The sequence below is a fragment of the Salvelinus fontinalis genome, chromosome 32, assembly GCF_029448725.1.
Source record: "Salvelinus fontinalis isolate EN_2023a chromosome 32, ASM2944872v1, whole genome shotgun sequence".
Taxonomy (NCBI): domain Eukaryota; kingdom Metazoa; phylum Chordata; class Actinopteri; order Salmoniformes; family Salmonidae; genus Salvelinus; species Salvelinus fontinalis.
Window position 1 is genome coordinate 45,575,402 of NC_074696.1, and position 247,516 is coordinate 45,822,917.

At 42.5% G+C, this 247,516-nt stretch overlaps 4 protein-coding genes across 6 annotated transcripts; 2 read left to right on the forward strand and 2 right to left on the reverse strand.

Annotated features, from left to right (window-relative positions):
- Nucleotides 1-22,934: 22,934 nt before the first annotated feature.
- On the reverse strand, nucleotides 22,935-54,938 carry nudcd1 (NudC domain containing 1). The gene is made up of 10 exons (XM_055894874.1): nucleotides 54,711-54,938; nucleotides 51,810-51,964; nucleotides 49,092-49,277; nucleotides 47,450-47,642; nucleotides 45,647-45,838; nucleotides 43,040-43,247; nucleotides 36,457-36,604; nucleotides 35,683-35,808; nucleotides 26,507-26,666; nucleotides 22,935-23,672 (listed from the first exon to the last, which is right to left on the reverse strand). Exons 1-10 carry the CDS (start codon nucleotides 54,823-54,825, stop codon nucleotides 23,386-23,388), a joined length of 1,770 nt encoding a protein of 589 aa, XP_055750849.1. The 5' UTR covers nucleotides 54,826-54,938; the 3' UTR covers nucleotides 22,935-23,385.
- Nucleotides 54,939-60,256: 5,318 nt separating this feature from the next.
- LOC129831470 (transcription and mRNA export factor ENY2) lies at nucleotides 60,257-61,334 on the forward strand. The gene is made up of 4 exons (XM_055894877.1): nucleotides 60,257-60,474; nucleotides 60,634-60,704; nucleotides 60,906-60,980; nucleotides 61,117-61,334. The coding sequence occupies exons 1-4, from the start codon at nucleotides 60,407-60,409 to the stop codon at nucleotides 61,191-61,193; spliced, it is 291 nt and encodes a 96-aa protein (XP_055750852.1). The 5' UTR covers nucleotides 60,257-60,406; the 3' UTR covers nucleotides 61,194-61,334.
- Nucleotides 61,335-71,953: 10,619 nt separating this feature from the next.
- Nucleotides 71,954-80,441, reverse strand: LOC129831469 (T-cell differentiation antigen CD6-like). Of its 2 annotated transcripts, XM_055894875.1 has the most exons (14): nucleotides 80,243-80,441; nucleotides 78,982-79,047; nucleotides 78,071-78,352; nucleotides 77,500-77,817; nucleotides 77,058-77,369; nucleotides 76,868-76,933; nucleotides 76,593-76,739; nucleotides 74,138-74,257; nucleotides 73,854-73,973; nucleotides 73,435-73,509; nucleotides 73,222-73,302; nucleotides 72,704-72,787; nucleotides 72,431-72,526; nucleotides 71,954-72,268 (listed from the first exon to the last, which is right to left on the reverse strand). In XM_055894875.1, the coding sequence occupies exons 1-14, from the start codon at nucleotides 80,292-80,294 to the stop codon at nucleotides 72,132-72,134; spliced, it is 1,956 nt and encodes a 651-aa protein (XP_055750850.1). In that variant the 5' UTR covers nucleotides 80,295-80,441; the 3' UTR covers nucleotides 71,954-72,131. The 2 variants fall into 2 exon arrangements, with proteins under 2 accessions (XP_055750850.1, XP_055750851.1); XM_055894876.1 differs by lacking the exon at nucleotides 73,222-73,302 and having other exon boundaries at nucleotides 80,243-80,440.
- A 34,557-nt stretch (nucleotides 80,442-114,998) lies between these two features.
- On the forward strand, nucleotides 114,999-236,454 carry LOC129831471 (zinc finger protein ZFPM2-like). 2 transcript variants are annotated; one of them, XM_055894878.1, is made up of 6 exons: nucleotides 114,999-115,283; nucleotides 144,507-144,605; nucleotides 160,397-160,521; nucleotides 175,247-175,367; nucleotides 195,775-195,981; nucleotides 230,857-236,454. In XM_055894878.1, the coding sequence occupies exons 1-6, from the start codon at nucleotides 115,244-115,246 to the stop codon at nucleotides 232,527-232,529; spliced, it is 2,265 nt and encodes a 754-aa protein (XP_055750853.1). In that variant the 5' UTR covers nucleotides 114,999-115,243; the 3' UTR covers nucleotides 232,530-236,454. The 2 variants fall into 2 exon arrangements, with proteins under 2 accessions (XP_055750853.1, XP_055750854.1); XM_055894879.1 differs by lacking the exon at nucleotides 144,507-144,605.
- Nucleotides 236,455-247,516: the final 11,062 nt, after the last annotated feature.

The following is a 247,516-nucleotide window of genomic DNA, read 5'->3' on the forward strand; positions in this document are numbered from 1 at the left end:
ACTGACACCTCTGCTATAGATATGACATGCTTCTCTTTTCAAATCAAAGTTTATTTGTCACGTGCGGCAAATACAACAGGTGTAGACCTTACAGTGAAATGCTTCCTTACAGACCCTAACCAAAAGTACCATTTTTAAGTAAAAACAGGTATTAGGTGAACAATAGATAAGTAAAGAAATAAAAACAAAAGTAAAAAGACTAAAAAATAACAGTGGCGAGGCTATATACAGGCACTGGTTAGTCAGGCTAATTGAGGTAGTATGTACATGTTAAAGTGACTATGCATGTATGACAAACAGAGAGTAGCAGCAGCATAAAAGAGGGGTTGCGGGGGGGGGGGGACACAATGCATATAGTCCGTGTAGCCATTTGATTCAGGAGTCTTATGGCTAGGGGGTAAAAGCTATTGAGAAGCCTTTTGGTCCTAGACTTGGTGCTCCGGTACCGCTTGCCATGCGGTAGTAGAGAGAACAGTCTATGACTGGGGTGGCTGGAGTCTTTGACAATTTTTATGGCCTTCCTCTGACACCGCCAAGTGTAGAGGTCCTGGTTGGCAGGCAGCTTAAAGATGCACTGGGCAGTACGCACTTCCCTCTGTAGTGCCTTGCGGTCGGAGGCCGAGCAGTTGCCGTACCAGGCAATGATGCAACCAGTCAGGATGCTCTCGATGTTGCAGCTGTAGAACCTTTTGAGGATCTTTTTAATTACCTGAGGGGGAATAGGCTTTCTCATGCCCTCTTCAGGAGGGGACTGAGCACGCACCCCTGAGGGGCTCCACTGTTGAGGATCAGCGTGGCAGATGTGTTGCTACCTACCCTCACCACCTGGGGGCAGCCCGTCAGGAAGTCCGGGATCCACTTGCAGAGGGAGGTGTTTAGTCCCAGGGTCCTTAGCTTAGTGATGAGCTTTGAGTATACTATGGTGTTGAACGCTGAGCTGTAGTCAATGAATAGCATTCTCACGTAGGTGATCGTTTTGTCCAGGTGGGAAAGGGAAGTGTGGAGTGCAATAGAGATTGCATTATCTGTGGATCTGTTTGGGGGCTATGGAAATTGGAGTGAGTCTAGGGTTTCTGGGATAATGGTGTTGATGTGAGCCATTATCATCCTTCCGAAGCACTTCAAGGCTACAGACGTGAGTGCTACGGGTCTGTAGTCATTTAGGCAGGTTGCCTTTAGTGTTCTTGGGCACAGGGACTATGGTGGTCTGCTTGAAACATGTTGTTATTACAGACTCAATCAGGGACCTGTTAAAAATGTCAGTGAAGACACCTGCCAGTTGGTCAGCACATGCCCAGAGCACACTTCCTGGTAATCTGTCTGGCCCCTTGTGAATGTTGATCTGTTTAAAGGTCTTACTCACGTCGGCTACGGGGAGCGTGATCACACAGTCGTCCTGAACAGCTGATGCTCTCATGCACGCCTCAGTATTGCTTGCATCGAAGTGAGCATAGAAGTGATTTAGCTTGTCTGGTAGGCTTGTGTCACTGGGCAGCTCGAGGCTGTGCTTCCCTTTGTAGTCTGTAATAGTTTGCAAGCCCTGCCACATAAGACAAGCATCGGAGCCGGTGTAGTACGATTCAATCTTAGCCCTGTATTGGCGCTTTGCCTGTTAGGTGGTTCGTCAGAGGGCATGGCAGGATTTCTTATAAGCTTCCGGGTTAGAGTCCTTACCTTGAAAGCGGCAGCTCTAGCCTTTAGCTCAGTGCGAATGTTGCCTATAATCCATGGCTTCTGGTTGGGGTATGTACGTACAGTTACTGTGGGGATGACGTCCTCGATGCACTTATTGATAAAGCCAGTGACTGATGTGGTGTACTCAATGCCATCGGAAGAATCCCGGAACATGTGACCACTTTTTATAGACCGAGTCACGGGTGCTTCCTGCTTTAGTTTTTGCTTGTATGCAGGACTCAGGAGGATAGATTTGGGGTCAGAATTACTAAATGGAGGGCGAGGGAGAGCTTGGTTCACATCTCTGTGTGTGGAGTACAGGTGTGGAGTACAATTTTTTTCCCTCTGGTTGTGCATTTAACATGTTGATAGAGATTAGGTAAAACTGATTTAAGTTTCCCTGCATTAAAGTAAATGCTTCCCAACTGTACTCTCTACTGTAGTGAAGAGAATACATGTTTTTATGTAGGAATCTTCACAAACATTCATAACAAAACATAACACTTGACACTATAAATCAACAGGTGAAGTTCGTTAGTAGGGGATTTATTCATGAAGAGATGTGGTGATTACAACATTTCTGCTTAAAAATGAGCTATGCACATTGACAAGAACAAATAGAATGAGAAAAAAGTTGTAGAAGAGGGGTCATAAACTATAAATCCAGAGTCACTGAATACAGCACACTGCACAAAGTAAAATCTAAGCAAGCATAATTCACACAAAAAAATAATATATATATATATATATATATGCATATATATATATATATATATATATATATATATATATATATATATATATATATAAAAATAAAAGAATGGCAGCGCTTATAGCAGGGCCATTCTTTTTCCTTTTCCTTTTCACCACAGGCTACCCAGGTTTATGGCTTTCATCATCCCCACCCATGCCATCAGAACTATCATCCATGTCAACCACAGTCCAGCACAGCTGTTGCTAAAAGCGCTAACCACAATATAGAACGATATAGAACGATGGATTCTATTTCGCTTCCTTGTTTGAAGTCGATTCTCGGGTTCCCACACACTAACCCCACACTTAAAGTCTTGTGCTTGTTTGCCAACTTTTTTTGTTGTTGTACAGATTTGACAGTGCTACTGATAGTAGTGGTGGCGCTTGGCTTGCATGTGTAAATTCAGCACATACAACATTCTATAATAGAATTGTGTTATTTGACATGTCAAATTAAAAGCTTATTTAACACGTCAAATAGTGTTAAAGGACATGTTTCTTTTTCGACACGCAAAGACCCAAATGGCGTTTAATGTGACTCACCATACTAATTTGGTCTATTTTCACCTATTCATTTCGCCTACTGTTCTAACTTGGTGGTGCACATGTAGCCTATAACCTGTTTAAGAGAAATTGAATCATTGAATATTGTAAGAGCTTTCATTGTCTGTTTATACGCCTCCTTTATTTATCCTACGGTTCTGACTTGTTGTACAGGGAGTACACTGTAAGAACGGCCCATGTTCTGTCGCTGTACATTTCAAAAGTGCTGAACAAATAGTTATATTGACTATGTCTGTCGTCGCTCGCTCATTAATGTCTTAATCGAAATTGCGGATTGCCTCTTCTGGTCCCCTTATGCCATAGTTTGTACATCTCAATTGTCAGTAGAAACCACATTTGTTAAGCAAGTCAGCCATATCAGCTATGTTTTTTTAAAAGGCAGTAAATGAGGCTGTTTCGCTGCCAGACAAGGCTCTGCTGAAAGCCAGGTGTAGCAGCGGTAAGGTGTTGGGACTGCTGTTGGGACAGCTTTATGTAGGCCCTGACAGTTTGTGGGCACCGTTTGTCACCGTTATAGTGCAATTAATGTATTGTTTAGTGTTGTGTAGTGGCTTTGCTGGCATGCATGCCACATTTTTGTGGGGTTTGCCCCACCATGCTAAAACCGCCACTGGACATGATCCCTGCTGACCCCTAAGTTTCAATCAAAATGAATGTATTTGCATGCTATTGGGCACAATTTAATTCTAAACGAAATCCTGCAAACCAGGTTACTAACATTATGTAAATATGTACAAATTACAATCAGATGCTAAGCACTACAGTGCATAGCCCCTGAAACCAAATATGAACGCTGTGACATTGCACGTTTTAGGATTACCTAAATGTCAAGCTGATGCTTTTTATGTCCAGAAGATTAATTTAGTATACTGCGTTAAAAAAAATCATGCATATTGCACAAATTCTATTCTACTTACTGCAAGCCTGGACAGTGAATCATAGCAGTTATTATTACCTAATCGTAATACATTTTTTATGATTATTATATCCAAAGTTATGAGAAACAATGCCATAAACATATACAACGTAAAAGTATGATGACACACTGGATCAGTGTCAATTAGGTCAATACTCATTCGCTGTTTGATTAAGTGAATAACTTCAATGAATATGAAATCAGTATGACTTCTATTTGAATAAATGCATAACAGTAACTGCTAGTGTAACCTTTTGTCCCAATGGGTGTGTGTATCAACCTTTTCAGTCCTGAAGTACTAGGTTTGTCCATGGGGTGACAGTAGAACACCTAGAATAATAAGCAGTGATGTGAAGACCATCGGTCCACATACAATACATTACCAAAAGTATGTGGACACCAGCTCATCAAACATCTCATTCCAAAAACATTTGCATTAATATGGAGTTGGTCCCCCCTTTTACTGCCATAACAGCCTCCTAAATGTTGGAACATTGCTGCCACATTCAGCCACAAGAGCATTAGTGAGGTCGGGCACTGATGTTTGGCTACTAGGCCTGGCACGCAGTCGGCGTTCCAATTTATCCCAAAGGTGTCCGATGGGGTTGAAGTAAGGGCTCTATGCAGGCCAGTCAAGTTCTTCCACACCGATCTCAACAAACCATTTCTGTATGGACCTCGCTTTGTGCACGGGGGAATTGTCATGCTGAAACAGGAAAGGGCCTTCCCTAAACTATTGCCACAAAGTTGGAAGCACAGACTCGTCTAGAATGTCATTGTCTGCTGTAGCGTTAAGATTTCCCTTCACTGGAACTAAGGAGCCTAGCCCAAACCATAAAAAACAGCTGCAGACCATTATTCCTCTTCCACCAAACTTTACAGTTGGCACTATGCATTGGGGAAGGTAGTGTTCTCCTGGCATCTGCCAAACCCAGATTCGTCCGTCGGACTGCCAGATGGTGAAGCGTGATTCATCACTCCAGAGAACGCATTTCCACTGCTCCAGAGTCCAATGGAGGAGAGCTTTACAACACTCCAGCCAACACTTGGCATTGTGCATGGGGATCTTAGGCTTGTGTATGGCTGCTCAGCCATGGAAACCCATTTCATGAAGCTCCCGACAAACAGTTATTGTTCTGAAGTTGCTTCCAGAGGCAGTTTGGAACTCGGTAATGAGTGTTGAAACCGAGGATAGACAATTTTTACGCGCTACACGCTTCAGCACAATCTAACCCTGATTCAGATGACCATCCTACCCATGCTAGATTATGCTCTTTATACTGCACTCTATACTCCTCTGTAAACTGGTTGATGCTTATTTATAAAACCCTCTTAGGCCTCACTCCCCCCTATCTGAGATATCTACTGCAGCCCACATCCTCCACATACAACACCCGTTCTGCCAGTCACATTCTGTTAAAGGCAACAAACATTCAAACTGGACAGTTTTATCTCAATCTCTTCATTCAAAGACTCAATCATGGACACTCTTACTGACAGTTGTGGCTGCTTTGTGTGATGTATTGTTCAAATCAAATCAAATTTTATTTGTCACATACACATGGTTAGCAGATGTTAATGCGAGTGTAGCGAAATGCTTGTGCTTCTAGTTCCGACAATGCAGTAATAACCAACAAGTAATCTAACCTAACAATTCCACAACTACTACCTTATACACACAAGTGTAAAGGGATAAAGAATATGTACATAAAGCTATATAAATGATTGATGGTACAGAATGGCATATGCAAGATGCAGTAGATGGTATAGTGTACATTCTATACATATGAGATGAGTAATGTAGGGTATGTAAACATAAAGTGGCATAGTTTAAAGTGGCTAGTGATACATGTATTACATAAAGATGGCAAGATGCAGTGGATGATATTCAGTACAGTATATACATATACATATGAGATAATATAATGTTTACATACCCTACATTACTCAAGTGGCATTGTTTAAAGTGGCTAGTGATACATTTTTACATAATTTCCATCAATTCCCATTATTAAACTGGCTGGAGTTGAGTCAGTATGTTGGCAGCGGCCACTAAATGTTAGTGGTGGCTGTTTAACAGTCTGATGGCCTTCAGATAGAAGCTGTTTTTCAGTCTCTCGGTCCCTGCTTTGATGCACCTGTACTGACCTCGCCTTCTGGATGATAGCGGGGTGAACAGGCAGTGGCTCGGGTGGTTGTTGTCCTTCCTGTGACATCGGGTGGGGTAGGTGTCCTGGAGGGCAGGTAGTTTGCCCCTGGTGATGCGTTGTGCAGACCTCACTACCCTCTGGAGAGTCTTACGGTTGTGGGCGGAGCAGTTGCCGTACCAGGCGGTGATACAGCCCGACAGGATGCTCTCGATTGTGCATCTGTAGAAGTTTGTGAGTGCTTTTGGTGACAAGCCGAATTTCTTCAGCCTCCTGAGGTTGAAGAGGCGCTGCTGCGCCTTCTTCACAACGCTGTCTGTGTGGGTGGACCAATTCAGTTTGTCCGTGATGTGTACACCGAGGAACTTAAAACTTTCCACCTTCTCCACTACTGTCCAGTCGATGTGGTGCTCCCTCTGCTGTTTCCTGAAGTCCACAATCATCTCCTTTGTTTTGTTGACGTTGAGTGTGAGGTTATTTTCCTGACACCACACTCCGAGGGCCCTCACCTCCTCCCTGTAGGCCGTCTCGTCGTTGTTGGTAATCAAGCCTACCACTGTAGTGTCGTCCGCAAACTTGATGATTGAGTTGGAGGCGTGCATGGCCACGCAGTCGTGGGTGAACAGGGAGTACAGGAGGACCTGGTCAATGACCTGGAGAGAGCTGGGACCACAGTCTCAAAGATAACCATTAGTAACACACTACGCCGTCATGGATTAAAATCCTGCAGCGCACGCAAGGTCCCCCTGCTCAAGTCAGCGCATGTCCAGGCCCGTCTGAAGTTTGCCAATGACCATCTGGATGATCCAGAGGAGGAATGGGAGAAGGTCATGTGGTCTGATGAGACAAAAATAGAGCTTTTCGGTCTAAACTCCAATCGCCGTGTTTGGATAAAGAAGAAGGATGAGTACAACCCCAGGAACAACATCCCAACCGTGAAGCATGGAGGTGGAAACATCATTCTTTGGGGATGCTTTTCTGCAAAGGGGACAGGACAACTGCACCGTATTGAAGGGAGGATGGATGGGTACATGTATAGCGAGATCTTGGCCAACAACCTCCTTCCCTCAGTAAGAGCATTGAAGATGGGTCGTGGCTGGGTCTTCCAGCATGACAACGACCCGAAACACACAGCCAGGGCACCTAAGGAGTGGCTCCGTAAGAAGCTGAGTCGGCTGCACCGACTCCGTTAGCGTCTCTCGAGTAAGCCATGTTTCCGTGAAGCAAAGAACGTTACAATCCCTGATGTCTCTCTGGAATGTTACCCTTGCTCGGATTTCATCAACCTTATTGTCAAGAGACTGGACATTGGCGAGTAGTATGCTAGGGAGTGGAGCGCGATGTGCCCGTCTCCGAAGCCTGACCAGGAGACCGCTTCGTTTGCCCGTTTTACGGCGTCGTTGTTTAGGGTCACCGGCTGGGATCAGATCCATTGTATTGGGTGGAAGGCAAAACACAGGATCCGCTTCGGGAGAGTCATATTCCTGGTTGTAACGATGGTGAGTTGACGTTGCTCTTATATTCAGTAGTTCCTCCCGGCTGTATGTAATGAAACCTAAGATTACCTGGGGTACCAATGTAAGGAATAACACATAAAAAAACAAAATACTGCATAGTTTCCTAGGAACGCGAAGCGAGGCGGCCATCTCGGTCGGCGCCGGAAGTAGTTGTTGTCTCTACCTTCTTGCCCTTTGTGCTGTTGTCTGTGCCCAACAATGTTTGTACCCTATTTTGTGCTGCTACCATGTTGTGCTGCTGCCATGTTGTGCTGCTACCATGTTGTGTTGCTACCATGTTGTTGTCATGTTGTATTGCTTCCATGCGGTGTTGTCATGTGTTGCTGCCATGCTATGTTGTCGTCTTAGGTCTCTCTTTATGTACTGTTGTCTCTCTCGTCGTGATGTGTATTTTGTCCTATATTTTTATTTAATTTATTTGTACTGTATGTTTAATCCCAGCCCCATCCCCGCAAGACACCTTTTGCCTTTTGGTAGGCCGCCATTGTAAATAAGAATTTGTTCTTAACTGACTTGCCTAGTTAAATAAAGGTTAAATTAAAAAAATAAAAGCGCTTGTGTGGTCTACCACTTCAGAGCTGTTGTTGCTCGAAGATGTTCACACTTCACAGTAACAGTACTGTGGGCAGGGCAGAAAATTGACAAACTGACTTTTTGGAAAAAGTCGTTAAAAGTCACTTAGCTCTTCAGTAAGGTCATTCTACTGCCTACGTTTGTCTATGGAGATGTCATGGCTGTGTGCTCAATTCTATACACCTGGTTGGAGGGTTGTAATGTGTGGGCATGGGTGTTGATTGCCACTGCGAAATAGAACATATTAAGGAAATGGGACAGACAAGTGGGCAACAGTTTCCAATTGGCAGAGGTGAGCATGTATATTTAAGCAATAAGACCAGAGGAGGTGTGGTATATGGCAATATACCACGGCTAAGGGCTGTTCTTCTGCATGACGCAATGCAGAGTGCCTGGATACAGCCCTTAACCATGGTATATTGGCCATATACCACAAACCCCCGAGGTGCCTTATTGCTATTATAAACTGGTTACCAATGTAATTAGAGCAGTAAAAATAAATGTTCTGTCATACGGTCTGATATACCAAGGCTTTCAGACAATCAGCATTCAGGGCTGGAACCACCCAGTTTATAAATAAACTTCTACACAGGATATGTGAAAAGAATGTGTTGAAATGTTGCTTGCCTGAACTAACTCCTCTACTTTAATAATAACAATAATTATACATGAAACATACATAACTTTATAATTGTAGAAACTAACAAACAATCAATAATATAACTAAACAACAGCAGACTAAACAAAAGGAAGAAAAACATTAAACAAAATACTTTGGCGCAAACATGCGTCCTTTGTCCTGATCTTGTCCACATTCTGATTGTGCCCACATTTTTAGAAATGCGTCTGCACATGAGCCTTCATCCACTGTGTCCGCATTGTGAACAGATTTACTGGTCCCACCTTGTATGCTAATTCTTTGAAAGATTTTCTTTCAAAATTAATTTTTTGAAATTTAATTTACTTATTTATTTATTTTAAGACATATATATTCCATAAGTCAATGGTGCCACCTGTCAATGATTTTAGAAGGCAGGATGATTTAAATGGTTTCACTGTCAACTCCAGACGTGATCAGGAACATCTGATCACAATGCTTCTTTTAATCGTCTACACCTGTCTGAAAATGTGGGAACAATCAGACTGTGGACAAGATCAGGACATATAATGCATGTTAGAACCAGGTATAAACGGGGCTAAATAGAGGTAAGAAGGGCTCAAGGAAAGGGTGTGATGTGTGAGTATGTGAGTGATACAGCAGGTGAGTGAGTGAGCAGGTGTTGCGCGTATGTGTGAGTTGTGTGCGAGTGTGTGAAACAGAAGAGGTGTGTGTGGGAATGGTGGCGGGGGAGGTAAGGGTAGGCCATGGTGAAGAGGTGGGTTTTTAGGCGGGACTGAAAGATGATGATGGACTCAGAGTCACGAATGGCTGGAGGGAGTGAGTTCCAGAACCTAGGAGCAACCCTGGAGAAGGCCCTGTCACTGAAACTCTGGAGCTCGGACCTGGGGATGACAAGGTGGCCAACTGTGGTTGAGCAGAGAGAGCATGAGGGCTGGTAGGAGAGAGTTTTTAGGTCAGGAGGATCTTGTAATTAATGCGGTGGGAGACAGCGGAGTTCACAGAGGATGGGGGTGATAGGCTATAATATGAGGGTCAGTGTTGAGAACACAAAATAATCCCGCACAAACCTAAGCGGGCCTAACAGGTTTAAATAGACCAAAATCAAGAAACACAAAAAGGAACAGGTGCAACTAATAAGACTAAACTAACAGAATAGGAAAAAGGGATTGGTGGCGGCTAGTAGACCGGCGACGACGCCCGCCGAGCACCGCCCGAACAGGCAGGGGAGCCACCTTCGGTGGAAGTCGTGACACAACTAGTCTAATTATTGTTTGTGACGTAGGTATGGGAATTATTATTAAGGTTCTGGTCGTCTGAGATACAGGCTATTGAACAAACAATATAACTAAATAATTAAGAAACTAAAGTAAAAAAAGTAATAAGGAAATAAATGCAAAAAATAAAATATAACATCAACATTAATATTAACAAAAGTCATGTCTACACAATAATATTGGAGAGGTTCCAATATTTTGCCTACATCCAATGTTTAGCCTACATCTGTCTTCAGATTTATTTTATGTGTGATTTTTCTATTGAAAGAAATGTATTTAATCTTCCACTCCACTCTTCCGATACATTTTTTTGCTGCAGACAAGAGGATATTATTCAACAGGTAGGCATTTTGAAAGCGTTCAGAGATTAATCCAAGTAATGGCACTCTTTGGGTTCTTTGCCAGGGAACATTGAAATACATTATCAATGGCAAATACTGTTTTCTATGCTTGATTTCACTTAATATTTTGGGGTGTTGCGCTCATTGCAGTCAGAAAAGATATGTTGGCCGATCAAAACCCTTGCGGGTGATCTAAGAAACACTTTTCCAGGCAGTTTGAATGTACATTCTTATTCTGTGCAGAATCTGTGTATGTTGACCTACAACACAAATGCGCATCATGACTTCAACAAAGAAGGCAACTTGGAACGTACCCAATCCTCCCATGCGATCATTCTCTTTCCCAGTAAGTGAAGTATGCAGTAAAACAATGTGATTGTAATCGCTAACATGTAATGTTATGGAGATTGATTTATTGCTTTTTACGTCATTTCTCAACCACCATGCATTTTCACTGATCTGTCAAGGTTTTCAATGAAAATCTTAGCTATAGGCCTACTCAACAGTTTCAGCTAGTTAGCGAGCTAGGCTACAGTCTGGAGTTTCATGGTGGGCGCAGGGTTTTGTTCTGGGCAACATCTACACACCTGATTAAACTAGTTTGAGTGGTTAATTACTTTAATCCACATGTGTCAAACTCCTACCATGGGAGGTTCGAGTGTCTGCATGTTTTTGCTCAACCCTTGAACGATACAGGAAGGTCACATATGACTAAGGAACTCCCCTCACCTGGTTAGGTTGTCCAGGTGTTAATTGATATGAAAACCAAAAACCCACAGACACTCCGTCCTCTGTGGAATGAGTTTGACACCTTGTCTAATAGAGCTAGTTGAACTTGTCTTTGCAAAGCCTTTCTAAAGACAGTTTTAGATCTTGTGGAGAAAACAATTCCAAACAATGGATGAATTGGGACCACCAGACAGCAATGCTCCCATCCACATGTGTATGTGTATCTATCCAATGGTCATCTTGTTATCCTTTGTACACCACCTGTAGTTTTTGTGGTTAATGCAGCAAACAAGCTGGTAAGCTTTATTATGTTTTCCTCTAAAAAGATTTCTGCATTTCTAGCTTAGGGATATGATAGGCCCTATGCACTTATTTGTTGTTGTCTCATTGTGTCATTTAAGCTCTATTAGACAAAGTGTCAAACTCATTCACACCCGGCCTCCCGGGTGGTGCAGTGGTCTAGGGCACTGCATCGCAGTGCTAGCTGCGCCACCAGAGTCTCTGGGTTCGCGCCCTGGGTTCGTGCACAATTGGCATAGAGTCGTCCGGGTTAGGGAGAGTTTGGCCGGTAGGGATATCCTTGTCTCAGTATGTAAAATGTAATGAAATGTAATAAAAATGTATGCACTCTACTGTAAGTCGCTCTGGATAAGAGCGTCTGCTAAATGACTAAAATGTAATGTAAATGTAATTTAAGACTGTAAATCGAAATGTCATTATTTGACTGATATTTGTTGTGTTTCTGGAAGTTATTTTGTCATTAATGATTCCAGGTACATAGGTTCCTCAATATAGGAGTGTACCCCCAGCAAGAGGAAGAAGGATAACATGTTGTCTCAACTGCATTGTGTCCTCACAGTGGCGGTCCAATAATAGATTCTGAAATCCGGTAGAGCTACGCCGTCTGGTTTGGGCCACTGCAAAAGCTGTTTTCGCATCCTGGGGGGCTTTTTGTCCCATATAAAGGGTAGTATTAGGCCGTCGATCTTTTAAAAAAATGTATTGGGAAGAAAAATCGGAAGGCACTGATAGAGATAAGAATTTTGGGAGAGTATTAATTTTAATAGAATGAATTATTGCGACTAAGGAGAGTTGTAGCAAAGACCAGCGTTCCAAATCGTCCTTAGTACGGGTTAGAAGAGGAGCAAAGTTGGCTTGAAAAAGGTTTTCAAATCTGATTGTGACATGTACCCCGAGATAAATAAAACTACTGTGAGCAATTTTAAATGGCAAGTTATGTAAAGGGGAAATTTTTGTGGCCATATTCAGCGGCATCAATTCGCTTTTACTGAGATTCAGTTTATACCCTGATAAGTGACCGAAGGATGCGAAAGTGGCAAGGGCAGCAGGAACAGAGACAGAAAGGTTGGATGTGTATAATAATAAATCATCTGCTTATAAGCACAGTTTGTGTTCGTGTCCGTATCTGACTATACCTTTGATGAGGGGGTTGGAGCGAAGTGTTATTGTAAGTGGTTCTATGGCGAGGGCAAACAGTAATGGACTTAAAGAGCAACCCTGGCGTGTCGATCGTTGCAAAGGGAAGCAGTCTGATTGAGTGTTATTAGTCCTGACAGAGGCTTGAGGGGATGAGTACAGAAGTCTTATCCAAGCCATGAATTATTTAGAGTGTAAAAAAGGTATTTCTATTCCACCCGATCAAACGCTTTCTCCGCATCCAGGGATATAATGGCTTCAGAGGTATTGGAGGAAGGAAAGAAGGAGGAAAGAAGGATTATATATAATATTAAATAATCGCCCGAAGAATGAGTGTCTATTTTTAATAAATCCTGTTTGATCCGGTAATTGATGGGAGCACTGTTTCCAGACACGTTGCCAGAAGTTTGGCTGGAATTTTATAGTCAACATTTAGCATGGTAATTGGACGGTATGATGCACAGTCAAGAGGGTCTGTGTTTTTTTTAAGAATAAGACAAATGGTTGCCTGAGTGAGAGTCTGTGGGAGAGCACCATTTACAAACGCTTCATTGTACATTTTAATTAGAATAGGGGCTATTTTGGAGATAAACTTTTTATAAAAATCTGCCGAGTAGCCGTCAGGCCCTGAGCTTCTCCCAGATTGAAGGGATTTGACAGCATTAGACAATTCTTCAACAGTGATCGGCTGCTCAATTTTTTTAACCAAATGCCAGCTGACAGAAGGCACAGCAAGTGAGTGGAAGAAATCATCCAATTCCATTGTATCCACTTTACTTTCAGAAGTATATAGAGACTGGTAAAATCTCTTGAACTCATCATTGATCCCCCTAGGATCTAATGATAACCCAGATGATGTACGAATTTTAGTTATCTGAAATGATGATGATAGTTGACATAACTTGTGAGCTAATAATTTACTGGCTTTATCACCTTGTTCATAGTAAGTGCTCCTAGACTTGACAAGCAGTTCAGTAACCTGCTCTGTTAATAATGTGTCAAATTCTGCTTGCAGAGTTAAACGTTCCTTATAAATATCCGGGGATGGTGAAACGGCATAAATGTCATCTAATTGGGGAATTCAGCGTGTTAACATAGATAGCCTATCCCTTTTCAGTTTGTTCTCATGTGCGGTGTAAGAAATCATTTCACCTCTGATATAAGCTTTCAAAGTTCCCCAGAGAGTAGACGCAGAGATGTTTGGGGTTCTATTTGTAATCATGAAAAAGTTGATTTGACTCAAAACAAATTTGACAAAGTGTTCATTGCTGAGCAGTTAGGTATTTAGCCGCCAAAGCGGTCGCAGATTGTCAACATTTCGAAAGGCTACTTCCATAGTAACAGGGGCGTGGTCAGATACAACAATTGGATTATATGAAGATATGGAATGGAGGAGCCTGTCATCTACAAGGAAGTAGTCTATACGTGTAAAAGTGTGGTGAACTGATGAGAAAAAAAGAGTATGCTTTTCCAGCTGGATTAAACATTCTCCAAGGATCTGAAACTGCGAATTCAGACATAAAGGTTCGGACAACTCTAGCTGAGGTTGATAAGATGGTAGGTTTAGTGGAGGATCGATCCAAATGTGGGTCTAACCAACAGTTAAAGTCACCACCTAAGATCAACACATGGGAAGACATATCTGGGAGTGTAGAGAAAACAAATTTGTAAAAAATCACCATTGTCCCAATTAGGAGCATAAATATTAACAAGAAGTACATTTGTATTGAGCAGCCTACCACTGACAATTATGTATCTACCATGGGGATCTGAGATCACATTGGAACATGTAAAAGGTACCGATCTGTGAAGTAAAATAGCCACCCCTCTTGCCTTACTCTGAAATGAGGAATGGAACACCTGACCCACCCATCTGCACCTAAGACTTGAGTGTTGTGATACCTTCAGATGAGTTTCTTGGAGAAAGATGTGAGCTTTCAATTGATGAAGGTGGCGTAGCAGGTCCAAGTGAGAAAATGAAATCCATTCCCTCCAGCTGGATGGGCTACACTAGGCTGAGTCATGTCTTAAGAGAGAAAGGACGTGTAAAGAACCTAAAAGCGCAAATTAAAAAAAGCAAAGACAAGCGACGAGGCACAAAAGACACATAAAAACTATATACATATAAAGAGGGAAAAACCCCTTCCCTCACGCCCTCCCTTGCCGAAGCATCATCATCCCAACTGAGATGCAAGCAAAACCCAAAATACAAAAAAAGTTTAGAGCAAAGCATGATAACTCTTACTCTGTGCTACCTGAGATGTGTGACCATTTAACTAGAGTAAGCCAAACATACATAGTTTTCCTTAGACTCTGTTGGGGACCAATCTAACATCGGAGGGGCCCCCGTGTTGAGGATGAGCGTGGCGGATGTGTTGTTACCTACCCTTACCACCTGGGGGCGGCCCGTCAGGAAGTCCAGGATCCAGTTGCAGAGGGAGGTGTTTAGTCCCAGGTCCTTAGCTTAGTGATGAGCTTAGAGGGCACTATGGTGTTGAATGCAGAGCTGTAGTCAATGAATAGCATTCTCACATAGGTGTTCCTTTTGTCCAGGTGGGAAAAGGGAGTATTGAGTGCAATAGAGATTGCATCATCTGTGGATCTGTTTGGGAGGTATGCAAATTGGAGTGGGTCTAGGGTTTCTGAGATAATGGTGTTGATGTGAGCCAAGACCAGCCTTTCAAAGCACTTCATGGCTGCAGACGCGAGTGCTACGGGTCGGTAGTTATTTAGGCAAGTTATCTTAGTGTTTTTGTGCACAGGGTCTATGGTGGTCTGTTTTAAACATGTTGGTAATATATAGTCAGGGACAGGTTGAAAATGTCAGTGAAGACACTTGCCAGTTGGTCAACACATGCTCAGAGTACATGTCCTGGTAGTCCGTCTGGCCCTGCTACCTTGTGAATGTTAACCTGTTTAAAGGTCTTACTCACATCGGCTATGGAGAGCGTGATCACACAGTCGTCCGGGAACACTGTTCAGTGTTACTTGCCTCGAAGCGAGCATAGAAGTAATTTAGCTCGTCTGGTAGGCTTGTGTCACTGGACAGGAAGCTGTGCTTCCCTTTGTAGTCTGTAATAGTTTGCAATCCCTGCCACATCCGACGAGCATCGGAGACGGTGTAGTACGATTCAATCTTAGTCCTGTATTGACGCTTTGCCTGTTTGATGGTTCGTCAGAGGGCATAGCAGGATTTCTTATAAGCTTCCGGATTAGAGTCCCGCTCCTTGAAAACGGCAGCTCTACCCTTTAGCTCAGTGCGAATGTTGCCTGTAATCCATGGCTTCTGGTTTGGGTATATACGTAGTACGGTCATTGTGGAGACAACGTCATCGATGTACACTGCTCAAAAAAATAAAGGGAACACTTAAACAACACAATGTAACTCCAAGTCAATCACACTTCTGTGAAATCAAACTGTACACTTAGGAAGCAACACTGATTGACAATAAATTTCACATGCTGTTGTGCAAATGGAATAGACAAAAGGTGGAAATTATAGGCAATTAGCAAGACACCCCCAAAAAAGGAGTGATTCTGCAGGTGGTGACCACAGACCACTTCTCAGTTCCTATGCTTCCTGGCTGATGTTTTGGTCACTTTTGAATGCTGCCGGTGCTCTCACTCTAGTGGTAGCATGAGACGGAGTCTACAACCCACACAAGTGGCTCAGGTAGTGCAGTTCATCCAGGATGGCACATCAATGCGAGTTGTGGCAAAAAGGTTTGCTGTGTCTGTCAGCGTAGTGTCCAGAGCATGGAGGCGCTACCAGGAGACAGGCCAGTACATCAGGAGACGTGGAGGAGGCCGTAGGAGGGCAACAGCCCAGCAGCAGGACCGCTACCTCCGTCTTTGTGCAAGGAGGTGCACTGCCAGCGCCCTGCAAAATGACCTCCAGCAGGCCACAAATGTGCATGTGTCTGCTCAAACGGTCAGAAACAGACTCCATGAGGGTGGTATGAGGGCCCGACGTCCACAGGTGGGGGTTGTGCTTACAGCCCAACACCGTGCAGGACGTTTGGCATTTGCCAGAGAACACCAAGATTGGCAAATTCGCCACTGGCGCCCTGTGCTCTTCACAGATGAAAGCAGGTTCACACTGAGCACATGAGCACATGTGACAGACGTGACAGAGTCTGGAGACGCCGTGGAGAACGTTCTGCTGCCTGCAACATCCTCCAGCATGACCGGTTTGGCGATGGGTCAGTCATGGTGTGGGGTGGCATTTCTTTGTGGGGCCGCACAGCCCTCCATGTGCTCGCCAGAGGTAGCCTGACTGCCATTAGGTACCGAGATGAGATCCTCAGACCCCTTGTGAGACCATATGCTGACACATGCACATTTGTGGCCTGCTGGAGGTCATTTTGCAGGGCTCTGGCAGTGCACCTCCTTGCACAAAGGCGGAGGTAGCGGTCCTGCTGCTGGGTTTTTGCCCTCCTACGGCCTCCTCCACGTCTCCTGATGTACTGGCCTGTCTCCTGGTAGCGCCTCCATGCTCTGGACACTACGCTGACAGACACAGCAAACCTTTTTGCCACAGCTCGCATTGATGTGCCATCCTGGATGAACTGCACTACCTGAGCCACTTGTGTGGGTTGTAGACTCCGTCTCATGCTACCACTAGAGTGAGAGCACCGCCAGCATTCAAAAGTGACCAAAACATCAGCCAGGAAGCATAGGAACTGAGAAGTGGTCTGTGGTCACCACCTGCAGAATCACTCCTTTTTTGGGGGTGTCTTGCTAATTGCCTATAATTTCCACCTTTTGTCTATTCCATTTGCACAACAGCATGTGAAATTTATTGTCAATCAGTGTTGCTTCCTAAGTGTACAGTTTGATTTCACAGAAGTGTGATTGACTTGGAGTTACATTGTGTTGTTTAAGTGTTCCCTTTATTTTTTTGAGCAGTGTACATATTGATGAAGCCTATGACTGATGTGGTGTACGCCTCGATGGAATCGGAAGAATCCCGGAACATATTCCAGTCTGTGCTAGCAAAACAGTCCTGTAGCTTAGCATCTGCTTCATCTGACCACTTTCCTCTTGACCGAGTCATGGGTGCTTCCTGCTTTAGTTTTTGTTTGCAAGCACGAATCAGGAGGATAGAACTATTTTTGAAATATTTTCTAAATGGAGGGCGAGGGACAGCTTTGTACACGTCTCTGTGTGTGGAGTAAAGGTGGTCTAGACTTTTCCCCTCTGGTTGCAGATTTAACATGCTGGTAGAAATTAGGTTTGAGTTTTCCGGCCCCTAGGAGCGCCGTCTCTCATTGAGTGTGGTCTTAGTGCCAGCATTGGTTTGTGGTGGAATGTAGACAGCTCCGAAAAATACAGAACTCTCTTGGTAAATAGTGTGGTCTATAGCTTATCATGATACTCTACCTCAGGTAAGCAAAACCTTGAGACTTCCTTAGATTTCTTGCACCAGCTTTTGTTTACAAATATACATAGACCGCCACCCCGTCTTACCAGAGGCCGCCTGTTCTATCCTGCTGAAAAAGATTAAAACCCGCCCAGCTGTATGTTAATTATGTCGCCGATCAGCCACGACTCGGTGAAACATAAGATATTACCATTTTTAATGTCCCGTTGTTAGGATATAGGTGATCGTAGTTTGTCTATTTTATTATCGATTGATTGTAATGTTGTCTAATAGTACCGATGGTAAAGGTAGATTACCCTCTCGGCGTCAGATCTTAACAAGGCACCCGGATCTTTGTCCATGATACCTCCGTCACTTTCTCCTGCGAATTACGGGAATGAGGGTCTTGTTGTGTGTCTGAAGTAAATCCTTCCTGTCTGACTCATTGAAGAAAAAGTATTCCTCCAGTATGGGGTGAGTAATCGCTGACCTGATATCTAGAAGCTATTTTCGGTGGTAGAAACATTATGTACTAAATAACTTACAGATAACGCGAAAAAACATACACAATATGTTTCTACCACCGGGCTGTCCCCAGCCCACCTGGTCGTGCTGCTGCTCCAGTTTCAACTGTTCTGCCTGCGGCTATGGAACCCTGACCTGTTCACCGGACATGCTACCGTGTGCCCGGACCTGCTGTTTTCGACTCTCTCTCTGCTGTCTCGACCTCTGAATGCTAGGATATGAAAAGCCAACTGACAGTTACTCCTGGAGGTACTGACCTATTCCACACATCCTCATTCCAGAGTTTTTCTTTATTTAAAAAAAATGTTATACATTGTATAATAATAGTGAAGACATAAAACATAATGAAATAACACATATGGAACCATGTAGGGCCCAAAAAAGTGTTAAACAAATCAAAATATATTTCACATTCCTCAAAGTAGCCACCCTTTGCCTTGATGACAGCTTTGCACACACTTGGCACTCTCTCAACCAGCTCCTTGAGGAATGCTTTTCATACAGTCTTGAAGGAGTTCCCACATATGCTGAGTACTTGTTGGCTGCTTTTCCTTCACTCTGCGGTCCAACTCATCCCAAACCATCTCAACCTTGTTGAGGTCAGGTAATCTGATGCAGCCCTCCATCACACTCCTTGGAGTCCTTACACAGCCTGGATGTGTGTTTTGTGTCATTGTCCTGTTGAAAAACATATGATAGTCCGACTAAGCGCAAACCAGATGGGATGGCGCATCACTGCAGAATGCTGTGGTAGCCATGCTGGTTAAGTGTGCCTTGCATTCTAAATAAATCACAATGTCACCAGCAAAGCACCATCACACCTCCTCCATGCTTCATGGTGGGAACCACAGATGACTTGATCATCCGTTAACCTACTCTGCGTCTAACAAAGACACGGCGGTTGGAACCAAAAATAAAAAATTTGCACTCATCAGACCAAAGGACAGATTTCCACCTGTCTAACGTCCATTGATCGTGTTTCTTGGCCCAAGCAAGTCTCTTCTTCTTATTGGTGTCCTTTAGTAGTGGTTTCTTTGCAGCAATTTGACCATGATTCACGCAGTCTCCTCTGAACAGTTGATGTTGAGATGTCTGTTACCTGAACTCTGTGAAGCATTTATTTTGGCCGCAATCTGAGGTGCAGTTAACTCTAATGAACTTATCCTCTGCAGCATAGGTAACTCTGGGTCTTCCTTTCCTGTGGCGGTCCTCATGAGAGCCAGTTTCACCACAGCACTTGATAGTTTTTGCGACTGTACTTGAATTTCTTGAAAAAGTTATTGAAATTCTTCTGGATTTACTGACCTTCATGTAATGATGGCCTGTTGTTTCTCTTTGCTTATTTGAGCTGTTCTTGCCATAATATAGACTTGGTCTTTAACCAAATATGGCTATATTCTGTATACCACCTCTACAACTGATTGGCATAAACGCATTTAGAAATAAAGAAATTCCACAAATGTACTTTTAACAGGTCACATTACATGCATTACAGGTGACTACCTCATGAAGCTGGTTGAGAGAAGGCCAAGAATGTGCAAAGCTTCATCAAGGCAAAGGTTTGCCACTATGAAGAATCTAAAATGTATTTTGATTTGTTTAACACTTTTTTGCTTACTAAATGATTCCATAGTTTTGATGGCTTCACTATTATTCTACAATGTAGAAAATAGTTAAAACAAAGAAAAACCCTGGAATGAGTAGGTGTGTCCAAAGTTTTGACTGGTACTGTAGATCATGAAGGAATACATTGGGGTTAGAACTTTAAAAAATGTATCTTCACAATTATACAAGGGTCAGAGTTGTTCAATTTCGTATCTGTAATGCAAGCAATGTTTCAGTGTATCAGTGTTCACTGATATCATTTGCAAAAGCACCACTAGCCAAATATTTATGGGGACGGAGGAGTTTACTAGGTATTTTACAGTATTCCAAGTGGGTTTCATTATCAGCTGAGTCAAGTTGAACTCAAGACAGATATTCTTAAACTGATCTGTGGCATGTGTATGCCAGTCAAGATTGAGATCTAACACAATCAGTTCAGTTACCAGAAGGGGTTTTAAATAATCATAAATAATACCAACAGCTTCCGCCAAAGTGGCTGGGGGGCGGTAGACTGCAGCAATTAATAAATGCATATTTTGTCTTATGGAAACTTTTTTATAACCAACAGCTCAAATATTTTGGGGGCAGAGATGCTAAGAAAGCAGTTCTTACATAAATAAACTTTAAAAACAGGGAGGGGTGGCTATCACATAGACTAAATGGCAACGTCCTTATCCATAATCAAATTATTCAGCCAGGTCTCTGAGATCACCAGAACGTCTGGCCTAGTGTCATGCACCCAAACATCCAGAATGTCCAGTTTAGACATTAGGCTTCGCACATTTAATGGAACAGTCCAAGCCCTCAGCGAGATTTGAAAACATCAGGATTATCCATGGTGACACAAGAGTCAATAGAACTGGATGAGCTAACCAGAGCACAGGGCCAGCGAGGGCACAGGGCCAGAAATGATAGGACGTTTTTAGTTATCCAGCAGAGACCCAATCAATTCTTCAAAGTCCTGTTTCAGCCATTCAGAGCTACCATTCCTAATGTCATTAAATCCCACATGGACTACAACAGGATCAATTTACGTGTGCTGACGTAGAACGGTGGGGAGCAGTCTAGTAATATCCTGTACTCAAGCCCCGAGGTAGCACAGGGCTTTTGCTCCAGAAACCGAGACGTTTCTCACCATAGAGCTGCTTAAGACAACGGCCGGCGAGAGGAAAGAGGAAATCTGCCCATTCCCACGCCTGGCATGATGATTCGGGAGACCCGTCGAGGACCTGCGAGAGACGGAATCTCGCACACCTGCAACTCTTGGCACACAACAAAGCCTCATTCACCATAGAAACAACAGGGAAGCACCCGAACCCAACGCGGAAGCCCCCAGGGGAGAAGGTACCGGAACCTCTGTATCCAGGGCGGCGAAGCTGTTTTAAGTCTGTATCCTGTCTGGGCTTCCCACTGCCAAGGAGGCCCCAATTGCCAAAGGCTGCTGCTTTTGACTTCTATGGTGAGTGATGTGCCGCCATGGCTGGTTGGCAGGGTCAAGAATAGGAACATCCACTAACTCATCAAAAAGGATTCCATTTTCCAGGGAAGGGGGAGACCCCTTCGGGGAGGGATCCCTGCAGAGCACCGGCAAGTCGGTTATGGGAGAGACGGCGCGGCAGCGGCACTCCCATTATCAGGTGAGATCGGCGTTCAGCTACCTGAGTAGAAGAGAGAGTAGATGGAAGTGGATTCCCCAGTAGCTTGTGTAAGTTTGCTACTTGTTTGCTAAGAGTAGCCACTTCTCCTCTATAGTCCTCTGCGAGCAAACATTTGCCACATTGAAAGTCAGTACGGTCCATATTGTCCAGGAATAAATATGTGAATATCACACCCACATGATATTTCCATCCTAGTGTGAAGTCACTCCAGGGTGTGATATTCAAATCCTTGGCGGAAGTCCCGCCCCCCCTCATAAATAACAAGATATGATTGATAGTTTGACAGAAGCCATCCTATATAAACTTACTGATGCTGTTCTGCACCACTGTTGTATTGCGCCGTTATTTGCCTGTTTGTAGCCCGCCTGTTAGCTTGCACGAATCTTGCCATTCTCCTTCGAACTCTCATCACAAGCCTTTTTCGCCCACAGGACACTGACTGGATGTTTTATTTGCCGCATCATTCTCAGTGAACCTTACACTGTCGTGCGTGAAAACCCCAGGAGGACGGTCGTTTCTGAGATACTGGAACCAGCGCACTTGGTACCGGCAATCATACCATCCTCAAAGTTGCTTAGGTCACTTGTTTGCCCATTTTAATGTTCAATCGAAAAGTAACTGAATGCCTTGAAGCCTGTTTTGTATAGCAAGCCACGTGACTCACTGTCTGTAGGGGCGAATCATTTGTGAACAGGATGGTGTACCTAATAAACTGCCCACTGAGTGTATATGGGCACATCATATATTGATATCACCATTACGCAAGCAATACTTTTTCAATTTATCCTTCTCTTGTCATGTCAAAATATTAAAGGAGTAAACAGAAAAGCACAGGTGGATATGATGACACATTTTGGGCTTGAGTTCACATGCTTCTTTGTCATTTACTAACAGCACTTCATTAATTTTAGCAAAATGTAGATGGAGCTTTCGTGAGTTCCTGTGCTCAGAGTTCTGGATACGTGCCTACGGGGCATGGTCAAAAGTAGTGCACTATAAAGGGAATAAATAGGGTGCCATTTGGGACTCGTTTTCTGACATCACAAGGCTTCCCACCTGTCCACTTCTTCCTTGTTCTTGATTGATCAATTAAGGTAATTGATTAGTTATAAACTCCCCTCAGCTGGTTGACTAGGTCTTAAATTGGACACGAATTGAAAGGAAATAACAAATATCTGCAGACAAATGGCCCTCCAGGAATTGAGATTGACAGCCCAGGTATAAAGGCACAAAACAATTATATCGTTGTTTGGTTTTATTGGAATATTTTCATTACATTCTGCTTCTATTGGTCAAAGCTTCTGAGGGCATAATTTACTGTGAGAACATGAATCATACTACATTTGGGCTCCTATACAGTGTCAACACCAGTAGGATATTCACAGAATAACATACAAATATGAAGACAGACATTTGAAAGTGTAGACATATTGCTGACAGATCAAACCCCTACCACAAATGACATTACACTACCACACTTATTGTAGGTTCTAGACACACTCCTTTTACTTTGTGGAATGGTATAGCTCTGTCTCAGGGGTAGACAGTGTGTATGGTGGATGGAAACATTCTAAGGGGCAGATTCCCTGACACAGATTAAGCTTAGTCCTGGACTAAAATGCTATCTCAATGGGGATTCTCCCTCCCAGAATGTGTCTGTAAAACTGGCCATAAAAGTAGTCCCAGATCTAATTGTTGATCTTCAGAACAAATAGGTTGTTTGAGGTCAGGACGAACAGTCTCTCATTGGTGGCTCTGAAGCCTAGGACAATGTTGTTTGACTCCAGGCTGGCCACCTGTTGCTTAGCGACCAGGCCCACCTGACGACCCTGCATCCTGTTGAACAGGACTGTGTCCACCGGCGACGGCTGCCGGTAGATGAACACCCGGCGAAGACACTCCCCCAAGGCTGCGTAGGAGAAGTTTGGGGGGCAGGTGGCAAATTTCTTGTCACGTTTCGACGCCTGGACGTAGCCTAGGAGATCCAAAAAATGAGAAAGACAATGAGTAAGTTGGAAAAAAAATTAAATAAATTTGGTTGCACCTCGTGTCACGTTGGTAGAATACCTTCTACTCATCTCCAAAGACACTGAGAAACACAGGGCTTGTTGTGACAATCAGCCACTCGGAAATCAGCCACTCGGGAATTAGCATTGAACTAGCTCAAGATGGCGATGAAAGACATGGCAGCTCTGCTTCTAGCTTTGCAATATTTTCTTTTTTTGTGTTTTATTTCTTACATTATTAGCCCAGAAAGTTTTTTTGTTTGTTATTACATACAGCTGCAAAGAACTTTTGGATATCAGAGCGGTGGTAACTCACCAGCATTACGACCAGCAATACAAATTTCCCGAATTGGATCCTTTGTTCGTACCCCCCAGTGCAATTGAACATATCCCAGAGGCTGCACCAAGACGCCACCGGCGGAAAAGAGGTATTCGGAGTGGACTTCTAGTCCGACTCAGGAGACGTGCACACCATCCACCGCTTCAGAGTATATTACTCGCTAATGTTCAGTCTCTGGACAATAAAGTAGACGAACTCAGGGCAAGGATCTCCTTCCAGAGAGACGTCGGGGACTGTAACAGGGGACTGTAACATACTCTGTTTCACGTATTCATGGCTCTCTCCGGATATGCTGTCCCCGTCTGTACAGCCATCAGTGTTCAGTACATCGCGCAGACAGGAATAAAGAACTCTCCAGGAAGAAGAAAGGCGGTGCTGTATGTTTCATGATTAACTATTCATGGTACGATTGTGATAACGTACAGAAACTCAAGTCCTTTTTTTAACCTCATAATCAAATGTCGATCGTATTACCTCCGATGAGAATTCCCTTCGGTTATAGTCACTGCCTTGTATATTCCCACTCACCACGACAGCCCTCAAGGAACTACACTGGACTTTGTGCAAACTGGAAACCACATATGCGCATTTAGGCCGCATTTATTATAGCTGGGGATTTTTACAAAGCAAATTTGATAGAACACGATACCAAAGTTCTATCAACACATTGACTATAGTGCTCGCCCTGAAAAAAAGCTTGGCCACTGTTACTCCCCCTTCTGGGATGCCTACAAGGCCTTCCCCCACCCTCCCTTCGGCAAATCAGATCACTACTCCATTTTGCTCCTCCATTCCTATAGGCAGAAACTCAAACAGGAAGTGCCCATCGTAAGGTCTATTCAATGCAGGTCTGACCAATTGGAATCTATTTTTCAAGATTGTTTTGATCATGCGGACTGGAATATGTTCCAGGTATAACATTGACGTATACACGGACACGGTGACTGAGTTCATCAGGAAGTGTATAGGGGATGTTGTTCCCACTGGGAGTATTAAAACCTACCCAAACCAGAAACCGTGGATAGTTGGCAGTATTCACGCAAAACTAAAAGCATGAACCACTGCATTTAACCATGGAAAGGTGACTGGGAATATGGTTGAATACAAACAGTGGAGTTAGTCACTGTGTAAGGCAATCAAACAGGCATAAAGTCAGTATAGAGAAAGTGAAGTCGCAATTCAACGGCTCAGACACGAGACGTATGTGGTAGAGTCTACAGACAAAGGGAAGACCAACCACGTAAGTTCAGGGCCCAGGGTCTGAACCCCGCCCTGTGCAACTGGCTCCTGGACATCCTAACGGGCCGCCCCCAGGTGGTGAATGTACGACACAACACCTCCACTTCGCTGATCCTCAACACTGGGGCCACACAACGGTGCATGCTCAGCAGACGATACAACAGTAGTAGGCCTGATTACCAACAATGACGAGACAGCATACAGGGAGGAGATGAGGGCCCTGGCGGAGTGGTGCCAGGAAAATAACATCTCCCCCAAAGTCGACAAAACAAAGGAGCTGATCGTGAACTTCAAGAAACAGCAGAGGGAGCACGCCCCCATCCACATCGAAGGGACCACAGTGGAGAAGGTGAAAAGCTTCAAGTTCCTCGGCGTACACATCACTTACAATCTGAAATGGTCCACCACATAGACACTGTGGTGAAGAAGGCGCAACAGTGCCTCTTCAACCTCAGGTGGCTGAAGAAATTTGGCTTGGCCCCGATGACCCTCACAAACTTTTACAGATGCACAATTGAGAGCATCCTGTCAGGCTGTATCACCGCCTGGTACGGCAACTGCACCCCTCGCATTTGCAAGACTCTACACGGGGACACCTACAGCACCCGATGTCACAGGAAGGCCAAATATATAATCAAGGATATCAACCACCCGAGCCACGGCCTGTTCACCCTGCTACCATCCAGAAGGCGAGGTCAGTACAGGTGCATCAAAGCTGGGACCGAGAGACTGAAAGAGAGCTTCTATCTCAAGGCCATCAGACTGTTAAATAGTCATCACTAGCCGGCTACCACCCAGTTACTCAACCCTGCACCTTAGAGGCTGTGTATGTGACCAATAAAATTTGATTCGATTTTAATTACTATTGTGCCATTACTATAGTATTTTACAGGTATCCATCTACACTCACTCTTCACACAAAGAGAACATTGCAATAATGGCATCCTGCAATCACAATCATGTCCTTGAAATACCTAAACGTACTCTCGTGACTGGCTCTAATATAAAAAAATATGCCACCAGCACACTTTTTGGGGTCGATTTTCATGAGTGTTTTGAGCATGTTAAATAAACTCAGTCTGAGGCAATGTCCTGAGACTAGCACAAAGATGCCATCTGAAAACACATTTGTTTCCCTGATTTAGCATTGTAAGAGGTGTGTCTGAGGTGTTGACAGAACTGCCCGAACTAATAATTACTAATCTAAATAGTTTCTACACGTACCGAGGGCGTTGAAGGTTGCGATGTGTTCCCACATATTGCTGGGCTGGTCCGGGCGGGGCTGCCACAGCAGGGCGTCAACATCGTGACGCAGGCAGAAACTAGGCATATCAGATGGGTTCAAGTCCACCGTGAACAGGTACTGATGGCTCCCCAAGTTCACCTGGAGAAAGAGATATATTTAAAAGTAAGACTTTATTAGTCCCAAACATATGGTTTGTAGATGTAGACATTTCAACTAACCGTAACCCTTATTCGTAACCTAAAGATATGCAGTTGATCTGGCATCGCTCTTCATCTCTCCAGTCATAGCTTTTAGAGCCCAGTGAATCTCAACTCGATTAAAAAAAATTAAAATTGAAAATAGTTCCCTCAAACAAAACCAGAGAATATTATGGCTCTTTTTAATCAAATTATGCATAAACAACATCCATGAAACATACACAACATTCCAAATGAATTGTCTATTAACTGAGGACAGAAAAACGATCAATAGGGACAGAGAATCAAAGTATTCTAATCAGGAGAGGACATGGAACCAGTGCATTCAACCAGTTTTTCGGAACGCATCAGTCTGCCTTCATTATTCCTCCCACAGTGGAGGCAGGAAGAGAGAAGGTGAAAGTGAGAGAAAAAGAAAGAGCGAGTGACAGAGTTAGGAAGAGAGAAAAATAATAATTGAGAAAGACAAAGCCAGAGAACGATTGAGTCCCATTTTGATGCACATGTTCACACAATTTATACCATGACGTTGTACTCTTTATACACAACCTTGTGCTATTATTGTATTGAGGTCTGAATATCCAGTGTTTCACATGTGAATCTCTTTGCCAACACGTTTTATTGGTAGACAATTTTCCCCTCCAGCTTCCATGCTCACTTGACATCTGTTTAACATTTGTATCATAAACAGGCCTGTATGTGATTGATAGTTGGCGGTTGGTGACAGTTCCACGGACGTGGAACAATTCTCAAAGCTATAGTTCACTTTATGTCAAATCAGCCAATTGGGATTTCAGAAGTCTTGTTTGTGTAAATAGAATGACAATGAAAGTTGTCAACAACAGCGTTGGCCGTAATTTAAAGTCTGCAACGACGTTCAAACATAATAAATGATGTAAGAGTAGAGTAAAGCACTACCCTCTGAATCGCTTTACGGTCGGATGCCGAGCAGTTGCCGTACCAGGCGGTGATGCAAACGATCAGGATGCTCGCGATTGTGCGCAGTATAACTTTGAGGATCTGGGGAACCATGCCAAATATTTTCAGTCTCCTGAGGGGGAAAAGGCGTTGTTGTTCCCTCTTCACCACTTCCATAGGACAAGGTAACTCTGATCAATATTGGCTAAATATAAGCGAAGATAAAAAAAAATTGTAGAGTGGATTTATGAAAATATGTTGACAAACGTCACCTTATCCTAGTGAGATTTACACGGGTATCAAAACATCGAGGCGGTTTAAGCCTGCACGAAACACAGCCCTTTATTTGAAGTAGATCAAGACATTCTCTATGGAAGACATGAACGGTAAAATAACGAAGGAACCCCTTTCAAGTACAGCCGCAAGTTATTACAGGAATTATAACGCGTCGACTATTTCTCTCTAAACCACATACCTTTGACTAATCCGGAAACTATCACCTCGAAAACAAAACGTTTATTCCGTTCCGTATTTTATCTAACGGGTGGCATCCATGAGTCTAAATATTCCTGTTACATTGCACAACCTTCAATGTTGTCATAATTACGTAAAATTCTGGCAAATTAGTTCGCAAAGAGCCAGGCGGCCCAGACTGTTGCATATACCCTGACTCTGCGTGCAATAAACGCAAGAGAAATGACACAATTTCACCTGGTTAATATTGCCTGCTAACCTGGATTTCTTTTAGCTAAATATGCAGGTTTAAAAATATATACTTGTGTATTGATTTTAAGAAAGGCATTGATGTTTATGGTTAAGTACACATTGGAGCAATGACAGTCATTGATTGATTGTTTTTTATAAGATAAGTTTAATGCTAGCTAGCAACTTACCTTAGCTTACTGCATTCGCTAACAGGCAGGCTCTTCGTGGAGTGCAATGAAATCAGGTGTTAGAGCATTGGACTAGTTAACTGTAAGGTTGCAAGATTGAATCCCCCGAGCTGACAAGGTTAAAAATCTGTCGTTCTGCCTAGGCCGTCATTGAAAATAAGAATGTGTTCTTAACTGACTTGCCTAGTTAAATAAAGGTAAAAAAACAAACTAACAAAAAAAAAACAACGGCAAATCGGCGCCCAAAAATACAGATTTCCGATTGTTATGTAAACTTGGTATCGCCCCAATTAATCGGCCATTACGATTAATCGGTCAACCTCTAGTTTGGACCATGATAGTTTGTTGGTGATGTGGACACCAAGGAACTTGAAACTCTCAACCCGCTCAACTACAGCCTCTTCGATGTGAATGGGGGCATGCTCGCCCCCCCTTTTACTGTAGTCCACGATCATCTCCTTTGCCTTGCTCACGTAAAGGGAGATGTTATTGTCCTGGCACCACACTGCCAGGTCTCTGACCTCCTGTCTCATCGTTGTCGATGATCAGGCCTACCACTGTTGACGTCAGCAAACTTAATGATGGTGTTGGAGTCATGCTTGGCCACACAGTCATGGGTAAACAGGGAGTACAGGAAGGGACAAAGCATGCATCCGCGGGGCCCCTGTGTATAGAATCAGCATGGCAGATGTGCTGTTTTCTACCCTTACCACTTCCAGGAAGTCCAGGATCCAGTTACAGAGGGAGGTGTTTAGTCCCATGGTCTTTAGCTTAGTGATGAGCTTTGTGGGAACTATGGTGTTGAATGCTGAGCTGTAGTCAATGAACAGCATTCTCACATAGGTGTTCCTTTTGTCCAGGTGGGAAAGGGCAGGGTAGAGGCCAATTGAGATTGCGTCATCTATGAATTTTTTGGGGCGGTATGTGAATTGGAGTAGGTCTAGGGTTTCCGGGATGAGGGTGTTGACGTGAGCCATGACCAGCCTTTCAAAGCACTTCATGGCTACTGACATAAGTGCTATAGGGTGGTAGTCATTTAGGCAGGTTACCTTCACTTTCTTGAGTGCTGGGACTATGGTGGTCTGCTTGAAACATGTAGGTATTACAAACTCGGTCAGGGAGAGGTTGAAAATGTCACTGAATAAACTTGCCAGTTGGTCCGCACCTTCTCTGAGTACACTTCCTGGTAATCCGTTTGGCTCTGCGGCCTTGTGAATGTTGACCTGTTTAAAGCTATGGAGAGCGTGACCACACAGTTGTCCGGAACAAATGGTGCTCTCATGCATGCTTCAGTGTTGTTAGGCCCTAATCTATAGAATGCACATGACTGGGAATACAGATATGCATATGTTGGTCACAGATACCTTAAAAAAAGGCAGAGGGCATGGATCAGAAAACAAGTAAGTATATCGTGTGACCACCATTTGCCTCATGCATCGCAACACATCTTCTTTACAGAGTTGATCAGGCTGTTGATTGTGGTCTGTGGAATGTTGTCCTACTCCTCTTCAATGGCTATGCGAAGCTGCTGGATATTGGCGGGAACTGGAACACGCTGTCGTACACGCCGGTCCAGAGCATTCCAAATATTGTCAATGGGTGACGTGTGGTGCGTATGCAGGCCATTAAAGAACAGATATTTTCAGCTTCTGGGAATTGTGTACAGATCCTTGCGAAACAGGAGCGTTCATTATCCTGCTGAAACATGAGGTGATGGTGGCGGATGAATGGCACGTCAATGAGCCTCTGGGATCTCATCACGGTATCGCTGTGCATTCAAATTTCCATCGATAAAATGCAATTGTGTTCGTTGTCTGTAGCTTATGCCTGCCCATATACCACAACCCCAAAGCCATCATGTGGCACTATGCTCACAATGTTGACATCAGCACACCACTTGCCCACATGACGCCATGCCAGTGGTGGTCGGTCCCGTTCAACATCGATAGGTTTAGGCTACTACATGATACTCACATTTTCCCTATACCCATCATCATAAGGTTGCTACAACCTATCCTATGTTTACAATGCACACAGGTCGAGAGAAAAATATGAGGTGACAGACAGTGACACACTCATGACAACATCTAGCTGATCTAGGGTGTAATCATCAGTCCAACAGGTGCAAACGAGAGTTTCTATTGGACAAATTCAGGGATGTTTATCCCCATTTGAGAAACGTTTTTCAACAGAATCGGCAGAATGAATACACCCGTGATCACACGTAAACACAGTTCCCTTTCATAGCAGCCATGTTGTATTCCTTCTCACATCTATGCACTCTCCTCCTCTCACCTTTCCCCTTCGCTTGTGGACTTCAATGCACAACACATCAGCTGTATGTCATTAGGCGAAAAAAACTTTGCAAGCCAAACCATATCATAACAGCTACACACATCAGTGTTTTCCAACCAGGGGTACTTGGCCTATCCACAGGGAGTACTAGAAAAGACCCATGAGACCATAGGCTAACTGGTAAAATTAACATGAGGGTGTACTTCAGGGGTACTCTGGGTTTGTGGTACAGTAGCCAAAAAAGGTTGGGAACCATTGGCCTAAATCATTGTCACCATATTAGCTAAAGGAACGTCATAATCAACATACAGTGCATTCGGAAAGTATCCAGACCCCTCAACTTTTTCCACATTTTGTTCCGTTACAGCCTTATTCTGAAATAGATTAAATAAAACATTTTCCACATCAACACACAATACCCCATAAAGCGAAAACAGGTTTAGAATGTCTTTATTTACAAAAGGATTCAAGTGCAGCCTGTTTCCATTGACAATCCTTGAGATGTTTTTACAACTTGATTGGAGTCCACCTGTGGTAAATTCCATTGATTGGACATGATTTGGAAAGGCACACACCTGTCTATATAAGGTCCCACTGTTGACAGTGCACGTCAGAGCAAAAACCAAGCCATGAGGTTGAAGGAATTGTCCATAGAGCTTCGATTAAGTCGAGAGACAGATCTGGGAAAGGGTACCAAAACATTTCTGCAGCATTGAAGGTCCCCAAGAACACAGTGGCGTTCCATCATTCCTAATTGGAAGAAGTTTGGAATCACCAAGACTCTTCCTAGAGCTGTCCGCCAAGCCAAATTGAGCAATCGGGGGAGAAGGGCCTCACGAAGTCAAAGACGTTCAGAATGAGACTGATATGAGGAAATTATTAATTGGTGACTGATATGATATCTATATATTCTTGATTTAATTCGGGAGACGGTAACTCATTAAACAAACTTTTCCATGGTGCCCCAAATTCCTAATGATAAAATTGTTACATGATTCATTTAAATTGAGTACAATTTTTACGTAGTAGGTAATTAGTCGATAAATAGCAGTCGTCATGTGACAGTAGCTAAGATGGGGAGAAATCTGTCCAACTGCAACTGGCTTAGAACAGGGTAGCACGGCTGGCCCTTAAATGTACACGTAGAGCTAACAATAATATGCATGTAAATCTGTCATGGCTAAAAGTGGAGAAGAGATTGACTTCATCACTACTTGTTTTTGTAAGTGAATGCACCGAGGTGTCTGTCTAAACTACTAGCACACAGCTCGTACACCCATGCATACCCTACAAGACATGCCACCAAAGGTATCTTCACAATCCCCAAGTCAAGAAAAGACTATGGGAGGCACACAGTATTAAATAGAGCCATGGCTACATGGAACTCTATTCAACATCAGGTAACTGACGCAAGCAGTAGAATCAGATTTTAAAAACAGATAAATATATACCTTATGGAACAGCGGGTACTGTGAAAAGACACACACAAAGGCACAGACACACATGATAAAGACATGCACTCTACACACACATGTATTTTGTAGATATGTGATAGTTGAGTAGTGGCCTGAGAAGCCACACTGAATGTGTTATGAAATGTAATGTAATATTTTAAATTGGCTATTGCCAAGGCAGCAGCTGCTCTTCCTGGGTTCCAGCAACATTAAGGCAGATGTTGCTGGAACCCAGGAAGAGCAGCTGCTGCCTTGGCAACAGCCAATTGGGATCCGTAATAAATACAAAGACAAATAAATGCAAAGACAAAAACATTCAAGGGCCATTTTCTCAAAAGTGGGGTTGCAAGTTGATCAACTTTCAAAGTAGACTTACTCTCCCATTGTTCCTCAACTGCAGTGTATGATATACCACTAAGTGGCGCTGAGTCACTACTTTTATCCAATGTAAAAAAAAAAACTGCATTTCAAATTTTGCTACATAAGACTGAATCGAGGCGGTGGGTCACATATATATATATATATATATACACACAGCTCTTTTATAAGGAACAACTTCCTGTATCCAGACACTCCTTCTGAGGGACAGACAGAAGCTCCATGTCACCACCCAGGAGTGGATACCACGAGAGCAGACATTGAAAAATAATTATTCTATTTCTATGAGAGAGCAGATCGTCGAGGAGACTTGGTGACAGAAAAAACTGTCAGTTTGAGGCAGAGTGTGGGGGGGGGGGGGGGTGGAAGAGAGGGCTCCAGACAAGGTGAACATAAAAAAACGGAACATTTTAATATCTCATAATCACTTTACATCAAATCAAAGTTTATTGGTCGCGTACCCAGATTTCCAGATGTTATCGCAGATGCTCAGAAAAGCTTGTTTCTACCTTCTTAATATGAGATAAAAGCTTTAATGTAATACTACAAAACATCAATATAAACCCGTTTTTGTTACATTCACTGTCTATAATTTGGCCTGTCAAATCCTAAATCCCAGGCTTTAAAATGAGAGAAGGGAAAATATGACTGTCTGGAGCAGACAGCAAATCCCTATGAAGAAATGCGCCGGAGGTGATGGCTGCCGTTTTACGGGCTCCTAACCAATTGTGCTATTTTATGTGTTATTTCCACGTTGTTGGAACTAATTTTGTACGAAATGTTAACGCTCCGTCTCTTATGACCGAAAAGAGCTCCTGGATATCAGAACAGCGATTACTCACCTCGAACTGGACAAATCTAAAAAAATATATTTATTTGTCTGACGAGAAGGATGTAATGTTGCTCCCAGACAATGCCCAAATCCCTGTCATTCGCATGAAGGAAATACAGGGGGCGGAGATCTGGGTGCCTTGTGAGAATTCGTTGGCGAGTGGGTAACCCGCCTCTGCGATCCGTTCTATTGGTCAACATGCAAACACTGGATGAGCTCCGTACGAGACTATCCTACCAGCGGGACATAAAAAACTGTAATTTCTTATGTTTCACTGAGTTGTGGCTGAACGACGACACGGATAATATACAGTTGGCTGGGTTTTCCGTTGATCGGTGGGACAGAATAACTACGTCTGGTAAGACGAGGGGTTGGGGTGTGTGTCTATTTGTCAGTAACAGCTGGTGCGCAATGTCTAATTTTAAGGTAGTCTCGAGGTAATGCTCGCCTGAGTTAGTGCTGTCGACAGCTTATCATGAGATACTCTATCTACCAAGAGTTTTCATCTATATTTTCGTAGCCTTCCATGTACCACCAAAAAAACGACGCTGGCACTAAGACCGCACTCAACGAGCTGTATAAGGCCATAAGCAAACCAGAAAACACCTATCCAGAAGCGGCACTCCTAGTGGATGGGGACATTAATGGAGGCAAACTTAAATCTGTTTTACCTCATTTCTACCAGCATGTCACATGTGCAACCAGAGGAAGAAAAAAAAAAGAAAAAAAACTCTAGGCCACCTTTACTCCACACAGAGAAACGTACGAAGCTCTCCATCGCCCTCCATTTGGCATATCTGACCATAATTCTGTCCTCCTGATTCCTGCTTAGAAGCAAAAACTAAAGCAGGAAGTACCAGTGCCTCGCTCAATACGGAAGTGGTCAGATGACGCGACGACTCCTGTAAGACCCACACACGTCTCAGCTGTGACATAAATCCAGAAAAACAAGCACAACATTTTTTTGAACAGCAGGATTCTACCACCAGCTTGTTAAGCCAATGCAGCACAGGTTAAAAATTCTTACGTGTCTTTTCTGTGGCCTGGAGTTTTTCCTTATCTTATGACCGGGTCAGGTAAAACTCTGGGTCCTATTTATAGGCTATGACAGGGTCCAACGTTTTTACTCAATGGCCCGACCGGGCAAGTTGGCCAAATATCTACTGGCTGAACAGAATTTGTGTTTAATATAATTTAGCAATGTTAGTCATTACTCCATTCTTAAGAATTGCATTGTATTAATTGCATTCATTTTTGTTTCTAAAGTATGTCATTTTGAGAATATTTCTTCCCCCCTCTCAAAATAGAATGCTGCCCCTTTAAGACAATTCCGTTTCTGAAAGAGATATCGACCTGGCTGCAGTAGGCTAGCCAATGCTGAAGTGTAAAGAGTAAGTGACTATCAACAGTGGCCAGCATATTGCTGCTATGTTAACTATTGAAGGTTTAACTTTTGTAAATCACTTTCCCTAAAATAAATAAGATCATTGACTAGATTGATGGGTGCTTCTTTTTTGCTCAGGACAGCTCGCAGGAGCTGTGTGAATGTAGCTATCAACTTCTGTACTGATTGAGAAGTTGTGACTTGCAGTAGAATGCTGTACTCGAATGAACGGCCAATCATATTGCTCAAATACAAAGAGCACGACTATTCTGCATGTAGTCTTCAATAGTTTTCCGTGGTAGACCGCGACAGAGCAGGTAAATGTTGAACTGGAATGCAAAAATGCGCTGAGAAGTAAATAGCCCGGTCGCTGGCGCTGCTTTGAAAGTGGTGTGGCTGCGCTACGCCAAATATAAAATTACTGTGGCAAATGCTGTCTCACCACATGTTTTCTGGTGGCTCTGAGCCAATGCCAAGTGTACTCAATTGGTTCTACTCACACAGCAGCCTGAGAGACATTCTAGGCATCCGAATTGAGATATTCTAGCCATCCTAATTGAGCCTAGTGGATAGCTCTCTTAATTTCAAATAAAGAACCCCAAGATATTTGTGTGGTCATTTCCATGTTCATTAAATCAAGACGAGCGTCGCTGACGACGCAAATGGAGAAGGTGTGCATGTCTACTGCGCCACTGTGGGGCCTCTTAGGGAAGAGGGGCTGATGTGGATATGACCAATAGGGGCTCACTGATAACAATGAAGGAGGGAGTGGAGTAAAGGAGGGTGGGCAAAAAGGGTCTCACCACGTGAGTGGGCTTGAGCGACTCTCCGTCGAAGCGTGTCAGGTTGGAGCTGTCTTCTGGGAAGCCATCGCAGTCCTCCAGCTCCTGGGCATTGCACGGGGGCTTGTCCTTGTCTGGGTTGGCATTCTGAACTCAGAGAGATGGAAGCAGAGAGATTGGATAGCGTTAACAGTGAGAGGATGCATTGAATTCATTCATTAGAAGCCAATGGCGATGGGAACGCTATATCCCTAAATGAGCAGTGAGTGGTTAAACAAGTTGGGACTGAAAATATAAAAAATAGGAAGCTGAGACTGAGGCAGCTCAAGAGAACTGGACATGACGGTGTGAGGGAGAAGTAGAGCTGCTTTGAGAAACTAAAGAGGGAGGGGTGAGAGTGAGGAGAAGACCTGAAGGTAGACAAAAGGGGCAATAAGAGGCTAAAAGTGAGGGCTCAGTGAGGGGGTTGGAGGGGGGGTCAATTTAGGGGAGATTAGATGAATAGAGGCACAGAAAGTAACATCAAGATTGGAGGTATAAAGGAGAATAGAGAGATGGACAGCAAATGAGGGGTTCATAAAGGATAAATAAAGACCTAGGGTGTTGAGGAGAGCACAGGATTGGATTCATCATCAGTAACCCAGGGTCATGTTCATTAGTGCAATGGAAAATGGAAAGATGCATTTCAGGTAAAGTAATCACTCCCTGTTTCACTCCTTTTTCTACCGTTTCATGACTAATGAACACTACCCAAAATGAAAAAGAGAAGGCACAGCGTATGTCAGTGAGTCTCACCATGTCCTCGGTAGTGAGGTATGTCAGTCTCTCGTGGAGCAAGGCAGTCTGCTCTTCACTCATCAGGAACTCTCCTCTCCCGTCTCCTCCAGTCAGCAGCTCTGGCCACATGGGCCCCTCGCTCCTCTTCTGGAGAGTCACCTCCAGGCTAGGAACACACACAGAGACAGACAGGGGGTAGGACTATACTGGCTGAGGGGTATGGTGGAAAACTGCAAGATTATGTTATAATACTTTTATTCCATCAAATGGTCGTTTTATGCAACAGATTAGAGGATTCTTATAACTATTGTGTGTGTGTTCTACTGAGTATGGGCCTCTGGGAGATAACACTGACAGGAGATTTTGGGTGATAAAAACTAAAGAGCATTCCAGAGCATGAGTTAATGTTTCTGTTCTATATGGTACCAGGGAGAGATGACCCCAGGGCCAGACTCTGGTCTATACACAAAGATGACTGTTTTTACAGCAGATACTGTCTGCTATGAATTATAGGTATCTTTCATACAAATCTTAACCTTGTGACCCTTTCTGTACAGTTGAAGACGGAAGTTTACATACACCTTACATACATTTAAACTCAGTTTTTCACAATTCCTGGCATTCAATCCTAGTAAAAATTCACTGTCATAGGTCAGTAAGGATCACCACTTTATTTTAAGAATGTGAAATATCAGAATAGTGGAGAGAATTATTTATTTCAGCTTTAATTTCTTCCATCACATTCCCAATGGGTCAGAAGATTACATACACTCAATTAGTATTTGGTAGCATTCCCTTTAAATTGTTTAACTTGGGTAAAACGTTTCGGGTAGCCTTCCACAATAAGTTGGGTGAATTTTGGCCCATCCCTCCTGACAGAGCTGGTGCAACTGAATCAGGTTTGTAGGCCTCCTTGCTCACACACGCTTTTTCAGTTTGCCCACAAATGTTCTATGGGATTGAGGTCAGGGCTTTATGATGGCCACTCCAATACCTTGACTTTGTTGTCCTTAAGCCATTTTGCCACAACTTTGGAAGTATGCTTGGGGTCATTGTCCATTTGCGACAAAGCTTTTACTTCCTGACTGATGTCTTGATATGTTGCTTCAATATATCCACTTAATTTTCCTTTCTCATGACGCCATCTATTTAGTGAAGTGCAGCAAAGCACCCCCACATGATGCTGCCACCCCCGTGCTTCACGGTTGGGATGGTGTTCTTCGGCTTGCAAGCGTTCCCCTTTTTCCACCAAACATAACAATGGTTATTATGGCCAAACAGTTCTATTTTTGTTTCATCAGACCAGAGGACATTTCTCCAAAAAGTACGGTCTTGTCCCCATGTGAGATTGCAAACCGCAGTCTGGCTTTTTTATTGCGGTTTTGGAGCATGGCTTCTTCTGTGCTGAGCGGCCTTTCAGGTTATGTCGATATAGGACTCGTTTTACTGTGGATATAGATACTTTTGTACCCGTTTCCTCCAGCATCTTCACAAGGTCCTTTGCTATTGTTCTGGGATTGATTTGCACTTTTCTCATCAAAGCACGTTCATCTCTAGGAGACAGAACGCATCGCCTTCCTGAGCGGTATGACGGATGCGTGGTCCAATGGTGTTTATACTTGCGTACTATTGTTTGTACAGATGAACATGGAACCTTCAGGCGTTTTGGAAATTGATCCCAAGGATGAACCAGACTTGTGGAGGTCTACAACTTTTTTTCTGAGGTCTTGGCTGATTTCTTTAGATTTTCCCATGATGTCAAGCAAAGAGGCACTGAGTTGGAAGGTAGGCCTTGAAATACATCCACAGATAGACCTCCAACTCAAATTATGTCAATTAGCCTATCAGAAGCTTCTAAAGCCGTGACATAATTTTCTGGAATTTTCCAAGCTGTTTAAAGGCACAGTCAACTTCGTGTATGTAAACTTCTGACCCACTGGAATTGTGATACAGTGAATTATAAGTGAAATAATCTGTCTGTAAACAATTGTTGGACAAATTACTTGTGTCATCCACAAAGTAGATGTCCTAACTGACTTGCCAAAACTATAGTTTGAAAGGGGTGTATGTTGGCTATAACATACCTTTGTACTTTTGTCTCGGGGCTCTTAACGAATCAACTGAGCGTGAATGGTCGACCAGCCATTATTATTGTAGAGCACTCAATCAATTAACTTTATATGTGTGCATTGTATTGACCTGCCCCCTTATTAATAAGTGATTAAATATTTGGTGTAAGTATAACTCTGACTTGTGTGATAAGTTTGTCTCTCCACATTTGATAATAAAGAAATTAGCCATCACAGGGGGAGGACTGTGAGCTCTTGTTCTCTGTGGCAGACATGAGTAAGACATTTAAGCGTGTTAACCAATAGGGGTTCACTGGCCCAGCGTTGTCCGGGTTTGGCCGGTGTAGGCCGTCAATGTAAATAAGAATTTGCTCTTAACTGACTTGCCTAGTTAAATAAAGGTTAAATAACAAATAAATAAAAAGCCTTGCAAGGCAGCCAGCCCAGACAGCATCCCAAGCCACGTCCTCAAATCATGTGCCAAATAGCTGGCTGGTGTGTTTACAGACATTCAATCTCTCCCTAACCCAGTCTGTTGTCCCCACTTGCTTCAAATGTCCACCATTGTTCCTGTACCCAAGAAAGCTAAGGTAAGTGAACTAAATGACTATCACCCCGTAGCACTCACTTCTGTCATCAGGACACCCCAGACCCACTACAATTTGCATAGCGCCCCAACAGATCCACGGATGACGCAATCGCCATCGCACTGCACACTGCTCTATCCCATCTGGACAAGAGGGATACCTATGCAAGAATGTTGTTCATCGAATACAGCTCAGTATTCAACATCACAGTGCCCTCCAAGCTCATCGGTAAGCTCAGGGCCCTGGGTCTGAACCCCACCCTGTGCAACTGGGTCCTGGACTTCCTGACAGGCCGACCCCACCACCTTAGAGACTGCTGCACTATGTACATAGTAATTGAACACCTTAATAATGTTTACATACTGTTTTACCCACTTCATATGTACAGTGTATTCGGAAAGTATTCAGACCCCTCAACTTTTCCCACATTTTGTTACGTTAGCCTTATTCTAAAATGGATCAAATAAAGTCAACATCTACATACAATACCACATAATGACAAAGCAAAAACTGCAAATGTATAAAACATTTAAACCAGAAATAACTTATTTACATAAGTATTCAGACCCTTTCCTATGAGACTCAAAATTGAGTTCAGGTGAGTCCTGTTTCCATTGATCATCCTTAAGATGATTCTACAACTTGTTTGGAGTCCACCTGTTGTAGATTCAATTGATTGAACATGATTTGGAAAGGCACACATCCGTCTATATAAGGTCCTACAGTTGTCAGTACGAAAACCAAGCCACGAGGTTGAAGGAATTGTCCGTAGAGCTCCAAGACAGGATTGTGTCAAGAGATCTGGGGAAGGGTACCAAAACATTTCTACAACATTGAAGGTCCTCAAGAACGCAGTGGCCTTCATAATTCTTAAATGGAAGAAGTTTGGAACCACCAAGACTCTTCTTAGAGCTGGCCAAACTGGGCAAACAGGGGGAGAAGGGCCTTGGTCAGGGAGGTGACCAAGGACCCAATGGTCACTCTGACAGAGCTCCAGAGTTCCTCTGTGGAGATGGGAGAACCTTCCAGGACAACCATCTCTGCAGCACTCCACAAATAAGGCCTTTATGGTAGAGTGGCTAGACAGAAGCCACTCCTCAGTAAAAGGCACGACAGCCCGCTCGGAGTTTGCCAAAAGGCAACTAAAGGACCCTCAGACCATGAGAAACAATATTCTCTAGTCTGATGAAACCAAGATTGAAGTCTTTGGCCTGAATGCCAAGCGTCACGTGTGGAGGTAACCAGACACCGCTCATCACCTGGCCAATACCATCCTTTCAATGAAGCACGGTGGTGGCAGAATCTTGCTGTGGGGACGTTTTTTAGCGGCAGGGACTGGGAGACTAGTCAGGATCGAGGCAAAGAACAGAGAGATCCTTGATGAAAACTTGCTCCAGACCCCCGTTCTGGTGCGAAGGTTCAAGACAACGCATGAGTGGCTTCGGGACAAGTCTCCGAATTTCCTTGAGTGGCCCAGCCAGAGCCCGGACTTGAAAATAGCTGTGTAGCAACGCTCCCTATCCAACCTGACAGAGCTTGAGAGGATTTGCAGAGAAGAATGGGAGAAACTCCCCAAATACAGGTGTGCTAAGTTATAGCGTCATACCCAAGAACACTCAAGGCTGTAATCGCTGCCAAATGTGCTTCAACAAAGTACTGAGTTCTGTATACTTATGTAAATGTGATTTCAGTTGTCATTTTTGTTGTTCTTTGTCGTTGTGGTATTATGTTTTTTTTATGTTAACCTTTATTTAACCAGGCAAGTCATTTAAGAACAAATTCTTACTTACAATGACGGCCTACCTCGCCCAAACCCGAACGACGCCAATTCTGCAGCACCCTATGGGACTCCCAATCAAGGCCAGGTATGATACAGCCTGGATTCAAACCTGGGACTGTAGTGACGCCTCTGGGACTGTAGTGACGCCAGTGAGATGCAATGCCTTAGACCGCTGCGCAACTCGGGAGTGTGTAGATTGATGAGAGAAAAAAAACGAATTAAAACCATTTAGGCTATAACCTAACCTCAAGGGGTCTGAATACTTTCCAAAGGCACTGTGTGCCTTAAAATGCACATTCTTACTATTTCCACTTAGTGCTACAACAAGCACTGCAGCAGTAATGAATGAGTAAGAAAGTGTATCTATAGGCTTGCGTTGTTGTTATTATTAGCGGCTTAGGTCTTTTTTAATATCAAGGAATATTTCACTTTCTCTGTTCATAGGAGTAACATGAATTTGTGCACGAGGCAGAAATAATGAAGTGCGACTCGAGTTTCACCATAAGTTGGAAGACGCTGTCCCTTTTTGGTCAGTGTCAGTGGAAGAAAAGGGAGAAGGGATGGATGTTGAGAGGTGGACCCGCAGTGTGCTGCTCTCCCCGTCTGCTAATACTGACCGTTAGATGCAGGCACCATCACACCAGTAAAATAAAAATGTAATTATTGAAATGTATGCTGACTCTGCTATGCTATACAAGTAATACAACAATGGATCTATTACCGGTTTGATCATATAGCCTACCTCAAAAAAGAAAAAAAAAAGAAGATATATATATAAAAACACCCGAACTAAAATGCACTGGCAGGGCAATTCAAGCAATGCCAATATGTGGTGATAATGTATTGGGCCTATAGCTTACTGCACAAACCTCATTGCTACAGTACTGTTTTTAATTAGTTAATGTTGCATAGGCTTATGTTTTTAAGTCATTCTCAAAAAAATCGGCGCACTAGATCTCATTTTGCATTTTGACTCTGTGATCTTGACTCAGAAAAGGTTGGTGACCACTGTTCTAGAGTTTTCTCTGTTTACACTATCAACGTTTCCCTTTACTGTGGCAATAGTGATCAAATCAAAGCAATATTAGCCACTTTCAATGCAACATACCGAAACGAAACGAACAATGCAAGAGATTTTGTTGTAGGCAGAACACATCGGAGCAGGATTCTATTGCATTGACACACACTACTCAGCTTGTACTCTACACAGACCGGTGCGGCATAAACAATCAGAGCTGCAGTAGGGTTCTATGCAAATAGACCATTGCCATATATGGATTTGTGCCATTTACTTTGAACTGGACTATGTTTACAGCATGAGCTGTGGAAGCGCTTGTTTTGAGATCAAAGCGAGAGCAGCATTTTGTTCATATCCTTTGATAGTTATTGCGATATTAGCCCCGTTTTAGATCATTTGTAGTCAGCAATAGGGGAGTGATTGCTTCCAACAAGAGCGTTTATAGACATCTTTGAAAAAGTGACAGTGTTGTATTTTAGTAAAGAGCATTGTTTGTCTTAAAGGGACAGTGTTGTATTTTGAGACAGGCTTGAATAAACTAAGTAGACAACAGGCAGAGGGTAGCATAAATTGTCGGATTCTCTGTAATAATGGTATGAGAATAATAATGCATTTGTTAGTCACAGTAGCCTACACTGTTAAAACTGTAACTTAAAGCGGGTACAGCCTGTGTTCACAGTAAACACACACTACATACCTACCTCAATTACCTTGTACCCCCTGCACATTGACATTGTACTGATACCTCCTGTATATAGACAAATTATCGTTATTCTCATTGTGTATTTATTATTACATGTTATAACTTTTCCATTATTGCTCTATTTTCTCCTCTGCATTGTTGGGAAGGACCCGTAGAAGGCATTTCACTGTTAGTCTACCCTGGTTGTTTACGAACCATGTGACAAATAAAATCTAATTGTATTTGAACGGTATCAAAAACTAACTTTCATATGAGTCAAACTATAGTTTCCTGTTTGTTTGTAGATAGTGGTATTTTCTGATATTTTCACAAAAGCGAATTCACCATGAAAGGAAATCTGACTCATGACTCTGGGCTGAGTAAAAGCAGATGTGTAGTGCACTACTTTTGACCAGGGCATCAATCTATCTTAATCCTCCAGGGCGGGCCGGCAAGGCCGCTAACCTTTTCTCGTCTTTGATGATCCAGGCACTGGCTTCGGGGTCCACAGGGGCGTGCAGCTGCCCCTCCAGCAAGGGGGCAAAACCCCGCACTCCCACACTCACATTTTCCATGGAGAGCTTGAAGAGCACGTCGTCTTTGGTGATGCCCTCGGGCATACGCACAGATACTGTTATATCCTCTATTGTCTGCTGCCAGAAGTAGATTGGATCTGAATGGCATAGGGGAGAAATAAAAATGAAATGTAAATAATGTTGAGTACATTAAGATTTCTATAGACACGTGTCTGATTAATATATAAATGAAACATGTAATACAAAGCATGAACTGTATCAAATTACCCTGAAAACCAAGTCCGAAGTTGGAAATGAGGATCCTAAAACTATGGGGGGGGGGGTTATTATCCCATGAACTCTGAGGCTCTTATTATCACTAGCCTAATGGGCGACCGTCCGCACCACACCAGCATGAGACAACCCATTACTCTTATTAAAAAGGGCAATCTGCAGTTCAAAGAAACAGCAAAGCACACTATTTTGGTAAACCGCTGAGGGATAGGGCTGGAGAAATGTATGTAGCAATCACAGACTACCCTATTAGAGGGGTAATAGCTGGAACAGGCCCAGAATCAGACGGACGTTGTAATTGTAGCCCATCCCTTTAAGGAACACTCAGGCATTGCCCTTTGGGTAAATCCTCCTCCATTTGAAAATGATTCAACAGCTAGGCATATATGCGCAGTGACAGACCTCACAGTTCCATAATAGTCTTAGATCAGTCTCTCTGAGTCATAGCTGATTAAAAAGCAGTGTATGTTACAAATGGAACCATATATCCAAATATACATCACATTATTCTAAAACTGATTACATTGATCCCCCCCCCCCCCAAAATGGAATGAAATATCTTATTTACATAAGTATTCAAACCCTTTGCTATGAAACTCGAAATTGAGCTCAGGTGCATCCTGCTTCCATTGATCATCCTTGAGATGTTTATACAACTTGATTGGAGTCCACCTGTGGTAAATTCAATTGATTGTACATGATTTGGAAAGGCACACACCTTCCTCTATAAAAGGCCGCCCAGCTAAACTGAGCAATCGGGCGAGAAGGGCCATGGTCAGGGAGATGACAAAGAACCCGATAGTCACTCAGAGCTCCTCTGTGGAGAAACTTCCAGAAGGACCACCATCTCTGCAGCACTCCACCTACCAGGACTTTATGATAGAGTGGCCAGATGGAACCCACTCCTCAGTAAAAAGGCACATGACAGCCCGCTTGGAGTTTGCCAAATGCACCTAAAGACTCTCAGACCATGAGAAACAAGATTCTCGGGTCTGCTGAAACCAAGATTGAACTCTTTGGCCTGAATGCCAAGCGTCACGTTTGAGTAAACACTGGTACCATCCCTACGGTGAAGCATGGTGGTGGCAGCATCATGCTGTGGGGATGTTTTTCAGCGGCAGGGACTGGGAGAGATCCTTGATGAAAACCTGCTCCAGAGTGCTCAGGACCTCAGACTGGGGCGAAGGTTCACCTTCCAACAGGACAACGACCCTAAGCACACATCAAAGACAATGTAGGCTTGGCTTCGGGACAAGTCTCTGAATGTCCTTAAGTGACCCCGCCAGAGCCCGGACTTGAACCCGTTTGAACATCTCTGGAGAGACCTGAAAATAGCTGTGCAGCAACGCTCCCAATCCAACCTGACAGAGCTTGAGAGGATCTGCAGAGAAGAATGGGAGAAACTCCCCAAATACATGTGTGCCAAGCTTGTAGCATCATACCCAAGAAGACTCGAGGCTGACAAAACGTGATTCAACAAAGTACTGAATAAAGGGTCTGAATACTTATGTAAATGTGATATTTCGGTTAATTTTTTTTAAATTAGGAAACATTTTTTAAAAAAAACGGTTTTTGTGTGGATTGATGGAGAAAAAAAACAACTTAATCAATTTTTGAATAAGGCTGTAACCAAACAAAATGTGGAAAAAGTCAAGGGGTTTGAATACTTTCCGAAGGCACTGTATACCGTCTAGGCTACCGGTCTATTACTTTTGAGCATGCTTGGTTATTGAATGAGAGATGGATAAATGGTAGCCTAATATTTGTTGTGTAGAGGGAATAAACCAGTCAGAAAATATTATAATGATTTAGGCCCATATAATAAAACTCAAAGAAACACATTAGGCTACACGCAATCTCATAAACAACGGCAAATGCATCTCGTTTATCATTAGCAAAAGTTATTAGCCTACCATTAGGCCTATTATAATGGTGCCAGGTTTCCCCCATGCTTGAATCATGATTTCAAACACCAAAGGGCCACTTCATCACAAAACTCAGACACTGGGATGACAATGCATTCAGAATACTAAAATCTATGAATTTAGTCTAATGTTGCCTGTCACCCATTTCATGATGTTATTTCCCTGGCAACCGATGCTTATCACATACGCACGCCCGTCCAATCTCAAATCCTTTTACAGCACCTTTCAATGTTCTATCCAATCCTGAGCAGTGGAAAAAAATGGCATACTTAAAACAGTTTCTTCATATGTTATACTTTCTATGCAGCTTTTACCTATGACCTGTAGCATTGACTCACCAGCGCTCGACTCCATCTCCATGGCCTGTGTCGCAGGCTGCTCCAGCAGTGCGCCGTCAACATGTGTGAAAACAAAGGGTTTCTCCGAAGCCACCATTAGCCCTTTCCCTTGGGGCTCCAACGCTGCATAGTGGGGCACTGACTTCCCCCTCAGCACCTTCCTCTTCCTTACCTTGTACTTCTTCTCCTGACCTGAAAATTGCCGATACGGCACACACAGAATACATGTTTAAGCATTATTAGACTGATTTGATTGCAATTTACAGGTTTAATTCTCATACCTGGCGACAAACGTGTATTTTCTCTGCAACTTCACTATTACATGTCTTTATTATTATCAGTAGCATTTCATTATTATTATTCAAGTTATTACCTCTAAATATTTGTCTAGTATACAAATTAAGAAAATGCTTGTTACAGAGAGGATTGTTACATTTTCGTACTGACAAAAATGAACGCATAGGCTATCGGACTCAGAAGAAACATGCAATATCAGAGGTGTGGACTCGAGTCACATGACTTAGGCTTGAGTCTCACATTTGATGACTTGAGACTCGACTTCACTTGGAGCCTCAAGACTCGGGACTCGTCTTTGACTTGAGACTGATGACTTGAAATTATTTGGCCAGGTTTTGCAATGTTTTGTCACTCATTTTGTGGCACAGAGTCTCCGTGGATTACTCTCCACGCAGCCAGATACAGTAGCCACAAAACACCAGTCTCAACATCAACAGTGAAGAGGCGACTCCGGGATGCTGGCCTTCTAGGCAGAGTTCCTCTGTCCAGTGTCTGTGTTCTTTTGCCCATCTTAATATTTTATTGGCCAGTCTGAGATATGGCTTTTTCTTTGCAACTCTGCCTAGAAGGCCAGCATCCTGGAGTCGCCTCTTCACTGTTGACGTTGAGACTGGTGTTTTGTGGGTACTATTTAATGAAGATGCCACTTGAGGACTTGCGAGGCGTGTTTCACAAACTAGACACTCTAATGTACTTGTCCTCTTGCTCAGTTGTGCACCAGGCCACCAACCTCCTGTGGGGTATCATGACAATACTCGATTTTCCATGGCAAAAGGAAGTTTCCAAGTAATTCAAGTTCCCTATGGACCCTGATCAAAATAAATGCACTATATAGGGAATAGAGTGCCATTTGGGATGCATCCCATGTCTAATTTTCTCATTCTGTTCTACCCTCCTTTTAGTAATTACTACCAGGTAGCTTGGTTTCAGGTCGAATGCCCAGATTTTTTATGAAGATTCTCCTTAGCAACATTTATTTTGGAAGATACAGATCTACAGTTGAGATATCAGAGCAAATGAAAGTCAATTAACGCACATTTCATTTTCCCAAACCCTAAGTAAATGTTGTTTCTGTAGGTCAGCCTTTGACAATAGAAATGATGGCCATTGATAATAGAAATGATGGGCATGAAGGTGGTAAACATGCCACAAATGCTCACATTCTCATTCAGAGCTACCTGCTATTAGCTCGCCGTCATCAACGTATTATGCTCTTTCACTGAGAAACTAAAAAAGCAATGAAGTGATCTATCTCCATATGAATAAGATGTTTCATTTAACTGAGGCACAAAATTATCCTGAAAGACTTAGTTACTATTCCCAACTCCCTCATCACTGACAACACAACGAGGTAGATCACATACAATGAATGGTATAGTGAACTACATGCACTATACCAGCACCCATATAGAAGAGTTAGGTTTCGTCATCCCCTAGTGTTACAAGCAGTATATGGAATATAGGGTGCCATTTGGGACGCACACAAAAGTGCCCCACCCCACTCACCCTGTTCTGCAGTGTTCGAGACTGTGATCCACTCCAAAGAAACAGAGTAGCCACTTCCCTTTGCATCAGAGTCCGATAATGGGTCTTTCTGGATGCGGAGGAGCAGGACCTCCATGGAGTGGACCCCAGCCTGGACGTGAGATATGCTGTGGAGGATGGTGAAGGGCTCCCCCATCTCCTCACTGAACAAGGGCTGACAAACACACACAATCAACAAGTCTAGTTAGTTCAGACAGAAATGTGTTCTAACTTAAGATCAATCCATGCACAGTGGGTACGAAATGTAGTATTTATAACACATCTATAAGAACAAGATATTAGGTACACCCATCTAGTACCGGGTCGGACCTCACATCGCCACCAGAACAGCCTGAATTCATCGGGGCATGGAAACGTTGCTCAATTGGTATCAAGGGATCTAATGTGTGCCAGGAAGACACCAGGCAGGATGGCACCATGGACTCATGCTGCTTACGCCAAATCTTGACTCTGCCATCAGCATGACGCAACAGGTACCGGGATTCGTCAGGCCAGGCAATGTTTTTCCACTCCTCAATTGTTGGTGGTCGTGTGCCCACTGGAACCGCTACTTCTTGGTTTTAGCTGATACGAGTGGAACCCGGTGTGTTCGTCTGCTGCGTTAGCCGACCCGTGACAAGGACCGACGAGTTGTGCGTTCCCGAGATCCCTTTCTGCGCCGTTATTTGCCGGTTTGTGGCCTGCCTGTTTGCTTGCACAATTCTTGTCTTTCTCCTTAGACCTCTCATCAACGTAACGTTTTCGCCCATAGGACTGCCGCTAACTGGATGTTTTTGGTTTGTCGGGTAAACCCTAAGACACTGTCGTACGTGAAAAGTCTAGGAAGCCGGGCCGTTTCTGTGATACTGGGACCGACGATCATACTACGCTCAATGTCACTTAGGTCACTCGTTTTGCCCATTCTAACGTTACATCGAACAGTAACATAATGCCTTCATGCCTATCTGCCTGCTAAATATAGCAAGCCACGGCCACGTGACTCACTGTCTGTAGGAGCGAATCATTTTTCGTGAATGGGGTGGTGTACCTAACAAACTGTTGACTGAGTATGTGACATAGCGTTAGTAAAGCTTCATATAACAAGCTACATCTTATTGTGCATTTATACCATAAATAACCATGTCAAAGACATTATAAAGCTTTTATAAATAATGATGTACAATGTTCATTTAATGTGAATTCCCTGTCACTGGGTAACCTATGTTATTAATGCGGATAGAGTTAATGTAAAGCTTTACCCAAATGTCTAACTGGCTGGAATTGCTGGGCTTGTGATTAAGTAGAGACTATTAATTTCTTTCAAGCTTATCAACATGCTAAACCGGATCTACAGAATGGTATATAAAAGAGGACTCAAGATAAAACAGGCCTGGATTAATATATTCCACCGTGGGTTTATGGTAGGTTAATTTGACAAACACTATAAGTAACATTGAGACTGATATCTCTTTTTCAAGTGAGATATAACTGCTGACCTTTATTAAAATGGGATGTAAAAACAAATCTGGGAAAAAAAACTAAAAAGCAAAGTGGATGCAATGTTGTTGGTCAATATCTGAACATTGATCATGACAGAGTATATTGCAGGTCCAAGTCTTCTCACCTCCCACTTCAGACTGCAATTCTCCCTTCTCATGCTGGTTCTGAGGAGGTAGAGTCTGCCCGCGCCGTCAGAGAGAGATGCCCAGGTGGCAGAGGTGAAGCTAAGAGAGGCACAGAGACGTTCCTCACACACAGTGGGGTCAGAGGGCATGTGGAAGACCTCTATGGGCTTCCCCAGTGTCGTGTCCTGTCAACACAATACAAAGACCTGTCAGTCTCCTGTCATCAACGGAGGATTTCTACAGAACCTCATCTCTGTTATGAATTCTGTTTATGAATGAAATAGTATACGTCAGGGTTTATTTTACTGCACATCGTAAGTATTCAGACCCTTAGCTATGAGACCCGAAATTAAGCTCAGGTGCATCCTGTTTCCATTGATCATCCTTGAGATGTTTCTACAACTTGATTGGAGTCCACCTGTGGTAAATTCAATTGATTGGACAAGATTTGTAAAGGCACACACCTGTCTATATAAGGTCCCACAGTTGACAGTGTCTGTCAGAGCAAAAACCAAGCCACGAGGTCAAAGGAATTGTCCGTAGAGCTCCGATGGGGAAGGGTACCAAACAATTGCTGCAGCATTGAAGGTCCCCAAGAACACAGTGGCCTCAATCATTCTTAAATGGAAGAAGTTTGGAACCACCAAGATTCTTCTGAGAGCTGGCCACACGGCCAAACTAAGCAATCGGGGAAGCAGGCCCTTGATCAGGGAGGTGACCAAGAACACGATGGTCACTCTGACAGAGCTCCACAGTTCCTCTGTGGAGATGGGAGAACCTTCCAGAAGGACCAACATCTCTGCAGAACTCCACCAATTCAAATCAAATGTATTTATAAAGCCCTTCTTACATCAGCTGATATATCAAAGTGCTGTACAGAAACCCAGCCTAAAACCCCAAACAGCAAGCAATGCAGGTGTAGAAGCACGGTGGCTAGGAGAAACTCCCTAGAAAGGCCAAAACCTAGGAAGAAACCTAGAGACGAACCAGGCTATGAGGGGTGGCCAGTCCTCTTCTGGCTGTGCCGGGTGGAGATTATAACAGAACATGGCCAAGATGTTCAAATGTTCATAAATGACCAGCATGGTCAAATAATAAAAATCACAGTAGTTATCGAGGGTGCAACAAGTCAGCACCTCAGGAGTAAATGTCAGTTGGCTTTCAGGCCGTTATGATCGTTCAGGCCGTTATGGCAGAGTGGCCAGACAGAAGCCATTCCTCAGTAAAAAGGCACATGACAGCCCGCTTGGAGTTTCCCAAAAGGCACCTAAAGTACTCTGACCATGAGAAACAAGATACTCTGATTGAACTCTTTGACCTGAACGCCAAGAGGCATGTCTGGAGGACACCTGGTACCATCCCTACGGTGAAGCAGGGCGGTGGAAGCATCATGCTGTGGGGATGTTTTTCAGCGGCAGGGACCTGGAAACTAGTCAGGTTGGAGGAAAAGATGAACGGAGCAAAGTACAGAGAGATCCTTGATGAAAACCTGCTCCAGAGCACTCAGGACCTCATATTAGGGCGACGGTTCACCTTCCAACAGGACAACAACCCTTAGCACACAGCCAAGACAATGCAGGAGTGGCTTTGGGACAACATACCTCCACTTCTTTCATTTAAGAATGATGGAGGCCACTGTGTTCTTGGGGATCTTCAAAGCTGCAGAATTTGTTTTGTACCCTTCCCCACATCTGTGACTCGACACAATCCTGTATCAGAGCTCTACTGACAATTCCTTTGATCTCATGGCTCTAAGATAAAGGCCTGATTGGTGGAGAGCTGCAGAAATTGTTCTCCTTCTGGAAGGTTCTTCTGTCAGAGGGACCATCGTGTTCTTGGTCACCTCCCTGACCAAGGCCCTTCTCCCCCGATTGCTCAGGTTGGCCAAGCAGGCCAGCTCTAGGAAGAGTCTGATGGTTCCACTGTGTTCTTGGGGACCTTCAATGGTGCAGACATTTTTTGGTACCCTTCCACAAATCTGTGCCTCGACACAATCCTGTTTCGGAGCTCTATGGACAATTCCTTCAACCTCATGGCTTGGTTTCTGCTCGGACATGCACTGCAATGTCAACTGTGGGACCTTATAGACAGGCGTGTGCCTTTCCAAATACTGTCCAATCAATTGAATTTACCACAGGTGGACTACAACCAAGTTGTAGAAACATCACACGGATGATCAATGGAAACAGGATGCACCAACTCTAAAAAACAGTTTTTGCTTTGTGTGTAGATTGATGACGAAAAACATTGAATCAATTTTAGAACAAGGATGTAATGTAACAAAATGTGTAAAAAGTCAAGGGGTCTGAATACTTTCCGAATGCCCTGTATGTATATGATGGTGTGTATAGATAGACATGGGCAGTATAGGAATATAAAAAGGTGTGTACAACACTAGTTAAATAGGATAGGCCTTGACTAGAATACAGTATATACATATGAAGTGGGTTACCCATGTGCTGTTTTACCAGTGCATTGAGTGGACAAGTAAGAATATTAGTATCAGATAGACTTTGCTCCACTAATAATACTTCTCAAAAGCTATGCATTATGGGGGCATCAATTTAAAGTTGGATGGAGGTATAACTGAAGCAATGTCCTGAGAGGTGTTGGGCTCTTAGTATACATTTTAAAAAACATTTCCACTGTGGAGCAGCATTCATTTTTCAGAAAAACTGTACAAGATACCCATCAAGCATTTTGAGAGACTTACTTACCAGGGTAACCGTAAGATTCAGCACTCGCCCTTTGCAGTCAACAAAGAAAACACTGTCCTCATACCAGGGGTCTATATGCAGGTAGTTGTACATGCCAAAAGCACGCACATGGTCCAGGGTGTATTGACTGTCCTTCAGTTTCACCTCCGCCACAGCTATAGAGAGGAGGTAATGTAAATTTGTGAAATGTCATTTAAAAAACTGGGTGCTATACCATTGACGAATATTCTCTAGGCTAGTGTTTTTATGGCATAACCTATAAAAAAGGTACAATCATTCTGCATAGATTATGTTGCAACTCTAATTTTCCTGCATGCACTTCTTATTTTTTTGAGTATAAGGAATAAGTTATGCCAAATAGTGTGAGCAATCTGAAGTGAATAAACCCCAGAAATAAATCTACAGCCCATATTTGTTTCAGCAATACTTCGCCATTGACTTAAAGGGATAGTTCGGGATTTTGGCAATGAGGCCTTTTATCCACTTCCCCAGAGTCAGATGAACTCATGGATACCATTGTATGTCTCTGCGTTCAGTTTGAAGGAAGTTGCTAAGTACCTTTAGCTCCTATTGACGATCTTCTGACTGGTGGAGTTTTTGTTTAGAGACCCGATGCTTGCTTTAAACATTAAAACGCATCGCTTGCAGCACGGTTTTGGATACATAAGGAACGCATCTTTCATATCAGCGAGAAATAATGTAAAAAATTACTACACACCTTCATAGGGATAGGGTTCCCACACAGCCATATTTCCACGTTACAGTGTTTCTTTCCCCAAAACAGATGGAAGACAGAGACCACTACCTGTGCTATTAAAAGGTATCTGCGTCTCTGAACACCTATGTGTGAATAGAAGACAGACACCACAAACGTGTCGTCACGGGAAAAAAAATACTGTCGCAAATATTAAAACTGTGTACAGTAAGTATACATTTGGGAAATTATTATCAGTTAACATGGCCTTTATGAATTATTAAGCCTGTGTGCCTCATGTGCTTGCTTTTATTATATAAATCCTTCAACATTCGCTAAAAGTGACTAGCTGGTGAAAATTCTCAGAAAAAAACGTAAAAAATCTCTTAAGCCTGTTTACCACAGATCTTATTTTTGCCATTAATCCAACAACAACAACAAATGATTTCCACAGGCTTTGGCCAATGAGCCATGGCGGAGTAGGAGCCTATCGTCGCCATTGACCTCTATTGGCTCGCGGAACTACCTCCAACTTCCTTTAAACCGGAATCAGATACATACAAGTGGCTCTGGGGAAGTACATTTAGATAAAGGGCTTCATTGTCGAAATCACGGACTATCCCTTTAACATTGACAAATGATTTTCAAAGACCATGTCATTAGTATTGCGTGTGCATTTATTGTAATACTGTATATAGTCAAACAATGGGGGGAAAAAATAGCTAGCTATAGAGCTGCCAATTCTTACCCATTGGCCGTGAGACACGCATTTGACCCTCTTCTCACGACATACCTCATATTGCAAGCATTGAAAAGTACTGCTTTTATTTGTCAATTGTTCTGTATAGTCAGGGCGTTAACTTTTCAACTGTGCTTCAAATCATTTTGAAATTGCAGCATCTGCGCCTGCAATTTAACATCACGAGCGGAACTTCTATCATTGTCCTGTCTTGCCACAGCACTGCGAATCGCGGCACCATTATGATTGGTCTAGTTATGGTATTTATTTGGTTAGGGTGTAGGGGCAGATTTGTCATCAATGGATGTTATTATCCATTTACTATATTTAGTCTGATCAGTGGAAAAATGTGCATTCTTAACAATGAGCTAAAATATAGGGTAATTACTGTGCTTGTTAGCAAGAACACTGTTATTCCCCACATGTATTTTATTATTCCACTTCTTCCCAATTTTGCCAGTTTAATCCCATATTAGAAATCTCATATGCCTACTTGTGTCTTTGAAAATTAATTGAGGTCACGTATTTTTGCAGCGATTCATGAACAAGTCATACAAATAAGCATTGGATAGTAAATGCTCCAAGAATCAAATATAATTTGACATTTCACTATTGTGCACATTCTAGGCAACTCATAAAGCATAATATTGTGTCTAGGTAGAGTAAGATGATGGCAAGGATCTTCACCTAGTAGGTATAAACCACCCAAATTCATCAGATTTTTCTTCAAGGTTTGGTGATTTTGAGAAATTAATTGTAATAAGAAAAACATTTCAATCACCCGGCACTTGGGAAACATAGAACAGGGGTCTTGGCCAACCCTCCTGGAGAGCAAGCAGGATTTTCTTAGAGACCTTTTTTCAAGAGAGTACACCCACATTACAAAATGTTTGTGTCCTTATCTTGAAAGCAGTATATAGACAAGTCAACTGCAATCTATGATTTGGTTACCCACTGCCATTAAACATGAATATTTCCTGTGCAGAGCCTTGGTGTATTGGTAACACTCCCTGGCACGTGTTGCATAAGAACAGGGATCAATCTCTGCTTCCAATCTTCCCACTGTTTTTAGTGTTTAATGCTAATATTTACTGTCTGAATAGTGTCAAACCACATAAAACAATTGAAATAATATTAGCATAAAATGTATTTATTATAAGCTAATTTCACCACCCCCCCCCCAAAAAAAATCGCAAAATCATCACATTTTGAGTGTTCATTTAATGTTGAAAGCACCCTTAAAACTCCTGACCTGTGATTTATTTTTTTAACTCCACCCTGTCAGAATAAATGAATTGCAGGAAATTACATTTAAAACATGGGTTGTGTTAGGGGAAATGAAATTCACATAGCAAATCTCACTCACTCCAAGCTTTCTTCAAAAGTTAGCAGCCCTGTAGCTAAATCAAAAACAATGGCAATATCAGCATGCTCTAAGGAAAATGCGACGTGGCGCGCAGTTTCTCACCAGCATCTAGCTCTACGTTGTAAATTGGTATGGGCTCCAGAGACAGTCTGTAACTCTCAAAGCTGGCATCCAAAAGCTGTCTGTTGACCTTCAATGAATAATTTGATACAGCCATGTTTCAGAATTATTGATAAATTGACAATATGTTTAAGATGAAATATATAGGAGCTGAACTGCACACAACTTAATGTGCTCCCTGTATGAATCAGTCGGAATATTTTACGGACGGACATATAGGGAGGTATGGGAATTGAAATCTTGCAGGACGTGAAAAATTATGAAAATAATTAACTTATAAATAAAACTTCTTGAAGAAAATGTGTCTGTTGGGTTTTAGACACTATTAATGGATCATGACTGATAAAAAACGAATGCAAACAACCTGCGTGGTTCAACACTCTCATAGGCAGAACCTTCGCGCTTTCGTGTTCTTAACCGGAAGGTTTATGTGTAGGACTGCTTGCTTCCTTGGTCTTTCTTAGCGTCATGACAGCAGCATTAGCCTCCCGGAAGCAACATGAAGACTTCCGGTTTTCTGATTGCCTTCAAAATAAACATCTGTTCTTAAACGCTGTGTATGATACGAAATCAATATTTTTTGGCAGTTTGGATTAGTCATAGTGCACTAAAGAGAATGACAACTTTACATAAGATAAATAATATTGTAAGGTGGAGCACATTGAAAAATGGCTATGTTATGCATATGAGTGGTTCTGTGCTTAACCCACTATTACCCGGTTGGCTGTCATTGAGAATAAGAATTTGTTCTTAATTGATCTGCCTAGTTAAATAAAGGTTCAATACCCAACTCAATAAATTGGATGCAGTCTATCACAGTGCCATCCGTTTAGTCACCAAAGCCCCATATACTACCCACCACTGCGACCTGTACGCTCTCGTTGGCTGGCCCTCGCTTCATACTCGTCGCCAAACCCAGTGGCTCCAGATCATCTACAAGACTCTGCTAGGTAAAGTCCCCCTTATCTCAGCTCGCTGGTCACCATAGACGCACCCACCTATAGCACGCGCTCCAGCAGGTATATCTCTCTGGTCACCCCCAAAGCCAATTCCTCTTTGGCCACCTCTCCTTCCAATTCTCTGCTGCCAATGACTGGAACGAACTACAAAAATCTCTGAAACTGGAAACACTTATCTCCCTCACTAGCTTTAAGCACCAGCTGTCAGAGCAGCTCACAGATTACTACACCTGTAAATAGCCCATCTATAATTTAGCCCAAACTACTACCTCTTCCCCTACTGTATTTATTTATTTTGCTCCTTTGCACCCCATTATTTCTATTTCTACTTTGCACATTCTTCCAATGCAAATCTACAATTTCAGTGTTTTACTTGCTATATTGTATTTAATTCGCCACCATGGCCTTTGTTTGCCTTTATCTCCCTTATCTCACCTCATTTTCTCACATTGTTTATAGACTTATTTTTCTACTGTATTATTGACTTTGTTTGTTTTACTCCATGTGTAACTCTGTGTTGTTGTATGTGTCGAACTGCTTTGCTTTATCTTGGCCAGGTCACAATTGTAAATGAGAACTTGTTCTCAACTTGCCAGCTGGTTAAATAAAGGTGAAATAAAAAAATAAAATAAAAATATCCTAGTGGCTTCAGGCCTCATGTGTCTTATCCTAGTTCTTTGAAACCATAACACTATGTACTGTGTCCAGCAGTTGTCTTACTATCTTTTGCTAATAAATACCAATTATTTGGTCTTTCAGAGTGTATGACTATTTACCCATGTGTAACAGTATAACTTTAGTCCGTCCCCTCGCCCCGACCTGGGCACGAACCAGGGACCCTCTGCACACATCAACAACAGCCACCCACGAAGCATCATTACCCATCACTCCACAAAAGCAGCGGCTCTTGCAGAGCAAGGGGAACAACTACTTCAAGGTCTCAGAGCGAGTGACGTGACCAATTGAAACACTATTAGCACGCACCACTGCTAACTAGCTAGCCATTTCACATCGGCCACACTCACTCCCCTTTTGACCTCCTCCTTTTCCGCAGCAACCAGTGATCCGGGTCAACAGCATCAATGTAACAGTTTAACTTTAGTCCGTCCCCTCGCCCCGGGCGCGAACCAGGGACCTTCTGCACACATCAACAACAGTCACCCACGAAGCATCGTTACCCATCGCTCCACAAAAGCCGCGGCTCTTGCAGAGCAAGGGGAACCTTCAAGGTCTCAAAGCGAGTGACGTAAGGATAGTAACCTGTTAACTATATTAACAGGTTCTCTGCCGGACTTGAGATACTAATCTCTAGCTAGCCATTTCACATCGGTTACACATGCAACATAACATAACAATGGAACACATATTGAACAGTAGAGCGCTAAAGTGAGGTGGAAAGGACTCAGTACGGTCTCTACTAACCTAATCTCAGTTACCGAGAAGTAAAATTCTTGCAGAAGTCTCAGTAACCATTACTCTGTCCACTAGAGATTACTAATAACCAAATATGTTTAGTTTTGCAGGGGGACTGTGTCATACTGTTGCTGGTTTTTATTTCGCACCCCTCCATACTCGCCAATGCAATATACAGTGTATTGGACTGTCTATTACCTGTCTCAGCTAAAGTGTGGTAAAAAAGACTCAGTAGGGTCATAGGAAGGGTTGCTGGACTTTTACTGTGGTCAAACAGCTTAAAATAGGGTGCCTGAACACTATACGGCTCAAATATAGCACTGTGTCATGGGACGCATATATTGTCTTACCAAAATAAATGATATTAATGTAAAAGACAAATACATATTCAAAAGTATGTGGACACCCCTTGAAATAAGTGGATTTGGTTATTTAAGCCACACCCGTTGCTGAAAGGTGTTGGAAGTTGGCCACCTTAATTGGGGAGAACGGACTTGTGGTAATGAGTGGAGCGGAATCAGTGGAATGGTTTCAAATACATCAAACACATGGTTTCCAGGTATATCAGACCAAATTATGAGAGACAAGAATTGTACTTTTGAATTCCGTAAAGTCAGCGTGGAAGAGGTGAAAAACATATTGTTGTCTATCAACAATGACAAGCCACCAGGGTCTGACAATCTTTATGGAAAACTTCTGAGGATAATAGCAGACGATATTGCCACTCCTATTTGCCACATCTTCAATTTAATCCTACTAGAGAGCGTGTGCCCTCAGGCCTGGAGGGAAGCTAAAGTCATTCCGCTACCCAAGAATAGTAAAGCCCCCATTACTGGCTCAAATAGTGACCAATCATCCTGTTACCAACCCTTCGTAAACTTCTGAAAAAAATTGTGTTTGACCAGATACAATGCTATTTTACAGTAAACAAACTAACAACAGAATTTCAGCATGCTTATAGGGAAGGACAAATGGCAACAAGGAGATTACTGTACACCAATTATTGATCTCATCTACACTGATTCTACACTTGATAATGTCTGAGATTAATTGAGGTCATAATAAGACTCATCAACATCTGAGGGTAGAGGATAAGTGATTGAGTTCCCCCAACTCCAATATTGGAGAACCCACCAAGTGTGTGTGTGTGTGTGTGTGTGTGTGTGTGTGTGCTTGCATGCATGTGTTCTATGCCAGACAGAATCTCGCATCATTAGCTCATTGTTATGGATGTATCTCAATAAATGTCACTAGAAAACAGCTTAAACAAACGCAAATTAAGCTACTGTGCTGTTATTCTGGCTGTACTGTTTGACGTGACTTTAAATTAGCCGTAGTTCGCTAGCAAGCAAGCAAGGGATAAGAACGTTGCCAGCCAGTATGGCAATGAAACATTTAGAACGAATGATTGGATTGCGTCCATAGATACAGAACAAAAAGACTGAACGACTGCGTCACGTCTCTGGCAGCCGAAGCGATAGAACGAAAGACAAGACGGCTTGAGTAGCAACCCTAGATTTGTGTTGGGACTATATATTTTGGAATAGTATGGATAAATTCACCAAAATAATGTTTTTAATTAAAACATGTCAATCAATTATTTGAATATGTTGGTAACCCATTGTATAAAAGTGATAATGCCCTTGAAGCCGATGTTGTAATGCTCAGTTGTAATGCTCGGAGGGAGACGGCACAGTATTCCCTTTTAGTCAGGAACCAAAACTCTTCCATAGTGACCCGTGAATGCGTTGTCTGCAGCATTCGGTCACATGGTAGCTCGACCAGCTGTTCGATTTCAATTACCGGCATCTCAACTGAGCCAGGATCACAGTCAAATGGGTTTCGCTGATTCGGTAACTCATCTGTATAAAAGTTTTGTATTCAGTTTCCCTAATATGTCTGTTACATAGGCAAGGAGACAACTTTTATTTTCATTACACAGTAAGTCAAAAAAGTGTGTTTTTTACATTAATTGCAAATGCCAACAGTTCTTCTCTCAATTCCAAAAGTCTTTCCAAAACTCCCCCTCGATAACCACAAACCCTAGTGTGAAATAGAACATTGTCATGCTCTGATCCCATATCTCGCATAGTTTTGTGAACAAGCATGTGCAATGTAGTTTAGAATCGAAGTTACCTGCTGCATACTGTATCTCCGAGTTCTGTGTTCAGATCTTTTGCCGCCAGTTGCTGTTGGTGTATTCGTTACAGCTCATTGGGTATATCATATAATGCATCCATATGCATTATGCATAAGCTTATCAGACGTAGACTTGATAGTGCAGTGTGAACTGCACAAAGTGGTCTTCTTATAGGACACACACCACCTCAGTGCTAACAGTGTAACTCTGGTTCATAGTCTCATGATTACTGCATCCAATAGCTGTAGGATTAACAAAGGTATTCAGGGCAATTAGGGGGACATACATTAAGTTACTTACATTGTGTCTGCCAACGCCCCTAGGATAATGTGCATTTGATGCAGCATATCACCACTCATTGTCACAATGGTAGTGATTAACTGAGCTGGTCTTGGGTCATTCATAAGTCATTGTTTCAACGCAGCCTTGAAATGCGTGGACAGAGTCCAGGAGCCAAGATGATTTGGATGGACTCTGTCATTCCTGTAGAGTATCTTCTGTTTCCAGAAGGTGTCAAAGTTATCTATAAAAGTGACTCCAGCAGAGCTACAATAATCTTTTAGCCAATACACTGGGAAGCGTTGGAGTCAACATGAGCCAGTATCCCTGTGGAACGCTTTCGGCTCCTTGTTGAGTCCATGCCCCTACAAATTGAGGCTGTTCTGAGGGCAAAAGGGGGTGCAACATAATATTAGGAAGGTGTTTTGTACACTCAGAGTACATTCTATAGACCCTACTGAGTGTTCCCTACAATGCTTTTACTGCGGCACCTAGAATAGTTTAAGCTCTACAAGCCAATATGTATTTCATATACAGTTATTTGCATTGGGGGCATTTATTTGACATTGAAGGACGTTTTAAAACCCAAATTTAATGCAAGTGTTACGTAACTATGAACAAATATGAATCGTTGTTAATGTTTCATATATCATGAATAAATACAAGTTATTGACACCTTTGTACTATTACGTGGGGGACTTTTATTGTGAAATTCTTTCTAACGTCCGTGACCCGGAAATATATTTATTTTACTGTTGCTCATCCAAAAAAGGGAGCTTGCTAGCTTAACCGCATTGTTTACAATTAATTAATCGCTGTAAAGAGTTTGCGGTGTGTCTTTGGAAACGTACAGAGTTCTCCTTCATCCCATTTCAGGGAAAAAAAACATGAGCAAAGATTCACAAATGAGGGCAGCAATAAATCAGAAATTAATTGAAATGGGGGAACGGGATCGGTAAGCAAAACACATTCACATGCTTGTGTAGTGTAACGTTACTGATGGAATGTGAAACAAAACCAGCTGGTTGAAGGCTAACAGGCAGATAAAAACAGCACGTACGGACATGTTATTTTTGTACATTTGATTTGAACGTGATTGATTGCTTGACCACAGGTTGAAAGAATTGCTCAGGGCGAAGCTGGTAGAATGTGGGTGGAAGGATCAGTTGAAAGCACACTGCAAAGGTATTTCTGTCTGCCTGCCTGTCAATCTGTGTATGTGGCTTGAGGAGGGGGGGTTAGTTGTTGTCACCTATATATCACTCAGTCACCTGTAGTATTTTTGTATTTTATTCCGGATCCCCATAACATACACATCACTCAGTCAGTGCAAGCATCTGAACCATAAGGCCCTGGGAGACATTTCCCTGTTCTTCTTCTATGCAGATGTTATCAGAGAAAAGGGCTTGGAACACATAACAGTGGAGGACCTGGTAGCAGAAATCACACCAAAAGGAAGAGGTATGCAGAACATAAATACTCACCACACCATTTCAGCTAATATGTTATTGTAAATACCTTTTTGTTCCTCCTGAGTCTCCAACTACTATGGAACTGTGACTTTGCTAACAACTATGTTATGTTATTTTTCTTGCAGCACTTGTACCAGATAGTGTGAAGAAGGAACTATTACAGAGAATCAAAACTTTTTTAGCTCAACACTCTACCTTGTGAATGAGGCTGCAGATTTTTTTTTTATCTCAATACATTTTATTTTTGCCGCTGACGTTATGTTATTTTTACTTTGTTTTTGTTATATTGATTTAGTTTGTTATGCTAAAATTTTAACAATAAAGCCATCGTTATGTTTTGTCATTAAGAGTCCAGTAACCTGAATTTTATTGACAGAAGTAGATTTTCTTGCTTACGTCCCCTCATTCAATGATAATTGACGCCACTTTACATAGCTTCTGTTTCTGACATTTCAACCAAAAATACACCATAGCAATAAGTTTTACTTAACTACCATCATCCCATGACATAGTCAAAACTACCTGTGGAGATGTTTCCATAGAGGCCTCATATTACACAATACGTTTTGTTTCTTAGTGAATGAATGCATCCTCAGATGTTATCTCAAAGTACTTTGTGGTTAGGTTATTGTATCACTTGGCGGTTAGGTCATTGTAACACTGCACAATAGAAAAAAGCAACCTGGCTTCTTTCACATGAGAATGTGGGTAGATTTATTGTTTTGTCTTGACAACATCTCATGAAATACAGTAGAGTAACATAATTGCTTCCAGTCCGGTTCTGCTCTTTATGCAATACAATTCTGTTAACTTTACAATACAATCAAACTTCTGCTGCTTAGCTCAATCATTTACATTTAAATAACAAATGTTTTTTATTTCAAAGACGCTCTTATCCAGAGTGATTTATAGTAGTGAGTGCATACAATTTCATCAGTTATCCGTTGCTGCCTCCATCCGCCTTTCCAGACGTTTTTGAGATGGGACTCCTGTATCTGCCTGGCCAGCCATTGAGGACTTGTTGCTTTGTAATGGGAGTTGTCCATATTCTAGACTGGCTGCACGTCCAGGGTTTGAGAGCCCAGTCTACCCAAAATCTTCCAGTGTTTACTGGATGGGGGCCCTAACCGGGGGCTGTCAGCCGGAGCCAACTGAGCCCGAGACTCCCTGAGGTAGCATGCAAGGCAGAGCAGAGTGAAGCAAAGCCAGCTTTATCATAATCTACACTGAACAAAAATATAAACGCAGCATGTAAAGTGTAAAGTGTTGGTTTGCTTTGCTTTCATGAGCTGAAATAAATGATCCCAGAATTTTTCTACATGAACAAAAATATTATTTCTCTAAAATGTTGTGCACAAATTAGTTTATATCCCTTTTAGTGAGCATTTCTACTTTGCCAAGTTAATTCATCCACCTAACAGGTGTGGCATATCAAGAAGCTGATTACACAGCATGATCATTTCATGGGTACTCCTTGTGCTGGGGACAATAAAAAGCCATTATAAAATGTGCAGTTTTGTCACACAACACAATGCCACAAGTTTTGAGGGAGCATGCAATTGACATGCTGACTGCAGGAATGTCCACCAGAGCTGTTGCCAGAAAATTGAATGTTAATTTCTCTACCTACCATAAGCCACCTCCAACTACATTTTGAAGAATTTGGCAGTACATCCAACCGGTCTCACAACCGAAGATAGCGTCATGTGGACGAGCGGTTTGCTGATGTCAGAGTGCACCATGGTTGCATTGGGGTTATGGTATGGGCAGGACAGGCATAAGCTACGGACAACAAACAAAATTGAATTTTATCGATGGCAATTTGAATGCACAGAGATACCATGAAGAGATTCTGAGGCGCATTGTCGTGCCATTCATCTGCTTCCATCATGTTTCAGCATGATAATGCACAGCCCCATGTCGTAAAGATCTGTACACAATTCCTGGAAGCTGAAAATGTCCCAGTTCTTCCATACTCAGCAGACATGTCACCTATTGAGCATGTTTAGGATGCTCTGGATCTACATGTAAGTTAGCGTGTTCCAGTTCCCGCCAATATCCAGTAGCTGCAAGAGGCAAATGGTGGTCACACCAGATACTGACTGGTTTTCCTGTCTACGCCCCAACTTTTTTAAAGGTATCTGACCAACAGATGCATATCTGTATTCCCAGTCATGTGAAATCTATATATTAGGGCCTAATGAATTTATTGCAATTGACTGATTTCCTTATATGAACTGTAACTCAGTAAAATCTATGAAATTGTTGCATGTTGCGTTTATATTTTTGTTCAGTATAGATCAAGCAATATCGGAATTAGATAATGACATAAATGTCCAGTCTCGAGTTTTTTTAAATGTACCTTACAATATTTTACCACAAACTCATCCATTTTACTGTGGGTTTATTCCTTTTCCTCATTTTCTCATTTAACTGTAAGATGTAAATATTGTTTTTTATTGTTCCTGGAGGCTGTTGCTGTCGTGATAACCAAAATATACCTTTGTTGTTAGTAACTAAGTAATCTCAGCACCCAAGAACGAAAATCTTACTCCAGTTTATGTTACATAATGGAAGAAGGCCCGCCTGTCTCCCAAGGTCTTGGTGAACTTTTACCGCTGCACGGTCGAGAGCATTCTGACTAACTGTGCCACAGTTTGGTTTGGCGGATGCTCCGTGGTCGACCGGAAGGCCCTGCAACGGGTGGTGAAAACCACCCAGCACATCACTGGTGCTCTGTTCCCTGCCATCGTAGACCTCTAGCGCAAGCGTTGTCTGTGTAGGGGGTGCGGCATCATCAGGGACCCTTCACATCCTTGCCATAAACTGTTTGCCCTCCTACCATCAAGCAGGTGGTACAGGTCTCTACGTTCCCACACTAGCAGGCTCAAGAACAGTTTCTTTCCAGCTAACCCTGCTGAACTCTGTGACATGGCACTAGCCATATCCACCCGCCCACCACTTAGTAATGCATCTCAGGGACCTTGTTGCATTACTCTCTTTGCACTCTTTGCGGTACTAATGGACTCTGATATTGCTTTGCAAAATACATTATTCAGTTGTACATGTCTACCTCTGTAACCTCATTGCTGCTATCCCTGTATTTCAGTTGCATGTCTCCTTGAACTTTCAATTTGCCTTCATTTAGACTTGCCATTTGTACTTTCCATTTGCCTTCATTGCACATTTATGCACCCCACTTAATAATATACATTGTACTTAATTGTTTCACTTGTACATTTTTTGTACTCTTTTATTTGCACTTCTGGTTAGATGCTAACTGCATTTCTTTGTACTGTACATGTACTTGTTCAATGAAAATAAAGTTGAATCTAATCTAATAATGTCTGTCCATGACAGATTACTGTGTGAGTGACCATGTATTGAAGGTCACACAGCTATGGCTGAATCTGTCCCACATATTCTCCTTTTGTCCCTTTACTGTTTTAAATTATTATTTATTTTTTGATTGAACCTTTATTTTAACAGGGAAGACATATTGAGAACTAGGTCTCTTTTACAAATGCGTCCGAGTACCTGCTGTCCTTTCTTTCAAGTTTGACTCTTGTCCAGATATATGGAGGTGATTGACCTCTTGGTGACCTGTCAACATGATGTGAAAGAATCCCACATACTCTTCTTCTACACATGACTGCTCACATATGAGCAGTTAAAGTTACAATCTGCAATTCCAACAGCCTGACCCTGGCACCTGGAATGGGCCTGGGGAAATGTAACCACTCAAAATTGTGGATGGAGCTATGGATGCAAGGACTGACAGTCCATGAGTTTGGCATGTTTTATTTAAGTTGACATGTAGGCTCTCATATTTTCGTTTGAATTGATTTGTAACTATAATTCATAAAAGTTTTACTTTATGTTTAATGGTGTATTAGAATATCAATATCTCCCTTTAATTAAATCCTGTATCTCAGTTATGTGAAGAGATCGTTGGAATATCTTGATAAAATATCCTATGGCCCTCAAGCCTCAAGAATATCCTAGGGCGATACATTCATTTTTAGGGTAAAGAATGTTGTTTAAATGCTGTTTTACATTTAAACATAGCATGTTGCTGTTTTTGGCAAGGCAAGTGTTTCATATTTTACAGGAAAATGTGTGACTTAAAATGGAATAAAAAGCATAATTTATAAACCACTTACAAACTATTGTCATAATCTAATATAACGTTAATATGTTTTTCTGCAAACCTATATGTTTGACATGCAGAAACAAGTTTAACTTTTCTAGATTAATCAATGAAATCATTAATTAATTAAAGGTCATATAGCAATACGTTTGATTAGTAAATCATCAGAATGCTCCCTTGAGTGTAGTTATTTCCTTGATATGACACTATTGAACTGTGCATGCGGGCAAGTAGGCATCGTGTAATCTATAAGATATGCCTCCATATGATTTTCATATTGTAAATTATATGAAGTTAAGAGGAAGATAAGACCTCTTTCTCTTCTGATCATTTTGTTGTCTGACAGTTTAATGTGTTTTTGTGTCACATGAAGGTAATGAACATGTTATTGACAGAGCACACGCTTCCTGTTGGGGCAGGCGCTGTGAGCTCAAGAAGCTCTCTCTCTGTACAGAGACATGTAGTGTAGCCTATCTGAACATTTTCCCCGACAGGTAATTTCTTATCTCAACCAATTTCATTTTGACTTGTATTAGTAGGCTATTTGTGTATATGCATGTGTCTGTGCCTATGTTCTGTGTACTGGAAACACTTATCTCCCTCACTAGCTTTAAGCACCAGCTGTCAGAGCAGCTCACAGATTACTGTACATAGCCCATCTATAATTTAGCCCAAACAACTACCTCTTGCCCTAATGTATTTATTTATTTATTTTGCTCCTTTGCACCCCATTATTTCTACTTTGCACATTCTTCCACTGCAAATCTACCATTCCAGTGTTTTACTTGCTATATTTTATTTACCTCGCCACCATGGCCTTTTTTTACCTTTACCTCCCTTTTCTCACCTGATTTGCTCACATTGTATATAGACTTATTTTTCTACTGTATTATTGACTGTATGTTTGTTTTACTCCATGTGTAACTCTGTGTTGTTGTATGTGTCGAACTGCTTTGCTTTATCTTGGCCAGGTTGCAATTATAAATGAGAACTTGTTCTCAACTTGCCTACCTGGTTAAATAAAGGTGAAATATTTTTTTTTTTGTGAAGCAACACAAACATAGGCACAGACACATGCATACACACACACAATAACATAGGCACTATATGCACACGTACATGGATTTTGTATTGTATATATGTGGTAGTGGTGGAGTAGGGGCCTGAGGGCACATGTAACAGTATCACTTTACGTCGTCCCCTCGCCCCGACACGGGCGCGAACCAGGGACCTTCTGCACACATCAACAACGGTCGCCCACGAAGCATCGTTACCCATCGCTCCACAAAGGCCGCGGCCCTTGCAGAGCAAGGGGCAACCCTACTTAAAGTCTCAGAGCAAGTGACGTAACTGATTGAAATGCTACTAGCGCGTACCCGCTAACTAGCTAGCCATTTCACATCCGTTACACACACAGTCTGTGAATGTATTGTAATGTTTTTAAAATTGTATAAACTGCCTTAATTTTGCTGGATCCCAGGAAGAGTAGCTGCTGCCTTGGCAGCAGCTAATGGGGATCCATATTAAATACAAATACTAATATTTAGGCACATTTTTTATTTTAAGACTAATTGCAGATTAAGCAAATTTCAATAATAGGCTATTAACTGTCTGAAATAAATTGGCTTTGAGGAGTATAACTGAATTGTCATCATACAATATAAATGCTTATGGTATGTATGTATGCTAATTTATTACGTACAATGTTGCAGTGGCGTCGAACAGACCAGTTGTGGCGGCGTCGAACGGGCCAGTTGTAGCTGCTAAAGTTGCGTCGTCGGACGGACCCGTTGTGGCGACGTCGGACGACCCAGTGGCAGCTGCCGAAGTTGCGGCGTCGCCGGACAGACCAGTCACAGGGTCGTCGGACGGGCCATTCCCGCCGTCTCCCTTAATGGGAAATTATTCTGTCACGCTGGCATGAAGGATCGGGAGACAGGTGCTGTTATGCGTAATAGGGTTTTTTAGTAAACCCAAATTACAGCGTGCCGTGTGAAAACGAAGCCCAAACAAACACATATCAAAACACAGGGTAGAAACACAAAATAAAAGAGGGAGGAGTACCTCGAACAAATAACACATGCGCACAATGATTAACACACGGGACGAGACCCGTAATCATCTGCACGAAAGAGAAGGATGGAGAAGGAATGGAGAAGGAAGGACGACCACTGGGGCCACGTCTCCAGCAGCTCTTTGTCTTTTCAATGGAGGTAACCTTAGTATGAAGACGCACTTAGTTGTGAGGTGACATTCATAATTAGGCTAAACGTGACAATTTCTTATTTCTACAGGGTTCACCCTGGGGAACCAGTTCAGTCTCAACGCAGAGAGCCAGGACTGTCGGACACCCTGACAATTTCCTGTGATGTGGAGAGAGACTCAACTCATGGCAACCAGATCATATGCTACACCGGGCAGGCTTCTGACAGGTGTTATCAGGATTTAGATGTTAAAATGACATACTGTAGGTCTATTGTTTTCCTTACCATGGAAGCAGTCTATGAACAAGGTAAGACTGCTTTAGGCTAAGGCAAGCAATATTGTGTGAAAAAAAAAGAAGTTTCTGACGAATGAAAACAAACCAGGCACTTTCGGATTCAGATAATTTATATATTTTTAAACCCATTCTTATGTCCTTTTACAGCAATGCCTCAAGACCAGTATGTGATTTATGTCAGTGAGGATGGGATGCCTATTCCCAATGGTGACAATATCCATCGTGGCTCTTTACAAGCCTTTAGCCTGCAGCCTCTATGTAAGTAATGTGGGATAACACGTAGTACAGAAGGTCATAAGCTTATGTTCTTGAAAGAGGGTTAATGGCATGTGAACCTTATATTACTATATACTATAACTATAAGCTCTTAATTAATAAGGATCCTTTAAAAAAAAAAAACGCCTAAAATGACATACCCAAATCTAACTGCCTGTAACAAGGATATGCATGTTCTTGGTACCATTTGAAAGAAAACACTGACGTTTGTGGAAATGTGAAAGGAATGTAGGAGAATATAACACAATAGATCTGGTAAAAGATAATACAAAGAAAAAAACAATTTTTTAGTATTTTTTTGTACCATCATCTTTGAAATGCAAGAGAAAGGCTATAATGTATTATTCCAGCCCAGGTGCAATTTAGATTTTGACCACTAGATGGCATCAGTGTATGTGCAAAGTGTAAGACTGGTCCAATGAACCATTGCATTTCTGTACAAAATGTGGTATCAAGACTGCTGAAATGGGCCTAATTTGTTTATTAAAACTTCTTAGGGATAGGGGGCAATATTCGGAAGTTTGGATGAATGAGGTGCCTAAAGTAAACTGCCTGTTACTCAGGCCCAGAAGATAGGATATACATCTAATTGGTCGTATTGGACAGAACACACTCTAAAGTTTCCGAAACTGTAAAAATAATTTATGTGAGTATAACAGAACTAATATAGCAGGCAAAAACCCAAGGAAAATCCATCCGGAAATTTTTTTTTTGGAGGTGACACCATTTCAAATGCCTGTCTATGGGGAAATCAATGGAATACATTCCATATTGCAGTTAGATGTCAACAGTATTTAGAAAGAGTTTCAGGCTTGTTTTTTTTAAGAATTAGCTAGAATTTGTAGTTTTTCTAAGTGGCTCCCATTTTGGCTTTAACTGTTGTGGCTTCGTCATTTACCTTCGTTATTTATCTCCGGTAATGAACATACTATTCTCCGTCTTAAACTTTATTGTTTATATATATATTAGGGTACCTGGTAACTTTCGGGATTCATTTGTATGCATTTTGAACGAGGGAAACCGGTGGACTACTGAGTCAAGCGCACCAACTAAACTGACTTTTTTGGGATATAAAGAAGGACTTTATCGAACAAAATTACCATTTGTTATGTAGCTGGGACCCTTGTGATTGCAAACAGAGGAAGATCTTCAAAGGTAAGTGATTTATTTTATCGCTATTTCTGACTTTTGTGACCCCTCTGCTTGTTTGGAAAATGTTTGTAATGCTTTTGTATGCGGGGCGCTGTCCTCAGATAATCGCATGGTATGCTTTTGCCGTAAAGCCTTCTTGAAATCTGACAAAGCGGCTGGATTAACAAGAAGTTAAGCTTTTTAACAATGTAAGACACTTGTATTTTCATGAATGTTTAATATTACACATTTTTTATTTTGAATTTTGCTCTCTGCAATTTCACAGGATGTTGGCCAGGTGGGCCTAGCCCAAATTAATATGCTGTAGTCTGTAAACACTTTGCCTAGCAGCCAACCGGCTTGCAGCAATATCTCTTAATTACAGTAAAGATACAAACCCCTCCCTCAATTAATTTCATTCATCCATTCATTCATTCCGATTATGGAAGCTTTTGAATTTTTTACAATATAATAGTCAATTTTACAGTATTGTCATTACACAGTACTTGCTTTGATACCGTATTTATATTACAGTAAGTGTACTCTAATATGAAATACAGATTTTTACACACCACCACACTGCCTGTATACTGTCAAATGCATGGCAATGCCTTTACAATGCAGGTTAAGTTACAGAGTAGGCTGCAAAGCGCATCTCCGAATGGCGCAATGCCATTATTTAAACAGGGTTGATTTTTCCTCATGGATGTTCACATACGTTTTCTATATGATAATGTTCATGATTGAAAAGGCAAACATTTGAGTCTCTCTAAAGAAACTGGCATGTATGGGCCTACAAAGAAGCATGCATGTAAAGCAAATACATGAATAAAGTATAAATCTAAAAGTAACATTGTCCTTCGTGTTGTACATTATATTGGACAGTGTCAAGCTTACAGAAAGCTACGCATCAGTTTGGACATCTTCTGCACTTTATTGCTATAGAGATCTTTCAGGAAAATGCTCAGAGATTCACAGAATAGCCTATAATATACATGATTGCATTATATACCAGGGGTGGGAGGGCCAAGAGACCAGAGGTGGCAGTACGGGGTACTCAGGTTGGGGTGTAGGGTTTAAGCATAGCCTAAAGGTAGGGAGGAGCAGTTCCTCTTGCTGCTCCGTAGGCAAGTACCATGGTCTTGTAGTGGATGAGAGCTTCGACTGAAAGCCAGTGGAGTGTGCAGAGGAGCGCAGTGACATGGGAGAACTTGGGACGGTTGGAACACCATGCAGGCTGCAGCATTCTGGATAAGTCGCACGGGTTTGATTGCACAATCGGTGAGCCCAGCCAACAGCGAGTTGCAGCATTCCAGATGGGAGATGACAAGTGCCTGGATTAGGACCTGCACCACTTCCTGCGTGAGGTAGGGTCGTACTCTACAGCTGTTGTACAGCATGTACTTGCAGGAGCGAGTCACTGCTTTTATGTTTGCAAAGAATGACGGTGTTGTCCAGGGTTACGCCAAGGTTCTTTGGGGGACACCGTGGAGTTGTCAACTGTGATGGAGAGGTCTTTGAGTGGGCAGACCTTCCTCTTGTGGAGGTTGAGCTTGAGGTGGTGGGCCGACATCCAAGCTGAGATTTCTGCCAAGCACACAGAGATGTGCCGCCACTTGGGTGTCAGAAGGGGCTAAGGAGAAAAGTAGTTGAGTGTCATCATTATAGCAATGATACGAGAGTCCATGTGAGGATTTGATGGAGCTGAGTAACTTAGTGTATAAAGAGAAGAGGAGAGGGCCTACAACCGATCCTTGGGGCACACCAGTCGTGAGAGTATGTGGTGAAGACACAGATCCTCTCCACGTCACCTGGTAGGAGCAGCCTGCCGGGTAGGATTCAATCAAAGAGTGTGCAGAGCCTGAGACGCCCAGCCCGTAGAGAGAGGAGGATTGGATGGTTCACGGTGTCAAAAGCAGCATATCAATCTAGGAGGATGAGAACAGAGGATAAGAATTTAGCTTTGGAAGTGCAGAGAGCCTTTGTGACACAGGGAAGAGCAGTCTCAGTTGAGTGACCCGTCTTGAAGCCAGACGGGTTAGGGTCAATCATTCTGAGAGAGATAGCGAGAGAGTTGTTCAGACATAGCACGCTCAAGTGTTTTGGAAAGAAAAGAAAGAAGGGGTACCGGTCTGTAGTTTTTGACGTCAGAGGAGTTGAGTTGAGTGTTGGTTTCTTGAGGAGGGCAGAGACTGGGGCCATTTTTAAGTCAGAGGTGGTCAGGGATGAGTTGACGAGGGAAGTGATGAATAGGAGGTCTCCAGAGATCTGGAGAAGGGGATGGGGTCGAGTGGGTAGGTTGTCGGTAGGCTGGACCTCACTAGTCACAGGATTCATCTGGAGAGAGAGGGGAGACAGAGGTCAAGGCGTAGGGTAGTCCTGTGTGAGTGGGACCAGTGGACTCAATAGGCTGAGTGAATGAGGAGCGGATGTCGTCATCGTTCTTTTTAAAATGGTTGACAAAGTCATCCTTAGAGAGGGAGGGAGAGGGGGTGCACTAACAGTGTGCAATAACAGTGTTTAACATGACTTTTGAATGAATACCTCATCTCTGTACACCACACAAATAATTTGTAAGGGAATGAACCCGTGTCTGTAGTAACGCCTCTGGCACTGTGATGCAGTGCCTTAGATCGCTATGCCACTCGGGAGGCCCCCCCTAACTTTTCTGATTAAAGAAAACAATAATACATTTTATTTGTTTTTAGACAAGACTGTAAATACTGTGATCATAATTTAGGACATTTGTTCCAAAGTACTCCCACACATAATAGAGAGTTATATGTGATTGTGTAGAAATGTAAGCAAGGTTTCTAGTTGATGATCCCTGCTGTAAGGGTTTCCTCTGTAGGCTCCATCGGCAATCATTGTATGTTACCAACTGCACAAATATCATAACTGCATATTAAACAAATTTTACATTTTTATTATCACACCCAAAAACACAAAATACAAAACATACCTACTAATGTATGCTATACATTAATACATAATTTCAAACATTGCAAACAATTAGCTAGCCCCTCTTTTATATTAACAGAAACATTGACATATACAGTAAAACGTAGGTCCTTCCAGCTCATTCAGTAGCCTTGCTTTGGGTTTGAGTCCAGGTAGTTAGCGATGTCGTCATAGTCACCCTCTGAGGGGGACTGGTTGGGGTCAGGAGAGTTCAGGTGGACGTCCTCCTCATAATCACCACTGTTCCCATCAGCCACTCCTGGGTGACAAACCATGATAAACAGAATACAGTGTGTCAGAAAATAGAGTAACATCCCAGATCCCTTATTGTCAAAATAGAGTAGATAGAGAAGAGGAGAGGAAAGTAGAAAAGATAGAAGAAGAGAAGAAAAGAAATGAGAAGAAAGAACAGCTTGTTTACCCTGGTCATATGAATGGGTTTGATCAGGGTTCCTTGAAAGCATCAGGTCGTTATTTGCATTGTGGGTAACTGGAGGTTGCCATGGATCCATTCCCTCTGGGAGAGAAAAATAAATGCACAGCATGAATAGAAATTGAACTAAGCTATTGAAACATCAGCACAGTGACTTGTTTGCAGTGCTGTCTGCTCCTACTGCATCCATAGAGACTGGAATTTTTCCAGGTCAGGTCTCATAAAGTCAGGAAAAACTCAGGGCTGTACCCTTGGACATACCTGATGTCACTATATTCTCTACATCTTTGCCTGTGTTTTCATAGCATTCCTCGGAAGAGGTGCTGGAAGAATCAAAGGAGTCCACTGCAGCAGAAGTCAACACAAATCATCATTAGATTGTCTCTTGCGTTTCACTGAATTGTTCATTCTTGAGTTCAAAAGGTGACCGTCTGGGGAGGTGACTGACGAGCAACCCTAGTTGCTAGGGGGTTTAGGAAGGGGTGGGAAACATGGTTTCCGGGAGTGGGGAGGGGGAATTGGATGGATACATGTTGAGTGGGTGGGTTTGGGGGAATGGGATGGGAGGTTGGAGGTATAAGCCCACTTTTTATTTATTTTTTATACTGAATTTATTATTCCTTAAACTCCATGTATTTCTTACTGTTATTTTGATTTTTGATTAGCAGCCTACTTGTACATGTTTTATAAACGTATACATTGAATGGTATAATGTACCTTTAACCCCCCCTATCAAAAAATTGGCATAACAAATAAAACAAATAAAAAGTGACCCTCACCACTTGGGGGTCCTAAATGGCATCCTGGATCTTGGTCAACAATGCCTCCTATGAAAACGTTATGGTTGTCTCCTGCATGTGCTACAGACGTCACATTGCTGGTGAGTAGCTAACTTTTAAAACGTATTTCTATCAAATGCTGTGCATTTGTGTCTGTCATGTAGGACAGGCATTGAGACTGTTATTGGAGTGCACCACTAAATATGGACTCACCTTCCTCAGATAGACTGTCCAGAGCTGTAGCCCTCATAAAAGGGTTCCTGGTATCTTGTTTATATCGTATAGAATCTGAATTACAAGTGAGAGTTAAGATATATTAGCTACACAACAGTGGAGGCTGCTGAAAGGATGACGGCTGATTATAATGGCTGGACCGGCGCAAATGGAATGGCATCAAACACATAGCAAACATGTATTTGATACCATTCCACTCATTCCGCTCCAGCCATTACCACAAGCCTGTCCTCCCCAATGAAGGTGCCACCAACCTCCTGGGCTACACAAATATGAGTAGTGTAGTCCAAAATGATTGTGTATTTTGGAGTCTTGATTAGCCCTTCTGAAATGCAATGCTTAGTTAAAGTATGTAAGAATTAAATGTGATTTGTGAGAAAAAAAACCACACTGTTTACTCTGAAAGGTGGTCATATGCACAGCTGCCTCGGTGCTTAGATCACACTGCTCATAGTCTGTATCCACTGAGGTGCTGTCCACACTACTCTGGGTCCACTGATATCTGGGATTTGATGGGACTGCAAAGCAAAAGAAAAGAGAGATTAAACAATGTTCACTATCTTTACAGAGTTACCAAAAATGTTAAACAGATTTGATAATATGTGGCAATGTGGGTCTTGATGAAGTCGTAACTCTGTACAGAGGAAAACAGGGTCAAAGAGGCATGTTCTAATTCACTGACCATCATTTTCTGTTGGGCTGCTGGTTGTGACCTTGATGAGATTCACAGAGTCCCGGTAGTCGTTGTCATGAAGCTTAGTTGGCGTCTGCAGGTTAGCATGTCGCTGCTGGACTAAGAGAGCTATGAACAGTAAAAACACATGCTGTAATATTGATAGAGTATCAGCTTCTATCCAATCCAAAATGATCTATATTGGATTATATAGGTGATTCTACAGAAATTGTGCAAATTGCAGTCCCACCCCAAAATAAGTATTTAAAAAAGGACATTTATTTACCTGTTGATATGGTCTAATTCAATACAAGGCTAATATAGTACAAAGTCATTGTTTATACACGTATTTCTACTGAGAGGTCGCTGTCCTAAACCCTGACTCCTAAATGTAATGTTTAAAAATTAAAGCAATTAATGATTTCTGTCATTTTTTAACACTATTTCAGAGCATCTTGAGTTATTCAATTATTACATCGAAAGATGCTGATCTAATTAGCAGTTCTACATATATTAAAAGAATGTGCCTCTGTAAATACGAATAAAATGGTTAAATTATGAGCCTAGTTGGTTTAGCCCAGAAAAAGTCAGCAGCCTTCCCGCTAGCCATGATTGGCTGAGATAATTAGTGGGTTGGACATGCCAAGAGAGGAATTTGGACTGGTCTGCCATGTAGCCTGCTTCTGTCTATAATTTGAGCTGGTCAGTATGTGTAGGTAATCCTTTCTACCATGGCTTTTTTTGAAAGATATCACATAGTAGAACTGCATAAGTGTTGCTTTCCACTTTCTGGAGGACCGAGTTTTGAAATCAGTGGAAGTAGAGTATGGATAGCTAAGTATGGATAGCTACAATTCTGGCGTTTGATTGCAAATATGCAGACGGAGTCGAAAACAGAACACACAGAAGGCTGTTGTATAAAATATCTGTCAAACTAAGGGCAACCATGGAATCCGTGACAGAGAGGGAGAAGCATCCATCCATGCATATGGGTAAGACAGTCTAGCTCGCTACATTTTCAGATATTACACATTTCTAATTTTGTCAGAAAGTTGTTTTCATTTCAAGTTAAAGTGTACTGTTAGCTAGCTAGCTAGCTAACTTTAGCTGGCCTGCTAGCTAGTTAACGTTACGTGTATGATCTCTGTAGTAATATTATTTGTATCTCAGAGCCATTTGCATTGCTAGTTATACCCCAATGTTTGTTAGCTAACATGGCACCTGGTTGGTTAGCTACCTGCAGATTCATGCAGGGTAGTAATGTTATAAATTGGGATTATGGTTCATTATTTAGCTAGCTCGCTACATGTCTAAACAAAAGACTCCACTATGCAAGTAACTATTTCAATAGAATGTTTATGATGTCACTGCAACAACTGTTGATAGAAGTAGCTGGTAAATTCGCTCTGGCTGTCTACTCTGATTTCAGAGCACTTTCGTCTGAGTGTGCCAGAGCGCAGAATAACTGACGAATTTACGAACGCTCAACACCCATTGAATATGGCCGGTGTCAGTAAAGGTTGGCAAAAGAGCGTAATTAAATTGTTGCCAGCAGCACAGTTGCAGTCACCAACGGAAAACATAAAAACAGCCTAACAGCTCTGCTAGGGCGAGTAAAATAGTCAGAGTGAGTTGTTCTCTCATTTGTGTCTGGAAGTAGATAGCAAGCTAGCCAACATTACCCAGTTAGCTTGGGTGCTTGACTGCTGTTAGGTCAGAACGCTCGGATCAACCCTACTCCTCAGCGAAGAGTCCAGTGTGCACTCTGAAAGCGAAGCACTCTGACAATGCTCTGAGTTTACAAACTCCCAGAGCACACTTTCACTCTAGATTAAATTTACGAACACACCCATAGTATAAACCAGTCTTTAGTCTTGAAATATTTGGTTGTTTAGTACATAGCCTCACGTGAATCGTTAAAGAGATGGATGGGGCTAAAGTTTAAGAGGGTGTGAACAATGCTGAATGGGTGTAGACAAAGAAGAGCTCTCCAGTAGGTACCAAACGATTCAATGGCCATTTTCTCAAAAGTGAAGTAACAAGTTAATCAACTATCAAAGCAGAATTACTTTCTAATTGTTCCTCAACTACAGTGTATGATATATCATTTTCCAGCTCTGAGTCTCTACTTTTAGCCAATGTAAAAAATAAAAATAAAACATTTACAATTTTGCTACATAAGACCGAGTCGAGCCAGTCGGTCACATATTTCAAATACAAACAAAGTGTGTGAGTAGTACTGTATATATGTCTATCATATATATGTTGTAATAAATGTGCGCTGAAGGTTTGGGAAAAATAGGATACAAATTAGATATTTTTTCCAATCCCCAATTCGCACCACTTCTGTAGAATAACCCATTTACACAACTATATTACAGTATGAACTGCCAGATGCATGGACATATGATCCATGGAGATTTTGAAATACAGTCACTGAATGTATGTGGCAGTTGGGACCAACCATCTCTCCTCCTGTAGTGGCAGCAAAGCAGAGAGTTTGTGACCAGAGCCATGAGCAAAAGGAAGGACAGGGAGATGCACCCCAGCAGCTCTAAGGACATGGAGAATGGGAAGCCATGATTTGATACACTGGCTGTAGTCACTGGGCCTAGGAAGTAAACAAAATACAGGAACAAAATACAATTTTACACACATTTGATCTTGATGTTTTAAATTCTCAAAAGTCTGAATAGTTTTGTCAATCTTAAAATTCAGACTCTGGTTTAACTTTTTCACCTGGCGTCCTGCTTAGTACTGTTGTAGCTGCTTCTGTTGTAACTGGAAGATATCGTCCATGTGATCCTGCGAGAAAAAGTACAGTAGAAAATATTTGTTTCTGCTTCAAGTATCACATGTCCTTCAGTGGTTTGTCAGAGTGTTTGTCAGAGTGAAATATTTATATTAGTGCACAAATAATCTCACTTACCACTACAAATAAGTCCAGCCGCTTTAGAGTCAGTGCAAAATAGTGTCTTGTTGGCAAACTCCTTACACTGCCAAAGGTCTTGGTGATTTGAAAAGCATTGGTAGTACCACAGGGTACCATCGTTGTGAGTGAAAGGGGGTTTGAAAGCTGCAAAATGAACTGGCTCCCCACAGCCCAACATGGAACACACCATTGAGGCTTCCTCCTTCCCCCAGCAGGTATCACACACTGTCCCCCATGATCCATTACGGTGGATCTCCACTTTACCAGAACAGCGGTCCACACCTCCGGTCAGCCTCACTGCCTTCAGCTCTGTAAAGGAGGCAGAGAAAAGAGGGACCATGAAGATCTTTAGATGAATAAAGAGAAGTTGGTGCAATCTGGCCCGTTAGTAGGGTTAATACCGTTTGTAGTGTGTAGGAAACATCAGAGTGACAGTTACCTGAGCAAACCACCCCAGCGTCCTCCTTGTGCCCACAGTCATGGCTTTCACTTGACGCTGGGCACTGCCACAGGTTGCCCTCTTTGCCAGTACATTTCAGCTCATCCAGGTAGATGGGATCCTTGCCCTGAGGGAAGGCACCACCCTGCCCTGTCACACTCAAAGCATACCCACAGCCAAGCTGGGCACATACCACATCAGCGTCCCCCAAGTCCCACTCATCATCACACACCGTGCCCCACTGCTGCGCCTCTCTCCACAGCTCCACACGTCCAGCACAGCGGTGCTCGCCTCCAGCCAGCCTCACAGCCTGATGCTCTACAACCACAGACACAAGTACTGTACATGAGTTTCAATGAACACGATTTGCTCTATTCAACCCCTAGAGTTAAGGTTAGTGTGCAACTCATGTGGTTCAGCTTCAAAAACTGTGATGTAACGCATATGATACATTTGTAGAAAATAACAGACTATATTATTGATCATGCAAAGTATCCTATTATAATTTTAAACATATTTTGTGAAATGAGAACATATGATGAAATGCCTGTCTTTTCAAACCGGGTCTTACCACAAACGACATCGGACACCATTGTGCAATTAATCCTCACAACTTGGGAGCAGTTCTGAAGACGATATTCATGGTAGGTGCAGTTTGTGAGGCAGGTACTGTTGGGTGGTGCGCTGGTCTCAGTAAGACTGTAGACTCCACCACAGCCAAGTTCCATACAGATCTGATGGGCTACTTGGTCTCTGGACTCTGCAGTGAATGTGACTGAAGTCCATATCTCATCTCTAAGGATCCTGGGACTCCAGGAGCATGCATTGGATTGTTGAGTTATATAGGGCTCAGCTGTGAATGAGAATGAGACATTTTAAGTGAATGAAGACATTAACTATTAAACGATATCACTAAATTAAATCGCAATGGTAGAAGAGTGGAAGGGATTGAATGATTACATATGTATGCTGTATTTGTAACATAATGGATGGTCATACTTTATAGGGAGAAAATGTTATGGGTATTGATGTGCAGAATGCAGGAACATTAAAGATCTTGATGAGTGGGTGAAATAGTTTTGCAACATAGGCCTTAACCTAAATTACAGTGCTATCAAACTCTTGGTTGGAATGCACCTGCAAAGTTCAATCAAACACAGCACTCAAGCCCTAACCACCTCCACATCCTGTTTGACATTCTTTTGACACTGAACAAAAACATTCATATGGAGAGCACACAATGGGGTTTAACCAAGCACAAGTGTTTTCAAACTCTGCACCAAATGCTTGATTAATGCTCTGAGAACTGGATAATTTGGGGTGGTCTGGTCATGATGCATGAGAGTGTCTGTGAGCGATGGAGTAAAATTAAATGTGAAACTCAAAGCCAGCAGTAATGAATGGATATATTTTTTTTTTACAAATATGTGACTTTGTCAGAAATATGTGTGGCTTTGTCAGAAAATAAAAATAGCAACTCACTTTGATTCTTATCAAGCTCCGATTGTGATGCATTTTTTCCAGTTTGAGAGGAGTCATCTTTATGTGCTGAAAGAAAGTTGACAATGGCACATCCCTTTAGATCACAGATATAGCAATGACATGTACCGTCATTTTATTGGTTAGAGTGGCAATGCTATTGTGACCTCCTTTGACCACGAGGACTTCCCACAGGCAAGACTTTCAAACTAACCACTTGACCAAGCATGCTGGATTGTTGTTAATCCAGCATGTGAGATGCATGTGAAATGTGGTAAAATGACTTGAGGCATAAAGCCCTGTGTCCTAACCACCTGCTTACTGTACAGAGTAGTTAGTGGTAGTAGTTTATTATATTTTCCATGTAGGCCGTACAGTGTCTATTATTACATTAAAAGTAAAACAAATATAAGGGTTATCCAGCTAGCACATTTGGTTCCTTGGAAGTTGTGGGAACATGTGTTATTGGTTTCCCATTGGTTTTGAGAACGAAGACATGAGTTTCATGACCGGGAAAACATTTTATAAAACATTCTGAGAATGGAAGTGAACATTTTGCCTGCTCTGGGAACGTTTGATTTGAGGTTTTATTAACGTTCTGAGAACAAAAATTCTAGGTAATTTGAAGGTAATTAAATATAGTTTTAAGAACATATTTCGATAAGACTTTTAAAAACACTGCTAGCTTAGTTTGGGTTAACTCCCAGCACAGATCAAAATGAATTTGCTTTGGCATTAAATCATGCAAACATTTTTTATTATTGTTGCACAGCATCAATATGATTCAAACCTCTTACCTTTTGTTCTCTAGTCATGCAATTTAGTCCACTGTGCCACCAGGATGGAGCGAGCATGCCATGTTTTTTTTAACTCCATACAAAGCTGTTCATTTTAGTCTATTCAAACATACCACATTTAAGTAGAACCATGAGGAAACCTGCAGAAAACTTTATGCTGAAGTACTGAAATCCCCACAGAATAAGCAGATGGTTCTCAGAGCTGTGATAATTTGTTCACTGCAATTGTTATTAAAATAGATAATATTTGTGCCTTTTTTGCCTTATGTAAAACGTGTTTCAAATCCCTGAAGTTATTAGCCGTGGACTGGTTAGCATCTGTCTAATACTCTTCACATGAATACAGTAATGTTATCTTCACTTATCGGGTGTGATAGAATCAAGGTTACTTTTACTGTAAATATTCAACAAGTAAATCAAAGATAATAGATCATAAAGAAATTATTGTGTAGAGTGGCATCTATTACCTTGACAAGATTGAAGCGTTTGGAGGATTAAAATGAGTTTCACCAAATTCATAGTGTATTTGTCTATTCAGACACACTATTGGAAAATAAAACAATGAAAACAGAAAAATGTAAGTTTCCCTTGATATCTAGCTCTGATCACTGCATAACCCCTGCACAATGTGTGGTTTCCTCTCTTGTTCCTCTGGCATAGGCCTTCAATTCACATTTCCTCTATAACATCAAATAGCTAGTGTGTGCTCACATAGGCCTACTCACAACATATGAAATAAGTCAAGAAACTAAGAAAACCTGATTGGGTCTGTCACTAAAAGACAGAGGACCAGTCCCAGTTCATTATTAGAACATTGTCTGATATTTAAAATATAATTTTTAAATTAAACATTTATTTTTGTTGTTGTTTAATTAACCTGAATTTAGTTGGTTAGAATTTGATTGACCGTGCCAACAGTCATAGTTGTTTGTCATCAGAAATGTAATGTGGGCGGGAAATGAATGTAGAGAATTCATGATTCAAAAACTGTATATCATGGTAGTCAAAGACAGTACAGTAGCCTGTACTGCCTAAAAAGTGCTTCAGTATTTTTATACCGCTACCCGAGGTAGAACAAAATACAACCATCTCTAGTGCCTCTAATTTATTAAATTGATTGTTGTTAGGGGAAGAAATCCTGCAAAAGTTGTTGTATTGATAGATATTGTGACACACCTCCTAAACTCAAAACATGCTGTCACGCCTTTTTTTATGTCTCTTTTTGGTTTGGTCAGGGTGTGATTTGGGTGGGCATTCTATGTCCTTTACTTCTATGATTTTGTGTTTCTATGTTTTGGCAGGGTATGGTTCTCAATCAGGGACAGCTGTCTATCGTTGTCTCTGATTGGGAATCATACTTAGGCAGCCCTTTTTCCCACCTGTGATTATGGGTATTTATCTTTGTTAGTGGCACTTAGCCCTGTAAGCTTCACGGTTGTTTGTTTGTTGGCGACATTTTAAATAAAAAGAGAAATGTACGCTCACCATGCTGCGCTTTGGTCCACTTCTTTTGACGGCCGTGACACACATGCAGAATAATGTCGGGCTGATGGCGGGGTGGGCGACATTATCACGTTTCAGGGAAGACCCAGATGCAGACAATGTTAAAGTAACAAAAGTTTATTACTAGAACAGGGGGCAGGCAAAATGACAGGACAAGGGCAGGCAGAGGTCAGTATTTCAGATCAGCAACAGACAAACAGAGAACACAGGTATAAATACACTTGGGACAATGGGGAAGATGAGTGACACCTGAAGGGGGGGGGGGGGGGGACAGGCAAGGCAAGCTTGGAGGAGTGTGCACAGTCCAGAACCGAGGAGCGGACAGCATCAGGAACAAACATTCGGTTATTTGGGCCCATCCCGGGGTTCGGCTGGGAATGCTGCGCCTCACAAACCTGGTTCCCTATTCCCCAGCTGATTGCTCTTGCCAGGCATGAGATGGGAAGGATGGTCTCGGGTTACGGGGGTGTAGCCGCCAGGCTATAGCGGCGTGACAGCGCATCTGGCTCAACATTCTTGGAACCTGGTAGGTATGAGAGGGAGAAGTTGAACCGAGTGAAAAGCAGGGCCCACCTAGCTTGCCTGGAGTTGAGACACTTGGCGGCGCAGAGTTATTCCAGGTTCTTGTGGTCTGTCCATACAATGAACGAATGTCCCGCCCCCTCCAGCCAGTGCCTCCCCTCCTCCAACGGCATTCTTCACCGCGAGAAGCTCACGATTCCCAACATCGTAGTTCCTCTCCATTGCGGTCGAGGCGGGAGAAGATGGTGCAGGGATGGAACTTGAGGTCCAGGGCAGAACACTAGAACAGGACAGCACCCACTCTGGCATCCGAAGCATCGGCTTCCACCACGAACTGGTGGGATGGGTCAGGATGAACCAAGATGGGAGCTGGGGTGAACTGGTGTTTGAGATCCAGGAACGCCCGGTCAGCAGCTGGGTACCATGTGAACGGAACCTTGGGAGAGGTGAGTGCAAACAGGGGGGAATGCCAGGGTGCTGTAACCCCGGTGATAGAAGTCGGTGAATCCCAGGAAACGTAGCCTGGGGCCAATAAACCAATGCTCTCACCTTCATGGGATCCATCTGTACACTCCCTGCAGCGATGATGTAACCCAGGAAGGGGAAGGGGATGGTGGCGCAATGGAATTCGCACTTCTTCAGGAGGCGTTGGAGAACCTGTCAGATGTGTAGCACGTGTCCTTGGGCAGAGCGGGAGAAAATGAGGATGTCGTCGAGGTAGACGAAGACAAACCGGTTCAACATGTCGCAGAGAACATCATTCACTAGAGCCTGGAACACAGCAGGGGTGTTGGTAAGGCCAAATGGCATGCCCAGATACTCGTAGTGACCGCTGGTCATTTTGAAGGCAGTCTTCCCTCATCCCCTTCCCATATCCACAGCAGGTGGTAGGCATTCCGTAGGTCCAGCATGGAGAACACGGTGGCCCACTGGAGTGGCTCGAAGGTCGAGGAGATGAGTGGCAATGAGTATCTGTTCTTCACCGTGATGTTGTTGAGGCCTCAGTAGCCGATGCACAGGTGCAGGTTTTCTCCTTCTTCTCCACAAAGAAGAACCCAGCGGCGGCGGGGGAGGCAGAAGTACAGATGAACCCTGCAGCTAGGGAGTCCTCAATGTAGGTCTCCATAGCCTTGATCTCCAGACCTGACAGAGAGTACAGTCATCCCCGGGTCAGAGTGGTACCTGGGAGAAGGTCGATCCCGCAGTTATAGGGTCTGTGCGGCGGAAGCGATGTGGCCCGGGGCTTACTGAACACCTCCCGGAGGTCCTGGTACTCCGCGGGAATGGCAAAGATGTCCGGGGCAACTTCCGAGCCCCCAGAAAGACATCCCGGGGCAGGCCGCTCTGACTTCAGGCAATGAACATGACAGAACAGGCTCAAGCCCATGATGGCACCAGCAGAACAGTCAATAATGGGATTGTATCGCTGGAGCCAAGATAATCCTAATACCACGAGAACCTGAGGAGACTTAAAATGCAATAATTGGATTGTCTTGCTGTGGTTCCCTGACACCAGTAGGTTGACGTGGGATATATTGTGGGTGACCCGGCCTATAGAGCACCCGTTCGGCGCTCTAACATCCATGGGAATGGAGAGGGCTGAGTGGGGATGCCCAGCTCGGACGTCAGGGTAGTGTCCATAAAGCTCTCATCGGCCTCAAAGTCGATGAGTACCCGGATTTCGACTGCTTACCCCACAGCAAGATGGCATAAAAAGGGGTGAGAGTAAGGGGAGAGGAAAAGTTTTCCATATGGCCCATCAGAGTACTCGGTCCTAACGGTGAGCCTGGTCTTGTAGTGGACAGGTGGCCACGAAATGACCAGTAGTCCCGCAATACAGGAAACTCTTCATGTGAAGCCTGTATTGTCGTTCAGCTGGGGACAGCCTAGCTCTGCCTAGTTGCATCGGCTCGGGAAAAGGTGAATTGGTAGACTTCGGAGACTCTCGGGGGTACTCGGGTAGCCTCCGGTTCTAGCGGCAACGGAGCCTGTTGGGGACTTCCGGGATGTCCCGGAGGCGTGGTGGAAGCCTTGGGCAGGCGAGAGAAATCAAACCTCCTCTCCAATCTTAGCTCCTGTAGTCGCCCATCGATCCGAATGGTCAAGGCGACGAGCGAGTCGAAATCCGTCAGTAGTTCCCGGGCTGCAAGCTCGTCCTTTACTTCCTCCGATACTCCATGCAGGAACATGTCGAACAGTGCTTCCGGGTTCCAGGCACTATCAGCTGCCAACGTGAGGATATCCACAGTCTGCCACACAGTGAGAGTCTTGCCGAATCTTGAGTAATTCCCGGGCAGCCTTTCTGCTGGACAATGGAGCATTGAAAACTTTCTTCACTTCCGCCACAAACTCCTCCAGACTGAAGCATACATCCGACTGTTGTTCCATTCTGCCGTAGCCCAGGCGAGAGCCCTCCCAGACATCAGAGGGCCCTCCCAGACATGAGGTACGCTATCTTAGAGCGGTCAGAGGGGAAGGAGGAGGGCTGCAAATCGACGATGAGGGAACACTGAACGAGAAACGTCCGACAGGTGCTCGACTCTCCATCAAAGTGTTCTGGGGAGGTAAGCGGGGTTCCCGGGAAATCTGGGTGTCCAGGGAGGCGACACTGCTAACAGCCGGGTTACTGTGGTAGGCTGCCTAACAGACAACCCGTGGAATTGCTCCAGCAATGTGTTCAACACTCGGTCATGGCATTCGGCCAAGGTCTGGACCCTTTCCATAAGGCCACGAAGCAACTCCTCATGCCTTCCAATGGTGTCTCCTTGGGAGATGGAGTTGCGGAGCTGGTCCAAGTCTGCTGGGTCAGTCATGGCCAGTTCGTACTATCATTTTTCAGGGAAGACCCAGAAGCAGAGTCTCAGTCTCAATCATACAATCAAAATATTTACTATTTTACCACAAAACTATAAAGAGTATCAAATCTCAATAAGTCTTCAACTACAATCTACCACATAAATCATCACGGTATACATCACACCAAAACAAATGAAATACCGTATACAAAAGGTTGTAGTCAGTCGCAATCCGCCAATAGATCTCCAGCGGAGAAAGGCCACGAAGAACACTGGAGATGTGTAGTCCAAAGGAAGCAATGAGTGGCTCTGATCCTGGGTAAACTTGCGATTAGGCTACAAAGCACACTTTTAAATACAACAAAACAAACGGAGTGAAGAAGCTAAGGAACTGAGGGTTGATGTCGCGACTTCCTCCGAAGTCGGTTCCTCTCCTTGTTCGGGCAGCGCTTGGCAGTTGGCGTCACCGGTCTTCTAGCCATCATCGATACACTTTTCATTTTCCATTTGTTTTGTCTTCTCACACACCTGTTCTCAATATCGCTCATTACATGTGTATTTAACCCTCTGTTCCCCCCATGTCTTTGTGTGGAATTGTTTATTGTAAGTGCATGTGCACATTTTCTCTGGTGTGCAACGGGTTTTGTACCCATTTGTTTATTGTTCTGGTTTCCGGTGGTTTTATGAATAAAACTCCTCCGTTGAATACCCAGTTTTTCTCTCCTGCACCTGACTTCCCTGCCGCCAGTTACGCACTCCCTTACAGTTGAACACATCCTCATTCACAACCCCACTTTTGCAGCTGATGCTGGATATTTAATTGGGAGTTAACTTCTTATGGCTGAAGGGGCAGTATTGAGTAGCTTGGATGAAAGGTGCCCATTTCAAACGGCCTGCTCCTCAGTCATAGTTCCTAATATTTGCATATTATTATTAGTGTTGGATAGAAAACACTCCAAAGTTTCTAAAACTGTTTGAATTATGTCTGTGAGATTAACAGAACTCATATTGGCAGGCAAAATCCTGAGTTTAAATCAAAACAGGAAGTCAGAAATCTGAGCTTGTCTGTAGTCACCAGAGTCCCTTAAGAAATCCAATTGAGTTATGAATTATGTTGCACTGCCTAGGGGTTCCACTAGATGTCAGCAATCAATATAAATTCCAATGAGACTTCTATGATGTTGTGGGAGAGAATGAGAGCAGAATCAGTCAGGTGTCCATCAAGCAGCCATTTCCTGATCATGCCTTTTCTTCATGGAAGCCACTGACGTTCCATTGCTCACGAAGAGAACAAAGAATACTCCGGTTGGAACTTTATTGAAGCTATATGTTAAAAACATCCTAATGATTGATTCAGTACTTAGTTTGAATTGTTTCTTTGACCGGTAATATCACATTTTGAAGTTTTTGTCCGATATAACGCTGACCAAAATTAGCGTTTGGATATGTAAACCAGACGTGCTAACAAAAGAAGGTATTTGGACATAAATAACGGATTTTTTCGAACAAAACAAACATTTATTGTGGACCTGGGATTCCTGGTGTGCTTTCTGATGTAGATCATCAAAGGTAATGGAATATTTATCATGTATTTTTGTGTTTATGGTGACGCCATCTTTGCAGCTGTGGTATGCTATTTTTGAGCGCCGTCTCAGATTATAGCGTGCATTTCTTTTTCCGTAAAGTGTTTTTGAAATCTGACACAGCGGTTGCATTAAGGAGAGGTATATCTATAATTCAATGTGTATAACTTGTATTATCATCTATATTTATGATGAGTATTTATGTTGAAACGATGGGCTATGCAAAGTCACTTGATGTTTTTGTATTTAGTGAATCTAGTCGCCTCAATGTAAACTCAGATTTTTTGATATAAATATGAATTTAATCAAACAAAACATGCATGTATTGTGTAACATGAAGTTCTATGAGTGTCATCTGATGAAAATAATCGAAGGTTAGTGATTCATTTTATCTCTATTCTGGTTTTTGTGAAGCTATCTATAGCTGGAAAAAATGGCTGTGATTATTGTGGTTTTGTGGTGACCTAACATAATCGTTTGTTATGCTTTCGCTGAAAAGCCTATTTGAAATCGGACACTTTGGTGGGATTAACAACAAGATTACCTTTAAAATGATATAAGACACATGAATGTCTGAGGAATTTTAATTATGAGATTTCTGTTGTTTTGAATTTGGCGCCCTGCACATGGACTGGCTGTTGTCATATCGGTCCCGTTACCGGGACTGCAGCCATAAGAAAAAGGGGAAGCGTCCTATTGGAAGGAGAAGCACTGAGACAGTTCAGACAAATTCAGGGCCGTCACACAACATACAGACTTAAATCACTGGCCACTTTATTAAATGAATTTAATAATTGTATCACTAGTCACTTTAAATAATGCCACTTGAATAATGTTTACATGTCCTACATTACTCATCTCATATGTATATGCTGTGTTTTATACCATCTATTGCATCTTGCCAATGCCGTACTGCCATCGCGCATCCATACATTTAGATTTACATATTCTTTTTCCATCCCCTTACATTGTGTGTATAAGGTAGTCATTGTGAATTTGTTAGATTACTTGTTAGATATTACTGCACTGTCGGACTAGAAGCACAAGCATTTCGCTACACTCGCATTAACATCTGCTAACCATGTGTATGTGACCAATACAATTTGATTTGATTTGTTAAATCAATATGTTTTGACCATGACAGTTTACAATCCAGGGTTACTCCAAGCAGTTTAGTCACCTCAACTTGCTCAATTTCCACATTATTTAATACAAGATTTAGTTGAGGTTTAGGGTTTAGTGAATGATTTGTCCCAAATACAATGATTTTAGCTTTAGAAATATTTAGGAATAGCTTATTCCTTGCCACCCACTCTGAAAATAACTGCAACTCTTTATTAAGTGTTAGTCGCTGTAGTAGCTGACATGTATAGAGTTGAGTCATCCGCATACATAGAAACTCTTTACTCAAAGACAGTGGCATATCATTAGTAAAGATTGAAAAAAGAAATCGGCCAAGACAGCTGCCCTGTAGAATTCCTGATTCTACCTGGATTATGTTGGAAAGGCTTCCATTAAAGAACACCCTCTGTTTTCTGTTAGACAGGTAATTCTTTATCCACAATATAGAATGGGGTGTGAAGCCCTATAAGCATGCTGGACATTTGTTGTCAATTTGTTTTCTGTAAAATAGCATTGTATCTGGTCAAACGCTATTTTTTCCAAAAGTTTACTAAGGGTTGGTAACAGGCTGATTGGTTGGCTATTTGAGCCAGTAAAGGGGGCTTTAGTATTCTTGTGTAGCAGAATGACTTTTGCTTCCCTCCAAGCCTGGGGGCACACACACTCTAGTAGGCTTAAATAGAAAATATGGCAAATAGGAATGGCAACATCTACTATTATCCTCATTGCATTTCCATCCAAGTTGACAGACCCCGGTGGCTTGTCATTGTTGATAGACACCAATAATTTTCTCACCTCTTCCACACTCACTTTACGGAATGCAAAATTACAATGATTGTCTTTCATAATTTGGTCAGATATACTTGGATGTGTAGTGTCAGCGTTTGTTGCTGGTATGGCATCCAAGTTTGCTAATCTTGCCAACAAAAGAATAATTAAATTAGTTGGCAAAGTAGTTTCCCAAAATTGTATTTAACTTAAGGTGATCCAAAGCATCTTACTATCCTTCTTTATGTAATTTATCTTTGTTTCATAGTGTAGTTTCTTCTTATTTTTTATTCAGTTTAGTCACAGGATTTCTCAATTTGCAATACGTTTGCCAATTGGTTGTGTTGCCAGAATTTTTTGCCATTCCTTTTGCCTCATCCCTCTCAACCATACAATTTTTCAATTCGTCATCAACCCTCAGTGATTGAACAGTTTTTACAGTAATTTTCTTAAATTGGTGAATGCTTATTAGTAACTGGAATAATACATTTCATAAATGTGTCAAGTGCAGTGTCTGGTTGCTCTTCATTACACACCACAGACCAGGGAATATTCTTTACATCAACAGCATAGGAATCACTATGCTGTTTTGTTTTGTATGACATACATGTTTTGTATGACCTACAAATACTCATACACAATATTAGGCCCAGCCTTTGGAACTTTGGTTTTCCTAGATATGGCTACTATATTGTGACCACCACATCCAATGGATTTGGATATTGCTTTCAAACAAATCTCTGCACTATTAGTAAAAGTATGATCAATACATGTTGATGATTTCACTCCTGTACTGTTTGTAACTGCTCTGGTAGGTTGATTAATAACCTGAACCAGGTTGCAGGCACTAGTTACAGTTTGAAGCTTTTTCTTGAGTGGGCAGCCTGATGAAAGCCAGTCAATATTTAAATTACCTAGAAAGTAAACCTCTCTATTGACATCACATACAGTGGGGCAAAAAAGTATTTAGTCAGCCACCAATTGTGCACATTCTCCCACTTAAAAAGATGAGAGAGGCCTGTACTTTTCATCATAGGTACACTTCAACTATGACAGACAAAATGAGAAAAAAAATCCAGAAAATCACATTGTAGGATTTTTTATGAATTTATTTGCAAATTATGGTGGAAAATAAGTATTTGGTCAATAACAAAAGTTTATCTCAATACTTTGTTATATACCCTTTGTTGGCAATGACAGAGGTCAAACGTTTTCTGTAAGTCTTCACAAGGTTTTCACACACTGTTGCTGGTATTTTGGCCCATTCCTCCATGCAGATCTCCTCTAGAGCAGTGATGTTTTGGGGCTGTTGCTGGGCAACACGGACTTTCAACTCCCTCCAAAGATTTTCTATGGGGTTGAGATCTGGAGACTGGCTAGGCCACTCCAGGACCTTGAAATACTTCTTACGAAGCCACTCCTTCGTTGCCCAGGCGGTGTGTTTGGGATCATTGTCATGCTGAAAGACCCAGCCACGTTTCATCTTCAATGCCCTTGCTGATGGAAGGAGGTTTTCACTCAAAATCTCACGATACATGGCCCCATTCATTCTTTCCTTTACACGGACCAGTCATCCTGGTCCCTTTGCAGAAAAACAGCCCCAAAGCATGATGTTTCCACCCCCATGCTTCACAGTAGGTATGGTGTTCTTTGGATGCAACTCAGCATTCTTTGTCCTCCAAACACGACGAGTTGAGTTTTTACCAAAAAGTTCTATTTTGGTTTCATCTGACCATATGACATTCTCCCAATCTTCTTCTGGATCATCCAAATGCTCTCTAGCAAACTTCAGACAGGCCTGGACATGAACTGGCTTAAGCAGGGGGACACGTCTTGCACTGCAGGATTTGAGTCCCTGGCGGCGTAGTGTGTTACTGATGGTAGGCTTTGTTACTTTGGTCCCAGCTCTCTGCACGTCATTCACTAGGTCCCCCTGTGTGGTTCTGGGATTTTTGCTCACCGTTCTTGTGATCATTTTGACCCCACGGGGTGAGATCTTGTGTGGAGCCCCAGATCGAGGGAGATTATCAGTGGTCTTGTATGTCTTCTATTTCCTAATAATTGCTCCCACAGTTGATTTCTTCAAACCAAGCTGCTTACCTATTGCAGATTCAGTCTTCCCAGCCTGGTGCAGGTCTAAAATTTTGTTTCTGGTGTCCTTTGACAGCTCTTTGGTCTTGGCCATAGTGGAGTTTGGAGTGACAGGTCTGCCCTTTTGTCAGTTTTCCACGGTGCGCAAAGGAACTCCACATTGTCTTGTGTATACCGAAAAGCGTTCGGTATACACGGCGAATATCTCCGGCTCTGATTTTATTTGATACATATGAGAAAAACATCATAAAGTAGGATTTTTCAACCGAGTTTGATCAGTTTATTCAACGTTTATTGGGAATTTGGGAATTTTTCGTTCCATGCACTAAGAGAAGATGGGCATGTTCGCGCCACATGGCTAGCCAAAGTTGCTAATTCGACAGACGAAATGGACATTCTAAAACCAAACATCGATTTATTCTGGAAATAAGACTCCTTGCACAACATTCTGATGGAATCTCAAGAAAGGTAAGAGAATATTTATGATGTTATTTCGCATTTTTGTGGTAAATGTTGGCTTCAACTCGGCGGAGAATATGTGAGCGCTGTCTCACAATAATGCATTTTGTATGTTCTACTAAAGTTATTTTAAAAAATCTAACACAGCGGTTGCATTAAGAACCAGTGTATCTTTCATTTGCTGTACAACATGTATTTTTTAGTAAAGTTTATGATGAGTTCTTTGATTAGATTAGGTGACTGTCCAAACTATATTTTTGGTGATTTGGAGATTTTTGGAGATTTTGGTGAATTGTTGCTACGTATTCACAATGTATAACCACGATTTGCAGCTCTAAATATGCACATTTTCGAACAAAACATAAATGTATTGTATAACATGATGTTATAAGACTGTCATCTGATGAACTTGTTCAAGGTTAGTGATTAATTTTATCTCTATTTCTTTATTTTGTGAAAGCTACCTATGCGGTGGAATCATGGTGAAAACATGCTGTTGTGTGTTTGGCTATTGTGGTAATAGCCAAACTAATAGAAATACATATTGTGTTTTCGCTGTAAAACATTTTAAAAATCGGAAATGATGGCTGGATTCACAAGATGTGTATCTTTCATTTGCTGTATTGGACTTGTGATTTCATGAAAATTATATTATATGATATCCCTGTCCCGTTAGGCTAGGCTATGCTAGTCAGCTTTTTTGATGAGGATGCTCCCGGATCCGGGATGGGTATGAAGTAAAGGTTAATACAGGTAACGAGTGGAGGACAGAGGAGCCTCTTAAAGAACAAGTTACAGGTCTGTGAGAGCCAGAAATCTTGCTTGTTTGTAGGTGACCAAATACTTATTTCCACCATAATTTGCAAATAAATTAATTAAAAATCCTACTGTGATTTTCTGGATTTCTTTTTCTCATTTTGTCTGTCATAGTTGAAGTGTACCTTTGATGAAAATTACAGGCCTCTCTCATCTTTTTAAGTGGGTGAACTTGCACAATTGGTGGCTGACTAAATACTTTTTTGCCCCATTTCACATATTATCCAGATACTGACTGTAAGCAATTGTGGGTATATAGCATCTTCCCACCATAATTGGCTTAAGGTGAGGCAGATGAACCAGTAGCCATGTTATTTCAACAGTATTTAACATGAGATCCTCTCTAATCTTTACAGGAATGTGGTTCTGAATATATACAGCAACACCACCATTGGCATGTCTATATTTTCTGTAAATGTTATAACCTTGTTTTGCTACTAAAGCTATTATCTAAGTGAGTTTCAGAGATAGTCAGAAAATGAATGTCATCTGTTACTTGCAAATTATTGATTTCATTAACCTTGTTTCTTAAGCTACATGTGTTAACGTGGGCTATTTTGAGCACTTTTCTTCCGGGATGCTAACTTGTTTTTATTGCTTTACCCGGAAGCTTAGCAGCAGTGTATGTGCTCATGTTCTTTACGCTAGTGCAGGGTAAGCTGCACACAGTGTACTTCCTCCTAGGGTACACCAGCTCAGTGCTAACAGTATAAATTGGGTTAGTAGGCACGTGATTACTGCATACAATAGCTGTAGGATCAGCAGAGGCATTCAGAGCAGTTAAAGGGACATAAATTATGTTACTTATATTGTGTCTACAGACACCCCTGGTGTAATGTACATTTGCTGAAGTATTATGACTATGCTGCGTCACAATGGTAGCGATTAGCTGAGCTGGCCTTGGGTCAATGATAAGTCATTGTCTCAATGCAGCCTAAATAATGCTGTGAAAGGATCCAGGAACCCAAATGATTTGGGTTGATCCCATCCTTCTTATAAAACGTGTTTTGTTTCCAAAAGGTATTGAAATTGTCAACACAAGTTACACCCATTGAGCTGCAATAATCACATAGCCAGTTGTGAAGAGAAATAATCCTGCTAAAGCATTCAATGCCACGATTCAGAGAGGGCACAGTGACGATTTGATGGGTCTTTTGTTAGCGTCTAGCAGAGAGTCAATCAGCTCTTTAAAATCCAGTTTCAACTGTTTAGAGCTGCCCTTCATAATGTCAATAAAACCCACATGGACTACAATAGAATCAATTTCCATGTCTTGACGTAGTACACTCAGGAGTAGCTTAGTAATGTAATTTACTCAATTTAGGACATTGTTTTTGCACCAGGAACGGTCCCATTTCTTACCATGGAGCTGGCCAAAATCATTGGTGGCGAAAAGGATGAGGAAATCCGCCCACTCCCACGCTTCCCAGGATTCAGGCCTCCGACAGATGGAAAAGCTCAACCCGGAGCAGGGACGTAAGGTTGCCGACGTCGACTTTGAAATTGTAGTAGTAGGCACTGCGGCCACATACACAGGCACCCTCAGCTACAAAGGTGCAGAAAGATTAGGCTCCAGGACTGCGAAAGTATTTGTTGTTTGTATCCCCTCTGGGCCTCTCGTTGGGAGTGTAGACTGCTTGCGGGAGGTTGCTGTCTTGGGCTTCCACGGCTCGTAGCATGCGACCATCGTTGATTGCCTTTTTCCTTATCCTGTGCTCCTTCGACTCTGCTATCAGATGGGAAAGCCCCAGGCAACACTGGCCAGTCGGATAACGACAAACTACAAGGTGGAGATGCATCAAACAAGCGTGAACGCCCTCCAGCCACCGGCGTAGAAAATGTAAACATTCCATTCTGCGTTTTCCCCAGTTTCTCACATAGGCTGGCGACCTGCGTGATCAAGGAAGCCACCTCAAGCTTATAATCCTCGGCAAGTAAACAATTGCCACATTGGAATTCCGAGTGATCCGATTTGTCCTGAAACAAAACGTAATAGATCCAGCTCCTAAAGCGCTGGAACCGTTCATTTATTTCTCCAGACAGAGGGCTCCATTGCAAAACTCATCTGGTACCAACTTCGTTAGCTTGATGGCTAGCAACTTAGCTCCTCTGTCAAGCAGGCTTTGACCTGTATGTTAAGAGGGATTCCGGGACAAAAAATAGCGGTCCTAGCTGTTAACTTCTATAAGCCTGTCAATATATCTATCTACAGTGGGGAGAACAAGTATTTGATAAGCTGCCGATTTTGCAGGTTTTCCTACTTACAAAGCATGTCTGTCATTTTTATCATAGGTACACTTCAACTATGAGAGACGGAATCTTACACAAAAATCCTGAAAATCATATTGTATGATTTTTAAGTAATTAATTTGCATTTTATCATATTGTTGTACTGTGCGCAACCTCTGGTAGTTGGCATGGAACAATTTATAGCGTAAATTGCGACCTCTCCTATACACAATAAGTGGTGGATTCTTAAATTCAGCTGGCAAAGCTGGGTGCGATTGATAAAACATGCCAGTGTTTCTTGACAGCATCTCCCACTTTTCGCGAGTTCAAAGTATGTGGTTGTGAACATTACAGTGTTCTTTCCGCTGCTTTTTCTAGATAATCCTCTGTGGAGTGGCATATACGGTGCAGTCTGAAAAACTGGCTTCTTGGAAGATATTTTTAATGGCTCAGGGTTAGGGTGGAGGCTGTCACCCTGTAATGGAGTGTTTCTGTCTCTTTCTTTTCTATACAGAGTTGTAAACAGGGTTCCATTTGATTTCTCAATCCACATATCGAGGTAATGAACATGTTCCGTGTCACATTCAATAGTGAATTTGAGATTCTGGTCAATGTCATTGAGTAATGCCATAAAGTCTGACATCTCTTTTCCTGTTCCTCCCCTTCTGAAAACAATGTTGTCAATATATCGATACCACTTCAGGACTTTATTCAAAAATGGATATTCATTTTTATTCTTAAAGACTTGGGTCTATTTCTCTCCATTTCTGCCTGACTGATGTGTCCAAAGTAAACTGCCTGTTGCTCAGGCCCTGAAGCCAGGATATGCATATAATTGGTACCATTGGAAGGAAAACACTCTGAAATGTGTATAAATGTTAAAATAATGTAGGAGACTATAACACAATAGATATGGTAGGAGAAAACCCAAAGAAAAACCAACCGGAAATATTTTTTCTTTTGAGATCCCATGCTCTTCCAATAGAGCGTATAGGATTTTTGTTAAATTTAGCTTTCAGTATGCAATTCCTATAGCTTTCACTGGGTGTCAGTAGTCTTTGAACACGGTTTCAGGCTTGTTTCTTTCAGAATGAGGAAGAATAATGAGTTTTGATATAGGGACACAGACTTGGAAATCAGTGTATGCGTGCGCGACGAAGAGGACGCACACCTGCTAATATCATTTTCCTATTGAACATACTTCTTTCCGTATGAAATATTATCATTTAATTACATTTTAGGGTATCTGAGGATTAAATGGAAACATATTTTGACTTGTTTTAACCCTTTCACACGTACCATCACACGGGTGTTCTACAGTGGTCCCTGAAGCGTACGATCACAACCGTGTGATTAGAACACTCATTTAGAACGCTTGTTTAGAACGGCCAGTTTAGAATGATGCAACAATCAGCGTTTGAGCTGGCCACACTTTTTTCAGAAACTATTTACACAAACACAGTCCTTACAAAGTTATGTCCAGAATGTGAGCGGTTTATTTTTGGATTCAATGTTCAGATATTCACAGAAGTATATATAGCATAACACAATCATCCTAACCGGAAAAATGTAGGCTACATTTGTCCTGGCGCTAACTGAGGAAAGATTGACCCAACACAAGCAGTCATATTTTCTAACTCTCGGCTGACAAAAACTACAATATGAATTAGCTAATAGCAACTACTATGTATAATTAATCACATCATGGGTGAGCTCACCATTGATCGAAATAATTAGGTAAAGCATTTTTTAGAAATCGAAAGTAATCCGACGATTAGTTTCAGCGTGCAGCCATGCATTTTTCCTCACAGAAACCGAAGATAATAAGACAAGATGAGTTTGGTCTGTTTATAGTATGCATGTTGAAGGGGTGTGTCATCTACCGTTGTTCACATCCCACCATTCATTTCCGGAAGTCCTCAAAAAATGAGTGAACTCTTACTCACCTCATTTTGTTATAACATCTTTGGTCAAACAGACGATTACGTGAACCAAGAATGCATTGAATGTCAACAAACACGGCTACACAGCTGGAATTAGCTTAGCTCAACATAATCAGTACAACCTTGAAAAAGCATTTTACACACATAATATGTGCCCATTACAATCTGTGCAAGAATCAGAATACATGATTTGTCACCTAGATTTGAAAACATGTGAATAAAACCGTAAATACACAAATAATTGCCACACAAAATATTTTCTGATAGTGATTTATTGATACAAGTGGCGTGTGCCGGCAGTCAACCACGTACCCTCTCACTCTAAACCATTCAGTGTTGTTGTTTATGTATGTAGCTAGTGAGCTAAGCTGAAGCATTAGCAATATCTTTCAAAAGGAGACAACAAACAAATGAGAAAATTCTGGAGATTTTTTAAAATTCTGACAATGAGTCTGAAAGTCAGGAATCAGATTCTGACAATGAGGAGCTGCCCCCCAACCTTGTAGCCATTGAGAACCCTGAATCTGCATTTCCCTTGTCCACTGATGAAGTCCCAGGTGCCTTTGAAGATGCTGGTGGTGATGGAGGCATACCAACAGTGGATGAAGTACAGGAGTTCTGTGGTAGCTGGAAGGCCACCAGTCATTTCACCCCTCCTGGCCCTGCTGTTTGCTTTGACGAGTCCCCGTCTGGAGTGCAACGCCCCTTGCCATTTCCAACTGAGGCAGAGTGCTTCAAGTTGTTTCTGACAGAGGAGCTGGTGGGAGACATAGTAGAGACCAATCGCTATGCCTTGGAGCTACAGGATAAGAGAGAGCCAGGAGTGGGGGACAACCACAATTAGTGAAATGTATACATTCCTGGTGACAGTAAAGACTGCTTTCTAGTTCTGCTGCTATGACTGCATTTCATCAACGCTACTACCATCCTAAATGACCCATTATACAAAACAAGAAATGTTAACAGCTGGCAGTAAAGTGTCATAACAAACGAGACGTCCATGTCCTCTCCACTGTCCATACAGCAACCATGTCGGCCACAAGGAAGGTGGACCACCTGACGGGAGAGAGAAACAAACCAGACAGAGAAAACAGACTGCGTGCTTGACTATTACCTCAAAATGGGGGCAGTGGATAAGGCTGACATGATAAACAGCTTTGTGGAATGCACTCAGAAAACGACCAAGTGTTATAAGATATTTTTCAATTTTTCCAGGGAAGTGTCAAAATACAACATGCCAATACTTCTGACTCATTTAGCATTGTTTTACAGAGCTAATAGAATAATGTAACTAGCTACATAAGCACAATTCAATATAACACCATAAAAGGTGAGTAACATGAGTAACGTTACCTAGCGTGTCCGCAGTTTTAAGGAATATACACAAATATATTATGCTCCATACACACAGTGAGCTACAGTAGAAACGGTATAACACGACACAAACTATTATAAACGTAATTAGGCACTTACTTTGATAGAAACGCAGTCTGGATTTGAAGATGGGTGTCTGTAGTGACACCTCTAGCACTGAGACGCTGTGCCACTTGGGAGTCATAAGGCCAGGGTAGCTTCAAAATACAACACATGCTAATACTTCCCTGACGCAATTAGCATTGTTTTCCAGGGCTAATAGAAGAATGTAGCTAGATACCTAAGCATTGAGTATAACACCATAAATGTTATGAAATGAGTAACGTTACATCGCGTGTCCGCGGTTATAAGGAAAAACATGATGCTACAGTAGAAACGACATAACACAACATGCAGAAACTATTATAACGTAATAAGGCACTTTGATAGAAACGCACACATTTCCAAAGTTATTATTGGTAACGAAAACAACTTTGAGATGCAGGCGACAGGTGGAAAATATGAACACAGGACAGCAGAACGGCAGATGAGTAAATGTCTGCAGACTTGAACTGCACAAACAATTGAGAAGTGTTTGGGGAATTTTGTCCTGGTCAGACATGTCTAAAAAATTAATTGGTCCGCAAAAGTCAAAATGACTACTTTTATGTTATTGAATGAGGCGGAACACACCTCATTTCAAAATGTTATTAGAAAATAAAAAACTTAAAAAAATAAAAAATTTACAAATAAAAACAGGCTGCGTGCTTTGGTTTGAGGGCGGCGCGGATGAAATGTACTGTTACATAACAATCACATTCTGGAATGGAGAGAACGTTCTAACATCACGTGCATAAAAAAACTCACGCTGGGGCGACCGTTAGAGATATTTGGAACTCACGCATGAAAGGGTTAACCATGTTTAGCAGTAGCTTTTTGGATTCCTTTTTCTGCATGTTGAATGAGTGGATTACTCAAATCGATTGCGCCAACTTAACCGAATTTTTGGGATATAAAGAAGTAGTTTATCTAACAAAAAGACACTACATTTTATAGCTGGGACCCTTTGGATGACAAATCAGAGGAAGATTTAAGTGAATATTTAATCGTTATTTGTGAATTTATGAAACCTGTGCCGGTGGAAAAATATTTTGATATGAGGCGCTGTCCTCAAACAATCGCATGGCATGCTTTCGCTGTAAAGTCTACTGTAAATCGGACAGTGCAGTTAGATTAACAAGAATTTAAGCTTTTAACTGATATAAGACACTTGTATGTACCTAAATATTTAATATCCATAATCTTTATGATTATTTATTTGAAATGCCTGCCCTCCAGTTTCACCAAAAGTCTTCCTTCAAAAAGACCCACATAAAGGTCAGCATAGTTCGGAGGAATGTGGAGCCCATCGATGTTTCATTCGTTTGGAGCTCGTATTCATCATCAAACCTAAAATAGTTATACGTCAAAATATATTCCGTCAGCTCTAGAATAAAGTTTGTTGGTGGGTATTCGTTAGTATCTCTGTCTCTCAAATAGTGAGCTAGGGCTGCCAGCCCCCCAGTATGGGGAATAATGATATATAGGCTCCCGACATCTTATGTGACCAAAATACAGTCTTCTGTTAATAACTTCTTCTGGCTGGGGGAAGTATTGAGTAGCTAGGATGAAAAAGGTGCCCAGAGTAAACTGCCTGCTACTCTGTCCTAGAAGCTAGAATATGCATATAATTAGTATATTTGTATAGAAAACACTCTGACGTTTCTAAAACTGTTTGAATGATGTCTGTGAGTATAACATAACTCATATGGCAGGCAAAAACCTGAGAAAAAATACAACCAGGAAGTGGGAAATCTGAGGTTTGTAGTGTTTCAACTCTTTCCCTATCCAGGATACAGTGGAAATGGGGTCATGTTGAACTTCCTAAGGCTTCCACTAGATGTCAACAGTCTTTAGAACCTTGTTTGATGCTTCTACTGTAAAGGAGGGGGGAATGAGAGGGGATTGAGTCAGAGGTCTGGCAGAGTGCCAGCTAATAATATGCATATCCTAGCATCTGGGCCTGAGTAGCAGGCAGTTTACTCTGGGCACGCTTTTCATCCGGATGTGAAAATACTGCCCCATACCCAAGAGAGGTTGAGAGACTTGTCACGAAGCCACTCCTGCATTATCCTGGCTGTGTGTTTAGGGTCGTTGTCCTGTTAGAATGTGAACCTTCACCCCAGTCTGAGGTCCTGAGCGCTCTGGAGCAGGTTTTCATCAAGGATCTCTCTGTACGTTGCTCCATTCATCTTTCACTAGATCCTGACGAGTCTCCCAGTCTCTCCCGCTGAAAGACATCCCCACAGCATGATGCTGCCAGCACCATGCCTCACTGTAGGGATGGTGCCAGGTTTCCTCCAGACGTGATGCTTGGCATTTTGGCCAAATAGTTCAATCTTGGTTTCATCAGACTAGAGAATCTTGTTTCTCATGGTCTGAGAGTCCTTTAGGTGCCATTTGGCAAACTCCAAGCGGGCTGTCATGTGCCTTTTACCCGCGGAGTGGCTTCCATCTGGCCACTCTACCACAAAGGCCTGATTGGTATTTGTATTTATTATGGGGTCCAGCAAAATTAACAGTTTATACAATTTTAAAAAATTACAATACATTCACAGATTTCACAACACACTGTGTGCCCTCAGGCCCCTACTCCATCACTACCACATATCTACAGTACTAAATCCATATGCATGTATAGTGCGTATGTTATCGTGTGTATGTGTGTGTGTCTGTGCCAATGTTTGTGTTGCTTCACAATCCCCGCTGTTCCATAAGGGTTTTTTAATCTGTTTTTTAAATCAAATTTTACTGCTTGTGTCAGTTACTTGATGTGGAATAGAGTTCCATGTAGTCGTGGCTCTATGTAGTACTGTGTGCCTCCCATAGTCTGTTCTGGACTTGGGGACTGTGAAGAGTCCTCTTGTGGCATGTCTTGTGGGGTATGCATGGGTGTCCGAACTGTGTGCTAGTAGTTTAGACAGACAGCTCGGTGCATTCAACATGTCAATAACTCTCGTAAATAAAAGTAGTGATGAAGTCAATCTCTCCTCCACTTTCATCTAGGAGAGATTGACATGCATATTATAAATATTACCTCTCTGTGTACATCCAAGGGTCAGCCGTTGTCACACCCTGACCTTAGAGATCCTTTTTATGTCTCTATTTGGTTGGGTCAGGGTGTGATTTGGGGTGGGTATTCTATGTTCTTTCGTTCTATTATTTGTATTTTTATGTTTTGGCCGGGTAGGGTTCTCAATCAGGGACAGCTGTCTATCGTTGTCTCTGATTGAGAACCATACTTAGGTATCCCTTTTTCCCACCTGTCTTGGTGGGTAGTTGTCTTTGATTGTTGGTACTATAGCCTTTAGCTTCACGTTTTTTTGGTATGTTTATTGTTTTTGTCGGCGTCATATAAATAAAGTAATATTTACGCTCAACAAGCTGCACTTTGGTCCAGTTCTTACGACGGCCGTGACAGCCGTGCTTAATTTGGGGGATAATGGAGCGAGACACACAAGCGTTTCACTGCACCTGCGATAGCATACACTTTTTTACATTTTATTTGAACTGTTACTGTTGAAAAGCAAGTATAAAAACAGTAAAGTACGCACACTAAAGGGTAAAACAATACATTTTGAGCAAAATAGTGCTTTTTTTAGACACAACCGCATACTTCAAGGAGAAGGGCATTCAAAGAGTCATTTGCCTCCCCCTTGCCTGAGGGACAATAGAAAATGTAATGATTTACCTGGACCACCTATTGAGATGTGCCTTTTGTAAAACAAGTGTTAAATTAGGTGAAAAGGAGACTGGAGTGCCACATTAAGGCTGTCTAGAAGTGTAAGTGATATAAAAGACCCCATTTTGGTATTTTATATCACTTGCACTTCTAGAGGTCTTAAAAAAGGCTCCCAAACTGGCAGTGACTACAGGGTAAAACAGACCAAAGGTCATGGCAAATACTCACCCGTTAATGGTTTGCGACTAGCTGCCTCTCCAATCTCTCCCCTATACACATTTAATTGTTGGGGCACTACTACCATGTATCAGTGAAATTGGTACAGCACCCTCACTAAAGGGTAGCACAAACGTTTCCTCTTACAAGGCAAGCCTCAAAATATGTTCATGAGCCAGAAACAACAATACCATGCAACCACTAGTGGTCAAACTGTTTTTGGTGCTACAGTACGGTACTGTATTATGTGGGGTGGAATTAAGTTACCGTTCGAAATACAGCAATTATTTTCCTGCCCACAACATTTTCCTACATTTCCCTCCTATAATTTACAGTATGCTGCAGTATAATTCTTTACAGTATTTTAGTTTTGACAAATGAAATTATAGTAAATTATAGTTTTTTATTGTCGTGTAATGTTTCTCTGTAATTAATTTAGGTAAATAATATACAGTAAATGTTGTACACACCTTGTTTGGCTGGTTCACTTCAGACCTTGATGTCTCTGAATCCTATCATTCTGAATTTTTTGAAAAAGTTGCAAATTGCCAATCCCGCAATGCTGTGTAGTTATAGTAACGTAGGCCTACGGTTACATTTTATTTGGCAATTTACTGTAAATAATTATTACAGTACTTATTAAAGTTGTACAGTGTGGGAATAATGTGGCTGAGAGGGTTGGAGAAACACTTTGATACAGTTCAAACCGGAAGTGATTTTTTCGTATCAGGTTAGGAGAACTTATGCAGCAGGTTAGGATAATTAACATAGTAGGTTAGGAAACAGGTTAAGGTTAGAAATAGGGTTGGCGTTAGCGAAAATGGCCTTACGAAAAAGCACTGTAGCGTTCCTGTAAGAAACCGTACGTTTTTTATAATACCCTGTAGTTAGCTTATAGTATGCTATGATATATTATTTTGCTATGAAAATACTATAGAATGATTATAGGGGTCTCTATAGTATGTATTTTTGACCTATAATAACTTCAAAATATCCAATAAGATTTCAATAGCATAAATATTATGCAGTATCTCTATAGTATTCTTACGAATTTAAATAGTTTCCTGTATTGTTTTCTATAGGCCATTCCTGTCAGATTGTAATAGTATTCTAATTGACGTGATGAAAAATATACAAGAAAAAATATTTCCTGCAAGCAAAAAAAGAAAGCCAACCAATATTTATTTTATATGCCAACATGGGTATAGCCAGGTTACTTTAAAAGTAGTATGACATTTTGGGGATGGATACTTTCAATACATTAAATCCATCAAAAACATGTTGCATTTTAGTAAAAACAGACCAGTAATATTATTGTTAATTTATTTATTATTTATTGTTTATTGTTATTGTTATTATTTTTTATTTGAAAAAACATCTATTCCAGTGAACATGTTAACCACATGTACAATACAATATATAAGCGATGGCCCTTGCATCACTGATGTATGTCCCTGATAAGTTATCAATGAGTGATACTACTAGAATCACACAGAATCAATGACATGCAACACATATTCTGTGATCTCCAACTATTGCTCAATTCCAGTGCAACTAAACGCATGCGTTTTAGTTGAAGCTGCACGTCCCTATATCACACTGGACTGACCTGAATTAAAGTATGTTGATGCTTTTCTTGGCCAGGTCACCATTGCAAATGAGAGTCAGCTCTCATTATCAATAAGCTCAATAACATCAGCCAGCTCTCTAAAAAAACACCCACAACGAATCTCTCTCATACGTGTTTGGCAGAGGGACAATCCAGCCAAACACATAAATACATTTACACTTGATATCTTCCAAAGAAAAAGCGTTTTTACGTCTCGAACTCTCAACGTTCACACACATTTTTTTTGATGAGATGACTAGATCGCGGTTGATGAACAAACTTTCAGCTTGAATTACATATGGTTGAACCACAACAATGGGAATAGGTTGACATAAGCAGTTTGTTTAACAAATGCAATTCAGTCTAACAAAGAAAAAGAACAGCAGTTATGCACAACATCCATTTTTCAACACGACTGGGGTATTATCCCTTATTTCTGAGATTTTGTAGTTAGTTGTGTGATAAACAATCTGTTCTTAAATGAATCGGCTGTATAACTTCACCGGCTGGGACGGTACAGCTCCGGTAATTTGTTCTTCTACAGCAAGTTCTACAGAAGCTGTGAGGTGAATGAGGTACAGATTTTCCAAGAGTTTTGAGGGATTTGTAAGGAATATTCCCAAACTCTGACTCTGGGTGAAATCCTAAAACAGTAAGACGTTTGGGAATGTGCATGCTGAATGTAAGTAGATTTTGTAGAAATGGAGCCGGAAGGATGCCAGGCAGAACAGTGATTGAATAAAACAGAAAAAATCCACGACACTTCGATGCATTCAAAAATGTTATTATATGCAGTGATTGCGGTATTCTTGTGATTTCCTTTGATGTCTTGAGATTTAGCAGTCGAGAGTCTAATTCTGTAATTTGTCGACCTATGCACCATGTTTTCAGTCCAACCAAACGTGTCCAACCAAAGAGACAGAAGTTGTCTAATTATGCAGAGGAGAACAGAATGCATGTAGTCAGGCACAAAACCAAACACAATGTGGAACAATGGAAGCAAAAACTGTGTTGACAACCCTTTTACACCATTTACACAAAAATATTTGATAGATTACATAAGACTGACTTCACAAGGGTGAAGCTAAGAAACTGAATGTCTGTGTGTGCGTGTGTTTGTGTACCTGACAGTAACCATCTCAGGGGCATCGTCATGGTCTAAATCATCAGAGCCAGGTTGATTGGGGTGTGTTAGAGGGTCCTAAAAAATGTACAGAGAAGACCAACACAGAACATTATATGATGAAAATATTAGCTAGAATACATGACACTGACTTCACAAGGGTGAGGTTAAGAAACGGAATGCCTGTGTCTGTGTGTACCTGACACACATTAAGCTCTAAATAATCGGAGCCATGTTGATTGAGGTTTGTAAGTAGCTAGCAAGAAACTAACAATCTAGCTAGCAAGGTAACAAGCTACTGTATCTAGCTAGCAGATGTACAGCTAGTCTATACATACCAGTAACAACATAGCACACGTAATTGAACACGCCAAGCTGTAATATGGTTGTAGATACATCAAAAAAATGTATCTAGTTTTCTAGAGCTCAGACCTAGCTACGGCAATATAACAACAACAATACCTTAATATTCCTGCTTGACCTTGTCTGTCGAGGAAAAGAGAAGTTTTCATCACGCATCCATTTTTGATACAGTCCCCTTATCACTCGGACTGGAGGCATTTCTTACAACGGTAAGCAAACTAGCTAATTGTTGACAGCTGCTTGCATCATACATGGTGGAAATTACAAGATTATGTTGTAATACTTTTTTTGCGTCAAATGGTTGCTTTATGCAACAGAATAAGGGGTTGTTAGAACGCTCATCTGTGTGTGTTCTACTGAGGATGGGCCTCTGGGAGATAACACTGACAGGAGATTTACGATGTCTTTTTGGTGATAAAATCTAAAGAGACCGCATTCCAGAGCATGGGTTAATGTTTCTGTTCTATATGGTACCAGGGAGAGATGACCCCAGGACCAGAACCTGGTCTCTACACAAAGACCCTGGTCTCTACATTGTTTTTACAGCAGATACTGTCTGCTGTGAATTATAAGTATATTTCATACAAATCTTAACCTTGTGACCCATTCTATACATCTGTTGTTTGTCATGTAGGTTGAAAGGGGTGTATCTTGGCTATAAAAGACCTTTGTACTTTTATTTCGGGGCTCTCAACGAATTATCTGAGGGTGATTCATCAACCAGCCATCATTATTGTAGAGCACTCAATCGATTCACTTTATATTTGTGTTTTGTATTAGCTTGCTCCCTTATTAACCTCTTTCAGCTAGGGGGCACTATTTTTATGTTTGGAAAAATAACGTTCCCAAGGTTAACAGAATATTCCTCAGGCCCAGATGCTAGAATATGCATATAATTAGAAAACACTCTAAAGTTTCCAAAACTGTCAAAATATTGTCTGTGAGTATAACAGAACTGATTTTGCAGGAGAAAACCTGAGGAACTCCAACCTGGAAGTGCATTTTATTTGATAGAATCCCTGTTCCATTGCCTGCCCCTTCTCCATTGAAAGGGGTATCAACCATATTCATTTTCCAATGGCTTCCTCAGGCTGTGACCAGGCTTTAGACATAGTTTCAAGCTTTTATTTTGAAAAATGAGCGAGATTTATCAAAACGCGTCAGGTGTCCGAGAGTTGTAGCTCGACATTTTCTTTCTCTGTAGTATTGAATAGTTTACCGTCCGGTTGAAATATTATCGATTATGTATGTTAAAAACAACCTGAGGATTGATTATAAAAAACGTTTGACATGTTTCTACAAACATTACGGATCCTTTAACTTCTTTGGTATAGGGGGCAGCATTTTCACTTTTGGATGAATTTCGTGCCCATAGGGAACTGCCTCCTACTCTGTCCGACATGCTAATATATGCATATTATTATTACTATTGGATAGAAAACACTCTGAAGTTTCTAAAACTGTTTGAATGATGTCTGTGAGTATAACAGAACTCATATGGCAGGCAAAAACCTGAGAAAAAATCCAAACAGGAATTGAAAAATCTGAGAGTGGTCGTTGTTAACTTCTCTGCGCACGGATCCCTTTTACGGGATCATTTTCCTAAACAACCGCTGAATTGCAGGGCGCAAAATATTACAAAAAATATTTATAACCATGCAATCACAAGTGAAATATACCAAAACACAGCTTAGCTTGTTGTTAATCCACCTATCGTGTCAGATTTTGAAAATATGTTTTTAACTGTTTTCTTCCGTTGGTGAAGGAGAGGACCAAAATGCAGCGCGGCTAGTGTTCAACATGTTTAATGAACAAAGAGACGATAACGTGAACACTATAACAAAATAACAAATGTGAAAACCGAGACAGTCCTATCTGGTGCAGAACACAAAGACAGAAGACAACCACCCACAAACCCCAACACAAAACAAGCCACCTAAATATGATTCCCAATCAGAGACAACACAAAACACCTGCCTCTGATTGAGAACCATATTAGGCCAAACATAGAAACAGACAAACTAGACACACAACATAGAATGCCCACCCAGCTCACGCCCTGACCAACACTAAAACAAGTAAAACACACAAGAACTATGGTCAGAACGTGACAGTACTCCCCTCCTGAGGTGCGGACTCTGAACGCACCACCTAAAACTCTAGGGGAGGGTCTGGGTGGGCATCTGTCCGCGGTGGCGGCTCCGGCGCTGGACGAGGATCCCACTCCACCATTGTCTTTGTCCCCCTCCTTAGTGTCCTTTGAGTGGCGACCCTCGCCGCCGACCTTGGCCTAGGAACCTTCACAAAGGTCCCCACTAGACTGAGGAAACTCCTCCGGACTGAGGGACAGCTCATGACAGAGAGGTAGCTCATGACTGGAGGGCAGCTCATGACTGGAGGGCAGCTCATGACTGGAGGGCAGCTCATGACTGGAGGGCAGCTCATGACTGGATGGCAGCTCATGACTGGCGGGCAGCTCATGACTGGCGGGCAGCTCATGACTGGCGGGCAGCTCATGACTGGCGGGCAACTCTGTCCGCTCCTGACTGGCGGGCGGCTCCGGCAGCTCCTGACTGGCTGGCGGCTCTGGAGGCTCCTGGCTGACGGACGGCTCTAGCGGCTCCTGACTGACGGACGGCTATAGCGGCTCCTGACTGATGGGCGGCTCTGACGGCTCGGGACAGACGGGCGGCTCTGACGGCTCGGGACAGACGGGCGGCTCAGAAGGCGCTGGGCAGGCAGGCAGCTCAGACAGCGTTGGGCAGACGGGCAGCTCAGACGGCGCTGGGCAGACAGGCAGCTCAGATGGCGCTGGGCAGGCAGGCAGCTCAGACGGCGCTGGGCAGACGAGCAGCTCAGATGGCACTGGGCAGGCGGGCAGCTCAGATGGCGCTGGGCAGGCAGGCAGCTCAGATGGCGCTGGGCAGACGGCCGACTCTGACCTGCTGAGGCGCACAGTAGGCCTGGTGCATGGTGCCGGAACTGGTGGTACCGGACTGGAGACATGCACCACTAGGCTAGTGCGGGGAGCAGGAACAGGGCACACTGGACTCTCAAAATGCACTATAGGCCTGGTGCGTTGTGCCGGAACTGGTGGTACCGGGCTGTAGCCACGCACCACAAGGCTAGTGCGGGGAGAAACAACAGTGCGTACAGGGCTCTGGATACGCACAGTAGGCCTGGTGCGTGGTGCCGGAACTGGTGGTACCGGGCTGGAGACACGCACCACAGGGAGAGTGCGTGGAGGAGGAACAGAGTTCTGGAGACGCACAGGAAGCCTGGTGCGTGGTATTGACACTGGTGGTACTGGACTGGAGCGAGGAGGTGGCACCGGATATACCGGACCGTGAAGGCGTACTGGCTCCCTTGAGCACCGAGCCTGCCCAACCTTACCTGGTTGAATGCTCCCCGTAGCCCGACCAGTGCGGGGAGGTGGAATAACCCGCACTGGGCTGTGCTGGCGAACCGGGGACACCATGCGTAAGGCTGGTACCATGTACACCGGCCCGAGGAGACGCACCAGATGCGTTGAGCCGGCTTCATGGCACCTGGCTCAATGCTCAATCTAGCCCGGCCGATACTTGGAGCTGGGATGTACCGCACCGGGCTTTGCACCCGTACAGGAGACACCGTGCGCTCTTCCGCATAACACGGTGTCTGCCCGTACTCCCGCTCTCCACGGTAATCACACACCTCAGGGAGAGTACCGTGTATACTACGCCAAACCAACAGCTCCCTCTCTTTGGCCTCCTCCAATTTTACCAACAACTCATCGAATGTCTCATAATCTCCCATCCTTTCACTTTCCTCCAATCTGTCCAAAAACTCCTCCACATTCTCCGACTCGTACCTCAATTTCGCCAACTGCTCCTTCTGGTAAGCACGGGGAACTGGCTCAAGTCTCCTACTTGTAGCTAACCAGTGCAAACTATCTCAAAAGAGAAAATGCAGCACTCAGCCAATCTCTCTCCATGATTGAAGGTAAGCTTTCCTGTTTGTGGATGCTCCCACTGAAAATTCTCACCCTGCATGCAAGTCCAGGTTTAGCTGTGTATATACCCATAGATACTGTGAGTAAGTGCAGTTTCGGTGGCATACCGAAACAGTCCTATCTGGTGAAATGAACACAAAGACAGGAAACAACCACCCACAAACCCCAACACAAAACAAGCCACCTAAATATGATTCCCAATCAGAGACAACACAAAACACCTGCCTCTGATTGAGAACCATATTAGGCCAAACATAGAAACAGACAAACTAGACACACAACATAGAATGCCCACCCAGCTCACGTCCTGACCAACACTAAAACAAGTAAAAGACACAAGAACTATGGTCAGAACGTGACAAATACATTTACTTACTTAAAGGGGTGGTTCATCAAAAATGCTTTTAACCTCATTAGAACATTTGCTTACCTTTACCAGAGACAGTTTTTAGGTTTGTTTGATCACTATTTATACTTCTGCAATTTTATTTCAAAGTGCGACATTTGCGATTTTATGTAGAATGTATGAAAAACTAAATGTATTTATCCTCACTTTATGCAACAAATGTGTCTCTTCATTGAATTGCCCCAAAACAATCTGTTTTACTTTAAAACATGTAACAAAAATCGAACCTACTAGAGCTAATGTTCTCTTCAGTTTGTGTCATCTTGTTGATACTCTTCCTCTTGGTTCAAATATTTGTAAGTAAGTTCTGACTCTGACCCAAGTCGCGGCTCGGCGCAGATTAATCAAAAATTACTTCCTGAATTATGATGAAAAAATTACTGATTTGGAAATATTAGGCTTGGTAAATATTTTAGCAAAAAACCTTATCGAGACTTAACTACAATGGCTATTGCAGTGATTGGAGGCATCGGTGATGTCTTTCGAAGGTATTTATGATAAACTTTGACATTAAATGGGGTTTCTATGGGAGAGGGAGAGGGCGAAGTATACTTTTTTTGATGAGCTAAACTAAATACTGATCCAACCAACCTAAAAGCTGTCTCTGGTGAAGGCTAATGCCTAGGAACATGTTCACGGTGAGATTAAACATATTTTTCGATGAACCACCCCTTTAACACAGTTGATGAAAACATTAAACAAGGCAATACAACAGTTTACATTTCAAGATAATACTTGAAAAGCATTTATCTTTATCTAAACATCTGAGAGGTAGGCAGAGAACATATCCTTGACTCAAATCTAATATACTGTACCTAGAAAGGGGGGTGAAAGATAGAAGGGGAGAGTGACAAAGCGAGGGAGACAGAGAGAAAGAAGGAGATAAGAGTTTACATTTACATTTAAGTCATTTAGCAGACGCTCTTATCCAGAGCGACTTACAAATTGGAGAGTTGTATAGTTACCACTAGTGCTGGGGGATAGGACTAAATCCATCATCATTGGCTAACGACGTGACAATGTCAAAATCAATGTTTTGATAAATATGTACTCAACTTGAGAAATTCTGTTTCAAGAAACTTTTTACAGTCACGGATAATGATGGTAATAATCTATTCTTATTTGTGTTATGCAAAGTCCTAATATCGGTAACAATAAAGGTTTTGTCCAAATACTCGGCACACCCCTATTAAAGACATACTGGGGATGATTGCGCTAACAAGGCAAGAGGTTTTTAGAACAGGTGCACACAAACTGGAAGTCAGAGCAAATCCTAATATTAAAATACTGTATTGATTTCGGGTTAATTAAAAACAATATATTCTAATGTCATGCAAAAAACGAAGTTTCTGTCCATCACAAAGGAAAGTTTGAATACATTGTTGATAACTACTACAGTACTGGAGAAAGTGCAAATATTGACCACAGCTTCTAAACATTCAAATGTATTCCGGAACTAGGAGGCAAAGAAACAGCTGTGCCCAACAAAAGTGTCTGGTATTTGCAATAAGTTGCTTATTAATTTTTTACTATAAATACAGTACAATAACATGTACAATTATGAAAGATAATACTTTTACTTCAAAATACAGCAGAACTACTAGTACCGTAAAATGACCAAAAAAGGGTTTCGTAGTTAATTTTATTATTTTATTTTATTATGTATATATTACAAGAGTGTGAATGTGTGTCTGTAACCAGATCTCAGATCTATTATTTTTTGCCAAGACTGTTGATTAATTTGGGGTTAGGCAGGCTATTCTGTACTCAAAGCAAATTTGTTAAAACCCTCTTTTCTTTTTTTCCACAGCCTTTTTAATTAGGTTGAAACCAGATGGAGGAGAAGGATGTTTTAAAAAGAATTAGATCGAAGCTTAACAATGAGTCGAAAGAAGTCCAAGATTTAGGTTTAAAACTGCCTTTTTTTACTCGAAGGTAGTAACTTGGAGCCTAAGGCCTAACTTTTTGATTTGTTAACTCGGTGAAAAAGTATGATGTCCTCGTATCTGTCAACTTCTTAACTTCTTATGGCTGAAGGGGCAGTATTGAGTAGCTTGGATGAAAGGTGCCCAGAGTAAACGGCCTGCTCCTCAGCCATAGTTGCTCATATTTGCATATTATTATTAGTATAGGATAGAAAACACTCTGAAGTTTCTAAAACTGTTTGAATTATGTCTGTGAGTATCAGTGGCGTGCCGTGGGCCTGGGGCTTGGGCCTTCAGTGAGGTACTACACAGTCCCACCCGAATTAATCCACCTCTTAATACCATCATTATGATGCCATGGCTCTAGACACTATACATTTAGACAGAAACGCAGTATAACCAGGCGTTGCGTCACCTTGAAATTGACAAATTTACGTTTTTGGGTAAACAGTGTTTACCCAAAAACATGACACAATCAATGAGTCTTTTCAATATTTCCCTTCACCTTTTCATTGTGCAGCTCCGATGCCCTGCGCGCTTGTTCTTTGACCTGTAGATCCACTCCGGTGTCCCCAAAAGTTTTCAAAAGCACCATTGCTTCTCGGAGCCTGTGAGCCATTGACAGCGCTCGTAGTTGAAACTTTGAAAGTGGCGAGCGAACGAACCCATTTCCCCCCTGTGACAAGCTTTGTAGCGTCGGGCGACCTCTCCTTACAATGTCTAACTTTTCTTGAAAAGTTCGTCTTGAGAATGGCGTTATAATTATATTCTCGACCAAATCGATATCTTCTCCTCCTTGCGCCATTGTGGGTTGAAAAAACAGCTTAGTAGTACGCGAATTAATTCGTTTATCAAATTCAGTTTCCTAGATCTGCATAGACTTGCCCATAGGACCTGCCTCTCAATATTGGTAATCCAATCAAAAGACGTGCACGCACTACGCTTGCTAGCTGGCTCTTGTGTAACACTGGAGCCAGCCAGCAGGCGTACAATAGCCAACTCTAAAGCTGATTGGTTGACACTAAATTTTAATTTCCATTCACTATAAGCTACAAGCGCCCGCACTGTTGATTCTGAAGGCCTGAGGGCAGATTTTAGACCCCTGGCAACACATGATGGCTGAATATGATTGGATAAAAGATCTAACATAAAGACCAGCCCTCCAAATCTCAACCTGGGGCTGGAAGCAGTGCAACCAAGAGGAAAGCTATGAAATGAAGAGTATAACTCTTACTCTGGGGAATAATTTAATACATATTTGTGGGAAAATATATTTAATTTTTTTTTTTATTCTGATGATGTTTAGGCCAGCAGAGAAGGTCTTGCAGGCCCTGACGGCCCACCACTAGTGAGTATAACAGAACTCATATGGCAGGCAAAAACCTGCTGAGACGTTCCACTTCCTGTTTGGATGTTTTCTGAGGGTGGCAGATTATCAACCAAGCTCTCATTGAAATTACAGCGAGATATGGATGAGTTTTCACTTCCTACGGCTTCCACTAGATGTCAACAGTTAATATAACTTTGTCTGATGACTCTAATGTGAAGGGGGGCCGAAGGAGACAGGAATTAGTCACCACTGCCACAAGCTGACCATGCTTTGACCACGCGCGTTCACGTGATAGGTAGCTCCGTTCCATCGCTCAACTGAAGTCAGTCTAATTCTCCCGTTGGAACGTTATTCAAGATGTATGTTAATAACAACATTCTAAAGATTGATTCAGTACATCGTTTGACATGTTTCTACTGACTGTTACGGAACTTTTGGACATTTCTTCATGTTATAGTGGCTTTGTGACTTTGGAATTGTTTACCAAACGCGCTAACCAAAGTAGCTAATTGGACATAAATAACGGACATTATCGAACAAATCAAGCATTTATTGATCCCTCCGATGTCAACAACTACAGACCAGTATCCCTTCTTTCTTTTCTCTCCAAAACTCTTGAACGTGCCGTCCTTGGCCAGCTCTCCTGCTATCTCTCTCAGAATGACCTTCTTGATCCAAATCAGTCAGGTTTCAAGACTAGTCATTCAACTGAGACTGCTCTTCTCTGTGTCACGGAGGCGCTCCGCACTGCTAAAGCTAACTCTCTCTCCTCTGCTCTCATCCTTCTAGACCTATCGGCTGCCTTTGATACTGTGAACCATCAGATCCTCCTCTCCACCCTCTCCGAGCTGGGCATCTCCGGCGCGGCCCACGCTTGGATTGCGTCCTACCTGACAGGTCGCTCCTACCAGGTGGCGTGGCGAGAATCTGTCTCCGCACCACGTGCTCTCACCACTGGTGTCCCCCAGGGCTCTGTTCTAGGCCCTCTCCTATTCTCGCTATACACCAAGTCACTTGGCTCTGTCATATCCTCACATGGTCTCTCCTATCATTGCTATGCAGACGACACACAATTAATCTTCTCCTTTCCCCCCTCTGATAACCAGGTGGTGAATCGCATCTCTGCATGTCTGGCAGACATATCAGTGTGGATGACGGATCACCACCTCAAGCTGAACCTCGGCAAGACGGAGCTGCTCTTCCTCCCGGGGAAGGACTGCCCGTTCCATGATCTCGCCATCACGGTTGACAACTCCATTGTGTCCTCCTCCCAGAGTGTTAAGAACCTTGGCGTGATCCTGGACAACACCCTGTCGTTCTCAACTAACATCAAGGCGGTGACCCGTTCCTGTAGGTTCATGCTCTACAACATTCGCAGAGTACGACCCTGCCTCACGCAGGAAGCGGCGCAGGTCCTAATCCAGGCACTTGTCATCTCCTCGCTGTTGGCTGGGCTCCCTGCCTGTGCCATTAAACCCCTACAACTCATCCAGAACGCCGCAGCCCGTCTGGTGTTCAACTTTCCCAAGTTCTCTCACGTCACCCCGCTCCTCCGCTCTCTCCACTGGCTTCCAGTTGAAGCTCGCATCCGCTACAAGACCATGGTGCTTGCCTACGGAGCTGTGAGGGGAACGGCACCTCCGTACCTTCAGGCTCTGATCAGGCCCTACACCCAAACAAGGGCACTGCGTTCATCCACCTCTGGCCTGCTCGCCTCCCTACCTCTGAGGAAGTACAGTTCCCGCTCAGCCCAGTCAAAACTGTTCGCTGCTCTGGCACCCCAATGGTGGAACAAACTCCCTCACGACGCCAGGTCAGCGGAGTCAATCACCACCTTCCGGAGACACCTGAAACCCCACCTCTTTAAGGAATACCTAGGATAGGATAAAGTAATCCTTCTAACCCCCCCCCCTTAAAAGAGTTAGATGCACTATTGTAAAGTGGTTGTTCCACTGGATATCATAAGGTGAATGCACCAATTTGTAAGTCGCTCTGGATAAGAGCGTCTGCTAAATGACTTAAATGTAAATGTTAAATGTAATTGTGGACCTGGGATTCCTAGGACTGCATTCTGATGAAGTTCATCAAAGGTAAGGAAACATTTATAATGTATTTTCTGGTTTCGGTTGACTCCAACATGGCGGCTAATTTGGCTATTGTTCTGAGCGCCGTCTCAGATTATTGCATGGTTTCCTTTTTCCGTAAAGTTTTTTTGAAATCTGACACAGCGGTTGCATTAAGGAGAGGTATATCTATAATTCAATGTGTATAACTTGTATTATCATCTACATTTATGATGAGTATTTCTGTTGAATTTCTGTTGAATTTCTGCACTATCACTGGATGTTTTTGGAACTAGTGAATGTAACGCGCCAATGTAAACTCAGATTTTTTTATATAAATATGAACTTTATCAAACAAAACATGCAAGTATTGTGTAACATGAAGTCCTATGAGTGTCATCTGATGAAGGTCATCAAAGGTTAGTGATTCATTTTAGCTATATTTCTGCTTTTTTGTGACTGCTATCTTTCGCTGGAAAAATGGCTGTGCTTATTGTGGTTTGGTGTGACCTAACAAAATCGTTTGTAGTGCTTTTGCTGAAAAGCATATTTGAAATCGGACACTTTGGTGGGATTAACAACAAGAATAGCTTTAAAATGGTATAAAACACATGTATGTCTGAGGAATTTTAATTATGAGATTTCTGTTGTTTTGAATTTGGCGCCCTGCACTTTCACTGGCTGTTGTCATATCATCCCGTCACCGGGATTGCAGCAATACGAAGTTTTAATGTACACTGAACAAAAAAAATTCTAAAGTCTACTATAGTTATTTCTATAGTATCACTATACGATTGCTATAATATTACCAAAAGATATACCATTAGTATATCTTAGTATATCGGTATAGTAGTGCATAGTATTAGTTATTGCTATAGTATCACTATAATAAGATGTTATAGTATTCCTACAAGAGTACTATAGTTATTCTATAGTATGTCCAAATGTACCATAAGAACACTATAGAAGTTTTTCTGTAATATTCTTCTACGGTATTCTTATAGGATCACTATAATATTGCTATAGTTATTGCTATATTTTTACTATAAGATTGCTATAGTTTTCTCTAGTATATCCAAATTTACCACAAGAATACTACGTTTTTTAGTGACATTTCTATAATACTCTTTTACAGTAATCCTATAGTGCTTTTTTGTAAGGGTGCTCTCAGAGAGTATTGCGCCTACAGTTACGGAACACCGGGAGGCACCCACCTCTTTCTGAAACAAAAAGCAACCTTCTGACAATGTCTCGCTTCAGTACAAGCGGACAACACAGCCCTCTCATAGGATGAGGTACGAGTGCAAGAGAGAAGCTAAATAAAGCACTGGGTGCTTGAGTTGTTTTATGTCAGTTCCATGTAGCCTACTCTTCCAGACCTATACAGTGGTTGGCGTTTGGATGAATCAAAAGGCATATTTGAGAAAAGTATAGAAGGATTGTTTGAGCAGCTCTCAGCTCTGAGCACAGAGCAGGCATGTCCCGAAGGAAACAAAGCAATCCAAGGCAATTTAAACGTAAGTTTATTTTTCTCTCTATCTTTTGTGTTGCTTTAAAAACACAGACAGTATACGCTGGTGAAATATTTACAAATCAAAGGTTGACTGTAATAAGGTCTCTGACGCTAATGTGAGATTGTTTATAGCCTAGCTTATATGTTGAAAAAAATAAAGCATATGTTGAAATATGAAATAATAAGTGTATTTGAAAGAAATTGTCATCATAAATCAATAGGCCTATATAATATTCAATGCAGGGTTACAATCATTTATAAATAGTTGTATACAAAATATTCTGGAGTTTAGTGAAATGTGGTCAATTCTCCAAATTTTATTCTTGGAAGTGGAGCACACTTTTTTGTTTTTGCTCTTTTCATAATATTTCTTAGAAGTGTCGAAACAGTTATGATTCAATACAATGTATCCATGTGTTCCATCAGCAATATTTACTTTTACTGTATTCTTTATAAACCGTTTTTGTTCAAACAAAAGAAAATCAGCTCAACTTTTTTGAACTTGGTTTTAACCATTCATAAATTGATTCGTTTATGTTATCTGACAATGTTGGTGATTAATTGCATTAAAGATACTCCTGTTTCTGAATGGTCCGACTGCAGAGCTTATTCCCTTGGCAAAAATGTATTGAATCTACATTGTTTACACATCATTTCAACATTCCAATCTATGTGATGATGTTAAATCAATGTGGATCACCCTAAATCCAAAGACATGGTGAATTTCGTTGTTGATTTCACATTGAATTCACTTTAGTTGACAACTCAACCAAATGTTAATCAAAACATGAAGTTGAACTGACGTCTGTGCCCAGTGGGTACTGTTTGGTAGGCTATTTGGTAGGCTATTTGCATTAAATATAATTTTTCTGTGCATGTAATTCGATTTATATAGTAATTTACCATAGATTCAGGGTTATAAGATGACCCAGCCCTGTCCTAAACCTCATACAAACCACTGCCCTCATATGGCATTTGTTTACGCATTTACATGTTTTGAAATATATTTATTCCGTTCATAATGGCCTTGGCTGTTTATGATATATGTTTATTATGTAATTGTTATGACATTGTTATGCAGCCCTTATTGACGAGGGTTCAAGTAAAGTGTTTAACTTGTATAGAATGCAGTCTGTTCTGCTCACCTTATGCCATTGGACTGCCGTGATGTTATCAGAGTAACAACTAGTGTGTTTAAATAATATAACTGTTTAAACCCTGTTAACAAAATTAGGTCAACAGTGCGTACTGTTATACAGTGTGTATGTCTCACCTCCTGTCATTTGGTTATACATCAAAATAAAAACTCTGGTATGGTTGGGGGGGATGTGGTGAGCCTGAGAGCCATTACCAGCAGCACAGACCATTATAGCAGAGGACAAAAAGGTTGATAAAGGGTGAGGAAGATTTCGCTGCTCCCCCTTCGATGGAAAGCATTGCCCATGCCTGATATCTGGCTGTGCGATTCACAGTGAGCAGAGTGTTTTAATATTTTGCTTATTCCATTTTCTGGGGCACCCTCTGCAGAGCTGGTTAAAAGAGGTCTGAAAGAGCTCCATTAATTTGCCCTGATGACTGAGTTGATAAGAGGAGATAATGGAGACGATAAGCTGTAGAAGATATACCATCAGACACCTCATTATTACTATTAGAATTCCAGCCTGGCAGTCTGCAGCTTGCCGATAATACCCGTTTCACCCCCCACCCCTCTTCCACCACTTTGGCTGATAAGACAAAAAATAGTCACTCTGTCCCCACTCCCGAGTCCCTTTATTATCCCACCTCCAGGATATTCTGATAATATGATGATATATTATGTATTTCTCCCCCGTCTCAACTTTTGTCCCCTTTTGAAATTATTATTATTATGTCTCTCTTTTTTCCTCACACACAGATAGAAGATATAACAAAGGAGTTTTGTGTTGGAAATCTTTCCCGATGGTTTTTCCCCCTCTCACCTTCTTCCTCCCCATAAAATCCAGAGCTTTTATAGTAATAAGTTTGATCCCAAAGCCAGATAGAGGAAAAGGAGGTGTTGAATGGGAGAACACATATCAATGGTATCAGCCCTGTCTAACCAGCCCAAGCTGGTAGCAGCTGTTGTTCTTTGCCTTACCACCTAAAAGCCAATATGTCAATAAATATTGTTCAGATTGGTCTCCATTCCATGGCGGGCTGGCCAAATTTATGACAGGAGGATTAAAATCATGTCCAGTGCTTTGCAGATTGGGCTAGGCTGGGGACCTCCACAGTGTCCACACACCACCATGCCTCTCCTACACACAGCCTATCTGCTCCTTTAGAGGTAGTATACTGTAAATATCCATGTTTCAATGGGCACCTGTCCTGTCCTGACTCTTTCTGTGAGTATGTACAATGTAACGCAGCACTCTCCAACCCTGTTCCCAGAGAGCTACCTTCCTGTACATTTTCATGTCAACCCCAGCTGTAACTAACCTGATTCAGTTTATCAACCAGCTAACTACTAGAATCAGGTGCGCTAGATTGGGGTTGGAGAGCCCTGTAACAAAAAACTAATTTATACAGTAATTTGGGGTATTATCAACAGTAAAATACTGAAATGTTTTACTGCAGCATATTGTAAATTATGGTGCATTGTGGGAAAATGTGGGCAGGGAAAGAATTGCTGTATTTCGAATGGTACCGTAATTCCACCTCACAGAATACAGTAAGTAACTTACTGTATCTTTGGAGTGCTAAAAACCTTTTGACCACTAGTGGTTGCATGGTATCGTTGTTTCCACTCTTCCGGGAAGGCTTTCCACTAGATGTTGGAACAATGCTGAGGGGACTTGCTTCCATTCAGCCACAAGGGCATTAGTTAGGTCGGGCACTGATGTTGGGCGATTAGGCCTGGTTCGCAGTCGGCGTTCCAATTCATCCCAAAGTTGTTCAATGGGGTTGAGGTCAGGGCTCTGTGCGGGCCAGTCAAGTTCTTCCACAACAATCTCAACAAAACATTTCTGTATGGACCTTGTTTCGTGCACAGTGGCATTGTCATTCTGAAACAGGAAAGGGCCTTCCCAAAACTGTTGCCACAAAGTTGGAAAAACAGCGTTGTCTAGAATATCATTGTATGCTGTAGTGTTAAGATTTCCTTTCACTGGAACTAAGGGGCCCGAACCATGAAAAACAGCCCCAGACCATTATTCCTCCTCCACCAAACTTTACAGTTGGCACTATGCACTGGGGTATCCACCAAACCCAGATTAGTCCGTCAGACTGTCAGATGGTAAAGCGTGATTCATCACTCCAGAGAACGCGTTTCCACTGCTCCAGAGTCCAATGGCGGCGAGTTTTACACCACTCAAGCCGACGCTTGGCATTGTGCATGGTGATTTTAGGCTTGTGTGCGTCTGCTCTGTCATGGAAACCTATTTCATGAAGCTCCCGACGAACAGTTCTTGTGCTGACATTGTTTCCAGAGGCAGTTTGGAACTCGGTAGTGAGTGTTGCAACTGAGGACAGACGATTTTTATGTGCTACGTGCTACGTGCTTCAGCACTCGCTGGTCCCTTTCTGTGAGCTTGTGTGGCTTACCAATTCGCGGCTGGGCCGTAACTGCTCAGAGACGTTTCCACTTCACAATTATAGCACCGGGAAAGCTGTAGCACGGCAGATATTTGATGAACTGACTTGTTGGAAAGGTGGCATCCTATAGCGGTGCCACGTTTAAAGTCACTGAGCTCTTCAGTAAGGCCATTCTACTGCCAATGTTGTTCTATGGAGATTACATGTCTGTGTGCTCGATTTTATACACCTGTCAGCAAAGGGTTTTGCTGAAATAGCTGAATCCACACATTTGAAGGGGTGTCCACATACTTTTGTGTATATAGTGTATATGCTGTAATGTGTAAATACTCTACCTAGAAATACTGTGAAATACAAACATGTCCCCTCAATGAATTTCATTCATTCTGATTACGGTAGCTTTAACTTTTTTGTACGGTATAATACAGTCAATATTTATATATTCTTGATTCCATTCTTTTACATTGATACAAGATTTATACTGAATATACCAAACATTAGGAACACCTTCTTGACCCAAAGTAGTGCACCTGGCACCTAATACAATGCCCAGTTCAAAGGCACTTAACTCTTTTGTCTTGCCCATAGTTTGAATGGTACACACACAATCCATGTTTCTGTCAACGTCGTGTGTATAGGTGGCAGGGAAGTCAGGCGCAGGAGAGTTAAACGAAGTGTAAATGGAGACTTTTAATAAATGTCCACATAACATGCTCCAAACACGAGAATATACATACATCAAATAAACATGGGTACGAGGACCCGTCGCGCACCTATACACCAAGAATCAACACTTGACATAAAACAATCTCTGACAAACACATGAGGGGAAACAGAGGGTTAAATACACAACAGGTAATGAATGGGATTGACAACAGGTGTGTGGGAAGACAAGACAAAACCAATGGAAAATGAAAAATGGATCGATGATGGCTAGAAGGCCGGTGACGTCGACCGCCGAACACCGCCCGGACAAGGAGAGGCAACGACTTCGGCAGAAGTCGTGACAGTTTCAATAGTCTCAAGGCTTAAAAATCCTTATTTTACCTGTCTCCTCCCCTTCATCTACACTGATTAAGGTGTATTTAAATAATCAATAAGGGATCCTAACTTTGGCCTATATTCACCTGGTCAGTCTATGTCATGGAAAGAGCAGGTATTCTTAATGTTTTGTATACTCAGTGTAAATCATAGTCAGTGTACTCTAATATGAAATATAGAACTTTAATTGCCACTGAGCAGCCTGTGACGGCAACGCCTTTACAATGTATACTAGTTCCAGGTGATCAGAATTTAGAATAACATTTTCAAAAATTCTTCTTATTAATGATAAAATTCAGACTGTTATTGTTATTATAGAGGGCTTGCAGTTCCGTCACAAATCACCTAGCAACTGCACCAAGCGCCATGTTTGAAAACCAAACTCAGTCTGTTGAAAGTCCTCCAATCATCCACAAGGCTGCGGAAACTTCGGGAAGATTGCACAGAAAATGGAGGCAGTTGTAGAACCAATTCAAGTGAGTAAATACATGTTGAAATGTATCAAAAACTATGTATTATTAGCTAGCTTGCTACAGAAACTTAGTGTGCAGGCTAACTCAAATGGGCTGCTAAAGTCATGTTCGCTAGTTAGCTAACTTTACATACAGTGCATTCAGAAAGTATTCAGACCCCTTGACTTTTTCCACATTTTGTTACATTACAGCCTTATTCTAAAATGTATTGAATGTTTTTTTCACTCATCAATCTACACACAGTACCCCATAATGACAAAGCAAAAACCGGTTTACCAATGTGGACTGTTTTGTGTATGTCCATTACATGAAATCAAAATAAAAATCTGTTTACATTACAGGTTGTAATGCAACAAAATAGGAAAAGGGGATAAATATTTTTGCAAGGCACTGTATATCAGGCGGTGTTAGAGGAACGCACTAAAAGACTCCAGCCACCCTAGTCATAGACTGTATTCTCTGCTACCGCACGGCAAGCGGTACCGGAGCACCAAGTGAGGTCCAAAAGGCTTCTTAACAGCTTCTACCCCCAAGCCATAAGACTCCTGAACAGATAATCAAAGGGCCACCCAGACCCTTCTTTTACGCTACTGTGACTCTCTGTTTATAATCTATGCAATGTCACTTTAACTCTAGCTACATGTACACTACCAGTCAAAAGTTTTTAAAGACCTACTGCGTTTTTCTTTATTTTCACTATTTTCTACATTGTACAATAATAGCGAAGACATCAAAACTATGAAATAACACATATGGAATCATATTTCATAGTTTGATGTCTTCACTTTATTCTACAGTTTAGGAAATAGTTAAAATAAAGAAAAACCCTTGAATGAGTTCTAAAACTTTTAACCGGTAGTGTACATATTACCTCAATAACCTCAACTAACAGGTGCCCCCACACATTGACTCTGTACTGGTACCCACTGTATATAGCCTCACTTCCTATTTTACTGCAGCTGTTTAATTATTTGTTACTTTTATTTTCTATTTTTACTTAACACTTATTTTATTTGTTTCTTATCTTCTTAAAGCATTGTTGGTTAAGGGCTTGTAAGTAAGCATTTCACTATAAGGTCTACACCTGTCGTATTCGGCGCATGTGACAAACACAATTTGATTTGATTCAAAACAATGTAATTGTTTTGGTAGTCTTAGGCAAACCATCTTCCTTATCACAGTGTCACCTACAAGTGCCACTCAGACCTTGGAGAAAAGTATCTTGAATTGAAATTGGTGGTAGTAGTTGTGTGTATGTTTTAAAGCCTTTTTTGAAATCTGACAAAGCGGATGGATTAACAAGAAGTTAATATTTTAACCGATGTATAACACTTATATTTTCATGATTGTTTATTATTACTATTTCTGTAATTTGGCGCTCTGCAATTTCATCAGATGTTCTCAACTGGCCTAAGAGGTTAAGACCATTTTTAAAAAATTTACCCGTTATTTTACCAGATAAATTGACTGAGAACATGTTCTCATTTACAGCATCGACCTGGGGAATAGTTAAGAGGGGAGAGGAGGGGGATGAATGAGCCAATTGTAAACTGGGGATTCTTAGGTGACCGTGATGGTTTGAGGGCCAGATTGGGAATTTAGCCAGGACACCGGGGTTAACACCCCTATTTTTACAGTAAGTGCCATGGGATCTTTAATGACCTCAGAGAGTCAGGACACCCGTTTAATATCCCATCCGAAAGACAGTACCCTACACAGGGCAGTGTCCCCAATCACTGCCCTGGGGCATTGGGATATTTTTTTAGACCAGAAGAAAGAGTGCCTCCTACTGGCCCTCAAACACCACTTACAGCAGCATCAGGTCTCCCATCCAGGGAATGACCAGGACCAACCCTGCTTAGCTTCAGAAGCAAGCCAGCAGTGGTATGCAGGGTGGTATACTGGTGACTACACAAGGTTTAAATAGACAGAAGTGTGCTATATGGCAGACCAAACTCATCTCTTGGCATGTCCAGCCCACTCATTATCTCAGCCAATCATGGCTAGCGGGAAGGTCTTTTTGTGTGGCTAAACCAACTAGGCTTGTAATTTAACATTTGTATTCATATTTACAGATGGCATACAAGTTTGTTGTAAAGGCACATGAAAGTTCTAATGTTCGAGAACATTACTGTTAAACTTTTTTTTAAATCAAAATGCGTTTTATGTTCAAACGGCTCTCCTGTGAAGTAGTGACCTGCGATATATGCCTAGTTTCCTGAAACGGGTCGCATTTGTATAATTAGTAGGCTGACACAGTATACTTTTCATAATATTCCCCCTAATGTTATTAGCCTACCACTTTCTTTCTCTATTGTTGCTTCATTCCTTCCTCGCTATCAACAGTTAAATGTAATACGTTTTGTTGTCCTTATCTTTATCATTCTAATGACATTCTTGAAAAATGTAGGACTAGAATGAGATGCAGAAGGCTTTCAGGCTTTCACTTATCTTCGCGAAGATTTAATGGTTATGGGTCTGAATAAAAACTGCTATAGCCTACCGCATTCACTCTTCTTTCAAACTACCAATGGTTTATATTGGCTGCCGTATTTAACATTCAGCAAAAAAGAGCTTGCGTCCCTCTTCAAGATTGCGCCCAGCAAGCTATTCTTGTCTACCATTTCCTGCATGGGACTCCAAGAGCTAAGGAGTGTTAACCTTTTAGTGCTAGGGTACTTTTTCTCAATTTCTGCCTGACTGACGCGCCCAAAGTAAACTGCCTGTTGCTTAGGCCCTGAAGCCAGGATATGCATATAATTGGTACCATTGGAAAGAAAACACTTTGGACTTTGCGGAAATGTTAAAATAATGTAGGAGTCTATAACACATTATATATGGTAGGATTAAATCCAAAGAAAAACCAACCGGACATTTCTTTTTTTTGAGAGCCCATGCTCTACCTATGGAACGTAATAGGTACAAAGAAATGAATCTATCTCCCAGTATGCAATTCCTATGGTTTCCACTGGATGTCAGTAGTCTTTGTGCAAGGTTTCAGGCTTTTTTCTTCCCAAACGAGGAAGAATAATGAGTTTTAATACAGGAACACAGGCTTAGAAATCAGTGTATGCGCGCGCAAGGCAGAGGACACGCACCTGCTACTAATATCGTTTTCCTATTGAACATACTTCTTTCCGTACGAAGTATTACATTTGAATTACATTTTAGGATATCTGAGGATTAAATAGAAATGTATTTTGACTTGTTTTAACAAAGTTTAGCCGTAGCTTTTTGGAATTCTTTCTCTGCTTGTTGAACGAGTTGATTACTCAAATCGATGGCGCCAACTAAACAGACTTTTTGGGATATAAAGAAAGATTTTATCTAACAAAACGACACTACATGTTGTAGCTGGGACCCTTTGGATGACCAATAAGAGTTATATTTTCAAAAGGTAAGTGAATGTTAGATCACTATTTGTGAATTCATGAAACCTGTGCCGTTTTTTTTGACATGGGGCGCCGTCCTCAAACAATCGCATGGCATGCTTTCGCTGTAAACGCCTCCTGTAAATCGGACAGTGCAGTTAGATTAACTTCTTTGGGATAGGGGGGCGCTACTTTGGGAAAAAATCATGCCCAATTTAAACTGCCTCGTACTCTATTCTAGATCGTACAATATGCATATTATTATTACTATTGGATAGAAAACACTCACGTTTCTAAAACCGTTTGAATTATATCTGTGAGTAAAACAGAACTCATTTTGCAGCAAACTTCCTGTTAGGAAGTGAAAAATCTGAAATCGAGGCTCTGTTCCAGGGCCTTCCTATTCATTTGCTTGAAATCTATGGATATACATGCACTTCATACGCCTTCCACTAGATGTCAAGAGGCAGTGAGAGGTGGAATGGGGTGTATAGCTTGATCTGAGGTCGAACAAGAGCTCCTGGAATGACGTGACCCCAAATATCCTTTGTTCAGCAAGGCGCGGGAAGGAACCCTGGATTGCCTTCTGAAAAGCTTTCGGTATAGACGGCTAATATCTCCGGCTTTGATTTTATTTGATACATGTGATAATATCATCGTAAAGTCTGTTTTTTCAATATAGTTTTATCAGATTATTGAACATTTATCGGGAGTTTTGGCGTTTTCCGTTCTCTGCGTTTGGTGAAGATGGACAACTTCGCGCCACTTGGCTAGCTTTGGTTGCTAATTCGACAGGAGAAGAGGACATTCTAACACCAAACAATGATTATTCTGGACAAAGGACTCCTTGTACAAGATTCTGATGGAAGCTCAGCAAAAGTAGGAACCGTTTATGATGTTATTTCGTATTTCTGTGGAAAATGTTTAGTACTATTTTCCGCCCTCATTGCAGGCGCTGTCTCGCCAAAACGCAAGCTGTATGCCGTACTAAAGTTATTTTTAGAATTCTAACACGGCGATTGCATTAAGAACTAGTGTATCTTTCATTTGCTGTATTTTTTAGTAAAGTTTATGATGAGTTCTTTGATTAGATTACGTGAGTGTCAGAAATATATCCGGATAATTCTGTGCAGTTTGGCTACGTATTCACATTGTAAAACCATGATTTGTACCGCTAAATATGCACATTTTCGAACAAAACATATATGTATTGTGTAACATGATGTTATAGGACTGTCATCTGATGAAGTTTTTCAAGGTTAGTGAATAAATGTATATCTTTTGCTGTTTTTTTGCGATCGCTACCTTTGCGGTGAATGAATGCGGTTGTGTGGTTGGCTATTGTGGTACGCTAATATAATGCTATATTGTGTTTTTGCTGTAAAACAATTAAAAAATCAGAAATATTGGCTGGATTCACAAGATGTTTATTTTTCATTTGCTGTACACCATGTATTTTTCATAAATGTTTTATGATCAGTATTTAGGTATTTCACGTTGCTCTCTGTAGTTATTCTTGCTGCTTCGGTGCTATTTGTGATTGTAGCTGCAATGTAAAACTATGATTTATACCTGAAATATGCAATTTTTTCAAACAAAACATAGATTTATTGTATAACATGTTATAAGACTGTCATCTGATGAAGTTGTTTCTTGGTTAGTGACTAATTCTATCTCTATTTGGGGGTTTTGTGCAAGCTACCTGTGCTGTGAAAGAAATGTGTGTGCTTTTTTGTATTTGGTGGTGAGCTAACATAAATATACGTGGTGTTTTCGCTGTAAAACATTTAAAAAATCGAACATGTTGTCTGGATTCACAAGATGTTTATCTTTCATTTGCTGTATTGGACTTGTTAATGTGTGAAAATTTAATATTTCTAAAAAATATGTTTTGAATTTCGCGCCCTGCCTTTTCAGTGGAATGTGGGGGGGGGGCGGGTACCGCTAGCGGAACCCCGGGGCTAGACAGGTTAGAAGTGTTTTTACACTATAATTTTGAACATTCAAGCAACTGGGAAACATCCATGGCAGTCACTGTTGTCACCTTAGCTTGCTACATAACTTCTGAGTGAAGCACAAGCACCACCACCAATCAGCCTTCACCACTGCGCATACACCTGTTTTTGCAGGTGTACTGTTTGAACACACACATCTGATTTTGTCACTTGCAACTTACTTGCTGTTTGTACAGTCAATATTACAAACGAATTTGAAAAACAAAATTGTTTTGAGCATTAAGGCCAATATGAATAAAGCTTAAGAGCACACATGCACGCGTACATGCATGCACAAACACACTCACAAGCAAGAATGCACGCACGCACACACACACACACACACAAAACCAATATTCTCTTTACACCTCATGTATCCTCAGTCAGACTCCAAGGATAGAAATGTTAATGTAAGTGTGCAAAGTTTCAAATGACATGAAAAAAGAAAATACAGTATTTCAAAGGTGAAATGTCTTGAACTAATTAATTTGTGCAGGTAGGTATCTGTGATTCCTCCACTGTCCCTGAATAAAGCAAAAGCAGGAATATGCAAATATCAAAGAATTTGTACAGCTCGGAGCAAAAACTAATCACTCGGAATTAAAGGAGTACAATTGTGCGGAGGCGAGGAAAATGAATCAAAAGGGGTAAAAATGTGCCTAATGATTATGCTGGTGTAAATTAAAAGGAGGAGTAAATTAAAAATCAACATTGTACTGACATAAGAAATGAATAATAAAAATGTGTGTTATGTTCTGACTACCTTGCTTTAGTGAATATTTATCACTGCTATGCAACCTTACGCTTTTTGATCAGTTCCTGTTTCACTCCCTGTGGAATAACCACTTTGTTGTGTAGAATATGCTTTTATTCAGACTTTTCAAAGCAGAGTGAAGTAGAACCCATTGTATCACCCTAGACGCATACAAAGCTCTCCCCCGCTCTACATTTTGGCATATCTGACCATAATTCTATCCTCCTGATTCCTGCTTACAAGCAAAACTAATGCAGGAAGTACCAGTGACGCCCTCAATAAGGAAGTAGTCAGATGACGCGGATGCTACACTAGAGGACTGTTTGGCTAGCACAGACTGGAATATGTTCCGGGATTCATCCAATGGCATTGAGGAATACACCACCTCCGTCATCAGCTTCATCAATAAGTGCATCAATGACGTCATCCCCACAGTGACTGTACGTACATATCCCAACCAGAAGCCATGGATTACAGGCAACATCCGCATCGAGCTAAAGACTAGAGCTGCCGCTTTCAAGGAGCAGGAGACTCATACGGATGCTTATAAGGAATCCTGCTATGCCCTCAGTCGAACCATCAAACAAGCAAAGCATCAATACAGTATTCAGATTGAATCCTACTACAACGGCTCTGACACTCATCGGATGTGGCAGGGCTTAGAAACTATTACGGACTACAAATGGAAAACCAGACGCGAGCTGCCCTGTGACACGAGCCTACCAGACGAGCTAAATGCCTTTTATGCTCGCTTCGAGGCAAGCAACACTGAAGCATGCATGAGAGCACCAGCTGTTCTGGATGACTGTGTGATAACGCTCTCGGTAGCCGATGTGAACAAAACATTTAACCTCTCTTGGGCACGTGAGACGTTAGCGTCCCACCTCTTCAACAGCCAGTGAAACTGCTGGGCGCCAAATTCAAATACAGAAATACTCATTATAAAAATTCAGAAAACAAAACATATTTTACATAGGTTTAAAGATTAACTGCTTGTTAATCCAACCACGGTGTCAGATTTAAAAAATGCTTTACGGCGAAAGCATACCTTACGATTATTTGAGAACATAGCCCACTAGAAAAATCATTACAAACAGTAGCCAGCCAGGTAGAACAGTTACACAATTTAGAAATAGTGTAACTGCGTTTCGTGCGTTTTCTTCAGTAATCCACAGGCTCAAAACTGGAAGACATAAAAATCTAAATTGTATCCTTAAAGTTCATAGAAACATGTCAAACAATGTTTATATTCAAACCTTGTTTTTAGCCTAAATAATCGATAATATTTCAACCGGACAATAACGTCGTCAATTTAAAAGGTAAACAAGAAATGCACTCTCTCGGTCTGGCGCAGGAAAAAGCTCTGTGACACAGCAGGGTCCACTCATTCAGAATGCTCTTACTTCATCATTTTTCAGAATACAAGCCTGAAACTATTTCTAAAGATTGTTGACATCTAGTGGAAGGCATAGAAACTACAATTTGAGTCCTAAGTCAATGGATACTGTAATGGCATTGAATAGAAAACTACAAAAAAAAAAAAGAACTACTTCCTGAACGGATTTTTCTCAGGTTTTTGCCTGCCAAATCAGTTCTGTTATACTCACAGACACTATTTTAACAGTTTACAGAAACTTTAGAATGTTTTCTATCCAAATCTACCATTTATATGCATATCATATATTCTGGGCCCGAGATGCAGGCAGTTCTTGTCAATATGGGGAGCTGTTAGCACTTTGTAATAATGACGATCCCAAATTAAACTGCCTCGTACTCAATTCTTGCTTGTACAATATGCATATTATTATTACTATTGGATAGAAAACACTCTCTAGTTTCTAAAACCGTTTGAATTATATCTGTGAGTGAAACAGAACTGGACTTAGAGCAATTTTCCTACGTGTATGTGAGAATGCCAAATTTTCCAAGCTGCTCTGAGACCTGTGTATAAATCTGCCTGTCTTCTATTGGTTGAGATGCACTGCATACGCCTTCCCCTGGATGTTAGCGAATAGGGAGACTTGAAATGGAGTCTCTACGTAGATTTACATTTACATTTAAGTCATTTAGCAGACGCTCTTATCCAGAGCGACTTACAAATTGGGTAGATCTCAAAGGTTATAAATCACTTGGCAAAGACGTGTCTGGTCTTTTCCCTCTTCGCTCTGACGCACTGAGGACCTTGGCATATTGTACTAGAACCATCGGATATAGATCTTAGACATTTCCGGCTGTGTTTTTTTCGATATAGGCTTTAAAGACATCATAATCTTGTTATTTTAAAACAAATTATATCAGTTTATGTCAGTATATTGCGATTTTCTGATATTTCATTTCCTGGCGTTCTAGGGGGTTGGGTATCTCTCTCTCTCTCATGCTAATGTTTACTGCTAATTGCAACGTTGAAGAGGACGTTATACAACCTAGCAACGATTCTTTTGGACAAAGGACACCTTTCCCAAGATTCTGATGAGAGTTCATCAAAAAGTAAGAACTATTTATACTGATAATTTGTTGTTCTGTTGAAAAATGTCAAATGCATAATCCGCCATTAATTGCAGTGCAGCCTCGCTTTATCGCACGCTGTATTTTGAAGTAACGTTAATTTTAAAAATGTAACCCAGCGATTGCATTAAGAACTAATTTGTCTTTCAATTGATGTCCAACCTGTATTTTTTAGTCAAGGTCTGGAATAGTTACTCATTAGAATAGGTGCCTCTTCAAAGATTTCTCCTGACATTTTCTGGGCAGCTTTGCTACTTTTCTCATTGTATAACCACGATTTGTGGTGCTAAATATGCACATTTTCGAACAAACTCTATATGCATTGTGTAATATGATGTTATAGGACTGTCATCTGAAGAATTCTGAGAAGGTTAGTGAAAAAATTTATATATTTTGGTGGTTTATACGTTATCGCTATTTTGGCTTGAATCAATGCTGTTGTGATGTTTGCTATTGTGGTAAGCTAATATAACGCTATATTGTGTTTTCGCTGTAAAACACTTAGAAAATCTGAAATATTGGCTGGATTCACAAGATCTGTGTCTTTCATTTGCTGTACGCTGTGTATTTTTAAGAAATGTTTTATGATGAGTAATTAGTTAATACACGATGGTCTCTGTAGTTATTCTAGTTGCTTTGGTGAGAGTTGTGATGGTGGCTGCAATGGTAAACTATGATTTATACCTGAAATATGCACATTTTTCTAACAAAACATATTTATTGTATAGCATATGTTATCAGACTGTCATCTGATGAAAGTGTTTCTTGGTTAGTGGCTATTTATATCTTTATTTGGTCGAATTTGTGATAGCTACTGATGCAGTAAGAAAAGGGTGGAGTAAAAATAGTGGTGTCTTTTGCTAACGTGGTTAGCTAATAGATTTACATATTGTGTCTTCCCTGTAAAACATAAAAAAAATCAGAAATGATGGCTGGATTCACAAGATGTGTATCTTTCATCTGGTGTCTTGGACTTGTGATTTAACCTGTTGGGGATGGGGGCGCTGTTTAGACTATTTATGCTAATTGGGTAATTTTTGAAACGGCTTCCCACAAAATCCTTGATCATACAATATGCATATTATTATTATTATTGGATATAAAACAGTCTATAGTTTCTATAGGAGTTGAAATTTTGTCTCTAAGTGGAACAGAGACCATTCTACAGCAATTTCCCTGACATGGAGTCAGATTTCAGAAATGTTGGCCACTGTTCTGAAGTCAGTTAAAAGGGCACTGTTATTGCTATGACTATACGGACACTTCTTACGTCTTCCCCTGGATGCCTTTACGTGATGACGATTCCAATGGGGTCGATTGCGCGTTCACAGGCACTACAAATGAAAAAACCCTGTAGCTAGCAAGTCTTTTCTTGGTGCGTAACGCGCGTGGAAGACACCGACCCGCTCCTGTTCCAAGCGTTAGTTTAGCCTGTTATATTTCTCCGGTCATCTTTTCACTAGTTATAGGAGTTAAAAACATCATAAGGTAGTTAATTTAAAGCGTTTTATAGCAATTTATATCCGTTTAGTGCGATTTTGGGACATTTATTTTTGAAACGATGTGAATAGCCGGGCACGCTTTTCAGTTCATCCCGAACGCAGTTGGCATTTCCACATGGCAAGAGGACAGCTTTCCACCAAAAGACGATTACTCCCAAGAAAGGATCCTTTGCCCAAGATACTGATGGAAGAACAGCTCAAGGTAGGACATTTTTATTATGATAAATCGTGTTTCTGTCGAAACATTTTAGTGGCTTAGGACGCCATGTTTTTTGACGTAGCTTCGCTTGGCGCAAACTGTATTGAAAAGTAAGGATAAATTAAAAAATGTAATTCCGCAATTGTATTAAGAATTAAATTGTCTATCAATCCCTGTCCACCCTATATTTTTTAGTCACGTTTATGAGTATTTATGTATAAGAGTAGATCACTGTCTAAGTGGCGCAAGGACATTTTCTGACCAGCTTGTCTACATTTCACATTGTCTAACCATGATTTTGGTGGCTAAATATAAACATTTGCGATCAAACTCTATATGGATTGTGTAATATGATGTTACAGGAGTGTCATCGGAAGAATTCTGAGAAGGTTAGTGAAAAAATTAATATCTTTTGGCGATGTTGACTTTTATCGCTCACTTTGGCTAGAATCAATGCTGGGCTGCTATGTGCTATGTGCTATGCTAATATAACGATTTATTGTGTTTTCGCTGTAAGACACTTAGAAAATCTGAAATATTGTCTGTATTCACAGGATCTGTGTCTTTCGATTCGTGTATGCTGTGTATTTTTACGAAATGTTTGATGATTAGTAAGTAGGTAAACACGTTGCTCTAAGTAGTTTTTCTATTCCATTTGTGACGGTGGGTGCAATTGTAACCTATGCCATCTACCTGAAATATGCACTTTTTTCTAACAAAACCTATCCCATACCATAAATATGTTATCAGACTGTCATCTAATGAGTTTTTTTGTTGGTTAGGGGCTATAAATATCTTAGTTTAGCCGAATTGGTGATGGCTACTGGTGTTGGTGGACAAATAAAAGATGGTGGATTATGCTAATGTGTTTTTAGGTAATAGATGTACATCTTTACATATTGTGTCTTCCCTGTAAAACATTTTAAAAATCGGACATGTTGACTGGATTCACAAGATCTGTGTCTTTAATTAGCTGTATTGGACTTTAATGTGTGAAAGTTAAATATTTTAAAAAAATAATTTTTTTGAATTTCGCGGCACTGGTTTTTCAGTGGGGGGGGGGGGGGGGGGCGTGCCGCTAGCGGCACGCTGATCCTAGACAGGTTAATGATATTTAGATGCTACTATTTACTTGTGACGCTATGCTTTTTTTACTGATGGGGGTGCTACCGGACCCGAGTTTGTGAGGAAGTAGAGGTTAATTTGGGCATGCATTTCATCCGAAATTCCGAATGCTGCCCCAGGACGTGTACTCAAAGCATGAGCGGACCAATTGTCTCCACTGACAGTGTCTTCACTGACATTTTCAACCTCTCCCTGACCGAGTCTGTAATACCTACATGTTTCAAGCAGACCACCATAGTCCCTGTGCCCAAGGAAGCGAACGCAACCTGCCTAAATGATTACCACCACATGGCACTCACGTTGGTAGCCATGAAGTGCTTTGAAAGGCTGGTCGTGGCTCACATCAACAGCATCCTCCCGGACACCCTGGACCCACTCCAATTCGCATACCGTCCCAAAAGATGACGCAATCTCAATCACACTTCAGACTGCCGTTTCTCACATGGACAAAAGGAACACCGATGTGAGAATGCTGTTCGTTGACTATAGCTCAGCGTTTAGCACCATAGCGACCACAAAGCTCATCACAAAGGGACTAAACACCTCCCTCTGCAACTGGATCCTGGACTTCCTGACAGGCTGCCCCCAGGTGGTAAGAGTAGACAACAACATGTCTACCACGCTAATCCTTAACACTGGGGCCCCTCAGGAGTCGGTACTTAGTCCCCTCCTGTATTCCCTGTTCACACACAACTGCGTGGCCAAACACGACTCCAACACCATTAAGTTTGCTGACAACACAACAGTGGTGGGCCTGATCACCAACAACGATGAGATGGCCTATAGGGAGGAGGTCAGAGAACTGGCAGTGTGGTTCCAGGACAGCAACCTCTCCCTCAATGTGAGCAAGACGGAGGAGCTGATCGTGGACTACAGGAAACGGCGGGCAGAGCAGGCCCCCATTGGCATCAACGGGGCTGTAGTGGAGCGGGTCGAGAGTTTCAAGTTCCTTGGTGTCCACATTACCAACAAGCTATCATGGTCCAAACATACCAAGACAGTCGTGAAGAGGGCACGACATCACCTCTTCCCACTCAGGAGACTGAAAAGATTTGGCATGGGCCCCCAGATCCTCAAAAGTTTCTAGAACTGCACCATCGAGAGCATCCTGACTGGTTTCATCACCGCCTGGTATGGCAACTGCTCGGCATCTGACCGTAAGGTGCTACAGAGGGTAGTGCGAACGGCCCAGTGCATCACTGGACCTATATAATAGGCGGTGTCAGAGGAAAGCTCAGAAAACTTTCAGAGACTCCAGTCACCCAAGTTGTAGACTGTTTTCTCTGCTACTGCACAGCAAGCAGAACGCCTAGTCTAGGACCAAAAGGCGCCTCAACAGCTTCTGCCACCAAGCCATTATACTGCTGAACAATTAATAAAAATCGCCACCGGACAATTTACATTGACCCCCCTCCTCTTGTACACTGCTGCTACTCGCTGTTTGTTTGTTACCTATGCATATTCACTTAGACACCACCTACATGTAGAGATTACCTCAACTAACCTGTACCCCTGCACACTGACTCTGTACCGGTGCCCCCTGTACATAGCCTCGTTATTGTTATTCTTATTCTGTTACTTTTTATGAATACTTTTTTATTTTTGCCTACTTGGTTAAGTATTTTCTTATTCTTGAACTGCACTGTTGGTTATGGGCTTGTAAGTAAGCATTTCACTGTAAAGTCTACATTTGTTGTGTTCAGCGCATGTGGCATATACAGTTTGATTTATTTCACTCTTCTCTCTTGATAATAATGTTTTCTATTATTCTAGTCTTTTCTCGCTGTCTGAGAAGAGGGAAGATCTTCATGAAGGCAGATTGTAGTGATCAGTAATGTGGACATTTATTTTGGGAATGCTTGAACTTTCTCTCTCTCTCTCGCGCGCGCGCTCTCTCGCTCTCTCTCTCTCATGACTCCAGCAACAAAGGTGATACTTCTACTTTTTATTATTCAGCCACAGTATTTATGTTGGTTTCTTTATATACTATAATGTTTAATAACTGTTGAGATCTCCCACCTTTTTTGCTAAAGTTTAACCAATAAAAAATACATTGTCATCAAAGTGTCTTCTGTCTAGATCTAACTGAAGGGATGGGAGTTAGTTGGCTTTAGTACCAATACCCAAAGCAGTAACAACAAACATGCTTAAGCACAATCATCTTCCATTTCCCTCTTCTTACATCTCCAGTAACACCTTCCTCTCTCTTTATCTCCTATCTTTCTTTCTTTCCACCTCTCCACACCACCCCAATCACCCTCCGTTGCTGGAGGATCGTTATTTTCATTCTAAAATAAAATTTCAACAAGAAGTGTGACATTGAGAAAAACGTCTTTACTAACAAGTTTATTGGTCATAGTAGGTAAATAACAACAATCGCTGCAGGGTTCCAACATCCCGAGCTACAGTATACTATCACTAGCTCTTCGAACTGAAATTCAATTAGATACATTTCTCCTGGTCACACTTTGACCAAACAAGGCTAGTTTACACACTGCTCCACGGTCAGTGAGGGGAGGATATTATATTCGCTGTCTCCCGTACTGGATTTCAACAACCCCAGGCCTTTTTAAATTCACTCGCCGTCTAAATGGTAAGCACAGTATGTTATTTCTAAGTGATGAATCTTCCCTTTGAAATGTATTTCAATATTTTCTGCATTGAAGAAAATTTGGAGACAGCAAACTTTATAAACTACCTTCAGTGCCTCAAAAGGAAAATCTTTCAAATTGGTGTTGCAATTCATTATTATGCATTCCTTTTTTCTTTTTTTGTTGAGGAATAAAAGGGACAAAGCGCATTCATTTCTAGCTACGAATTATATTGAAATTGTTTTGGGCACCTGCTTTTTAAAAATTGTGTGTGCTTGTGGAAATTATATTCAAGTCCACAGGTGAAGACAAATAATTATTCCTGATATGTATTTGATACATTTTATAATTTATATGTTGAATGGATATGAACCAGCCTAACATACAGATGTACCAGATGTATGCAGAAGATTCAGTCTCTTACTTTATGTAGTGGTCAAGAAACTGTTTTCTGTGATGTCAATCAGTCAGGTACATACAGTTACGGCTGTAACATCAGTCTTATCATTCATTCTAATCAGATTGACAGAGTAAATTTTTTCTAGGCCCCCCCAGGGTAACGTCATGCCATCTTTCCTTACAGTACAAACTCCTTATAGCAGACATCTGTAAAGTTAAAACTCTTAAGGATTACACCCCTTTTTAAAGGTTTTTGCCTAAAATGACATACCCAAATCTAACTGCCTGTAGCTCAGGCTCTGAAGCCAGGATATGCATATTCTTGGTGCCATTTGAAAGGAAACACCTTGAAGTTTATGGAAATGTGAAAGGAATGTAGTAGAATATAACACAATAGATCTGGTGAAAGATAATACAAAAGAAAAACACAACCGTTCTTTTGTATTTTTGTGGTACCATCTTTGAAATGCAAGAGAAAGGCCATAATGTATTATTCCAGCACAGTTGCAATTTAAATGTTGGCCACTAGATGGCATCACTGTATGTGCAAAGCTTTAGTCTGATCCAATGAAACATTGCACTTCTGCTCAAAATTGTGTATCAAGACTGCCCAAATGTGCCTAATTTGTTTATTAACCTGTTGGGGATGGGGGCGCTGTTTAGACTATTTATGCTAATTGGGTAATTTTTGAAACGGCTTCCCACAAAATCCTTGATCGTACAATATGCATATTATTATTATTATTGGATAGAAAACAGTCTATAGTTTCTATAGGAGTTGAAATTTTGTCTCTAAGTGGAACAGAGCCCATTCTACAGCAATTTCCCTGACATGGAGTCAGATTTGAGAAATGTTGGCCACTGTTCTGAAGTCAGTTAAAATATTTAACTTTCACACATTAAAGTCCAATACAGCTAATGAAAGACACAGATCTTGTGAATCCAGTCAACATTTCCGATTTTTAAAATGTTTTACAGGGAAGACACAATATGTAAAGATGTACATCTATTACCTAAAAACACATTAGCATAATCCACCATCTTTTATTTGTCCACCAACACCAGTAGCCATCACCAATTCGGCTAAACTAAGATATTTATAGCCCCTAACCAACAAAAAAACTCATTAGATGACAGTCTGATAACATATTTATGGTATGGGATAGGTTTTGTTAGAAAAAAGTGCATATTTCAGGTAGATGGCATAGTTTACAATTGCACCCACCATCACAAATGGACTAGAATAATTACAATGAGCAACGTGTTTACCTAACTACTAATCATCAAACATTTCGTAAAAATACACAGCATACACGAATCGAAAGACACAGATCCTGTGAATACAGACAATATTTCAGATTTTCTAAGTGTCTTACAGCGAAAACACAATAAATCGTTATATTAGCTTAGCACATAGCAATTAGCAGCCCAGCATTGATTCTAGCCAAAGTGAGCGATAAAAGTCAACATCGCCAAAAGATATTAATTTTTTCACTAACCTTCTCAGAATTCTTCCGATGACACTCCTGTAACATCACATTACAACATGCATATACAGTTTGATCGAAAATGTTTATATTTAGCCACCAAAATCATGGTTAGACAATGTGAAATGTAGACAAGCTGGTAAAGAAAAAGTCCTTGCGCCACTTAGACAGTGATCTACTCTTATACATAAATACTCATAAACGTGACTAAAAAATATAGGGTGGACAGGGATTGATAGACAATTTAATTCTTAATACAATTGCGTTATTACATTTTTTAATTTATCCTTACTTTTCAATACAGTTTGCGCCAAGCGAAGCTACGTCAAAAAACATGGCGTCCTAAGCCACTAAAATGTTTCGACAGAAACACGATTTATCATAATAAAAATGTCCTACCTTGAGCTGTTCTTCCATCAGTATCTTGGGCAAAGGATCCTTTCTTGGGAGAAATCGTCTTTTGGTGGAAAGCTGTCCTCTTGCCATGTGGAAATGTCAACTGCGTTCGGGATGAACTGAAAAGCGTGCCCAACTTTTCACATCGTTGCAAAAATAAATGTCCCAAAATCGCACTAAACGGATATAAATTGCTATAAAACGCTTTAAATTAACTACCTTATGATGTTTTTAACTCCTATAACGAGTGAAAAGATGACCGGAGAAATATAACAGGCTAAACTAACGCTTGGAACAGGTGCGCGCCGGTGTCCTCTAGGCTCATGACGCAGCTCCCAAAGAATGACTAGCTTCAGGGTTTTTTCATTTGTAGGGCCTGTGAACGCGCAATCGACCCCGTTGGAATCGTCATCACGTAAAGGCATCCAGGGGAAGACGTAAGAAGTGTCCGTATAGTCATAGCAATGACAGTGCCCTTTTAACTGACTTCAGAAGAGTGGCCAACATTTCTCAAATCTGACTCCATGTCAGGGAAATTGCTGTAGAATGGGCTCTGTTCCACTTAGAGACAAAATTTCAACTCCTATAGAAACTATAGACTGTTTTCTATCCAATAATAATAATAATATGCATATTGTACGATCAAGGATTTTGTGGGAAGCCGTTTAAAAAATTAGCCAAATTAGCATAAATAGTCTAAACAGCGCCCCCATCCCCAACAGGTTAAAAGGGCACTGTCATTGCTATGACTATACGGACACTTCTTACGTCTTCCCCTGGATGCCTTTACGTGATGACGATTCCAATGGGGTCGATTGCGCGTTCACAGGCACTACAAATGAAAAAACCCTGAGGCTAGTCATTCTTTTGGAGCTGCGTCATGCGCCTAGAGGACACCGGCCCGCACCTGTTCCAAGCGTTAGTTTAGCCTGTTATATTTCTCCGGTCATCTTTTCACTCGTTATAGGAGTTAAAAACATCATAAGGTAGTTAATTTAAAGCGTTTTATAGCAATTTATATCCGTTTAGTGCGATTTTGGGACATTTATTTTTGAAACGATGTGAATAGTTGGGCACGCTTTTCAGTTCATCCCGAACGCAGTTGGCATTTCCACATGGCAAGAGGACAGCTTTCCACCAAAAGACGCTTACTCCCAAGAAAGGATCCTTTGCCCAAGATACTGATGGAAGAACAGCTCAAGGTAGGACATTTTTATTATGATAAATCGTGTTTCTGTCGAAACATTTTAGTGGCTTAGGACGCCATGTTTTTTGACGTAGCTTCGCTTGGCGCAAACTGTATTGAAAAGTAAGGATAAATTAAAAAATGTAATTCCGCAATTGTATTAAGAATTAAATTGTCTATCAATCCCTGTCCACCCTATATTTTTTAGTCACGTTTATGAGTATTTATGTATAAGAGTAGATCACTGTCTAAGTGGCGCAAGGACATATTCTGACCAGCTGAGTTACATTTCACATTGTCTAACCATGATTTTGGTGGCTAAATATAAACGTTTTCGATCAAACTCTATATGCATTGTGTAATATGATGTTACAGGAGTGTCATCTGAAGAATTCTGAGAAGGTTAGTGAAAAAATTAATATATTTTTGGCGATGTTGACGTTATCGCTCACTTGGGCTAGAATCAATGCTGGGCTGCTATGTGCTATGTGCTATGCTAATATAACGATTTATTGTGTTTTCGCTGTAAGACACTTAGAAAATCTGAAATATTGTCTGTATTCACAGGATCTGTGTCTTTCGATTCGTGTATGCTGTGTATTTTTACGAAATGTTTGATGATTAGTAAGTAGGTAAACACGTTGCTCAATGTAGTTTTTCTATTCCATTTGTGACGGTGGGTGCAATTGTAACCTATGCCATCTACCTGAAATATGCACTTTTTTCTAACAAAACCTATCCCATACCATAAATATGTTATCAGACTGTCATCTGATGAGTTTTTTTGTTGGTTAGGGGCTATAAATATCTTAGTTTAGCCGAATTGGTGATGGCTACTGGTGTTGGTGGACAAATAAAAGATGGTGGATTATGCTAATGTGTTTTTAGGTAATAGATGTACATCTTTACATATTGTGTCTTCCCTGTAAAACATTTTAAAAATCGGACATGTTGACTGGATTCACAAGATCTGTGTCTTTCATTAGCTGTATTGGACTTTAATGTGTGAAAGTTAAATATTTTAAAAAAATATTTTTTTTGAATTTCGCGGCACTGGTTTTTCAGTGGGGGGGGGGGGGGTGTGCCGCTAGCGCCACGCTGATCCTAGTCAGGTTAATAACTTTTCATGTTCAGAATTGTGCACTCTCCTCAAACGATAACATTGTATTATTTCACTGTACTACCTACTGTAAATTGGACAGTGTGGTTAGATTAACAAGAATTTAACCTGTTGGGGATGGGGGCGCTGTTTAGACTATTTATGCTAATGTGGCTAATTTTTTAAACGGCTTCCCACAAAATCCTTGATCGTACAATATGCATATTATTATTATTATTGGATAGAAAACAGTCTATAGTTTCTATAGGAGTTGAAATTTTGTCTCTAAGTGGAACAGAGCCCATTCTACAGCAATTTCCCTGACATGGAGTCAGATTTGAGAAACGTTGGCCACTTTTCTGAAGTCATTTAAACGGGCACTGTCGTTGCTATGACTATACGGACACTTCTTACGTCTTCCCCTGGATGCCTTTACGTGATGACGATTCCAACGGGCTCGATTGCTCGTTCACAGGCCCTACAAATGAAAAAAACCTTTAGCTAGCAAGTCTTTTCTTGCTGCGTAACGCGCGTGGAAGACACCGACCCTCTCCTGTTCCAAGCGTTAGTTTAGCCTGTTATATTTCTCCGGTCATCTTTTCACTCGTTATAGGAGTTACAAACATCACAAAGTAGTTAATTTAAAGCGTTTTATAGCAATTTATATCCGTTTAGTGCGATTTTGGGACATTTATTTTTGCAACGATGTGAAAAGTTGGTCACGCTTTTCAGTTCATCCCGAACGTAGTTGACATTTCCACATGGCAAGAGGACAGCTTTCCACCAAAAGACGATTTCTCCCAAGAAAGGATCCTTTGCCCAAGATACTGATGGAAGAACAGCTCAAGGTAGGACATTTTTATTATGATAAATCGTGTTTCTGTCGAAACATTTTAGTGGCTTAGGACGCCATGTTTTTTGACGTAGCTTCGCTTGGCGCAAACTGTATTGAAAAGTAAGGATAAATTAAAAAATGTAATAACGCAATTGTATTAAGAATTAAATTGTCTATCAATCCCTGTCCACCCTATATTTTTTAGTCACGTTTATGAGTATTTATGTATAAGAGTAGATCACTGTCTAAGTGGCGCAAGGACGTTTTCTTTACCAGCTTGTCTACATTTCACATTGTCTAACCATGATTTTGGTGGCTAAATATAAACATTTTCGATCAAACTGTATATGCATGTTGTAATGTGATGTTACAGGAGTGTCATCGGAAGAATTCTGAGAAGGTTAGTGAAAAAATTAATATCTTTTGGCGATGTTGACTTTTATCGCTCACTTTGGCTAGAATCAATGCTGGGCTGCTAATTGCTATGTGCTAAGCTAATATAACGATTTATTGTGTTTTCGCTGTAAGACACTTAGAAAATCTGAAATATTGTCTGTATTCACAGGATCTGTGTCTTTCGATTCGTGTATGCTGTGTATTTTTACGAAATGTTTGATGATTAGTAGTTAGGTAAACACGTTGCTCATTGTAATTATTCTAGTCCATTTGTGATGGTGGGTGCAATTGTAAACTATGCCATATACCTGAAATATGCACTTTTTTCTAACAAAACCTATCCCATACCATAAATATGTTATCAGACTGTCATCTAATGAGTTTTTTTGTTGGTTAGGGGCTATAAATATCTTAGTTTAGCCGAATTGGTGATGGCTACTGGTGTTGGTGGACAAATAAAAGATGGTGGAATATGCTAATGTGTTTTTAGGTAATAGATGTACATCTTTACATATTGTGTCTTCCCTGTAAAACATTTTAAAAATCGGAAATGTTGACTGGATTCATAAGATCTGTGTCTTTCATTAGCTGTATTGGACTTTAATGTGTGAAAGTTAAATATTTTAAAAAAATATTTTTTTTGAATTTCGCGGCACTGGTTTTTCAGTGGGGGGGGGGGGGGAGTGCCGCTAGCGCCACGCTGATCCTAGACAGGTTAAGCTTTCTGCCAGTATCAGATGTGTCTATGTCCCGGGAAATGTTCTTGTTACTTACAACCTCATGCTATTCGCATTAGCCTATGTTAGCTCAACCGTCCCGTGGAAGTGACACCGATCCCGAAGAAGTTTTAAACTAATAATAGATTAAGTACCAGGCTAGCAGCTGTTTACAGTAGTTTTGCAAATCCCTTGGGAATCTTCCTCATGTCCTTCATTCAGCTGCTGTTTTACTTTTCCTGTTAGTCCTGCAGAACATCAGTGTAACATTACTGTATTGTACTGAACAAACATGAGCCATTTTCTTTTGCTAACATAATTGAAAAGGGTTTTCTAATGATCAATTAGCCTTCTAAAATGATACACTTGGATTGGCTAACACAACGTGCCATTGGAACACAGGAGTGATGGTTGCTGATAATGGGCCTCTGTACGCCTATGTAGATATTCCATAAAGAATCTGACGTCTCCAGCTACAATAGTAATTTACAACATTAACAATGGCTACACCGTATTTCTGATTAATTTGATGTTATTTTAATGGACAAAAAATTAGCTTTTCTTTCAAAAACAAGGACATTTCTAAGTGACCCCAAACTTTTGAACAGTAGTGGACGTTTGGCCATGTAGTGTATATTGGCACGGTTGTTGTTTGTCCCATTATCACTTTCGAGGGCATTATCACTTTTGTACAACGGGTTACCAACATATTCAAATAATGATTGACATATTTTCATTGAAACTTTATTTTGATTCATTTATTCATACTATTTCATCCTTCCATGAGATGTAGTCCCGACACAATCTAGGGTTGCTACCCTAGCTGGCTGGTCATTTGTTCTATCGGTTCTGTTGCCAGAGATGCAACCCAGTTGTTCAGCCTTTTTGTTCTAAATCTATGGACGCAACCCAGTCGTTCATTCTAAATGTTCCATTGCCATGATGACTGACAACGTTCTAATCCCTTGCTTGCTAGCTAGCCAACTTTGGCTGACACAGTTATGTCAAACAGTGATGCTTGAATAACAGCAAAGTAGCTGCATTTGCGTTGTGTAAGCTGTTTTCTAGTGATTTTTTGGGATACATGCATAACAATGAGCTAATGATGAGCAATTTGCCTGGTGTAGAACATTTGCTCTCTCGCCAGTTCACTGTTCAGGAGAGATAGCCAACTAAACAGCTAACACAATCACTACAAACTGAAGTTGGAATAACAGCAATTTAGCTGCATTTTGTGTTTTTTTATTGACATTTCTTCTTATATATCCATAAAAAATTATGCTGATTCATGATTTCGACTGGCTGAGAAAAGCTGCCAGCCTGTCTGTATCTTCCCGACTCCAGACACGTTCATTACCATAGGACAGCTGGAGATGGAATTTCAATATTGGACCAATGTTGCAAATGTCGGAGAGATGCTATTGAAAACCAAATGCTAATCTAAAAGAAAAGGTTGATAATTTTCTAGATGCCTTTTACGGTGTAGATCTAGTATTTATACAACAGGTTGGTTAAAACCTGTTGAGGACAAAGGGCGCTGTTTTCACTTTGGGGGAAAATCGTGCCCAATTTAAACGGCCTCGTACTCAATTCTTGCTCGTACAATATGCATATTATTATTACTATTGGATAGAAAACACGCTCTAGTTTCTAAAACCATTTGAATTATATCTGTGAGTAAAACAGAACTCATTTGGAACAAACTTCCTGACCAGGAAGTGGAAAGTCTGAAATCGAGGCTCTGTTCTAGGTCCTGCCTATAAATGGGCATGATACGTATTAGTATACATGCACATCATACACCTTCCCCTGGATGTCAAGAGGCAGTGAGAGAAGAAATGGAGTGTTTATCTTGGTCTGAAGTGGAATAAATCCTCTTGGAATGACGTGTCACCCATTTCCTGTTTTCAGGAAGGCGCGAGAAGGAACCGGGGATTGCCTTATGAAAAGCTTTCGTTATAGGCGACTACTATCTCCGGCTTTGATTTTATTTGATACATGTGACCATATCATCGTAAAGTATGTTTTTTCAATATAGTTTAATCAGATTATTAAAAAAATTTCGGGAGTTTTGCCGTGTTCCGTTCTCTTCCGTTTGTTGACATGGAGAGATTCGTGCCACTTGGCTAGTGTGCTTGCTAAATCGAGAGGGAAAAAGGCCGTTCAAACAACGATTGTTCTTGACAAAGGACCCCTTGTCCAACATTCTGATGAAAGATCAGCAAAAGTAGGAAACATTTTATGATGCTATTTCATATATCTGTCGTACATGTGAACTAGTCGTTGGTGCCCAGCTTTTGGCTACTCTCTAGCTATACCGAAGCTGTATGTCGTAATGAAGTTATTTTTAGAATTCTAACACGGCGATTTCATTAAGAACTAATGTATCTATCATTTCCTATACAACATGTATTTTTTAGTTATGTTTATGAATAGCTATTTGGTCAGAATATGTGTGTCAGAAAAAGTGTTAGAAAAATATCCGGACGTTGTGGGAAAAAGTAGCTACGTTAGCACAATGTATAACCACTGATTTCAGCTCTAAATATGCACATTTTCAAACAAAACATAAGTGTATGTATAACCTGATGTTATTGGACTGTCATCTGATGAAGCATATCAAGGTTAGTCAAAAATTATATATCTTTTGCTGGTTTGTTACGATCGCTAACTTTTGCTACTGGGAAATGGCTTGTGTTTCTGGCTATTGTGGTAAGCTAATATAACGCTATATTGTGTTTTCGCTGTAAAACGCTTAACAAATCGGAAATATTGGCTGGAATCACAAGATCCCTGTCTTTCATTTGCTGTACACTATGTATTTTTCAGAAATGTTTTATGATGAGTAATTAGGTATTTGATTGTTGGTGTCTGTAATTATTATGGCTGCTTTCGGTGCAATTTCTGATTGTAGCTGCAATGTAAACTATGATTTATATCTGAAATATGCACATTTTTCAAACAAAACATAGATTTATTGAATAACATGTTATAAGACTGTCATCTGATGAAGTTGTTTGTTGGTTAGTTTGGTTGGTTCCTGGTTAGTTAGGTTGGCTTTGTGCATGCAACCTGTGCTGTGAAAAATGTCTGTCCTTTTTTGTATTTGGTGGTGAGCTAACATAAATATACGTGCTGTTTTCTCTGTAAAACATTTTAAAAATCGGACATGTTGGCTGGATTCACAAGATGTGTACCTTTCATTTGCTATATTGGACTTGTTAAGTTACTTTGCTGTTATTCTGGCTGCACTGTTTGACATGACTGTGTTAGCCAAAGTTGGAGTAAATGGAGTCAGATGAAGTAAATAGGCATTTCAACCTCATAGATTTAGCCGGTGGTGACATGCGAAATAGACACCGGCTAGAATGCAGTTTTAACAAATCAGCATCCAGGATTAGATCCACCCGTTGTATAAACTCTGCTAATGCCTTAATTTGCAGTCCTATTTCAATTGGTTTTAAATATATTTATGTAATAATCATTTCATCACTAAATTAATAGCAGGTAGACTGTAAAATAACCAAGTGGATATTACCATTAGATTACTGGCCCCTTTGCTGCTGAGTGAGGCTGACCTCGGAACTCTGAACTCTCCTTCCTCAGGTGAAGAAGATGGTGGTCAATCAAAATCACAGGATGATGATGGACACAGTGGGAAGTCAGAAGTCAGGCTACAGAAAGATGAAGAGTGGGACGGCCCAAGTAATACAACACACACTCACACACGCACACATGCATGCATACGCACACACATAAACTAACCAATTCCGATTAATTAACAAACTCATAATTCCACCACACCTTCATCAAATGAACAAACACAAACCATAAACCATAAATAAAGGATCTGGCATATCTGGTCCACATCTCATGGTCTCATGGTTCATTTTGTTGCTTCCAGCCTACAGACAGAAAATAAAACAAGAAGGTCCCGCGCTCAGGTCTGTTCAAAGCTGGTCCGACCAATCTGATTCCACGCTTGAAGACTGCTTCGATCACGTGGATTGGGATATGTTCCGCATTGCGTCCAACAACAACATTGACGAATACGCTGATTCGGTGAGCGAGTTCATTAGAAAGTGCATTGACGATGTCGTACCCACAACAACTGTTAAAACATTCCCAAACCAGAAACCGTGGATTGATGGTAGCATTCGCGCGAAACTGAAAGCGCGAACCACTGCTTTTAACCAGGGCAAGGCGACCGGAAACATGACCAAATACAAACAGTGTAGCTATTCCCTCCGCAAGGCAATCAAACAAGCTAAGCGTCAGTATAGAGACAAAGTAGAGTTGCAATTCAAAGGCTCAGACACAAGAGGTATGTGGCAGGGTCTACAGTCAATCACGGATTACAAAAAGAAAACCAGCCCCATTGCGGACCAGGATGTCTTCTCCCAGACAGACTAAATAACTTCTTTGCTCGCTTTGAGGACAATACAGTGCCACTGACACGGCCCGCTACCAAAACCTGCAGACTCTCCTTCACTGCAGCCGACATGAGTAAAACATTTAAACGTGTTAACCCTCGCAAGGCTGCAGGCCCAGACGGCATCCCCAGCCGCGTCCTCAGAGCATGCGCAGACCAGCTGGCTGGTATGTTTACGGACATATTCAATCAATCCTTATCCAAGTATGCTGTTCCCACATGCTTCAAGAGGGCCACCATTGTTCCTATTCCCGAGAAAGCTAAGGTAACTGAGCTAAACGACTACCGCCCCGTAGCAAACACTTCCGTCATCATGAAGTGCTTTGAGAGACTAGTCAAGGACCATATCACCTCCACCCTACCTGACACCCTAGACCCACTCCAATTTGCTTACCGCCCCAATAGATCCACATACGACGCAATCGCAACCACACTGCACACTGCCCTAACCCATCTGGACAAGAGGAATACCTATGTGAGAATGCTGTTCATCGAATACAGCTCAGCATTTAACACCATAGTACCCTCCAAACTCGTCATCAAGCTCGAGACCCTGGGTCTCGACCCCACCCTGTGCAACTGGGTACTGGACTTCCTGACGGGCCGCCCACAGGTGGTGAGGGTAGGTAACAACATCTCCACCCCGCTGATCCTCAACACTGGGGCCCAACAAGGGTGCGTTCTGAGCCCTCTCCTGTACTCCCTGTTCACCCACCACTGCGTGGCCATGCACGCCTCCAACTCAATCATCAAGTTTGCGGACGACCCTACAGTGGTAGGCTTGATTACCAACAACGACGAGACAGCCTACAGGGAGGAGGTGAGGATCCTCGGAGTGTGGCGTTAGGAAAATAACCTCACACTCAACGTCAACAAAACAAAGGAGATGATTGTGGACTTCAGGAAACAGCAGAGGGAGCACCCCCCTATCCACATCGACGGGACAGTAGTGGAGAGGGTAGTAAGTTTTAAGTTCCTCGGCGTACACATCACGGACAAACTGAATTGGTCCACCCACACAGACAGCGTTGTGAAGAAGGTGCAGCAGCGCCTCTTCAACCTCAGGAGGCTGAAGAAATTCGGCTTGTCACCAAAAGCACTCACAAACTTCTACAGATGCACAATCGAGAGCATCCTGTCGGGCTGTATCACCTTCTGGTACGGCAACTGCTCCGCCCACAACCGTAAGGCTCTCCAGAGGGTAGTGAGGTCTGCACAACGCATCACTGGGGGCAAACTACCTGCCCTCCAGGACACCTACACCACCCGATGTCACAGGAAGGTCATACAGATCCTCAAGGACAACAACCACCCGAGCCATTGCCTGTTCACCCCGCTATCATCCAGAAGTCGAGGTCAGTGCAGGTGCATCAAATCAGGGACCGAGACTGAAAAACAGCTTCTATCTCAAGGCCATCAGACTGTTAAACAGCCACCACTAACATCGAGTGGCTGCTGCCAACATACTGACTCAACTCCAGCTCACTTTAATAATGGAATTGATGGAAATTGATCAAAAATGTATCACTAGCCACTTTAAACAATGCCACTTAAAATAATGTATATGTATATACTGTACTCTATATTATCTACTGCATCTTGCCATCTTTATGTAATACATGTATCACTAGCCACTTTAAACTATGCACTTTTATGTTTACATACCCTACATTACTCATCTCATATGTATATACTCCACTCGATACCATCTACTGCATCTTGCCTATGTCGTTCTGTACCATCACTCATTCATATATCTTTATGTACATATTCTTTATCCCTTTACACTTGTGTGTATAAGGTAGTAGTTGTGGAATTGTTAGGTTAGATTACTCGTTGGTTATTACTGCATTGTCGGAACTAGAAGCAAAAGAATTTCGCTACACTCGCATTAACATCTGCTAACCATGTGTATGTGACAGATAAAATTTGATTTGATTTGGTTCTTTGTAGTCATTGTCATTGTGATATTAATAGCGCAGACAGACGTTGTCTTTGTCCCAGATTACTACAGTCAGTGTGGTATCTACTCTCGCTCTGCTCTCCTTTAGGGCAGAACATGATTAAAAGAAGATAAAGAATCATTTCCATGTCAGTAATGAGCTACATTGGCTTTTATCTAATCGTTTAGAAATATGTATTTTTTTTAACCCACAGCCATTCCATGAGTTTGAACTATTCCACAGCTAGTACACGTGAATCAAATGGTCAACTAATCATCAGGCCCTTGACTAGGTAAATCAGGGGAGTTAGTGCAGTGCTACAACAAAATTGTTAAATGTCCTCTCCCAGAGGAAAGGTTCGAGAACCACTGGTTTAGGGAATATTTACAGTATACGGAAGGGTTGATATACACACTTTCCTCTGATGGGATATAACATATTTTACATATGAATGTTGAAATGTACACAAATAATACATATTTGATCTGTGATCATTGAGATTTTTTAAAAACTTATATGTCACATCAATTGTGGTGTCCTATCAACGTTACATATTCCTAACAGTGAAATAGAAATGTGTTATATAATCACAAACCTATTCTATAATCAATTTATAATTATAAGTCTGTAGGCCTACAGTTTCAATTCACTTCCAAGTTCTAACCTCCATTATCACCACCAACCACTCTGATTTGTATATAACTTTTTCCAACTGGTAAGAAATGTAAGTTCATCCTGTCCCATAATAAGCCCAATAGTAAGTTACGGGGGAGAGGGAAACAAAGTGAGACGGAGGAGAGACACGGATGCGGCAGCATGTAACAAAGGCCTGGGAGGATCGGAGGAAGAATGGGGATGGGGATGGGAAAAGGGAAAAGGGATTTTAATGGCAGCGTTGGATTAAAGAAATCCCCTGAACAATGTTAAATCATTACAGCTCCAGACGACATCAAAGTCCCCATGATTGAGCCCCTAAAGCCTTCTCACAGGGGGACTGGCGGACAGCAAAGCGGGTGTAAGTAAACCAGTGGCGAGACCGACCCTGCCACACTGGGCTAGAGCAGATTGGAAATGTAAGAGCTGGGAGATACAATGGGAATCAGAGTCTCTTGGCTTTTGACATATTGCAATATGTGATGTGGTGAAGCCAGGATGTTTGTAAATATATATATGTGTATATAGGCCTACATCTGAAAGGTATTATTGAAAGGAGATAGAGCGGGAGGAGTCTCCTGGCTTTTGCAATACAGTTATGTGAAGTGATGAAGTCAGGGATATAGGGTACATCTACTGTATACGTATACATCTGAAAGGTATTTTTTAAAGTGCCGTATTGGAAATGTAAGAGCAGGAAGATTGCTTTTAACAATCAGAATTGTATGTGATGAAGTCAAGGACATAAGATAAATCGACTGTATGGTATACGTATACATCTGAAAGGTAATTTTGAAGGTGACATATTGGAAATGTACACATTAAAATCACAAAAGTTAATTCAACTCCTAAGGAGTCAAATTTAACACTATTTTGGGGTTTATATCGTCCCACGCCCATTTTGTGTTAAAATTACACATAATGATGTTGATTTTTTGGGAGTTAAAACGACACTAAATGGAGTAAATGTCCAACCCTCGGAGAGTTTCTTAAATTTAACTCCAATTGCCATTTTTCTATTTTCAGTGCTATTTTTAATCAACACCCTGGCCATTTTATACTTTTCTGTTTTGTTTTGAATTAACTTTCAACTTCCTTTGAGTTATAAGGGTGTAAAGCTTTATTTTAACATTTCTTAATGTGTCACATTATGTTGGTTTGCAATGTGATATCCAATCTCTGTTGGAAGCCAACTTATAGGAACATATCCAGCACTTTTACATCACTCACAACTAGGGCTGTGGCGGTCATAAAATTTCATCAGCCAGTGATTGTCAAGCAAATAACCGTCGGTCCCACGGTAATTGACCGTTAATTAACATAAACACATTTAGCATCTCCTGGCTTCCACACATAGCCTACAAGCCATTTTTAAATGTCTAATAAATCCATGTAATATAGCCTACACCCACACCATTATTTATTTTAGACAGGTCTAAAGAAGAATGATATGAAGAAAATGTAGTCAATTTCAGAAGAAAAGAATAGCATACTCTGAGTTGTCCTTACTTTATGTCCTCATGTGGCTATGCCAAATGGCCGAGGGCTACACTAGTTAATTTTGCAGACGAGATTTGTTTGTAATTCCGTGGCATTATTTATATTATTTTACAGTATGAAGAATACAATTGAACAAAGCTGAATAAAATATAAATATTTTCTCCAAACGATTTGAGGGAGTGTGCACATGCGGCTATTCTGTGTTGAAGCGGTTAACAAAGAATGAGGTACTCCTATATGCTTAATTTAGAGCTATTAATGTAACTTAAGTTGTTCTACAAATGTTGGGCTATATGTTTTGATTTTTAAAACATTGTAAGGCTGCATGATGAGACTCTAATGATGATTTGAAGTTGCTTGAAAGGCATGGCCTCTGCTTAGTTTTTTGCGCAGGCTGTACACACTCCAATAGTCTCTCATTTACAATTTGAGAAGCACTTGATAATGCCTCGAATTTCATTGTGGCATCCCCTTTGTGGCCATAATTCACCCTAAAAAAATCCATGCCTTTTGAGACCCTGAGTGTGCTGAGCAATCCGAAGCATCTCTCACACAGCTCACACAGCTCTCCCTCACATGATCGGGTCTTTCTCACAGGCTACAAGTTAAGACAGACACATCGGGAACGCAACTGCGTGTCTTTATACAATTCCGAGGTGCATATTGAAGATATTGGAAGAACTGTCCCCATTTACCTTTCGTCAGCCAACAAGATGTGTAGGCCTAACGAACAGCAAAAGCACTAGTATTTGTCAATCTACTATCCCCCATAGTACAAAAGTTTACCTATTCTGTGTGAGAAATAAATATTCCAAATGTAGTCTGGGACAGTTGTGGGATGCGATACATGCCAAATTAATACAACCACTAGCTTAAAAAAACTTTTTTTTTGCGATGTGGCTGACGCAACAGATCAGAACGTTTAGCTAAAAATATTGATACATTATTTGTCTATTTCTTCACATTATAAGCGCAGCAATGCGCACATTGTAGTAGGCTATAAGCACAAATGTTCCATTAGCGGAAAACACCTGTCACGTTCCTGACCTGTTTTCCTTTTTTCTTGTATTTATTTAGTTGGTGGGTTGGTCTATGTGTGTTTTTCTATGTTGGGGTTTTTGTGTTCGGCCTGGTATGATTCTCAATCAGACGCAGCTGTAGATCGTTTGTCCTGATTGAGAATCATACTAAGGCAGCCGGGGTTTCACGTGTGTTTTGTGGGTGGTTGTATCGCGTGTCTGCATTCGTGCCACACGGGACTGTTTGGCGGTTGTTTTATGTTAGTTGTTTCGTGTTCAGTTTCGAGTCATTAAAATATCATGGACACAAATCACTCCGCGTATTGGTCTGATCCTTCTCGCCTCTCCTCCTCGTCCGAGGAGGAGGATTACGACGACCGTTACAGAACCACCCACCAATCTAGGATCAAGCGGAGTGCAAACGGGCAGCGACAGCAGTGGGAAAAAACCCAGGACTCCTGGACTTGGGAGGAGATCCTGGACGGCAAAGGACCCTGGGCTCAGCCAGGGGAATATCGCCGTCCCAAGGCGGAGCTGGAGGCAGCGAAGGCAGAGAGGCGCAGGTATGAGGAGGCAGCGCGGCGACGCGGTTGGGAGCCCGAGAGTCAGACCCAAAAATTTCTTGGGGGAGGGCACACGAGGAGTGTGGCAAAGCCGGGTAGGATACCTGAGCCAACTCCCCGTGCTTACCGTGGAGTGACAGGGCTTCGTACTGGTCAGACACCGTGTTATGCGGTAAAGCGCACGGTGTCCCCAGTACGCGTGCTTAGCCCAGTGCGGGCTATTCCACCTCGCCGCACTGGTAGGGCTAAGTTGGGCATCAAGCCGGATGTCATGAAGCCGGCCCAACGTATCTGGCCTCCAGTGCGTCTTCTCGGGCCGGCATACATGGCACCAGCCTTACGAATGGTGTCCCCGGTTCGCCAGCATAGCCCAGTGCGGGCTATTCCACCTCGCCGCACTGGCAAGGCTACGGGCACCATTCAACCTGGTAAGGTTGGGCAGGCTCGGTACTCAAGAGCATGTGTCCTCCTTCACGGTCCGGTATACCCGGTGCCACCTCCAAGTACCAGTCCACCGGTGGCAGCCCCCGCACCAGGCTGTCTTTCCGGGTTCTCTCTCCAGCTGCTCCCACCTGTCCAGCGCTGTCAGAGCCTTCCTCCTCTCCAGCGCAGCCAGTGCCTATACCACGCACCAGGTCTACAGTGCGTCTCAGCCGGCCAGAGTCTGCCGTCTGCCCAGCGGCGCCTGAACTGTCTGCCTGCCCAGCGCTGTCCGTCGGTACTGAGCTTTCAGAGCCGTCCAGCCAGGACCTGCCAGAGCCGTCCAGCCAGGACCTGCCAGAGCCGTCCAGCCAGGACCTGCCAGAGCCAGTCAGCCAGGACCTGCCAGAGCCAGTCAGCCAGGACCTGCCAGAGCCGTTCAGCCAGGACCTGCCAGAGCCGTCCAGCCAGGACCTGCCAGAGCCGTCCAGCCAGGACCTGCCAGAGCCGTCCAGCCAGGACCTGCCAGAGCCAGTCAGCCAGGACCTGCCAGAGCCAGCCAGCCAGGATCCGCCAGAGCCAGCCAGCCAGGATCCGCCAGAGCCAGCCAGCCAGGATCCGCCAGAGCCAGCCAGCCAGGATCCGCCAGAGCCAGCCAGCCAGGATCCGCCAGAGCCAGCCAGCCAGGATCCGCCAGAGCCAGCCAGCCAGGATCCGCCAGAGCCAGCCAGCCAGGATCCGCCAGAGCCAGCCAGCCAGGATCCGCCAGAGCCAGCCAGCCAGGATCCGCCCCTCAGTCCGGTGCTGTCCCTCAGTCCGGTGCTGTCCCTCAGTCCGGTGCTGTCCCTCAGTCCGGTGCTGTCCCTCAGTCTGGTGCTTCCCCTCAGTCCGGTGCTGCCTTTTGGTAGAGTGGGTTTGACATGGAGGGTGGCCATTGGGAGGAGACCACGGAAGCGGGGTTTGACTATGGTGGGTTGGGGACCACGACCAGCGCCAGAGCCGCCACCGTGGACAGACGCCCACCCAGACCCTCCCCTAGAGTTTATGCGGGTGCGCCTGGAATTCGCACCTTAAGGGGGAGGTTATGTCACGTTCCTGACCTGTTTTCTTTTTTTCTTGTATTTATTTAGTTGGTCAGGGCGTGAGTTGGGTGGGTTGGTCTATGTGTGTTTTTCTATGTTGGGGTTTTTGTGTTCGGCCTGGTATGATTCTCAATCAGACGCAGCTGTAGATCGTTTGTCCTGATTGAGAATCATACTAAGGCAGCCGGGGTTTCACGTGTGTTTTGTGGGTGGTTGTATCGCGTGTCTGCATTCGTGCCACACGGGACTGTTTGGCGGTTGTTTTATGTTAGTTTTGTTTCGTGTTCAGTTTCGAGTCATTAAAATATCATGGACACAAATCACTCCGCGTATTGGTCTGATCCTTCTCGCCTCTCCTCCTCGTCCGAGGAGGAGGATTACGACGACCGTTACAACATCATTATCAAAAGTTACCGCAAATGCAATTATGCATGTAATGCTTTTATTATAAGGTGCATTTTTATGGGGAAAAGTATCTTCCCCAAACGTGAAACTCAGGCACTGCTTATATATGCCAGTTAGACACTACACCACTTGTAAAGCGGATTAATGTGCTTAATTTTAAGAGGTTATTTGGCCACTTTAGTTGTGAAACTAACATCATTAGAACCGATAGGCCTATGGGCTAGGCTACATGACTATGATTCGAACAAGTCGCAAAAAAAAGACTGGGCATCTTATGCTGGGCATTATTCACAAGTGATAATATATCATTCACAAGTGATAGGCTAATAATGTCACCCATCAGACTATTCTTGATTTAATCATGTCTTTATATCTACTAAAGAAAATACGTGTGACATTTGTTTTGATTTAGAATAGACCATTTTCATGCACCTGTCTTGAAAACAGGGGCAGCGGGAAAAGAAATACATGTCGTCTATGCACTTAAATAGCAAATGGTGGATGCTTTTCTCTGTGCTTCATTTTCATGCCAGCCAGGTAGGCTATACTCCTGTTGTAAAGATAAGCAATGTGCTTAATGTTAGGAAAGTTGATAAATAAATGTAGTAGCCCTACATTTACATTACATTTAAGTCATTTAGCAGACGCTCTTATCCAGAGCGACTTACAAATTGGTGCATTCACCTTACGACATCCAGTGGAACAGCCACTTTACAATAGTGCATCTAGATCTTTTAAGGGGGGGGGGGGGCAGAAGGATTGCTTTATCCTAGGTATTCCTTGAAGAGGTGGGGTTTCAGGTGTCTCCGGAAGGTGGTGATTGACTCCGCTGTCCTGGCGTCGTGAGGGAGTTTGTTCCACCATTGGGGTGCCAGAGCAGCGAACAGTTTTGACTGGGCTGAGCGGGAACTGTACTTCCTCAGTGGTAGGGAGGCGAGCAGGCCAGAGGTGGATGAACGCAGTGCCCTTGTTTGGGTGTAGGGCCTGATCAGAGCCTGAAGGTACTGAGGTGCCGTTCCCCTCACAGCTCCGTAGGCAAGCACCATGGTCTTGTAGCGGATGCGAGCTTCAACTGGAAGCCAGTGGAGAGAGCGGAGGAGCGGGGTGACGTGAGAGAACTTGGGAAGGTTGAACACCAGACGGGCTGCGGCGTTCTGGATGAGTTGTAGGGGTTTAATGGCACAGGCAGGGAGCCCAGCCAACAGCGAGTTGCAGTAATCCAGACGGGAGATGACAAGTGCCTGGATTAGGACCTGCGCCGCTTCCTGTGTGAGGCAGGGTCGTACTCTGCGGATGTTGTAGAGCATGAACCTACAGGAACGGGCCACCGCCTTGATGTTGGTGGAGAACGACAGGGTGTTGTCCAGGATCACGCCAAGGTTCTTAGCGCTCTGGGAGGAGGACACAATGGAGTTGTCAACCGTGATGGCGAGATCATGGAACGGACAGTCCTTCCCCGGGAGGAAGAGCAGCTCCGTCTTGCCGAGGTTCAGCTTGAGGTGGTGATCCGTCATCCACACTGATATGTCTGCCAGACATGCAGAGATGCGATTCGCCACCTGGTCATCAGAAGGGGGAAAGGGGAAGATTAATTGTGTGTCGTCTGCATAGCAATGATAGGAGAGACCATGTGAGGTTATGACAGAGCCAAGTGACTTGGTGTATAGCGAGAATAGGAGAGGGCCTAGAACAGAGCCCTGGGGGACACCAGTGGTGAGAGCGCGTGGTGAGGAGACAGATTCTCGCCACGCCACCTGGTAGGAGCGACCTGTCAGGTAGGACGCAATCCAAGCGTGGGCCGCGCCGGAGATGCCCAACTCGGAGAGGGTGGAGAGGAGGATCTGATGGTTCACAGTATCGAAGGCAGCCGATAGGTCTAGAAGGATGAGAGCAGAGGAGAGAGAGTTAGCTTTAGCAGTGTGGAGCGCCTCCGTGATACAGAGAAGAGCAGTCTCAGTTGAGTGACTAGTCTTGAAACCTGACTGATTTGGATCAAGAAGGTCATTCTGAGAGAGATAGCAGGAGAGCTGGCCAAGGACGGCACGTTCAAGAGTTTTGGAGAGAAAAGAAAGAAGGGATACTGGTCTGTAGTTGTTGACATCGGAGGGATCGAGTGTAGGTTTTTTCAGAAGGGGTGCAACTCTCGCTCTCTTGAAGACGGAAGGGACGTAGCCAGCGGTCAAGGATGAGTTGATGAGCGAGGTGAGGTAAGGTAGAAGGTCTCCGGAAATGGTCTGGAGAAGAGAGGAGGGGATAGGGTCAAGCGGGCAGGTTGTTGGGCGGCCGGCCGTCACAAGACGCGAGATTTCATCTGGAGAGAGAGGGGAGAAAGAGGTCAAAGCACAGGGTTGGGCAGTGTGAGCAGAACCAGCGGTGTCGTTTGACTTAGCAAACGAGGATCGGATGTCGTCGACCTTCTTTTCAAAATGGTTGACGAAGTCGTCTGCAGAGAGGGAGGAGGGGGGGGGAGGGGGAGGAGGATTCAGGAGGGAGGAGAAGGTGGCAAAGAGCTTCCTAGGGTTAGAGGCAGATGCTTGGAATTTAGAGTGGTAGAACGTGGCTTTAGCAGCAGAGACAGAAGAGGAAAATGTAGAGAGGAGGGAGTGTAAGGATGCCAGGTCCGCAGGGAGGCGAGTTTTCCTCCATTTCCGCTCGGCTGCCCGGAGCCCTGTTCTGTGAGCTCGCAATGAGTCGTCGAGCCACGGAGCGGGAGGGGAGGACCGAGCCGGCCTGGAGGATAGGGGACATAGAGAGTCAAAGGATGCAGAAAGGGAGGAGAGGAGGGTTGAGGAGGCAGAATCAGGAGATAGGTTGGAGAAGGTTTGGGCAGAGGGAAGAGATGATAGGATGGAAGAGGAGAGAGAAGCGGGGGAGAGAGAGCGGAGGTTGGGACGGCGCGATACCATCCGAGTAGGGGCAGTGTGGGAAGTGTTGGATGAGAGCGAGAGGGAAAAGGATACAAGGTAGTGGTCGGAGACTTGGAGGGGAGTTGCAATGACGTTAGTGGAAGAACAGCATCTAGTAAAGATGAGGTCAAGCGTATTGCCTGCCTTGTGAGTAGGGGGGGAAGGTGAGAGGGTGAGGTCAAAAGAGGAGAGAAGTGGAAAGAAGGAGGCAGAGAGGAATGAGTCAAAGGTAGACATGGGGAGGTTAAAGTCACCCAGAACTGTGAGAGGTGAGCCGTCCTCAGGAAAGGAGCTTATCAAGGCATCAAGCTCATTGATGAACTCTCCAAGGGAACCTGGAGGGCGATAAATGATAAGGATGTTAAGCTTGAAAGGGCTGGTAACTGTGACAGCATGGAATTCAAAGGAGGCGATAGACAGATGGGTAAGGGGAGAAAGAGAGAATGACCACTTGGGAGAGATGAGGATCCCGGTGCCACCACCCCGCTGACCAGAAGGTCTCGGGGTGTGCGAGAACACGTGGGCAGACGAAGAGAGAGCAGTAGGAGTAGCAGTGTTATCTGTGGTGAGCCATGTTTCCGTCAGTGCCAGGAAGTCGAGGGACTGGAGGGACGCATAGGCTGAGATGAGCTCTGCCTTGTTGGCCGCAGATCGGCAGTTCCAGAGGCTACCGGAGACCTGGAACTCCACGTGGGTCGTGCGGGCTGGGACCACCAGGTTAGGGTGGGCACGGCCACGCGGTGTGAAGCGTTTGTATGGTCTGTGCAGAGAGGAGAGAACAGGGATAGACAGACACATGGTTGACAGGCTACAGAAGAGGCTACGCTAATGCAAAGGAGATTAGAATGACAAGTGGGCTACACGTCTCGAATGTTCAGAAAGTTAAGCTTACGTTGCAAAAAAAATAAAAATAAAATACAAGATCTTATTGACTAAAATGATATAGTACTGCTGGCTGGTGAAGTAGCCTGGCTAGCAGTGGCTACGTTGTTGAAAGTGAAGCTGGCTAGGTAACCTCGACAATTTCACTAAATTTCTCTAAACTACACAATTATCATGGATACAAGGACAGCAAAGACAACTAGCTAACACTACGCTAATGCCCTAGAAAGCAGATGGGATCCTCTTTTTAATGGAGGCCATCACTCTGTGTTCTCCCGCAATTGCATAGCCTATAGAACTGTTGACCAACATGAGCACAATAGAGTGCTGAGTACCAGGCAGTTAGCAAGTTTGGTAGGCTACTAATGACCAACACCATCAGATCTTGGAGAAGCCTAATTACCGTGACTAAATGGTAATGTAGAATTTGACTGCCTTCATGACTCGTGACCGCCGGTGTGGCGGTAATACAGTTACCACAGCAGCCCTACTCACAACTTGTATTTAGAATGCCTGTCAGGGTAAGGAAGAAAATCCTGTACATGAAGACTAACTACACCATGTGAACTGGAACAACTATATCACTAACGGTTGATATAAATTCAACCACTTACAGATTGGATTAGTTTAGAAAAACGTGTTACTTATCTTTGTGTAGCATAATATAAAAAATAATCAATGTACATGCAAAAACACAAATATTGAAACAAACACGTTTTTTGAATCAACCTGCAACATAACATGTTAGGAAATAGGCCATTCCCACATCTGTGGATAACTCCATAGATTTTGCTCCATGTCTCTCTGGTTACTCTTAATGGAGTTAAAAGTACTCCGTCCCAATGTCCCATTTATCAACAATAACTCCAGGCAGTGTATCACTCTCTTGAGGGTTAAGATAATCCCAGTAGAGTCAATTTAACCCAACATTTTTAACACAGTGATTTTAACTATTCTTGATTTTACTGTGTAGGAGCTAGAATATTGGCTTTTGACAGTCAGAATGTGAATAGGCTTCTGTATACATCTGAAAGGTGTTGAGAGTACCATTCCTAACATCAGCCACTCTAGTATTATAGATCTCTCTATACTTCCAATTCCTTCTTTAAGAATATTATCAACACACTTGTCCACCTGACCCTCACTTTGTCTTGTTTTTAAAACCAGTGTCTAAATGATGGATCTCTCACTTCCTTTTCTTAGTATGTGGATGAACGATGGAGGGAGGGAGGAGGGACCAGTGGCCTGGTTGTCAGATGAATTAACTAAGACACCAAATAATGCTGTTAATAATAATATTATTATTGATAATGATAAAAGGCCTCTAATCTTCAAAAAACAAAACACCATGTTCCTCCCTGATTATGAGAGTGTTGCGGTATTCAATTAGGAGGTTTTCTGCGGCATATTAATCATGTCCTCAACAAACAACTCGGCAGTAATTAAAGCCTCAGCCTGGAGAAAGACGTGTTGCTGGATCGTCAGTCTGTTTATCAGTGCTCACACACCCGCTGTTAAGTACATTTCGCGTTGTGAGGGGAATTCCAATGATCGCAGTCAGGTCCAGCTATTTTTTTAGTGAGTGAGGGGGAAGAGGAGTTTGGATGTTTGAATTCAAGTCTGTCAATGGAATGGAAAGCAAAGCTGCCTTCTGTGCTGCCCTTCACGGCTAGAGAGATTCATTTATTAGTGTTTGTAAATGGGGGAAGAGTGGCAGATCTAAAGGGAGAATAGAACTAGAAAGCCTTGGCCTGTGTAGCAGTGCTGTCTACCCCACAGGGGTTTGACAGGAAGGTCAAGGGAGTGAAATGTAGCCTTTTTGATTATGGTAAAATAGAATGGAATATGTGTGGGAGGAAAGGAAAGCCTGTTGGACCAGAGGAAACATACATAGGAAGTAAGGAAGTCAATCAAGGAATAATTGTCTCATTAATAGTGACAACTGTTATTCCATTTATTTTTGTTCAATTATAGGCCTGTTTTTTATTTATTTTTATTCGCTTTATATCACACTCTCCCAATTGAATACATAGTGATTTAATATGAAGATGCATTTTTAAATTATTGCGTTTTGTGGTTTAGAATTGGCTAGTTAGAGGATTCAAGTTGAGTCCACAGAACACAACCTTGTCTTTAATGTTGGGGTGATATATTGGTATATTGGTATACTGTATATCTGAGTCTTGAACTTTTGGTCGGTCAACCCTGAACCATCAGCAAGGGCTGTACATGGTCTCACGGTATTACTGTGAGAGGACTTGACATGACCATCATTGTGCTGCAGCACATCATGAAATCACTTCACACCCTACAACCTCTTTATTATCTAACAGTTTGAAACCTCCAACGCACCACAACAACAAGATCATTCCCCTCTCTAGGAAATCTAGACAGAGAGAGCGAGAGAAGTCAAAACCCCGTGACAATGTGCCCGAGAAATAGTTTTTTCCCTCTCTCTTCATCTCCCAAACCAAAGATGGGCTGTCTCCAAATCCTTGTGCCCCATCAGACAAATTCAAGTAAATCAAGCATGAAATGAAGCAGGAGAGCCAGGAGATAAGGTCCCTTTAAGTCCCTCACCGATTAGTCTGTAGAGAGAGCAAGAGAGGGAGTGAGGGGAATGAGAGGGAGCTAGGGAGTGGAGGTGCATTAGGTCCTCAGCAGTGGAGGAGACCAGCCTCTCATCTCAGCACAATAGAGTCCTGTGTATTGGATTACTTCTCCGTGTCACTAATGTGGGGGAGTGGTGCAGTACAACGAGAGGGAGACAGAAAAATTAAAGCAGAGCTTAAAATAGTCCTCAAGTGTCCCTACTCCCCAACATTCCCCCCGAAACCAAACTTCAATTATAATTTTTTTCAGAACAGAGATATTCATCAGAGAGCAAGAGAGAGAGATAGAGGAGGGAGGGAGTGAAGGAGAGATAGAAAGAGAGAGAGATGTGCCTCGTGTGACAGCCTTGAATATATTTTTGGGTATTGGAGTATTGGATGTATGTATTCCGTTTTACTAGTATGCTCAGTGCTCATTGCATTTAACAAGACCAGTGGGCCGCTCAATCAGGAACCCCCTGCCGCTGTGATCTGAGTTCTTAGACACAGAGAAATAACGACTCCTGATCTTGCCGAGCCAGAGACTTAGGTTCCTCAGCCTTTCTATCTGGTCAATCTCCTGTGCTTTTTAAAAAAAATACTCCTGAAACTGGATGATTTAACCCACTCCTCCACTGTTCATATCAAAACTGGATGGACAAAGGGGCTTAATCCACTTTATCTGTTGGCTGTCAAACTGCTGGGGCTAAAACCTAATCAAAGAGACAGCTAGGTCATCCAGGATCGAGGCTAGGGAGAGGTGCTTTAATGAAGTTTATGATCTGGTAATTGACTGCAGAGGGAGGAGATGCTCAGTGAGGATGGTGATGGTGGTGGTGGTGTTCAATGTATGAGGAGGAAGAAAGTAATCCTGAAATTCACTCAAGGGAGCTTGTGAAAAATGTTCTCTATCAAAATGTTCTCTGACAAAAAAACAAGGGTTCCAAAAGGGTTCTTCGGCTGTCCCCATAGGACAACCCTTTTTGGTTCCAGGTAGAACCCCTTTTGGTTCCAGGTAGAACCCTTGTTATGAACTCAAGCTGAGCTATGATTGAATGTTAATAAATTATCTAAATACTGATTGTGTTGTGTTTTATAGGAGAGCTGGAGATTCTCTATGACGGTACAGAGCGGCGGACACGTTTTCGCCAGGCACTCCCTGTGGACACCACATGGGGTCCTTTCGAGGGGAAGATCGAAATGACCACAGCAGGAAGTGACATGGTAGGTAACAAAATAATGAACTGTTTATGTTCTGGAGATGTGATATGAACAATTTGATAACTACATTTGGATGGGTCCAAATACAGTGCCGTTGGAATGTATTGCGTTGCTGCACAACTATTTTCAGGTCTCTCCAGAGATGTTAGATCAGGTTCAAGTCCTGTCTCTGACTGGGCCAATCAAGGACATTCAGAGACTTGTCCCAAAGCCACTCCTGCTTTGTCTTGGCTGTGTGCTTAGGGTCGTTGTCCTGTTGGATGGTGAACCTTCGCCCAAGTCTGAGGTCCTGAGCGCTCTGGAGCAGGTGTTCATCAAGGATCTCTCTGTACTTTGCTCTGTTCATATTTCCCTCGATCCTGTCTAGTCTCCCAGTCCCTGCCGCTGAAAAACATCCCCACAGCACGATGCTGCCACCACTATGCTTCACCATAGGGATGGTGCCAGGATTCTTCCAGACGTGACGCTTGTCATTCAGGCCAAAGAGTTCAATCTTGGTTTCATCATACCAGAGAATCTTGTTTCGCACGGTCTGAGAGTCTTTAGGTGCCTTTTGGCCAACTCCAAGAGGGCTGTCATGTGGAGTGGCTTCTGTCTGGCCACTTTACCATAAAGGCCTGATTGTTGGAGCGCTGCAGATATGGTTGTCCTTCTCCACAGAGGAACTCTAGAGTTCTGTCAGAGTGACCATCAGGTTCTTGGTCAGCTCCCTTACCAAGGCCGTTCTCCCCCGATTGCTCAGTTTGACCTGGCGGCCAGCTCTAGCAAGAATCTTTGTGGTTCCAAACTTTTTCTCTGACATGCACTGTCAACTGTGGGACCTTATATAGACAGGTGTGTGTCTTTAAAAATCATGTCCAATCAAATCAATTTACCATAGGTGGACTCCAAGTTGTAGAAACATCGCAAGGATGATCAATGGAAACATGATGCACCTGAGCTCTATTTCAAGTCTCATAGCAAATGGGACTGAATACTTATTTACATAAGGTATTTATGGTTTTTACTTTTTAATACATTTGCAAACATTTCTAAAAACCTGTTTTTGCTTTGTCATTCAGGGGATTGTGTGTAGATTGCTGAGAAAAAAAAATGATTTAATCCATTTAGAATAAGGCTGTAACATAACAAAATGTGAAAAATTCAAAGGGTCTGAATACTTTAAGAAGGCACTGCATGTTGCAAAGAACTTCCCAATGACATCAGATATTTCAATATTTTCAGGAACTAGGAGACAATCGTTGTGGCCTCTATCATTCCACCAACTTACTTACGTTTTTTTGATTCCTGTGAAGTTAGAGAATGTTTGCTTGTGTTTGTTTCTGAGAGAGACACAATTGGCAAGCAAGGAATGTGTGTGTGTGTCTTTTTGTGTCTTTTTGTGTGTGCACGCATGTGTACCCACGTGTGCATGTGTGTGTAATCTGCGCCTGTGGCAGGTTCCCCTCTCTGAAGCGCGGTGGTATCGCTAGCCCATTGTTGTCTCTGCTGTCAGAGCAGGGAGAGGCCGATGCAGCCTGTGCTGGCCTGATAAGGAAAAGAGGATTCAGCCTGGCTGGGAAGAGCAGAATCAGTAGGACTTGAGAGGAGAGTGGACTACAGTGGAGCTCTCCGTCTTGCTCTCTCTCTCATATCCCCACTCAGTCACAGTCACGTGGACACATATCTGGAATGTTGGGCTTACATGTCCTGTCCAAGATGTCTTTGAAAGATTCCTTTGATGAAGACATTGGGATGTGCCCCCTGTTTTAACCTGTTGGGGATGGGGGCGCTGTTTAGACTATTTATGCTAATGTGGCTAATTTTTTAAACGGCTTCCCACAAAATCCTTGATCGTACAATATGCATATTATTATTATTATTGGATAGAAAACAGTCTATAGTTTCTATAGGAGTTGAAATTTTGTCTCTAAGTGGAACAGAGCCCATTCTACAGCAATTTCCCTGACATGGAGTCAGATTTGAGAAATGTTGGGCACTTTTCTGAAGTCAGTTAAAAGGGCACTGTCGTTGCTATGACTATACGGACACTTCTTACGTCTTCCCCTGGATGCCTTTACGTGATGACGATTCCAACGGGCTCGATTGCTCGTTCACAGGCCCTACAAATGAAAAAAACCTTTAGCTAGCAAGTCTTTTCTTGCTGCGTAACGCGCGTGGAAGACACCGACCCTCTCCTGTTCCAAGCGTTAGTTTAGCCTGTTATATTTCTCCGGTCATCTTTTCACTCGTTATAGGAGTTACAAACATCACAAAGTAGTTAATTTAAAGCGTTTTATAGCAATTTATATCCGTTTAGTGCGATTTTGGGACATTTATTTTTGCAACGATGTGAAAAGTTGGGCACGCTTTTCAGTTCATCCCGAACGTAGTTGACATTTCCACATGGCAAGAGGACAGCTTTCCACCAAAAGACGATTTCTCCCAAGAAAGGATCCTTTGCCCAAGATACTGATGGAAGAACAGCTCAAGGTAGGACATTTTTATTATGATAAATCGTGTTTGTCGAAACATTTTAGTGGCTTAGGACGCCATGTTTTTTGACGTAGCTTCGCTTGGCGCAAACTGTATTGAAAAGTAAGGATAAATTAAAAAATGTAATAACGCAATTGTATTAAGAATTAAATTGTCTATCAATCCCTGTCCACCCTATATTTTTTAGTCACGTTTATGAGTATTTATGTATAAGAGTAGATCACTGTCTAAGTGGCGCAAGGACAAATTCTGACCAGCCGAGTTACATTTCACATTGTCTAACCATGATTTTGGTGGCTAAATATAAACATTTTCGATCAAACTGTATATGCATGTTGTAATGTGATGTTACAGGAGTGTCATCGGAAGAATTCTGAGAAGGTTAGTGAAAAAATTAATATCTTTTGGCGATGTTGACTTTTATCGCTCACTTTGGCTAGAATCAATGCTGGGCTGCTAATTGCTATGTGCTAAGCTAATATAACGATTTATTGTGTTTTCGCTGTAAGACACTTAGAAAATCTGAAATATTGTCTGTATTCACAGGATCTGTGTCTTTCGATTCGTGTATGCTGTGTATTTTTACGAAATGTTTGATGATTAGTAGTTAGGTAAACACGTTGCTCATTGTAATTATTCTAGTCCATTTGTGATGGTGGGTGCAATTGTAAACTATGCCATATACCTGAAATATGCACTTTTTTCTAACAAAACCTATCCCATACCATAAATATGTTATCAGACTGTCATCTAATGAGTTTTTTTGTTGGTTAGGGGCTATAAATATCTTAGTTTAGCCGAATTGGTGATGGCTACTGGTGTTGGTGGACAAATAAAAGATGGTGGATTATGCTAATGTGTTTTTAGGTAATAGATGTACATCTTTACATATTGTGTCTTCCCTGTAAAACATTTTAAAAATCGGAAATGTTGACTGGATTCATAAGATCTGTGTCTTTCATTAGCTGTATTGGACTTTAATGTGTGAAAGTTAAATATTTTAAAAAAATATTTTTTTTGAATTTCGCGGCACTGGTTTTTCAGTGGGGGGGGGGGTGTGCCGCTAGCGCCACGCTGATCCTAGACAGGTTTTAAAGTCCAACTAATTCTTTGAAATTCATTGAAATTGTTGGATTTTGAATACACATAGTATAACTCTCAAGTTTATACTATTCTAATTCAACATTATCTGACCAGTGAAAATGTGCAATACTGCGTTAGCCATCAAGTTCCAGAGATAGTCAGGGATACTCAATACAAATGTGAACAGCAACAGTCCATCAGCTTTGGAGGTCTATCCTGTGAGGATGATGCTGCAGTAGCCCAAGCTCTTTAGACTCCTCTGTGATAAAGAGATCATGAACGCCTGAACAGTCTCCAATGATCATAGATGCTTTTCTTCTACACTCTCGCCTCCCTTGCTTATCTTACCACCCACTAGACAGGCTGACTTTTCTCCAGGTGAAGTATTTGGTATTTTATTTATTAGGATCCCCATGAGCAGCAGCTACTCTTCCTGGGGTCCACACAAAACATGAAACATTACATAATACAGAACATGAATAGACAAGAACAGAACTACATTAATGGAAAACGTCACACATAGCCTACATATCAGTACATACACACAAAATATCTAGGTCAAATAGGGGATAGGCGTTGTGCTGTGAGGTGTTGCTTTATCTGTTTTTTGAAACCAGGTTAGCTGTTCACTTGAGCAATCTGAGATGGGAGTTCCGTGCAATCATTGCACTATATAATACTGTACATTTCCTTGAATTTTTTCTGGATTTGGGGACTGTGAAAAGACCCCTGGTGGCATGTCATGTGGGTAAAGTGTGTGTGTCAGAGCTGTGTGTATGTTGACTATGCAAACAAGTTGACATTTTCGGCACATTTGTACAAAAAGTAGAAGTAATGCAGTCAGTCTCTCCTCTGCTTTTGGCCAAGAGAGCTTGGCATGCATATTATTAGCCCTCTGATTAGAGTGAAGAGCAAGATGTGCCGCTCGGTTCTGGGCCAGCTGCAGTTTTTCTAGGTCCTTTTTTGCAGAACCTGACCATATGACGGGGCAATAATCAAGATAAGATAAAACTAGTGTCATGATGTTCGTAATAATGGTCGGACCAAGACACAGCGCGATATGAGTTCCACATACTTATTTAAAAAGTGAAACTTGGAACACCAAAAAACAATAAAGAATGAACGAACCGTGACGACAATGCAGTGCTAACAGGCAACTAAACATAAACAATATCCCATAACCCACAGGTGGAAAAAATGCTACTTAAGTATGATCCCCAATTAGAGACAACGATAACCAGCTGCCTCTAATTGGGAATCATACAAATCACCAACATAGAAAATAAACCTAGAACCCCACATAGAAAATATAAACTAGAACAACCCCCCAGTCACGCTCTGACCTACTCTACCATAGAAAATAAAAGTTTTCTATGGTCAGGACGTAACAACTAGAGCCAGCAGGACTTACTTTGTGGAGTGTTGTATTAAAAAAGCAGAGCATCTCTTTATCACGGTGTCACGCCCTGACCTTAGAGATCCTTTAAATTCTCTATTTGGTTAGGTCAGGGTGTGACTAGGGTGGGCAATCTATGTTTTCTATTTCTTTGTTGGCCGGGTATGGTTCCCAATCAGAGGCAACTATCTATTGTTGTCTCTGATTGGGGATCATACTTAGGCAGTTTCTTTCCACCTGTAGTTTGTGGGATCTTGTTATTGGTACTGCGCTGTTTATCCCTACTAGACGTTACGTTTTTTTTAATTTTTTTCGGTGTTCATTTAATAAATTATAATGTACGCCTACCACGCTGCACCTTGGTCCGATCCTTCCATCGACGAACGTAATACACGGTCAGACTTCTACCCATCTTTACCACAATTTAATAAATACTGTATGTTTTGACCATGACAGTTTTACAATCCAAGGTAACACCAAGTAATTCAGTCTCCTCAACTTGCTCAAAAGCCACATGATTTATTATAAGATTCAGCTGAGGTCTAGATCTAGGGAATTATTTGTACCAAATAAAATGCTCTTACTTTTATAGATATTCAGGACTTGTTTTTTACCGCCACCCATTCTAAAACAGACTTCAACTCTTTGTTTTGGGCTGCAGTGATTTCATTAGCTGTGGTTGCTGACGCGTATAGGGTTGAACCATCAGCATACATAGATACACAGGCTTTGTTTAATGCCAGTGGCAGGCCATTAGTAAAAATAGAAAAGAGTAGAGGGACAAGAGAACTGCCCCGTGGTACACCACACTTTACATGTTTAACATTAGAGAAGCTTCCATTAAAGAAAACTCTCTATGTTCTATTAGATAGAAAGCTTATCATAAATGTATTTTCATCATCAGTCATTTGTCAGTGCAGTACATGTTGAGTGCTCTTCTCTATAAGCATGCTGAAAGTATGTTGTTAATTTGTTTGAGCAGATACAATGCTCTTTTTCTGCAAACATATGTTTTGGGGCAGCAAGCTGATTGGTCGGCTGTTAGAACCAGTAAAGGGTGCTTTACCATTCTTGGGTAGTGGAATGACTGACTTCTCTCCAGGTATGAGAAGCTACATTTTTCTACACTCAAATACAAAATACGACAAATAGGAGTGGAAATATTGTTCGCTACAATCCTCAGTAGCTTCATCTAAGTTGACAATACCAGGTGGTTTCTCATTATTGATGGTCAACAAAACTTTTTCCACCTCACCCACACTTACTTTACATAATTTAAATTTAGAATGCTTTTCTTCCATTAGTAGGTTTTTTATGCATGAATATGATGGCTCACAGCTTGTTGGCATTTCCTTCTTTGCCAATGAAATAGCCATTAAAGTAAATGGCAACATCAAAAGGTTTTGTGATAAATGCGCCATCTGATTCAATGAAAAATGGAGTTGAATTGGTCTTTCTGCCAATCATTTCATTCTTCTTATTATTTTTGTTCAGTTTAGTCACATGATTTACAGTAAATTTGCCAATCAGAAGTGCAGCCAGACTTATTCACCACTACTTTTACAGTTTCTGAAATAGGTACATGCTTATCAATAACTGGAAGAAACAATTTCATAAACACATCAAGTGCAGTGTCTGGATGCTCATAATTACACACATCAGACCAACAAATATTTTTTGTATCTTCAACATAAGGAATCAGTACAAAACGTTGTGTATCATCTCTTATATACTATTTTAGGCCCAGCCTTTGGAACTTTGGCTTTTCCAGATATGGCCACTATATTATGATCAGTACATCCAGTGGGTATGGATACTTTATTTGATTTTTATTTTATTTCACCTTTATTTAACCAGGTAGGCAAATTGAGAACATGTTCTCATTTACAATTGCGACCTGGCCAAGATAAAGCAAAGCAGTTCGACACATACAACAACACATAGTTACACATGGAGTAAAACAAACATACAGTCAATAATACCGTGAAAAATATGTCTATATACAATATGAGCAAGTGAGGTGAGATAAGGGAGGTGAAGGCAAATAAAATATATATATAAATAAAAATATAAAAAGGCCATGGTGGCGAAGTAAATACAATATAGCAAGTAAAAAAAAGTAAAAAAAAAAGTAGAGATAGTAGAGATAGAAAAAAGTAGAGATAGAAATAATGGGGTGCAAAGAAGGAAAATAAATAAATAAATAAATACAGTAGGTAAAGAGGTAGTTGTTTGGGCTAAATTATAGATGGGCTATGTACAGGTGCAGTAATCTATGAGCTGCTCTGACAGCTGGTGCTTAAAGCTAGTGAGGGAGATAAGTGTTTCCAGTTTCAGAGATTTTTGTAGTTCGTTCCAGTCATTGGCAGCAGAGAACTGGAAGGAGAGGCGGCCAAAGGAAGAATTGGTTTTGGGGGTGACCAGAGAGATATACCTGCTGGAGCGCGTGCTACAGGTAGGTGCTGCTATGGTGACCAGCGAGCTGAGATAAGGGGGGACTTTACCTAGCAGGGTCTTGTAGATGACCTGGAGCCAGTGGGTTTGACGACGAGTATGAAGCGAGGGCCAGCCAACGAGAGTGTACAGGTCGCAGTGGTGGGTAGTATATGGGGCTTTGGTGACAAAACGGATGGCACTGTGATAGACTGCATCCAATTTATTGAGTAGGGTTTTGGAGGCTATTTTGTAAATGACATCACCAAAGTCGAGGATTGGTAGGATGGTCAGTTTTACAAGGGTATGTTTGGCAGCATGAGTGAAGGATGCTTTGTTGCGGAATAGGAAGCCAATTCTAGATTTAACTTTGGATTGGAGATGTTTGATGTGAGTCTGGAAGGAGAGTTTACAGTCTAACCAGACACCTAGGTATTTGTAGTTGTCCACATATTCTAAGTCAGAGCCGTCCAGAGTAGTGATGTTGGACAGGCGGGCAGGTGCAGACAGCGATCGGTTGAAGAGCATGCATTTAGTTTTACTTGTATTTAAGAGCAAATGGAGGCCACGGAAGGAGAGTTGTATGGCATTGAAGCTCGCCTGGAGGGTTGTTAACACAGTGTCAAAAGAAGGGCCAGAAGTATACAGAATAGTGTCGTCTGCGTAGAGATGGATCAGAGAATCACCAGCAGCAAGAGCGACATCATTGATTTATACAGAGAAGAGAGTCGGTCCAAGAATTGAACCCTGTGGCACCCCCATAGAGACTGCCAGAGGCCCGGACAACAGACCCTCCGATTTGACACACTGAACTCGATCAGAGAAGTAGTTGGTGAACCAGGCGAGGCAATCATTAGAGAAGCCAAGGCTGTCGAGTCTGCCGATGAGGATGTGGTGATTGACAGAGTCAAAAGCCTTGGCCAGGTCAATGAATACGGCTGCACAGTATTGTTTCCTATCGATGGCGGTTAAGATATCGTTTATGACCTTGAGCGTGGCTGAGGTGCACCCATGGCCAGCTCTGAAACCAGATTGCATAGTGGAGAAGGTATGGTGGGATTCGAAATGGTCGGTAATCTGTTTGTTGACTTGGCTTTCGAAGACCTTAGAAAGGCAGGGTAGGATAGATATAGGTCTGTAGCTGTTAGGGTCAAGAGTGTCCCCCCCTTTGAAGAGGGGGATAACCGCAGCTGCTTTCCAATCTTTGGGAATCTCAGACGACACGAAAGAGAGGTTGAAAAGGCTAGTAATAGGGGTGGCAACAATTTCAGCAGATAGTTTTAGAAAGAAAGGGTCCAGATTATCTAGCCCGGCTGATTTGTAAGGGTCCAGATTTTGCAGCTCTTTCAGAACATCAGCTGACTGTATTTGGGAGAAAGAGAAATGGGGAAGGCTTGGGCGAGTAGCAGAGGGGAGGGCAGTGCTGTTGACCGGGGTAGGGGCAGCCAGGTGGAAAGCATGGCCAGCCGTAGAAAAATGCTTATTGAAATTCTCAATTATAGTGGATTTGTCGGTGGTGACAGTGTTTCCTATCTTCAGTGCAGTTGGAAGCTGGGAGGAGGTGTTCTTATTCTCCATGGACTTTACAGTGTCCCAGAACTTTTTTGAATTTGTGTTGCAGGAAGCAAATTTATATACAGCTTTAGAGCAGAGTTCTGCAGCATTGATTCAAATCTGATCAATGTGCCTCCCAAGTGGAGCGTGTGTGTGTGTGTGTGTGGGGTGGGGGGGGGGGGGGGACTTGTCATCATAATGGGTCCCATGTCGTCCAAAAAGTTAAACTTTTGACTCATCTCTCCATCGAACATTCTTCCAAGAGTCTTGATAAAACATCCAGGTGCTTCCAGGTGGTTTTTCGCAAACTTCAGTCAATGAGAACGAGATGGGTTCCATTAAATCTGGCGAAAACCAAACACTGAATTTCACAGTGAGAACCTCATGCCAACGATGCATTGCTACCTAAGGACCTGGATAACTTTCCTCAATAGAAGGAACACTGAATTCTGCTCTGTATCAGAGAATTCTACAAGAGCATGTCAGGCCATGTGTCTGTCAGCTGAAGTGCAGCTGGGTCATGAAGCAAGACAGTGATCCAAAACACAATCAACTCTACATCATCTCTTATATACTATTTTAGGCCCAGCCTTTGGAACTTTGGCTTTTCCAGATATGGCCACTATTTCAATAGAACAGCTTTTCAGAGAATTTCAAAACAACAAACCGAGTTCTCCCTCATTACGCGTTCAGCACGCTTCACCTCTCATAAAATAGAAAGAGAAACATGGAAGACCTGTGCCCTGTTGTCGTGAAGAAAATGGAACCGTGATGCTGTTTCTCTGGATATGTGGTGAGAAGTTAAAACGACGTGAAGTCAGCACAACCTCATTCCAAAACAACAGCCCGGACTGACCATGAGGTGGCAAGCCCCTGCTGATGCTGAGGCCTGATAATTATCCCACACCCCACTCACCTGCCTCACCCCTGCCTCTCATCTCCCCCACCCGGTGCTGTGTCAGGGCCCTAAAACAAAGCCCTGTCAAATTAGAAAAAACAAGTGACTTAGGAGATAAGGAGAAGAAAGTGGCAGCATTACGCAGAAATGCAGATATCAAGACATCGTCCGCTGGGCTATTTCAGGCTTTTATTTTATTAAAGTTTTATTTCACCTTTACATAATCATGTAGGCCAGTTGAGAACAAGTTCTCATTTACAACTGCGACCTGGCCAAGATAAAGCAAAGCAGTGCGACAAAAACAACAACACAGAGTTACACATGGGATAAACAAACATACAGTCAATAACACAATAGAACATCTGTATACAGTGTGTGCAAATGAAGTAAGGAGGTAAGGCAATAAATAGGCCATAGTGGCGAAGTAATTACAATTTAGTAATTAACACGAGTGAGTGATAGATGTGCAGATGAGGATGTGCAAGTAGAAATACTGGTGTGCAAAAGAGCAGAAAAACAAAAACAAATACGGGGATGAGGTAGGTAGTTTGATGGGCTATTTACAGATGGGCTGTGTACTGTACAGCTGCAGCGATCGGTAAGCTGCTCTGACAGCTGATGCTTAAAGTTAGCGAGGGAGATAAGTCTCCAGCTTCAGTGATTTTTGCAATTCGTTCCAGTCATTTGCAGCAGAGAACTGGAAGGAAAGGCGTCCATAGGAGGTGTTGGCTTTGGGGATGACCATTGAAATATACCTGCTGGAGCGCGTGCTACGGGTGGGTGTTGCTATGGTGACCAGTGAGCTGAGATAAGGCGGAGCTTTACCTAGCAAAGACTTATAGATGACCTGGAGCCAATGGGTGTGGCGACGAATATGTAGCGATGACCAGCCAACGAGAGCATACAGGTCGCAGTGGTGGGTAGTATATGGGGCTTTGGTGACAAAACGGATGGCACTGTGATAGACTGCATCCAATTTGCTGAGTAGAGTGTTGGAAGATATTTTGTAAATGACATTGCCAAAGTCAAGAATTGGTAGGATGGTCAGTTTTACGAGGGTATGTTTGGCAACATGAGTGAAGGATGCTTTGTTGCGAAATAGGAAGCCAATTCTAGCTTTAATTTCAGATTTGAGATGCTTAGTATGAGTTTGGAAGGAGATTTTACAGTCTAGCCAGACACCTAGGTATTTATAGTTGTCCACATATTCTAAGTCAGATCTGTCCAGAGTAGTGATGCTAGTCGGGCGGGCAGGTGCGGGCAGGTGCGGGCAGCGATCGGTTGAAGAGCATGCATTTAGTTTTACTAGCATTTAAGAGCAGTTGGAGGCCATGGAAGGAGTGTTGTATGGCATTGAAGCTCGTTTGGAGGTTTGTTAACACAGTTTCCAAAGAAGGACCAGATGTGTACAGAATGGTGTCGTCTGCGTAAAGGTGGATCAAATAATCACCCGCAGCGAGAGCGACATCATTGATATATACAGAGAAAAGAGTCAGCCTGAGAATTGAACCCTGTGGCACCCCCCTAGAGAATGCTAGAGGTCCGGACAACAGGCCCTCCGATTTGACACACTGAACTCTATCTGAGAAGTAGTTAGTGAACCAGGCGAGGCAGTCATTAGAGAAACCAAGGCTGATAAGATTGTGGTGACTGACAGAGTCGAAAGCCTTGGCCAGGTCGATGAAGACGGCTGCACAGTACTGTCTTTTATCGATGGCGGTTATGTTATCATTTAGGACCTTGAGCGTGGCTGAGGTGCACCCGTGACCAGACTAATTAAAGACTAACTGCTATGATGAATGTTTGTTTTTTTTGAGAATAAATGTAGAGAGCTCTTTCGTTCATGGTTGAATATAGCCAAATCTTATGTTAAAATAATTGCTAAAAAGAATCCTTTTGGGACACTTTAATTCATAGGATTTTGTGTATGGCTATTATCGATATGATAGATCTTGCTCATCTAAAGTGGACGGCTATCTGCAGATTCATGTCATCAACTAATGACATGCAAATGTATGCATCAGCTGGTGGTGTGTCACAGTCAGTTACAATGGCTCAGAAGGAGACATTACTCCTTCAAGAAGAAGGAAGAAGGGGTCTGTTCCCATAAAGCCCAGATCCAACCGATTTTAAAGCTGGAATACATACAGCACAATTAGACACTTAAACCTACAGTCTGGGTTCTGGGAATGTGTTTAATGATCATTTAAATTCTTGATATATACAGTTTTGTAATTTTTCGAATCCCAGCTTTAAAATCGGTTGGATCTGGGCTTTATGGGGACAGACCCCTTCTTCCTTCTTCTTGAAGCAGTAATTGATGGTGTACCAGCCTATTGTTGAACATGAGGTAGAGAGAGAGCAGCTCACAGAGATACATTGGAACTGATATCCTGACCTGACCCAATCACTGTGATCCTAATTTAGTGGTTGAAAGTTCACATTAGTTTGAACAACAGTCAGCCAAAGTCCAGAAAAACAAAAAATCTATGAGGTGTATATTATAATGTGAGTCAACTGGTTATATAGATTTTCATTTAACAGTGAGGTTCCTAAAACCATGGCAAAGACTGCATCTGAAATTGCACCCTCTTCCATAGAGATACATTAAAATGTTGTTGATTTTTAATTGCATACATTATTACATATACACATTCACCATTCCCTTATCAAAAGATGTGTACTATTGTAATGGGTGCGTGCTGGTGGCAGGGAAGTCAGGCTCAGGAGCGTGAACTTGGTATAAATGGAGCAGTTTAATAAATGCTGAAAAAAACTCAGAACCAAATATATACAAATAATAAATAAGGGTACAAAACCCGTATCACACCAAACACAAGACTTGCACTAACATACAACAAACAATCACAGACAAAGACATGAGGGGAAACAGAGGGTTAAATACACAACATGTAATGATGGGATTGAAACCAGGTGTGATGTAAGACAAGACAAAATCAATGGAAAATATAAAATGGATCAGTGATGGCTAGAAGGACGGTGACGTCGACTGCCGAACATCGCCAGAACAAGGAGAGGGACCAACTTCGGCGGAAGTCGTGACAACTATATAGGAAATAGACCATTTCGGATACACTCAGTCTCTACGGTAAGTAAGATTGGATATACAGTAGATCAAATCAAATCCAACTTTATTTGTCACATGCGCCGAATACAACAAGTGTAGACCTTACCGTAAAGTGCTTACTTACAAGCCCTTATCCAACAGTGCAGTTCAAGAAGAGTTAAGAAAATATTTACCAACTAAACTAAAGCAAAAAATTATAAAAAGTAACACAATAACATAACAATAACAAGGCTATATACAGGGGGCACCTGTTCTGTTGGTGCATTGAAAACCGCAACAGCTCTATATTATCCGTGTCGTCATTCAGCCACGACTCGGTGAAACATAAGATATTACAGTTCTTAATGTCCCGTTGGTAATTGTAGGTCATGAATTGTATTTTCCAATGATTGCATGTTAGCAAGTAGAATTGATGGCAGTGGTAGTTTACTCGCTCGCCTACGGATTCTCAAAAGGCAGCCCAATCTACGTCTTCTTTTCCTCTGTCTTTTCTTCACGCAAATTACGGGGATCTGGGCCTATTCCCGGGAGAGCAATATATCTTTCTCGTCAGACTCGTTAAAGGAAAAAGCTTCTTCCAGTTTGTGGTGAGTGATCCCAGTTCTGATGTCCAAAAGTTATTTTCGATCATAAGAGATGGTGGCAGCAACATTATGTACAAAATAAGTAAAAAAATTGGTTACAAACAATGCAAAGAAATTAACAAATAACACAATCGGTTACGGGCATGTAAAACGTCAGCCATCCTCAGCCTAGTATTGCTTTGCGTTGGACTTGCAACCGAAAGGTTGCAAGATCGAATCCCTGAGATGACAAGGTAAAAATCTGTCGTTCTGCCCCTGAACAAGGCTGGTAACCCACTGTTCCTAGGCGGTCATTGAAAATAAGAATTTGTTCTTAACTGACTTGCCTAGTTAAATAAAGGTAAAATACAATTTTAAAATTGCTGTTGAGCTCAGTGGAGAGGGTTAGGAACACTTATATTTAGTCAGAGAATAATGTGTCAAGCAGTGGTATTCTGTCTCTCTGTCTCTCAGAAAGCATATTAAACCACTTTTTATGAGAAATTACATATCATACCTGAACTAGGCAGGAAGTGAAATATAGTCCAAGATCATCATTTACCCCTGCATTGTGATGTGTAGCCCTTTGTCATTCTTTTGAAATGCACAACAATTCTTTAGATTCTTTCCCATCCACGCCAGTCTTTCAGGAAGCTGTGGTGATCGCAACGATAGTACAATGTGTCTAAAGATCATGTCTAAAGCAGCACACACACGATAACGTACGTATTATACACACACATAGACATGGATTTAGTACTGTAGATATGTGGAAGTGGTGGAGTAGGGGCCTGAGGGCACACAGTGTGTTGTGAAATCTGTGAATGTATTGTAATGTTTTGAAAACTGTATTAACTGCCTTAATTTTGCTGGACCTCAGGAAGAGTAGCTGCTGCCTTGGCAGCAGAAAACGGGGATCCATAATAAATACAAATACAAATTCTCCTTAGGACTCCTGAAGCCCCCTGAAGTGCAAGATCAGAAGAGCCCGTAACAATTATCACTTTGTTCATAGAGATGGATGGATGGAGGATCGATTTGAGTGGCGGCCTCGGCCTGGCCTGTGCCCCATAACACACACTCTCCTTCAATCTCACTCTCAGGTCAACTGTGAAAAAGGCTATGAAAACTCACTTTACATAAGAGTGACAGGCCTGATTGATGAATGAGTGTGAGTGATCACAGATTGTTAGACAGCAAAATACTAATGTACCACCACCGTCTTTCCTGTCCTACAGAGCGCTCTGTCTCCAAAGCAGCCTGTTCCTGTGGTTCTGACTGGCGGTCCCAGGTGGCTTCAGGATGTCACCTGGCTGGCAGCAGAAGATGGCAAGAGCAATTGTGTTGTGTACAGCATAGGTACGTACCCTATTTGTCCTTTCACTAACACTGTATTATTGGGAACAAGTCCCCCTCGTAAAGGTGTCTATTGACCTGAAGGGAACTTACTGCTTTAGTATATGCTAGAATGGAAAATCTTGTCTTTAAAACCAACTGTAGCAATCAAATCCCCTGGAGACTGAGGGAGCAGGGATGTGTCTTTGTAATTTTTTTTTTAGCGATTTCTCTATAGGCTAGTACCTGAGAGCTATTATCCCTCCCTTGGTTGGGGTTTGTTTGTTAGTGTTGAGCCACTTTGAGTTGTTTTATTCAGCTGTACAATTTGTCACGAGATTTTCAATCCCAATGATGATAACAATCACTATAGCTTTGACCAATTCCCCCTAGGTTGTAAAACTAGGGTTAATAAGAATTAGGCAAAGTCCCAGATTTCTGCACGAGAACGTTCTAAAGTCAACCGAAATGTGAACAGTCTTTATAACCCCCTCTATGCGCATACACACACACGCACGCACATACAGTTTTATCACTTTTCTAACGGCAGATTCTCGCCGTTCTCTCCTTTCCTCTCTAGGACAGAGAGGCCTTGGAATGACCCTCCTGTTGTCAGCTTTTTCAGAGTTATCATGTGTAGTCTTCCGGCCTCTGTTTTCTCAACCATACATTTCTCCCTCTTAAACCTCTCTGCGATATGTGGGACGCAAATTCAAACAACAGAAATCTCATAATTAAAATTCCTCAAACAAACAAGTATTATACACCATTTTAAAGATAAACCTCTTGTTAATCCAGCCACAGTTTCAGATTTCAAAAAAGTTTTAAGTTGAAAGCACACCATGCAGTATGTTAGTTCAGCGCCTAGCCACAGAAAACTATACAGCCATTTTCCAACCAAGGAGAGTTGTCACAAAAAGCAGAAATTAAGTTAAAATGAATCACTAACCTTCGATGATCTTCATCTGATGGCACTCCCAGGTCTCCATGTTAGACAATAAATGTTTGTTTTGTTCGGTAAAATTCATATTTATATCCAAAAATCTGAGTTTAGGCGGGACGCTACTGTCTCACTTGGCCAAAAACCAGAGAAAATGTAGCGCGCCAAATTCTAATTAATTACTATAAAAATCAAACTTTCATTAAATCATAACATGAAAGATTCCGAATTAAAGCTACACGTGTTGTGAATCCAGCCAACATGTCAGAATTCAAATAGGCTTTTCGGCGAAAGCATACGACACTATTATCTGAGCATAGCACCATAGTAAACAAAAGAGAGAAAACATTTCAACCCTGCAGGCGCGACACAAAACGCAGAAACAAAAATATAATTAATGCCTTACCTTTGACGAGCTTCTGTTGTTGGCACTCCAATATGTCCCATAAACATCACAAATGGTCCTTTTGTTTGATTAATTCTGTCAATATATATCCAAAATGTCCATTTATTTGGCGCGTTCGATCCAGAAAAACACCGGTTCCAACTTGCGCAACGTCACGGCAAAATATCTCAAAAGTTACCGGTAAACTTTGCCAAAACATTTCAAACTACTTTTGTAATACAACTTTTGTTATTTTTTAAAGTAAATAATCGATAAAATTGAAGACGGATGATGTGTTCAATACAGGAAGAAAACAAACTCAAGCATGCTTTCTGGTCTTGCGCCTCTATCAAACAGTACACATGAAGTGACACTTTTTCAAGATGGCCGTACTTCTTCATTACGCAAAGGAATTACCTCAACCAATTTCTAAAGACTGGTGACATCCAGTGGAAGCGGTAGGAACTGCAAGCAAGTCCCTTAGAAATCTGGATTCCCAATGAAACCTCATTGAAAACAGGGTGACCTCAAAAAGAAAAATCTGAATGGTTTGTCCTCTGGGTTTCGCCTGCTACATAAGTTCTGTTATACTCACAGACATGATTCAAACAGTTTTAGAACCTTCAGAGTGTTTTCTATCCAAATCTACTAATAATATGTATATCTTATCTTCTGGGGATGAGTAGCTGGCAGTTTAATTTGGGCATGCTTTTCATCCAAAATTCCAAATGCTGCCCCCTACCCTAGAGAAGTTAATCGGGGTTTAGCTGTTGCACAGGCATAGCACTTAGATATAGACCTTGCTGTATATTGGATCCACTCCATCCACAAATTGGTATCCACAAACCCTGTTTCTACCTCTATAACTTCTTTGAGATCTTTAGTTTGAACTATCCGCACCGGTCCTTGACTCTGGATGACTCCGCGGGTGACGTCCGTTTTATCAGAGGTATTGCTTGTATTCTGGATGGCTGTAGAACTATCACCAGCCCTAACCTCTACTACCCAGAATGGTACCTTAGCGTCGACACTGGTCTGGTCAAAGCCAAAATACCATAACCCGAGATCCTCTTTCTTCACGCTTTTAATGGTAATTCGTACCTTTATGCAATACTTCCCTCGCTCCGGATTGCAGTCAAAAACCCTCACCTTTACTATACTCCATCTGTTTTTATATTGGGAGTGTGGATTTACATAGTCTTCCCTCTCTGTGTGAGCCATGACCTGATTCCATGAGTTACACGGGGATCTACACATATATCTTCTCCATGAAGTCAGAGTCCTCAACTGCCAGGAGGTTAGGGACCCTATTTGGTCTACATAGAACTCAATTGAGACATCCTTCCCCAACTCTACTCTCACTTCCTTTTTATCCAGATTAAGTGACCTCTGGTATCTTGGTAATGCTAAATCCTCTTCTTCCACATTATGGGTCAAGTTACCACTTTCTGCCTTCTCGAGTGGTTCATTATGTATTAGGAATATGGTTCCCACAATTAGACAGCTCAGACCGATCAGTACTCCTGTAAAGCCTTGACTAGAATACAGTATATACATGGGTAAAACAGTATGCAAACATTAAAGTGAGACCAGTTTACAGGGTTGAGTATCGAGTGGTAGGCAGCTAGTAACAGTGTCTAAAGTTCAGGGCAGGGTTCCGGCTGGAGGCCAGCGAGTGGTGACTATTTAACAGTCTGATGGCCTGCAGATAGAAGCTGTTTTTCAGTCTCGGTCCCAGCTTTGATGCACCTGTACTGTCTTCGCCTTCTAGATGGTAGCGGGATGAACAGGCCGTGGCTCGAGTGGCTGAGGTCCTTGATGATCTTCTTGGCCGTCCTGTGACACCAGCTGCTGTAGATGTCCTGGAGGGCAGGCAGTATGGTGATACATTGGGCTGACCGCACCACCATCTAACAGTCACCTCAGGGTGCCTCACATAATTGAATGCATGGTATGGTATGTCAGAGGAAAATAACGAAATGGATGAGATTATTCAACTCTGCTGGATGTTTTCGGGAGGTCAAGTCAAATCAAATCAAATCAAATTTTATTTGTCACATACACATGTCGGAACTAGAAGCACAAGCATTTCGCTACACTTTTCGGGAAGACTGATGGCGCAAAGCATGGTCTGATAAACGCTGGACGAGACAACAAAACTTAAGTCCCTATCGTACCCTAGTCCCTGATGCCCATAGACGGTTGTTAGGACTAGTTTAGATTGTTCATTAGATTGTAGCTAGGCCCCAGTTGTTGCACTTAGATGTATCATCTCTCTCTCCCATCTCCCCCCTCATTCCCCTTCTCTCTGACGGATATGTAACAGCCTTATGGAAGTTGGTTGCTCTGAGGGAACGTAATGGAAATATGCAGTCGGGACGCAGCAGGGTTACACTGGGGCCAATGGCAGAAAAATGTCTGCTGTTACAATGGAAAGAAAGAAATTGGTAATGGCTTATCAGTACAGTTCCTGTTTTGGACGATGGCAGGCTGTAGTAGCTTCTAGCTGTATTACATATGGAGGCTGTGCTTTACAGTGGTGCAGGTATACATCAATATGGTACAATATGGTACAGCTATGTGTTTTTGTTTAACTTCTTTTTTTTATAACGTGCCCAACGTAAACGGACATTTTCTCTGGCCCAGATCGTAGAATATGCATATAATTTACAGATCAGGATAGAAAACACTCCAAAGTTTCCAAAACTGTCAAAATATTGTCTGTGAGTATAACAATACTTATTCTGTAAGCGAAAACCTGAGAAAATGTAACCCGGAAGTGATATTTTTTTTAAAACAATCTGTGTTCCCTGGCCCGTCTAACCTGCATTTAAAGGGGTATCAACCAGATTGTCACGATCGTGTTGACGTGAATGAGAGGACCAAGGCGCAACATGATATGAATACATCTTCTTTAACCTGTCTAGGATCAGCGTGGCGCTAGCGGCACCCCCCCCCCCCCCCACTGAAAAACCAGTGCCGCGAAATTCAAAAAAAATATTTTTTTTAAATATTTAACTTTCACACATTAAAGTCCAATACAGCTAATGAAAGACACAGATCTTATGAATCCAGTCAACATTTCCGATTTTTAAAATGTTTTACAGGGAAGACACAATATGTAAAGATGTACATCTATTACCTAAAAACACATTAGCATAATCCACCATCTTTTATTTGTCCACCAACACCAGTAGCCATCACCAATTCGGCTAAACTAAGATATTTATAGCCCCTAACCAACAAAAAAACTCATTAGATGACAGTCTGATAACATATTTATGGTATGGGATAGGTTTTGTTAGAAAAAAGTGCATATTTCAGGTATATGGCATAGTTTACAATTGCACCCACCATCACAAATGGACTAGAATAATTACAATGAGCAACGTGTTTACCTAACTACTAATCATCAAACATTTCGTAAAAATACACAGCATACACGAATCGAAAGACACAGATCCTGTGAATACAGACAATATTTCAGATTTTCTAAGTGTCTTACAGCGAAAACACAATAAATCGTTATATTAGCTTAGCACATAGCAATTAGCAGCCCAGCATTGATTCTAGCCAAAGTGAGCGATAAAAGTCAACATCGCCAAAAGATATTAATTTTTTCACTAACCTTCTCAGAATTCTTCCGATGACACTCCTGTAACATCACATTACAACATGCATATACAGTTTGATCGAAAATGTTTATATTTAGCCACCAAAATCATGGTTAGACAATGTGAAATGTAGACAAGCTGGTAAAGAAAACGTCCTTGCGCCACTTAGACAGTGATCTACTCTTATACATAAATACTCATAAACGTGACTAAAAAATATAGGGTGGACAGGGATTGATAGACAATTTAATTCTTAATACAATTGCGTTATTACATTTTTTTATTTATCCTTACTTTTCAATACAGTTTGCGCCAAGCGAAGCTACGTCAAAAAACATGGCGTCCTAAGCCACTAAAATGTTTCGACAGAAACACGATTTATCATAATAAAAATGTCCTACCTTGAGCTGTTCTTCCATCAGTATCTTGGGCAAAGGATCCTTTCTTGGGAGAAATCGTCTTTTGGTGGAAAGCTGTCCTCTTGCCATGTGGAAATGTCAACTACGTTCGGGATGAACTGAAAAGCGTGCCCAACTTTTCACATCGTTGCAAAAATAAATGTCCCAAAATCGCACTAAACGGATATAAATTGCTATAAAACGCTTTAAATTAACTACTTTGTGATGTTTGTAACTCCTATAACGAGTGAAAAGATGACCGGAGAAATATAACAGGCTAAACTAACGCTTGGAACAGGAGAGGGTCGGTGTCTTCCACGCGCGTTACGCAGCAAGAAAAGACTTGCTAGCTAAAGGTTTTTTTCATTTGTAGGGCCTGTGAACGAGCAATCGAGCCCGTTGGAATCGTCATCACGTAAAGGCATCCAGGGGAAGACGTAAGAAGTGTCCGTATAGTCATAGCAACAACAGAGCCCTTTTAAATGACTTCAGAAAAGTGGCCAACGTTTCTCAAATCTGACTCCATGTCAGGGAAATTGCTGTAGAATGGGCTCTGTTCCACTTAGAGACAAAATTTCAACTCCTATAGAAACTATAGACTGTTTTCTATCCAATAATAATAATAATATGCATATTGTACGATCAAGGATTTTGTGGGAAGCCGTTTAAAAAATTAGCCACATTAGCATAAATAGTCTAAACAGCGCCCCCATCCCCAACAGGTTAATTACAACGACGAAGATGAACACGAAACACTTAAACCACACTAACAAAAACAACAAACGATCGTGAAACTTCAAACGTAAGTGCACACACAAACTACTTACGTCGACATATACATATACAATGACCCACAAACAGCTAAAGCCTATGGCAGCCTTAAATATGGCTCCCAATTAGAGACAACCGAAATCAGCTGTCTCTAATTGAGAACCCATTCTGGCCACCATAGACTTTCCTAGACAACTACACCCAACATAGACACAGCTAGACACATACACTCAACACAAAACCCTAAACTACAACCAACACCCCCTCTACCATATAATACCCCAAAATACACACATACCCCATGTCACACCCTGACCTAACTAAAATAATAAATAAAACAAATAATACTAAGGCCAGGGCGTGACACAGATTCCTTTTCCAATGGCTTCCTCAGGCTGTAACCAGGCTTTAGACATAGTTTCAGGCTTTTATTTAGAAAAATTAGCAAGTTTTTTTAAAGTAGTCAGGTGTCCTCCGAATATTTCCTGCGTGCGAGAGAGGGGCACCCCATTTTACTTTTGTCTCTTAATAAATAGGTTATGGTCCGGGTGAAATATTATCGACTATGTTAGTTAAAAACAACCTGAGGATTGATTATAAAAAAACATTTGGCATGTTTCTACGACCATTAACCTCTCTGGGATCGCGGGACGCTTGCGTCCCAACAGCCTGTTAAAATGTAGAGCGCCAGATTCAAAACAAAATCTATAAAATCAAACTTTATTAAATTACACATTTAAGATACCAAATTAAAGCTACACTCGTTGTGAATCCAGCCAACTTGTCAGATTTCAAAAACGCTTTTCGGCGAAAGCATAAGATGCTATAATCTGATGATAGTACAAAGGCTACACTCTCTTTGTTGACAATTTCAACCATGCCGGCGCTACTCAAAACGCAGAAATAAAATATAAACATGCATTACCTTTGACGAGATTCTTTTGTTGGCACTCCAATATGTCCCATAAACATCACAAAACAGCGTTCAAAATCACGACAAAATATCTAAAAAATTACCTCTAAACTTTGCCAAAACATTTCAAAGTACTTTTGTAATACAACTTAAGGTATTTGTAAACGTTAATAATCGATCAAATTGAAGACGGGTCAATCTGTTTTCAATACAGGATATCAACAAACTCACGGTACTTTTCAAGTCTTGCTCAACTCTCAAACATAAATACAAGACGTCACTCCACTTCCGGGTCAATATCTTTCTCAGTTCTCTAATGAAAAACCTTAACCTTTTCCATACAATGGCGACATCCAGTGGAAGCAGTAGAAACTGCGTGGATAGTGATTAGAATTCTGGTTTGCCCATGATAACTCATTGAACATACAGGAACTTAACAATAAAAAAGTTAGTCCTCAGGGTTTTGACTGCTATATAAGTTCTGTTATACTTACAGATATGATTCAAACAGTTTTAGAAACTTCAGAGTGTTTTCTATCCAAATCTACTAATAATATGCATATCTTATATTCTGGGGATGAGTAGCACGAAGTTGAAATTGGGCACGCTATTTTTCCCTAAGTGAAAACTCTGCACCCTATCATCAAGAAGTTTTAAGGATACTTTTTGGAATTTGTCGAACATAACACGGCTTTGCTTTTCTCAACAAAATGCGCAACCCAAATCACGTTTTTTTTTGTGATAAAAGTAATATTTATCGAACAAAAATAACATTTGTTGTGTAACTGGGAGTCTCGTGAGTGGAAACATCCGAAGATTATCAAAGGTAAGCGATTAATTGTATTGCTTTTCTGACTTCTTGACCATGCTAATTTGGGGCTAGCTGTTGTAGCATTGAAAGCTACACTCACAAAAGCTTAGATTTCTTTCGCTGTAAAATATATTTTCAATAGGTGGATTAACAACAAGCTCAGCTGTGTTTTGGTATATTTCACTTGTGATTGCATGATTATAAATATTTTTAGTAATATTTATGCATTTGGCGCCCTGCAGTTCAGCGGTTGCTTAGGGAATCGAACTGCGTTGTCAGATTTCAAAAAGGCTTTATGGCAAAAGCATAGCACTTGATTGTCTGAGGACAGCGCCTAACATTAGCATATTTTCCAAACCAGACAGGCGTCACAGAATAACAAATAGCGATAAAATAAATCACCCACTTTTGAAGATCTTTCTCTATTTGCAATCCCAAGGGTCCCAGCTACACAATGAATTCTCGTTTTGTTCGATAAAGACCTTCTTTATATCCCAAAAATGCTGTTTAGTCGACGCCATTGAATTCAATAATCAAGTTCACACAAAGGATTCCAAATAGTGACCAGCAAAGTTCGTCCAAACGAGTCAAACAGTGTGTTTTATTAATCCTCAGGTTGTCTAATATCTTAATAAACAATAATATTTCAGACGGAGATGACTATGTTCAATAGCAAAGATTAGAACGAAGAGCGCACCCACGTTCACGCGCGCAAAAAGACTACTTTTGCCCTGGCTCTCAACTTGAAACGACTACAAATACTTCTTCATTTAAAAAAAAAAAAAAAAAAAACTTGTATAAAGACTATTGACATCTACTGGAAGCCATAGGAACTGCCATCTGGTAGGCGGAAATTAGATCTTTCAGTAGCATTGCATTGGAAGTCAATCTGAGTTTTTCCCTCTGGTTTTGGCCTGCTATATCAGTTCTGTTATACTCACAGACATTATTTTAACAGTTTTAGAAACTTCAGAGTGTTTTCTATTATATGCATATCCTAGCTTCTGGGCCTGAGTAACAGGCAGTTTACTTTGGGGATGTCAGACAGGCGGAAATTCAGGAAACTAGCCCCACAGAGAGGTTAATATTGAATTTCGGGTTGTGGTAGAAGTGGGTCTAAATAGTGGGTGTAGTAGTGGTTCTATATTGTGCACAAATAGAGATAATACATTATGGTGGAGCTGTGTTTTGCCGTCGAACGTCTAATTGGATATTGGACGTCGTAGAAGTTTGATATTGATGTTGTGTTATCACACTCCCACACTTTGATGAGAAAGTGAGAAGTAGCAGCACCAGAGATCCTGGCAGATGGTGTGAAACATAACAGCCCCAGAGATACTGGCAGAGGGATTGAAAAGTAACAGGCCCAACAGGAATCCTCCTGGCACATGTATCAGAGATGGGCAACCATTCTGGATGGATGGAGGGAAGAAGGGAGGGAGAAAAGGATGAAAGGCTTCTGACAGGACAGGACAAATGATCCTTTAAGGTTTTCAGGAAACATTCTTTCCTTTTTTAACCTGTTAGTGAGTAGGGGGCGCTATTTTCACTTTGGGAAAAAATCGTGCCCAAATTAAACGGCCTCGTACTCTATTCTAGATCATAAAATATGCATATTATTATTACTATTGGATAGAAAACACTCTGAAGTTTCTAAAACTGTTTGAATTATATCTGTGAGTAAAACAGAACTCATTTGGCAGCAAACTTCCATACAGGAAGTGAAAAATCTGAAAACGAGGGTCTGTGTCAAGGCCTGCCTATTCAACTGGCTTTTATTTATGGATCTGTATGCACTTCATACACCTTCCACTAGATGTCAACAGGCAGTGGAAGGTTGAATGGGGTGTCTAGCTTGATCTGAGGCCGAATAAGAGCTTTTGGAGTGACAAGTCAGCCATTTTGTCAGTTTTCCACGGCGCGCAAAGGAGCTCGACATTGTCTTCTGATTTTATTGGATACATATGAGAAAAACATCATAAAGTAGGATTTTTCAACCGGGTTTGATCAGTTTATTCAACGTTTATTGGGACTTTTGGAATTTTTCGTTCCAAGCGCAACGTTTTCTTGGACACGTGAGCTCGACATGGCTAGCCAAAGTTGCTAATACGAAAGAAGAAATGGACATTCTAAAACCAAACAACGATTTATTCTGGTAGTAAGGACTCCTTGCACAACATTCAGCAAAAGTAAGACACAATTTATGATGTTATTTTGTATTTCTGTGGAATATGTTGACCCTAACAGGGCGGAGAATATGTGAACGCTGTCTCACAATAATGCATTTTGTATGTTGTAGTAAAGTTATTTTTTAAAATCTAACACAGCGGTTGCATTAAGAACCAGTGTATCTTTCATTTGCTGTACAACATGTATTTTTTAGTAAAGTTTATGATGAGTTCTTTGATTAGATTAGGTGAATGTCCAAAATATCTCCGGAGATTTTGGTGAATTGTTGCTACATATTCACAATGTATAACCACGATTTGCAGCTCTAAATATGCACATTTTCGAACAAAACATAAATGTATTGTATAACATGATGTTATAAGACTGTCATCTGATGAAGTTGTCCAAATGTTAGTGATACATTTTATCTATATTGCTGTTTTTATGAAATCTATGCTGGCGGTGGATAAATAGCTTTGTGTGTTTGGCTATTGTGATAAGCTAATATAATTCTATATTGTGTTTTCGCTGTAAAACACTTAAAAATCGGAAATATTGGCTGGATTCACAAGATGTTTATCTTTCATTTGCTGTACAACATGTATTTTTCATAAATGTTTTATGATGAGTATTTATGTATTTCACGTTGCTCTCTGTAATTATTCTGTCTGTTCTGGTGCTATTTGTGACGGTGACTGCAATGTAAAACTACGATTTATACCTCTAAATATGCACATTTTCGAACAAAACATAAATGTATTGTATAACATGATGTTATAAGACTGTCATCTGATGAAGATTTCAAAGGTTAGTGATTAATTGTATCTCTATTTGTGGCTTTTGTGAAAGCTATGTTGGCGGTGAAAACATGGCGTGGTGTGTTTGGCTATTGTGGTGAGCTAACATAAATATATATTGTGTTTTCGCTGTAAAACATTTTAAAAATCGGACATGTTGGCTGGATTCACAAGATGTTTTATCTTTCATTTGCTGTATTGGACTTGTTAATGTGTGGAAGTTAAATATTTAAAAAATATATTTTTGAATTTCGCGCTCTGCGAAGGCAGCGGAATGTTGTGGGTGTTCCGCTAGCGGAACCCCGGGGCGAGAAAGGTTAATAACCTCTAAAAGTCTAAGCCGGTCCGGGGGGGAAGAATTAAGCTAATATAGAATTGTTTTAAGATGGTCATACCATGGATCATTTAGCTATTTGATTTGAAATTGTAGGTCCACTTGGTCCAAAAAATATATACATTACTAATCAAAAGTTTGGACACACCTCCTCATTCAAGAGTTTTTCTTAATTTTTACTATTTTCTACATTGTAGAATAATTAAAAACTTAAATTTAATTTAGTTTAAAGTTTAATTTAAAACTATGAAATAACACAAATGGAGTCATGTAGTAACCAAAAAAGTGTTAACCTTTCTAGGACACAAGTTCCGCTAGCGGAACCCACCACAACATTCCACTGAAAAGGCAGCGCGGGAAATTAAAAAATATATTTTTTAAATATGTAACTTTCACACATTACCAAGTCCAATACAGCAAATGAAAGATAAACATCTTGTTAACCTCACTTGGGCACGTGAGACGGTAGCGTCCCACCTCTTCAACAGCCAGTGAAACTGCTGGGCGCCAAATTCAAATACAGAAATACTCATTATAAAAATTCAGAAAAAAAACATATTTTACATAGGTTTAAAGATTAACTTTTTGTGAATCCAACCACAGTGTCAGATTTAAAAAATGCTTTACGGCGAAAGCATACATTACGATTATGAGAACATAGCCCACAAGACAAATCATTACAAACAGTAGCCAGCCAGATAGAACCGTTACACAATTTAGAAATAGAGATAAAATGAATCCCTTACCTTTGATGATATTCATATGGTTGCACTCAGCAGACATTAATTTACTCAATAAATGTTCCTCTTGTTCAATAAAGTCTCTTTATACCCAAAAACCTCAGTTTTGTTTGTGCTTTTTCTTCAGTAATCCACAGGCTCAAACGCAGTCAAAACAGGAAGACAAAAAAATCCAAATTGTATCCATAAAGTTAATAGAAACATGTCAAACGATGTTTATATTCAAACCTCAGGTTGTTTTTAGTCTAAATAATCGATACTATTTCAACCGGACAATAACGTTGTCAATATAAAATGTAAACAAGAAACGCACTCTCTCGGTTGTGCGCAAGAAAAAGCTCTGTGAAACTTTAGGGTCCACTCATTCAGACTGCTCTTACTTCCTCATTTTTCAGAATACAAGACTGAAACACTTTCTAAAGACTGTTGACATCTAGTGGAAGGCATAGAAACTGCAAGTTGAGTCCTAAGTCAAAGGATACTGTAATGGCATTGAATAGAAAACTACAAACCCCCCAAAAAACTTCCTGAATTTATTTTTCTCAGGTTTTCGCCTGCCAAATCAGTTCTGTTAAACTCACAGACACTATTTTAACAGTTTTGGAAACTTTAGAGTGTTGTCTATCCAAATCCACCAGTTATATGCATATCATATCTTCTGGGCCTGAGAAACAGGTTGTTTAATTTGGGCATGCATTTCATCCAAAATTCCGAATGCTGCCCCCTACCCTAGAGAAGTTAATCTACCCATCGTGTCCGATTTAAAAAATGCTTTACAGCGAAAACACAACATATGATTATGTTAGATCACCACCAACTCCAAAAAACACACAGCCATTTTCCCAGCCAAAGATAGGAGTCACAAAAAGCAGAAATAGAGATAAAATGAATCACTAACCTTTGATGATCTTCATCAGATGACACTCATAGGACATCATGTTACACAATACATGTATGTTTTGTTCGATAATGTGCATATTTATATCCAGAAATCTCAGTTTATATTGGCGCCATGTTCAGAAATGCCTCCAAAATATCCGGAGAAATTGCAGAGAAGCTACATCAAATAACAGAAACTCATCATAAACTTTGATGAAAGATACATGTTTTACATATAATTAAATATACACTTGTTCTTAATGCAACCGCTGTGTCAGATTTTAAAAAATCTTTACGGAAAAAGCACACCATGCAATAATCTGAGACGGCGCTCAGATATAAACAACATTTCTCCGCCATGTTGGAGTCAACAGAAATACGAAATAACATGATAAATATTCCCTTACCTTTGATGATCTTCATCAGAATGCACTCCCAGGAATCCTAGTTCCACAATAAATTGTTGTTTTGTTCGATACTGTCCATTATTCATGTCCAAGTAGCTACTTTTGTTAGCGTGTTTAGTATACACATCCAAACGCTCGTGCAGGTCCAGGTGAATGTCGGACGAAAACTTCAAGAAGTTATATTACAGGTCGAATAAACTTGACAAACTAACTATAGAATCAATCTTTCGGATGTTCTTATCCTTAATATTCAATAACGTTCCAACCGAAGAATTCCTTTGTGTCTGTGGAAATAATGGAACGCAAGTTGATATCATTTGGAATGCGCGTGACCAGGACCTGGCTCTCTGCCAGACCAATGACTCAAACAGCCCCCATTTGGATCAACATCACAGTAGAAGCTTCATTTAACGTTCTACAGACTGTTGACATCTAGTGGAAGACGTAGGGAGTGCAAACAGATCCATATCCCACAGGGATTTCAATAGGCGATGAGTTGAAAATCCACCAGCCTCAGAATTCTCACTTCCTGTTTGGATTTTTTCTCAGGTTTTTGCCTGCCATATGAGTTCTGTTATACTCACAGACATCATTCAAACAGTTTTAGAAACCTCCGAGTGTTTTCTATCCAATAGTAATAATAATATGCATATATTAGCATCTGGGACAGAGTAGGAGGCAGTTCACTTTGGGCACGTTATTCATCCAAAGTGAAAATGCTGCCCCCTGTCCCTAAAAAGTTAAACAAATCAAAATATATTTTTGCTTTGATGAGAGCTTTGCTTACCTTCAGACGAGTCCCGGACCACTTGATATCGCTATCTTAAAACTGATGGATTTTGATGGGGATTTGTTTATTATGTTACTTAGATTGATGCATGGGTGTGTCAATAGAATCTTAAGGATGCTGTGCTTTGTCTTTTATTATAGAACATGCATATCCCTCTTTTTAGTGTTCCAGATCATTGCTCCTTACCTCAAAATAGCTCATTTTTTTACGCCATAAAATATTTATGCATGCATGAATATGCTACCGTACCACCTTGTCATGTTCCTGACCTTATTTTCTTTGTTTAGTCTTTGTTTAGTTGGTCAGGATGTGAGCTGGATGGGCATTCTATGTTTTGTGTTTCTATGTTGGGTTTGTTGTTTGGCCTAATATGGTTCTCAATCAGAGGCAGGTGTTTGTCATTGTCTCTGATTGGGAACCATATTAAGGTTGTCTGTTTTCACTGTTTGTTTGTGGGTGATTGTTTCCTGTCTTTGTGTTCTGCACCAGATAGAACTGTCTCGGTTTTCACGTTTGTTATTTTGTATTTTGTATAGTGTTCACGTTATCGTCTTTTTGTTATTAAACATGTTGAACACTAGCCACGCTGCAGTTTGGTCCTCCTCTCCTTCATCCCAGGAAGAAAGCCATTACACACCTCTTCTGTTTAAAATATGAAAAACAAAAACATTTGGGTTATTTTTACACAAACATCATGATTTACATGTGCCACATGTACCTTCATTTGATCATAGTGTTACTGGTTACACTAACCAAAGACTTAGAGCCAGGGCTACGTTCTTGCTGTAATCAAGCAGGAGCCAGGGCTTATACAGTAACTAGATGCAATAGATCAAATCATGTATCCTCTACCAACAGCCAACTGTACAACCTTCTGCACTAACCGTGGCCCCAGAGAAGTATAGTACAGTATACCGACACCCCTGAGAGTAAACCTGGCCAGTCTCTGATTGACTGTGAATGATCAGAACAGAGATCATCCTGCCTGTCTGCCTAATAATAACAACATTTGCATGAAATATCTATCATGTGACATCATCATCCCTGCAGTCTGCTCTGCATCTCCTTGTTATGTATGAGTTTTGGTTGGCAGGGGGATGAGCCAGGAAAAGCCCGTCTCTGATTAGCACCACTGAATATGTGAGCTGTGGTAGTACCTATCAGCAGCCTGCTTTTAAGAATTTCCCTTACATCCGCAGTACATTTTTTATACCAGCTTTTAAGTGACAAGCAATCATGTCTGTTAGGACTCAATTTACAATGTCGACGCTAGCATCATACACCTGTGAGGCACCATGCGGAGTGCTGGTTGAGTATCATGTCATGTGACTTAATTAATTGCACACTCTTCCATGGAAATTAGGTGGATACCTGTCATTAATTTCCCAGCATGAATGCCTCACACATGACACTCATTCAAACAGTAGCTCAGAATAACTTCAATCAAGTCTTGAATTTTTCCTAAGGAAAATGTTTGCCTTCAAGTTTTTCTCCCTTCCATGAAAAAGCCTCTGTTGTTGGAAAAAATGTGATTCCGCCAAAAATGGAGTGAGAGGGAAGTGAGGTTGGAAGGGTTCATGCAGCTCAGCCGCACTCTCTACATATTCATATTCCTCAGCAGCTGTGTTATCACTTTAAAGCCTTTCTAATTACAACAACAAGACAAAAACTCCTTTGGATTCAGTCCAGACTTGCTAAATAAGAAAATAAGCGTTGATTCTCTCGCTCCCTGTCTTTCTCCCTCTTAATCTCCACAAAGCACCTTGGAGCCCACTCACCCAAATACATGCCAATGAATGCGGAAGTGCCATTTGGAGATGCAGGTGTCACATTTGATAAGAAACTTCTGTATTAAATATGCCTGGGCTAATGAGGCATGGGGCTAGTCTGTAAGGGTTGGAACCATTGGAACCAATGGCAGCGGGGATTGTTTGCGGATAACATCCTGCGCTGCGCCAACATTACAAATTCTATCATTAAAAAAACAGAACAGCCCGAGTCTTGATCATAGGGAGGGTCTGGATTTTTGTGTTAAGTGAGAGACATTGCTTTCCACTACGGAACACTTGGGGGGTTCAGGGTGGGAAGACTGGAGGATGATAATAGGGTGGATAATCTGCTCATATTTATATTGCTCTTTGTGAGGGTTTTATACTGATTCCATATGTTAGTTGTAATTTAAGCAGAAAAACTGAGGAAAGCTTTGTATTGTTATTTATTTACCATTGTTTTGAAAAATAAAAGCAGGAATGAAGAACTTTTCAGTGGAGTGTTCTGACCAACTTTTTAAAGAACATCCAAAGGTAAAAAAAAAACAGGTAATTGTTCTCTCATTATTTGTTACTCTACCAATATACCATTTCATATGTGTATATAATGTATTCTAATCAATGTCATCCTATTCAACTATTGCTGTACATATACACTTCTATCCTACTGCTGTACATATACTCTTCTATCCTAAGTATTCTTCAGATGTACTACATATTCTATCCACATACTGTCCATAATGTGTATACATCCCAGCACACATATACACTACCGTTCAAAAGTTTGGGGTCACTTAGAAATGTCCTTGTTTTTGAAAGAGAAGCACATTTTTTGTTCATTAAAATAACATCAAATTGATCAGATATACAGTGTAGACATTGCTAATGTTGTGAATGACTATTGTAGCTGGAAACGGCAGATTTTTCATGGAATATCTACATAGGCGGAGGCCTATGTAGATATTCCATGAAAAACAGAGGCCCATTATCATTATACAGAGGCCCATTATCAGCAACCATCACTCCTGTGTTCCAATGGCACTTTGTGTTAGCTAATCCAAGTTTATCATTTTAAAAGGCTAATTGATCATTAGAAAACCCTTTTACAATTATGTTAGCACAGCTGAAAACTGTAGTGCTGATTTAAGAAGCAATAAAACTGGCCTTCTTTAGACTAGTTGAGTATCTGGAGTATCAGCATTTGTGGGTTTGATTACAGGCTCAAAATGACCAGAAACAAAGACCTGAAGATCTGGTACAACGCTGTGTACTACTCCCTTCACAGAACAGCGCAAATTCTCTCTAACCAGAATTGAAAGAGGAGTGGCAGGCCCCAGTGCACAACTGAGCAAGAGGACAAATACATTAGAGTGTCTAGTTTGAGAAACAGACGCCTCACAAGTTCTCAACTGGCAGCTTCATTAAATAGTACCCGCAAAACATCAGTCTCAACGTCATCTGTGAAGGGGCAACTCTGGGATGCTGGCGTTCTAGGCAGAGTTCCTCTGTCCAGTGTCTGTGTTCTTTTGCCCATCTTAATCTTTTATTTTTATTGGCAAGTCTGAGATATGGCTTTTTCTTTGCAACTCTGCCTACAAGGCCAGCATGCCGGAGTCGCCTCTTCACTGTTGACATTGAGAAAAACAAGGACATTTCTAAGTGACCCCACACTTTTGAAAGGTAGTGTTAATACAGTACCAGTCAAAAGTTTGGACACACCTACTCATTCAAGGGTTTTTCTTTATTTTTTACTATTTTCTACACTGTAGAATAATAGTGAAGACATCAAAACTATGAAATAACACAAACGGAATCCTTTAGTAACCAAAAAAGTGTTAAACAAATCATAATATATATTATATTTTAAATTCTTCAAAGTAGTCACCCTTTGCCTTGATGACAGCTTTGCACACTCTTTGTATTCTCTTCGATTCCGTTTTTCGGCACAATTTGGTGAAAGCGCCCAAACTTTCAGAAAGCCTGGGAGTCCCATCACTGCTGAATTACACCAGTGATTCAGGGTGCTATTCCAATAAAATGTATTGTGAACTTTTAATAGCCTTTCTGCTGTGTGTGTGTGTGTCTGTCTGTGTGGACAGATGGCATAGTTCAACTGACACACTTGACTGCATATTTTGTAGCAGACAATTAAAAACTTCTGCTGTTTACACAAAAACAACATTATGATTCTCTCCTCCTCAGGACAATTTTATCCTTTACAAACCTTTGCTGGTACTTGGCTTTGAGAAGAGATTGGCATAATTTTCTTTTAAATTCTTACTTATTACTATAAACAGTATATTTTAAAATGCACTACCTTGCTATGAAATCACCTGCAACCAAAGTATAATTTGAAAGTTATGTGAATTCATCACTTTACATGTAATTGGTTAACGTGTACACAGATGGACACATCACTAAACTCTATACTCTTCTGAAAACTGGTCATCTCTGTATACCCGTCGCAAGACCCACTGGTTGATGCTTATTTATAAAACCCTCTTAGGCCTCACACCCCCCTATCTGAGATACCTTCTGCAGCCCTCATCATGTTCTGCCAGTCACATTCTGTTAAAGGTCCCCAAAGCACACACATCCCTGGGTCGCTCCTCTTTTCAGTTCGCTGCAGCTGGCGACTTGAACAAGCTGCGCAAAAAACAGTACCTGTCAGTACTCTGTCATTTCCTCTAGTGTTAAGCTGCAGCGTATCATGGTTAGCTCGTTATCTCGGCAGCCAGACTTTTGTAAATAGTCATATTAAAAACTTGAATCCCTTCAATGGTGAAGATGGATAGTCTGTCATTGGGAGAGAGATACATGTTACCACGGCTCCAAAGCCCTCCTTTCTTGTTCTCCTGCCTAATTAGTTTGTTCTCTGGACTCCTGTAGAATGTTCCATAATGAGGCTTGTCGAATTATATTATCCAGGACTTTCATATGAAAAGTGTTAGTTCTAGGATGTATAGAGCATTTGGAAAGTATTCAGACCCCTTGACTTTTTCCACACTTTGTTACGTTACAGCCTTATTCTAAAATGTATTAAATTGTTTATTTCCCTCATCAATCTACACACAATACCCCATAATGACAAATCCAAAACAGGTTTTTAGGCAGCGATTACAGCCTAAAGTCTTTTTGGGTATGACGCTACAAGCTTGGCACACCTGTATGTGTAGAGTTTCTCCCATTCTTCTCTGAAGATCCTCTCAAGCTCTGTCAGGTTGGATGGGGAGCGTCGCTGCACAGCTATTTTCAGGTCTCTCCAGAGATGTTCGATTGGGTTCATGTCCGGGCTCTGGCTGGGCTATTCAAGGCCAATGTGTGCTTAGGGTCGTTGTCCTGTTGGAAGGTAAGCCTTCAGGTTCTCTCTGTACTCGCGCCGTTCCTCTTTCCTCAATCCTGACTAGTCTCCCAGTCCCTGCCACTGAAAATCCTTCCCACAGCATGATGATGCCACCACCATGCTTCACCGTAGGGATGGTACCAGGTTCCCTCCAGATGTGATGCTTGGCATTCAGGCAAAATAGTTCAATCTTGGTTTCATCAGACCAGAGAATCTTGTTTCTTATGGTCAGTGTTTTTTTTGGTGCATGTTGGCAAACTCCAAGCGGGCTGTCATGTGCCTGGGGAGGAGTGGCTTCCATCTGGCCACTCTACCATAAAGGCCTGATTGGTGGAGTGCTGCAGAGATGGTTGTCCTTTTGGAAGGTTCTCCCATCTCCACAGAGGAACTCTGGAGCTCTGTCAGATGGAGCTCTGTCAGCGTGACCATTGGGTTCTTGGTCACCTCCCTGACCAAGGCCCTTCTCCTCCGATTGCTCAGTTTGGCCGGGCGGCCAGCTCTAGGAAGAGTCTTGGTGGTTCCAAACTTCTTCCAATTAAGAATTATGGAGGCCACAGGGGACCTTCAATGCAGCAGAAAGGTTTTGTTACCCTTCCTCAGTTCTGTGCCTCGACACAATCCTGTCTGGGATCTCTACAGACAATTCCTTCAACCTCAAGGCTTGGTTTTTGCTCTGACAGGTGTGTCCAATCAATTGAATTTACCACAGGTGGACTCCAATCAAGTTGTAGAAACATCTCAAGGATGATCAATGGAAACATGATGCACCTGAGCTCAATTTCGAGTCTCATAGCAAATGGGTCCGAATGCTTGTAAATAAGGTTATGCGAATGCTTGTAAATCTTTTTTTGAAATGTGTAAAATTTCTAAAAACCTGTTTTCACAATGTCATTGTGGGTTTTTGTGTGTAGACTGATGAGGGAAACAATGTATTTATACATTTTAGAATAAGGCTGTAACATAACAAAATGTGGATAAATGGTATGGGTCTGAGATACTTTCCTGAATGAGGTGAAGTGGATTACATCGGTTTAACTCATGTTTGACTTGCATAGAGATAATTAATTTAGTGCATTTTCAAGCTGAAAATGTGTATCTGAAAGTGTATCTGAAAATTACTTATTTATCATGTAGCCTAAGCCCTAAACATTTGATCAGTGTGCGAAGTAAAGCAGAGAGCATATACTATGTTACTATAAACTATACAATACTTCATATACAACATCAGTGTATTATTGCAGGCATAGTTAGATTTTTCTACAATATATATTTGAACTGATATTCAAGCAGACAGTATCTGTCTGAATACTACAAAGAAGAACACATATTTAGAATTGAAGTGCTGAATTGCTCAATGTTTTTTTTTCTCAGGTGGACAACTTTGGTGCACTACAACCAAACCCATCATGGAAGGAGAGGAGTTAGCTGCGTTTGCTGTGGACTTCTACTCCCGTCTCCAGGCAGTCAACCAGGCAGCTCTCTCTGAGAGGATAAACCCATCCAGATTACTGGACTCCATCCGACTATTGCCCCAACAGGCCAACATGGCCTCCATACTTCCCAACGCTATGGTTAACAGTAAGTCCAACGTAAAATTTCGGAGACTATGAAATCTGTTTGTGTGTTCATCCATGCATAGGTGTGTGTACAGTGATTCCTCCTTTAAAAGATGCGAGCTTGCACCGCGGGACTTAGAAGTACCCAGCGTCACGGACACATTGCTCCAGACAACCACAAAATAGTTGGCAGCCTATGGATGTGTAGCTAGCTACTGTCACGCCCTGACCATAGTAAGCTGTTTTTCTCTGTGTTGGTTGGGGCGTGAGAGTGACTAGGGTGGGTCATCTAGGTGTTTGTATGTCTATGTTGGCCTGATATGGTTCCCAATCAGAGACAGCTGTTTATTGTTGTCTCTGATTGGGGATCATATTTAGGTTGCCATTTTCCCTATTGTTAGTTGTGGGATCTTGTCTACATTAAGTTGCGTGAGTGCATACCAGTAGCTTCACGTTTCGTTTGTTCTTTATTGTTTTGGTGAGTTTCACTTTATTAAAATATGTTGAACTCTACTCACACTGCGCCTTGGTCTCATCCTTATAACGAACGTGACAGAAGATCCCACCAACAAAGGACCAAGCAGCGTGCCCAGGAGGAGGAAGTATCCTGGACTTGGGAAGAGATCCTGGATGGGAAGGGATCCTGGACTTGGGAGGAAATCCTGGCAGGACAGGATCGTCTTCCTTGGTGGGAGTCGCCTAGGAACATGAGAGGACAGCAACGACGTCGGGGAGGTAGGCCACAGATACCCAAAGAATATTTTTTGGTAGGGCACATGGAGCAGTCGGCGAAGTTGAGGGGTGAGTCAGAGACTGTCGATGAGTTATTGGACAAATTGCAGGAGAGTGAACGGAGGGGGGAGTTAGAGACCTTCGAGGAGTTGTTGATCAAATTGGAGGAGAGTGAAAAGAGAGAGCTGTTGGTTTGGCGTAGTATGCACGGCATTCGCCCTGAGGAGCATGTCAGCTGTCCGATGCCACCTGTACCGGTCCCACGCATCAGGCCTCCAGTGCGCCTCCACAGTCCAGAACTTCCGGCGACAGTTCCCAGTCCGGAGTATCCGGCGACAGTTCCCAGTCCAGAGCTTCCGGCTACAGTTCCCAGTTCGACGTTTCACAGTCTGGAACCTCCAACGACGGGCTACGGTCCGGGACCTCCTGAGACGGTCTACGGTCCGGAACCTCCTGAGACGGTCTGCGGTCCGGAACCTTCTGAGACGGTCTGCGGTCCGGAACCTCCTGAGACGGTCTGCGGTATGGAACCTCCTGAGACGGTCTGCGGTCCGGAACCTCCTGAGACGGTCGGCGGTCCGGAGCCTCCAGCGACGGTCGGCGGTCCGGAGCCTCCAGCGACGGTCGGCGGTCCGGAGCCTCCAGCGACGGTCGGCGGTCCGGAGCCTCCAGCGACGGTCGGCGGTCCGGAGCCTCCAGCGACGGTCGGCGGACCGGAGCCTCCAGCGACGGTCGGCGGACCGGAGCCTCCAGCGACGGTCGGCGGACCGGAGCCTCCAGCGACGATCCAGCCTTCAGCAGGTGTTCTCAGTCCAGAGCCTCCTGCGACGATCTACGGTCCGGTTCCTCCGGCGACGATCCACGGTCCGGTTCCTCCGTCAATGATCCACGGTCCGGAACCTCCGGCGACGATCCACGGTCCAGGGCCTCCGGCGATGACCCACGGTCTGGAGCTTCCAGCGATGCGCCCCGCACCGGAGCCGCCCCCGACGCCCTGCGTCATCCATCATAGATGCCCACCCGGACCCTCCCCTATTGTGTCAGGTTTTGCGGTCAGAGTCCGCACCTTTGGGGGGGAGGTCACTCCCTGACCATAGTAAGCTGTTTTTCTCTGTGTTGGTTGGGGCGTGAGAGTGACTAGGGTGGGTCATCTAGGTGTTTGTATGTCTATGTTGGCCTGATATGGTCCCAATCAGAGACAGCTGTTTATCATTGTCTCTGATTGGGGATCATATTTAGGGAGCCATTTTCCCCATTATTAGTTGTGGGATCTTGTCTAGATTGAGTTGCCTGAGTACATACCAGGAGCTTCACGTTTATTTTGTTATTTTTTGTTTTGGTGAGTTTCAGTTTATTAAAATATGTGGAACTCTACTCACGCTGCGCCTTAGTCTTATCCTTATAACGAACGTGACAGCTACAGTATGTATGGACCCTAAAACGTTTGGTATGAATATTACTTCAGAACCTATCTATGAACCTCAGCTATCATAGTTGTTGTATCAATAATCCATAGGCTGTCAGCTTTTTTATCCTCCACTACACAATAAGCAAGTAAATAGATAGATAGCTATGTTACTTCAGCTGCATTGCAAGGCAAGCTTACACAATTGTATATTACATTTGCAGTAAATGCTTTAGCTAGCTAGATTCTTTACATCCACTGTTTCACAAGATGACAGCCTGGTTTGCTGGTTTTCTCAGGAGTCCCTAAAACATAAAAAAACACAAATACAAAATTAAACAGGAAGCACCAGTGACTTGGTATATAAAAAAAGTGGTCAGATGAAGCAGATGCTAAACTACAGGACTGTTTTGCTATCACAGACTGGAACATGTTCCGGGATTCTTCCAATGGCATTGAGGAGTACACCACTTCAATCACTGGCTTTATCAATAAGTGCATCGAGGACATCGTCCCCACACTGACTGAACGTACATACCCCAACAAGAAGCCATGGATTACAGGCAACAATCACACTGAGCTAAAGGGTAGAGCTGCCGCTTTCAAGGTGCGGGACTCTTACCCGGAAGCTTACAAGATATCCTGCTATGACCTGCGACGAACTATCAAACAGGCAAAGCGTCAATACAGGGCTAAGATTGAATCATACTACACCGGCTCCGACGCTTGTCTTATGTGGCAGGGCTTGCAAACTATTACAGACTACAAAGGGAAGCACAGCCGCGAGCTGCCCAGTGACACGAGCCTACCAGACGAGCTAAATCACTTCTATGCTCTTCTATGCTCTATGTACCCGACGTGAGTAAGACCTTTAAACAGGTCAACATACACAAGGCTGCGGGGACAGACGGATTACCAGGATGTGTGCTCCGGGCATGTGCTGACCAACTGGCAGGTGTCTTCACTGACATTTTCAACATGTCCCTGATTGAGTCTGTAATACCAACATGTTTCAAGCAGACCACCATAGTCCCTGTGCCCAAGAACACAAAGGCAACCTGCCTAAATGACTACAGACCCATAGCACTCACATCCATAGCCCTGAAGTGCTTTGAAAGGTTGGTAATGGCATCAACATCATTATCCCACTACAATTTGCATACCGCCCAAACAGATCCACAGATCTGTGCACTCCACACTGCCCTTTCCTACCTGGACAAAAGGAACACATATGTGAGAATGCAATTCATTGACTACAGCTCAGCGTTCAACACCATAGTACCCTCAAAGCTCATCACTAAGCTAAGGATCCTTGGACACCTCCCTCTGCAACTGGATCCTGGACTTCCTGACAGGCCGCCACCAGGCGGTGAGGGAATGTAGCAACACATCTGCCACGCTGATCCTCAATACTGGAGCTCCACAGGGGTGAGGGAATGTAGCAACACATCTGCCACGCTGATCCTCAATACTGGAGCTCCACAGGGGTGCATGCTTAGTCCCCTCCTGTACCCCCTGTTCACCCACGACTGCATGGTCAGGCACGACTCCAACACCATCATTAAGTTTGCAGACGACACAACAGTGGTAGGCCTGTTCACCTACAACGACGAGACAGCCTACAGGGAGGAGGTCAGAGACCTGGCCGGGTGGTGCCAGAATAACGACCTATCCCTCAACGTAACCAAGACTAAGGAGATGATTGTGGACTACAGGAAAAGGAGGACAAAGCACGCCCCCATTTTCATCAACGGGGCTGTAGTGGAGCAGGTTGATAGCTTCAAGTTCCTTGGTGTCCACATCAACAACAAACTAGAATGGTCCAAACACACCAAGACAAAAGGTTCTACAGCTGCAACATCGAGAGTATCCTGACTGGTTGCATCACCTGGTACGGCAATTGTTCGGCCTCTGACCGCAAGGCACTACAGAGGATAGTGCGTACGGCCCAGTACATCACTGGGGCTAAGCTGCCTGCCATCCAGGACCTCTACACAAGGCGGTGTCAGAGGAAGGCCCTAAAAATGTTCAAAGACCCCAGCCACCCCAGTCATACACTGTTCTCTCTACTACCGCATGGCAAGCGGTACCGGAGTGCCAAGTCTAGGACAAAAAGTATTCTCAACAGTTTTTACCCCCAAGCCATAAGACTCCTGAACAGGTAATCAAATGGCTACCCGGACTATTTTCATTGTGTGCCCCCCCCCCCCCACAACCTCTCTTTTTACGCTGCTGCTACTCTCTGTTTATCATATATGCATAGTCACTTTAACCATATCTACATGTACATACTACCTCAATCAGCCTGACTAACCGGTGTCTGTATGTAGCCTCGCTACTGTATATAGCCTGTCTTTTTACTGTTGTTTTATTTCTTTACTTACCTATTGTTCACCTAACACATTTTTTGCACTTGTCAATGGTGTGCGTACTGGGAACGGTGCAGGAGAGCAGAGATTTGTGAACAGCCGCACACTTTATTTAGGCAGGAGAAACCAACAGACGGACGCCACTGCGTCGAAACCATCCAATATGCCAAAGTACAAAAACAGTCACAATAATAAAGTACAAACAAATAAACATACCTCCTGAATATAAAACACGGAAATAAACGCACACCAGAAATAGCACGTCAAAAAATGACACGTAACATGAAACAATCACACACAAAGACATGAGGGGAACAGAGGAATAAATACATGTAGTGTGATTGGGGAATGAAAACCAGGTGTGCAGGGAACAAGACAAAACGAATGGAAAAATGAAAAATGGAGTGGCGATGGCTAGAAACCCGGTGACGTCGACCGCCGAACGCCGCCTGAACAAGGAGAGGAGCCGACTTCGGCGGAAGTCGTGACAGCACTATTGGTTAGAGCCTGTAAGTAAGCATTTCACTGTAAGGTTGTACTTCACCTGTTGTATTCGGCGCACGTGACAAATAAACTTTTTTTTTTTTTTTACTTGAACTTCATGTCTGAATGGCATTAAGGACGCCTATGGATAGAGTAGAATATAATAACTTCATTGTTTCAAGGATGCAAGTCCTATATACACATGTACTGTAGTTATTACCACGCATGAGATTCCCACATTGTAGCCTGTACATTTAATATATTCACTGATCATGTACTCTTCCTTGGCAAATAAAGTTTTGGTTCAGGTATGAATCTCTGTGAGACATTCTTTTTCAGTCATATCAAACTCCATTATTTGAATGGTGCTATGTCTGCATGTATGTATTACAATTATACACTTCAACAGTGTTTACTACTCCTGCTCCTGGGACATCAATGATTACACATTGTAACTATGCAATAGACTAGAAACATGATTGATTTGAAATTCATATATACAGAAAACAAAACTATAAATATCTTACTCCCTTCATCTGCATTGATCTAAGGACACAGGATAGTATTTCAATGAGATACTTAATTTCAACCAGTGGAGAATTTGAAACGGTTTATTGAAAGAAGTTCATTATCCATGCGTTATAAATACATAAATGCATTATAATAATTGCAATGATAATTGATAATGATAATTGCAATATTACAAATACAAGTTCAATCTGTACTTCAATGCAGTTATGGTGTGCGTTATAAAACGAGGAAGAAAGACGAGGTGGGGAGAGAGGTGTAGAAGACAGAAAGGGAAAGAGGTAAGAACAGCGGCAGACAGCATATGATTCATTAATTACAGTGCTACCCTAATATTCTCTCAGTTCATCACAATTGCGGTGTCTCCTAACCAGCCTTGGGCCCCCAGTTGACCCAAAGATTATCTTAATTAAGAGCGGGTGAGGTGGCGATGACGGGACTGGCTTTCCTCTCTCACATCAAAACATACCTGCAGACGAGAGAGCATGATTAAGCCTTGTTTTTTTTTTATTCTAACACGGTCAGTCATCTTAAATCTGGAGGTGAAATGCAAAACTGACCTTGGATTATTAACTTTGGGACTACTACATCTCTGTCTGTATTTCAATGTAAAGCATCTCTTTAATAATACTTCCTGTTGACCCGACCAAGTGACATCTCACCTACGATCATGCTGTGCCCTCTGTGTCAGCCAGTTCAGATGCGGGAGGGGTTCACCAACACAGCTGATATAACCTAGAGGATTTAGGGAGAAGGGGGAGAGGGATGAAGGAGAGAGACTGTTATTGTGTGTGTGTTGTCTCACCTGGTGTCCACACTAAGTGGCTACAGAGTACTTGTTTATGAACATTGATAACATAATTCACGTAACACAGACATATGAGGACAAACAATAGCAGATAATGTCAATAGAAGATACTGTATGTGACGCAGACTCCTATCGGAGTGTACCTGAAACATTTAAATATAGAGGGCTATGTGTCTCACCACTTGGTTATTGCAAGGCTAACCCCCAGGGAAATCCTGACTGGACAGATAGTCCAGTGAAAATGGTTGTGTTGATGTGGTGTAAATCTGAAAATTAGCAACTGACATCTTAATTTAAAAAAAAATTAACAACAAGATAGGCAGAGATGGAGAAAAGGAACACAGAACAGTTTAATTACCTCTGGTTATGGACACTTTTGTCAGCAATAAAGCTTGAACATTTGGCAATATCTACATTTTCAACCCCTTGGTCAGCTTGCTCTCTGAAAGTAAAGAAAACAGCAAATTTTTTATAGATATGAGAACAATAACTGAGATATGACCATTCAATCTAAAGCAGCAGATGTCATTTTTAGGATATGGCAATACAGCCCAGTGCTGCTTACCTGAGATGCCATCTTCTTAGGTGTCCGCTTTAACTTCCTTTGTGACGGAAAAAAGTAGCTTTCAGAACAATTATTTTGATTGAAAATAAAAAAGGTTTAGCTCTCGACAAAAAGACACAAATGTACCTCCATTGCATATAACAATTTGCCTGTGAATAACCACACCATACAAACGTGCTACTTTATGCAGAATTCTTGACGCCCAACCGAAGATTTGCAATTTGTTGCAAGTTGGGGAGGAGGGCTGATAGCGGAACAATAGACTATTCAACCTTTACTAAAGAATAGTCTAATAGCTGAGCTCGGTGTGAAAACCCCTCCTCGTATCACAGACCAGATTTGCCCTAACAACCAAGGGGTAGCTTGCTACTCAGTGTAATAAAGTAATGACCATTCAAATAACTTACCTTACAAGTTATGTTGGCTACGCTGTCCTTACGAATCACATAGCATATCATTACAGCACTATGTACCGGTATGTTAGCTAGCTACCTAACGTTAGTAGTTATACATCAAACCTGCCAGTATATTAACTATAGGCTATCTAACTACCCAACGTAAATTGACTTGATTATTCTCTGCATTCATAGCTTAGCTAAATGGTATAGTTGTGCTTTCTCAATGGATATTCGGGTGCTTTCGTAAATTCGTTCTGGCTATCTATAGGCTGGACGATAGAATGAGTCAAAATTCACCACAGGCTGAAAAAATTCTTAAAGGATCAGGATCCCGCTAGTGGGACAACTTCCAGTAAAACTGGAGGGTGCGCAATTCAAATAAATTCTAATATTTATATTTGTTTTTAAACATTTAGGTACATATAAGTGTCTTATATCAGCTGAAAGCTTAAATTCTTGTTAATCTAACTGCACTGTCCAATTTACAGTAGCTATTACAGTGAAAACATGCCATGCGATTGTTTGAGGATGGCGCCTCACATCAAAATATTTTTTCACCGGCACATTCACATATAAAGATTAAATATTCATTTACTTTTTGAAAATCTTCCCCTGATTTGTCATTTAAAGGGTCCCATTTATAACATGTAGTGTCGTTTTGTTAGATAAAATCCATCTTTATATCCCAAAAAGTCTGTTTAATTGGTGCCATCAATTTGAGTAATCCACTCGTTCTACTTGCAGAGAAAGGAATCCGAAAATCTACCCCTAAACTTTGTTTCAACAAGTCAAAATAAGTTTCTATTTACTTCCACAGATACCATAAAATGTAATCAAACTATAATATTTATTTCGGAAAGAAGTATGCTCAAAAGCAAACCGATATTAGCAGGTGCGTAATTTCTTCATGGCGCGCACAAACACGAATTTCCAAGAGTGTGTCCTTCTACTAAAACTGTGATTTCTTATTCGTTTATGAAGTTACAAGCCTGAATCCACTGACGCGATTTGATAAATCTCGCTCATTTTTCAGAATAAAAGCTTGAAACTATGTCTAAAGACTGTTCACACCCTGTGGAAGACATAGGAAATGAATATGGTTGATATCTCTTTAAATGGAGGAAAGGCAGGCAATGGAACAGGGATTTTTCAAAATAAGAGGCACTTCCTGGTTGGATTTCCTCAGGTTTTCGCCTGCAAAATCAGTTCTGTTATACTCACAGACAATATTTTGACAGTTTTGGAAACTTGTGTTTTCTATCCTAATCTGTCAATTATATGCATATTCTAGCATCTGGGCCTGAGAAATAGGCAGCTTACATTTGGAATGTTATTTTTCCAAACATAAAAATACTGCCCTCTAGCTTATTTTAACTATAAAACAACGTGAGCAGGTCTCATTGCCAACAATAAACTGGGAATGGAACGTTCGGAAGGCGAGTTGGTGCCACGGTGCTCAATAGAATTAATAGGAGCTGGCAGGGTGAAAAATGCACTAGAATAAGGCCAGTTGTTTTGCGATTACTTCAAAACGACGTCAAGCAGCTGGGATTGTGGTCATATTATGAAACAGGGCTCCACGGCAGATGCGATGAACTCGTTTGAATCAGAAAATAACTTTGTTAACTTCTTGCAACTATAGGGGGTGCTGTTCCGCATTAGCATATTTTGGTCTCCAAATTAAACGGCCTATTGCTCAATCCTTGATCGTACAATATGCATATCCTTACTAATATTGGATAGAAAACACTGCCTAGTTTCTAAAACCGTTTTAATTATGTCTGTGGGTGACCCAGAACGCCCTCTACAGCAAAAATCCTGACATGACTTGCGAAGGTCTGAGAATTATCCTCTGATCTGGGTTCAGTTTTAAAGCCTGTGTATATCCTATGGCTGGAATTGAACTGCACCCGCCTTCCCCTGGATGTCAGTAACCAATGAGAAGTGGAATGGTCTGTCTGCATAGCTGTCCGAGGTTATAAAGCCGGATGGAACGAGAGTACCTTTCTTTGTCTCGTTCGTCATTGTTACGTTCCCCAGTTTCTGTGTTCTGTTTTGTATTTTAGTGTGTGTGTTTCAGGAGATGGCTTCCTGAAGTACTCCCCAACCAGCTGATTGGTCAACCCCAGGCTAATTGGTGATTGGAGCTGACCCCGCCCCCTCGTCAAGAAGCAGCTGACTCTAATCACCATTGCCACCTGAAGATAAAAGCCAGTGTTCTGCCCAGGAGATTGAGAGTAGAGAGAGGAGATGAGATTTGGAGTAGAGATTTGGAGATTGAGATTGAGAGTAGAGAGAGGAGATGAGATTTGGAGTAGAGATTTGGAGATTGAGATTGAGAGAGAGAGAGAGAGAGAGAGAGAGAGAGAGAGAGAAATTAGATTGTGATATAGTGTTGGTTGTGTATCAGAAAGTGTGGTATGTACTGTTGTTGTTGGTAGCAGTTTTTCTATGTCCTGTGTTTGAGTGTTTGTGAAATCATTAATAATTACTCTGGTTCATTTGTTCCCAGGGGGGGAAGGAGAAGGCACTTTGGGAGTGCTTAGGCAAGAGGCCCGCGGGCATACATATACCCGTAGTATATTTACTGTCTAGGCACACTAGGTAAGACCTGGGCGGACCACCCCCTGTATTTTGGTTAGGGCACCAGACGGTGCTAAGTTAGGTAAGTTAAGTGGGTAGGCAGGTTAGATAGGAGAGGGGGAACTTTGATATTTACTTTCTTTGCTTTGGTTCCGTCCAGCCCCTTTTCCCCATATTACCGTGTAAGAAAATAAATCCAAGTAAACGGTAAAATCTGCTTTTGTGTCATCCTTGCTCGCACCTACAGTCCATACCTCTTGCACTTCAGAGAGTTGAGTTATAGCAGGGAGTTGCGTTCCCTCTTCTCAGAGGAATGCGTAACATAATGGGGGCTCGTCCGGGATTCCATTAAACCCACCGGACCCTGCTGCACTGAGCTCTCTGTGGTTAGTGATTGAGGTGTGATGGTAGGTTGTGAGTTTGGATGACTTGTTTAGTTTGTGTTTTCAGTAGATTGTTGTGTACAAGATGGCTGCCTCAGCCATCTCCAAGTTCATTGATGCGCCCTCTATTGATTGTTTGGTGAGGTTTCGAAAAGTAGACCTTATAGCTATAGCTGACCATTATGGATTTGTTATCCCTGAGAAAGCCCTAAAGGCTGAGCTTTTGGTGCTAGTCAGAGAGGGTTTAGTGAGAGAAAGAATTCTCTCATTGCAAGGAGAGGAGACGGGTAGACCTTCTGATGCCAAGTCGGAGGACAGGGCGGAGGAAGGGGTTGCTCGTACCCCCGTTACATTGCCTCGATTCGATCCTTTATCTTCTGCTTCAGGTCGTTCAGACGGGACCGCTAGGCTAAAGGTGAGGCTGGCCCGGTTAGAAATGGAGCAAAAAGATAAAGAGAGACAAATGCATTTTGACCTTGAAATTAGGAAAATAGAAGCCGACAAGGAGGTGAGGATCCGACAGCTAGAGCTAGATGCTGGCTCCGGTACGACTCCAAAAGCTGCTCATCATCAAGCCCACTTTGATGTAAGTAAAAATATCGCTTTAGTCCCACCATTCCGAGAGTCGGAAGTTGATTCCTATTTCTCTGCGTTTGAGCGTGTGGCCGCTGCGCTGCATTGGCCACTCGAGGTTTGGCCTCTCCTGTTGCAATGTAAATTGTCTGGGAAAGCCCAGGAAGTAGTAGCTGCTCTCTCGCTGGAAGACAGTTTACACTACGAAACAGTTAAAACTACCGTGTTGCGGGCTTATGAGTTGGTGCCTGAAGCTTATAGCCAGCGCTTCAGGAACCACAAGAAACCCTCTCACCGTACTTTTGTTGAGTTTGCTAGGGACAAAGAGTCTCTGTTTAATCGATGGTGTTCAGCCAGCAAAGCTAACACCTTTGCTGATATTCGGGAGTTGATGCTGTTGGAGGATTTTAAAAGTAACCTCCCTGATAGAATTGTAGTTCATTTAAATGAACAGAAAGTGGTGACATTGGCCCAGGCAGCAGTGTTGGCAGATGAGTACGCTTTGACACACAAGACTGTCTTTGGTGCACCTCGTTTTGTAGGTAGACTGATTACGTCATCAGTGCCTCATTCAGGTCGTTTTTCCTCTGACAAGTCTTTTCATGAAATCCGTGAATGTTTTTACTGTCACCAAAAGGGTCACGTGATTGCGGACTGCCCAGTTTTGAAAAATAAACCGAAACAGTCCCAGTCACCTTCCCCAAAAAGGAAAAGTTTGGGTTTAGTCAAGTCTTTGGCTCGTCCGTTGGTCCGAGGTATTGATTCAGCATTTGAGAAACCGGATCCTGTCTATGCTCCGTTTATCTCTACCGGTTGTGTTTCCTTAACTGGAGAACAAGCTGATCAAAAGCCAATTAAAATCTTACGAGACACCGGGGCGGCGCAGTCAGTAATCATTACTGATGCTTTACCCTGGTCTCCTGAAACGTATTGTGGCTCACATGTTATATTACAGGGGATAGAGACAAAAACAGTACCTGTACCATTACACTGGGTCCACTTAGTGTCAGACTTGGTATCAGGACGTTTCCGTGTTGGTGTAGTGTCTACACTGCCAGTAAAAGGAGTCACATTGCTATTAGGGAATGATATTGCTGGTGGTAACGTTACTCCTGTGTTAGAGGTAGTAGACAACCCAGAAATCAAAAATGCAGATGAGAAATTGGTTCAAGCATTTCCACATGTTTTTCCTGCTTGTGTGTTAACGAGGGCACAATCTCGCAAGCTTGGAGATGTGGTGGATTTGGCTAGTTCCATTTTTGAGAATATTGAAGTAGAAGACAATGCACCGAGTATTCCTTCTGCAAGTCCGACAGTTTTTACTCCTGTAAAAACTAAGGAAGGGGACTGCGAAATCGCGCCCCAATTACATGACATTCTTTTGTCTGTCACCCCTGAGAAGGTGATTGAATGTCAAAAAGGAGACACCAGTCTTCGCAAGTGTGAGTTTGGGAAGGCTACGGTGACTTATTTAGGGAAACAAGTGGGGCGAGGTCAAGTGCGCCCAGTATCTGGCAAGGTGGAGGCAATTGTTGCTTTTCCTGCTCCCACGACTCGACGCCAGTTGCGCAAATTCCTAGGGATGGTAGGGTACTATCGTACATTCTGTAAGAATTTCTCGACGGTAGTAGCTCCTCTTTCATCTCTGCTTAGTCCCAAGGTACCATTTAGGTGGTCCAAGGACTGTAACCATGCTTTTGAGTCCGCTAAAGCGCTACTTTGTAGTGCCCCAGTGCTTGCCGCCCCCAACTTTGACAAACCTTTTAAGTTGGAGGTTGACGCTAGTATAGTGGGGGTGGGTGCGGTTCTCTTACAGGAAGATGAAGATGGAGTGGATCGGCCCGTCAGTTTCTTCTCCCGTAAGTTCAACTCGTGTCAGTCAAGGTACTCCACAATTGAACAAGAGACGCTAGCTTTATTGCTAGCCTTACAGTTCTTTGAGGTATATGTGGGATCCAGTGCCTTTCCTGTAATGGTCTTCACGGACCATAATCCTTTAGTGTTCTTAAAGCAAATGTACAATCAGAACCGCCGCCTTATGCGGTGGGCTCTGATTGTACAAGGATATAATGTACAGATAGCCTATGTGAAGGGCTCAGCGAATGTGGTTGCTGACGCTCTATCACGGGTTTACTAACTGGGGAAGCGTTGGTTTTTGTTATTACAAACTGTATGTTTGCAATTTTTGTGGTGGGCGTGTTACGTTCCCCAGTTTCTGTGTTCTGTTTTGTATTTTAGTGTGTGTGTTTCAGGAGATGGCTTCCTGAAGTACTCCCCAACCAGCTGATTGGTCAACCCCAGGCTAATTGGTGATTGGAGCTGACCCCGCCCCCTCGTCAAGAAGCAGCTGACTCTAATCACCATTGCCACCTGAAGATAAAAGCCAGTGTTCTGCCCAGGAGATTGAGAGTAGAGAGAGGAGATGAGATTTGGAGTAGAGATTTGGAGATTGAGAGAGAGAGAGAGAGAGAAATTAGATTGTGATATAGTGTTGGTTGTGTATCAGAAAGTGTGGTATGTACTGTTGTTGTTGGTAGCAGTTTTTCTATGTCCTGTGTTTGAGTGTTTGTGAAATCATTAATAATTACTCTGGTTCATTTGTTCCCAGGGGGGGAAGGAGAAGGCACTTTGGGAGTGCTTAGGCAAGAGGCCCGCGGGCATACATATACCCGTAGTATATTTACTGTCTAGGCACACTAGGTAAGACCTGGGCGGACCACCCCCTGTATTTTGGTTAGGGCACCAGACGGTGCTAAGTTAGGTAAGTTAAGTGGGTAGGCAGGTTAGATAGGAGAGGGGGAACTTTGATATTTACTTTCTTTGCTTTGGTTCCGTCCAGCCCCTTTTCCCCATATTACCGTGTAAGAAAATAAATCCAAGTAAACGGTAAAATCTGCTTTTGTGTCATCCTTGCTCGCACCTACAGTCCATACCTCTTGCACTTCAGAGAGTTGAGTTATAGCAGGGAGTTGCGTTCCCTCTTCTCAGAGGAATGCGTAACAGTCATGGCGCAGGGCAAGAAGTCAGGATGAAATTTTGGAACGCTCAGTTATCGACCAGAGATGTATCCGTCTGTAATTTAATTAAATATAGGTGTTAGAAACATCATAACGATGTTATTTGAAACCGATTTATATCAGTTTATGCGAGTATAGTGCTATTTTTCTGAATTTCCTTTGTATCTAGTTTGAGGATTTGGACATGTGTGTGCGACATAGCTAATGGTAGCAGCTAGTTCCAAAGGTGAAGAGGACGTTTTACAACAAAGCAACTATTCTTTTGAAGAAAAGACACATTGCCCAAGATACTGATGGAAGCTCGTCCAAAAGTAGGAACTATTTATGATGTTATTATGTATTTATGTGGAAAAATGTCATAGTGTTTGCGCGCCACTTTTGCAGGCACTGGTCTGGCTGCAACGCACACTATATGTCTAGTAACGTTAATTTTTAAAATCTAACATAGCGATTGCATTAAGAACTAATTTATCTTTCGATTGTTGTCCAACTTATATTTTTTAGTCAAGTTTATGAATAGTATTTTTATAAGAATAGGCGCTAATCCAAAATGGCGCCGGCCAGAATACATGCAATGTTTGTAGTGATTACATAGTATAACCACGATTTGTGCTGCTAAATATCCACATTTTCGAACAAAAGCTATATGCATTGTGTAATATGATGTTACAGGTCTGTCATCTGATGAGGTATATCAAGGTTAGTCTAATTATATATCTTTTGTTGGGTTGTTACGATCGCTAACATTTACAGCTGGTAAATGCGGTTGTGATTCTGGCTATTGTGGTACGCTCATATAATGCTATATTGTGTTTTCGCTGTAAAACACTTAGAAAATCTGAAATATTCTCTGGATTCACAAGATCTGTGTCTTTCGATTACTGTAGGCTGTCTATTTTTCTGAAGTGTTTTAGGATGATTCTTTTGGTAATTGACGTCGGTCTCAGTAATTATTCCGGCTGCTTCCAATACTATTTCAGATTGCAGCTGCAATGTAGAACTGTGATTTCTACCTGAAATAGGCACTTTTTTCTAACAAAAACTATCCTATACCATGAATATGTTATCAGACTGTCATCTGAAGAGTTTTTTTCTTGGTTAGTGGCTATCAATATCTTAGTTTAGCCGAATTGGTGATAGCACCTGAAGTAGTAAGAAACTGATGGAGTTAGAAAAGTGGTGTATTTTGCTAACGTGTTAAGCTAATAGATTTACATATTTTGTCTTCCCTGTAAAACATTTTAAAAATCTGAAATGGTGGCTTTATTCACAAGATCTGTATCTTTCATCTGGTGTCTTGGACTTGTGATTTAATGATATTTAGATGCTACTATCTACTTGTGAAGCTATGCTAATCAGTGTGTGGGGGGGTGGGGGGGATCCCGGATCCGGGTTTCAGAGGCAGTAGAAGATAAACATTTCATGTGTCCAGCCTACTATCAACACTGATTTCAGAGCAATTGTCTGAGTGTACCAGAGCTCGGAATAATTACTTTACGAGCACTCCACACCCATTGAATATGGCCGGTGTCGGGAAAAAAGCGTAATTAAATTGTCACCAACGCTCTGGTTAACACGAAAACTGCCTTACCAGCTCTGCTATGACGAGTAAAATGGTCAGAGTGCTCTCATTTGTTTCTGGAAGTAGCTAGCCAACACTAGCTTGGGTGCTTGACTGCCGTTGTAAGGCCAGAATGCTCAAATCAACCCTACTCTTCGGCCCGAATGTCCAGTGTGTGCTCCGAGAGCAAAACGGTCTGAATTTACAAATTAACAATTTTTCTCTGAATGGAAACACCATAATATTAATCAACTTAACTAAGCCAAATTTCTTAAAATCAATCTCATATTATTACAAATTCAAATATATTACTATAAAAATCAATCTTTCATGAAATCACATGATTTCAAAAAGGATTTACGGGGAAAGCACACCAAACAATTATGTTAGCTCAGTACATAGCCACAGAAAAACATAGCCATTTTCCCAGCAATAGATAGTAGTAACAAAAACCAGAAAGAGATAAAATTAATCACTAACCTTTGAACATCTTCATCAGATGACACTCATATGACACCATGTTACACAATACATTTATGTTTTGTTTGATAATGTGCATATTTATATCCACAAATCTCGGTTTACATTGGCACCATGTTCAGAAATGCCTCCAAAATAAGAAGATGTATTTTGCACACGCTGCGCCTTGGTCCAATCTCTCACAGCAAGACGATCGTGACAGAATTACCCACCAATCTAGGACCAAGCGGCGTGTCAAGCGGCAACAGGACCCACCTACACAGGATTCATGGACATGGGAGGAGATACTGGATGGTAAGGGACCTTGGGCACAACCGGGAGAATATCGCCTCCCTCGTGAAGAGCTGGAGGCAGCTAAAGCCGAGAGGAGGCGATATGAGGCCGGGCTAGATTGAGCGTTGAGCCGGATGTCATGAAGCCGGCCCAACGCATCTGGCCACCAGTGCGTCTCCTCGGGCCGGCTTACATGGCACCAGCCTTACGCATGGTGTCCCCGGTTCGCCTACATAGCCCGGTGCGGGTTATTCCACCTCCCCGCACTGGTCGGGCGACGGGGAGCATACAACCAGGTAAGGTTGGACAGGCTCAGTGCTCAAGGGAGCCAGTACGCCTGCACGGTCCGGTATTTCCGGCGCCACCTCCCCGCTCCAGCCCAGTACCACCAGTGCCTACACCACGCACCAGGCTTCCTGTGCGTCTTCAGAGCCCTGTGCCTCATCCACGCACTAGCTCTATGGTGCGTGTCTCCAGCCCTTTATCACCAGTGCCTACACCACGCACCAAGCCTCCTGTGTGTCCCCAGAGTCCTGTGCGTCCTGTTGCTGCTCCCCGCACTAGCCCTGAGATGCGTGTCCTCAGTCCGGTACCACCAGTTCCGGCACCACGCACTAGGCCTAATGTGCGTCCCCAGGGTCCAGCATGCCCTGTTCCTTCTCCCCGCACTAGCCCTGAGATGCGTGTCCTCAGCCCGGTACCTCCAGTTCCGGCACCACGCACCAGGCCTACAGTGCGTCTCAGCCGGCCAGAGTCTGCCGTCTGCCCAACGGCGCCTGAACTGCCCGTCTGCTCAACGCCGTCTGAACTGTCCGTCTGCCAAGCGCCGCATGAACTGCCCGTCTGTACTGAGTATTCAAAGCCGCCCGTCTGTACTGAGCCTGCAAAGCCGCCCGTCTGCCATGAGCCTTCAGAGCCGTCCGCCAGACAGGAGCCGCCAGAGCCTTCCGCCAGACAGGAGCCGCCAGAGCCTTCCGCCAGACAGGAGCCGCCAGAGCCTTCCGCCAGACAGGATCAGCCAGAGCCTTCCGCCAGACAGGATCAGCCAGAGCCTTCCGCCAGACAGGATCAGCCAGAGCCTTCCGCCAGACAGGATCAGCCAGAACCTTCCGCCAGACAGGATCAGCCAGAACCTTCCGCCAGACAGGATCAGCCAGATCCGTCAGCCAGCCATGAGCAGCCAGATCCGTCAGCCAGCCATGAGCAGCCAGATCCGTCAGCCAGCCATGAGCAGCCAGATCCGTCAGCCAACCATGAGCAGCCAGATCCGTCAGCCAGCCATGAGCAGCCAGATCCGTCAGCCAGCCATGAGCAGCCAGATCCGTCAGCCAGCCATGAGCCGTCCAGCCAGGATCCGCCAGAGCCGTCATCCAGCCAGGATCCGCCAGAGCCGTCATCCAGCCAGGATCCGCCAGAGCCAGCCAGCCAGGATCCGCCAGCCAGCCAGGATCCGCCAGAGCCAGCCAGCCAGGATCCGTCCCTCAGTCCGGAGCTGCCGTCCCTCAGTCCGGAGCTGCCCCTTATCCTGGTGCTGCCGCTTATCCTGGTGCTGCCCCTTAGTCCGGTGCTGCCCCTTAGTCCGGTGCTGCCCCTTAGTCCGGTGCTGCCCCTTAGTCCGGTGCTGCCCCTTAGTCCGGTGCTGCCCCTTAGTCCGGTGCTGCCCCTTAGTCCGGTGCTGCCCCTTAGTCCGGTGCTGCCCCTTAATCCAGTGGGGTTAATGTGGAGGGTGGCCATTTGGAGGAAGCTACGAAAGCGGGTAGTCACTATGGTGGGGTGGGGACCACGACCAGTGCCAGAGCCGCCACCGTGGACAGACGCCCACCCAGACCCTCCCCTAGACTTTATGCTGGTGCGCCCGGAGTTCGCACCTTAAGGGGGGTTTATGTCACACCCTGGCCTTAGTTATCTTTGTTTTCATTATTATTTTAGTTAGGTCAGGGTGTGACATGGGGAAGTTTGTGTGTGTTTGTATTGTCTAGGGTGTTGTATGGTTTAGGGGGTTAAATAGAGTAGATGGGTTAGTGTTCAGTGTAGGTGTCTAGGAAAGTCTATGGTTGCCTGAATTGGTTCTCAATCAGACAGCTGGTTATTGTTGTCTCTGATTGGGAGCCATATTTAAGGCAGCCATAGGCTTTAGCTGTTTGTGGGTAATTGTCTATGTGTAGTGTTTGTGTCAGCACTATTTGTCTGTATAGCTTCACGGTCGTCAGTTTGTTATTTTGTTAGTTTGTGTATAGTTGTTAGTTTCTTGTTGTTTCTCTCTTCTGAAATAAAAGAAGATGTATTTTGCACACGCTGCGCCTTGGTCCAATCTCTCACAGGAAGACGATCGTGACAGTTCCACAATAAATCGTTGTTTTGTTCGATAATGTCCATTACTTATGTCCAATTAGCTAATTTTACTAGCATGTGTAGTGCACGTGTCCAAACGCTCGCGCAGATGCAGGCAAACGTCGGACGAAAACTTCAAAAAGTTATTTTCCAGGTCGAATAAACTGGTCAAAGTAAGTAGAGAATCAATCTTCAGGATGTTGTTATCATTTATATCAATAAGGTTCCAACCGGAGTTCCAACCTTTTCAGACTCTATAAGTAATGGAACGCAAGACGATATAATGAGGAAAGCGCGCGACCAAGAACTGGCAATCTGCCAGACCACTGACTCATTCCCCTCCCATCCGGTCCCACAACACAGCATAAGCTTCATTCCACGTTCTACTGACTGTTGACATCTAGTGGAAGGCATATGAAGTGCAAACAGATCCATATATTACAGGGAATTGAACAGGCGATGACTTTAACAATGACCACTCTCAGATTTTTCACTTCCTGTTTGGATTTTTTCTCAGGTTTTTGCCTGCCATATGAGTTCTGTTATACTCACAGACATCATTCAAACAGTTTTAGAAACTTCAGAGTGTTTTCTATCCAATAGTAATAATAATATGCATATATTAGCATGTGGGACAGAGTAGGAGGCAGTTCCCTATGGGCACGAAATTCATCCAAAAGTGAAAATGCTGCCCCCTATACCAAAGAAGTTAACATTAGAAGCCTACTCCCTAAATTTGCTTTATTCACTGCTTTAGCACATTCTGCCAACCCGGATGTCTTAGCCGTGTCTGAATCCTGGCTTAGGAAGACCACCAAAAACCACCAAACTTCCATCCCTAACTATAACATTTTCCGCCAAGATAGAACTGCCAAAGGGGGCGGTGTTGCAATCTACTGCAGAGATAGCCTGCAGAGTTCTGTCTTACTATCCAGGTCTGTACCAAAACAATTCAAGCTTCTACTTCTAAAAATTCACCTTTCCAGAAACAAGTCTCTCACCGTTGCCGCTTGCTATAGACCACCCTCTGCCCCCAGCTGTGCCCTGGACACCATATATGTGAATTGATTGTCCCCCATCTATCTTCTGAGCTCGTGCTGCTAGGTGACCTAAACTGGGACATGCTTAAATACCGTTGAAGTAGTATGGCTACAGGTTCATCTGCCTCTGTCAGAGCTTCTAGGAGTGTTGGGTGGAATGGAGTCAAACGCAGAGAGCACAGTTAAGGTACGTGGATTTATTTTCCAATACACGGGAAATCCTGCCCTAACACATACGGGCACATCAGAAAAGTCCAAATAACACCAGACTAAACTGTTCCGAGGAAACTAATACAAATCCACTACAAGAATCCTACACCAACGTAACAGTAAGTAAGCCCGCACAACAGCCAGCGGGCTACCTAACCTTAAATATCCTACCCAACCAACCTAAACTAAAACAGGTGCACCCAATCAGCCCAAATTAACAGAAACCAAAACGAAAGAAACGATGGCAGCTAGTAGGCCGGTGACGACGACCGCCGAGCCCCGCCCGAACAGGAAGAGGCACCATCCTCGGCGGGATTCGTGACAGTACCCCCCCCCTGACGCGCGGCTCCCGCAGCGCGCCGACCCCGGCCTCGAGGACGACCCGGAGGGCGAGGCGCAGGACAATCCGGGTGGCGACGGTGGAAATCAGCCAAGAGGGAAGGATCTAAAATATCCTTCCCAGGTACCCAGCACCTCTCCTCCGGACCGTACCCCTCCCAGTCAACGAGGTACTGCAGGCCCCTCACCCGGCGTCTCGAGTCCAGAATAGCTCGTACAGCGTACGCCGGGGACCCCTCGATATCCAGAGGGGGCGGAGGGACCTCCGGCACCTCACCTTCCTGAAGGGGACCAGCTACCACCGGCCTGAGGAGAGACACATGAAACGAGGGGTTAATACGATAATAAGAGGGGAGTTGTAATCTATAACACACCTCGTTTATCCTCCTCAGGACTTTAAATGGCCCTACACACTGCGGCCCCAGCTTCCGGCAGGGCAGGCGGAGGGGCAGGTTTCGGGTCGAGAGCCAGACCCTGTCCCCTGGTGCGAACACAGGGGCCTCACTGCGGTGGCGGTCAGCGCTCCTCTTCTGACGCTCACTGGCCTGCCTGAGAGAGGCCTGGACTGCCCGCCAGGTCTCTCTAGAGCGCTGGACCCACTCCTCCACCGCAGGAGCTTCGGTCTGGCTCTGATGCCATGGAGCCAGGACCGGCTGGTACCCCAATACGCACTCGAATGGCGACATGTTAGTTGAGGAGTGGCGGAGTGAATTCTGGGCCAACTCCGCCCACGGAACATACCTTGCCCATTCTCCAGGCCGGTCCTGGCAATACGACCTCAGAAACCTACCCACTTCCTGGTTCACCCGTTCTACCTGCCCATTACTTTCAGGGTGATACCCAGAGGTAAGGCTGACCGAGACCCCCAGACGCTCCATAAACGCCCTCCATACCCGGGACGTGAACTGGGGACCTCGATCAGATACGATGTCCTCTGGCACCCCGTAATGCCGGAAGACATGAGTAAAAAGAGCCTCCGCAGTCTGTAGGGCCGTAGGGAGACCAGGCAATGGAAGGAGACGACAGGACTTAGAAAACCGATCCACAACGACCAAAACGGTAGTGTTCCCCTGAGAAGGAGGAAGATCAGTCAGGAAATCTACCGATAAATGAGACCATGGCCGTTGTGGAACCGGGAGGGGTTGTAACTTCCCTCTCGGTAGGTGCCTAGGAGCCTTACTCTGTGCGCATACCGAGCAGGAAGAGACATAGAGTCTCACGTCCTTAGCCAAGGTGGGCCACCAGTATTTCCTCCTAAGATCCCGCACTGTTCTCTCAATCCCCGGATGACCCGAAGAAGGTAGTGTATGAGCCCACCGAATCAAACGATCACGAACACCAAGCGGTACGTACTTACGGCCAGTAGGACACTGGGATGGCACAGGTTCTACCCTTAACGCCCGCTCGATGTCCGCGTCCACCTCCCATACCACCGGGGCCACCAGACACGAGGCTGGAAGGATGGGAGTCGGATCGATGGACCGGTCATCCGTGTCATACAGACGTGACAGCGCGTCAGCCTTGGTGTTAAGGGAACCTGGTCGGTAAGAGATCTTAAATCTAAAACGAGTAAAAAACATGGCCCACCTAGCCTGACGCGGACTCAGTCTCTTCGCCTCTCGGATATACTCCAGATTTCGGTGGTCAGTCCAGATGAGAAAAGGGTATTTGGCCCCCTCAAGCCAGTGTCTCCACACTTTCAGGGCTTTTACCATAGCTAGTAACTCCCGATCCCCCACATCATAGTTCCGCTCCGCCGGCTCCAGCTTCTTAGAAAAAAAAGCACAGGGACGGAGCTTCGGTGGCGCGCCCGAGCGCTGGGATAGCACGGCTCCAACACCAGCCTCGGACGCATCCACCTCCACTATGAACGCTAACGAAGGGTCCGGATGCGCCAACACGGGAGCTTCAGTAAACCTTGCCTTCAACTGGCTGAAGGCTCCATCTGCTTCAGCCGACCACCGTAAACGCACCGGCCCCCCCTTTAGCAGTGAGGTAATTGGTGCCGCCACTTGACCAAAACCCCGGATAAACCTCCGGTAGTAATTGGCAAACCCTAAAAACCGCTGCACCTCCTTTACCGTGGTTGGAGTCGGCCAATTACGCACGGCGTTTACGCGGTCACACTCCATCCTCACCCCCGAGGTGGAAATGCGATAACCCAGGAAGGAAACGGCTGGTTTGGAGAACACACATTTCTCAGCCTTGACGTATAAGTCATGCTCCAGCAGTCGCCCAAGCACCCTGCGCACCAAGGAGACATGAGCAGCGCGTGTGGCCGAATAGATCAAGATGTCATCAATATATACTACCACACCCAGCCCCTGCAAGTCTCTGAGAATCTCATCTACAAAGGATTGGAAAACGGCTGGAGCATTCTTTAACCCATACGGCATGACGAGGTACTCATAGTGGCCTGATGTGGTACTAAACGCTGTTTTCCACTCGTCTCCTCCCCGAATACGCACCAGATTATACGCGCTCCTGAGATCCAGTTTTGTGAAAAAACGCGCTCCGTGGAATGATTCCATCGCCGTAGCGATAAGAGGTAGTGGATAACTAAATCCCACTGTGATTGAGTTTAGACCTCGATAATCAATGCACGGACGCAGTCCTCCCTCCTTTTTTCTCACAAAAAAGAAACTCGAGGAAGCGGGTGACATGGAGGGCCGAATGAACCCCTGTCCCAGAGCTTCCGTGACATATGTCTCCATAGCCAACGTCTCCTCCTGTGACAAAGGGTACACGTGACTCCTGGGAAGTGCAGCGTTCTCCTGAAGGTTTATCACGCAATCCCACCGTCGATGAGGGGGTAATTTAGTCGCTTCCTTCTTACTAAAAGCGATAGCCAAATCGGCATATTCTGGGGGAATGCGCACAGTGGAAACCTGGTCTGAACTCTCCACCGATGTGGCACCGATGGAAACTCCCACACACCTACCTGAACACTCGTCTGACCACCCCTGAAGAGCTCCCTGTCGCCAGGAAATGAGGGGATTGTGAATGGCTAGCCAGGGAATCCCCAATACCACTGGAAAACCAGGTGAATCAATAAGGTAAAAACTGATCTGCTCCCTATGATTCCCCTGGGTTACCATGTCCAGCGGAATCGTGGCCTCCCTGACCAGTCCTGACCCTAACGGTCGGCTATCTAGGGAGTGCACAGGGAAAGGAGGGTCTATCTGCACCAACGGAATACCCAACCTACGGGCGAGTCCGCGATCCATAAAACTCCCAGCTGCGCCTGAGTCGACTAGCGCCTTATGCTGAAGAGAGGGGAAAAACGCAGGGAAAAAAATAACCAAAAACATATGACCTACAGGGAGCTCTGGGTGAGTCTTGTGCCTACTCACCTGAGGTGGCCGAGGAGTATTCCGCCTGCCATCCCGACTCCCAGATGGACTCCTCCAGCACCGGTCCGAAGTGTGTCCTCTCCGGCCACAGTAGGTGCAGGAAGAGCCACCTCCTCCGGTCCCCCTAGATGCAGCTCCTCCCAACTCCATTGGAGTTGGAGCGGGAGAGCTGGGAGGTGGAATGGACAGGACCCCCTCTGAACGCCCGCGGGCAGCTAGCAGGTTATCCAGTCGAATCGACATGTCGATCAGTTCATCTAGAGATAGTGTGGTGTCCCGACAAGCTAGCTCCCGACGGACGTCCTCCCGAAGGCTACAACGGTAATGATCTATTAAGGCCCTGTCATTCCACCCCGCTCCAGCAGCCAAAGTCCGGAACTCTAAAGCGAACTCCTGGGCGCTCCTCGTCTCCTGTCTCAGGTGGAACAGACGCTCACCCGCCGCTCGGCCCTCTGGTGGGTGGTCGAACACAGCCCGAAACCGACGGGTGAACTCTGCATAATGGTCCCGAGCAGAGTCTGGGCTGTTCCATACCGCGTTGGCCTAGTCCAGGGCTCTCCCCGATAAACAGGAGACAAGGAGGCTTACCCTCTCTTCCTCCGAGGGAGTCGGACGCACGGTAGCCAGGTATAGCTCAAGCTGGAGCAAAAACCCCTGGCAACCAGCCGCTGCTCCATCGTACTCCTTCGGTGGGGTGAGACGCAAAGAGCTGGTCCCAGCCGATGACCCTGTGGGAGTGGGTTGTGTCGTCTGCAGGGGAGCTGTAGGGGGCGTCGGGAGACCACTCCTCTCCCATCGTTCCATCCTCTCCATCATCATGTCCATCGCTGATCCGATACGCTGAAGTACAGCTGTATGATGCTGGACACGCTCCTCCATAGTTGGGAGAGGGGTGGTCGTGGCTCCTGCTGACTCCATAGGTGGTGCGGGCTTCTGTCAGAGCTTCTAGGAGTGTTGGGTGGAATGGAGTCAAACGCAGAGAGCACAGTTAAGGTACGTGGATTTATTTTCCAATACACGGGAAATCCTGCCCTAACACATACGGGCACATCAGAAAAGTCCAAATAACACCAGACTAAACTGTTCCGAGGAAACTAATACAAATCCACTACAAGAATCCTACACCAACGTAACAGTAAGTAAGCCCGCACAACAGCCAGCGGGCTACCTAACCTTAAATATCCTACCCAACCAACCTAAACTAAAACAGGTGCACCCAATCAGCCCAAATTAACAGAAACCAAAACGAAAGAAACGATGGCAGCTAGTAGGCCGGTGACGACGACCGCCGAGCCCCGCCCGAACAGGAAGAGGCACCATCCTCGGCGGGATTCGTGACAGCCTCACCTAAAGCCCATTCTTGTGGGAAGCTGCTATAGACTACCAAGTGCTTACAGTCAGTATCTGGATAATATGTGTGAAATGCTTGATACTGTATGTGATATAAACAGAGAAGTATATTTAAAATGTTAATATTGACTGGCTTTCATCAAGCTGCCCATACAAGAAAAAACTGTAACCAGTGCCTGCAACCTGGTTCAGGTTATCAGTCAACCTACCAGGGTAGTTACAAACAGCACAGGAATGAAATCATCAACATGTATTGATCACATCTTTACTAATGCTGCAGAAATGTGTTTTAATGCAGTATCCAAAACCATAGGATGTAGTGATCACAATATAGTAGCAATATCTAGGAAAACCAAAGTTCCAAAGGCTGGGCCTAATATTGTGTAATGATTCATATGTTGATGATGTAAAGAACATTTTCTGGTCTGTGTTGTGTAATGAGGAGCAACCAGACGCTGCACTTGACACATTTATGAAATTTCTTATTCCAGTTACTAATAAGCATGTACCCATAAAGAAAATGGCTGTAAAAATTGTTAAATCCCCGTGTATTGATGAGGAATTGAAAAATTGTATGGTTGTTAGGGATGAGGTAAAAGGTAAGGCAAATAAGTCTGTCAGCACAACTGATTGGCAAACGTACTGGAAGTCAGAAATCATGCGACTAAATAAAAAGAACAATGAACTATACTATGTAACAAAAATAAATTATATAAAGATTGATAGTAAAAAGCTTTGGAGCACCTTAAATGAAATATTATGGGAAAAAAAGGCAAACTTGGTTCCATCATTCACTGAATCAGATGGCTCATTCATCACAAAACCCACTGATATTGCCACCTACTTAAATAATTTTTAATTGGCAAGATTAGGAAATTTAGGCATGACATGCCAGCAACAGGTAGATCTGACCAAATTATGAAAGACAAGAATTGTACTTTTGAATTCCAAAATTATTGTTCAACAATGACAAACCACTGGGGTCTGACAACCTGGATGGAAAATTACCGAGGATAATAGTGGAAGAAATTGCCACTCCTATTTGCAATATCTTCAATTTAAGCCAACTAGAAAGTTTGTGCCCTCAGGCCTGGAGGGAAGCAAAATGTATTCTGCGACCTAAGAATAGTAAAGCCCCCTTTACTGGCTCAAATGGCAGGCCAATCAGCCTGTTACCAACCTTTAGTAAACTTCTGGAAAAAATAGTGTTTCACCAGATACAATGCTATTTTACAGTAAACAAATTTACAAGACTTTCAGCACACTAATAAGGAAGGCCATTCAACAAGCACAGCGCATACACGAATGACTGATGTCATGACGTTGGCCTGGGGGTAGGTTTATGACAGTCATAAATACCTCTCCCCCATTTTTCCTCTCTCTACCCTACTGATGTGACATTTGAAAATCCCTTGGTTAACATAGAGATTCTGGGAACATCAGAAGGTGGAAGGAAATGAACCATATTTTGGTAATCCGACCAGTTGAACATATGGGTTGGTACTTAATGAATATGATGTCAGTTTGGTTGTCATCTGAGACATTCTAATCAATGATAAGATGACAAAATCTAGTGGAAAGTCTACACATTAGAGTTATCAGATTCACATGAATTGTTGGGCAATTTAAATGTTTGAATATTAAATTATTGGTGAAGAGATGAAATGTAGCTTCCAAATGAGAGATTTGGGTTTTCATACGGTTAGGGCTCTGCTCAATCAGTGGCCCGCCCCTGTGAAGGGACATGGGTTATAAAACTATGAAGACACACCCTTCTCCTTCCACTATATAAAGCCTTGACGAAAATGTAACCTCCTGTTCCAAGTATGCGAGGCCTGCAGCCTCTGCGTTAAAAGGGCAAATAACTTGCTGTTCCGGGTACATTAGGATGACGATTCGATGTCAGAATTGTTCAGCTAATAACTACAGAACGACGCCAACCTCAGCGTGAGCTTTGGTTGCGAATGGTATGAACTTTGAACTCTTATTCACTAAAGAAGTGATACCTCCTAGCCGTTGACATAGCAACAGCAGCTGCAAACGTGGACTAGGAAAAAACAGACAGAGTATCCCGTCTACCACACAACAACATTACTACAACGTATCCAATTTACCAGCAGAGACATTCTTCAAAGGACAAAGGACTCTGTTGGGCAACACGGCCTTCCATCTACCACTAAACTACCGAAGCGCAGCTCAGAGTAAATATTTATTGCATTTTCCTTTTCCAAATGGGCAGGTAATTTAGAATGCACAAGATTCTGTATTTACGATAGAGTAGCTGCCTACGGCCCGATAGAGACATCGCTTCTCCCTTTGTTCTTCAGTCTTCCCGCTCTTTCAACTCAAACCCAACCCATTTTCCTTTGTGTAACCAGCTGTCATATCTGCTCTGTCCGCTAGGGACATTTTCATTTATGACATAATTTGTAATCAAGGTATGATTCATTCTGTGTATATGTAATTCTGTGTGATTAGTTAGGCATTTAGTAAATAAATAATTAAACCCAATTTTGTATTGCTGATTCAACTTGTTAGCCAGGGTTCGTGAAGATAACCAAGAATTTACAATTTTCAGATGAGACTGAAATAAGGTGACGATTAATATTGACTGCTATTGATGTAAAATATTACTAGGTCTTTATTATAGTTTATTCGGAAGATAACAGCTCTATAAATATTATTTTGTGGTGCCCCGATTTTCTAGTTAATTACATTTACATGAGTAGCTCAATCAAGTAATATTAATTACGGAGAAAGGATTTTATAAAATAGCATGTCATATCACTTAATCCGGCATAGCCAAAGACACGAGACTGATGATTGGCTGAGAGGAATTGATGATAAAAAAAGATTATGGGGGATGTTTTGTTAGACTTCAGTGCAGCTTTTGACATTATCGATCATAGTCTGCTGCTGGAAAAACATAACATGTGTTATGGCTTTACACCCCCTGCTAGATTGTGGATAAAGGGTTACCTGTCTAACTTAAACACAGAGGGTGTTCTTTAATGGAATCCTCATCAACATCATCCAAGTAGAATCAGCAATTCCCCATGGCAGCTGTCTAGGCCTCTTACTTTTTTCAATCTTTACTAACGACATGTCACTGGCTTTGAGTAAAGCCAGTGTGTCTTTGTATGCGGATGACTCAACACTATACACGTCAGCTACTACAGTGAATAAAATGACTGTGACACTTAACAAAGAGCTGCAGTTAGTTTCAGAATAGGTGGAATAAGTCCAAAACTAAAAGCATTGTATTTTGGATAAATCATTCACTTAACGTGCTCAATTTCCACATTATTCATTATAAGATTTAGTTGATGGATCGGTTTAAAACTTCTTATGGCTGCAGGGGCGTATTGAAAAACTGGAAAATGTGCCCATTTTCAAACGGCCTCTTAATCAATTTTTGCTCTTACAATATGCATATTATTACTACTATTGGATAGAAAACAGTCTCTAGTTTCTAAAAACGTTTGAATTATTTCTCTAAGTGGAACAGAACTATTTTTACAGCCCATTTCCTATCCGGAAGTGAGATTTCCAACATCGATGTCTCTCTTCAAGACCTTGTCTATAAAAGGGCATGTCACTTAGGACTGTAGAAACACGTCATACGCCTTCCCCTGGGTGTCATGCGGAAGTGAGAGCAGAAAGGACTTGAATATCTCGTCCAGGGACTGAACACAACCTCTTGGAGTGAGACTTGCGCACTTTATTTTTTTTTTCTGGGCGCGAAGTAGGACCTGTACTCGGCTCCTGGAAAACGCTCTTTAAAGGTGAATATGATCTCCGGCTTCGATTTTATTTGATACATGTCACAATATCATCCTAAAGTATGTTTTTTCAATATAGTTTAATTATATTATTGAAATTTATTCTGGACTTTAGACGTGATGCGACGCAAGAATTTTGTCAAGATGGAGAGGTTAGCGTCGCACTGCCAGTGTGCTTGCTAATTCAAGAGGGAAATCATTCGTTCTGGATCTAAATAAAGACGTTTCTGAACAAAGGACCCCTTGGAGAACATTCTGATGGAAGATCAACAAAGATAAGGACCCAATTTGGGATGCTTTTTCATATATCTGTCGAACTGTGCTATGCTACCGTTCGACTAGAATCAATGCTGCTGTGTGCTAGCTAATGTAGTAAGCTAATATAACGATATATTGTGTTTTCGCTGTAAAACACTTCAAAAATCGGAAATATTGGCTCTGTTCACAAGATCTTTGTCTTTCATTAGCTATCCACCATATATTTTTCTGAAATGTTTTATGATGTGTAATTAGTAGTTGACGTTGGTGTCTGTATTTTCTCTGGCTACTCCCGTGCGATTTCTGACTGTAGCTATATGGTAGCAGTAATGTAAAACTGATTTATAGCTAAAATATGCAATTTTTTTTAACAAAACATAGATTTATTGTGTAACATGTTATAGGACTGTCATCTGAGGTAGTTTTTTCTAGGTTATTTAGGTTGGTTCTAGGTTAGTTAGGTTGGCTTGTGCATGCTACTTGCATCCTACTTGTGCTGTGAAAAATGTCTGTCCTCTTTTTTATTTGGTGGTGAGCTAACATAAATATATGTGGTGTTTTCTCTGTAAAACATTTAAAAAATCGGACATGTTGGCTGGATTGACAAGATGTTTATCTTTCAAATGCTGTATTGGACTTGTTAATGTGTGAAAGTTAAATATTTAAAAAAAATTGATTTTGAATTTCGCGCCCTGCACTTGAGCTGGATGTTGTCATAAATGTACAGATGTCGGGACAGCCCGCCTAACAGGTTAAGGTGACTAAACTGATTGGAGTAACCCTGGATTGTAAACAGTCATGGTCAAAACATATTGATACAACAGTAGCAAAGAACAGTAACAGTAGCTATGTATTATTGTAAATAACAGCTGGTGCACGATATCTATGGAAGTCTCGAGCTATTGCTCACCTGAGGTAGAGTTTCTCATGATAAGCTGTTGACCACACTATCTACCAAGAGAGTTTTCATCTGTATTTTTCATAGCTCTTTACATGCTGGCACTAAGACAGCATTGAATGAGCTGTATTTCACCATAAGCAAACAAGAAAACACTCACCCACAGGTAGCACTCCTAGTTGCCGGGAACTTTAATGCAGGGAAACGTATGGGCTATGTGCCACAAACAAAGTTAACTTCCCACACAGAAAGGAGGGAAAAGGGCTACCTAAGTATGGTTCCCAATCAGAGACAATGATAGACTGCTGTTCCTGATTGAGAACCATACCCGGCCAAAACAAAGAAATACAAAAACATAGAAAATAGAACATAGAATGCCCACCCAAATCACACCCTGACCAAACCCAAAATAGAGACATAAAAAGCTCTCTAAGGTCAGGGCGTGACCCTGGCAGTGTGGTGCCAGGAAAACAACCTCTCCCTCAGTGTGAGCAAGACAAAGGAGCTGATCGTGGACTATAGGAAAAGGAGGGCTGAAAAGGTCCCCATTTAAAATCAACGGTACTGAAGTGGAGCCGGTCAAGAGTTTCAAGTTCCTTGGTGTCCAAATCACCAAAAAACTATCATGGTCCAAACACACCAAGACAGTCACTAAGAGGGCATGACAACACCTTTTCCCCCTCAGGAGACTGAAAAGACTTGGCATGGGTCCCCAGATCCTCAAAAAGTTCAACAGCTGCATCATCGAGAGCATCCTGACCAGTTGCACCACCAACTGGTATGGCAACCGCTCGCCATCTGACCGCATAGCGCCAACAGAGGGCTGCCTCGCTTCTAGTCCTTAGGAAACCTTGCAGTATTTAGTATTTTAATGTATTATTTCTTACATTGTTAGCCCAGAAAATATAAAGTGTTATTACATACAGCCGGGAAGAACTATTGGATATCAGAGCGATGTCAACTTACCAGCACTACAACCAGGAATACAACTTTCCCGAAGCGGATCCTTTGTCCAAACCACCCAGGGCATTTGAACTGACTCCAGAAGCTGACACAAAACAATGCCACCGGAGAAGAGGCAGACGGAGCAGCCTTCTGGTCAGACTTCGATGGTGCGCGCACCACCCACCGCTTCCAAGTATATTACTCGCTAATGTCCAGTCTCTAGATAACAAGGTAGATGAAATTAGGGCAAGGGTTGCTTTCCAGAGAGACATCAGGGATTGTAACATACTCTCTTTCACGGAAACATGGCTCTCGGAGTCGATACAGCCAACATACAGGAACTCAAGTCCCTTTGATCACCTGACCTAGAATTCCTCCCAAATTTTAGAACAAGGCTACCTAAATTGTATCAGCATATTGACTGTTGCACTCGTGCTGATAAAACACTGGACCACTGCTAGTCTTAACTTCCGCGATGCATACAAAGCCCTCCCCCACCCTCCTTTTGCCAAATCTGATGTTGACCCCATTTTGCTCCTCCCTTCCTATTGTCAGGAACTCAAACAGGATGTACCCGTGCTATGGACTATTCAACGCTGGTCTGACCAATCGGAACCCACTCTTCAAGATTGTTTTGATCACGCAGAATGTGACATGTTCCGGGTAGCCTCAGAAAATAATGTCGATGTATACGTTGATTGGGTGAGTGAGTTTATAAGGAAGTGCATGGAGATGTTTTACCTACTCTGACTTTTTAAACCTACCCTACCCAGAAGCCATGGATAGATGGTGACATTCGCGCAAAACTGAATGCGCGACTCACCACATTTAACCATCAAAAGGTGACTGGAAATATGGCCAATACAAACAGTGTAGTTATTCCCTATGCAACGCAATCAAACAAGTGAAATGTCAATATAGAGACAAAGTGGGGTCGCAATTCAACGACTCAGACATGAGACGCATGTGGCAGGGTCTACAGACAATCACGGACTACAAGAGGAAAACCAGCCACGTCACGGACACCGACGTCTTGCTTCCAGACAAACTAAACACCTTTTCCCGCTTTGAGGATAATACAGTGCCACCAACTGCTACCAAGGACTGTGAGCTCTCCTTATCCGTGGCCGATGTGAGTAAGACATTTAAACGCGTTAACCCTCGCAAGGCTGCCGGCCTAGACGGCATCCCTAGCCGCGTCCTCAGAGCATACGCATACCAGCTGGCTGGTGTGTTTACGAACACATTCAATCTCTCCCTATCCCAGTCTGCTGTCCCCACATGCTTCAAGATGGCCAACATTGTTCCAGTACCCAAGAAGGCAAAAGTAACTGAACTAAATGACTACCACCCCGTAGCATTCACTTCTGTCATCATGAAGTGCTTTGAGAGACTAGTCAAGGATTGTATCACCTCCACCTCACCTGTCACCCTAGACCCACTTAAATTTGCTTACCGCCCCAATAGGTCCACAGATGATGCAATCGCCATCACACTGCCCTATCCCATCTGGACAAGAGGAATACCTATGTAAGAATGCTGTTCATTGACTATAGCTAAGCATTCAACCCCATAGTACCCTCCAAGCTCATCATTAAGCTTGAGGCCCTGAGTCTCAACCCTGCCCTGTGCAATTGGGTCCTGGTCTTCCTGATGGGCCGCACACAGGTAGTGTAGGTAGGAAACAACACCTCAGGGGCCTCCCAGGTGGCGAAGTGGTCTAAGGCACTGCATCCCAGTGCTAGCTGTGCCACCAGAGATTCTGGGTTCGAGCCCAGGCTCTGTCGCAGCCGGCCGTGACCGGGAGGTGCATGGGGCGATGCACAATTGGCCCAGCGTCGTCCGGGTTAGGGAGGGTTTGGCCGGCAGGTAAATCCTTGTCTCATCGCGCACTAGCGACTCCTGTTGCGGGCCGGGCGTAGTGCACACAGACCAGGTCGCCAGGTGTACGGTGTTTCCTCCGACACATTGGTGCGGCTGGCTTCTGGGTTGGATGTGGGTTGTGTCAAGAAGCAGTGCGGCTAGGTTGGGTTGTGTATCGGAGGACACATGGCTCTCGACCTTTGCCTCTTCCGAGTACGTGCGGGAGTTGCAGCGATGAGACAAGACTGTAACTACTACCAATTGGATACCACGAAATTGGGGAGAAAAAAGGGTAAAAAAAAAGGCCTCCAATTCGCTGATCCTCAACACTGGGACCCCACAAGGGTGCGTTCTCAGCCCCCTCCCTGTTCACCCATGACTGTGTGGCCATGCACACCTCTCAAGTTTGCAGATGACACAACAGTAGTGGGCTTGATTACCAACAACAACAAGACAACCTACATGAGTAGGTGAGGGCAGTTGGAGTTGGGTGTCAGGAATGTCAACACAACAAAGGAGATGATCGTGGACTTCCGGAAACAGCAGAGCACCCCCTTATCCACATCGACGGGACAGCAGTGGAGGAGGTAGAACGTTTTAAGTTCCTCGCACTAGCGACTCCTGTGGCGGGCCGGGCGTAGTGCACGCAGACCAGTGTTCCAGCAAGTTCCTCATCCTCGTCACGGACAAACTGAAATGGTCCACCCACACAGACAGTGTGGTAAAGAAGGCGCCTCTTCAACCTCCGGAGGCTGAAGAAATTTGTCTTGTCACCCGAAACCCTGACAAACCTTTACAGATGCACAATTGAGAGCATCCTGTCAGGCTGTATCACCGCCTGGTATGGCAACTGCACCGCCCACAACCGCAAGGCTCTCCAGAGGGTAGTGCGGTCTGCACACCGGGGGAAAACTACTTGCCCTCCAGGAAACCTACAGCACCCGATGTCACAGGAGGGCCAAAAAGATCATCAAGGACAACAACCACCCGAGCCACTACTTGTTCACCCCACTACCATCCAGAAGGGGAGGTCAGTACAGGTGCATCAAAGCAGGGACCGAGAGACTGAAAAACAGCTTCTATCTCAAGGCCATCCGATTGTTAAACTGCCATCGCTAACACAGAGAGGCTGCTGCCTACATACAGACTTGAAATCATTGGCCACTTTAATAAATGGATCACTAGTCACTTTAATAATGCCACTTTAATAATGTTGACATATCTTGCATCACTCATCTCATATTTATATACTGTATTTTGTACCATCTATTGCATCTTTCTTATGCCATTATGTCATTGCTCATCCATATTTTTATATGTATATATTCTTATTCCATTCCTTTACTTAGATTTGTGTGTACTCGGTAGTTGTTGTGGAATTGTTACATGTTAGATATTGCTGCACTGTCAGTTTTACCCTAATACAGTAGCCTGAAACCCATGGTTTAGAGGCCACATCAGGCCTTCAAATAAGGTTGGAAAATTCCAGTAACATTCCCAGATTTCCAAGAAATCCTGGTTGAAGGATTTCCTGTTTATTTCCTCTCGTTCCAGTAATCTACCACCTGTGATTACTGGAAAACCTGGGAAAGTTACCAGAATTTCAGTAACGGGTGCTAAAAATAAATGTATCTTATTTATCTGTCACGTATACTCCCTCTCCGGCCTCTAGGTCATCAGGCTGCTGATTATCCCGCACACCTGTCACCATCATCTTGCACACCTGCAATGACACTTACTTGAACTCCTTAACCTCCTTGATTATCTTCCCTATATCTGTCACTCCCCTTGGTTCTTTCCTCAGGTGTTATTGACTCTGTTTCATGTCGGTGCGTTGTTTGTGTTTCGTGTTTATTGTTTTGTTTATTTATTAAAACACATCACTCCCTGTACTTGATTCCCAACTCTGTGTGTAGCTTAAGATTAACCAATGTACATGCAAAAACACAGATATTAAAAACAATTGTAAAAATATCTACCTGCAGTAGAGCATGATGGGAAATATGATAATGATTATGGTACAAATGTGCCTTTTTAGGGTGCCAACCAAGTGACAAAACCGTTAGTCACCTTTTAGGTGGCAGAAATGTATCATTGGACCTTATGGTGGGCACTGAGGGTACAAAGTATAGAAATATACCTTCACACTGTACCCCTTCTTGTGAGAGTGAGGTTATTGTACCTTTTATATTTCAAATATTGGGTACCGAAATGTACCCTTATACTCTTTATCCACACATGTACCCTAAAAAGTACTGAACAGTCATCTTTTTGTATCCCGGGGAACATTATTGTACCCTAACCTTACCCTTCTAACTAATAGTGTGAATATATTAACAATCTAAAATGCCTTTATAATCTCATTCCTAGGTGCTAAAGTGGAGGCGGCGGTGTCCACTGGAGACGGCACAATGAAATGCACAGAGTTTGACCACACAGCGGACTCTCTCCCCAGCCTCCAGAAGCACATTCTCTCCCACTTGTCTCAGACAGGCTACCGGTGCTCCCACTGCCACTTCAGCTTCACCTCCCCTAGGGAACTGGACAAGCACCACGAGATCCACAGACACAGTTTCTCTTACAGTGTCAAATTGGAGCCCTCTAGCCCTCGCCAGGCATCCTCGTCCATCCAGAACAACATGGTCCCCGCTGCTTTCCCCATGGGGCTGTTCTTATCCCATTTCCCCTACTCACAGGACTTACGAGCTGCCCCCCAGGCCTCGGAGATCCTGGCTAAGATGTCTGAGTTGGTCCACCATAGACTGAGGCATGTAGGTACTAACCACTACCCCGCTCATGTCATGTACAGCACCCTTGTCCCCAAAGGGGCCATGTGTTTCGAATGCAACATCACTTTCGGGAACTTGGACAACTACTTAATTCATAAAAAGCACTACTGTAATAGTGGTTGGCAACATGTGGCTAAGCCACATGATTACACCAGTGTCCTGGACAAAGTGACTGACACAGGGAGCCCTAAAAGTGGGGGATTGGGTGGGTTGGGCAGCCTGAACATGAGTCAGGGTCATCTATCTGACCCCAACAGTCATCTCACTTCCCCGTGCCTGAACCTGTCAGGACTAGACCTGTTCACCATTGGGGAGGGGAAGGCACAGGTACAGGCTGAGCTCCCAGGTACTGTGAAGAACCCTTCCATCCCCACCAGAACAGATGACAACCCCTCCATACAGGCAGACGTGACAAGTCCCAAAGCATCTCAAACGCCTAAGACAGAAATCTTAGACCCTAACAAGACAACGTGCGAGCCCTGTAAGATCACCTTCAGTCGTACAGAGACCTATATGGTTCACAAGCAGTATTACTGCGCCACGCGACATGACCCACTCATGAAACGAGCGCAAAGCAACAAACTGCCTGCCACCCAGAGAACGGTGCGTTCACGGAAACGGAAGAAGAACTTCAAAATGAACATTCCCAACCACGAACAACAGAGGTCTTCCATGAATCACCATCCACATTACTTTGGGATAGCATCCACTGGAGGACCAGGCATGTGCCAAGACCCAAGGGAGCTATTCGGTAAACAGCTTCACCCCATATACAACATGTTCCTTGGCATGGTTCCTAAGCATCCAGAGGCTAATCTCCCTTTCACTAAATCAGCTCTGATATCTAAGTGCAACGCCATAGCACAAGATGAACTGGATAACGCTATTGATCTCAGTAAAACGTGTTCATCATCAAGCCCTGGTAAATTCTATACCACCCATAAAAGACTCATGGACTATCACGAGTGCACAGTGTGCAAGATCAGCTTCAACAAAGTGGAAGACTACCTTGCACACAAACGGAGCTCTTGCCCAGTCACTGCTCCAGATCGCAAAACATCTGCGGTCGTAAAAAGAGGAGGGTTTAACAACCCAGTAGATGACAATGATACAAACTTGGGTAAAAGTGTTACCAATGGAGCCCGCGAGGTGTTCTTGCAAATAGGTAGCACCAATGGGGATCAGCTTGCTGTCATCAAAGAGGAAAGCACGGATGAGTTTCTGTCCCAAGAATTTAGCCCTCTTTTATTTTAAAAAATGAGACTTGACGAACATATTTCAATCTTTTATAGAATCAAGCCTGCCGACTACACCACAGGTACAGTGGTGATGCAGAGAGAGCTCAGCGAGCTGAGACAACGCCCCAATGAAGGGAGTGAGGTGGAAAAAGATCAGCCTATGCCTGATGGCTACCAGGAAACACAAGGTGTTTTGCCTCAAAATGGCCCCCAGGAGCCTGAGGACATGGTCATAGACACAGAGAACACACTCCAAGACAACAAGCTTGTGAACTCCCATCTCCCAGACAGCCACGTATCATCCTTGTCAGATTCAGAGAGTCCTGTCAGTGTCAACTCCAAGAAGAGCACTTCCTCATCCTTATCCTCCCCAGCACAATCTAAGACAGAGGATGTACCACCTTCCTGTGTGAAAAGAGGCCTTAACGGCTCCATCCAGGCAACAAAGTGTAGTGTCAAATACTGCCTCCCCTGCGACATCCAGTTCAACAACCTGTCCAACTTCATAACACACAAGAAGTTCTACTGCTCGTCACACACCGCCGAGCACGTCAAATGACTGTGGTTCAGTGGCCAGTCTCTCTCCTCTTAAACCTGCCACACACAGGTTAAATACAGCACTGCTGGTGAACAATCAAGAGTACCATCTCCCTTCAGTTTGATAGCAAAATGCAATGTTTGTTGGACAAAAAAGTTGTCATATTTTCTGCCATCTTTGTGATGTATTTATTGTATTAAGATTTTAATATATATTTAATTGAAAAACAATGTTAATTCTAAAACCTTGTGTCATACGCACAGAGAATTGTTGACTTTTGAATGCATTTGTATTGATTATGAAGAGATGTTCAACAAAAACTCTTTGGTTGAAAAGACTCACAAGCACTAGTCTATCCATACAGATTATTATTGAGTTTTAGGTCGTTTACCATCATGAAGTGATACAAATAATACTGTTTTTGGAATGAGCACATGTTTGTTGATGTTAAATTTCACTGTAGAACTTTGTCATGTACTTAATGTGTAAATTGTATATTCATTTAAATGTTTGGTTTACAAAACTTTTTTTTTTAAAGTGTACCTCTGTTGATTTTTTTCTCCTTTTTTTATCTCTATTGCAGTATTATGAGAGTGAATTAATATATTTATTTTGTCTGATTTGATGAATTGTTGATAAAATGTTTGAGTGTTTTCAATGAAGGTTGTGATCATTCCAATGTAAAAAAAATACATTGTTAATGTGTTGCTATGCATGCCTGTGTTCAGAATGAAATTCCTCAAAATGTTTGATATTTTTACATTGTGTTGTGGAAATTAAAATTAAAATCTCAGGCCCAGCTTTCTTTATGATACCTATCTACAGATGTCTATCTTCGTTCACATTGAAACAAAGAAGCAACAAGAGGCAAGATATTAGAAACAAATAACTTTGCCTAGTGGAGATGGAGGAAACTGAAACTAAAACATTATGCTTAAAGAACTATGCTTCCTCTTACAAAATATTGTTTGGTGAATCATGGCTGACTCCGTCATTTGTAAAAAGTTTCAGTAAATTATTTTGGTAGCATTTCTATGATTTAAAAAAATATATATACACTACTGTTCAAAAGTTTGGGGTCACTTAGAAATTTGAAAAAAAAGCTAATATTTTGTCCATTAAAATAACATCAAATTGATCAGAAATACAGTGTAGACATTGTTGTTGTAAATGAGTTTTGTAGCTGGAAACGTCAGATTTAACATGGAATATCTACATAGGCGTACAGAGGCCCATTATCAGCAACCATCACTCCTGTGTTCCAATGACACATTGTGTTAGCTAAGTTTATCAATTTAAAAGGCTGATTGATCATTAGAAAACCCTTTTGCAATTATGTTAGCACAGCTAAAAACTGTTGTCCTGATTAAAGAAGCAATAAAACTAGCCTTCTTTAGACTAGGTGAGTGTCTGGAGCATCAGCATTTATGGGTTCGATTACAGGCTCAAAATGGCCAGAAACAAAGAACTTTCCTCTGAAACTCGTCAGTCTATTTTTGTTCTGAGAAATGAAGGCTATTCCATGCGAGAAATTGCCAAGAAACTGAAAATCTCGTACAACGCTGTGTAATACTCACTTCACAGATTAGCGCAAACTGGCCCTAACCAAAATAGAAAGAGTAGCAAGAGGACAAGTACATTAGAGTGACTAGTTTGAGAAACAGACGCCTCACAAGTCCTCAACAGACAGCTTCATTAAATAGTACTCGCAAAACACCAGTCTCAACGTCAACAGTGAAGACGCGACTCCGGGATGCTGGCCTTCTAGTCAGAGTTGCAAAGAAAATGCCATATCTCAGAATGGCCAATAAAAAGAAAAGATTAAGATGGGAAAAAGAACAGACACTGGACAGAGACACATTTAAAAGGCTCTGAAGGCTCATTGTGCAGCGATATGCCATCCCATCTGGTTTGTGCTTTGTGGGACTATTATTTGTTTTTCAACAGGACAATGACCCAATGGAGAGCTGAATTAGATGACCTGGCCTCCACAATCATCAACCCAATTGAGATGGTTTGGGATGAGTTGGACCGCAGAGTGAAGGAAAAGCAGCCAACAAGGGCTCAGCATATGTGGAAACTCCTATTGGAAAAACTCCTGTTGGAAAAGCATTCCAGGTGTAGCTGGTTGAGAGAATGCCAAGATTGTGGAGCAGGTTGAGAGCTTCAAGATCCTTGGTGTCCACATCACCAACAAACTAGATTAGCAACTGATCGGATTACTCTACCAGTTCGTGGTGAGTAATCGCTGTTCTGATGTCCAGAAGTTATTTTCGGTCATAAGAGCTGGTAGCAGCAACATTATGTACAAAATAAGTTTCAAAGTAATTTACAAACAAAGGGAAAAAATGAACAAAATAACACAGTTGGTTAGGAGCACGTAAAACGTCAGCCATCCTCACCGGCGCCATTCAGGTGTTAAACAGTTGTTCCATCCCCACGCCCAACTCAAGAGAAGGCTTCAAAATTGCTAAATTGAGCAAGAAAGGGGAGATTTGCTTAACCAATGTCAAGTCCTAGTTGATGGAGCTCATATACACCCCTTTCCCCTGAAACACACACAAGCTGTGACCATTTTCCCAAGGGTCTCTGAGCATTAAGACCTTTTCATTATTTTGTGCCACCAGGGGCACAATAATTTCTCTGATTCTGATTATCCGAGTGTGACCCCCTCCCCAAGAGTTCCTGCAGCTAGTGTTGCCAGCTTTACCACTACCTGGGTAGGGGTCTACACTGGGATTCCCACAGGCTAGGTACAACACTATACACGTCAGCTATTACAGCGACTGAAATAAATGCAACGCTTAACAAAGAGTTGCAGTTAGTTTCAGAGTGGGTGGCAAAGAATAAGTTAGCCCTAAATATTTCTAAGACTAAAAGCATTGTATTTTGGACAAAACATTCACTAAACACTAAATCTCAACTAAATCTTGTAAAAAATAATGTGGAAATTGAGCAAGTTGAGATGACTAAACTGCTTAGAGTAACCCTAGATTGTAAATCGGAGTAACCCTAGATTGGCCTCTAGGCGTCACTGAACTGTCTCATTACACACACCTGATTACAATTCCCCTGATTAGTAATTGCATGTAGTATGTGCTCCCTGTTCACCATTGTGTTGTCAGTTATTGTTCCCATGTCAGTTGGTCTTGTGAGTACCTGTGCTTTGTTGTTTCGGCTTTCGTGTTTTGTGGTCTTGTTATTACGGGTCATGTCCCGTGTATTGTTGTGCACTTGTTATTACGGGTCTCGTCCCGTGTATTTATTAGAGGTTTAACCTCGCTCTTTTGTTTCGGTTATATCCCTGTGTTTTTGTATACGTGTTTGTTTTGGACTTTGTACCCCGTGCCTTTCATGGCATGTTGTATTTTTGGGTGGAGTATTAAAAAAAACCTATTACGTATTCCTGCGCCTGTCTCCAATCCTTTTATACAACGTGACAAATACAAGGTCGTCAAGGTTTTCATTAGCAGCTTTGAGAAATTCCTTGTATATTATGCTCACCCACCCGGAGGCTTTGGCTTTGCTGGACCAACCCTGCCAGGCAGGCTCAGACTCTTGAGGGGGCGTTGTTGCTTTAGTGGGTCTGACCGCGTTTATCTTTCTGTCTTGGCTGCGTATAGGCTACTTGCGGTTGGCCTATAAAACAGATTACTTTTAGGTGGGTCTCTAGGGTATAGGGTTGGGGACTGTTCCATCATGATAGGCCAATAAATAAATGGACTATATTTGTAATTATTTTAAAATGTATATCCCATAACAGCAAAAAAATTTAAACTCTGTCACAACTGCTGCTGGCAGACACAGATGGGCTCTGGAATTTGCAAGCACTTATTTTTCACTCAACTCACCACACTTTTCCGAACACAAAACCACACATACACACCCGCACATACCCACATACTGTGCGTTCTATGTCCTCTGTTTGCTGTGTTTTCTCTACCATGTTGATTCCTACCTAATATTGGGCTTTTGAGAACATTTGTGTTCGAGTTCCTTCCATCTATTTGAAGATGTATAATTCCAATAATTGTATTTTCTTCTTCTAATGCTGTCTTATCTATTTATAAATAACAGTTGAATACAAATTATTTTACAAGATAACTATCTTGAATGGTATAGTGTATTTGTAGGTTATATCTTTATCAATTGTTGCATGTTTTTTTATTACAATGCCAATAGTATTGGGTGTTTCATTATTTGACTATGCGAACTTTGTAGTATTTGTGTTTTTTAGAATAACCATATAGTAGTCTCGGAACAGTTGGTTATCAATGTATAGTTTAGCGACTACAAGAGTTACACATTTCCCTTTTAGTTTATTCACTTTGAAGAGTGGGTACAGAACTTTGCCCCATTTGCAATTTACTTCGGGGACTGATAATTAATGCCTATTTTCGTGTCGGCGAGTCTTTTGCCCAGGGTTTAACCCATTTTATCCTTAAAGAATGCAAATTTGTCAATGACTGAGCAATCGTATCGCTGTCCTCTCTATCCGAAACACTGTTTAAGTTGGCTTTGATCTGGGATCTGTAGCACTTTAACAAGGAACTCTTTCACCACACTCTGGATCTTCACCCTCATTCTCTTTTTTACCGGCAAGTACCAGATTTTCTCGCATTGATCTAGTCTGATATTGCTACTATATTGTGATCACTACAGCCGATGGATCTGGATACTGCTTTCAAGAACATTTCTACAGCGTTAGTAAAGATGTAAACAATATATGTTGACGATTTCATTCCTGTGCTGTTTGTAACTACCCTGGTAATTTGACTGATAACCTGAACCAGGTTGCAGGCACTGTTTACAGTTTGAAGCATTTTCTTGAGTGGGCAGGTTGATGAAAGCCAGTCAATATTTAAATCCCCCAGAAAATATACCTCTGTTTATCACATACAATTGTGGGTGAAAGGCAGATGAAACAACAATATTTAACATGAGATCCTCTCTAATCTTTACAGGAATGCGGGTCTGAATATAAACAGCAACACCTCCACCACTTATTTCTGTCTTTTCTGTAAATGTTATAACATTGTATTGCTACGACTGTATTGTCTGAGTTTCTGAGAGTCAGAATATGAATGTCATCTGTTAGTAGCAAGTTATTCATTTCATGAACCTTGTTTCTAAAGCTACGTATTAATGTTAACGTGGGCTATTTTGAGCACTTTTCTGGGATGCTTGCTTGTTTTCATTGCTTTACTGGGAAGGTTAGCAGAAGTAGATTGTCTCATGTTATTTATGCTAGTGCAGGCGGAGCTGCACACAGTGGACTTCCTACTTGGGCACTCCGCCTCAGTGCTAACTGCATGTCTGGTTCATAGGCACATGATTACTGCATAGATGTAGGATTAGCAGAGGCATTCAGGGCAGTTAGAGGGACATAAATTAGGTTACTTACATTGTCTACCAATGTCCCTGGTATAATGTACATTTGCTAAAGCATTATGATATCTCAGACACAATGGTAGGGATTAACTGAGCTGGGCTCGGGTCATTGAATAGTAATTGTCTACATGCAGCCTTATAATGCTTTGAAAGGATCCAGGATCCAGGAACCCAAATTGTAAACAAAAGTTACACCCATTGAACTGCAATAATCACGTAGGCAGTTGTGAAGAGAAAGAATCCTGCTAAAGCGTTCAATGCCACAATTCAGAGTTCACAGGGCCAGATATGATGGGTCTTTTATTAGTGTCTAGCAGAGTCATACAGCTCTTTGAAATCCAGTTTCAACTGTTCAGCGCTGCCCTTCATAATGTCATTAAAACCCACATGGACTACGATAGAATTTATGTCCATGTCCTGGTGTAGTACATTCTGGAGCAGCTTAGTAATGCACTTTACTTGAGCTCCGGTATAGGACATTGCTCCTGGTGCAAAAACAGTCACATTTCTTACCATGGAGCTGCCTAAAATCACGGCTGGCGAGAAGGTGTTGTGGAAATACTCTGTCAATATTTCTCAAATACCAGAGCCTGTGAATTCAAAGACTTTTACTACAAAGCCAAGCTGGTTCATGAAGCAACTGCTTCCAGCCTTGGCACATACTTTATATAGGTTTCATCCTTATGTCACACACATAATAACTCCTCTTTATGTTAAGGTGTCACGCCCTGGCCTTAGTATTCTTTGTTTCATTTATTATTTTAGTTAGGCCAGGGTGTGACATGGGGAATGTATGTGTTTTTTGTAGTGTCTAGGGTGGTTGTAAAGTTTAGGGGGTTTATTATAGTAGTTGGGTTTATGTTTAGTATAGAAATCTAGCTGTGTCTATGGTTGAGTGTAGGTATCTAGGAAAGTCTATGGTTGCCTGAATTGGGTCTCAATTAGAGACAGCTGGTTATTGTTGTCTCTGATTGGGAGCCATATTTAAGGCAACCATAGGCTTTAGCTGTTAGTGGGGAATTGTCTATGTCGAAGTGTTTTGTGTCATCACTTATGTTTGTATAGCTTCACGGTCGTCTGTTTTGTTGGTTTGTTTTTGTTTTTCCTTCTTATAATAAAAATATGTATTTTTCACGCGCTGCGCCTTGGTCCTCTCTCTCTCTTTGACGATCGTGACATAAGGTTTCATCCCCTCTGGCATTTAGCCACCGTTATCTTTTTGCCTTGCACTAATTTTAGTTTGGTTTCACATTAGGGCATAGAAAAAAATTAGAGCCATAGCAATGTTACAAAAATAAACAGACATGTCCACTCCCAAGACAGGTGCATGTCTAATGGTGCCTAATGACCTAGCCACACACAAAGAGTGTAACGGTTCTCCTCCTCCTCATCAGAGGAGGAGGAGCAGGGATCGAACCAAAATGCAGCGGATTGTGACGACATGATTTATTAAAGAAAAAAACACGAAAACACGAACTTGACTAATAAACTAACAAAACAAATAAACGGTGTAGACAGATCTGAACGACGGACTCACATAACACACAAGAACTCACGAACAGGGAAAAAAGCCTACACATAAATGACACTGAACAAACAAACCGAAACCAGTCCCGTGTGGCGTAAAGACATACACAAACACAGGAGACAATCACCCACAACGAACACTGTGAAAACACCTACCTAAATATGACTCTTAATTAGAGGAACGCCAAACACCTGCCTCTAATTAAGAGCCATACCAGGCAACCCATAAACCAACATAGAAACAGAAAACATAGAATGCCCACCCAAACTCACGTCCTGACCAACTAACACATATAACAAACTAACAGAAATAGGTCAGGAACGTGACATAACCCCCCCCCCCCATAAGGTGCGAACTCCGGGCGCACCAGCACAAAGTCTAGGGGAGGGTCTGGGTGGGCATCTGACCACGGTGGTGGCTCAGGCTCCGGGCGAGGTCCCCACCCCACCATAGTCAATCCCAGCTTCCATCTCCCCCTATGAATGTCCACCCTCATCTTACCCCCACAAAATCCTTTTGGTAACATCAACAACAGGGGCAGCACCGGGACAGAGGGATAGATCAAGACAGAGGGATAGATCAAGACAGAGGGATAGCTCAAGACAGAGGGATAGATCAGGACAGAGAGGTAGATCAGGATAGAGGGGCAACTCCGGACTGAAAGGCAGCTCCGGACAGAGAGACAGCTCTGGACTGAGGGGCAGTTCTGGGTAAATAGCCGCTCCGGGCTAAGGGACAGCTCATGACTGGCTAACGGCTCTGGACGCTCATGGCTGGCTGACGGCTCTCGACGCTCATGGCTGGCTGACGGCTCTCGACGCTCATGGCTCGCTGACGGTTCTCGACGCTCATGGCTCGCTGACGGCTCTGGACGCTCATGGCTCGCTGACGGCTCTGGACGCTCATGGCTGGCTGAAGGCTCTGGACGCTCATGGCTCACTGACGGCTCTGGCAGATCCTGTCTGGTTGGCGGCTCTGGCAGATCCTGTCTGGTTGGCGGCTCTGGCAGATCCTGTCTGGTTGGCGGCTCTGGCAGATCCTGTCTGGTTGGCGGCTCTGGCAGATCCTGTCTGGTTGGCGGCTCTGGCAGATCCTGACTGATAACTGGCTCTAGCGGCTCCTGACTGACTATCGGCTTTGACGGCTCGGGACAGACGGGCGGCTCTAATGGCTCAGGACAGACGGATGGCTCAGACGGCGCTGGGGAGACGGATGGCTCAGATGGCGCTGGGGAGACGGATGGCTCAGACGGCGCTGGGGAGACGGATGGCTCAGATGGCGCTGGGGAGACGGATGGCTCAGATGGCGCTGCGGAGACGGATGGCTCAGACTGCACCTGTCTGGCGGAAGGCTCTGGCTGCTCCTGTCTGGCGGAAGGCTCTGTAGGCTCATGGCAGACGGGCAGCTTTGCAGGCTCATGGCAGACAGGCAGTTCATGCGCCGTTGGGCAGACGGCAGACTCTGGCCGGCTGAGACGCACTGTAGGCTTGGTGCGTGGTGCCATAACTGGAGGCACCTGACTGAGGACACGCACTTCAAACCTAGTGCGGAGAGCAGGGACAGGGAACACTGGACTCTCAAAGCGTGCTATATTCCTGGTGCGTGGTACCGGCACTGGTGGCACCGGGCTGAGGACAAGCACATCAGGACGAGTACGGGGAGAAACAACAGTGTGCACAGGACTTAGGAGACGCACATGTGGCTTAGTGCGCGGTGCCGGAACTGGAGGCACTAGGCTGGAGACACGCACCATAGGGAGAGTGCGTGGAGGAGGCACAGGGCTCTGAAAACGCACTGGAAGCCTGGTGCGTGGTGTAGGCACTGGTGGTACTGGGCTGGGACGGGGAGGTAGTGCCGGAAATACCGGACCGTGAAGGCGTACTGGCTCCCTTGAGCACCGAGCCTGCCCAACCTTACCTGGTTGAATGCTCCCCGTCGCCCGACCAGTGCGGGGAGGTGGAATAACCCGCACCGGGCTATGTAGGCGAACCGGGGACACCATGCGTAAGGCTGGTGCCATGTAAGCCGGCCCGAGGAGACGCACTGGAGACCAGATGCGTTGAGCCGGCCTCATGACACCTGGCTCAATGCCCAATCTAGCCCTACCAGTGCGGGGAGGTGGAATAACCCACTGGGCTATGCACTCGTACAGGAGACACCGTGCGCTCTACTGCGTAACACGGCGCCTGCCCGTACTCCCGCTCTCCACGGTAAGCCTGGGAAGTGGGCGCAGGTCTCCTACCTGCCCTTGGCCCACTACCTCTTAGCCACCCCCCAAGAAATTTTTGGGGTCTCCTCTTCGGCTTCCAGCCACGTCTCCTTGCTGCCTCCTCATACCACCGCCTCTCTGCTTTCGCTGCCTCCAGCTCAGCTTTGGGACGGCGATATTCTCCCGGCTGTGCCCATGGACCTCTCCCGTCCAATATTTCCTCCCAAGTCCATGATTCCTGTGTATAATCCTGCTTGACTTCACGCCGCTTGGTTCTGGATTGGTGGGTGATTCTGTAACGGTTCTCCTCCTCCTCTTCATCAGAGGAGGAGGAGCAGGGATTGAACCAAAATGCAGCGGATTGTGACGACATGATTTATTAAAGAAAAAAACACGAAAACACGAACTTGACTAATAAACTAACAAAACAAATAAACGGTGTAGACAGATCTGAACGACGAACTCACATAACACACGAGAACGCACAAACAGGGAAAAAAGCCTACACATAAATGACACTGAACAAACAAACCGAAACCAGTCCCGTGTGGCGTAACGACATACACAAACACAGGAGACAATCACCCACAACGAACACTGTGAAAACACCTACCTAAATATGACTCTTAATTAGAGGAACGCCAAACACCTGCCTCTAAGAGCCATACCAGGCAACCCATAAACCAACATAGAAACAGAAAACATAGAATGTCCACCCAAACTCACGTCCTGACCAACTAACACATATAACAAACTAACAGAAATAGGTCAGGAACGTGACAAAGAGTGCATTTATTCTGCATACCACTCTAAGATGTATAATGGGCACATGTTCTAGAAAATTCCAAATAGGCATAACCATAGCAACAGTAAATATTAGGCCATAGTAATGTTACAAAAATAAACAGACATGTCCACTCCCAAGACAGGTGCAAGTCTCATGGTGTCTAATGACCTAGACACACATTGTGCACTTATTTGTATGGTTCCCAATCAGAGGCAGCTGTCTATCGTTGTCGCTGATTGAGAACCATATTTAGGTAGCCTGTTCCCACTTGCGTTTGTGGGTGGTTGTTTTCTGTTTTGTGTGTTCACCTTACAGGAATGTTCGTTTGTCGTTTTTGTTGTTTCGTCAAGTGTTTCGTATTTTATTACAGGTAATATGAACACATACCACGCTGCACCTTGGTCCTCTTCTCCTTCTCCCGATGACGGTCGTTACACCCACTTCCTTCCATTCTTCTAGCAAATGTGAAATCTTTGGACAATAAAATGGATGACCTAGGAGGAAGATTAAACTACCAATGGGACATTCAAAACTGTAATATCTTATGCTTCACGAGTCGTGGCTGAACGACGACACTATCAACATACAGCTGGCTGGTAATAAGCTACACCGGCAGGATAGAAAAGCAGCGTCTGCTAAGAGAAGGGCCGGCGGACAATGTATTTTTGTAAATTACAGCTGGTGCACGATATCTAAGGAAGTCTCAAGCTATTGCTCGCCTGAGGTAGAGCATCTCATGATAAGCTGTAGACCACACTATCTACCTAGAGAGTTTTCATCTGTATTTTTCGTAGCTGTTTTACATACCACCACAGTCAGAGGCTGGCGCTAAGACAGCATTGAATGAGTTGTATTCCACCATAAGCAAACAAGAAAACACTCAACCAGAGGCGGCGCTCCTAGTAGCAAGGGGACTTTAATGCAGGGAAACTTAAATCAATTTTACCAAATTTCTATCAGCATGTAAAATGTGCAACCAGAGGAGAAAAAAACTCTGGACCACCTTTACTCCACACACAGAGACTCATACAAAGCTCTCCCTCGCTCTCCATTTGGCAAATCTGACCCTAATTCTATCCTCCTGATTCCTGCTTACAAGCAAAAATTTAAGCGGGACGCACCAACGCACCCTCCCGGGTGACGCAGTGGTCTAGGGCACTGCATCGCAGTGCTAGCTGCGCCACCAGAGTCTCTGGGTTCGCGCCCAGGCTCTGTCGCAGCCGGCCGCAACCGGGAGGTCCGTGGGGCGACGCACAATTGGCATAGCGTCGTCCGGGTTAGGGAGGGTTTGGCCGGTAGGGATATCCTTGTCTCAGTATGTAAAATGTAATAAAATGTATGTAATAAAAATGTATGCACTCTACTGTAAGTCGCTCTGGATAAGAGCGTCTGCTAAATGACTAAAATGTAATGTAAATGCAATGACTAGATCAATAATAAAGTGGTCAGACGAAGCAGATGCTAAGCTAGAGGTCTGTTTTAATAGCACAGACTGGAATATGTTTCGGGATTCCTCCGATGGCATTGAGGAATACACCAAATCAGTCAAAGGCTTCATCAGTACAGTGCATTGATTGGCATTTTTCCTATTTTGTTGCATAACAACCTGTAATGTAAATGGATTTTTAATTGGATTTCATGTAATGGACGTACACAAAATAGTCCAAATTGGTGAAGTGAAAAAAATTACTTGTTTCAACAAATTCAAAAAAACTAACAATGGAAAAGTGGTGCATGCATATGTATTCACCCACCTTTGCTATGAAGCCCCTAAATAAGATCTGGTGCAACCAATTACCTTCAGAAGTCACATAATTAGTTAAATAAAGTTCACCTGTGTGCAATCTAAGTGTCACATGATCTATCACATGATCTCAGTATATATATACACATCTGTTCTGAAAGGCCCCAGAGTCTGCAACACCAGTAAGCAAGGGGCACCACCAAGCAAGTGACACTATGAAGACCAAGGAGCTCTCAAAACAGGTCAGGGACAAAGTTGTGGAGAAGTACAGATCAGGGTTGGGTTATAAAAAAATATTCGAAACTTTTAACATCCCCCGGAACACCATTAAATCCGTTATTAAAAAATTGAAATAATATGGCACCACCACAAAACCTGCCAAGAGAGGTCCGCCGACCAGAACTCACGGACCAGGCAAGGAGGGCATTAATCAGAGGCAACAAAGAGACCAAAGATAACCCTGAAGGAGCTCACTGGAGATTGGAGTATCTGTCCATAGGACCACTTTAAGCCGTACACTCCACAGAGCTGGACTTTACGGAAGTCGCCAGAAAAAATCCATTCCTTAAAGAAAAAAATAAGCAAACACGTTTGGTGATCTCCAAAAGGCATGTGGGAGACTCCCCAAACATATGGAAGAAGGTACTCTGGTCAGATGAGACTAAAATGTAGCTTTTTGGCCATCAAGGAAACACTATGTCTGGCGCAAACCTAACTCCTCTCATCACCCCGAGAACACCATCCCCACAGTGAAGCATGGTGGTGGCAACATCATGATGTGGGGATGTTTTTCATCGGCAGGGACTGAGAAACTGGTCAGAATTGAAGTAATCATGGACGGGGCTAAATACAGGGAAATTCTTGAGGGAAACCAGTTTCAGTCTTCCAGAGATTTGAGACTGGGACGGAGGTTCACCTTCCAGCAAGACAATGACCCTAAGCATACTGCTAAAGCAACACTCAAGTGGTTTAAGGGGAAACATTTAAATGTCTTGGAATGGCCTAGTCAAATCCCAGACCTCAATCCAATTGAGAATCTGTGGTATGACTTAAAGATTACTGTACACCAGCAGAACCCATCCTACTTGAAGGAGCTGGAGCAGTTTTGTCTTGAAGAATGGGCAAAGATCCCAGTGGCTAGATGTGCCAAGCTTATAGAGACATACCCTAAAAGACGCGCAGCTGTAAAAGGTGGCTCTATAAAATATTTACTTTGGGAGGGTGAATAGTTATGCACTCTCAAGTTTTCTGTTGTTTGTCTTTTTTCTTGTTTGTTTCGCAAGAATAATATTTTGCATCTTCAAAGTGGGAGGCATGTTGTGTAAATCAAATTATATAAACCCTCCAGAAATCCATTTTATTTCCAGGTGGTAAAGGCAACAAAATAGGAAAAATGCCAAGGGGGTGAAAACTTTTGCATGGCACTGTAAGTGCATAGATGATGTCGTCCCCACAGTGACCGAACGTACATACCCCAACCAGAAGCCATGGATTACAGGCAACATCCGCACTGAGCGAAAAGCTATTGCTGCCGCTTTCAAGGAGCGGGACTTTAACCCGGAAGCTTATAAGAAATTCCACTATGCCCTCTGACGAACCATCAAACGGGCAAAGAGTCAATACAGGACTAAGTTCGAATCGTCGGATGTGGCAGGGCTTGCAAACCATTACATACAAAGGGAAGCATAGCCGTGAGCTGCCCAGTGACACGAGCCTAACAGACGAGCTAAACTACTTCCATGCTCGCTTCGAGGCAAATAACACTGAAACATGCATGAGAGCACCAGCTGTTTCGGAAGACTGTGATCACGCTCTCTGCAGCCAATGTGAGTAAGATCTTTAAACAGGTCAACATTCACAAGGCCGCAGGGCCAGACGGATTACCAGGACGTGTACTGCAAGCATGCGCTGACCAACTGGCAAGTGTCTTCACTGATATTTTCAACCAGTTTGTAATACCAACATGTATCTCAAAAAGTATTGATGTTCATCAGTCCATGGTAAAACAACTTGTCTATAAATGTAGAAAGTTCAGTACTGTTGCTACTCTCCCTATGAGTGGCCGTCCTGCAAAGATGACTGCAAGGAGTGGCCGTCCCGCAAAGATGACTGCAAGAGCACAGCGCAGAATGCTCAGTGAGGTTAAGAAGAATCCTAGAGTGTCAGCTAAAGACCTACAGAAATCTCTGGAACATGCTAACATCTCTGTTGACGAGTCTACGATACGTAAAACACTATACAAGAATGGTGTTCATGGGAGGACACCATGGAAGAAGCCACTGCTGTCCAAAAAAAACATTGCTGCACGTCTGAAGTTCGCGAAAGAGCACCAGGATGTTCTACAGTGCTACTGGCAAAATATTCTGTGGACAGATTAAACTAAAGTTGAATTGTTTGGAAGGACACAAAACACTATGTGTGGGGGGAAAAAAGGCACAGCACACCATCAAAACCTCATCCCAACTATAAAGTATGGTGGAGGGAGCATCATGGTTTGGGGCTGCATTCCTGCCTAAGGGCCTGGACAGCTTTCTATCATCGACAAAAAAATGAATTCCCAAGTTTATCAAGACATTTTACAGGAGAATGTAAACCTCTCTGTCCTCCAAATTGAAGCTCAACAGAAGTTGGGTGATGCAACACGACAACGACCCAAAACACAGAAGTAAATCAACAAAAGAATGGCTTCAACAGAAGAAAATACGCCTTCTGGAGTGGCCCAATCAGAGTCCTGACCTTAACCCGATTTGGGATGCTGTGGCATGACCTTGAGAGCGGTTCACAAACAGACTTCCCAAGAATTTTG

Excerpts from the sequence above, each read along its gene's own strand:
- LOC129831471 (XM_055894878.1), top strand. The coding sequence starts at position 115,244 with ATGTCCCGAAGGAAACAAAGCAATCCAAGGCAATTTAAAC. Across the intron at positions 115,284-144,506 it reads CAATCCAAGGCAATTTAAAC|GTGAAGAAGATGGTGGTCAA; the intron begins GTAAGTTTATTT and ends CTCCTTCCTCAG. Across the intron at positions 144,606-160,396 it reads TGAAGAGTGGGACGGCCCAA|GAGAGCTGGAGATTCTCTAT; the intron begins GTAATACAACAC and ends TGTGTTTTATAG.
- LOC129831469 (XM_055894875.1), bottom strand. The coding sequence starts at position 80,294 with ATGAATTTGGTGAAACTCATTTTAATCCTCCAAACGCTTCAATCTTGT. Across the intron at positions 76,934-77,057 it reads GGCTGGACTTATTTGTAGTG|GATCACATGGACGATATCTT; the intron begins GTAAGTGAGATT and ends TTTTTCTCGCAG. Across the intron at positions 72,788-73,221 it reads CCATTTAGGACCCCCAAGTG|TGGACTCCTTTGATTCTTCC; the intron begins GTGAGGGTCACT and ends CTTCTGCTGCAG.
- nudcd1 (XM_055894874.1), bottom strand. The coding sequence starts at position 54,825 with ATGGCTGTATCAAATTATTCATTGAAGGTCAACAGACAGCTTTTGGAT. Across the intron at positions 47,643-49,091 it reads ATTGCAGTCTGAAGTGGGAG|CCCTTGTTCAGTGAGGAGAT; the intron begins GTGAGAAGACTT and ends TGTGTTTGTCAG. Across the intron at positions 45,839-47,449 it reads CTCGAACACTGCAGAACAGG|GTCAGGAGAAGAAGTACAAG; the intron begins GTGAGTGGGGTG and ends GGCAATTTTCAG.
- LOC129831470 (XM_055894877.1), top strand. The coding sequence starts at position 60,407 with ATGAGCAAAGATTCACAAATGAGGGCAGCAATAAATCAGAAATTAATT. Across the intron at positions 60,705-60,905 it reads GTTGAAAGCACACTGCAAAG|ATGTTATCAGAGAAAAGGGC; the intron begins GTATTTCTGTCT and ends TCTTCTATGCAG. Across the intron at positions 60,981-61,116 it reads AATCACACCAAAAGGAAGAG|CACTTGTACCAGATAGTGTG; the intron begins GTATGCAGAACA and ends TTTTTCTTGCAG.